The 223,158-nt window shown below is 46.4% G+C and overlaps 15 protein-coding genes, 1 long non-coding RNA gene and 2 pseudogenes across 43 annotated transcripts; 11 read left to right on the forward strand and 7 right to left on the reverse strand.

Annotated features, from left to right (window-relative positions):
* Window positions 1-12,876: 12,876 nt before the first annotated feature.
* Window positions 12,877-13,020, reverse strand: LOC117723576 (small nucleolar RNA SNORA17; annotated as a pseudogene).
* A 9,572-nt stretch (window positions 13,021-22,592) lies between these two features.
* Window positions 22,593-69,091, forward strand: Cbfb (core-binding factor subunit beta). Of its 2 annotated transcripts, none has more exons than XM_034522723.1 (6): window positions 22,593-22,972; window positions 23,220-23,306; window positions 30,923-31,039; window positions 46,680-46,796; window positions 55,238-55,333; window positions 66,979-69,091. In XM_034522723.1, the coding sequence occupies exons 1-6, from the start codon at window positions 22,895-22,897 to the stop codon at window positions 67,045-67,047; spliced, it is 564 nt and encodes a 187-aa protein (XP_034378614.1). In that variant the 5' UTR covers window positions 22,593-22,894; the 3' UTR covers window positions 67,048-69,091. The 2 variants fall into 2 exon arrangements, with proteins under 2 accessions (XP_034378614.1, XP_034378615.1); XM_034522724.2 differs by having other exon boundaries at window positions 22,601-22,972; window positions 55,238-55,364.
* A 6,872-nt stretch (window positions 69,092-75,963) lies between these two features.
* Window positions 75,964-105,017, forward strand: Phaf1 (phagophore assembly factor 1). The gene is made up of 16 exons (XM_034522514.2): window positions 75,964-76,286; window positions 83,646-83,728; window positions 87,133-87,216; window positions 90,555-90,598; window positions 91,873-91,952; window positions 92,202-92,296; window positions 92,903-93,000; window positions 93,089-93,201; window positions 98,120-98,253; window positions 98,536-98,619; window positions 100,205-100,287; window positions 100,858-100,901; window positions 101,352-101,395; window positions 101,529-101,587; window positions 102,657-102,729; window positions 103,548-105,017. Exons 1-16 carry the CDS (start codon window positions 76,223-76,225, stop codon window positions 103,632-103,634), a joined length of 1,269 nt encoding a protein of 422 aa, XP_034378405.1. The 5' UTR covers window positions 75,964-76,222; the 3' UTR covers window positions 103,635-105,017.
* Window positions 104,602-109,333, reverse strand: B3gnt9 (UDP-GlcNAc:betaGal beta-1,3-N-acetylglucosaminyltransferase 9). 2 transcript variants are annotated; one of them, XM_034522517.2, is made up of 2 exons: window positions 107,076-109,333; window positions 104,602-106,903 (listed from the first exon to the last, which is right to left on the reverse strand). In XM_034522517.2, exon 2 carries the CDS (start codon window positions 106,814-106,816, stop codon window positions 105,623-105,625), a length of 1,194 nt encoding a protein of 397 aa, XP_034378408.1. In that variant the 5' UTR covers window positions 106,817-106,903; window positions 107,076-109,333; the 3' UTR covers window positions 104,602-105,622. The 2 variants fall into 2 exon arrangements, with proteins under 2 accessions (XP_034378408.1, XP_034378407.1); XM_034522516.2 differs by having other exon boundaries at window positions 107,049-109,333.
* Window positions 109,334-111,356: 2,023 nt separating this feature from the next.
* Window positions 111,357-117,070, reverse strand: Tradd (TNFRSF1A associated via death domain). 2 transcript variants are annotated; one of them, XM_034522827.2, is made up of 5 exons: window positions 116,940-117,070; window positions 113,319-113,477; window positions 112,500-112,777; window positions 112,227-112,419; window positions 111,357-112,082 (listed from the first exon to the last, which is right to left on the reverse strand). In XM_034522827.2, exons 2-5 carry the CDS (start codon window positions 113,467-113,469, stop codon window positions 111,772-111,774), a joined length of 933 nt encoding a protein of 310 aa, XP_034378718.1. In that variant the 5' UTR covers window positions 113,470-113,477; window positions 116,940-117,070; the 3' UTR covers window positions 111,357-111,771. The 2 variants fall into 2 exon arrangements, with proteins under 2 accessions (XP_034378718.1, XP_034378719.1); XM_034522828.2 differs by lacking the exon at window positions 116,940-117,070 and adding an exon at window positions 116,871-116,895.
* Window positions 116,981-121,588, forward strand: Fbxl8 (F-box and leucine rich repeat protein 8). Its single transcript, XM_034522825.2, has 3 exons — window positions 116,981-117,141; window positions 119,271-119,460; window positions 120,291-121,588. The coding sequence occupies exons 2-3, from the start codon at window positions 119,309-119,311 to the stop codon at window positions 121,261-121,263; spliced, it is 1,125 nt and encodes a 374-aa protein (XP_034378716.1). The 5' UTR covers window positions 116,981-117,141; window positions 119,271-119,308; the 3' UTR covers window positions 121,264-121,588.
* Window positions 121,589-121,730: 142 nt separating this feature from the next.
* On the forward strand, window positions 121,731-128,973 carry Hsf4 (heat shock transcription factor 4). Of its 6 annotated transcripts, XR_013104870.1 has the most exons (14): window positions 121,731-122,369; window positions 122,825-122,933; window positions 123,044-123,171; window positions 123,270-123,394; window positions 123,643-123,718; window positions 123,854-123,918; window positions 124,373-124,475; window positions 124,717-124,841; window positions 124,962-125,189; window positions 127,644-127,749; window positions 127,845-127,910; window positions 128,026-128,095; window positions 128,460-128,709; window positions 128,845-128,973. XR_013104870.1 is itself a non-coding variant. In XM_076915756.1 (13 exons), exons 1-13 carry the CDS (start codon window positions 122,220-122,222, stop codon window positions 128,612-128,614), a joined length of 1,416 nt encoding a protein of 471 aa, XP_076771871.1. In that variant the 5' UTR covers window positions 121,731-122,219; the 3' UTR covers window positions 128,615-128,791. The 6 variants fall into 6 exon arrangements, 5 of the variants coding, with proteins under 5 accessions (XP_076771871.1, XP_076771870.1, XP_034378714.1 ...); XM_076915756.1 differs by lacking the exon at window positions 128,845-128,973 and having other exon boundaries at window positions 124,703-124,841; window positions 125,066-125,189; window positions 128,460-128,791; XM_076915755.1 differs by lacking the exon at window positions 128,845-128,973 and having other exon boundaries at window positions 128,460-128,791.
* A 192-nt stretch (window positions 128,974-129,165) lies between these two features.
* On the forward strand, window positions 129,166-132,797 carry Nol3 (nucleolar protein 3). Of its 3 annotated transcripts, none has more exons than XM_034522832.2 (4): window positions 129,166-129,549; window positions 131,710-132,009; window positions 132,159-132,548; window positions 132,652-132,797. In XM_034522832.2, the coding sequence occupies exons 1-4, from the start codon at window positions 129,306-129,308 to the stop codon at window positions 132,657-132,659; spliced, it is 942 nt and encodes a 313-aa protein (XP_034378723.2). In that variant the 5' UTR covers window positions 129,166-129,305; the 3' UTR covers window positions 132,660-132,797. The 3 variants fall into 3 exon arrangements, with proteins under 3 accessions (XP_034378723.2, XP_076771877.1, XP_034378720.2); XM_076915762.1 differs by having other exon boundaries at window positions 132,159-132,268; XM_034522829.2 differs by having other exon boundaries at window positions 132,159-132,797.
* Window positions 132,798-133,175: 378 nt separating this feature from the next.
* On the reverse strand, window positions 133,176-142,329 carry Matcap1 (microtubule associated tyrosine carboxypeptidase 1). 4 transcript variants are annotated; one of them, XM_034522820.2, is made up of 8 exons: window positions 141,851-142,329; window positions 141,242-141,612; window positions 137,528-138,144; window positions 137,302-137,445; window positions 136,907-137,039; window positions 135,713-136,018; window positions 135,524-135,621; window positions 133,176-134,418 (listed from the first exon to the last, which is right to left on the reverse strand). In XM_034522820.2, the coding sequence occupies exons 3-8, from the start codon at window positions 138,086-138,088 to the stop codon at window positions 134,254-134,256; spliced, it is 1,407 nt and encodes a 468-aa protein (XP_034378711.1). In that variant the 5' UTR covers window positions 138,089-138,144; window positions 141,242-141,612; window positions 141,851-142,329; the 3' UTR covers window positions 133,176-134,253. The 4 variants fall into 4 exon arrangements, with proteins under 4 accessions (XP_034378711.1, XP_076771873.1, XP_034378710.1 ...); XM_076915758.1 differs by having other exon boundaries at window positions 141,510-141,612; window positions 141,851-142,327; XM_034522819.2 differs by having other exon boundaries at window positions 141,218-141,612; window positions 141,851-142,327.
* A 35-nt stretch (window positions 142,330-142,364) lies between these two features.
* Exoc3l1 (exocyst complex component 3 like 1) lies at window positions 142,365-148,205 on the reverse strand. Of its 3 annotated transcripts, none has more exons than XM_076915751.1 (14): window positions 147,969-148,205; window positions 147,650-147,782; window positions 147,299-147,474; window positions 147,007-147,226; window positions 145,453-146,062; window positions 145,266-145,383; window positions 145,056-145,181; window positions 144,856-144,956; window positions 144,476-144,586; window positions 143,363-143,492; window positions 143,120-143,242; window positions 142,887-143,042; window positions 142,670-142,794; window positions 142,365-142,592 (listed from the first exon to the last, which is right to left on the reverse strand). In XM_076915751.1, the coding sequence occupies exons 2-14, from the start codon at window positions 147,693-147,695 to the stop codon at window positions 142,403-142,405; spliced, it is 2,232 nt and encodes a 743-aa protein (XP_076771866.1). In that variant the 5' UTR covers window positions 147,696-147,782; window positions 147,969-148,205; the 3' UTR covers window positions 142,365-142,402. The 3 variants fall into 3 exon arrangements, with proteins under 3 accessions (XP_076771866.1, XP_034378726.1, XP_076771867.1); XM_034522835.2 differs by having other exon boundaries at window positions 147,650-147,815; window positions 147,969-148,203; XM_076915752.1 differs by lacking the exons at window positions 147,007-147,226; window positions 147,299-147,474; window positions 147,650-147,782; window positions 147,969-148,205 and having other exon boundaries at window positions 145,266-145,409; window positions 145,453-145,585.
* Window positions 148,206-149,837: 1,632 nt separating this feature from the next.
* E2f4 (E2F transcription factor 4) lies at window positions 149,838-156,993 on the forward strand. Of its 3 annotated transcripts, none has more exons than XM_076915761.1 (10): window positions 149,838-150,037; window positions 150,441-150,550; window positions 150,655-150,837; window positions 151,135-151,178; window positions 152,008-152,069; window positions 152,272-152,569; window positions 153,256-153,414; window positions 155,778-155,825; window positions 156,022-156,066; window positions 156,160-156,993. In XM_076915761.1, exons 1-10 carry the CDS (start codon window positions 149,903-149,905, stop codon window positions 156,273-156,275), a joined length of 1,200 nt encoding a protein of 399 aa, XP_076771876.1. In that variant the 5' UTR covers window positions 149,838-149,902; the 3' UTR covers window positions 156,276-156,993. The 3 variants fall into 3 exon arrangements, with proteins under 3 accessions (XP_076771876.1, XP_076771874.1, XP_034378410.1); XM_076915759.1 differs by having other exon boundaries at window positions 149,840-150,037; window positions 153,187-153,414; XM_034522519.2 differs by having other exon boundaries at window positions 149,842-150,037; window positions 150,676-150,837; window positions 153,187-153,414.
* Window positions 156,994-157,192: 199 nt separating this feature from the next.
* Elmo3 (engulfment and cell motility 3) lies at window positions 157,193-161,600 on the forward strand. 2 transcript variants are annotated; one of them, XM_076915753.1, is made up of 20 exons: window positions 157,193-157,462; window positions 157,600-157,640; window positions 157,727-157,799; window positions 157,989-158,078; window positions 158,215-158,384; window positions 158,473-158,572; window positions 158,656-158,807; window positions 158,893-158,971; window positions 159,070-159,120; window positions 159,200-159,322; window positions 159,408-159,539; window positions 159,638-159,739; window positions 159,835-159,943; window positions 160,052-160,188; window positions 160,276-160,439; window positions 160,545-160,657; window positions 160,735-160,839; window positions 160,937-161,019; window positions 161,105-161,191; window positions 161,277-161,600. In XM_076915753.1, the coding sequence occupies exons 1-20, from the start codon at window positions 157,385-157,387 to the stop codon at window positions 161,487-161,489; spliced, it is 2,202 nt and encodes a 733-aa protein (XP_076771868.1). In that variant the 5' UTR covers window positions 157,193-157,384; the 3' UTR covers window positions 161,490-161,600. The 2 variants fall into 2 exon arrangements, with proteins under 2 accessions (XP_076771868.1, XP_034378409.1); XM_034522518.2 differs by having other exon boundaries at window positions 157,194-157,462; window positions 157,989-158,039.
* A 2,159-nt stretch (window positions 161,601-163,759) lies between these two features.
* Window positions 163,760-177,899, reverse strand: LOC117722865 (Leucine-rich repeat-containing protein 29). Of its 5 annotated transcripts, none has more exons than XM_034522123.2 (7): window positions 177,806-177,899; window positions 174,844-174,945; window positions 166,371-167,317; window positions 165,017-165,232; window positions 164,765-164,908; window positions 164,402-164,619; window positions 163,760-164,298 (listed from the first exon to the last, which is right to left on the reverse strand). In XM_034522123.2, exons 3-7 carry the CDS (start codon window positions 166,482-166,484, stop codon window positions 164,130-164,132), a joined length of 861 nt encoding a protein of 286 aa, XP_034378014.1. In that variant the 5' UTR covers window positions 166,485-167,317; window positions 174,844-174,945; window positions 177,806-177,899; the 3' UTR covers window positions 163,760-164,129. The 5 variants fall into 5 exon arrangements, with proteins under 5 accessions (XP_034378014.1, XP_034378010.1, XP_034378011.1 ...); XM_034522119.2 differs by having other exon boundaries at window positions 166,371-167,363; window positions 177,806-177,884; XM_034522120.2 differs by lacking the exon at window positions 177,806-177,899 and adding an exon at window positions 177,654-177,799 and having other exon boundaries at window positions 166,371-167,363.
* Tmem208 (transmembrane protein 208) lies at window positions 177,887-180,561 on the forward strand. Of its 2 annotated transcripts, none has more exons than XR_004608644.2 (6): window positions 177,887-178,047; window positions 178,678-178,773; window positions 179,662-179,721; window positions 179,802-179,964; window positions 180,098-180,182; window positions 180,281-180,394. XR_004608644.2 is itself a non-coding variant. In XM_034522711.2 (6 exons), the coding sequence occupies exons 1-6, from the start codon at window positions 177,913-177,915 to the stop codon at window positions 180,416-180,418; spliced, it is 651 nt and encodes a 216-aa protein (XP_034378602.2). In that variant the 5' UTR covers window positions 177,887-177,912; the 3' UTR covers window positions 180,419-180,561. The 2 variants fall into 2 exon arrangements, 1 of the variants encoding a protein (XP_034378602.2); XM_034522711.2 differs by having other exon boundaries at window positions 179,802-179,938; window positions 180,281-180,561.
* Window positions 180,562-180,670: 109 nt separating this feature from the next.
* Fhod1 (formin homology 2 domain containing 1) lies at window positions 180,671-198,525 on the reverse strand. Of its 2 annotated transcripts, XM_076915746.1 has the most exons (24): window positions 198,222-198,525; window positions 189,986-190,092; window positions 189,636-189,700; window positions 189,253-189,320; window positions 189,075-189,180; window positions 188,900-188,994; window positions 188,531-188,642; window positions 188,348-188,442; window positions 188,109-188,252; window positions 187,856-188,013; window positions 187,601-187,777; window positions 187,459-187,482; window positions 187,071-187,124; window positions 186,044-186,156; window positions 184,230-184,921; window positions 183,491-183,646; window positions 183,101-183,283; window positions 182,899-183,018; window positions 182,660-182,821; window positions 181,883-182,073; window positions 181,595-181,787; window positions 181,347-181,509; window positions 181,069-181,269; window positions 180,671-180,978 (listed from the first exon to the last, which is right to left on the reverse strand). In XM_076915746.1, exons 1-24 carry the CDS (start codon window positions 198,420-198,422, stop codon window positions 180,896-180,898), a joined length of 3,663 nt encoding a protein of 1,220 aa, XP_076771861.1. In that variant the 5' UTR covers window positions 198,423-198,525; the 3' UTR covers window positions 180,671-180,895. The 2 variants fall into 2 exon arrangements, with proteins under 2 accessions (XP_076771861.1, XP_034378601.1); XM_034522710.2 differs by lacking the exons at window positions 187,071-187,124; window positions 187,459-187,482 and having other exon boundaries at window positions 198,222-198,524.
* LOC143434967 (uncharacterized) lies at window positions 186,991-187,974 on the forward strand. The gene is made up of 3 exons (XR_013104871.1): window positions 186,991-187,088; window positions 187,240-187,370; window positions 187,838-187,974. It is a non-coding gene; the product is annotated as an uncharacterized LOC143434967 (long non-coding RNA).
* Window positions 198,526-198,623: 98 nt separating the features above from the next.
* Slc9a5 (solute carrier family 9 member A5) lies at window positions 198,624-219,110 on the forward strand. Of its 4 annotated transcripts, none has more exons than XM_076915747.1 (16): window positions 198,624-200,127; window positions 203,948-204,250; window positions 205,631-205,794; window positions 205,975-206,053; window positions 206,334-206,511; window positions 206,973-207,193; window positions 207,408-207,610; window positions 207,843-207,932; window positions 208,029-208,099; window positions 208,810-208,939; window positions 209,531-209,619; window positions 209,753-209,879; window positions 213,666-213,836; window positions 214,348-214,414; window positions 215,057-215,191; window positions 217,305-219,110. In XM_076915747.1, the coding sequence occupies exons 1-16, from the start codon at window positions 199,932-199,934 to the stop codon at window positions 217,775-217,777; spliced, it is 2,697 nt and encodes an 898-aa protein (XP_076771862.1). In that variant the 5' UTR covers window positions 198,624-199,931; the 3' UTR covers window positions 217,778-219,110. The 4 variants fall into 4 exon arrangements, with proteins under 4 accessions (XP_076771862.1, XP_034378026.1, XP_076771865.1 ...); XM_034522135.2 differs by having other exon boundaries at window positions 214,345-214,414; window positions 217,305-219,109; XM_076915750.1 differs by lacking the exons at window positions 213,666-213,836; window positions 214,348-214,414; window positions 215,057-215,191 and having other exon boundaries at window positions 217,305-217,670.
* A 395-nt stretch (window positions 219,111-219,505) lies between these two features.
* Window positions 219,506-219,901, forward strand: LOC117723467 (cytochrome c oxidase subunit 6C pseudogene; annotated as a pseudogene).
* The last annotated feature ends 3,257 nt before the right edge of the window (window positions 219,902-223,158 follow it).

The following is a 223,158-nucleotide window of genomic DNA, read 5'->3' on the forward strand; positions in this document are numbered from 1 at the left end:
TGAGCTATCTTAACCGCTGAGCCATCTCTCCAGCCCCAGCCATTAGCATTAGGTCTTACCCTTCTATCCTCCTCATTGTCTGGGACATACCCCAGCCTGTTCCACAAAATGTAGCTCTCTCTCTCTCTCTCTCTCTCTCTCTCTCTCTCTCTCTCTCAGTGTGTATGTGGGGGAGGGTGTACAGGCACATAAGCACATGTGTATGTTACTGTGCCCATGTGAATGTCAGAATACAACTTTCAAGTATTCTCTCCTTCCACCATGTGGGTTCCAGGAATCAAACCAAAGTCATAAATCCTAGAAACAAACCTCTATGTCCACTGAGCTACCTCTTCAGTCACTTTCTTTCTTTTTTAAAATTGTGGTTTATTTATTTTTGTTTAATCTATGTATATGTATTTATGTGTATGCCGCATATGTGTGGCTGCCTATGGAAGCCAAAGAAAGATGTCAGATCTCCTGGAGCTAGAGTTACAAGTGGTTGTGAGCCACCTGACTGGGGTGCTGGGAGCTGAACTTGAGTCCTCTGAAAGAGCATCAAGTGCTCAAGTGGTCTGCTGAGCCATATCTCCGCTCACCAGACATCACTTCCTGTCTTTGTGAATCTGACTCTTTTAGGCATCTTATAGTTACAGAAGAGACTCATATTCTTTTTTATATATTTTTAATTTTTATTTTTATTAAATAGTTTATTTACATTTCAGATGCCATGCCCTTTCCCCATTTCCCCTCCTTAGAAAACCCAGATCCCATCCCCCTCATCCTTTTTGCTTTGATACATTATTTAATGTTAATCAAGGGCTTTATAAGTTTGGTAATGCTCAATAACAAGATACCCATACAATCAGAAGTAAAACCCAATACCCAACCTAGATATATTAACAATCTTTGACTGGCGGAGACATGTGAACATCCGCCTCCATGTTCTCCTCCCCTCCCCCCCTTTCTCTCTTGTCTCCTAGCTCCTCCTCTCCTTACTCCTCCTCTTCCTCTCCCTACTCCTCTTCTTTCTCTGCTTATTCCTCCCACCCTAGCTCCTACATACCACCCTTCCTGTTAAAATAAACTTTTCTCTCAAAATATAATTAGAACATAACTATACCAATTTGTGTCAGTAAGGTAGAAGATAGTCCTAATACCCAGTCCATCATTTTGTTGACTAACCAGAACCTCTGTCATCTCTCCTAACTAAAAGACTTAGTTCTAAACCTGGCTTTTTTTATTGGCTTTAGAATGAATGTCAGCTGAAAACCATCCTCTCAAATCTTTTCTCTCAAAGTAAATAGCTGGGATTGGCTATGAAACTATAAGTCCTCAACCCTGTTAGAAATCCAGAATGACTGAGTTAACTGAAATTATGGGAAGCAAAAAGCATAGCTTCTAAAACTTAGCCAATTTATAGAGACCAATGAACACCTGAACATTCCCTATACTACAGAACGTTGGAGCATCCGAGATCTTCAGCCTTCTGGCGCAGGATCATCTGACAGACCTAGTGATGCAGAATTATTAAGGGCTGATAACTCTGTCTTGACAGATATAATCAGTTGGCTATTCTGCATGTGTGTCGTTTTCTGGACAGTAATTTGTCTGTAGATGAAAAGAGGCAATTCTTGCCTAGTGGCTGTGTCACCACAACTGGAGTAACTCCAAAGATGCTTAATTTCTTCTTAGAATCCAAGACAGAAAGCTGTCAGGAACAGACAGGTCTCTAATCAAAATGAACATTAATACAGAAATGTTTGTAACGTCAATTCTATGGACTTCTGACATTTTGAAAACCAACTATCCATGTAAGGCAATCTGGACTGTTGTCTGTTAACTCCTCTCAGCTATTTCTAAATAAAATATAGAAAACACCCTAACGATAAACTCATTGCCATGGATTTGCTATAGGCCCTTAACTCACAGGCTGACCATCTCAAATCAGTTAAAAGAGTTAAAGAAGGACTGGGTCTAAGCCTTGTATTCCTAGATGTGTTATATAGGCACAATGTCTATGACAGTAACAATATTAATCTCACTTTTATATCAATAAGAAACTTGTACCAATGAAAACCTTAAATTTGAAATTGTGCCCTTCCCCCAGGCCTGAGCAGGCCTGCAAGTCATTTACCACAATAGACCAAGCAACAGTAGGACCTAGGAGAGGCATTGCCTTGCCAGCCTAGGCTGTGCCCTGGAGTCTGCTACCGAGCTAAGAATGGACTGCCTGCTGAGCTAGCCTTGACACCTTCAGGACTGCTATCTCCTTACCCAGACCCTGGGCTGAACCGAGAAGAGACTCTGGGGGGCGGGGCTTCCCCTTTATATTTGAAAGCAAAATATTAAACTTGGGGCCTTGATCAGAATACTTTGTCTTGGCCCCACGTTTCTCTCTCCCTCCATTCCCATTCACTCCCAGGCTTCCTCTCAGGAGAACTCAGTACCCGTAGCTTCAGGCAGCTACATGAAATCAAAGTAAATTTTGTACCATTTAAGAAATTATAACTTTATCTTAATAACAATTATACATATTTCTACCATTAGGTTATGGCTATGCAATAAATCCTAGCTAATCCTCCCTGTTCCAACAAAACCACTACTTTTCCCTAGAAAGACAGCCCAATATTAACCACCTCAGTCCCCAAGCCCAGGGAATAGGGACGCCGACTCTTCATTAACTTCTTCAAGCTCATTACAGGCATTGAGATATTAGAAGAGGGGCAGGGGAAAGAGTAATTTGATAAGCCTCTGACGTTGTGTCTTCACTATATCCAGCTGGAATTCCAGGACATCAGAGGTTTGAGCAGGTCTGCTCAGCTTGCTTGATGAGTAGATACACCAAGGCTGTGTATCCTGAAATATACAATTCTCAAAACAAATTTTAGTATCAAGATAATATTTTGTTTGAATTCTGGAATCTAGTCTTCTGGCGGCCTGCCTTTGTCATGTCTAATCCATATAATTCTGGGAGTTTCTATGAGGGTTGGCTCCCACCATCCTCCCATTCCCACCTCCCTGCTCTCGAATTCCCCAACACAAGGGAATCCAAACTTTCAGGCACCAAGACCATCCACTTCCACTGATGCCTAACCCTTTACCCCATTCCCCCACTCCAATTACTATGAGGGTGTGCTCCCACCATCCTCCCATTCCCGCCTCCCTGCTCTTGAAATTCCCCAACACTAGGGAATCCAAACTTTCAGGCACCAAAGCCGTCCACTTCACTGATGCCTGGTAAGGCAACCCTCAACTACCTATACAGTTGGAGCCATGAGTTTTCCCGCCTCCCCCACTTTGTGTTCTCGGGCTGGAGATTTTAGAATGACTACTCCAGCTTGTTTATTAGGACCATTTGCTTGAAATTTTGTTTTCCAGCCTTTTACTCTAAGATAGAGTCTGTCTTTGTCACTGAGGTGGGTTTCTTGTGTACAGCAAAATGCTGGGTCCTGTTTACGTATCCAGTCTGTTAGCCTATGTCTTTTAATTGGGGAATTGAGTCCATTGATGTTAAGAGATATTAAGGAACAATGATTGTTGCTTCCTGTTATTCTTGTTATTAGAGGTGGAATTATCTTTGTCTGGCTATCTTCTTTTGGATTTGTTGGAAGAAGATCACTTTCTTGCTCTTTCTAGGGTATAATTTTCCTCCTTATATTGGAGCTTTCCCGCTATTATCCTTTGTAATGCTGGGTTTGTGGAAAGATACTGTGTAAATTTGGTTTTGTCATGGAATACCTTGGTTTCTCCATCTATGGTAATTGAGAGTTTTGCTGGGTACAGTAGCCTGGGATGCCATTTGTGTTCTCATAGGGTCTATATGACATCTGCCCAGCATCTTCTAGCTTTTATAGTATCTGGTGAGAAGTCTGGTATAATTCTGATAGGTCTGCCTTTATATGTTACTTGGCCTTTTTCCCTTACTGCATTTAATATTCTTTCTTTGTTTTGTGCACTTGCTGTTTTAATTATTATGTGACGGGAGGTATTTCTTTTCTGGTCTAGTCTATTGGGCGTTCTATAGGTTTCTTGTATGTTTATGGGCATCTTGTTCTTTAGATTAGGGAAGTTTTCTTCTATAATTTTGTTGAAGATATTTATTGGCCCTTTAAGTTAGGAATCTTCACTCTCATCTATACCTATTATCCTTAGGTTTGGTCTCCTCATTGTGTCCTGGATTTCCTGGATGTTTTGTGTTAAGAACTTTTTGCATTTTGCATTTTATTTGACGGTTGTGTCAATATTTTCTATGGTATCTTCTGCACCTGAGATTCTCTCTTCTAGCTCTTGTATTCTGTTGGTGATGCTTGCATCTATGACTCCTGATTTCTTTCCTAGGTTTTCTATCTCCAGGGTAGTCTCCCTTTGTGATTTCTTTATTGTTTCTACTTCCATTTTTATGTCCTGCATGGTTTTGTTCAATTCCTTCATCTGTTTGGTTGTGTTCTCCTGTAATTCTTTAAGGGATTTTTGTGTTTTCTCTTTAAGGGCTTCTACCTGTTTACCTGTGTTCTCCTCAAATTCTTTGAGAGTGTTATTTATGTCCTTCTTAAAGTCCTCTATCATCATTATTAGAAGTGATTTTAAATCTGAATCTTGCTTTCCTAGTGATATGGGGAATTCAGGATTTTCTTGTGTGGGAGAACTAGGTTCTAATGATGCCAAGTACTCTGGGTTGCTGATGCTTATGTTCTTGCATTTGCCTTTCGCCATCTGGATCTCCTTAGTGCTACCTATGCTGTCTCTGACTGCAGCCTGTCTTTCCTATTATCTTGGTGGTATCAGAACTGTGTGGGGTGGGTGTTACTACTGAGGTTAGAGAATATATATGGAATATATTCCATTATATTATATATATTCCATTAGACATTTGAGTTGTTAGAAAGAGGAAAAAGAGAGTTGAGTTGTTTCCACCTCTTGGTTACTGTGACTAATGCAGCCACACTTACTTGTGTAATATTTCACTGTAACAGAAAATAGACTGATAGATACATCCTCTAAGAAAGTACTCTCCTTGATTTAATTCAGACTCCCCTGTACTTTTTCAAGGAGGCCATACATTTGAAGGTTCTACATTTGTTTCAACTAGGTCCAGTTTTAGCAAGAGCCCTGCCAAGTTAATTTAACCAGAGGATCCACCCCGGACTCAATATCTGATCACCCTCCATAACTAGTGGAGGCCTTCATCCTACACTTCCTCCAGGAGATGTCTGAGCACCTGGGCCTGTCCTCAGCCAAACGTGTTAGATAAGCGGGCTGGAGAGATGGCTCAGCATTTAAAAGCACTGGCTGCTCTACCAGAAGACCCAAGTTTGGTTCCCAGCAACACCATCTCTGCCTCCAGTTCCAGGGGATCTGACTGACACCCTCTTCTGGCCTCTGCAAACACTAAACAGTGCACAGACACATGCAGGCAAGACACCCATACACATAAAATAAATTTACACTTTTTGAAGCACTGTTAGATACCTTTAGCCAGAATCGCTAACACTTCTTGTTAGTGATTTTTTTTTTCACCTGCTGACCACACTGCTCTTAACTGTAAATTCCCACTTACCTATGTTATATTGGGATTTGAGCCAAGTTTCTCTCTTCCCCCACTGCAGAATCCCATTGCAAAGGTCCTATGTTTATTTCAGTGACATTGAATGAAGGTCTACATTCTCTAAGCTTTAATTTTTTTTTATTTATTCTATTTTTTTAAAGGTTTACGTATTTAATTTTTTATGTATATGAATGTTTGACTGCATGTATATGCACCATGTGTGACCTCAGAAGAGGACATCCGATCGCTGAAACTGGAATTACAGATGTTTGGAGCCACCACCATGGGATTGAACCTGCATCCTCTGCAAGCGGAAAAACGTGCTCTTAAGCACTGAGCCATGTCTCCAGCACCTATTATTTGTCCTGTTCTTCAGATAGGGTCTCATATTGTAGTCCAAGTTGAGGAGGACCTGGGTCTGGCCTTGAACTCGTAACAATCCTCCTGCCTCCAAGGTGCGGGATTACCCACATGAGTCTCCACATCCAACTTGATTTTCTCCTTGAACGTCCCTGGTTAGGCCTGCTCACCCAGGTGTTTATCCTCCAAGTTAGAGGAAGTACAGCTGAGGATAAGCTCAGACTCCAGCATGGCTGCGGCTGACAGAATAATAAAAGGCTCCGGGAAACCATAGGACCTTCGACCTCCCCTGGGGTTCCAGCATAGAATACCAACCGGCAACCTGGAAGGGAGCCAGGGACACTGCTGGCTCCATACCCTCGTCATCCACCCAAGAAGATGCAGTCTTTCACCAGCCCCTTTCCAGACCACACACCCTGCCTACGTTCTCTTGGCTCTTTACGTTTGCTTGCCAACCCCACTGGGATGGTCGACTCTTTACAGGTACAAAGCCACCACCTGCGTTCTCAGGCATTCCCGAAGCCCAACTTGGGACTGGAGCCTGGCTTCTGGCTTGCGGCTCTGGAGGCAGCGTCCCCCTTTTCTCCGACACCTCTACACCCAAAGGAGCAATTAACAGCCAAGCAGGCTGGGAAAGGACCAATTAGTGTTGGGGACAGGGCTCTTCCACCGGCCCCCGCTGCTGGCCCCCCGCAGTACAGCAGCTGACAACTCCTCCTCCTGCATCAGGCTCCGGCTACCAGGAGCGGGTCTTAACCTTCCCTGCACTCCGACAGCGCCAGCTGCCTAGGAGCTTCTGGGGACGTGTCATCTGGCCTCTGGCCAAGTGCAGTGATGGATCCGGTCGCTGGCAACTGTCCAGAATCAGAGCGGACTCCAGGGCGCCTGGGCCTGGAACTTACAGTGGCAGACTGGTGGCAGAGCAAGAGGGTTGGATGCCGCTGGGAGGACTCCTGAGCCTGCCACCGCTTGTGCCTCTGAGCCAGTCATCAATTCATCCAGCAAGAGATAGAACGTTGGGGACAACACAATACAACTGCCACTGAGGCACCTCGCGAATTCAAGCTTTTTCAGGGCCCTCATCATTTCTCTGGGTCTGGGTTAGCAGTGCTCAAAGCAGTTCCCCGATGGTGACTGCGGCAGGACCAGGCTTTGAAAACCCACAGTGGGTGTTTGTTCTTGCCCTCACTGCAGTAAAGTAGGCAGTATGGAACTCAGTCAAGCTCCTCAGCACTTCTAAATGAATGTATGGACTTCCTTCCCTAGGTCCTTGTCCTGAACAACACAAATCATTCATATATATATATATATATGTGTGTGTGTGTGTGTGTGTGTGTGTATACACACATATATATGATGCATGTGTTTATATACATTATATTATACAATATAATGTAGTATATATAATATGTCTTATATGAATGTATATTATATTTAATATTTAACATATAATGTTATATGTTATATATATTATATGAATATATGTTTGTTTATATATACCAACATACATACACAGATATATATATATATATCAAAAGGGATCAGACTTTGCCTCCAGTGTCTGCAGGCTGCAAGAGCAGAGGTTCCAGGAGTTTTAACTTAGACCCTAACTTAGTAAAAAGCCTTGAAATCCAAGGAAGCCTCAGATAAGGAGGAGCTGGGAAAAGGAGCCGTGAGGTCTGATGTAGAACACCAAACACATCAGGTCCTTCTAACATGACCTTTACAGCTGCTGTTGGACACACTGGAGCCCTAGAGTGGTGGACACAACACCTAGGACATACAATGGTAGGAGCTGAAAGTTCTCAAAGAAGCAGTGGGAAAGGATTTAGGAGGAAGGGCCACGGGCTGGTGGGTTAGCTGGAGAGACTGCTGTGCAATACTTTTCTTTCCCTATAGGTTCTTCAAGGGCTAGAGGGGCTGAGGCCTGTTTGCAGTTGCCTCTTCTATGCCCACAGTCCTCTTAGATTGGCCTCAGTGGGGGAAGGAGTGAGTACCTGCCTTGTTCTCTCCACAAGTGATCTCCACAAGCCTGGGGGGGGGGGTCCGGACTTTTGGGGATCACTTAAAGAGTTAGAGCATCTCTTTCTATGTACCCGTGCCATTAGCTGTGTCAAAAGGAATCTATGCCTGTGAGATACTGAGAATGGAGACGGATCAATGGAGGCATACATACGGTGGCAATGAGACCGCCTAGGGTACTTAACAGAGCAAGAGCAAATTGAGGAAAGAGACAGAGACAGATAAAAGAACAATGAAATGATTGACCAAGAAAGTCATCGAGTAAAGGAAAGAGACGGAAGTTGGCAAACACACAGGCATATAGGCAGACTGACAGAGAATAGGACAACCCAACCTGGGAGGGGAGAGAAGAGTGCCTAGGCACTAGGAAGATGGCAGCAGCCGACTAGACTCTTATCTTGGATGGCCACTGACAGAGTCGGGGTGTGGAAGATTCTAGAATGGATAGGCTGGAAGGTTATGGAACCACAGAGGAAACCACCTAACTTGGGCTAGGGAACCTAGAAGGAGCTTTCAGAAGGAAGGTTTAAAAGGACTAGTAAGAAAAGGTGGAGTGACCAGATGTGAGAGGGGGAAGAAGCTCTGTCAATCAAGGGGAGCAGCAGGATCAGAGGTCTTGAGTCAGGCTTGTTTATGTCCCCAGTGTGGCTCAGCTGGCATACCAGGTCTGTAAGTCTGCAGGAAGCATAGACCCTGCTCTGAAGCCCCGGGGACCACAACAGGAACATGTCCTAGGCATAGTTACTTTCCAGAAAGATCTTGGAGGTTGCATAAATATGTAGAAGAACTGGAATAGGAGAGAGCTGACCCAAGGAGAGTGTGGTACAGAACTGGACAGTGAGTTTATTCTTCATAGACTGGAACTGGCAAAGGAACTCTGTCTGGCCAGCCCAGCCTGGCAAGCATGGCTCTGGCAGGCCTTGCCCTTCTCCCTTATTCCCTCTGCCTTGCTAAACACTGTTAGATTACATTCCTAAAGCCAGCCTCCAAGGTCTGTTCCCTTATTTAGCTACTTCTTCCTTCTGAGGTCAACTACCAAGGTCCAGCTATCAAAGTATTGAAATCCAGCAACCAAAAGTCCCTTTTGGCTCACCTAATTAACATGCCCAGTTAAAATGAAACACCTCATGCTAACACGGGGTTTCCTCTTTTACCTTTGTAAACCACCACTTTCCTGTGTGCCACATCTGTCTCCTCTCTATCCAGAGGTAGTCCATTGTCCTCTGGGACAAATATCTGTGCTGCCTCTCTCTTGTTCCCTTCCCCTTCTCCCTCTTCCTGTATCTCCTGTCTTTGTCTCTTATTCCCTGGCCTCTGTCCCTCTGGGGCAAGTAAATCTCCTTTGTGCTGAGAATTTGGTCGGGGGGGGGGGGGGGGTGTCTTGAGGCAAAACTACAGCTAGCACGTTCACAAAGTAAACGGCTAGAACTTGGGAACATTCAAGGGAAATAGAAGTTGAAGACAGTTCTCAGATATACTATTTTCCTAAAGAGTTATGGGTAAGGGCAGGAGGTTAGCTCTGACCAACCCCAGCCCTCCATACAGGGTAACCCCTGAGGCTTTCTACCCAGAGGCTGTCTTAGCCAGCCTAGCCTAGAAACTCTTACGATCGGCCCCAGATTGGAGACTCCATCTGCTATCTACTAGGCCCAGAAAAGGCCCCAAGAGGGAGTTCAGCCAGAGCCAGGTCTGTCCCAAGACTGGACTGGAATCTCTTACCACCAGCTTTGTAGTCAAGGGGGCTTGAAGTTGAGATTTATTTGGAGAGCCATTGGGGGGTATGGGGATCTATTTAAGCCCTAGGGGGGAAACCCTAAGGCTAAGTCTAGATGACTCTGTAGAACAGGATTCCCCATGGCTCCTAAGCAGAATCTGGGAGCACTGTGTTCTTGTCTGGGCCTGACCTTGGTTCCATCTTCAGGTAGGCCTCTTGCCTCCCATAGCCTGATTCTCCTCATCTGTGCACTGGGAACAGTCCCAGTGGTAAAACAAGACTCTGGCCTAAGCTCCCTCCAGCTATTTATTACAGAGTGTTGGTGTTTGTTTGTTTGTTTGTTTGTTTTGTTTTTTGTTTTTTGCTTCCGGCTGAAACCTTTCATAAGACCTGGTAGATAACCATGTTGGTGACCTCACCAAGTCACTACTGAGTATTACAGATCTTGTTCCTTAGATGGGGAGGCTGAAGGTGGGAAAGAAGGGCTTTCAGGAAATTAGCACTAGTGGCAGGGAAATCTATCAACATGGCAGAGGTGCCTATGGTTGATTCATGGCTCCTTCCTAGGGAACAGCTCTACCAGCCTGGGGAAAAAGCCAGTGCTACCTCCAGAGCCTCCTAAAGACATCAGGGCCAGGACTCCAAAACTCTGTGGCTGGATCTTTCAAAACCATAGATTTGCCCCTCCTGAATCATGGCAAACCACAGTGCTCAGAAAGGGGTGGGGGTGGGGTCCTGAGTTTTAACATAGCTGTTGCCTCTACTCTGATTTTTAAAAATTCTCTCTCTCTCTCTCTCTCTCTCTCTCTCTCTCTCTCTCTCTCTCTCTCTCTGTGTGTGTGTGTGTGTGTGTGTGTGTGTGTGTGTGTGAATCTGAGTAGAATAGGAGGGTGTTGGGATCCCCTGGGGCTAGAGTTACAGGTGATCAGGAGTTGTGTGATGCGATGCTGGTGACCAAACATGGGTCCTCCAATAGAGCAGTATGTAACTCTTAACAGATGAGCCAGATCTCCAGCCCCACTCTGTGATCTTCTCCAATCCTCATCCTGACCCTCTTGGATTTTATGTGACCAGTAGTACATCCTAAGCACATCAGGAAGAGTGATGGTGCAGCTGTACCAAAAACAACCATGTGTAGTGAGCGGGTTCAATGTGAAAAGCCAGGAGGCAGTCTCCATGGAGAATTGATGGTTCCGATTCATTTCTTCTCACCAACCTCAAGTATAGGTGACAGAGGTGCTATTCCAGTACATGCATCCAGGAGGCGCTGTTCTCATTGTATACATCCCGGAGCCTTTCGTGTATGCACTTCATTTCCTGCCTCAGCGGGACTTCCAACACAAATGCACACTCACCTCATGTACAGCCTGCAGAGTAAGGTAATCATTGGTAACCACCTACCTCACCGGGAGCACCCACACCGGTTAATCTCTGGTCAGCTAGGTCATTTAATGCTGAAAGAAGTGGGAGGATCTTTTGAAGGAGGCACTGTAAGCAGCAAGGCCTCCAGCAACACCACCCAGAGGGCAACCTGGTTTTAACACTTCTGCTGTTCTTAGCTTACCTACAGAAGGAGGGAGGTCTCTGGCACGTCCCTCTGTTACAGGCAAACACGAACTCCCCAGGTTTGCTCCGCTTGTCCCTGCAGATCTCGCTTTATAAGATTTTGGTTAGACCTGTTATTTTCAGAGTTGGAAGGAACTTCTAAAAGTTCGCGGGGCTACAGAGATGGCTCGGGAAGGAACACCAGTCGCTCTTGCAGAGGACCAGGTTCAGTTCTCGGCCCCCCCAGTTCCCGAGGACCTGATGCTCTTCTGGCCCCCACAGGCACCGTACACAGGAAGTGCACAGACATACATGCAGGCGAAACACCCATACATGTAAAATTATGTAAACCACATTGGACTCAAACTCACAGAGATCCTCCTGCCTCTGCCTCCCAAGTGCTGGGATGAAAGATGTGTACCACATACCCTGTTACTCCCCACCCTACCTTTTTTTTTTTTTAACTCTTTATTGGTTCTTTGTGAATTTCATATCATATACCCCAATCACACTCATCCCCTCCTCTCCTCGTACCAACCCTTGCAACCTCCCCACCCCCGGAGGAAAAAATCTTGTGGAAGCCGTAGTGTGTCTCACTGTGTCCCACAGTGTACCCTTTTGTTCACACTTCTTTGCTTGCAAATGTTCATTGCAATGACTCGTTGGTCTGGTAGCAGACTCCTCTATCAATACTAGAATCTCACTGGGACTCTTCTCAGATATCCTGTTGTTGCCCTGTGTCATGGAGATCCTGTAGTTTTGGATCTGTAGAACTGGCTCCTTCATGAACACCAGCAGTTCATCCATGAGTTAGATGTTGGAATGGGTCAATTCAAAATCCTGGATCTGGGCCTGAGAGGTATCTGAGCTGGTCAGCTCTCAGGCTCTCCTGCTCTCCGGGGCCAGCTCTACCCTGCTGCTCAGGCAAGGTACAAGGCCTGCTCTCCCAAATGCTACAGCAGGCAGTGCAGTTCACTTTGATGACCTCAGGGCCAGCTCTCCTGCCTGCCATAGGGGTTAGTGGGGGCATCTGTCTCTCACCCATGTTATCACAAGGCAAACAAGTGGTGGGGCCAGCTCTCCCACATTTATATCCTTGGGTCTGGCTCACCTGCAACTCCAACAGCTTATGGGGGCCTGCTTTCCTGAGTACTGCAGCTGGCTAGGAGTTGGGTCAGCTCTCCTGCTCTCATGTTCCACTAGGGCCAGCTCTTCCACAATCTGCAGGTGAGGGGTGAGGCCTCAGATGTTGGCATGTCCTCAGGCTGCAGCCCAGACTAGGGCTGCAGGGTCAGCCATGGACCCAGATGTGGCTCTTGGTGGCAGCACAGTCCAGGACCCCATCATGGTCCCAGGTGACATCACTGGTTACTCATACAAGGCTGTTCCTCGATACCCTCGAGTCTCCAGTTCTTTCTCTCTTCATTGTGCCCACATCCTTCTGTTTCTCTTTCTCTTCCATCTCTCCACCACTTACTTGCTCCTCGTGGTGGTACCTGGGGGTCTCTGAGTGTCTAGGGTCATCTCAAGAGTGGTCTCAGGAGTGCTATGCCCTGTTTGTGCATTATGGGGCCTGGCAGGGGTCATCTCAGGCATGGTCTGCCCCATCAGGCCTGCATGCTCAGACTGGTAGTCATCTTGGGCTAGCTCCCTGCCCAGGCTCCATGGAGCTAGATGGCGGTTGTCTTGGGCTCACATTTTTAAAGGGAATTTTAGGCTGTTAATCATTCAAATGTTTCAGAATAATTCAGGTCAGACAGAAGACTGAGCGGAGACACAGTCTCCCTCCTCTCTGCCACCTATTGATGCATATGTGACACACAACCACATCCGAAACACCTCTAGGGGCAGGACTGCTTCTTTTTGTCTAAGCCACTTTCGTGATTTCTTTCAGTGCCAGGGATTAAATATATCATCTCATGCATGTTAGGAAAATGTTCTACCGCTGAGCTGTATCAGCACCACTTTAAGCCTGCAAACAAAATAGACCAAGTAGATAGAAGTAGATGCCTCTGCCGTCAATTTGTAAGTGAAGAAACTGACTAGTAAGTTCTGTGATCTTAAGCAAGTCAATAAAAGGCTCTGACGTAGGGTTACTCTAACAAATTAAAAGACCGGGCTGAGGATGTAGTTTACTTGGTAGAGTACTTGCCTAGTCTTACAGAAGGGTCAAGTTCAGGCCTCAGCTTTGAGGAAACTACACAGGGTGGCACACATCTTTAATCTCAGCTCTTGAGACATGGAGACAGAAAGGATCAGGATTTCAAGGTCATCTTGGCTACTTATTGATCTCAAGGTCAGCCTAGGATCCCTGGATACATATGACCCCATCCCCCCACTCCAAAAAAAGAAAGAAAAGAAAAAATTAAGAAACTGAATTTCTTCAGCTCCTAGAGTCCTTCATCCTCTTGGTCTCTCTGGGGTCTTTGACCTGGCATTGTGCCCTGTTGAATGACTCAGTTATATATTCTGAGTTTTAATCTCGTGAGCTGCAAAGCAAGGCAGTTCCTTTCTTCTTTACCTTGAAGGCATTTGGGAATGCCTATATTTCACTAGGTAGGATCTCAGCTCATACCAGACAACCTTTATTATTCCCAAAAAGCTATCTCTTCCAAAGCATTTTTTAATTTAACTTAAATTTTTTTGAGACAGTCTCATGGATCTTAGGCTAGGTTAAAACCCTCCACCTCCTGAGTACTGGGATTACAGGATACATGTGTCACCATGCCCAATCTCCAAGACAATCTTTAAATTTTTTTTAAAAAGAAAACAAGAGACAGGTTAGGGGTGCATGCCTTTCATCTCAGCACTTAGAAGGCAGAGTCAGAAGGATCTCTGAGTTTAAAGCCAATCTGGTCTATAAAGTAAGTTCCAGTACAACCAGGGCTACCCCCAAGAAACCCTGTCTCAAAAATCAAATCATCATCATCAAGAATTTTTACAGTACCAGGAATCAAACCCAAGGCCTCCATGTTCAGAAAGTGTTTTGCTGCAGACTACAATTTTAACCCCATGATAAGTGTCTTGAGGTGTATTTATGAGATAGCTTCCCCTCAACATCTTCTTGGAAAAAGTCTAATATACCATACTTGGGTGAAATCTGAGAGATGGCACTAGATTGGTGGTTCTCAACCTACCTACCTAATGCTGTGACCCTTTAATACAGTTTCTCATGTTGTAATGACCCCTGACCATAAAATTATTTTTGTTGCTACTTCATAACTGCACTTTTGTTTCTGTTATGAATCGTAATGTAAATATTTTTAGAGATAGGGTTTTGCCAAAGGGGTCACCACCCATAGATTGAGAACAACTGCACTGGATGAAGCTTTCTTGAGAATGAGTCTTTGTGAGCTGTGTAGGGAGCTGTTTGCATGATAGAATCAACTCATATAGATACTACAAGGCATGCTGGGAGAGTCCATGGCACAGAAGGGTGCATTAGGTGGAACTAGAGCATCTACTGAGGAAGAGGATGGATGGGTCTGCCTAATAAAGGGAAGAGATGACAATTAGACAAGACACGAGCCAGATTAGAACAGACCAGAGCTCAACTCTTGAGGGAAGCTACACACTTGAGGGAGACAACTGGTATCTGCTTTGTTAATTATTCTTTGTGCTTCTAGGTGGATGTCAGGCTGCTGAGGGGGGCTGTGGTTCAGCAATCCTTTCTATTTATAAGACAATATTACAGAATAATGGGAACCGTGCCTGCCTGATTGGTGTGATAGGGAAACTTGGGAAGGGATCCAAGATCAGGACGAAGTGTCGGGGTGTCATCATCAGACACATAAAAGAAGAGGAGGCAGAAAGGGATGCATTTGGATTTCAGAGTCAATAACGAGCCAGAAGTGAGTGTTAAATTATTCAACCTCCTTTATTGATCCATTGATCTCTATTTGCAGGCCTTGGTTTATTCTTGGTTGGCATTTCCTGTGTCTGAGAACACTGAAAACAGGGGAGGGAATAGATTTTTGACACTCAGAAAAAGACAGGCGGTAAAGGGCATGGTGGCACACACCTGTCACCTAGTACTTGGGATGATAAAGCATGAGGATCATGAGTTTGAGGATAGCCTAAGCTACTTTTTTGTTTGTAATATTGCTAGTTTGTTTGTTCTTGAGACAGGGCCTCACTATTTAGCACTGGCTGGCCTGGAAGACCACGCTGGCCTCCAACTCACAGAGATTCTCCTGTCTCTGCTTCTGCGTCCTACCTTCCTCTCTCCCTCTTTCTCCCAGGTGTTGGGATTAAAGGCTTTGCTACCATGCCTGTCCAACCATAGTGGGTTCTTATCTGAAGGGAGGTGGGGGACAAAGATGAGGAAGAGGCAGTATCACAGAGAAATTTAGCAATGTAATATGTATTGGGAAATTTACAGTGTCTACATCTTTGGTCCTCGTAGTTCTACTTCTGAAAACTGGTACTAAAAACACTATCCAGAAGTTTTAAGAAAATGTCTATGCACCACAAGCTTCATAGCAGCCTTACCTGTAATAATGAATTACAATAAAGGCTTAGAACAGTAGATCAAGAAGATGTCATTAAGAATATTCAATGATATCATGGAAAGATGCTTGTACCATAGATTTACGGTGATACCCTTCAAAATTGCACATCTAGAACGTCATAGCTATGTGTATGGATGGAACAGGACAAGGGAAATACACTGGAACATTAGCAATTGTCTGTTGTTAGTATGGTGTTGGTTTCTTGGGCTATTTTAGTTGGTGGTGGTTTTGAGATGGGGGTCTCAGAGTGTTGCCCAGACTGGCCTTGAACTTGTGGGATTAAAGTTCAAGCAATCTCCCAACTGCAGTATCTGGGTATTTGGAGTATCTGAGTCTGTAATAATGATTGCTTCTAAGCTGACAGAACACTTTTATTTTCCTGTAATTCCTAATTCCTTTGATTTTTTTTACTAAAAAAAACCCCAAAATCATGCATTTTTAAATAATTTCTTTAAAAGCCCTAGTTCTGTTCAGTAGTAGAATAAATACAAATTAGCAGGTAGCCAGATTCTTACAGGGTCAGGAGTGCTTCTGTGAATGGGTGGTATGGCTAGGGGTGGGCCTTATTAGAGTGCTTGCCTGGCATGCACAAGGCCCTGTGTTCAGTCCCCAGCACTGCAAAACATAAAAACAACAGACATGGGGCAAGCAAGAGGACTTACTGGGTAAAAGGCACTTGCCTCTGAGCCTAGCAACCGGAGTTTGATCCCTGAGATCCACACAGGTAGGCAAGAACCAGTTCCCACAAGTTGTCATCTGACCTCCACACATCTTAGCATAGCAAGCATGCTCCCCACTCGCCCGAAATAAAGTATAACCAAAAAGAAGAGGAGGAGAAGGAGGAGGAAGAGGAAGAGGAAGAAGAGGAAGAGGAGGAAGAAGAGGAAGAGGAGGAGGAGGAGGAGGAGGAAGAGGAAGAGAAGGTACTCAGACACTCTGTGGGCTACAGAGGCCCCTAAACTTATATTTAAAGAAGGATGAGCTTTTCCTGCAGAGAAGGGGGAGAAAGTCATGCCAGAGACATGTGGGAAACACGAGCAGCCTAGTATGGATTGCAGGGTGCCACAGGGAGAAACGAGAGATGGGAGTTGGAAAGGAAAGGAAAGATTGTCTAGGGTCTGGAATGCTATGCTGAAGGCCTTTGTCTTTCTGCCAGGAAAAAAAAAAAAAAAAAAAAAAGAACCAGGAGACTTGGGGGAGGGGTCTGAAGCAGGAGCATGGTGTGGTTCAAGTTCATGGCTGATACTCCCTAGCCTCCTGTCTAGTCTGTTTCCCATCACTTGCCAGAAGTTAGTGGGGGAGGGGAGACAAAGCATTAGTGCAGCTCCGTAAGGTCAGCCAGGTCTCTTGACCCTAGCCACGACCTCTTCCCACCACAACAGGCTCCCGCTCCATCCTCAGGCACCCAGACAAACCCCTCCACCGCCTATGACAAAGAGGCTCATTTGGAGCCTGGGCAAGATTTGCAAACGTCAACCTTGTAATTACAAGGATGAAATCATCTGGTTCCTTTTAAGCAAAAGGGTTTATTGATCCCAACACTGAAGAAATGCTATTCTGGGTAAATTTGCTCCTCTTTCCTTTCCCTATGGCTGGGCCACGCTGGTGGAGGAGGATGACAGGAAAGGCTGGAAGGGGGAGGACACCTCGGGGACAAAAGAGAAATTCTGCAGGGCCCAGGGGTGAACTTTATGGAATGTGAGTTCTACATCAAAAAGAGAAGAAAAAAAAAGTTAGAGGCCCAGGAAACTGCCTTGCTCAGGCAGGGGACACATTTGTCCTGGATATTGGCCCATCTCCTTCTAAAACCCAGAAGCTGAGTGGAGACAGGGCCTTAGGCATGGTGCCAGCTACCAATTTCTCTTCCTTCCCCTCAAGTCTCATTTGTGGCTCAGATCCCATTTCAGCTCCAAGATGGTACAGTATTTCCCCCAGTAACTGAAGGGAAACTGTTTCCTTAGGAAAGAAGAAGACTAAAGGCTCAGAGACCTGGAAAATCAGATGTGGGTAGCTCTGATCCCAGAGAAAGCCATCCTTCCTGCTGGCCTTGGGGAGGCAAGCCTGCTAGACCTTGACTTTCCAAGACAGAGAAGGACAAAGAGCTGGGTTCAGGGTCAGGGATGAGTAACTCTCAAACACAAGCGTTGCACCCACTTACAAAAGTCTACAATAGGATTCCATATTCAACAGCAATGAGCCTCCCAGGACATGGTGGGTACTCCAATAGGAGAGATCCAGCTACAGCTTTGTGTGAGTTTACAACTCAGTAAAAGATATGGGCGGAACATTTGCCATCGCCACCAGCGGGAAAGGATGGTTAAGATAATTTTAAAATTGGAGGTTTAGCTTAGTGGTAGAGTGCTTGCCTAGCAAGTACAAGACCCTAAATGGGGACCCAGCATCAGTGTGGTGTGTGTGTGTGTGAGTCACACACACAATACTCCTTCTAGGTACAGTACCTGCAATCCTAAGCACTTGGGAGACTGAAGCAAATGGGCTGAAAATTTAGGGATAGTCTGGACAACATAGACAAACTGTCTCAAAACACAAACTCACACAATCATGGGATCACTCAGCCCCTCTGAGCCTCTGTTTCTTCATCTGTAGAATAGATCCATTAATGTTGGACTTGCAAGGCCATGTGAAGTAAATGAAAATGATACAGTAATTTACCTTATTTGCCTTTTCATTCTCTGATTTCCTCATCTGCCTGACATGCGCAGAAGACCCGACTTAGAAAACACTTGTGTGAATGAACTGAGGCGAGGGCGTTAAAACACTCAGGCCGGAGTTTCATAATTGGGCTAGACAATGGAAACCTCTCAATTCCTGCTGGGATTACTGAGTCCTTTTCTTTGCGTGTGCACTGCATGTGAGGGTGTACATGAGCATGTGTGGATTGGTGGGCCAGAGGTTGACATCAGTGTCTTCTGTAGTTGCTCTCCACCTTATTTTTTTGCATCTTTCATTGAACCTAAAACTTACCGATTTAAGCATTCTGGCTGGCCAGCAGGTCCTAGGGATTCTCCTGTCTCTGCCTCCCCAGTGTTATGCATGAGCTGCCAGGCCTCATTTTTTAAAAGGTGGAATCTAGGGATGCTAGCGCCAGTCGGTCTTCATGCTTAGGTGGCGAGTGTTCTGCTGACTGAGCCATTTCCCTAGGATATCTAGTATATGTTTTCTGTTCACCTACTAGACATCAGACTGGGGGTCCCAGGAAATGTCTACACAGACAGAAAGGTAGGGAGACGCTCAGGGGAGACCCTAAGCTAGTTGGATGCTTAGTTGCAGGTAACAAAGCTCCAGAGGAACTATTAGTATCTAGGACAAGTGATGGGGAGGGTATTTCTAAGCAGCACCAAGACACTTCCAGGGTGCCATCCTTGGACCTTCTGGAACTAGATCTGAGTAAACTTCAATGGGGCAGAGTCTGAATCAATCCATACTCCAGCCGACGACTGCCAGAGCTGTCAGGAGCACAGGCCCAAATGTACCTCATTCGGATGAAAATTTCCCAGATAATTTTTTTAATCTCATTTTTAAAATAAGCAAAAAAAAAAAAAAAAAAACAAACAAACAAACCAGAAAACAGAAAACAAAACGGTGTACAGAGGTCAGCTGAGGAGACAGCTTGTCTTTTCCCAGCCAGGCCGCTCACATGCCAGACCATGGTGAGTGTGGGTTACTCTGTGGCCTGGAGTTGCCAAAGGCTGCACTCGTTCTCGGTTTGCTGGGCAGATTTTGCCATTTGTTTCCCTAAGGATATTGCTCCCATCTCCATTCAGCTGACAGAATACTCTGGCTTGCTCTGTGTTTCCCCACACCAATGGTCATCTGCCTCTAGATCCCTTGTCCCTGAGACTGTTTTTCCTCTTAGGAGACTATAGTGATTGATTTTTCTTTCTTTTTTCTCTTTCTTTTTGTTATTTGTTTATTTGATTGATTTGTTGTTGCTGTTGTTGTTGTTGGACGGTCTCCCTGTGTAGCGGCCCAAGCTGGTCGGAGACGTGACATTCTCTTGCCTCAGTCTCCGAGTACTAGTCTAGCATTACAGGACTGGGTTGTCCTTCCCAGCTTCAATTTTTATTTCCAATATAAGAGACAATTGTCGCACAGAAAATAATAAATAACTATATAAACAGAAATTGTATCTTTTGCCAGATATAACTGATACATTCACTCCTTTGGGGAAAATGGCTTTTCTCTCTCAGTTTATCAAACTGTCTCTGTTGCTGCCAATCACAGGCCTTAAGCCCCTGACGAATGGTGATATAATGTAAACTGATAGATTATATCAGTATGTCTGTCTGGACATTTTACAGAAGGCAGGCTATGTGAACCCATGAGGAGCAATCAAAGTCCTTCCCCGTAATTTTCAAGAAGCTGGAGAATGGCTGATGCGATCATTTGCCAGGAAACAGATTAGGTGGCTGAGAGAGCCTTTGAGAATCAAGAGTGAACGGAAAGGAGAAACAGAAGTGGGCTCTTACTGTCTGGATGGTGTTCATTTGTCCCTGTCTTTGGCTTGTTTACTTGAAATTGGTGACCTCTTTCAGTTTTAACTTTGTTGGAATAGGGTTTCTGTCCCTTGTAATTGAAAGGGGCCTGAGCAGGGCTGGCAAGAGAGCTGAGCAAGCTAAAGAGTGCTTGCTGCACAAGAGCCTGATGACCTGAGTTCAATTCCTGGAACCCGAGTAAAGGTGGCAAGATACAACTGACTCCACAAAGTTGTCCTCTGACCTCTATATACAAGCCACGGCATGTATGTCCACATACAGACATTATACCCATGGGTGTGCATGCATAGGCACACAAACAGTAAAAATAAATAAATAAATAAATAAATAAAGTAATAAAGTAATAAGTGAAAAGATTGTAAAATAGCTGAAGATCCATCAATAGCAGTTGTTGGCATCTATTCGTACACCTATATCTGTTCTACAGGTTTGGGGTGGGATGGGAGGTACCTACCTTAAGAAGGAGCTAATTCCATGTCTGCTAATGGAAGGAGTATGTCTTTTAAAACCATCAACCTAAGGACCGCCTTCCTCCTTTTTATTTCTCATTTTTTGGTACAGGTCCTGTGCTCAAGAAATCGTCCCACTTCAGTGGTCAAAGTCGCTGGCACTGTAGGTACACGGTGCTTACAAATTTCAGTGTGACAAAACGTTAACCATGAAGGCTAGGAACTCGGCTCAGTGGGTAGCACCTGGTGAGGTGACTCCCTGAGCTGCATCTCCTAGACTATTGTGGTTTGAATGAGAAATGTCCCCCCATAGGCATCTTATTCTGCTTTATGCTTTTAAGATTCGAGCACTCAGTTTCTTGCCTTTGTCACCATGCCCCACCATCATGGACTCTAACCTCCTGGAGTGATAAGCCTACATAAACTCTTCTATAAGTTGCCTTGGACATAGTGTTTTATCACAGCCGTAGAAGAGTAACACACACACACACACACACACACACACACACACACACACACACACACACACCTCCCACCAGCAAACCTTTAATTTTGGGCAATCAACTCTCCAGACTTCAGTTAAGATCCTAGTTTGTCAGGGACTGGGCAGCTTCTAAGGGTTGTGAGAGATGCTGGGGGGAGGGTTCGGAAATCACTGCTAAAACAATGCTCTCTATGACAAACTAGGACAGTTCCTTACCCAAGTTTACATCCCTATCTAATAAATGAGATTGGGCTGGACTGGCGGTGAAATTCTGCCAAAATCTATATTCAAGCAGGCATTAACAACTGACCTCAGAACTGATTCCAATGACTTTAGGTGTGTTTTCACAGTCCTTAGCACCTGGCCAGCTGCTGCCAGAGTTGGCACTTTCTTGCCATCCTTGAACTGGACTTTTATTTTATCATTTTTTTTTTAAGTATGAGTGCTCTGTCTGCATGTACACCTGCATGCCAGAAGAGAGCATCAGATCTCTTTATAGATGGTTGTATGCCACCATGTGGTTGCTGGGAATTGAACTTGGGACCTCTGAAGAAAGGACAGGCTCTTAACTGCTGAGCCATCTCACCAGCCCCTGAACCGAACTTTTAACAAACTTCGATTTTAAGGATCAGGATTTATTGGGGATCAGCTTTAGATCAAGCTCTGCTGCAAACCCAGAGTCAGACTTTCTTCTGCTCTGGCAAGTTCTCTAGAACTTGCAGATCTTATATTTTTTTTTTTTTTTTTTTTTTTTTTCATATTTGATTGCACATTTGGGTAAAAATATGGACTGGCAACGGGTTACATATAATTAAGATAGTTTTCCTTTAAATGATGTGCTAGATCTACATAAACACTCTCCTACTAACGCTATGAATTTAAGAGTGTGCATTTTGGAAATTACTAATCTGAGACTTACTGGTCTGGTACTTACTTGTCTAAACCTTGTCTGCAGTCAGAGCTACACGGAATCCTAAAGCCGACCTAGCCCCAACAGCCACTACTTTTCCACCACGATTTGGTTAGATGCCTACTTCCACCTTTCAGCTTACAGTCCACATCCTTCCCTATCGGTGTGGAGTATGCAAAGTCCTCAAGGACTTAGGTTTCCTTGGATTCAAGTGGCCCATCGGGGGTTACTCTGCCTGGCTGGCTAAGGAAGCCAAGAAGTTCTAGATCACCCACAAAGGGCAGAAAAAAAATAGTCTGCGGGGCCGCTCCTAGTTGCTAAGGGAGGGGCGTATCCCTTCTGGGCGGATCGCAGAGACGCCCGCGGACAGGCGAAGGGAAGGAGATTGTGCTGCGGAAGGAGCTGGGTTTCACTGCAACCCAGCGGCCCCGCAAGCTGGTGGGTGGCGCATGCGCGGCGCGGGTCGTGGAGTTGTGAATGGTGCGTCTTGTTTGCTAGAGTTTGAGGCGGGCGGGCGCGCGAGGAGGGGTGGGGCCGGCGCGGGGCGGGGGGCGGGAAAGCGAGGGGGGGCGGCGAGAGGAAGTGGCGGCCGCAGCCGGGGGAGACTAGAGCTGTGTCTGCGCGGGCGGCAGGCAACGGCTGAGGCGGGCGGCGGTAGCGTGGGTTGGGCTCCAGCAGACGGCCGCACCTCAGACTCCCTGGAGCGGGAGCCCACGCGGGCGGGCTCCTGAAACAAAGAGAAGCGGGAGTCCGGACGCCGCGGGTGGGCGGTCAGCCGGTCAGCACTAGAGCCCGCCAGCGGGTGCCCGCGCTAGCCTGGAGCGCGGCCGGCCGGCGCGGCCTGAGGGCGGGAAGATGCCGCGCGTCGTACCGGACCAGCGGAGCAAGTTCGAGAACGAGGAGTTCTTCAGGAAGCTGAGCCGCGAGTGTGAGGTGAGGCGGTTGGGAGGCGTGGAGGCCTCGGCGCGCCCCGAGTGGGCCCGGGAGGAGAAAAGTTTGAGCGGCTCGGTTCCCGGGAAGCCCGAGGCGGCGCGCCGGTCGAGGGTAATCTCGCCCCGGCAGCAGTCCGCCCACAGACTCTGCTTGCCCTTATCGGAGCCGCGGGGAGCGGGCGGGCGGGCGGGAGGGCGGGCGCCGCCGCGGATTTGACTCCTGATTTTGGGCCGTCTCTGCCTTGCAGATTAAGTACACGGGCTTCAGGGACCGGCCCCACGAGGAGCGCCAGACACGCTTCCAGAACGCCTGCCGCGACGGCCGCTCGGAGATCGTAAGTCGCCGGGTCCCGGTGCGCGGGGAGGCCGCGGGGGGGACCCAGGCGCGCGCCAGTCACTTGTTGCGCGCGGCCCGGGCGTGTTCCGGACGGCGCCGCGGACGCTGCGGCTCCCGGAACTGAGCGGGCGCAGGCTCACTTCCTAGTCCGGATTCAAAAGGCAAGAGGCAGATGCTGGCAGGTCGGCCCTCGGGCGGACTCCTTTTCCATGGCCCGCTGCGATGGTTCGAGTGATGGTTTGCGTTTCCCAGTGCCGGCTCGGCTCTCGGCGGGGAGCTCCAACCCGAGCCAGACTGAGGTTCTCGGCTAGGCTGTGACCTCCATCAGGGATCAGGGGTGCTTGTAGGAAGGATACAGCCCTTGGCGAAAAGAATCATTGGGGGATCCGTGATAGACTTGTTTCTGAGCAGCGAGATTGGTAAATCTATATGAGAAGCTATCTCCCAATACAGCCGAGAGTAAATCTACTCCACTTATCTGTCGTCCTAATAGCAGAGGGAGGGGGAGGGAAAAAAAAAAGCCCCAGTGGATGAACCATTTTCTTTTCTTAAAATGTTAAGAATCCGAAAGGAAACTTTATTTTCCTTTTTCTAACCTAAACATGCCTGTCTTAGTACTGGAGTTGCTAAAGAATTCCCTGGTGCTACGAAAACCCCATAGTTGATTTAGAGGCTCCTATTTTATGTTTGAAGACTGCTCCGTACTCATCAAGTCCTTGGGTTGAAAAATATCGAAGTGATCTAGTTCCTCTCCGGCCTCCTCGTTATCCGCCTTAGTGGTGATGGTTCGGAAGCAACAAAGAGAAGGAGCTGTAGGAAAGAGAATTTTTGGTTGTGTGGGTTTTGTTTTTGTTTTTGTAAGCTGAAGCACTGTGTAATGAAATCCTAATACTTGCTCAAGTGACAGGCCCATTGCCGTAGCCCAAACTTGAAGTAAAGGTACAGTTTGAATACAGGTTAACAGTATAAGGATATTGGTGAATGTAGTCCATCCCCCAGTCATTCTTTTTAATTGAGATGTAGTTTATATAACATTGAACTCAACTTTTTGTCACTGAAACCAGGTTTATTTTTAAAGATTATTTAATATTCAAAATGAAGGCTGTTGCAATTGAATTGCCGGTGAGGTAACACTAAATATAGCAAAGGCTATAGAATATTTGATCATTAAAGTGTTTCATAAAAGAGAGCCTACCGCTTTCAACCCCTACCTGGTTTCTTGAGGAATTGTGATAGTTACTCGATTCAAAAAAAAAAAAAAAACAAATGCTTTTTAGTTTTGGCCCTGAGCCGTAGAAGAAAATCCTTAAGTGATGATGGCATCCTTGGCCTGCGTTTCAGTAACAAAAGATGGATGGTAAGCTTGGTAAAGGATTTCCTGGATGTGCCTAACGTTAAGTATAAAAGATCAGATAAAAATAAAATAACTTGCTGTTTGTTAAAGCTGAGTTGATTTTCTTTCTTAAATGCAGCGACGAATGACGCATAGCCAGTAGGATTTATTTGTCCTATCAAAGTTTGGAGCATGCAATTACAGCCTGGGCATATGATGCACAGTGTGTCTGAACAGCTGTATTCTCATGTTGTGATACAGCAGTGTTTTAACCTGCTTTATGTCATAAATTTCTTTTTAGAATGAATTAGGCGTTTGAGGCTCTAGTCTAAATATTTGATCCTACAAATTGTATTTTCCCGTTTCTCTTTGAGAAAAGGTTATATGTAACCCAGGTTGGCAGTATATAGCCTTGGATGAATTTACAGTCCTCCTTATGGGACTGCCCAAGTCCTAGGATTATAGGTGTTTGCCATGCCTGGTACAACTGAGAAGCATACCTAACTCCTTATAAATTTTAATAAGCTTTGTTTATTTTTCTGAAAATTTTTATGTTAAGAAAGATAGATTGAGCTGAGCATAGTGGCAAATACCCATAATTCCAGCTCTCAGGAGGCAGAGGCAGACCGATCTCTTAAGAGTCTGAGGCCAGCTGGTTTGCATAGTGACATCCAAGATATCTAGAACTTACATAACAGACCCTGGAGAGAAAGGGGATTAAATTCTGTAAGATTTGCATTTATGATATAATTAAATTTTTTTTTTACATTTTATCCATTGTTTGGGTGTGCACGCATGTGCACACATGTGCTAGGGTGTACGTGGTGGTCAGACAGCAGTCTCCTCCCACCATGTGGATCCCAGGGACTGAAGTTGTCAGGCTTGGCAGCATCTTCACCCATTGAGCCATCTCACCAGACCTTGTCCCCTTTTCCTTATTTTTCTTTTTCCAAGCTGGCTTGGAAATATGTCTCTTCATTTTATCTTTTATTTCTCAAAACATGACTCTATAGCTCAGGCTAGCTTTATCTGCATTGCGGTCCTCCTGTCTTAGTCTCCTGTAGGCTGAGGTTACAGGTGTGAGCCTCCATGCCTGGTTACAGGTCTTACTTTGTTGAGTAATTTATTTTTTAATTAAAAAAAAAAAACAAAACATGTTTTCATTCTATACTCTTAGGTTTTGTTTTTTTTTTTAGATTATAATATTATTACATTTCTCCCTTTCCTTTCTTTCTGCCAAGCTTTTCCGTATGCCCTCCACCTTCCTTCAAATTCAGTCTCTTTTTTTTCATTGTGTTCTGATATGTACATAAATATTTATTTATTTATTTATTTATTTATTTTTTTCAAGACAGGTTTTCTCTGTGTAGCCCTGGCTGTCCTTGGAATCACTCTGTAGACCAGGCTGTCCTCGAACTCTGAAATCCACCTGCCTCTGCCTCCCAAGTGCTGGGATTAAAGGCGTGCGCCACCACTGCCCAGCAAATATTCCTAAATCTGACCTGTTCGCTCCATATAACGTATGTTTTCTGACTTGCCGTCTGGCACAGGGCAGCAGCAGCCGTGTGCTCGTCCCTAGCGAGATCACCTCCGGCTCCCCGCTTCCCTTGGTTGCCCTGGGTTCTTTGTGTGGGGTTGAGTCCTCATGGGCTTGTCCCCGGCCACTTTGGCATGTCCAGTGTCATCCTTATTCAGTTCCAGTTGGACAGTCAGTGTTGCTGAGACTTTATGAGTAGAGCTTCTGACATTACTAGGAAACTCATAGCAGAATTCCCTGATCGTCTGGCTCTCGGAATCATTCTCTTCGTCAGTGTTCCCCGAGCATTAGGTGCGTGTTTTATAGACGTATCCTTTGGGACTGGCTCCACAATAAGCTTTTTATTTTTTAATTTTTTTTCCTTTTTAAACATTTTTTGATTGAGTGGAGAGGGCAGAATGTATGCTGCGGTGCATGGGTGGAGGTCAGAGGGTAACTAGGAAATTGGTTCTTTCTTTCACCATGTGGGTCCCAGGGTTTGAATTTATGTTGTCAGGGTTGGGTATAAGAACCTTTACCTTAATCATTGGCCCTTTGCTGAGTAATTTAACTATTTGTACTAGGGAAGGAATTTCACATTTTCTCCTCTTTGGTTTTCACCTTTAATTAACTGTTGCCTGTTGTCCCTGAGCACCCCGGTACTAAGAATTGAACTCTATGTTCTTGAGCATGCTAGGCAATATTATGTAATGAGCTGTAACCCCGGCCCTTTTGAAAAAAACATTGTATTTTAAACTTTGAGAGAGGGTATTATTAAGTTGATTTGAACTTGTGATCTTCCCCCCATCAAGGCAGGGTTTCTCTGTATCCCTGGCTGTCCTGGAACTAGCTTTGTAGACCAGGCTAGCTTCCAACTCAGAGATCTTCCTGCCTTTGCCTTCCAGTGGACCACTGCCATGCAGTTTTTTGTGCCTTCTGACTAGCTAGGATTTTGTTATCTATATTTATTTTATTTTTGATGGTTTTAGGAACAGGGGCAGTAGGCAAGTTTTCAAGTAACCCAGGCTGGCCTTAAATTAAGCATGTAGCTGAGAATGGCCTTGACCTGATCCTTTCTAAATACAGGATCCACTGGGCTAGAGCCGCCAGAGCCAGTAGTTGAAGTCATGACTAGACCTTCTCCAAAGAAAACTTAAAGCTGACTCTTAACTCTCAGAAGTAGAGACCATATTCTGAGTATCTTCTGAATACAAATCATAGGTTTTTTTCTTTTCCATCAAAGATACTTGATAATCTGAGTTTTGAATTTAGAGGTTATATAATTTAATATCTGAAATTTATGTCTTCTGAATTGGCTATCCTGGAACTTTGTAGAGCGGGTAGGGCTTGAACTCAGAGATCACCTCCTTCTCTGCCTTCTGATTGCTGGGATTGAAGCCATGTGCTAGCAGGTCTGGTCATCAATTCTTAGAGTAAACATGTTGGAAAGGTCTTTAATACTAATAATACAACAAGAAATAATTATGAGAAAAATGACTTATCAGTTAAAATTCTAACTGTGAGAAAAGTGTGTGTGCATGCGTTGAGACAAGTTCTCACCTTGTAGCAGGCTGGCCTCAAACTCCTAATCCTCCTGTTTTTAATAAACACTATAATTTTTTTTAACTTTTTAATTTTCTCACTAATATACACTTTTAATCCTTGAATGGTACAAAATATTGGAGTTCTAAAACAAAGTGTGCCATTTTACTGTTTTCAGTCTTCCCAACTCTTTTATATATGTAGTTATTCCTTTAAAAAGATCCTATCTTTTAATGGAATAAAACACCAGGTAATTTATCTGGTGTTTTGCTGGGCAGGATGGCAGATCTCTTTGATCCTAGATCTCAGGAGACAGGCGGATCAATATGAGTTTCAGCCTACCCAGGCCTACATAGTAAGACTCAATGTCTCAATTAAAAAAAAAAAAAAAAAAAAAAAAAAAAAAGGAAGGAAGGAAGGAAAGAAGAAAAAGATGGGGTTGCAGTACACTTTTCTTCCTCATTAGAGGAATGAAGTCAGGGAAGCAGAAAGCTTTTTTTTTTATATTTAATTTATTGTACACATGTACAAGAGGCAGACACACGTGCATGTGGGCACTCTCACATGAATGCTGTACTTGTGGAAATGAGAGGACAGTTGACTGGATACTGAAGGTGAGAGTCACTCGTGCAGCATCTTTATCCACTGAACCATCTCCCAGGCCCCTGCTTTGTGCTGAGATAAGATCTTATGTAACAGATGAACCTTGGAACTTGTGGCTGTCCTGCCTCTGCTGCTTGATGACAGGTATGAGTGACACCTACCGTAGGAACAGCCTGAGGTTGCTATTCAAACAGGATGTGAGGTAGTAGGATCTGTAGTGTCTTGGTGCAGAGCTGATTTGGGGCACTAGAGGTTGAGGATTTGCCTCTTAACAGCTATCAATAAACCTGTCTCACAGGTTACATTTAACCTGCCAACTCTGCTCTGAAAATGTCATTATCTAGGACTAAGAAACTTAGCTCTCAGTAACTTCTCTTTGGTTGTGTGTATAGGCTTTCTGCCCGTAGTCTCAGCACTGGAGAAACTGGGTGAAAAAGATTACTTAGGCCCTAGAGTTTGAAGGAAGCCTGGGCAAAATAGCCAGATATGATGGTCTTTAAAGACAAAGCTTAGTTAGCATGACAGTCAGCTCATGCTTATAATCACAGGGCTTGAGGACTCAAGACAGGACTGCCTTGAATTTGAACAGCCTGGCTTCATACTGGGTTAAGGGCATTCTGTTGAGGAGGGATTATTTCTGATATTATTCAGCACACATTTAGTGCTGATTGGTACTTGTCTAAGCTTAATAAATAAGGAAGCTGAGGTATGCCTTAAGTCATATAGCCTAGGGAGATTTCTTTCTACAATAATGGTTTTCATTGGGGGAGGAGGAGGGTGTTAGATGAGGTTTCATGTAGCCCAGGCTGATTTTAAACTTAAAGATGTAGTCAAGAATAAACATGAATTTATGAATGCTTTTCGTTTGAACTTGTACTGGTGGGCCTTTTAATGGGTAAACCTTACCCAGTTGAGAGATTGAGCAGTTAGGCTGATAAGTGTACCTACAGTACTAGTAATAGAAATAGAAGGTATGGAGGAAAAAGGATTAATTCAAGGCCAGTTGGGACTGCATAGCAGGCCCCTTCTCTGAGGTTGATAATCCTGGGATTGGCAGGAACTAATGGATAAATGTATCCTCCAGTGACTTTGAGCAAATCCCCTGATTCTAAGCCCCTTTACTTTCAAATGAAGATTATATTTCAAAACAATTGATGCTTTGAAGTTTAATTAGCAAAATAAAACTGTGTTTCCAGCAAAGAGGAGTTCATACCTAGATGACTTTAAAACTTTATGTATATGGGTATTTTGCCTTCATATATGTGCATTTTATAATGAGCCTCATGCCCACAGAGGCCAGAAAAGGGCATCGGACCCCCTAGAACTGGGGTTACAAATGATTGTGAACATCCACAAGAGTGTTTAGAATTGAACTAAGGTCCTCTGGAAGAATACACGGTGTTCTTAAGAGCTGGGCCATCTCTCCAGCCCCTGAGATGTGTTGGTGGGGTTTCTTTTCTCTCCCTTCCTCCCTTCCTTCTTTCCCCTCCCTCCCTCCCTCCCTCCCTCCCTCCCTCCCTCCCTCCCTCTCTCCCTCCCTCCCTCTCTCCTTTCTTTCTTTCTTTCTTTCTTTCTTTCTTTCTTTCTTTCTTTCTTTCTTTCTTTCTTTCTTCAAGACGGGGTCTCACAATATAGCTCTGGCTGTCCTGGAACTCACCAGGTTGGCCTCAAACTCAGAGAAACCTGCTTGCCTCTGCTTCCCAAGTGCGGGATTAAAGGCATGTGCCACTATGCACATCTGAAAATGTATTTTTTTTTTTTAAATACAACTTTTACTTATTTCTTTGTAAATCTCTCGTGGAAAGAGGAATAGTATTTCTGGTTCTTGTTTGTATGTGGGGAAGTAAGAGTTATGTTGCTCAGAGACTACATAAAATGACACGTTGAGACTTTTAGAGGTGGTTTTAGATTGTTCTGTGTTTTTAGCTATGCCATCTAACTTTTTTTTTTTTTTTTTTTTCAGACAGGTTCTCATTTTGTAGCCCTAGCTGTCCTGGAACTCACTATATAAACCAGGCTGACCTTGAATTTATAGCAATTCACCTGCCTCTATCTCCAGAGTGCTGCTATAGAGTCAAAGATACCATATCTGGCCTCCTGGTACATGTTTATCATGGGCTTTGGAGCCCATGCTGAAAAAATGTATTTAAATACTGCGTTTTTTTTTTTTTTTTTTTTTTTAAACATGCCACACATGGTTACATTTTCTTGAGTCAAAGACTCAAAAAAAAAATCTCATATATACAACTTTATATTATGCTTTAAATTCAAAACCATGAGTGATTTTCACATTTGAAAATAAAGTTTAAATGCAAGGATAGAGATTCTGGTTAGACACAAGCAATTTGAGTTCCTAACGTCAGCAAAAAAATGACCTGAAATAAAGTATTGATTCCATGTCTGATTTTATATTTAAGCAGCCAATGGCAAATGTCCTTAAAGTGGAATCAGATGTTTGTAACTTAATACTTAAGAAAAATGATGAGTGCATGTTTTTTACTTTTAAGTATTCTTGGTGCTGCCTGGCTTAAGACATAAACTGATGTAAAAATAAATGACTGCCTGCATAATTTATGTAATGTCCTGCTTCTGATCCTGTTTGTATTGATTTTTCTAAAAGGCTTTTGTGGCTACAGGAACCAATCTGTCTCTCCAGTTTTTTCCGGCCAGCTGGCAGGGAGAACAGCGACAAACACCTAGCCGGGAATATGTCGACTTAGAAAGAGAAGCAGGCAAGGTAGGAAACATCTTTTTGCAATTTCAAATATTGTTGTTTGTTTTATTATTGTCTGATTACTTGCATTTTAATAAGGAGATTATTAGTCTGACCACCTAGACGTATGATCAGATTTGTTTTCATATTAAAAGAATGTAAAATTATTTTAATAACATTTGATTCCTACTTTCATATATATGTAATAGTTATCATGGGAAGTTCTTATAGAAAGGTAATATCCTACATTTACTATTCAAATTTTTAATTTATTTAAAAGTTATCAAGAAATTTTTTCTATCTACTAAAATGTTACTATAGGCCTGTGAAATTTGGCAGTGGGGGAGATGATGGGACCAGACATAAGTATGTTTAAAAGTTTTTAAGTTTCTGTATTTAGAAACAAATTATAGGTAACTATTTTGTTAATATAGCAAATTTGATTTTAAGAAAAATAAGAAAACTCTAGAAAATAATATTTTCTACTTATTTTAAGGAAAAGTTTTTAGAAATTAAATATGTCTTACAATTTTTATGTTAGGAGTTCAATTTATGAATAGATAGGTGGGAATATTTATACTGATAGCTATTAAAAATCTATATATTACTTGATAAAAGTTTAATAGTATTTTAGATTGGTTGATCTTTGATCAAGTAGTCAGGGAGATATCATTAATACATATTATATAAATCTATGAAACTTTAAAGAATAGAAATATTTTTTTAAAAGTTCACGAGTTGATTTCATGGAAACCAATTTGAAGAACTTTTGTATCCAGTAGTGTTTCTGTTTCCTCTGTAGAATGGTTTTGTTTGGTTTTGGTTGTATACTCAGTGTTTCTGTTTTCTCTGTAGAATGGTTTTGGTTAGTATTTTGTAGTTTTTGTTTGTTTTCTGGGGTGTTTTTGTTTGAGACATGGTCCCTTGTAGCTGTGGCCAACCTAGGACTCTTATTCTTCCTGACCCCACGTCGGACTGATAGGGTTGCAGCTGTGCCACCACACCCTGCTTATAGTATGTTACCATTCCTGTTTCTAGCAACATGCTAAATTATTTTTTGAAGTGTTATTATGAGAAGCATAAACTTTTGAGTTATTGCCAGTGGAATGACAGATTTTTTGTTTGGGGGCAGCTCCTGGACTTAGTTCCAAGTCAGCCTGGGCTACAGTGACCCTATCTCAAAACAAAACAGTGTTGTGGAGGTAGCTCAGCAGGTAAGAGTTGCATCCTCAGAATCCTGAAGAGCCCAGAACTGTAGCTCTTTCCACAGCTTCAGCATTCGTACCACAAGGTGGGAGGCGGAGCCCAGAGGATCTTCCAGAAGCCAGGGGAGTATCTCAGGCACAGAAACAACAGGAGAGAGCCTGCCTAAAAACGCAAATAGAAGATCTGGGACCCAAAGAAGTTGTCCTTTGGAGTTTAGACACATCTGTACCCCCATACCCCCACCACATACAAATAATAAAATAATTCATTAAAAAAAAAAAAGAAAGAGAAACAGCAGCGTGTGTGTGTGTGTGTGTGTGTATTTTTTAAGTACAGTGAAGGAGGATTTTGTTTGTTTAGTTCTGTGATGTTATATTTTATCTTTTATGGGTAACCAGCTAATATTCAGATTGAAAGGGGAAAGACTGCAGGACTTGTTTAAAAAATGAGTAATAGTTACATAATTTACTTTCTTGTATAAACATGTTTAATTGGAAAATGAAAATTAGTATTCATAATCTGTTTCAATTTTAGTAACAAATGATAAAACTGATGTACAATATCAGGAAGTTTATGTCTTATTAATACTGGTTTTGGAAGTTTTTTTTAAAAGAGAGACAGATGGTAAATATTTTCAGTTTTGGAGGCTTGCTTTCTTGTTGAAGCTATTCACCTCTGTAGTTGTGGTGTCTAGAGAGCTAAATACTGCACATAAACAAGTGGGTGGGGCTGTATTCCAAGAATGTGGTAATGCTAGCCAAAATCAGGGTCTTTCATATGATAAGTTGTGTTTACATATAGATGACAGATCTTTCATATATAGTTTTGCCAACAAAAGAAATGCAGGAAAAAAAAAAAACAAAAAACAAAAAAACACCGTCTTAACATAATTGCTGTGTGCTGCTGAGATAAAGTACTCCGGTTGATTAAAGAAGAATACTAACCTAGGTTTTCTCATCCATGACATTCAGACTGGAATCAGATACTTTCTTTCTCCCTTTTTATGCTTTGTTTTTATTATCATTAGACTTTCTGTCTCCACAGACTTAGGATTAACTACCAAAAAACAATTAGAAGAACTTTTCCAAAATGCTAATTATTTGCCAATGTTAATTCTTTTTATCAGATACCAAATCATTTTTTTTCACCTTGTTTGAACTCTTGATCCTCCTGCGTATACCACCAAGTGCTGGGATTACAAGTGTGTAAATACCATTGCTTTAACCTAGTTACCTCCCAAACTTGTATTTCTCTTGACTGATAAGTGACCAGGAGTGTTTGCAATTTTAAATAGGTGGTGTTGGGAAGGAAGCTGTTATTTGGACAAACCCTAGAGAAGATTAGGAAATGATGTTCATGTAGGCATCTAGGGGGAAATGTTCTAGATAAGGAACAAGGTCCTTTACCATATAAAGAACCCAGAGTGGGAGCATGCACTGTATATTATTAAAGAGCAAGTAGACCAGTGTGGCTAGATTAGACTAGGATGAGAGTAGTCGATGAGATAAGGGAAACAAACAAGGAGCTGGTTTTGGTTTTTTGTTGTTGTTTTGAGACGGTTACTCTGTAGCCCTAGCTGTCCTGGAGCTCACTCTGTAGACCAGGCTAGCCTTGAACTCAGAGATCTGCCTGTCTCTGCTTCCCAAGTGCTGGGATTAAAGGTATGCATCACTAAAGACTGAATGACAGATTTTTTTAAATTATATTTTTATTTGTATATATACATGTGAGTATATACATGTGGAAGTCAGAGGGCAGGCACCTTGTAGGAATCTATTCTATGTGTCAGTCCTGTGGATTGAATTTGGGTTATCAGGCTTGACAGCAAGTGTTTTTGCCCACTGAGCTGTCTCATCTGCCCAAGGTGCTGTTTTTTGTTGTTGTGTTGGTTTGCTTTGTTTGTTTACTGTTATTTTTAATTTCTCCTGGTTTATTTTTTTTAGTTTTTAAAGTCAGGGTCTCACATAGGTCAGACTGATCTTGACTTTGCTATGTAGTTGAGTCTGGCCTTGAACTTCTATACTCGTCACTCAGCCTCCAGTATCCTGGGTAAAGTTTGTGAGCCCTTATACCAGGCTTTACATGGACTTTTATTCTAAATGAAATGGAGAGTGGTTTCAGGGTTCTTCGCAGATGAATGATATGGTTTGTATTAGGTTTTGACAGGCTCACTCAGCATTCTAGGTTGATAATAGACTGTGAGGGCCAAGGTGAAGTAGGGAAACCAGTTTGGCTATTGAAGTAATCTTGGAAAGGCAATAGAGGTGTAGTGAGAGGTGAATGTGTTCTGAAATAAAACCATCTGGATTTGTTTATGGACTGGATGCAGTGGGTGGGAAAGAGTGCTAAGAGCAACTCCACCTCTTTGGCTAGAACAACTGGAAATATGGGTGCCATCATCTGAGATGGGAAAGGCTGTGTGGATGGAGTAAGGAGCAGGTTTGCTCAATTTAGGACATGTGGATTTGTGATGGTTGCTTGTTTTTATAGCTTCTGTTTCCTTATTGCCTACGCTGAACTCCCAGAGCTTAGCAGACTGCTTTTTAAAGTGACCCTTCATCTGTTTCTCTCAAGAGTTCAGTGACCTTGGAAAAGGTCAGCATTATTGAAATGTAGTTTAAATATAATAAAATGCTCCTAGATTAATGGCATAATTTTCATTTTAACAAATATTTGTGTACATGTGAGTTTATGGTTAAGATAAGGTTTCAGCCATGCCAAGAAGTTTTCTCATGCTCCTTTACACAAATCTGGGATTGTTGTAGCTATGTGGTTCTGGGTCAGGGTCTCTCTTGAGGTTATAGTCAGATAGGTCTGGACTGTCTCTGAAGACTTTCTAGAGGCAAAGGATATACTTGAACTAAGTTCATATGACTTCTATTTCTAGACATGTGTGCTTCTCTATACAGAGAAAATTAATGAAGTCACCATGCTTTTTATGACCACTTCTCCAATCGTGTGTGTCATTCAGTTTATTAGCAGCTAGTCACTAAGTCTAGGCCACATTCAACAGAAGGGGATTATTATACTTGAGTATGAATACCAGGATGATGGGATCATTGGCCATGTTGGAACCCAGCCACAATAATAATTCTTAAATTTAGTGAATTCAGAACAGCTTACAATGTTGTTAATAAAGAAAAAACAAATAATTCTTTTGTTTAAAACAGTTTTGTGATGTAAGGAAATGGCTTCAGAAAATAGCCCCTTTTATTAATTCTTTGACTTCTGTGATAGCAGGAGTATTTTTACCTAGGCCTACTGGCACAGGTCTAGAATCCCAGCTTCTCAGGAAGCCAAGTAGGATCAAAATTTCAAGACCTTTCTGACCTATAGAGTGCATTCAAGGATAGCCTGGGCAACTTAAGGACTGTCTCAAAATAAAAAGCAAAAAGAGGGCTGGAAATGGAGATCAGTTTTAGAGCTCTTGTCTAGCACTGTGAGCCCTGGGTTCAAACACACCCCACCCACCACTCGCTTTTCCCTCAAACTTAGGAGCTTTTGTTTTCATTTATTTCATAAAAAAAAAAATTTCATGACCAGAGTCTTTAATAAGGAAGGTCTGTTAGTGACTGTTAGCTATGATTAGGTACTTGTGTGAGGTCAAGTTAGAACACAGTATTATATATTTTTCTTGTGTGCTACTTGAAACTATTTTGGGAGTACAGGGTCTAAGTATATAGTTCTGGCTGCCTGAAACTCATTATATGAACCAGGCTGGCCTTGAAATTTAAAAAGAAAAATTAAGTATTTGGGTGTTTTCCTTGTTTGTAAGTTTGTTTGTACCTGGTGCTCATAGAAGAGGCGGGAAGAGGACATTGTATTCCCAGGGACTAGAGTATAGAGGATTATGAACTGTCTTGTCACATGGGTGCTGGGAATAGAACCTGGTCCTCTGAAAAAAATAGCCAGTTCTCTTAACTATTGAGCCAACTCTCCAGCCCCATTTGAACCAGTTGTCTAGTTGAACTGTCTGTATTTGGCATGTTGTTGTTTTTGTTCGCTTTAGATATTACTGGACATGGAACCCAGGGCCTTGAATGGGTTTCTCAGAACTCTGCCACTATGTTCCCAGCCCTTACCTTGGCTCTTAGAGTATTTCAGGAAAGCTTTAAAATACAGCATAGTGGAAAGGTAGCATCAAAGCTGATCACACCTGATGGCTTATTCGTAAGTGGTAAGCAGACTATTCCTCATGTAAGGATTAAATGAAGTATCAAAATATATGAAAAAAATCTTGAAATTTGAATTGTTTGAGGCTAGTCTCCTGTAGCACAGGCTGGCTTTGAACTGTCATTTGTTTTGCTTCTACCTCCCAAGTATATGGATTATAGGCTTGTGCCAGTATGTTCAGCACTGAAAATGCATCTTCAATTGTAAACCCCTCTCCAGAGTTAGGCTATTAGATGGTTTTATAGGGTAAATTATAACTGAATCATAGAGTTAGTGATGTAGGATGACTTGGGTAAGTTCCTTTCAGGTAGGTATACAGTGCTGCTGGAACACTTCATATTTCCCAAGTAGTCCATCCTGGTTATAAACCTTTGTAACCAAGATGTTTTTAATTCTTTAAACGGCTTCCTTGTAACTTAGCTGTCACTTGACAGCTAGGAAAAGGCAGCTTATCAGAACTTAAATCAATCCTAAGTTGAAATTTTATAGACTTAGCTTAATTCTTTGCTCTTTCCTCTTAGGTCCTATTTCCAATTATATTTTATTTCAGATGAATGCAAATGATTTTGGTTGACCATAATTAATAGTCTTGAGTGGTCACAATGTTTTCCCTCCATGTAATCTGTGTTTTATAAAGCTTCATTTGGATTTTGATTTAATGACTATATATTATAATTGTATGGTTTGGTTAGTCTAACAAGTATGAAAACTGGTTTTAAAAAATGCACTTTATTGTTTTGCTATTCATTGACCCATTCCCCCTCCCTATGGAAATTGACAATTCTATTCCTGTACTGGACTCAAAAAGAGAAACTCTCCTCTAAAAAAATAACTTTAAGGACTTAATATGGTCCTACCTTTTTTGAGACAGGGTCTCACTATGTAGACAAAGCTGGCTTCCAACATAGAGAAATCTGCCTGCCTCTGCCTCCCAAGTGTCAGAACTAAAGGCACCATGCTTGTCATAAGGTATTTCTGATCCTTTTACCTTATCCTTTCAAGTGCTGGGATTATAGGCTTGACCATGCTTAGCCTTAACTCATAAGAAGATAAAATAACGCACTTGGGAGGCAGAGGCAGGCGGTTTCTGAGTTCGAGGCCAGCCTGGTCTACAGAGTAAGTTCCAGGACAGCCAGGGCTACACAGAGAAACCCTGTCTCAAAAAACAAAAACAAAAACAAAACAAAACAAAAACAAAAAAAAGATAAAATAACAAAGCAGTTTTTAACAGAATTTGATGGATGGAGAATTAATTTTTGAGTAGGCCCTCTGTCCTAAGATATATTGCCTCTTATTTTCTTTCCTTTTTGATTTGTAACGTGTGTGTGTGTGTGTGTGTGTGTGTGTGTGTGTGTGTGTGTGTGTAGGCTGCTTGTGGGCATAGGCTCTCTTCCACCATGTGGGTTCTAGGGATTGCACTCAGATTGCCTGATTTGCCAGCAGTTGCTCTCACCAGTGAGCCATCTTACCAAATTTCAACTGAGACTAATATTTTCAGCTTAAAAATTATGTATATCTCATAATATGGTTATGGCTAGGGCATAAATATGTACTAATGGCTCACAGAAGGAACCAACCAGGAATGTTTTTAGATGAGTGTGAGAAAGAACTGTCATTTTCAGATGAAGTTCTTAGAGGATAAGCTGGATGGAATCTCAGGATGCAGCTGCATTCAGCTCCGCTGCAGATGTTTAAGGGCTCTCGGGCAGCAGCACTGTCACGCCTGCCCACTTTTCTGAGTTCTAACTTAGAAGCATAACAGGCATTTCATTTAGAAGAATACAGTGAAATCAAGTAAAAAAGTGTATAGAAAGCATATTAGTGACATGTTAATACAATTTTTATTATGTTGAAAAGTATAGATATCATGTTATTGGTGGCAGAGGTAGATGTGTGGGGTGGTTTGTTTTTGTTTTTTGTTTTGGAAACTCAGTCTTAATGCTGAACTAATGCATTAAACTAGCCAAGAAGTACAAGAAGTACAGGATGGCCGGGCAGTGGTGAGTTCCAGGACAGCCAAGGCTATACAGAGAAACCCTGTCTCAAAAAACAAAAAAAAAAAAAAAAAAAAAAGTACAGGATGACCCTCCTGATCTTCTTACTTTCTCCCAAGTGTTGGGATTTCAGGTGTGAGCCACTGTGCCCAGCTCTCGTGTAGTTCTAACAAAAATCTGAGGTCAGTTGACATACAGTGTTTTTTTTCTTTGTTGACATAGGTTCTTATTATATAGCTCATACTGATCTCAAACTCAACCCTCCTACTTTAGTCTAAGCACTAGGATTACATTTTTTTGCCACCATTCCCAGCATACTAATTTTATTGAATATGAGTTTCAATGTGTGGACACACAAGTTTCAAAAATATTTTCTAGTTTTCTATTTTATAGTTTGTCCTTTGCACTCTATGAAGTAGGTTTATACCTTGTACTAGATCACTACAAGAAACATGTTTTCTGGGCTGGAGAGATGGCTCAGTGGTTAAGAGCACTGACTGCTCTTCCAGAGGTCCTGAGTTCAAATCCCAGCAACCACATGGTGGCTCACAACCATCTGTAATGGGATCTGATGCCCTTTTCCAGTGTGTCTGAAATCAGCTACAGAATATTCATATAAATAAAATTTAAAAAAAAAAAAAAAAAAGAAACATGTTTTCTCCTATGTGCAACCCAGTTGTTTCAGAGGCGAATATGAATGTGAATGAGTGACTAGTGATTATCTGACAGTGGCTGACTGTGCACTTAGGAACAGAAAGAAGACCATGTGGCTAAAGGACATGAATCAGAGAAATCTTTTAAAGGAATCTGTTAACTAGTCTACAGGGACGATTACAGCTGGGCAGCAAGGTACATACTTCATCAGTGGAATCTTGTTTTCCTGGGTGCTTTTGGCCAGTCTAGCATTACAGCTAGCTTGTCTGATGATTCATTAGTTTGTGGATAGAACAACTGTTCATTGTCTGGGTGGGGGTGGGGTGGGGAGCTAGCTCTTTGCCTTAGGAAAAAACCTGCCATATAGAAATTGGTGGAAATGTGTATGTAAGCGTGTTTCTGTGATGGTCTGTGTGTTCACATATTTTACTTAGTTTGATCTCTCTAATTTTTACTAAAGGAGATATTTAATTGATTATAAAATTGATGAATCTGGTGCTAAATGAAAAAAAAAAAAGTTTTGAAGGCCAGGCATTATAGGCAGTCCACACCTATAATCCCAGCATTTAGGAAATTAAGACAGGGCATTCAAGCCAGACTGAGCTACATCTCAAAAACAGAAACTTCAAATAAACAGAGTAACAACTGAAAAGTAAATAGTGTGGAACTGATTAGTACAAGGAAGCTAAGAGCTTTTTTCTTGCTCTTTTATTAATCAGTATTTAAATATTTATTCTGGGGGCCTGGAGAAATGACTTAGTGGTACCAGCAACTGTTTCAAAGGACTCTGGTTCAATCCCCAGCACCCCAGGGCAATTCAGAATCATCCATAACTCCAGTTCCAGCAGATCCAGTGGATGTTCTCTTTGCTTTTCTGTCTTTAGGACACTGGGAAAGACGTGGTACACAGACTTACATGTAGGCAAAACACACATATACTTAATAATTTTTAAATTTTTTAAATACTCAGAGACTAGGGGGTAATAATCATTTTCTTTTAATGTTTCCCTGGTATTTCAGTTTATAGACTAGACTCAGAAACATTTTGAATGTTAACTGTTTGTTGGTTTGGTTTGGTTTGGTTTGGTTTGGTTTTTTTAAAAATAGGGTTCCTTGGTAGTCCTGACTGTCTTGGAACTCACTATAGACCAGACTGGTTGTAGACCAGGCTGGCTCTCCCTCCGGAGTGTTGGGATTAAAGGAGTATACCACCATTCCTTCCCTGATTACCAGTTTATTATAGAGAAGTGAGATACTCTTTCCAATTAAAAGATTGTCCTTTTTTTTTTTTTTTTTTTTTTAAAGAATGAAGTCTTTGCTTGCTTTTGTCAATAGCTTTGAGGTTGGTTTCTGTACATATTGATTTGTGACTCAATACTGATGTGCATTTGGGTATGTTTGTAAATCTACAATTATTCTGCTTTACTTATCAAAATTATCTTTAGAATACCTCAAACATGGAAATTCTTTCAGTCATAGCTTTTCTACTTTGAGTTTGCTTCACTTCAGGTAACTAGGAACTAGACATGTCTCACTATCAAAAAATCTTTTTATTTATAAAACATTTTAAATGCTGTATTTTGTCATTCTGAGATTTTTGAAAACCATCTATTTATAGTATATCTGAATAGGCAAACATTGTTTATTTCTAGCTATTTACTATCTGTTTAACTTAGGAAACATTTCTGTAACTAAACTAGTATCTAACATGATCATGAGTTTGATTGACTATTAGTTTGTATTCCTTAATTATCCTAAACAGTTTATAATAAAAGCCTTCAAAAGCACTAGAATTTAACACTGCATTTTTAAGAACACGTAGGTACAATACCTTAAATGAGAGTTGAAACATTCTATATACAGAGTATGTTATAACAATATAACATTAATCTGTGTCAATATACAAAGTCCATCCCAAATGTAAAATATTTGGTTTGTTAATGTTCTTTGGTTTAGAAGCAGATTAAATAATCTGTTCTTTTATTCTATTATTTCTATAAAAATTAATAAACTGTATCAATATACAGTCTGTACTGAAAGTAAAATATTCTTTGGTCTAGAAGTAGATTCAATAATCTACCCTTTATATATATATATATATATATATATATATATATATATATATATATATTATAGCTGTGTTCAGACACACCATAAGGGGGCATCACATCCCATTACAGATGGTTGTGAGCCACTGTGTGGTTGCTGGGATTTGAACTCAGGACCTCTGGAAGTGCAGTCAGTGCTCTTAACCACTGAGCCATCTCTGCACCACCACCACCCCTTTTTTTTCTTTTCATCCTTTCTCTCCCCTTTTATTTTTTCTCTCTCTACATAAGAAAGAAGGATAGAGGAAAGAAAATGAAAAAGAAATCCCTGACTCTAACCTCCTATACTTTATTTCCTCCCTAATAAAGCCCATTAGCAATTTGCAACCTACTTCCCTGTTAATGATGACAAACCCATCAAACAGTCACAACCTTCCAGCCCTCCTTTTGGGATTGTAGCTAGAAATTGTTCTTTCCTAAAAATGGGATCGGCATAGTAGAGGACAGATGGCTGAGCTGAAGGTGCTGCTGCTCCTTCCAAGTTGCTTATTCTTAGAACAAGCAGCCTCCAGACCCTCAAAGAAGGAAATATCGTACAAGCTAATAAATGAGAAGTTGATCGGATTTCCTCATACCTTTCTTCTGACACTTTCAGGACCCAAGTTTACTAACTATTTAAGAGGGGCTGCAGTTAGAAGTTTGAGGTGAGGGATCTTGCTCTGTGGTCATACTAGCACACACAAAGCTTTAGGTTTGATCCCCAGCAACAAAATCAACTCTCTCTTTCCCCCTACCCTCCCTCTGCCCTCTCTCTGCCCATTTACTGGAAGAAAAAGTACTTACATCTTAATGTTCTGTACTACAAATATCTTGGTATCTGTCAATGAAGGAGGATTAGCAGTTTTTACCACCATACTGAATGCTGTTTTGCTTTGCATACCCATTTGAGAATCATATGAAAGCAATAATAAAACACCTGGATTCAAAAGTAAATAATTACTCAGAATTTTACAAAGTGTCTGGTCTTACTAAAATGAATCTATAAATTTAAACTTTCTTCTGGGTTTTCTGAATGCTAATCCCTGAATTTAGGAGACAGAGACAGGTGGATCTCTGAGTTTGAAGCAAGCCTGATCTATTTACAAGTTCCAGGCCAGCTCAGTAAAATCAAATGAATCTGTTAACTAGGTATGGTAATAGATCTGTAGTCCCTGAACTCCAGAGGCTAAGACAGAAAACTTGGAGGTTAGCCTGGCCACTAGCAAGTAGTGAGTACTAGGCCTATCAGGCCTATATAGTTAGACCTCATCTGAAAAAGATTAAAGGGGTGTATTTATGACAAAAAACTTTGTTAATATAAATAAAAGTAGTACCAAAAACTTGAGGGACCTAAGGCCTGTAACGTTGAACTGCATAATACGCCCAACAAAGGGGAACTTCAACCTATGATACAATGTGTTTTCATTTGCTTAGCTTTCTATTCATAGTCTGCATTGTTTTCTTCTTATCAGAGTTCTTCATCAGTCCACATTTCCCATTCATTCCTCAAGGAATCTTTGTTCTTCCAGATTTGAACCGATAGTGTTAGTGGTCACCTTATTTATTATATTAGCCCAGATCTCTTAGAAAATTGAAATCTCATATTTCTTTTCTCTCTGGATTTGTCTGTTATGGGTAATTTAATAATTTTGACCTTTTTCTGGCTTATTTCACTTAGTGTAATACTGGGTTCATCTGAGTTACAGAAACACTACTTGATAGTGCAGGCTGACCTTGAGTTTGTACTGGTCCTTTCATTCTGGCCTTCTCAGTAAGTGCTGGAACTAGAGGCATGTGCCATCATCATGTCCAGTACTCATTCCTTTTTATGACCAGGTAATATATCCTTACATTAATAATACAGTTGGGTGATACAAGCATGTTTTTATTGAACTTCTTTTCTGGCTTAAATGGTGGAGAATTTAAAGCTATAAGTTGAAAATAAAGTAATTTATAAAATTTGGATTAAACATGACATCAAAAATATTGATGTTTAGCTCTTGAGTTAAATTTGCTAAGCCACATTTTGCCTTTTTAAAAATGAGGCTATAGTCACTTTTAAACCTGTTTAATCTCATTCTGTAGTATTTAACTTTTAGAAAGATAAGCTGTTTTGTTGCATCCTGTGATTGGCTGCATCTATATACCAGTTTTTAAGGCTTTGTGGAATCCATTTTCTATAACATAGTTTTTTTCCTGGACAGTTGAGCTTCATTTTGGGACATTCAATTATGTTTCTTTTCAAAGATTGAAATAAGGCATCATTTTCAGTGAAATAATGCCTTTGTGTTTGAATGACATTATTGAATTAACATTACAAAATACTAGCTGTTAAGAGACAGCAGTATATTTTCTTCAGACTTTGAGGCCTGCTATTCATGAGTATATAAAAGCACCAAACATTTACTTTGAAGATTATACATAAAACTGTTTATTTCAGTATGAACGTTAAATAAATCACCAGGATCATCAAATGTTATTTTAAATTAGAAGTTCAGACATTATTCTTCATAATGAATGTATCCATTTTCTAAAGCCATTTAGAATTTTCCCAAAACATATTAGTGCTGGTCTCCTTTTCATGGAAGATTTCTAAAGAAGTAAAAGATGAGCTTTAAAAAATGAATTACATAAAGGAAATATTTTTCACTGTGGATGCTAATATGAATAAGCTTAAAAAATTGTAGAATCTGCAATTTTAAAAGATATGAACCATTTGTAAAGAACACAGATGTGGTTTAAAAGTAGATGAAGTTGACTTTTTCTCAGTTATTATATGAGAAGGATTACCCATGATTTATATCAGGATTTAGCTTACTAGAGGCTTTGGAAGTGAAATGTTACACTCTTTACCATGTGCTGTCAGGATCAAAGTCTTCACTGGAGGTGTGATAAGTCAAGTCCTTTGATAGAAAGTTTAGAGGGATATTGTTCTTACTGTTCTCCGGGGTGTTGCACAGGAGGTGAGCAGTATCGCTTGACTAAAGGTGCCCACTAATGGAATACATGTGGCTGGACTTGGTGGTACGTAGGTGTGGTTACCAGCGCACAGACGATGAAAGCAGGAGTTCAAGGTCACTCAGCTATATAGCAAGTTAGTGGCCAACCTGGGTCTCAAAAAAGGATAAATAAATAATAGTGAATTTATAATGTGGAAAGAAATGAGCACTTATCAGAACAAAAGGAAATATGTGGTTAGACGGTTGTAACTATAACTGTAGACAGTTTCCCTTGCTCCAGTGGGAGGAGAAGTAGAACCTTATGTTTTTAGAGAGTCTTTTTTCTTTTTTAAGTAGAAATTGGTTCAACATCTTAGCATAAGAAGAAAACTGTACATGTATAACATAAAGGCGTAAAATCTGTAGATTTATGTTTACCTGTACTTAGAGAGTAACTTTTCTATTGTTTATAAACTGACAGGTTTTATTAAGTGTCTCTGAAAACAAAAGTCCAAAACTTTGCTCAGGAGACTGCTAAATTTGAGTAAAGAAAAACAGTATGTTTCCAGCTTTTCTCTTAAAATGAGAAACTTTCCTACTATATTTTGTCATGTAAGTAATAAAAATGCCAGCTTTAGTTCATAAAGCAGGAGATTCGTTCAGGGACAACATATTTGTGTACGTACATGAAAATCTCACCTATGAAGGTGTGTCTGATTATGTGGAACCTTGAAAATTCATTGGAGTTCTACTCTTTATTTTAAATATCTTACTTAAGGTAGTGAATGATTTAAATTTATGCCGATTTTTATTTTGTGATAAGTGGGAACAAGCCTACAATCCCAGTACTTGAGAGGTGATTTCAGGAAGATCATCAGGTCAAGACCAACCTGTGCTATATGATGTTCTTTCTGAGAGAAAGACAGAGATAGAGAGACAAACAGACTTTAATTGGTTATTGTTTTTATTATGATTATTTAAAATTTGAGATTATACTATAATCACATCACTTTCCCATTCCCTTCTTCCTCCTTAACTACTTTTGTTTTGTCTTGTTTGGCTGTTGTTGTTTTTAAGACAGGGCTTCTCTTTGTAGCCCCATGCTGGACTGAAACTCAAATAGATCCACCTGCCTTTTTGCCTCCCAAGTGCTATGACTAAAGGCTTGTGCCACCAAGCCTGTTGGCTGTGGTGACTCAAAAATGTAATCTCAGCATTTAAAGTGGAAGTAGGATGATTGTGAGTTCAGAGCCATCTTGAGAGCTGTAACAGTTTGACATTAGGGCAGAGAAGATTGTAGAAACTATGATAGATTCCTCTCTTCGTTCACATCTGTCATACAGTATCTGTCTTGACAACCATTCTTTACATTTAAATCTTTATCAAGAAAAATCAGCCAGTGTGAGAATTAATGTGATTGGAAACCTCAGTTTGGAACTTCTGCTAAAGTGACTTGCTCCGCTGTCATCTATTTACTTAAAAACTTGGTGACTGTATTATCTTTATTATAAAACTATAAAAGTTCAGGTCACCTCTGTGTGATTTGGTATTTTCTGATAGTGCTAAAGGTTTATAGGGTGGATATTTTTTAACTCAGTAAATTTGAAATAAAGTTCATTGAAAACCTTTTAAATTTTACAGCATAAAGTGTATTACATATTTTACATTTTTAATGATGTAAGATGTTACAGCATCTCAGAGTGTTCCTTTGGGAGATTTCTCTAACATACAACTGTCTAATATAATTGTAGTCCTATGGAATCCAGTGCCCTCTTCTGGTGCGCAAATGTACATTTAGAGAAAAGTCCATATGTGTTGCAGGATATTTGTCACACTGTGAACCTACGGTTGTGTTATTTACCAAAAACAAAACAACTTTTTCTAGTTGTGATATGGCTCATCCCTTAGCACACACTTTTAATCCCAAACAATGAAGGTAAAGTTAGTTTGTAGAAGGAAGCACCCATATATGAAAGTGATGTCTAATTGAGTGGCAGAGTGACAAGAGAGAGAAAGATCTAACAGAATAGGATGTGCCCAACTCTCATGAGAAGAGAGAGGAAAGGGAAACTACTTGAGAAGCAGTGCAGAGAGAAAAGAGAGAAGGCAGTTTTGCCAGAACAGTTGTAGAGAGACAGGTTGTAGAGAAAGAACAAACTAGACAAAGATGAAGACAGATGGAGCCAGAAGATCAGAACATATTGCCAAAAGTTAGTATGAAGCCAAGCAGAGCAATTCAGGAGAAGCTGAGAGAAGCCAGTTTGAATCATTTAGCTTGGAGAGGTGGAGCCAGAACAGCTGAGTTGAAGTAGCCAGCTATAGATCAGAGAAATCTAGGAATGGGTGAGATTATTCAGCAGCAAATCTCAGAGGCTGAAAACATTCTAGGTTTAGATAAGATTGTACTCAGGCTAGAAGCTTCTAGGACTAGCAGTTAACAGCCAGGCAGTAAACCTCAAGAGACAACAATTATAACAGGAGAATAAAAGTTACACACATGCACACATATGTATACGTAGATACATGTGTGTATGTTTATATATATCCTAAGGAAGGAAACTTCATGTCTGGATTTTTATTGGTTTTCACCAGTCTTTTTTATGTTTTTTAGGTATACTTGAAGGCTCCCATGATTCTGAATGGAGTATGTGTTATATGGAAGGGCTGGATTGATCTCCACAGATTGGACGGTATGGGTTGCCTGGAGTTTGATGAGGAACGAGCCCAGGTAGGGTGATTGTAGTCTTTGCTGGGTATAGTCCTTTTATTTAGTTCCTAAACTTGTCTTTGGGGAACTACTTTACCTCATCTTTAGAGTAGGGCTCGTGAGATGATATGGCAGGTAAAAGTCACACAACGACCTGAGATTGAGTCTCAGGATACACATGGTAGAGAAAGCCAACTCCTCTGACCTCTGTCCACATGCTGTGTAACTGGTGTGCACCCATACACATGTAACACCACAAAATAAACAGAATGTAGTGTAACCTCCGTACCCCTTTCCTGTCTCCCAAGACAAGGTTTCTTTGTGTAACTGCCTTGATTCAAGAGATCCACCTGCCTCTGCTGAGATTAAAGGCATGTGACACCACCACCTGGGCTTAATAAACATTTTTTTAAATTTATTTTTATTTTATGTTTATTGGTGTTTTGACTGCATGTAAATCTGAGGGTGTCAGAGTTACAGACGGGTGTGAGTTTCCATGTGGGTACTAAGAATTGAACCTAGGTCCTCTGGAAGAGCAGCCGGTGCTCTTAACTGCTGAGCCATTTCTCCAGCCCTTTAAAAATATTTTTAAAGAGTAAAAAGTCGTAGTAGGGTTAGTTTTGCTCTAATGAGGCACCATGGCCAGAAATTGGGAAGGAAAGGGTTTATTTGGCACCACTCAAAATCGACTGGGCCCATCTCCACTACCATCATCTAGTAAGAAAATGCCCTAAAGGCTTGCCTATAACCTGGTCCCATGGAGGCATTTTCTTAGTTGAGGGTTCCTCCTCTTTGATAATTTTAGCTTGTGTCAAGTTGACAGAAAACTAGCTGACATAAGATGTATGCTTGTACAATGAATAATCTTGAAAGTGTTGAGGTCTATATTCCGGTCCTAATTTTGGAAGTCTTTCCTTCAGTGGAAATCCACTGGTTAATCATTGAATTACCTGTGTCTATCTGGTGGGAAATTAAAAGTCCAATAAATTATTCTTTTCAGTATATTTTTATTGGTTTGTCAGTACAATATGGGGGAGAGGGAGAGAAACAAATGTAAAAGCACATATGAGAAAACCCTTTTAGATTGACTGAGGATCTTGGCAAATAATCTCCCTAGAAGGTATTAATAAACTGGACAAAAATTGTTTTAAAACAAGGAAACACATGCTTTTCATCCCAGCCCTTGAGGGGCAGAGGCAAGTGGATCTCCGTGAGTTCAAGTTCAGTCTGGTCTACATACTGAGTTCTAAGCAGCCAGTGCTACATAATGAGACCTTTTCTCAAAACCAGACCAAACCCACTTTTTATAAGTACTTTGGAAATTGACCAAAGCATATAGATTAAGATGTTTATGTTCAGGCATAGCTATTGATTTTTGTTAAGATTAGTAGTAAGTCTGACATTATAGTCAGGAGCCGCTACCCTTCCCGTCTCTGGTCCTTTAAGTTGTCCTCTGGGCAAGCCATAAGGGCTGCTAGCTCTGCTGTCATGTTTAAGAGAACTCTTTTCCCAAGAGCACAGCTTGGGAGGGTGGTATCCATACACAGAGATGTTAGAAAGCAACGGGTTTCATTGGCAGATAATCTAACAAGGTTATTGTTGCAGGAAACAACAAGCTAACAGACCAGGCAGAATTTTACCATCCCATGTAGATACAGGGAAACAGCTAAAATGGCCCAACCAAGACCACATGCATGTGATCTGGAAAGCTTAGTGCATGTTCAGGCTATACCTGCTTCAAAAAGAACACAGAAAGCTTGTGGAAGCACTTACTGCTTGTGTAAACATGGACTGGACTTGGTAAACTCTCTGAACTTGTAAACCATTTGCCTCAGCTACACACACACACACACACACACTCACACACACACAGGCAGAGAGAGAGAGACAGAGACACAGAAACACAGAGACAGAGAGAGACACACACACAAGATCTGGATTTAAGCCAAATAGAAGATCAGGCACTTATTTAACAGCTAAGCTATATTGGCCCATGGGTGGTCTCCCAGAAAGTAAGCCTTAAAAAGAAAAGTGGAGGGATTGGGAAGATGGCTCAGTGAGTAAAGGGTTTGCTATGCAGGTGTGTGGACTGGAGGTCAGATCCCCAGAACCCATGTAAAGATGGATGTAGTAGCACCCATCTATACTTCCAGCATGCCTACATAGAAACAGAACATTCCCAGAAGCTATAATCCTGGTTACTCAGGAGGATCACAAATTCAAGATCTTTCTGTACTGCAAAGTGAATTCAGGACCATCTTGGGCTTACATAGTGAATGTAGCCCAGGGGGTAGAGCACTTGCCTAGTATGTTATGAGGTCTTGGGTTCAGTTAGCACTGAAAACAACAGTAGCAATAACAATAACAAAAACACATGGGAAAAAAATTAATTTAGAGGTCTTTACCCATTCTTTATTTCATCATGTTTTGTTTCTTTCCTCTCAGTACTGGATCTTAACTCCAGGCTTACGTTGGTTAGGAAAGCACTACCACTGAGCTCCGTTCCGAGCATTTCTTTTTCTTTGGGTTTATTTTGAGATACTGTCTATCTGTGTAGCCCTGGCTGGTCTGTAACCCACTATGTAGATCAGGCTGGTATCACACACTTGGGAATCCTCCTACCTTTACTTCTGCCTCTTGAGTTCTAGAATTACGAGTGTGTATCACTCTCCTCTGCTTTTTCAAATTTTTCTTTTCCTTTTTTGTTTTTTGAAAAGGGTCTCAAAATAGTTCATGCTTGTCAAACTCCATAAACTGTAGATGATGGTTTTAAAGTCCTGACCCACCTGCCTGTACTTTCCAGTAGCTGGAATTACAACTGGGAGTCATCACAGCTGGCTCATTATGTCTTCTATACTTCCTATATGTTGGAGGGAAGCATGAAGACCTAGGTTTGGATTCCAGCACCCAAATAAAAAGCCAGGCATGGCCATGTAGGCCTGTAGCCCCAGCACTGGGAAAAAGGAGGAAGGGCAGAGACAGGAGGATTCCTGGGGATTGTGGCTGCCCTCCTAGTACACAGGCCAGTTAGAGATCCTGTCTTAGTGGAACAAGATGAAGAATGGTTGAATTGGATACCTAACATCCTGTTCTGTTGGCCTTCTCGAATGTGCATGTATACATATAGCACACCGAAACACACTACATATACACTTCGTGCCTCTATCATGTCCTCTAGATTTTCCTAGGTAGAGTTAGTGTGTGTGGTGATGCACCATGGGTCTCTGAGGCTCTGTTTTTGTCTTTTTTCCCCCTTTTTGTCCTTCATAGTGGATAATCTTTATTCATCTGTTTTAAGCATACTAATTTTTCTAGTACTTCGTATCTACTGTCAAGTGTGTGAGTTTACCATATCAGTTGTTTGGGTTTGGGTTTTTGCTTTTTGTTTGCTTGGGAGTTTGTTTGCTTAAAGCCTTATTTTTAAATACAATAAAAATTTTGACACTTCACAATTAAATAGTTGAATTAGATTTCTAATGTATTTGTTTTGTGTATTCAGAAGTCTACTTGTGTTTTTCACAGCAGATGTGTGGAGATCAGAAAACAATTTGTTGGAATCTCCTTTCTTTTACCATGTCGTCTCTAGGAATCAAGTTCAGGTCATTAAGTTTGGCAACAAATGCCTTTATACATTGAGCTATCTTGCCATCCCTTCAACTAGTTTAAAAGTGTGTGTGTGTGTGTGTGTGTGTGTAAAACTAATATTCATTTACCAAAAATGAAATAGCTAGGCAGACTGATTGATACACACCTTTAGAGTCCCAGGAGACAGAAGCAGATAGATCTCTGGAGTCCAGCCTGCTCTACATAGTGAATTCCAGGCTGGCTAGGTCTTTAAAAAAAAAAAAAAAATGACATTATAGAAGTTCTTTAAGACCCCTAAATCTTCTAAAGTTCCAGAGGTAACATGTACTGCTAGGGTTTTAGATTTATGTGTATGTGTCACATGTCTGGTGCCTGAAACGGTCAGAAAACCTCTTCTCAAACTGGAGTTACAGGCAGTCATGAGCTACCTGGTCTGGGTGCTGGGAACTGAACTCACTTTTAACCCTAAGTTATCTCCAGCTCCATGCTGAGTTATCAGTATCAACTTTTCACAAGCACTACATAGAGTGGTTATTTTAATTCTGGTTATATAAGGGTATATAAATTACATATATACACATGCATGAATGACTGAATGGTAAGTGATTCGCTGAACAGCTCAGCTCTTTATATGTATTGATATGTACCAGAAGAATCTAATAAGTTTATATTTTGTATTATGTGATTCAATACAAACATTATTACTATTTTGATACAGAGTTTCATGTAGTCCAACTCAGCATGTAGCTGAGCATGACTGAACTCCTGAGTTTGTTTTCATCACACCAAGCAGAAGAGCATTACATTGTTGTTGATACTGTTACACGGTTATGTTTCACCAACTCATAAACATGAGACATGCCAATATTGAAATTAGCATTTTCTGTTTAAGAACCTGAGTACACTGATGTAAAGCCAGTGTCCTGTAACAGCTTGTGAGGTTTTCCTGCTATTGAAGCTAATATATAAGCTGATTTGCTTTTTTCTCTGCACAGGAATGTAGGTAAAACTAACTGGGAAGAATCATGTGATTTAAATGAAAAGTTGCATTGGACAGAGTAATGAGTTAACAGTGTACCATTTGCCACAATGCATTCTCAGTGACTTTGAAGTAGACACTAACATTTGCATGGATTGCTTTCCTTTGACTTTCCTACTGTGAGTGGCGTCATTTTGACCTTCACAGAATAGTAAATATCAGTGTTTGTGCAAATTATATAGTTACCACCAACTTTTGAAAAAATAGTTCATTAATTCTCTCTCACTCTCTTTTCCTGAGTCAGTATTTCTCTGTGTAACTGTCCTGGCTGTCCTGGAACTTGGTTTATAGCCCAGGCTGACCTCAAACTCAGAGATTTACCTGCTTCTGCTTCCTGAATTCTGGATTAAAGGCATATGCCACTACTGCACAGCTTTGATTACTAATTTTTCACTAGACACTTTTAAAATTCATTACTGAAGAAAGATGTTACCATCAAGTTAAACAACTACAGTTAAAGATTTAGGTAACATAGTAAAAATAAATTTACTGAAACAAGATTGGTCAGAGTATTCTACATAGGTTCTTTGACAGGATGCTAAACATTTATTTCCATGGGGACTTTGGACAACTATGTTTTGGTTTAATTATTTTTATTACATTTTATGTATGTATTTGTGTCTGTGTGTTTGTACACATGTGTACATGTTCGTGTATGTTTGGAGGACAAGGGATAACTTGTCAGAAGTTATTTTTTTCCTGGGTCCCAGAGATCAAATTAAGGTAATCAGGATTGACAGAAGGTTCTGTGTGTGTGTGTGTGTTTCTGTATGTTTATGTGTGGGTACTGGTGTGGGTGCATATGTGTTTGCATGCATTTGAAGCTAGTGGTTTATGATGGAGGTCTTCTGTTGTTCTCTCTTATTTTGGGGGGACATTGTCTCTAACAAAACCTGAAATTCACCAATTTGTCTAGACTAGCTGGCCAGTGAATCTTGGGAATCTACCCATCTTCACCTCCCCAAAGCTTCCAGATGTGCTATTCTATACCCAGCATTTTTGTGTATGGCCCAGGGATCTAAACTCCAGTCTTCATGTTTGCATAGCAAGCACTTTATCTACTGACCCTTTTTTTTTTTAATCCCATTTTTGTTTTGGAGGGGGGTGTTCTATGTGAAGAGGTATTTTGCCTCTGTGTATGTCTATTCAGTGTGTGTGTCTTTTGTTCATGGAGACCAGAAGAGGGCATTGCATCCCTGGGACTGGAGGTACAGACGGTTGTGAGTTACATGTGGGTCTTGTAGAGCAGCCAGTGCTCCACTGAGTCATCTCTCTAGCTTTCTGAGGCTCCTGATAATTTTTAGTCTGGTGGTTTTTTGGTTTTTTGTTTTGTTTTTAAGATTTATTTATTTTTATATATGTGAGTATACCATCCTCTATTCAGACACACCAGAAGAGGGCATCAGATCCCATTACAGATGGTTGTGAGCCACCATGTGGTTGCTGGGAATTGAACTCAGGACCTCTGGAAGAGCAGTCAGTGCTCTTAACCGCTGAGCCATCTCTCCAGCCCCCAGTCTGATATCTTAACTCCAAAGCCCATATGACCCTCCTGCCTGCCTCAGCCTCCCATAGGGTGGTTACAGGTACATGCCACGATGGTCTATTCCAACTTTGTAATGTTGACCCATCTGGCTGCTTTATGCATGTTTTCATATAAATGATGGAAAAACAAGTTAGTATGACACATGGCTGGGGAGACTAAAATTTTGCAAATTCTTCTAACCGTTGCCTGAGGCAGGATAAAGTTACTTGTCCTTAGCCATTAGTCTCCCTTCATGGGTAAGCAGTAACTTAATTAGCAGGTAGTGTCCTTAAAGGGAAATGTTAAAGGACAGTAATTGCCCATCAGCTTTCCCATTTTACCATTTTCGGAGAGTAGGAATTGTTTACCATACACACATCTCACTGTCATCAGAAAAGACCATGACAGAAATTGGAACTAAGAAATTGAGAGCTACCAAGTCTTTCCTACCTCAGTTTTTCTGCATCAACTAGTAATACTTTCCAGTCATTTCATGGATGCTCGTTTTTAGAGTGATAAGAGCCAGTAAGACAGCGTAGTACAGCCGGGCGGTGGTGGTGCATGCTTTAATCCCAGCACTTGGGAGGCAGAGGCAGGCAGATTTCTGAGTTCGAGGCCAGCCTGGTCTACAAAGTGAGTTCCAGGACAGACAGGACTACACAGAGAAACCCTGTCTCAAAAAACAAAACAAAACAAGACAGCATAGTACAAAAACACTTATCACCAGGCCTAATGACTTGACTTGGATCCACAAGCCCCACAAAATCAGAGGGAGAACCAACCCCTGAAAGTTGTTCTCTAACCTCTGTATCTCAGCCACAGTATGTGCACACATATGCACAAATGTATGTACACACACTAAGTATGATAATTTTTGAGAAAAAGAAGTAAGTAAATGAACAGAACCTGTATAGAGTATTCTGAAAGTATAGTAGACAATGTTTAGTTATGTTTAGTTACGTGTATGGCTTTTATATGTCCGTAAGTGCTTATAAATTCATAGTGTTTACTGAATACTGTCATAAGCATTTTTGTGTGTTGTCTTGCATAATTTTAACAAAGGTGTGAAATATTATGCCTGTATTTTAAATAAATTTACTTAGAAAAGGCTTAGAGCAATTAAGTATCTTGCCTTGGGTCCTAGTACTGTGAAGTATATCATAAGAATGTGTTTTGGAGGCTGGAGAGATGGCTCAGCAGTTAAGAGGACTGGATGCTTTTCTAGAGATCTGAGGTTCAATTCTCAGCACCCATATAGCAACTCAACTGAGATTTTCTGTACTAGGGAAATCCAGCAACCTCCTTTGCCTCTACAAGCCCCATGCACACAAGTAGTGCAAGGACATACATATAGGCAAAATATCACCCTCCCCCCAAAACAAACACTTTAGGAAAGGAAAAGGAATGTGCTTTTCTATTCCTAGGTACTGGAGATTGGACCTGGGGCTTTGCATGTGCTAGGCAAATGGTTTACCACTAAGCTCCATCTCCAGCCCCAAGTATGGGAATTTGGTCATACCTTTAGGTTACAGGCACTGAAAATGTCTTTCTGCCATCTTTCTGTGCCCTCACCATGGTGCACATGAAAGTCCTGGAAGATGCTCTCAAAAGCATCAACAATGCTGAGAAAAGAGCCAAGTGCCAGGTCTTCAGGCCATGCTCTAAGTCAAGATTCAGTTCCTAACTGTGATGGTGAAGTTGGAGAATGTTGTCATGGTTACATTGGAGAATCTGATGTCATTGATAAACAAGCTGGGGGAAATCATGGTGAGCTTCACAGGCAGGTTGAACAAGTGTAGAGTGATCAGCCTTAGATTTCATATGCAACTCAAACACCCAGAAAATAGCAGAACAATCTGCTCCCACCTGTCACTTCGTCTTCAATGTACTGACAACCTCTGCAGGATTCATGGACCGTGCATGAAGAAGCAAGAGGAAAATACACAGGAGGGAAAATCTTGATGTTCTTTTTCTACAGATATAAAACACATAAATACAAAGTTTCTATGGACTGTGAAAAAATAAGCATTAATCTTGCTAACATAATTTATTGCACACGGTAAGATAGCTAGACCTGGCATAACATTTATTACAGTATCAGAGGCCCAGGTCTTTTCATCTTCCTGCTGCTGCTGTTTCAGACCAAGGACCTTCACTCCAAAATAAAAGTACCTCTGAATTTAGTGCAGGATGGGGGGATTAGTATTAATACTTTAAGAATTACTCTTTCTTCAGTTGGATTCTTTCCCAAAAAAATCCCCAAATTTAATTTTTTTTCATAAATCAAAATAATTATTTCATGTACCCTGACAGCAGGAAGATGCATTAGCACAACAGGCCTTTGAAGAGGCTCGAAGAAGAACTCGAGAATTTGAGGATAGAGACAGGTCTCACCGGGAGGAAATGGAGGTGAGAGTCTCACAGCTGCTGGCAGTGACTGGTTAGTACTTTCCCCAAACTCTCAGGCTGGGTTTTGATGTTTGTGCATAATGGTTTTTTAATTGGTTTAGCTTTGTCTTTTATTTTTAAAAATTGTATATTCTTGCTTGAATTAATTATTAATTATATGCAATTGTTTATAAAATGTATTCTAATTTTAAAGTTGTATATGAATTTCTCATTTATTGGTCTTCACAAAAAAAAGGTAATATATATATATATATATATATATATATATATATATATATATATATCAAGGTATATTTTCTTTTAATTCATTGATTGAAATATCTTTCTTTCGCCTCTTGCTACCTCCACTTTCTAAGTACTGGGATTACAGGTGTGACCCATCACATACCTACATGTAAAATGTGACTCTTGTTAATATAGAACATGATGAAACATTATTTTAAAACATTGCTAAAATGCAGGAGAGATGACTTGGTATTAAAGGCTAGGCTCACAACCAAAAATATAAAACATTACAAAACATTCTTTAAGGCAAATACTGTTTTCTACTTTTTTATGAATATTTACCTTGATTTTGAAAGTTACAAAAGTAGGTTTCTTTGCTTTATTTTCTCATAGTGTTAGGTATTTAGCCCTGACCTGAGGAAGGTTACATAGATGTTTTATCACATGAATATCCCTGGGAATGACCATCTTGAAACAGAATAATCGTCATTTGTGTAACTATTGAGAGGATAGCTTATTATTTTCAAATACCCTACGAATGGAGCTTAACAGGGTTATTTAGTATATATTTAGGGATTAGAGAGATAAATTTAAAATTTTTTAATTTATTATGAAGTAAAATACAGATTATACTTACATAGGAGAAATATGTAGTCTGATGAATTACTATAGATCTAATGCCCTTATAACTACTTTCAAGATAACAAAATAAACTTTGCTATCATGTCAATCCCCTCTGAATACATGTATGATTATAATCTTACTCAACTCAAAAGTAATCATCTCAGTCTTTATAGTAACTACTTCCTTCTCTTTCTGTATGGTGTTAGTACCCATGTGCTTAGTCTTTCTTTATAAAATTGTTTCCCAATTTAAATGGACTTTAAATTTTAAATTAAATATATTCTTGGGGAATATGAATTCTGTCTCCCTCTACCTTCTTTTCCTCCCTACTGATTCTTCCCAACACTAGAGCTCATGCTCGGGGCCTGTTTTTCATTCTTCTGTACCCACAGTTCAAGAAACAGACTTCAAACAAGCCAGTAAAGCTGATCCAATGGTAATGGGTTATCAGTGCTGTCATATCACTAACATTCTACTCAGCTCCCACTACCAAATTTTGACTGGCTTTGTGGAGTGGGAAGGAGTGAAAGAGAAGGCTTAGTCTTTAGGAACACTGGCTGTTTGGGCAGAGGACCTGAATTCAGCTCCCATAACCCACAGTGCAGTTTATGTATGAAGCTTTTACAGTTCTTGATGTCTTACATTTCTTATCATTTTGCTTGCTGTACTCTATGAAGTGTACTTTTCTACCCATTCATTGGGGTGCAGCTTAAGTTGTATCAAGCCCTTCTCAAGTCTTAACTATCTTCTGCTTTGGAGTTTCCACAGCACTTAATTTTTTCCTCCCTTATTTTCCCTTTCTGCCTCTCCTCCTGACTTGGACCACGTTCCTTCCTCCTGCCCCTCTTACCCTTATTTTTCCTGTTTGTGGTTTGTTTGCTTTGGTTTGTTTGTGAGACAAGGTCTCATCTAGCACAAGCTCACCAGGAACTCACTGTATAACCAGAACCAGAGTTGGATCTCCTCCTGACTCCAGCTTTTAAGTGCTCGGGGTAGAAGCATGCACTGCCACTCCCAGCTACCTCTTCATTCTGTTTAAGCATTTATTGAACTGTGTGTTGAAACGGCTATAAATATATCTGCCCTTCCCTTCCTTGAGATCCCATAAAATGAAGACCTTAATCTCTGTGTCCTCTGAGTTATCTACCATAATGTTTGTGCATTGTGCTTACTTGGTAAATGAACATCTTCCAAAATACAGTTCGTCCTTTCTGAGAGCTAGAGGTGTTTTATTTTTTTGGAGATAGGGTTTCTCTGTGGCCCTGGCTATCCTGGAAGTCACTTTGTAGACCAGGCTAACCTCAAATTCCAAAGAAACCTACCTGCCTCTGCCTCCCAAGTGCTGGAATTAAAAAAGTACACCACCACTCCTAGCTTCTGCAAAGATTTTATAATAAAAATACTTAAATTTGTTGATTTGTATTAATTGACTAAAAGTGTGTACACCTTCAGACTTGACAGAAAATGGATGTAAAAACAGTCAACTGCAGTGTCACTTTATTTAAAAGCACTTCAGAGGAAGATGGTGGCAGTAGAAGGCAGAGCATGTAAGTCAGCTCTGCTTGGGAACTTCACAGAATACACTTGGAGAGATTCAAAAGAAGAATGTGCTTGTCAGGTGGACAGACTGGGGAAGACTGTGTAAAGGAACGAGTGGATAATGGATGGAGCTTGTCAAGCCAGAGAGTGTGGTCAGTCTTCCTGCAGTAAATGCATGTACTTGAAGAAATAACTAGGAATTAATGGAACAGTTACTTAGGAAGTTTTCATATATATCTTGGTTTTAATTACTAGAGAAAGTGTGACAGGTCTTACTGTGTAGCCCTGGCTGGCCTAGACCCTCTTGCCAGAGAATCTTCTAGTACTGGGATTAAATGTGTCCACTGTGTCCAGCACAAGATTGTCTATTTTAATAAATACTTAGATACTTTTTTTAGTTTACAGTGTTGTCACTTGAACATACTTGATGTTTTATGATGGTTGTGAACAAAAGTAAAACCTGTTGACAGAGGGACCAAATAATTTGTCATTCATATAGAATATTCCATTAGTGAGTCTACAATTGAGAGCCTGGGCTTTGTAGTCAGGCCCAATCTACATTTCTGTTCTATCACTTTCCAGTCTCTGAGACCCCAGTTTTATCACAGAAAGAAATTGTGAGAATTCAATGAGAAACACTTAGGAGGCACTTAATAGATGCTCAGCCCATATGTGCCAACAGAAAGGATAGTTCTAAAGTGCTTCCTTAGTGCTAAAAGCTCTGCCTGGTGCTGGCTCCAGCAGCTAATTGAATTGTCTGGCTGATGGAGCATCCTTTTAGTTCTCTAAAGTGTATTGGGCACTAAAGAATTACTACCTAGAAGATAGGAAAAAAACAGTTAAATTTTCATCAATGATTTAAGAGCCTCTAGTCCAGCAGTTTTCAACCTGTGGGTCACAACCCCTTTGAAGGCTGAACAATCCTTTCATAGGGTTCACATAACAGATACCCTGCATATCATATATTTACATTATAATTTATAACAGTAGAAAATTACAGTAGTGAAGTAGGAACAAGAATAATTTCATGGTTGGTGTCACCACAACATAAGGAACTGTATTGAAGGGTCTCAGCATTAGGAAGGCTGAGAACCACTGCTCTAGTCACTCATGTCAGTGATTTGAAATATTAGTTCTTTTAGAGAGCTGTCATCTAAAAGCCCTGAGCTGGAATCTGTCTCCAGAGTACACACTAGCAACTAAAGAGGGCTTTGTGGTCTGTGTGTCTTGTAGTGCTTTGTGTATAAATGTATTTTTTTGCCCTTCTCTCCTATATTCCTGTCTTTCCTGTGAGTACTTCTGAAAGCTTACTGTGTTGCTCTTTACCTCTTTTTAAAAAGCAACAGTGGAAGAAAATATTTCCTCCCTATAATTTAAACTTCTTTGGGTCTGAGAATGATTACCCACTCTGGAGCAGAGGAGAGGCCAGCTTAATCTGCATAGCAAGTTCCAGGTTATCCTAAGGCTGTGTAGTGAGGCCCTGTCTCAGAGCACACAAGGACACATACACAATCAAAAAACTTGGGGATTTACACATCACCTAATTCATGTAAAAACAAAATTCCCAGGAAAATTGACATGCTCTCTTTCTAACAGTTTGCTGGCAGAAGAGAGAACAAGAAATTATGCCGGGCGGTGGTGGCGCACGCCTTTAATCCCAGTACTTGGGAGGCAGAGGCAGGTGGATTTCTGAGTTCGAGGCCAGCCTGGTCTACAGAGTGAGTTCCAGGACAGCCAGGGCTACACAGAGAAACCCTGTCTCGAAAAACAAAAAAAAAAAAAAAAAAAAAAAAAAGAAATTGTGCCATGGTTTTTAAACCAGGGCATCTGCACAAATATAGTTCAGCAGTAGGAAGTAGAGAGGATTAAGCTGAAAAATAAGATCTGTCAGGGGACGTTAGAAATCATTTTCCCTGGAATAGAAAAGGCTGAGGCAGAAAAGAATAATATTGGTTCTAGTGGGTGGTCCTGATGCCTGACTGGAAATGAGAGCCAGGGAACAGTGGTAACTCGTGGGTGGCACTGGGTAATGATCTTTGGAAGCCTAGATTTTTGGCAGCACTGAAGCTTAGGGATGTCCACCACTGTTTGAATAACCTCTGAAATCTCTAGCCTTGCTATACTAAAAGTTGAATCGATACTACTCATGAACACTTAGTATGTATCTAAAGTTAATGTTGTATTTGAGGGAAGCAGAGCTTCAAGTGGTTGGTGTCTTATGGCTTTTCAGTTTTCACTGTTGTCTTAATATGAAATTCCTTGCATAAGGAATTCCTCCATGTGCATGCATCCAATTTGCCCTCTGTAAAATGTTGAGATTGCTTTTCCATCATTCACAGTAAGATTTAGCATTTCTGTTTGTCTTTTCAGGAAGAGGCTTTCAGTAGTACAATATTTTGTCTACTTTTTAGTTGACATGACAAATGATAATCTTTTTCTAAAATATATTTTAAAGTATGTATTTCCTATTCTAAAAACATACACATTTTAGTAGCCTTAACTAGATATTGTTAAATAAGTTTAAAATAAAATGAAATATAAACTTATGTGTAATATCTTATCCTGTAAGTATTTTTGAGATGAATATGTTTGTTTGAACATGCATAGGTCTCTAGTAGGTAACATAAAAAACTGAAACTGAAAACTAGTAGAAATCAGATATGGGGGATGGGTGGCAAAATGGAGAGCTATTGGGGCTGGAGAGATGGTTCAGCATTTAAGAGTACAGTCTACTCTTGGAAAGCCCCCAAATTTGCTTCCCAACAACCTCTAGATACAGGGTATCTGACATTCTTCTGGCTTTCATGAGTACCTGCACATACATTCATAAACTCATGCATACATGTAAATAAGTCAGAAAGAGATGGCTCAGCAATTAAGAATGCTAACTGTCAACTGCCTCTAACTCCTGGACATCTGCACTAATGTACACAAATTTACACAGAGATACATATAATTTTAAATTTAAAAAAAAAAATTCTAAATGGAGGGCTTATCTTTGACTATATATTCTTAGTACTTTATGGGTCTGATATCACATGCATCTGTTCTTTATTTAAGAAAAGAAGGAAATTTTTATATAAGGGGCTGGAGAGATGGCTCAGCCGTTAAGAGTGGTCATTGCTCTCACAGAGGACTAGAGTTTGTTTGGGTTTCTGTAGCTACATTGGGTGGCAGAGCAATCACAACCATCTGTAACTCCAGCTGCAGGGTATCTGGTACCACCTAGCCTCCCCAGGAACCAACATGGATGTATGTGTATAGGCATGCAGACAAAACATAAAATAAGTGGTTTTGTTTTTGTTTTTTAAGAAATAGAAAAATTGTCCTTGGTGTAACATAGAATAATGAACAGAAGATTCTTTAATTTGTTTTCTGTGTGTATTGACAGATTAGCTTTCTTTGTTTTTGTTTTTGTTTTGCTGAGAGAGTAACACTGTGTTGCCTAAGCTGGTCTCTCCATCTCAAACATCTGATCCTCCCACTTTTGCCACTATATCCTGTGGTAAATAGGCTACTTTTTAGACAGCAAAACCCTTTCGTTTGAATTTTGTACTGTGCCCCAATATATAAAGTAGAGAAAAGGTTATTGCTCTAATCAAAGCGATAGAAATTATTGATGTCTCTCTGTCTCTGTCTCTGCCTGTCTGTCTCTCTGTCTGTCTCTGTCTCTCTCTGTCTCTCTCTCTCTCTCTCTCTGTCTCTCTCTCTCTCTCTCACTCTCGTTCTCTCGTTCCTGGAATGCTTTCAGGGACTCAGAGGATTACTTGGCAGTAGATTACTTGGGGACTTTTGATATGTAGAATTAACATAATTTTTGCTATAGCTGTGATATTAAGCAACTTACAAAAGAAAATGTTTAATTGGCCTTAGGGTTTCAGTTAAGAGTCCATGATAGAACAAAGGCATAGCTGCAGGAACTGAGGGTTCATATCTTGGTTAGGAAGCAGAGAGCCAACTCAAAATGACAGGAGTCTTTTGAAATCTCCTGACATACTTTGTCCAGCAAGACCACACCTCCCAGTTACCAACCAAGAATTCAGACAGTACCCTGTGGGGACAGTTTTCATTCAAACTACCACAGTAAGTAATTGACACCTTGTTTTAATGCTAGCTCTGTCTCTCATTGCTGTTTCTCTGACAGTTCAAAGCTGCTTGTTCTCCTAAGCCTTAGTAACTTGTGCTTTTCATGGAGGCTAAATGGAATACAGTGTGTGGCTTACAGTGTATCTGTTATGCTGGTTAAGTGGGCTTATTCTGATTTTAAACTGAAACACAAAGATATGTTGCCAGAATGTTTTAGATTTTGGCTTTTTTGGTGGTAGTGATAAGACAGTTCCCAAGCAACCAAAAAAGTTGAACTTTGCCTGGTTCTGCTGACTACAGAGGTAGCAGTTTCCTAGGCTTGCATAGTGCCTGGAAAGTGTTTAGGTCATAGATGAAGTGGGGAAGTGCCTCTCCTGCCTGTCGAGTAGCAGTGTGTCTTGTCTGTTGCTAGAGACTGCCTTTCGTTTAACCGTCCTCTTGGCCTAAGCTAATAAAGTACTATTGGCACATTATTTGGCCACGAGGCACTGCAACAAATTTTCCCTAGCATTGTCTGCAAAGTGTTTCTCTCTGGTTAGATTATGAAGTTTTAGTAAATAGTTATTTTTGATACCATGGGATAGATTAATAATTACTGAATATTCTACCTTTTAAAGTTTAATTCTCAGCAAATCAGGAGACTTTAGATTAGAAATCATTTCGAAATAAAACAAAAGCGTTATGTGAGTTTTAGACTTGTTACACATGTTTTTGGAGACTGTATAGTCCAAGCAAAAATAATAACTCTGCCTCTATCTTAAACACCTCAATATTTGTATTTTCAGCACATTTAACTTTGCACAAAATGACTCATTTTTGTAAGAAAAAAAAATGATCACCTGAATTTGTGTGTGTGATAATGGTGGTCAGAGGATAACTTGTAGCAGTTGGTTCCCTGTTTGCACCATGTTCAACCTAGGGGTTGAACTCAGGCTTGTCAACAAATGCCTTTCCCCCAGTGAGCCATCTCTCAACCTAGTTTTAACTTTTTTTAATGAGTTACAATGGAAGTGCATCGACTCAGGACTTAAAATTTCTGTTTTGTATCTCTGAGCCTTAGCAATAGAAGAACTAGCAGTGGCTAGGAATGTTGTCACTTAGGTTTTTTCCAGACTTACTGCCCCTGTGTGTGTGTAGGCATCACTAACCCTTCCCATGTTGCAGTCTTGACCACTGTATAGTGAGAGTGAAGCTAGACCTCTTCAATACTAACTTTTAGCAGAGTATCAGATATAAAGTGGGTATGAGAAGGCCATACTCAGTGAATTGTAGCTCTTTATAGTGATTAAAGCATTTCTCCATGAGAGTTTCTCACATTTGTTTTCTTTTGTTTAATAAAAGAACAGTAATCAACCAAAACCTATGGTTTATTTAACTAGCCCTGCTTTTGGCTGTTTCTTTTGGCTAGTCCTTGCTAGTGACTGCTTTGTCACTCTTTTATATTCATCTTGCAGTGACATCCTGGAAACTAGGTTTGCTACATTTCTGAATGATGTTGTATTAAAAACTTAAGAAGTAGGACAGATAATACATGGTCTGTAATGAATTGTCTAGATTAATTTTTAAAAACAAACTATGTCCTTGATGTTTAGAGTGAGTTCAAGGAGAATTTCTTTGCCATTATGTGTGTGGCTTACTATCCAGAGAACTTCCTCTAAAACATCCAACCCACGTTAGAAATGGCCAAAATTTACACGAGATGTGGACCTCTGTGAATCTGAGGCTACCAGATCTACACAGTGAGACCCTATGTTTAAAAAAGAAAGAGCTAAAATTGATAGCTTCTCAAAGAAAGTCTTATCTGTAGAAGCTAGTCACAAGTCTGTTTCTATGTCCTTCAGACAGCTTGTCCATCTTCCTTCCATCTCCCAGAACTCTCATTCTTCTCTGGTCCAGCTTCTTATTTTTGGTCCTACTTTTTATTCCTGACAGGGAATGACTAAAATTCACAACAGAAGCAAATAGCAAGGTTACTTTTTTTTTTTAACTCTTATTTTCCATGCTGTCTATCAAAATACACAATGTTGTAGACAAGTGTCCCTTGGCTGTTTTAACACAGCCAGGACTGGTACAAAAAACTCCAATTGTTGGTGGCTCACCCATTTGAAATTGTTTCATTATCATGAGTAAAATTTGAAAATAACTTATTAAAGACAAAGGCTATACTAGTCACAAAGTATTGTATTGGTAGGTTAGTGATTTATAAATATATAATTGGGATTGATTTTCTTTAGTGTTTCTTCATTGCTCAACCCCTTACTGACCTTCACTGACTGAAACCAGATGCCTATATCACAGTCTCTGCGTCTGCAGAATTGACTGGTCTTTACAGCACACTTGGCATTGATTGTGTGGAAGATAAATAGATTTTTCTGGTGCATGGGCACCCAAAGCTTTTTTTTAATCTCAGCTGGCTCTACACCATAACATTACTGTGAGTATTCTAACTGAAAAGGGTATATGTTAAACTGAGTTGTGAGAAGTCTTCTGACAAAATCTATCTGCTAGATGAATTTTATTTTGTTCAGAATTAAATAAGGCAAGCTGTCTTTTGTTGTGTTTATTTGGCTTTGGGGTTGTTTTTACTTTTTGGTTATTTGGGCACAGGGTTTCCTGGCTAACCTAGACCTTGCTGTGTAGTCAGACTGGCCTCAGACTTGCAAGATCTGCCTGTCTCTGCTTCTAGACTGCATTATACCAGGCAGTTGTACAAATGACATAATGTTCTTAATTGATAACACAGCTCTGGAGAGTCTACCCAAAGCCAGTCTTAGGGCTGGCTGTAAACCTAGCCACAGTACTGGTTGTGCCTCGTTTGCAGAATGCATTGATAGTGTGCACAGGGCCCAGGCTGTGATGCCTAGCACTAAAAAGATAAAATTTGACCTTAAAGTAGGAAGGTCGGGAATGTTCTTTCTCTAAGAACTGTTTTGAAACAAGATTTTGCTCAGGTTATTGGCCTTAATTACACTCTTGATCTTCCTGCTTCAGCCTTGCTGGTTCTAGAATCTAATTCTGTGTATCATTATGCTCAGCCTAAGTAATAAGTAAGATCTCTTTGTTAAATTTGCTTCAAAAAATTACATAGACAATAGAAAAATTAATTGATGCTTTAGTACATGATTCCAGAAATTTAGCTAAATCATAGAGGTGATTAAAGTTATTTAACTGCTGGCACTTAACAGATCAGCTAAGAAGAACATGGAAGTTGAACATGGTTGTGGTTTGATCTAGAGAGAAAATGCTAGAGGAAGTAGAAATGGTCAGATTAAGATGAGCCATCAGCATTTGTTGTTGGGTATGGGGAAAGGAGAGGTAAAGGTAACCAAGGCTGTCTGCCTGAATAACTGGTAAAATGAAGTTGCCATTATCTAAAAATGAAAAACGTGTGTTGCAGGAACCAGGTTCTGGATACAAATAGATGTTTGTACTTAGCCAACATTTGGAAGGACTGGAGAAACTGTAAAATACATTAGAATTTGTGCAAGAAACTAAAAGAAAATATTGCATGTGGGGGTCTAGTAAGATACCTCAGCGAATAAAGGGACTTTCTGGCAAGCCTGATTTACCTGAGTTTAGTGCTCAGTACTTACTGCTCTTCCAGATGATTGTCTTTAGGACCTGTCACCCATGTCAGGAGCTCACACCATCTGTAACTGTCTGCAGGGGATCTGACTCCTCTTCTGGTTTTGATGGGCTTCTGCATGTACAGTACACACACACTCTATTAAATATGATAAAAAAAATAAATCTTTACTTTTAAAGTTGTGCATGGATCAAAAGGATGCTGTGTGTGTGTGTGTGTGTGTGTGTGTGTGTGTGTTATTTTTTTTAACATCACCAGAGGGGGGGGGGGTGTTTTTTTTTTTAACATCACCAGAGAGTAGCATACATGATACTTGATAGATGTTACCTTAAGTGGTTGGCCATAGGTAATTTAAGTATGGTGTGCATTCTTCAGTAGACTTTGAAATGCTCATTGTTTGTAATTACTGTTTCTTAATTGTTAAATACTGTTAAGAAAAGATACTCAAAGGTGTGTGCTATTTTTAATTTTCACTTATAAAACTAATATTCTGGATTTAATTTCTTGTTTTGGTTTTTCAAGACAGGGTTTCTTTTTAATCCTTGGCTGTTCAGGAACATGCTCTGTAGCCTGGAACTTAGAAGCCTGGAGGCTTCTGCCTCCCAAATGCTGGGATTAAAGGTGTATGCTACAACCACCCAGCTTTGGATTTTATTTCTTGAGATTTCTAGTTAAAATGTATTTAGCAGAGATTAAATTTGTTATTTTTGGCTAATTAGTAGATAACACATTAATATTTCTGTGACTCAATTTCTTTTTGTTGTTTTTGTTTGTTTGTGGGTTTGTTTTTTGTTTGGTTGGTTGGTTGGTTTTTTTTTCTTTCTGAGATAGGGTTTCTCTATGTAGCAGCCATGGCTGTTCTCAAAAACACTGTGAAGACCAGGCTGGCCTTGAACTCACAAAGATGCCTCTGCCTCTTCCGAGTGTTGGGATTAAAGGCATTCAGGCCCAGCCATTCAATTTCTTTATAAAGTGAAAAAACCAATAGTACCTATGTAAGTTGTTGAAACCTATTTAGCTTGTTCATGGAGAATACTTGAAGACAATGCCTATCATATACTTGTTGCTTAAGTAAATGTCAGCTATTACCAAAAGAATAAGTTTGCTTCTAAGACGATTAATCATTGGTGTAGTAAAGTCAAACCTCTAATTCTGGGCTGCAGAGATGGCTCAGTAGTTAAGAGTGCTGTCTGTTCTTCCAGAGATCCTGAGTTCAGTTTCCACCAACCACGTGGTGGCTCACAGCCATCTGTAATGGGGTCCGATGCCCTCTTCTGGCGTGTCTGAAGACAGCTACAATGTACTCATATACAAAAAATAAATAAATCTAAAACAAAAAATACCCTCTAATTCTAAAATAAAACAGTAGATTTTTTCTTTTATATGTAGTATATGTGCATAATATCCTTTTGAATATAAAATGATTATTATTACAAAATGTCATATATAGTTGTAATTGTCTTGCCTATGAAAATATTGGTTAAGTTTTTTTTTCTTATGACAATGTGTCTTAATATCTTGTATATATGTCATTTAATTTTTCGAACCACATTCATGACTTTATATTACAATTTTGTCATTGTAGGCAAGAAGACAGCAAGACCCTAGTCCTGGCTCTAATTTAGGTGGTGGTGACGATCTCAAGCTTCGTTAATTGGAGCACAGCACCTGTGCCCTCCATCTCTACATACACACTGCTTCTGTTGGTATAAATAACTCATTGTGCGACCAGAAACTGTGATAACTGGAGGTACTGCAGTATATTTCATGACCTGAGGCAGGAAAAGACATCATCAGCTGCCATGGTTTTGCACTATAATACCTGCATTTCTGATTTTTAAAACATGTAGCCAGTGATAATTTGAAATTTTTTTCTATGCAAGCTTATCTTGTTGGCATTATTTTAGTTAGGTTGAAAGTATCTACTTTCTTCATTTTAACTTAAAAGTTCATGTTATTTAGAAACAGGATAAGAAATTAAAATTGTATCAGGGTTCCTTAAGATTCCTTTATACTTTCAGACGAGTTGGTTATACAGCTTTCCTTCTTAGATAAAGGTTCTTGGTTTTTGTTTTCTCTATATCATTTTGTGTTTTTGTATTCTGCATTTGTACCATTTTACAAATGAAGATGTGTTTGCAGTTTTTTTTTCCAGCTAAAAACCTAGAATAGAGCTGTCTATCACAGCCTCCTAAAACAAGTTTACAGTTGTTAAAGCCACAGTATCCTTTTAAATGCTAATAATCACCCTTTCTTTCCCTTTTAAACATAAAAAATTTAAATTAGTATTAAATTTTGTTTCAGCCCTTGTTTGAAGCTGTATTCTACAGTCGTGCGTTTGGGTAGAGATATTCCTCATAGGTGATAATGCTCTAAGGAGATGCCCAGAGAAGTCACAGACTGGCTCTGTTTATTCAGGGATTTTTTTTTTTTTTTTAATAAGTCAGAAAAAGGATACTGGAACTTCTTGTATGTAACAGCATATTAAACTGGAGGCAGTGATAAATCAGCTACAGAGGTAAATTGTGTTAAAATAATGTTTAAGATAGCTGCTTTCATGTGTATTTTGTATTGCATGCTTTTGTAGAAACAAAATTGGGTGATGAAAGTAAGTCTTAGAAAATGTTCATCTGTGCAGAAGATACATTTTCTTCCATTAATTCTGGGCGAAACATTCACAGTTATATATGATGGTATTTTACAAAAGGACTATTAATAGTGCCTTTTGAGATGAATCAGTGTAACAATATTTTTTAAACAGGCTTAGTGTCAAATTGCAATTTTTTTAAATATAAAACTGGAAAAAAGTGCTAAGTCATTGGCACATGCTTACAGATACTTTTCGTGGTCATATTCATTAAATGTTACTACATTTCTGAATTTTTGCAAAAATGTATTTTATCATAAAATGGCATTATTTTAGAGAATTTTAAAAACTGACATGGTCAATTCAGAAAAGTCTGAATAAGGTCATTGCATTTAAAAAGCATATAAAGATACTTGATTGTGGAGGTGTGTCTTTCATTGTATATAGGTCTTATAATTCATAAACAAGTACCCTGTATCTCAAAATAAAAATATTTGTTATATATTTGAAGTCGTGCATGATAAGGACTGTGTTTGAATTATTATAAACAATAATGTGTTAGAAAAGATCATGCTGACCGTGTATTACTAAGCACTATGAATGGATTTGGTCGGTATTTGGTGTTGTACAGCTCACATGTTTACACTCTCAGTGCCCTGATTCCTCTGGGGGAATTACCTTTTTAAAGTGAACCTTTATTTTTTAAAATAACATGTTGGTGGCACATTTTCTCTGTTGCTTCTAGCCGAGAGCTTTCAGTCCAGCAGTAAATAAGATCCCATGATATTAATGTTGTTACCATCTCTCTGTAAATAGTGAATGTTTCTTACTAGTTCTGCACTGCTTCTGTCTGTCTTAATGCTGGCGTTAAGATCATAAAACTCCTTTTCTCCGGTAGTGCAGGCTTTGAAAATTACTTTTAAGTTATTGATGCAAGTTCATATTTTTCCATAATCTATATTTAAAATGATATTATTGCATCATTTTTTTAAAAATTTCATCTCCATTAAAACTTGCCTTAAGCTACCAGATTGCTTTGCCATTAGCTTTTACTGTACATTTGTATGTCTTATTTACTTTCACATTAAAATTCTGTGTAGTGAAAACAAAAGTCGTGACTCTTTATTGATATATGATCGGTGATGTCCTACCAGCTTCAGTTCTTTGATCCTTTTCACATTTCCTTTGTTACGGACAGCAACAGTGTCATCTAGTGGTCATATCTTCTAATTCCAAAGAGTCCTTTTAAATCAATGTACAATAATTTTTCATCATGTGATGTGGTTTTCAAAAAGTCTGATTGAAGTTAGTGTGGATGTGGGGAGTGGAAGCAGGAGAATCAGGAGTTCAAGATCATTCTTGGATGTTACAGAGTTCAGGGCCATCCTGGGCTGTATGTTCTCAATAACCAAAGTAGACTAGAGAGATGACTCTGAAGGTTAAGAGCTTTAGTTTTTACTAAAGGTTATAGTAGGGACAGGAATGTGATTTCTAGCACCCAGAGTAGTCAGCTCACAGTCACCTCAGTACCCAAGAATCCAGTGCCTCTTTCTGGCCTCTGTGAAAATGGTACAGGCACACAGGCAAATAGGTATAGATACATAAATTATTGTTAAAAAACAAAGTATAAAGGCTTTTTAAGTATTATGGAAGTGGTGTATGGGGCACTGGAGAGATGGTTTGGAGTTTAAGAGTACTGACTATTCTTCCAGAGGACCTGGTTTAATTCCCAGCACCTGTATGACAACTCTGTATATAACTTCAATTTCAGAAAATCTAAAGCCCACGTAGAGCCTCCTTAGGCTTAGGTACAAATGTGGCACCAGACATACATGTACTCAATATCCATACATACAAGAAATAACATTTTAAGACAGAAACAAAAACTAGGGTCACATCTGTAACTCAATTCTTGGGAGTTGCTGAGACAGGAAGAGGATCACCGTGGATTTATACCATAGAGGCCAGATCTTGAGAAAGCCCCTCCCCAACCCCATCCCAGGCAACAACAATCTTATGGGTTTATCCATTTTCTAAGGCATGACCACAAAACAGTGACCTGGGGAGAAATTTCAAACACCGTATGTATGTCCAAATTAGTACAATCTTTCAGGCTAGTTTTAGAAACAGTACATATTATTATGTGAGTATTAAACCCAACATTCCTAGAACAGAAATCTACATCAGAAAATCACTTTAGAAGCTTTCTATAAGTTTGGTTTGTAATAAACAGATTTACAAATTGGCTTGCTCACAAATTTCATACAGATAACAAAAACTTTAAATACTAAATTGACAGAAATTTTGAACCAGTATCAGGAAGACTGAAGCAGGAGGATTATGAATTTAAGACCATCCTGGGCTATATATAATGAGACCCTATTAAAAAAAAAACGAAATACTAAACAATTTTAAATCTGTAAGAGAGAGTGCAGTGAAGCCACTGAACCAGACAAGTTCACAAGTAGAAAGGAAGGTTAGCTGGGGACCAGACTGCCAAGGCTGTCTCTCAGGAGGGAGAGAACAAGCAGTTTTTACTGAGTCAATGGTGGGGTCTTGAGCTGCTGATTGATACAAACTGTCTGGATTGACCAGGACCTAGATGCCTTTACCTTTGGGGCAGGGTTAAGGGAGAGGTTCCTGGTAGCTTAAATGAGACTCCTGATAAAACAGAAACCCAGAGTTTCAGGCCATGCCACAAGCACTGATCTTTGGGGAGGGGGGGGGGAGTTTTGGACCTAACACTATATATTAAAATGACAAAGAGTGTGGAAGCTATATTAATGGTTTTTTAAAAATTACTAAAAGTACATCAGAATGGAAAGATAGCTCAGCAGTTAAAAGCACTTGCTGCCCTTGCAGGGACTCAAGGTTTGGCTCTCAGCATCCACATGGTGGTTCAATAACCATCTCTAACTCCAGCTGGCAGTGGATATAACAATTGTCTTAACTCTGTGGCCACCAGGCATACACATAGCTTACATGTATACATGCAAGGAAGCCACTTAGACACATAAAAAGCTTTAACCAAAACATTGAATCATTTAGGTTAGTTTAGAGGAAACAATATAAAGTGAGTGCCCTGAATAGACGTTATCTCTGACCTCCTGGAACCTAATCTGTCTCCAAAATTGATCCAGTATAGTAACAACCTTTAAATTATATAGGAAGCATTGGCAGTTGCCGTGTCTGTGCTCGTCTGGGTAGTCAGAATCAACTAACCTGCGGAGACTTCTGGGCTGAAAGCGACAATCAACTAAAGATGATGCTGAGTACAGGTAGCCAGCTGGTCATGGCTTAGCCAGTTTAAATGAACATCAGATAAGGGCTGTGGCATGGATTTGGAAGGAGCTGCAGAGGCCAGGGAAAGAGACACCAGCAGTGCTAGGTGTATTTTGTCAGTCACATGGAAGACCTTTGGGCCTACTGCTCAAGCAAGGACAAGAAGTCACCAAGAGATTGGGAGGTTTGAGAGATTTTCTTGGTTGAAAAGAGTGAGACCGCGGGCGGTGGTGGCACACGCCTTTAATCCCAGCACTTGGGAGGCAGAGACAGGCGGATTTCTGAGTTCAAGGCCAGCCTGGTCTACAGAGTGAGTTCCAGGACAGCCAGGACTAACTACACAGAGAAACCCTGTCTCGAAAAACAAAAAAAAACAAAAAAAAAAAAAAACAAAAAAAAAAAAGAAAAGAGTGAGACCAGAAACAAGGTCTCTTTTAATAATAAGGTAATCTTTTAGATAGAGTAGCCAGGTGGGAATGGAGACTCAGAGTTATAGGGGAAAATGTATACGAACTGTAACTATTTTAAAAATGTACCCATCTTATCTGTTAAAAATTGTCCATTGTGTTATCTTAAAACATACCAAAAAAAAAATTGGGACTAAGGAGATGGCTCAGTTGTTAAGATCTAATTTCCTTTTTTTTTAAGATTTATTTATTTTAATTATATGACCACACTGTAGCTGCCTTCAGACACACCAGATCCCATTACAGATGGTTGTAAGTCACCATGTGGTTGCTGGGAATTGAACTCAGAAGAGCAATCAGTGCTCTTAATCACTGAGCCATCTTTTCAGCACAAGCAAGATTTACTTTTTAAAAAGCTAACAGTTTGAAAATTTTGAGCCAAATATTAATAGTGTTCCTGGCCTTATACAGTGGAACTGAACACTGCCAACCATTAAGACAGACCAGAAAGGAGGTGGTATCATAAAGAGGGATTTGGAAATACCTGGAGCTGATATGTGTCTTCTGTTTTTATTGGGCCAAGCTAGTTACAGTTTTGCTCAGATACCGTCTAAGAGCCAATTCAAGGGTTGGAGAGATGGCTCAGCAGTTAAGAGCACTGACTGCTCTTCCAAAGGTCCTTAGTTTAATTCTCAGCAACCACATGGTGGCTCACAACCATCTGTAATGGGATCTGATGCCCTCTTCTGGTGCATCTGAAAACAGCTACAGTGTGGTCATATAATTAAAATAAATAAGTCTTTATAAAACAACAATTCAGAATCTTTATTCCAGCCAGAACCCAAGTGCAACCCCAAACCTTACACACACATCCTGACTGGAAAGCCCCCAAAATTCCTTTCTCATAACTACAAGCTGATAGTTACAGAAGCTGGAAGGGAAGCCCCATGATTCCCTTCCTGTCCCTGCAAGCTAAATAGATAATTACAAAAGCCAAAATATTCGGTTAGCAAAATTAGCAAGGTCAGGCAACCTTTCAAAGAACCCTCACCGTTTGTTTTTGTTTTTTCTTTTTCGAGACAGGGTTTCTCTGTATAGCCCTGGCTGTCCTGGGACTCACTCTGTAGACCAGGCTGGCCTCGAACTCAGAAATCCACCTGCCTCTGCCTCCCAAGTGCTAGGATTAAAGGTATGTGTCACCACTGCCCTGAGAGCCCTCATCCTTGAGTTGTTTTTCTTCCCCCAATTATTTCCCTTCAGTTAACCCTTAACAGTTATTGACACTTTACTGAGGTACCAAAATGGAGTTACCATAATCAACTTACAGCCCTTGTCACAGCTGCAACAACACTCACCTTCCAAGTGTAGGGATTGCAGTCCTAATTTTTGGCTAGAAAAAAATCAGGATGTTTGTGGATAGCTCTAATGACTACCACATGCCACTCTCAATTATTAAATACCTTCAGGGGCTGGAGAGATGGCTCAGTGGTTAAGAGCACTGACTGCTCTTCCAGAGGTCCCGAGTTCAATTCCCAGCAACCACATGGTGGCTCACAACCATCTGTAATGGGATCCGATGCCCTCTTCTGGTGTGTCTGAAGACAGTTACAGTGTACTCACATACATAGATAAATCTAAAAAAATAAATCTAAAAAAACCCCAAAACTTTCAGCTGGGCGTGTAACTGTATGTTAGTACTTGTCTATTATGTACAGGGCTCTGGATTCCCAGCACCACAAGAAAAGGGGCCAGGCAGTTGAGCACATCTTTAATCCCAGCACTTGGGAGGCAGGGGCAGGCAGGTTGAGTTCGAGGCCAGCTTGGTCTACAGAGTGAGTTTCAGAGCAGCCAGGGACACTTGCTTTCCAAGTTAGCACATGATTATAACCAAAAAGAATGCCTCAGCCATCCACCTGAGCTAAGATTTAGGGTGTGTGTGTGTGTGTGTGTGTGTGTGTGTGTGTGTGTGAGAGAGAGAGAGAGAGAGAGAGAGAGAGAGAGAGAGAGAGAGAGAGAGAGAGAAAGGAGAAGGGAGAGATGGAGAGTTACAAGTGGTTGTGACTTGCCCGCCATGAGTTCTGGGGACCAAACTTGGGTCATCTCTCTAGCTCCAGGGTTGACTCCCCTCTTCCTCTCCTCCTATGTGCAATCTGTGACTCCTGCCAATTCCATCAAGTAATTTGTAAATTACATGCAAAATGTTTTCATATAAGCCAGACGCAAAAGTGCAGACCCACTAACAGATCTGTGAGGTAGGTGCATGGTTGTTCTATAAACAGAACACAGGCTTGGAGAAATGAACTAATTTGTCCAAGATACAGAGCTGAAACAGAACTGGGATTTAGCTGCTGTTCTTTGAGGCTGCCCTCTAAATTGAATATGTAGAGTAGGATTAACTTCCTGAACACAGTCTTCATTAATTACTCTCTCATATTTTTTGAACAACCCTTATTTTAGGAAAATTGTCATTTAAAGGCATTCTCTGGAGTTAAACTACTTCCCTAATGTACACTAGGTGGGTTGTTTGTTTGTTTGTTTTATGGCTTTGTTTTTGAGACCGGGTCTCTAGATAGCCTTGGATTTCCTGGAACTCACTATATAGACCTGGCTATCCTGGAATTTTCTTCTGTTGAGTCTGCCAAAAAGCTTTTCTGCTATTCAAAGCTGCTTTTATTTATGACAAAATTTGAGTGGGTCAGATGTTATCTAAGCAAAGATAACATCCTGTGTTCACAGAAATCACTACACACTCCCCCAACTGGGGTCTCCAGGAGTTGCTTCAATATTCTTCCTGGTTTTTCGGTTTATCCAAATCTTAAAAATAGTTTTCACTTTCTATTTAGAAGCCTAGGACTTTTGTCTTTATCTTGCTTTTCCAGAGATTCCACTCAGCCCCAGATCCTTTCCCCTCATAAATAAAACCAAGTGTTTTTTGTGGTTGTTTGTTGTTAGCATAACTATTTCTACTGTGGTTTGAATTAGAATTCAACTTAGAAAGTTGGTGGGGGAAGGGTCACCTTTTTTTGTTTTGTTTTGAGACAAGGTCTCCTTTACCTCAAGTTGGCCTTGAACTCATTTTGTAGGCTAGCATGATATGACCGACCTTGAACTTCTTTACTGCCTCAGACTCCCCAACTGCTGGGATTTCAGGAAGGCACAAATCAACACACCCAGGCTCTAAACATAACTAATTACACCCGTCAGCGTTTCTGCAGCCACTTCCCCACCGGACAGCCCAGTGACCCAGTTGTTTTGGCACGTAGCAATGATTCTCAAAGACATCCTACTATTTTTGTTTTGTTTTGTTTAATGCCCATAGCACTGACTCGAAGTTTTGGTGACGTCTCCACTGTTAGGCTTCTTTGTAGCCAGCTTGCGTATTTAGCCTGTCGCTTGGTTCCCTGCTAAATACTATCTTTAGGAAACATAATAGAAATCGAGCTTGGCTGCCTAGGATCAAGGAACCTTGGGTAAAGTCGTTACCCTCCCTGTGCCTCATTTATTCCTCTATAAAATGAGACTGAGGGTGTGAGGTCCTGTCATCAAAAGAGGCTTCAGCTGCCTTTTAATTTTAGAGTGCCCTAGAGCAAGCAGGCCGAAAATTCTGGCTGAATGACTAGAGGGGCCTTTCTACTCACGAGAAACGGAGGCACAGAATGCTTAAGGGTTTAGCCAAGCATTCCCTCATAAAGAATTAGCAAGCAGCAGAGCTCACTCCAGGCGGAGCTGCAGGAGGCAGCCTCTATGCACAGAAAAGTACTCCTTAGGTTGAGCGTTTCTGGATGAGACCTGGCCCGGAAACCTTCACCCTTCTCACTCAATCCTCTCACCCTAGCCCTTGCCAGCACTGTCACACATCCTCAGCTCTGACGTGGACCCTGCTCAGAGACCACTGGGTCCAAGGAGAGTACATTTCCGCACAATTTAGGCAGTGGCAGCCAGCGTCAATACTGTGACAAGCGAGATGATGGCCCGCGAGGCCGTGAGTCTTTAGGACTGGGTCCTTCCTGTCCGTTTTGGTCCTAGTGCACATTAGTGGGACAAATGTGTAGACGGCAGACAACTTTATTTTTGTGTGACATGTTTTCTGCGTTGTGCCTTTTCTTGCGTAGGTATGGATGGATGGGGTGCTGTGCAGTTTGTAGGACTCCTGGAATGTGGTCCCTAAGTTCCTGAGCAGCTGCTCTTCCCAAAGCTTTACTCGCGCGGGTCTGGCCTCCGATCCAGAGTTTGCGCGTGCGCGACTCCGCCTCAAGCCCCGCCTCTATGATTTGGCTCCGCCTTTGCCACGCTTTACGGCCCGGCACGCCGCTTTTGCTGCAGTTGCTCCGGGCGCTGCTGTTTCTACAGCCTCTCCTGCCGGGGCTGCTGCCCGGGAGGTGAAGGGAGGTGAGGTGTGTTGTGTTCGTGCTGCCGTCGCTGCCCGGAACGGAGTGGAGAGCCGGACGTCCGCGGCCTGGCGAGAGCGGCCAGTCAGCAGCTGCGTGCTCTCCTCAGGCCGGGTCCTGTCTGCGCTGCGGCAGGGAGGCCGCCCGGCCCAGCGAACCGAGCCAATGCTGGACCTGGAGGTGGTTCCTGAACGCTCTCTGGGGAACGAGCAATGGGAATTCACGTTGGGTGAGTGTGGAGTCCTTTCTGGAGCCTATTCGCTGGCCCTTAATTCTCTCTAGCCCCTTCCGCTTCTGGTTTCTGCTCCAGATGCCCCTGCGCCCGCGGATCTTCGCCTTTTCTCACCCTTTAGTCTTTCGGCTCCAGTAGAATCCCGCTCCTCCCGTCTGTCATAGGATCAGCGGTGCCCTCGCCTAGGTCCTCAACAGGGTCCTTCTTTGGGGCTGTAATAATAATAGCCCGTACATTCCAAATACTTAGTGGAATGGAAAAGTCCTGCTCTTTTGAATTTATCTCTAATAACACCCCCCTCCCCCCGATTTTGCCTACTCGGTAATAGTTAAGAAATAGGTAGCGCCCCTAATCAACATTCTGATCTCTGATCTGTCTTCCTTTAGTTCTAAGGGAATGGGGGAAACCAGAGCTCATGTCTCACAATCAGATGGTCGGGGAAAATGAGTTTGCTTTTGTTAAAGGAACTCTTGACTTGTTTTCTTCTCTTTTGAAATGTAGTCTTAACGTGTGGTGTCGTAATACCAGATACCAGAGTTAAAAGTTGACATTGAGTGAAGTGGAAATTACACATTGGCTTTGTAGACAATTCAGTTTGGTCATTTGGGGAATAGTTGGCCCTTGTATGTGAACAAGAATATTTGCATTTAGTAACTCCAGTGTGTTTACTTTGTGGCAGCACTAAGCATAGAGTATGGGAAAAGGTGTTCCTGTTGCTTGTTTGTGTGGGCCTCAACCTCTGTCTCCCTGCTGGGAGCCCTTGGACTGAGTCATCTGCTTCATTTGTTTATAGCTTATCCTTGAATGTAGAGGACTGTCTATAGAGACAGCATATTGGAATAACCTAGATAGTTAGGTTGCTGGAAAGAACCTACTGGGACTTGGTGGCTGCCTGCCTCTTTCTTGCCCATTATAAAAACCAGTTTTACCAAGGGGTCTTGCTTCTCAGAACTTAGACTGCCGGTTCCTGTAGACTTCTCACAATTTAATCTGCTATGAAAATGTTCCATTCAGCCTTTTGTGAGGCACCAAGAGTTGATTGAAAAGCAAATGATGTTTGACTTCTGATTAACATTTTTTTTTTTCTTCCCTGGACAACTCCTACCTAATCTAGACTTCCCAGGACTGGTTAAGACCCACAGCCTACATACTACAGATGGTATACTTAACTTGGACTGTCTGTCTCTCTCTCTCTCTCTTTCTCTCTCTCTCTCTCTCTCTCTCTCTCTCTCTCTTTCTCTTTCTCTCTTTGTTTGATTTAGTGAAAACAGGAGATTAGCTAGGGTCAGGAAATTTCCAGAATACTGAACTATAACCATCATAGCTAACTACCCAGGGCTTCTTCTGGTAAATTTGCAAGAACCAAGATTTTCAATAGATTTTCACACTGTCTTCTAACAGCCAAAAACAGTAGTACACTAGGTTCAAAGTTGAACTTTGGGAGAAAGCTCACAGGGCAGATCTGAGTCTTTGTAATTACTTATAACATTTTCATTATTAAGTTAGCTTTTGTTTGCTTGTTTGTTTTTTAGACAGTTACTAGCCCAGACTGGTTTCAGACTCCCAGTGCAACTGAAGTTAAGTTTGAACTTAGAATATTTCTTTTACTGTATTGGATTTACTTGAGATCAAACCCAGTGGCAGGTACCAAAGTGGACCACAGTATCAGTCTAAAGTATACACTTTTAAATTTTAAATTTATTTATTTAGGAGGGAAGTTTAGTAAGTAAGAGTCCTGGCTGCTCTTTCAGAAGACCAGGGTTTGGTTCCTTGCACTACCCACTTCTGGCCTCCACAAGCATTGGAGACACGTCATGAGCATACAAACATTCCAGGCAAAACAACACCCATACACATTCAAAAAAGTATCAGGGTCAACATACCGGAGTTGGTTCTTTCCACCATGTGAATCCTACTGATCAGATTCATGTCACCAGGTTTACCAGCAACCACCCTTGCTTACTGCCATCTTACCAGCCCTTAAAACCTGAGGTTTTAGATTGTGTAAATCTAGGGCTGGGTGTGTGTGATGAGCCAGTGTCTCTACAGAGCCCTACTGTCCTTGAACTCAGCTATGTAAATCAGGATGGTCACAGATCACCTGCCTCTGGTGTTCACTGCCACACCCAGCAAAAGACTATAATCCATTGTAACTGTTACTAAAGGAGACAGAAGGCTCATTTTAGGAATTACCTAATAAGATACTGAACCAGAAATTTTAAAAAATAAGCTATTTTTAATTCCGGTGGTTTAGAAAGTGGTTAAGAAACAGAGAATGGACAAAGTGAAGTTCACATAGTAATTTGGCTGAAGGACCTTTTTGAAAGGCTGCAGAGAAGCATAAAGACCCTCTTCAAAGAATGTTGTTCTGTTGTATTCAAGGGTTGTGTGTGTGCTTTATTAACTGTTCTTTATTAACACACAAAGAAATGAGTTCCACTGAGACATTTTCATACTTATTCATCACTATATTTTGTTCTTATTTACTGCCTGCCCTTTTCTCTTTCTCCTTCTGCTTGGTCTTCATCTCATTATTGCATTTATCTACTTTATAGTAAAAAAGATAAAAGCATTTTTTTGGTGAACAGGAAAAGAATTGCAAGATCTCATGGCTCTAGATCATGTGGGATAAAGGTGTTTAGGTTATGTTTGGAGTGTTTTTTAGATCATTGTGGGGTACTATTCAAGATTTTTTGCATGCATGTGCATGAGTGTACCTGCCTGCAGAGTTGAGAGGGTGTAGGATCCCCTGGAGCTGGAGTTACAGACAGTTATGAACAGCCCAGTATGGGTGTTGGGAGCAAAACTCAGGTCCTGTGGAAGAGCAGCAAGTGCTTTTAATCGTGGAGCCATCTCTCCAGCATCTGAATTTGGATTTCCACACTAGCTAGCCTATCTTAGATCACCCTGGACCAGCAACCTTGGGCCCATTGTTTCTACTATTCTTTTTCATCTTGAATACTGAAAGGATTGCATTCTGCTGGGAATGGTCACATGGCTGCTCTGTCCAGGGAAGCTCAGTGGACTCTTGATAGATTGATTAGTGATTGATTAGCCTGTCATGGGGAGGAAACGACACAGGACTCTACTGTCATCCCTGTGTCTATGTTTTGCAGGGACTTGCTTAGTTGTCACTGGAACAAGCCAGAGACCTATGTTCCTTGGTATTTTGCCTATGGCAGAGGGGCAGAAAGCCATCTACTTAGTCTGTTTCTCAGGGTTCCAAGTTTAAGAAATGGCTTCCTAACAGGCTTTTATAATCTTCTAGAAACCAATCATTCATGAATTTAGCTAAGCTTTTGTTTGTTTTATTTTGTTTTTGAAACTGGGTCTCTTTATGTAGCCCCAGGGCTGGCCTTGATCTCATAGAGATCTACCTGCCACTGCAGTCCAAATCCTTGGGTTAAAGACATGTGCCACCTCAGCTGGCTTCCTGGACTTCATTTTTAATCCCAGCACTCATTCCATGGTGAGTTGGGGAGGTGGGAGATGGGTAAAAGTCAGTTTCTTCTCTCTCAATCTCTCCTGATCCCAACCATCCAAAGTACAGTTGGGACTGTTAGGTCGGGATGAGTTTGGAAAATAAATCTGCTTTAAAAGTATGTTCATAGGTTAGAGAATTGGGCAGAGCTTGTGGGTCATCACAACACTGTTAGGTTCTCTTCATGTGCCAGCTAACCTTACCTTTTATGTCTAGGTAAGGATGATAAACACCTAGCTAGCTGAAGAAGGAGTTCCTGATCTGCCCCAGGTTTCTTATTGTAATCTGTGCAAATGCAAATATATCTGGCTCTTGTAATCACTGCCTAGAATTATAATGCAGAGCTGCATCCAGCCTCTTGGCTGCCTTCCTGGCCTTTGTATAATGTTGGAAGATCAGGAAAATACCAGCAACAGAGACAAGAAAGCCTAAGCAGAACCTCTGCAAATATCACAGATGCTTTGACTATTGTGGAATAAAGACATGGAAATTGAAATAATGGTTTCAATAAGACTTGCAGAATATATTGATGTAAAAGTATGTGTCAGGATTTGCTTTTAGTTTTCTGAGATAGAATCTTGTCCATACTAGTCTGGAACTCTGAGCAATCCTCCTGCCTTAGTATCTAGGTACTGGAATTACAGGTCTGAGTCACTATGCTTGGCATGGATTTCCTTTTGGATTTCATCTTTAGAAGGCCTAAAGGTAGCTTTAAAGGGTCATTTGAGAGAATCCTTTCAGCATTGCCTTGTTGTGCAGAGACAGTGTCTTGCTGTATCCAAGATAAAGTGTATGTCTGTGGTCTCTGATCATAAATATTGGAAATTAAATAGGAAATGATCTTATCCCCTGAAGAACTTAGGTTAATGGTACAGCATGTGTATAGAAATAGTTCATTTATTATAATGCATGTTATTATAATAGTTCATTTTATTATAACAGATGTGTGGACTATTATGGAGAGAGAAGGGACTTGACCTAACCTAGGGGTTCAGAGAAGGGTTGGTATTAACCTACAGGAGAAATATAGATGATGTATGCAGGAAAACATAATCAGTTTGGATTCATAAGCATGAAGTGCTGGCAAAAGAATAATAGCCTGGCATGGTGGTGTTACCCCCCCCCCCCATACACACATACACCTCTTTAATCCCAGGACACAGGTAGCAACAGGTGGATCTCTGTGAGTTTGAAGCCAACCTCATCAAAAAAAAAACTGAGCTACATAGTGAGTTCTAGGACAGCCAGGGATACAGTGAGACTCTGTCTTGATTTTTCTTTTTTTCTGGTGCCCTAATTCTGTTTGGTTTTAGCTGTCTGGGACACAGTGAAGGCTCTGGGTTCATGGGGCAGAAAATAAACTCTGTTGTGGACTTCCATTAGGAAATACAGTTTATAAACTGAATTCAGAGAGGAAGGGAAAAGAAAGAATTGAGAGGTTTTTGGCATCAGAGATACTCACTGGATATTGGAAATAGTAAGAGAGACCCAGAATATAGAGAAAATAGAAAGAAAAAAACAAAATCAAAGGGCTGGAGAGATGGCTCAGAGGTTAAGAGCACTGGCTGCTCTTCCAGAGGTCCTGAGTTCAATTCCCAGTAACCACATGGTGGCTCACAACCATCTGTAATGGGATCTGATACCCTCTTCTGGTGTGTCTGAAGACAGCGACAGTGTACTCATATACATGAAGTAAATCTTTAAAAAAAGAAAGAAAAGAAAACAGGTTTAAACTGTTGGCTCTTATTTGCCCTTACTTATACACAGAAAACAGACTGACATTCAAGTTGGAATCAGGGAAGTTGGATGAATAAGACATAGCAGAAGAAATGTTCTGTGTCAAACATACCCAGTCATATGCCCAAAGAGACTAAGACGGATGGAGGAACAGCAGGAAGGAATGGTATTTACAGAGAGATATGGGAAGATGGTGGTATGAGACCCGTGTATAGCATAGATGCTCTCCCATTGCAGGAATGGCAAGCTGAATGAGACATCCAAATTGTCTACCGTTCATTAAACCCTATGTTATAGAAGGCTAAGAAAGTGTTTTTATTGATTATAAGTCAGGACTGGGGGGTTGGCTTAGTAAAGTGATCTACCATGCGTTAAACTCTATGTTATAGAAGGCTAAGAAAGTGTTTTTATTGATTATAAATCAGGACCTGGGGGTTAGCTTAGTAAAGTGATTGTCCAGCAAGCATGAGGATCTGAGTTTAATCCCCAAAACTAACATTAAAGCTAAATTTAAAAATATAAAAATAAGTGGGTGGTGGTAGTGTACACCTCTAACCCCAGCACTTGGGAGGAAGAGGCTGGTGGATCTCTTGAGTTTTAAAGCCAGCCTGATCTACATAGTGAGTTCCAGAATAACCAGGGCTACACAGAGAAACCCTATCTCAAAACCATAGATAGATAGATAGATAGATAGATAGATAGATAGATAGATAGATAGATAGATAGATGATAGATAAAGGGGACTAGGTATGATGGCTTGGGCTTGAAATCTCAGCACTGGAGAGGTGGTGACAAGTACATTTCTGGGGCTTACTGGCCAGCATAGAGCCTACTTGGGGAGCTCTAGGCCAATGGGAGATACTGTCTCAAAAAAAAAACAAGATGAACAAACAGCTCCTGCAGAATCAGCCTGCAATTGTCCTCTGGTATTTATGTGAACATGTGTACATGAACACACATGCACATATAAAAGAAAATTACATTTGGTCTTCTGATTGATTGCTTTTATATTTCTTAAACTGACCAACAGCTCAAATGAGAATGAACTAGAATTGTTCAGATGAATTCTTCATCTGAAAGTTCTTTTCTGCATTATTTTCTCAGTCTAGAGTCCCTCATCTGCAGATGGCCTTCCCTTTGGCCCTGGTGATGTCTTAGTTGCTCTTCTTTCTTCCCTTTTGTCTGTTACTTGCTCTATAATCCTTTAGATCCAAGAATACGTATTCTAAAACCACAAGATAAATAGCCTGTTAGCTGTGAGCCGAGAACAGGGAAATCAGAGAGTAGTAAATAGCATGTGCTGTCACTGCATTCATGAACCTGAGTTGTTTTTAGATTTTGCAGAGTTTGTCTCTGCTTCTTCCTATTGATGTTAATGAACGCTGAGAACAAATGTTTGGTATGGTTGTGGATCTCTAGAATGTTAGATAGAGGTATCTATCTGGATCACTTAAGCTGAAGGCAAATTGTAAATGTGCTTATAACGGTCAATGTCTTCAAAACTTCAGTGTTTAAGAGATACTTGTGGTTTTTAAGTAGGAATCAAATTAAATTCTTTGTAAAAATAAAAAGTTGATTTTTGACTTTAAACTTTTATTTGTTTTGTTTTGTTTTTGAGACTTGCCTCAAATTCACAATCCTCCTGACTCTTGCCTTATCAGAACTGGGATTTACAGTGAAGAGCCACCATGCCTAGTGGCTTGAAATGTTTTTAATGAATGTGTATAATACGTCATACGCCCTAATAAGCTCTGGTCTGAGGATAGATGCCAGAGAGGAAGCGATGGGACTGCTGGGTTACAGGAACTCATACAGAGTTGGGGCTAGAAGCTTGGCCTCCAGAGTCGTGAATTTGTGTTTTTCTTAGTCTACTCCTGGTTCCTGCTATCTTTGTCTTGGCTCTTTGGCTGCTTGGGATCAGTTTGGCTGTCCTGTCTCTAGGCAGCTTTTTCTGTGTTCACTTTCTCCCCTTGGACAATCTTGAGTGGTCCCTTGGTATTTGCTGTTTAACTTTATCCTAACTGACTTACGGTAATGATTCTGCCCTGTGTGCAGGCTTCAGAGAACAATGCTTAGCACTGTGTAGGGGTCAGCCAATAGATAGACCAAGTAACCACACAGTCCTTCCTGTATTTCAGGAATGCCGCTGGCTCAGGCAGTAGCCATTCTTCAGAAGCACTGTCGCATCATCAAGAACGTCCAGGTTCTCTACAGTGAACAGGTGAGTGGTGGCTAATGTTTACTGAAATAGAATCTTGGTTAGTGAGCTTACCTCCAGGGAGAATACTGGGAGAGCATAGTTGGGAGTTGATGTGTTTCAACAGGAGTCCTAGATCAGTTTGTTCTGCTACCTAGTGTGTTGTCTTGGTTTAGAAACTTTAGTCTTGATAATCTAGTGCTGCCAGGTTTTAGATAGAAGAGCAGTAAAAAAAAAAAAAAAAAAAAAAAAAACAACTAAACCTGTTTCTTGTTTTTTGTTTTTGTTTTTAATCTGTGCTTAACTACTATTCCTTAACATGGGGGCCTTTTCATGGGAAGTCACCTCAGAAGCTGCCTCTGATTTTCTAGAGTATCTTTTCTGTTTTGTTGGTTGTCTTATGTTCAGAATTGTTTCAGGAAAGATGTCTAGCTAGCAGAGCATATGACTTGACAGGAAGTAGGCCTACCTCACCCCTCTATTCCTCTCCACGACCATCATCTTCTCTCCACCCAGCTCTGGAGCCTGCAGTTTTCTGTGACATTAGAACAAGTCTAGTTTGTAAAATAGCCTTTGTGTTACAAAGCTTTAAGAGCCTATGGAGGGAGGCCAAAGGCTGTCCCTGTGGTTTTGCTGAGATTCTTTGAGTACTGGCTGGATCTTAATGAGTTTCAACTCTTGAAGTAAATTAGATTATCAGTAGTTAAGATTTCTGTCAAGCTGCCCCATTTGGTTTAGAGTAGGGGCTGAATTAGTCCTGTTATCTCTACCAGAGATTATACCTTATCTGTGGGCTGGTCTGAAGGATCTGAGAAGGGGAATGCTTAGTCTGCAAGCAAATGCTTAGATATTCATGTGCTACCTGCCACAAAATACAGAACTTGCCAGAATGTACAGGGGTTCCTTGAGTCATGGTGACAGAGTGGGTTCTCATTTCTAAAGGATGGATGATGGCTTTTTAAACTCTTTGCTCTCTGTTATCCCTAACCGGAAAGGGAATGGCCATTAGAATAAGGAAGTGGGCTTGCTTGTAAGCCTTGTGCTCTACAGTTATCACTCTGGTTTTGAAAATAGGCCTTATGATTTCCAGCCACTTTGTACAAATACTTGATTATCATTTATCATCCCAGTGTTTGCAGGAATGCTAACATTTTCATTTTCTCCAGTATTTTCTTCATTTAAAAAATTTTTAATTGTATGAGTATTTTGCCTGTGTATACATATATTTACTTCCTGGATGCTGTGCCCAGTGCCTACAGAGGCCAGAAGGGGGCATGGGCCCCTGAAACTGGAGTTACAGATGGCTGTAAGCCACCACGTGGATGCTGGAACTCAAAACGAGTTCTCTGCAAGCTCAGCCAGTGCTCTGAATCACCAAGCCTTCGCTCTAGCTCCTTCCCAGTACTTTCTGAGCATCTGTAACTATTTAATAGACACAGTTGGCTTTGGAATTTTTAAGACCAGGTTCATGTAGCCAGGACTGGGCTTGAACATCTGCGCCTCCTGTCCTTACCTTCCAAGTTCTAGGGTTGTAGAGAGATGGTTGGGTAATATACCCAACCAGAAACACAGGTTGTGCAATATAGATCTACATTCTTCCTATTTTTTTTTTTTTTTTTTAAGTTATGTAGCTTCTGAAAATTTAATGACTAGTCTGTCAAATTCATATATTACTAGAACAATCTTTTGAGACAGGGTCTCACTGTATAGCCCTGTAACTTTATATAGGTTGTCCCAAAACTCAAGCACTATCTTCCTGCCTCTCTGCCTCCCAGATGCTTGGGCTAAGGTTGTATGCCACCATGCTGGCCTTTGAACAGTGTTTGACAAGGATCTAGAAATGATATTAGAGTTTCGATGTAGTGCTGTTTTTACACACAATCAGGTGGTCCAGACTGGCCTCCAACTTGTAATCCTCCTGTGTCAGCTTTCCAAGTGCTGGGATGGAGGGTATGTGCCACTACACTAGCACTATGTGGTGCTTCTTAACCGTGGATCTGTTCTCTCTTACCTTTTTTTCCCTCCATGTATTTCTTCTTTGCTTCCAAGTTCAGAAAACTTTTGCTCCTATTCCAGCAAAAGAAAAAAAAAAATTATCCTGTTCTCTTGATCTCTTCACTTTTTTTTGTTCTCCTCTTTGCTGGAGATAGAACCTGGGGCCTCAAGTCTACTAAGTGCTCTACCACTAAGGTCCACGCCCAAGAGAAATACCTCATCACACCTTAGAATTTAAAGCTTGCTTATCAAGTGACCTTCATCTTTTTTAGAGGGCAAAGCAAGCATTGATGATAACACCTATCTCTCCCTGTTAGAGTCTGTGAGGAAGGAAAGCAGATAGTTTAAACTAATTCCAGAAGGTTCTTGGGAGGGAATTTCCCTGTAAGGCCTTCCAGGGTAGCATCTGGCTTTCTAATTTATGTCTTTGTCTCTTAAAACCATGCCTGTTATTCACTTTGTTTACTTTAGTTAAAATCTTTTGAACAGCTCTGTGCTATTCAAGAAGGATTGAGTTTGAGATAGCTGTGTTTTTCCCTTCACCTTGCAGCAATCTGAGTCAATTCTGTGATAGTCTTTAAAACATTAAATCTTCGGAGTGATTGCGGTGGGCTAGAAGCAGGAAGATGAGGCAGACATCTGTTCTTGATGCATTCTGACCTCCCATCTTTGTCCTCAGAACAACATTGAAGGAAAGAGGTGACCTATTCCTAGGTAGGAACCAGAATCATAAAAGTTTGAAGAGATCTAAGGTCATGGGGTCAGTTCACACTGTGTACTGCCACTCCACACAGGACTGAGAAGGGACAGATGTAGAAATGTCATTCTTTGGAGCTTAAACTTGGGCTTTTCAGGAAGAAGCATTATGGCATGGAATGGGGAAAAGAAAGGATTCTGTCTTTTGTATAACCAGATCACAAGATATTTTATTCCAAGAATTTGGCCCAAAATATTTAAACTAAAACACATGATCTCTGTGGGTAGTACCAAGAGCCTGTGTGCAGACATGGACTCAGCTGCTGTGCATAACCAGTACCGTGCCAAGTCTGGATCCTGAGCCTTTTCACATGACAGTACTAGTAGACTTCTGCTAGTTTAATGGCAGTAAACTATTAAGGTAGATCTCACTCTGGGGCCCCAAGAAAATGACCTGTTCACTTACTTAATTCTGTCTATTCCTCCCTCGTGTTGTACTAAAGTCTGAAAGGGAAAGGCTCTTTTCAGCCAATATTATAAAGCAAGAGTTGCAGGCCAGAAGTAAGAGGCATGGCATTCATCCACCAGTTTTGGTTTTAAGCTTCCGAACTTCATTAGTTGTAGGGAAGGTACTGCCTTACATATTCCCTGTGTGTTACTGTTTTGTTGTACGGCTTTTCAGTAGCTGCTGGTGAATAAATCAGTTGTTCAAAGTGTGTTTTATTTTTGTTTTGTAGTCTCCTCTAAGCCATGACCTCATCCTTAACCTGACTCAGGACGGGATCAAACTACTGTTTGATGCTTTCAATCAGAGACTTAAGGTAACCATAAATGACAACTATAGTTTCATATCTGGCTGGTCCAGTCTGTCTGGAGCTGATTAATGTGTGCTATTGTGAGGTGTTTTCGAAACTTCTAAGTGGGTGTACACTTCAGTGGAAAACTAAAGCTGTGTCTATTCCTCTGACTCGGGTAGAAGTGTACTGAACTGGGATGCTGGGAAAGAGTTTTTGTGATCCTTTGCTCAGGCCAAGAAGAGAGTGTTGTAGATTTGGGGTAGCAGTAACCCAAGTCTTGTTTAAAGGGTGCTGAGAATGGAACCTAACTATAGGGCAGGATCAAATGACTGTAGTCAGGTTTATGAGTCTTGAGGTTTTGGGTTTGGTTTTTTTGTTTTGTTTTGTTTTGTTTTTTTCATTTTTATGCCATACAGAATGACCTGAAGATTGAAAAATGAAAATTTCTTCTGGGATTTAGGGTTTGTTGTTAATACTACCAGGAATGAGCTGATTCTTTAGTCTCATTGTGGAAATATGAACCACTTGCTAGTGTGTAGGGTATCTTAATTGGCATCGGCATGCCGTTTGCCAGCACCTGTTCAGTCCAGGATGTTTTTAATACACTCTGTTTTCAAACGCCGGGACTCTCAGGTTAGTCATGTGACAACAGACTCATGCCTCAGAGTCATGGGGTTAAATGGAACACCAATGCTGTTTTCCTGCTTAGGTTAGAAAGCGGCCCTTCCAAATGCTGACATGCTTGCAGCTCCTGTCATCTAATCACAAGTGAGCCACTGAGAAGAAAAATAGCACATGGAAAAGATTTTCTTGGAGGAGATCCTTCTGGGAGGTCATTGGCCAGCCGTAGTTGTACTTGTCAGATAAAGAATGCCTGCTTCTTCTACAAACAGGGCTTCTAGCTGAAAGCAGACAGTCTCTGTCAGCATAAGGTCCTGACCTCAGTGAAATGCAGCCAGTTTGACATGGTGTACTACCATGCTCAGGCATTCTGAAGAGGACCCTGGCCACCTTCTGAACCACCCTGTTCCTGTCTTCCTTTGCATGCCCTCTCTTAGTACCAGCTCCCATACCTACAAGCTTCATACTGCCCTGAAGTAGCTTCATATGAGGTAGACTTACCTAATATGCATTGAATACCTTTCCTGCACAGTGTAAGTCATTACCCACTAAGTGTCTTAATGCAACCAATGAACAGCTCATACAAGCTGGGAGAAAAGGATTCTTTCAGGTTCTATAAAGGCTCAGCAGACAGAGCAGTTCTTTCTAGCAGGAGGGATCAAAATAGCTTCATAATAGTAGCAAGATTTCTAACTTGATTCAGTGTTGTGTTTTTATTTTTGTTTGTTTGGTTTTTTTTGTTTTTGTTTTTTGTTTTTTTTTTTTTTTTTTTTTTTGTTTTTGTTTTTGTTTTTTTGTTTTTTTTTTGAGACAGGGTTTCTCTGTGTAGCCCTGGCTGTCCTGGAACTCACTCTGTAGACCAGGCTGGCCTCGAACTCAGAAATCCGCCTGCCTCTGCCTCCCAAGTGCTGGGATTAAAGGCGTGCGCCACCACCGCCCGGCGTGTTTTTTTTTTTTTTATTTAAAATGTGTCTGTGCGCACATACACACATGTACCACAGTATACATGTAGAGATCATTTCTCTCACATGTGGGTCTTGGAGGTTGAATTCAGGTGCTTAGGCTTGGTGGCAAAGGCTTTTATCCTCAGCCATTTCACCAGTCCCAGTGTTAATGATCTCTCAAAACAAAACCTTAGGAACTTAGGGCTGAGAATATAGCTCACTTGGTGGAGTGCCTGCCTGTGCATATGGTGCTTCAGTCCTCCGCACCATATGAACCAGAAGTGGTAGCACACATCTTTAATTCCAGCACGGGGGGGAGGAAGATCAAGAGTTCAAGATCATACTTGACTACCCTTGGGACTAGAAGGCCAGCCTGGGCTACATAACATCCTGTCTAAAAAAAAGGGGGGGGGGGGAAAGGAGGCAGGTGGGAAAGTCTCTTGTAGGAGGTTCTGTACTTTTGAGTGTGAGTGTCCCAGTTTGTGTGTCAGTGCAGATGCTGCTCACAACCTCTTCCACATCTCAGCGCAAAGTGCAGGACAGACGGAGACTGAGCCAGCTCTGGTCGTGCCACCCCCACTGGAGAATAATAAATGGTGCCTCCAGTCCCCAGCCAGCCGTGTTGTTGGGTGCTAAGCCATGACATCACAGTATCAAGGACTTTGTTGTGCCCATTATTTGGTACCAGTGTTCAGTGCTTTTCATTTGTCTCTGGTCTCACTCCTGGCATTTCATCCAAGGTTGAACCTGTTAAGGGACAGTATAATCTAATAGTCTCACACTTGTTCCGTCCTAATGTAGGGCCTATTTTCTAGGAGGATAGACCTCCTCCTCTCTCATTTTATAATGCAAATAAAATGAGCTAATTTGGGGAGTTGGCTTTGTTTTGTTTTTAATAATGTATCAAATATGGCATGGGGCCTGGTGAACTGGGTCACGCCTTTATTTCTAGTACTTGAGAGGCAGAGGCAGGAAGATCTCTGAGTTCAAGGACAGCCTAGTCTACATTGTGAGTCCCAGGCATCCAGGGCAACAGAGTAAAACCCTGTTGCATGAAAAAAAAAAAAAAATGTCTGGCATGGAAGAGGAAAAGGTTTCTGTATTGAATGTTTACAAGCTGGGTGGGTATGTCTCCTGGGATGTGACATTATCTCGTAGAACGATATGTGTTCTAATCTGTCTCAAAAGTGGATTAGATGGAAGGGCCCTGATCCAAAGCACCTGTGGTTAGCAATCGAACACTAGCAAGAGGGGAAGCTGTGTCTAGGAGTAGTATCATCCACCTTGTAATCTACTTGGGAAGCAGAGGCAGGATCGTCATTGCAAGTTGGTCAGCCTGGACTACATAATAAGTTCTAGGATAGCCAGGCTATATAATGAGACCCTGTCTCAAAAAGAAAAAGATTTATAGAGGAAGGTTATGATTTGTGTTTTTCTTCCAAGTTTTGTTCTTCGTTTTATGTAGAGATGGAGTCTTACTTAACTCATAACTCAAGTGACCCTCCATCCTCAGCCTCCTGAGTTGATAAGAATATAGATGTGCAACTCCACAGAAGATAACGTGCAGTGCTCTCCCGAGAGTCTGGGGGTGATGCTGAGACCATACTAAACATATGTGTTTGTTAGTCTCTATCCCTGAGTTTGCTTTTGGGGAAGTATGTTTTATTTGAGATAGGGTCTCAGATAGCTCAAGCTGGCCTTGAACTCTTAATCCCATTGCTACAGCCTCATAACTACATCTGTCTTTGTAACACCTTGAACAGTTACTGTTCCTAAACAATTTCTTTTATTTTTTAGGTGATTGAAGTTTATGACTTGACAAAAGTAAAGTTAAAGTATTGGTAAGTTTTCTGCCTTACCGGTGTATGTTATATTTGGTACAGCCCAGCTTTATCTACTGCCTTCATTAAAGTGCTAAAGGATTGCATTTCCCACGGTCCAGGAGTTAGAGCCTACTGCCATAGGTCCCTGAGGCAGCCTCCCAACCTACTCAAGTCCTTGAGGAAGTAAGCCTCATTAAGAACATGCTGGGTGTTTAACACGTTGCATGTATATATATAAAAATCTAATTCAACTCTCCCATCAGAGTACGACTTGAGCTTAGGAATGCTATGACAGTCTCCTGAGTCATAGTGGCCCTTTCCTGTATAGCCCTTCTCTGTCACATCTTTTCAGGTTTCTGAGTAGCAGAAATGGAACAAGCCAGGTAGTTCTGACTCAAACCAGTGCTAACAAGACCACCTTTTCAGAGCCGAAGCTGCATGTCAGAATGAGAACAGGATGGCCTGTACAAAGCCTTAGATACTTGAGCCAACTGGCAAAGTGCTGTGCTCACATTTAGAACAAACTTTCAGGGGTTAGGGGTACCTTCAGCCCAGTGGTAGTGAGCTTGCCCAGCATACAAGGATCCTTAGGTTCATTCCTCACTACTCCAACAACAAAAAAGACTGCACATTCCATTAAGGTACATGCCCTTGTTGAGAGCATGACAAGGACCCACTTCCTGGGGCAGTTCTGGAAGTATTTGCCAGTATAGGAATGAACGAACATGTAAGGGCACTAGATCATTTGTCCTTTCCGTGTTATCACTGGAACCTTCTTCCCGAAAGGTCTATCTCATCCTCTTTGTCCTTTTACTTAGAGCCAGTAATGTATTGGGAAGCCCCAGAGAGTCAATGCTATAATGGGCTTCCAAGAATTGACCTATTTCTCACCTAATTAATTTCTCTTATTTACAATTTATTTAATTTTAAATTTATTTGTTTATTTATTTTGAGACAAGGCTTTGGGTAGCCTGGAACTCTGTATATAGACCAGACTGGCCTTTAACTCACTGATAATCTGCCTCCCAAGAGCTAATTAAAGGTACAGACCACCATGCCTTGTCATTTTGTTTTTATATAATGTTTTAAGAATAACTCTTATGCTGAATAAAGTGGGACATTCTGGTAACCCAACTCCTGGCAGGCCAAGACAGGAGAACTGTGGTATTTTCAAAGCCAGCCAGGGTACATAGCAAGATTCTGTCACTTAATAAATAACTTCCAGCCACCTTTTCTCATGATCTAAGCCTGTCTTGTTAAACCTGATATTGAGAAGTACTTGTATCTTTCAGTGGAGTGCATTTTAACTCTCAGGCCATCGCTCCTACCATTGAGCAGATTGACCAGTCTTTTGGCGCAACCCATCCTGGAGGTAAGCCACGTTCATCTGATTCCTCTGGTCAGCCCCTAGCAATAACCCTGTGGGTGGTTATTAAACATCTCTCCTCCTCTCAGGTCCTTGGTTGGGTATGTAGCACCTGAGACCCTTGTTTTCATCCTAGTAGGTCAGTTCAGAAACTAGACAAAAACAGTTGCCCTGCTGGAGTCACTGCTGCCCTGAGCTGGTTTACTCTGGAAAGCAGCTGCCAGTCAGCTGTGTCACCCTTTCTTGTTCCCGCAGTGTACAACTCTGCTGAGCAGCTCTTCCACCTCAACTTCAGAGGACTGTCCTTCTCTTTCCAGTTAGACTCATGGACGGAGGCTCCCAAATATGAGGTCAGCACTTCCTGTGCCCGTGTGGGTTTTTTCCAGTGTCCATATGGGATAAGGAAGTGGGTAGGACACCTTTGTTTGGTTACCTCGTCTTTGAGTTCTTTAAAAGCCAAGAAATAGAATTCACAGGAAGAAGAAGGCTGCAGCATTCCTAGGAAGAGGGTATTTTGCACTGTAGAGGGCATTAAGAGCCTCATGTTGTCAGCGGTATGGAGCCATTTTCTCACTGCAGCATCCTAAACAGTCTGAAGAGTCCTTCTCTGCATCTCAGTTATTTCACAGTTTAGCAAGTCAAGAGTGATAATACACACTTGTATATAATCCCAGACTTTAGGAGACTGAGGCAGAAGGATCTCTGGTTCAAGGCCAGCCTGAATTAGTAAACTCTGTCTCAAAAGAAAGAGGAAGGAAGAAACGAACGAATGAATGAACGAAGGGAAGGCAGGCAATAAAACTCAAATATGAAAGATGCACTTGCTTATTTAAAGTGACTTAATTGACTCAGAGCCAAGTTCAATCATGTGCTTTGACTGTGATTGCCGGGGAGGATCAGACACTGAACACGTGGTCTATATAATGACCTAAGTAAAATTCTTGCCTTGTTTGCAGCCCAATTTTGCCCATGGTCTAGCTTCTCTCCAGATACCCCATGGAGCAACTGTAAAACGAATGTACATCTATAGTGGAAACAGCCTCCAGGATACCAAGTGAGTGTGAGGAACATGAGCTTTGGGCTAGGCCTCTGGCCTTTCTGGAAGGGAGGCCCAGGCCTTATTTATTCTGTGCCTCCTCTAGGGCTCCTGTGATGCCCCTGAGCTGTTTCCTGGGGAATGTATATGCTGAAAGTGTAGATGTTCTTCGAGATGGAACTGGACCCTCAGGGTTGCGACTTCGCTTGCTTGCTGCAGGTAGGTTCCCCATTGTATCATATCTATGTAGAGACTATTCTACTACCTGAAGTATATGCTGAGTGCTCCCGCTCCTGATTTGTAGACATGTTTGTTGTTACGTTCCTGTGTTGGAAAGGGCCCATGAGCTCTCAGGGGTTTCCTTGTATGGACACTATTTCTAATTGTGAGGTCCCGACCTCCCAAAAAAGCAGAGCTTCCTAATACCATCACCTTAACTGGTTCAGATTTGGCCAGGAGGTGGTGGCACACGCCTTTCATCTCTATAGAGATAGGCAGACTTGGTTTACATAGTGAGTTCCAGGGCAGCCAGGGCTACACAGAGAAACCCTCATTGCTGTGAATTTTATTAATAACTCTATTTGTTCTTAATATGGCCTGGCCAGCCCCCCAGTAATCAAGACCAAGTCCCGTTGATTTATTTGATCAGCTTTAGCACAGTTACTGGCCAATTACGCTGTTTTTCTATGCTAGACCGGCTATTTCCCAGCTGTGCTCCCCAAGTTGCTTGCTGTTTGAGTCTAGCTCGGGCTGTTTTGGGTAGTCTGTTCTCAGGGTGCATGTCCCTCAGCCACATGCTCCTCCTCCATCCCACCTCATGGAGACCTCTTGGTCTCTCCTTTCTCCTCCTCTCTCCTTCTCCCTCTTTGTGGTCAGTAACTGAAACCCAGCCTACTTAGTAATTGGCTGTAGCCACTTTTATTTAACCAGTCAGAAAAGATTGGTGAGCAAAGTTTATGCAACATCATTGGGTGTACATGAGAATCTTCAGAACTGCAACCAGATCTTGGGGGCCACTATGTAATATTTGAATACATAGTAGCACCAGACCAACCTCCAACAAACCCTGTCTCAAAAAAAAAAAAAAGAAAAGAAAAGAAAAAAGAAAAGCCAACTTAAGGTTCAACATACAAGTTTTAGGGAAATCTGAGCATTTAATTCATTATTATATAGTTAATAGAGAACAAGCAATATGGTTACTTATTTTATTAAATAACAATTTGATGATGCAGCTTTAATTTAATCAAGGGATAAAACATAGTTCTACCTTTGTTTGTGATGCATGCCTTTGAATACTGATGGTATACCCAAAGGTGTGGAGCAGAGGCCAGGGCAGAACATTGCATGACTTCTCTCCATCTTACTGCTTCAAGACAGAATCTCTCCCTGAACCAGAAGCCTGTGGCAATTTCAGCTAGGCTGTGTGGCAGGCAAGTTCTTGGGATCAGCCTTCAAATGCTAGACTTAAAGCCATGAGTATCTATTGTCTTTTTGGGTTTTTTGAGGCAGGATTTCTCTATGCAGGACTAGCTGTTCTAGAACTAGCTCTATAGACCAGGTTGGCCTTGAACTCAGAAAACCACCTGCCTCTGCCTCCAGAGTGCTTGGAATAAAAGGCGTGTGCCACCATCACCACCTGGCAGCTTCTTCTTCTTCTTTTTTTAACATGGGTGCTGGGAGTTCAAACTATGAGTGGTCTCTCCTGACCCGCAGCTTTCTCTTCACTAAGTGTGTTCTGGGAGTTTTGTTTCATTATCAGACAGTCTTACAGTGTAGTCCAAGACTGGCCAGGAACTTGAGGTCCTGCTCCTGTTTCCTCCTCCTGAGTAATCGGATTGTGAGAGAATACTACCACTTGTCTGTCTTCTTAGCAAATCTGAATAAGCAGCAGCAGCACTACAAGGCTGGCACATAGGCTCTGCCCTGCAGAGACATTTCCTGATCCTGAATGTGTTCAGGCTACAGAGACCATGGCTTCTTGGAGCTCAGGGTCCAACCTGCATATATTTTCACCCATTAGGATCTTGTATCAGTTTCTGGGTGTGGAGACTCAACTCTGTAATTCTAGCTCTTAAAAGACTGGGGCAAAAGGATCACCATGACTTTGAGACTAGCTTGGACTATGTTTTAAGACCCTGCCTCAAATTAACTCCAAACAATTAGCAAGTAGTCTACAACCTCTGGGTTAGAACTCTAAAATGTGTTATTGATGATGTTGATGATGATGATGATGATGATGATGATGATGATGACGATGACGACGACGGTGATGGTGATGATGGTGTGTCTGTGTGTGTGTCTGTGTCTGTGTGTGTGTGTCTGTGTCTGTGTCTGTGTCTGTGTCTGGAGTTGATTACCTCCTTTCACCTTGAGGTGATTCCAGGGAGCAACTCGGTGTCAGGCTTGCGGGGTGAGCATTATACACTGAGTGCTAGCTTGAAACTGTCTTATAACGAAGGCAGCACAACTACATACATTTGAGCTGTTGTTTGAGACAGTTGACACAGAGCAGGAAACAAAGTCAGGAGTGTGCTGCCTCTCGGGAGAATCACTCCTGAAATAGCAGGGTCTGTATCTAGAACAGGAGTGATCAGGTGGCAGGAGGAAGCAGTGAGTGTAGAGATTTTAGCCAGTGCCACCTGCCTTCTAAACGGTACACTTCTAACACTTCTCACTGCTTAAACTGTTAGTGGAGGAAAAATACTTCAGACTTCTCTTAGATTAACTTAACCACTTCCTCTCCTGTGTCTGTATGTGTCTGAATCTGTCTGTCTCGCACAAAGGGTTTTGCTCTGTATTTTTTAACCAGCACAGAAAGCATCAGATGAGAATAGGGATAAGGAATATTTAACAGAATTCCACAAAAAGAGAGAGAATACCGACCCAACATGACTTAGAACAGCAAACATAACCGAAAACATGTTATTAAACTATACCCATGTTTGCAACTTTTATGGTGGATGCTTGTTTTTTTTGTAAGGTTGCTTCTAACCTATTGACTGCTTTCAGCCAGTGATTACTGTAATACCCACAACCGGGGGTGGGGGTGGAGGGTGATATGTAACTTAGGATTGAAGCTATGCATTAGCTAGATTGTAAAAGCTGATTGGGTGGGAAATCCAAGGGTATAGTAAGATTGATACATTGTTTTCTTAAAGGCAGGTTAAATTTAAACAGACTGGATACATAGTAGGACAGCAGGTTAAGTATATAGTCTTAACTGATCTCAAAGTGAGGTCTGGAAAAAGTTGAGTCATTTACTGATCAAGGGCTGTTTTCATAGCCTGCCAGTGGTGGCACAGACCCTTAATTCCAGCACTCTGGAAGCAGAAGCACAGCCGAGGCTACACAGAGAAGCCCTGTTTCAAGAGGGGGGGGGGGGGTTTAAAAAAATATACATCATTACAATCTTCAAGCAGTGAATGAAACAACAGTCGTCTGTGAAGGGTCACTTCATGCAGCCCTATTCATAGGAATCTGGTACCTAAAAAAATGTGTAAGACAACTGGAGACTCTGAGCCTATATTAGCAGGTGTGGTCTGTAGGTCATATAGGCCTACAGCTATTTAAGCTGCAGTATTTATGAACATTAAAAACATAAGCATTAGACTTTTCCTAGGACCTGGTTAATTTAAACAGCCTTAGTTTGCCATTCAGAATATGTGTGCTGCCAGGTGTGATAACACATACCTATAATTCCAACACTTAGGAGGCTTCAGCCAGAGAATCATGAGTTTTGAGGACAGCCTATCCTGCATAGTGAGACCTTATCTCAAAAAGAGTTAGTGTGCTGAGACTGGACTTGAGTGAGTTGGAGAACTCAGTGCTTAGTTATTTCAGACTTGGGTTCTCTGAAGTTGTTCAAATAGAGCAAGTTGATTGTTACACATGAATGAAAAGGTTTAGACAGATGGAATGCTCTCTGCAGAGAAAAGTGGTGTCTGGTTAACATGACCCCAGAATGGAGGCTTTTCTCTGACTTTTGGATAAAATCTTAATTGTCCCTGGTTCGCACACACAGAATGTAGAGTTTACTGCCGCTATGCCTGCCACTTAAGCTGCAAGCACTTCTCCATTTGTATGGGTAAAGCATTGCACCAAAGCGTAAATTCTTGCACAACAGAATGCTTTTGTTGTTGTTTTATTTTTCTTCTTGGTTTGTCTCTTTAAGTGATAACGCTCTTATCCCCTGGCTTGGAGACACTGTCAGACTTTCTGTAGGGTTAGGAAGTAAACCAACATATACGCCATAGTGGCTCTTCTGGAGAAGTGGTCTTGTAGGTACAGTTGATGTTGTCATTTTAAAAGTACCTCTTACCCGGTGTGGTACTGCATGCCTTTAATCCCAGCTCTCCGGAGGCTGAGGCAGAAGGATCACAAGTTTGAGGCTTTTTACTCATGTTCATAATACCCACGGCTGCCGCTGATTTTACCATATCTGTGTAAACTCTTAACAGTAGACCTTTCTGGGAGAGATAGGCAGTTTTACCTGCAGAATTTCGTCAACAACTAGCACAGTGTTCTAGCCCGTGTAGGTAATAAAGAACTATTGGGTAACTTGAGGGTGTTATCACACTGCCTGTATCTTAGCACTGATACTAGATGCAGGAGGATCAGGATTTCAAGGTCATCCTTGTCTCCTTTGCAAGATTGGGGCCACTTTGGGTCATATGAGATCTTGTCTCAAAAAAACAAAAGAAAATGCTGGGCCTAGTGGTGTCTGCCTTTAGTTCCAGCACTTGGTGGACAGAGATGAGTGAATCCCTGAGTTCAAGGCCAACCTGGTCTATAGAGAGTTCTAGGACAGCCAAGGCTATACAGAGAAACCCTCCTGAGTGCTGGAATTGAAGGTGTGCAACAGCAGGCCCAGAAAGAAATGCATGTTAAAGATAAAAAAGAAAATAAATACTTAAGGATTTGGTGAATAAGTTAATTCTCTAGGATCCCTGGCACAATTTTGAAATAGTGATTTCTCAGTCTTGCTTAATTAACACCTGTTAACCTAGCATTTACACTTGAATACAGTCTTGCCCTTTGGCTAGATCTGAAAGGTCAGGAGGTAGTTGTTAGGTTTTTGGAGGCCCTTGGGTTACAGTGTCTCCAGCTCTGACCAGAACCACCTTTCCTTTGTCTGCAGGTTGTGGACCTGGAGTATTAGCAGATGCCAAAATGAGAGTTTTTGAGCGTGCAGTGTATTTTGGTGATTCTTGCCAAGATGTTCTTAGCATGCTTGGCTCTCCACACAAGGTCTTCTATAAATCTGAAGACAAGGTAAGGAAAGGTACTTAACAGTGTGAATACTCAGTCTCTGTATTCACCAGTACTTTAATATGCATAAGTAAGGTCTGTTTCTGCACAGAGTCTATTCTACTTGAAGTAAAAGCTTTTCTCTGACCCTCTGGTCTAATGACTCTGTCTCTGTCACTTGGAGATATGTCCATATTAACATATCTGGCTCCCCACAGTCTTGCTCATCCAACAGCTTAATGTTACATAAGGAACACAATGTAGTTTAACTAGAAACTATTTTAATTTGTTATTTTCCCCCAACAGATGAAGATTCATTCTCCTTCCCCTCATAAACAAGTTCCATCCAAGTGCAATGACTACTTTTTTAACTACTTCACTCTTGGAGTGGTAAGTGTGGTAACTTAAAGGGTTTGACTTCTGTTGGCATAGACAGGGCACCCTCAAGTGCCTGTTCGACCATTCCTGCAGGAATCAGAGAACTCTTGCTCCTCCTGCTTGTGCCAGGGTTTACTTTTCACAGGTTCTGCTGTCCCACGGTAGTCATTCCTGCCATCAAGACTATGGAGGAACACTGGGACACTGGGTTTCCTGGCACATCTTGTCTTCTTTCCTGAGGAAAATCCTTCACATATGGAGACTATGGACAGCACCACATTAAACTGTTTGGGGAAATATCCCATAATACATAAAACACTCTTCAAAGTTGCAAAGAGAGAGAGACAGAAACAGAGACAGAGAGACAGAGAGAGAGACTGGAAAGGCCCAGGCACTAAGAGTATGCTTTTGTATTTTTAGAGGACTAGCTCAGAGATCTTTGGTTTTTTGAGACAGGGTTTCTCTGTGTAGCCCTAGCTGTCCTGGAACTCACTCTGTAGACCAGGCTGGCCTCGAACTCAAAAATCCACTTGCCTCTGCCTCCCAAGTGCTGGGATTAAAGGTGTGTTCCACCACTGCCCAGCTAGCCCAGAGATGTTAATGAAGATATATATTCTGGACCTAAGGCACTAGATGGAGTTGGTAGATACCATTGGGGTTGGCAGTCTGGCTGGTGGATAGGATGCATGTTTGAGAAACAATTGTATAAATGTGCCAGAAGGAATCTCAGGGCAAAGTTGGCATGTGCCATTGGTCATCATTGTTTTGTTTTGTTTTTTGACTTTTGGTTGAGACAGGGTCTTGTTGTGTAGCCAAGGCTAGCCTCAGATTTACAATCATTTCATGTCTGTGACTACAGGCATGTGTTACTATACCCAGCTGGACCATGAATCTTCAAAAGGAGCTTTGAGCTTTCCATACTGTGAAGCCTAAAGGCAGAAAAGTAGATTATAGAGAGGCAGAGAAAGAGGCTCATATACCTACATGGAAAAGGCCAAACTCAAATCAGGAATCTGTAGGAAGCTTTGTGAGAACAGACTTCTGAGGGCAGGAGGGAATGGGCCTGATACAGTCAGGGTTCAAGGACCAGTGAGGAAGATGGACAGCTTAGGCTTCATTCTTTTGGATATTGATAAAGAAAGAGTAAGAAGTAACCCAATCAAAATTCAGGTTTGAATCCTGGTAAAAGGTTATGTTGAATGGCAATTCCATTACTTATCAATTTTTATAGAAGCTGGGGGTCTGGTTGGTTATAGTTTTTACATAGGTAGGTGCCTGAGCCTTTCAAGAGTGACGTGTCCTGAATCTTCTTGATGGCTTTTGAGCCAAAATCTGCATGTAGTAAAAAAAAAAAAAATTCTAGGTCCTGTTGGAAAAAAAGATTTCCCTTCCTTGGCTGTTTTAAGTTGCCAAATGATGGAGCTGGAACCCTTGTTCCTGCCCCTTCCACCAAAGATGCCTAGTTAAGGCCTCTGAATAAGTGGAAGAAGTCTCTAGTGTTCTCATGATTGAAGACTCCACTTTGCAATTCTCTTGGGAAGGCCCCTGACCTGCCTTGGTAACTTTTCATACTTGAACATCTTGTTTTCTTTGACAGGACATCCTTTTTGATGCAAATACACACAAAGTGAAGAAGTTTGTCCTGCATACCAATTACCCTGGGCATTATAATTTTAACATGTGAGTATACCTTAGGTGAGCAAGGGGAACTGAACTTATGGCTGAGTGTGGTGCTGCTTGAACCCAGTGCCTCGAGTGGGCTGTCAGCGCTTCATCATCGAGTGACACTTCTGGCTTGTGGGAAATAAATGTATGCTAAGTGCCTACTGTGCTCCTGCCCAGTGCATGTGTGTACTCAGTTTACAAATAGAAGATACAGTCAGAAAGGGTCTTATAGGCAGGGTCTTCTGGTCTGGTACGTGCTATGTAACATAGGCTGACCTCAAACTCAAAGCAGTCCTCATCTCAGCCTCCTACATCTGGGATTACAAGTGTGAGCCACCATGCCCAACCAGAAACCTTTATAGCTTACTAGGTATAGTTAGTAGTCTCTTTAGACCTGAAAGCCATGTCCTTTTCTGTTTGGCTTCAATGTCTGAGTTGGGCCTTCCCCACTGAATGTTGTCAAAAATCCGACGCCAGGGCTTTGGGCAGGTAGCGCAGGGTTCTGCCTTTTCTGGGATGCAGAGTATAGATGTAAGAATGGTTAGGCCTCCCAAGAAATAGGTTTTACCTTTGTCTTCTTTCTAGTTACCACCGCTGTGAATTCAAGATCCCACTAGCCATAAAGAAAGGTGAGTGGAGAGTCCCCTCGGGTTGAAGGGATGTGCAGTTACCTGCCTGGGTTAAGAGGGGAGAGGCCAGCAGTGTACTGCTTGGGCTGCTAATGTCCTTGCTCACTGTCCTGTCCCTAGAGCCTTAGCTGCTCTGGATGGCCCTTTGTCCTGGAGCTGTGAAGGCCTCCTCCTGTGATTGGGGACGATTGGCTAGTGGACAGAGGAGTGTCCTGTCCGCAGATTGTCACTCACTGTGCCTTACATATCCTTTTGCCCATGGCCAGCTAGTGTGGCTCACATAAAGATTGGCCTTCCTTTGCCTTTCCACATTCTTCCCTACAACCTGCCTTTGCTCCCTGTGTACTCCAGCCATAGCACAAAGGGTGGCTAGTCTGCATTCTGCCTATGGCTGGACCTGCAGGTAGCCATGGCCAGCTCAACCCAGCCTGCACTGTCTTCTCTTTCCAGAAAATGCAGGTGGTCAGACCGAAATATGCACAACCTACAGCAAGGTAAGCTCTTACCTTCCTGTCTGGTAGTCTAAGACAAGGCATGCATGTCTAGGGCCATGTTCTCCGGGCAGTGCATTAGTCACAGCTGTGTCTGGGTCCTTGTTGACCCCTGCTGCCCCTATCCCTTTTGCAGTGGGACAGCATCCAGGAGCTTCTGGGCCATCCTGTGGAGAAGCCTGTTGTCTTGCATAGGTAAGTGGGAAGTTGCTGCATGTGCTCAGGGAAGTCTAGCAGTAGCTAATGTACAAACTGCATAAGTTTCTGGACTAGGGATACAGCTCAGTGTAGTATATTTCCCTAGCATGTGCCAGCTCTGGGCTGAATTCAAGCTCCAGGTAGTGTTGCTAAAATATACTCCCTGACCTGTCGTGCATGTTAGGATTCAATTGGGTGTTCTTCATGTTTACTGTGAGGAACTGCCCTTGGTACATCACCCCTTCCCTGGCCTATCTCTAGGGGTCCTCTCACCCCTTATTCAGAATAAACAGTTGTTTGACTCCCTGTCTTCAGCTTTCCTTTCCCATCAAATCTGCCACCTGCTCTACTCTCTAACCTTTTGCTACCATGCTGACCGAAGTGCCCTCTCACTCGAAGGGGCTCTCCTGACTTACTACCATCCCATTCAGTTCTGTAGTAACTGTCCTAGTTTGATCTCTGTTGCTGTAGGGAGAAAAGGATTTATTTGGCTTGCACAGTCTGATTAAAATCTATGGTTGGGGAGTCAGGGCAGGAACTACGGAGGAAAGCTGCTTACTGGCTTGCTTTTCCTGGCTTCCTCGGCTCTCTTTGGAAATGAGTATGTAGGCCTGGCTGGCCGTGAAATCTCAGAGATCCACCCACTCCTGCCTTCTGGATGTGATTAAAGACCCTCACCACCATACCCAGCTACAGCTTGCTCTCTTACATAACTCAGCACCCCCTGGCCAAGAGTAGCACCATACATAGGGGGCTGGGCCTTCCTTCATCAGTCATTAAAAATACCCCACAGACACTCATGCCAATCTGATGAGACAATTCCTCAACAAGGGTGGGAGGTGAATCCAGTTCCTGTTGAGAAAAACTAACCTGCACAGCAGCTGTCTTTGATCTTTGAGTCAGAGTTTAAAGAAGCCATTTCTTACCACTTGACCTTGAGGGCCTATGTAGGAGTCAGACACACTTTGTCATGAGAGCCCACTGGCCTGTAACCCACATCCCAGAAGGAACTGGGCCTTCTGCTGCTTGACCTTTGTTTCTCTAATTCTGGATTCTCTGGCTTCAGGTCCTCATCCCCAAATAACACCAACCCGTTTGGCTCCACATTCTGCTTCGGTCTTCAGCGCATGATCTTTGAGGTAAGTCCTAGAGGCCAGATAAGCTGCTAAGGGCTTTGTGGTTGTAGCAAGGCCAAGCAAGTGATTGAGAATTGTAGGTGGGTTAACATAACAGCCTTGCTGGACAGATGAATCCTTCCTCGTCTCTGCTGTGTGAAAAGTCAGACATGATGATTAGAGAACCAGAGAGGTAGCTCAGCAGGTAAAGGCACTCACTGCCAGGCCTAAGCACCTGAGTTCAGTTCCTGGTATCCACATGGTAAGAGAGAACAGTGTCCTGAAAGCTGTTCTCTGACCTCTACATGTATGCTGTGGGAAATGCATGCTCCTTGCCACATACAAAATAATAATGTAAAAAAAGAAAAAAATAGGTTGGGGAAATCTGGGGTCACAGAACCTGAAGAACTGTATATCCAACAGGATGGGCCTGTCAGCGATGCCTTTAGCTATCAGTAAGCAGTGCAGCAGGGAGCAGGAACCTCAGAGCAAGTGTGGCCGGACTTGGGTGTGCTGATCCCTGAGTACCACATGGGTGCATGGCCCTAGGCACCCCACTGGTTTGAGAAAAGCCTAGGGACCCCCCCTTTTTTTTTTTTTTTTTTAAAATCTGGATGCCCTATTTCAGTAGGCTTTTGCAGTTGTAGAGACTAGATACAAGGATTTTTTAAAGCCATATGTCCTGTGAAGAACGGGCAGACCTTGAGCAGAAGTAAGCCCACTGACATGAGGTTGTTGGTTGAGGAAGTTCAGGTCCCAGGCTTGTGTGAAGAATGCCATGTGTACACCCTCTAGCCCACCCAATCCTTCCCTCTTGACCTGCTCTTTTCTTCTCACACCAGGTCATGCAGAACAACCACATTGCCTCAGTGACCCTGTATGGCCCCCCTAGGCCTGGTGCCCACCTGAGAACAGCAGAGCTGCCCTAAGGACATCACTATGTTTCCCTTCTGTCCATGGAACTGTGCATCACATCCAGCTCAGTGGGTCTCTGTGCCACCCCGTATGTTTTCTTGGGCACCTTGGCAGTGTTGAAGGGCCCTGGGACTCAGAAGGGTTGGAAAGGAGGATTTGGGCTGAGTTGTCGGCCTTGGGACAGAGGACCTAGATGCTCTGTCCTAAGCCTGCTGTTGCCAGCAGAGGACACAGTCTGCAACGAGAAGCACAACGCTGAGCCTCGATGAGAGCTCTCTGAACTAACAGGTAATAAAGGACATGTCAGCCCTGTCTTGCACACATAGGGAAGACGGAACTCTGTCTCTAGCTAAGGAAACATACCCAGGATGAGAACAGAACAAGGTCCTGCTTTTGCCCCGACATTGCCATGTGGCCCTTAGGTGAGCAGAGCAGGTAGCATGTCGGTAGTACTTGGTTGCAATATTTGCACTACATCCACTTTAGTTACTTGATGAGCTGGCTGTGGCTGGTGTGGCCCACTGCCCTTTCCTGTTCTTCTGTATGAGTGCTCCTTGCCATGCCCAGGTGGCATACCTAAGTGGTTGAAATAAGTTTTCTACCAGGTGTGTACCAGGCCTGGTTCCCACTGCCGCTCTGGGAGCCAGCCTTTAAGGTCACCTGTGTCTCTTGGTCCAACCTGGCTGACAGGGCTGCATGTCTCCATCTTGTTTGCCTCTTTTATTTAATGCCAAAGTGTTAGCCAAAGACACCTTCCTCCTTTTGTTACATTACAGCATTCTGTTATGCACTGTGGGCCAGCTCCTCGCCCTAGTTCTGGGCACTGGCCTGGCTGGCCTGGCCTGGCTACTTGGTTTAAGGCCTAGGGGCTCAAGGAACATTAGGCTGCTTGGTTTCTTACATGGGTCTTGCTAATGGGAAGTAGCGTATATGTGCTTTAAAATAGTAATCCTTTTGAAAAGAATTGAGAAGAGAAACATATAATTTTATCCCATTTTTAATATTTTGGTCTAGCAACTTGTGATACATAGATGACAATTTTGTGAGTTTTTCAAATGTGTGTACAGATTTTTGTAAATAATGACTTTTGTAATTAACTCATGTACAGCCTCATCTTGTATAGTTCATGATGAATGTGCAGGGGACCTGCCCCAGCTGTCTGTATGGTTCCTGGGCCTACAGCCAGGCCTGAGTGGCACTCCCATGACTGATTGACAGGTGTCTTCCCATTTGAACCTTCGTCTGGCCAGAGACCCTGTACATCCCACTGTCAGGGTAGCCAGGACTGTTCCCATCCTCTTGAACAGAGGAGATTTCCTCATCCCCGTTCCAATAAAGCACCTATGCCCTCAGTGACAGCCATGTGCTGTGCTGCTGCTGGGGTGTTTGTACTAAAATGTGAACTGTTGCTTTCCTTGAAGCTGTAGTTGAAGAAAATGGGAATTTTTATAGTGGAGCAATCTTCTGGAAAGGGGATGGATCACCCTTCAGAAGAACATTAACATAGTTTTGTGTGTGTGTGTGTGTGTGTGTGTGTGTGTGTGTGTGTGTAGAATAAGCAAGACCATGACACATCATGGCCCCATCCCTCATGCTACAGGCAAACCTGGACCTAAAGGGTTAGTTAGCTCACACCAGACCGCAAAGGGGACAGGGAAGGAAGCTAATAACTACAGGAAAATGCCTGCCAGGTCCCCGAGAGCTATAAGGCCATGGCTAGATCAGCTTGTGTTTATACCACCGTAAGCATCCTGGAAAGCCAAGCCCCCACTGGCACACACAATAGTGCCGAAGACTACTAGCATTTAAGTGTGCCAGCTTCTGGGCTGGTCAAGTCATGGACCACCACCTTAGCCCTGGGTATCTCGATGGGACAGCACTACACATTGAGTGAACTGGAGAAAAGCCATGTACACCATAAACCCACATGGAAAACCCCTTTGGGCTCTTTCATGTTCTCTCCTGTGGCTGAGTTAGAGAAGTTTGAAACCGTGAGAGATAGCTAGGAATTCCATTGGAAGGGACCGGTTGCCACAGGCTGTGGATGTGCACAGACTGGCCCCCGAGGCCCATGCAGCAAGCGCCACATAAGCCAGATGTCGGCTGCAGACAGCCCATGTACTACCACCAGTTCTCGGTAGAAACAGGGGTCGAAGGTTCGAAGATGTGGTGCAGCTGAAGGCTGGGAGATGCCAAAGGTACGAAACGCTGGATGAGGCTCAGGTGTGAGCCGCAGACGCTGCAAACACATGCCCAGAAAGACATCGTCTATGGGAAAGAGCTCAACTTGTGAGCAGGCATCAGCTAGGCGGCGGAGCGTGGCTCCCGAGAGAACAAAGCCACCACCGCCTGCGTAGGAAGGGTAAACGGGCAATCCGTACACAGCCTGGGGGATGAAGTACTTGCTGGCTCTAGCTCGGATTGGCCTTGCCTGCACAATCACATCACCGGCAAGAAGGTCCTGTGCCGGATCCCGTGGCTCTAGAAACTGCAGCAGGTTCTTCACGTGCACGAACACATCTGCATCGCCCTTAAAAACAAAGTGTACATCTGGACAGAATGCTGAGGCCCAAGATAGAAAGTGAATCTCCTTGAGCGTTAGATTGAAAAAGGTGTCTTCGAAAGCCCAGAGCAGAATGTCTGCATAAGCTCGGCTCTCAGCCTCCAGCAGGGCGCGCCAGTGCGTCCGCGTGCCTGCCCCGCCGGAGCCGACCCCCTTGGGCACGCCCAGCAAGAACACTCGGCGCACTAGTGCCCCCTGCACGCGACCCTCGGCGCCCCACGTCTGGCGAACGGCTTCCCGCCGCTCAAAGTCGGCGGCCACAGACTTGACGGCGATGAGCAAGTCGGGCGAGCCTCCAGACGCGCCGTCGCTACGGCATTTGCGCGGCTGGTTGATGAGCAGCGGGAAGCGCCGTTGGTCCTTGGCGCGCAGATACCTGCCGAAGTCAAAGGGGTCCGTAGGTGTGGGCGGCACCGGGGTCTCCCCCTCGTAAGCCAGCGGGGCCGCGCGTGCGGTGCTGGGAAGCTCGCGTGCTCGGAGACCAGGAGTGGGCCGCGGGAGCTGTCGTCCTCGCACTGGTGGTGCTCTGGTCGTGGGGGATGCCCCATCGCGCTGCGCGTAAAGCAGGAGTCCGAGGGCGGCGCTGAGCAGCAGCGTAAGCCACGCGTCCCGGCAAAGGCGCGGCCTCCTCATGTCCAGCCCCGCCCTTCTCGGGGTCCTCTATCCTTCCTTCATCCACTCTGTCGACCTCCGTCCCTGGCCCTGCCCCACCGCAACAGCCTAAGGGACAAGAAGTTCAGCTTCTAACAGCCCCTGCCCAGGAAGGATCCCCAAGGTTGGTCAGGGAGACTCAGGCCTACCGCCCCCAACCCAGTGCATCGAGGCTGGGTCTCTTCTACCTTTCCCCCTCCCCGCCTCTGCTGACCTTGGTCCTTAGGACCCCAGCACTCACGCTTGACCGCGGGAGTGGGGGTCACAGCCCCCGAAACGCAGGACCCTCCAACTGTCAGCTCAGGGTCCCAAGGGCAGCCATGACCCGGGCTTGAGCCAAATGCAGCGTTGGCAGGAAGGGGGCTGAGGCCGTGCCACGTGATCCTACAGCTGTGTACGCCCCGACATCTGGAGCTCAGCTCCGCCCTGGTGCAGGGAATGCCATCTCTGACTGCGGACTGATTCCTGAGAGGGTTTCTTCTCAAGGGCGACTCTCCCTGGGGAAGCCTAGCCCTTCTGATAGGATGCCGAACTCCGAGTTTCTAAGGCTTAGGAAGTATATGGCTGATGGTTCCCAAGCCCGTAGGCCTGAGTGCTTTAACTTTCAGCTTTTCTGGCCACCATCCAGGGCCATCTTTCAGAAAATCTCTTTCAGCAGCCCTGGTTTACCAAGCAGGAGTCACAAATTGCCCCAATAATATAAAGCTGTCTCTTTACTCTGAACTCTGCCGTGCTTATCACCAGTAAACACAAACATACACAGCACAACAATCAAGACAGCAAGTTCTGTTTCTTCAGACTTGCCAGCAGTTCACCCAAAGAGGACCAATACTTAATAAGTGACTTGCCCCAGGATAACACAGCCAGAAAGGGCTGCCCCCAGGAATCTCCCACCCAGTGCTTTGCTCTCTTCATCCACTGGATACAGGAAATGGAACCACTTTTCCTTATAGTAACTTCCATGGCAAGCACTTCATTCTTTTCTCTCTATGCCCAGATTCAGTCTAGAGTTTCCTTCTCCTTTTTATCCTTGAGGGTAGAAATGTCCATGCTGTTGCCTCTGCAGTATAGTTCGGGCTGTCAGGGATTGGTGTTTAGGGGAGGCTTCTAGAAAGGCCCATTGAGCCAAAGTAGGCTGTCCCCTGTTTTCACGATCCCCTGGTTTTCCTACCTCTTTGAACCCACTCTTAACCTGCCCACTAGTCTTTTAGGTTTTTGAGGACAGGCTATGCTGTGTACCCTGCATAGCCTCGAGCTGCCTGCCTCATCCTCCACAAGTGCTGGGATTACAAGCCTACACTACTCTTCCTAGCTCGGTTCTTGATTGGTTTCCTCAATTCAGAACTGTAGAGACAGCTGAGTTCCAGGTTCACCTGCAGGAAAGTTCTGCAGGAAAATCATTCTCAGTGCATATAGAGTGATCAGGGCCTCCCCAGGCCTTCATCCCACTGGCAAATACAGACTCCTGATCATCAGCTGACCCCAGTCCTCAGCCAAGGACACAGGCCTGTTGCATTCTTCCTCCCAAACAGTTGTTGATATTCATCCCATTTTCTCTCTCTGCAGTCACTGCCTTGGCCTCTCTGTCTCCCCTCCAGGCTTCCTTCCCAAATGCCTTCAAAGGTGTCTTTCTGGCCTTGTTATAAAATCCATACTCTGGAAGGCTGTGGATGGAAGTCAGTTTGTATGTACAGTGCAGACCTAGCATGTGAGAAGCCCTGAGTTCAAGCCCCAGCATTCTATAGACCTGGCATGGTGGTAACATGCCTGTAACCCCAGCACTCAGGAGGATCAGAGGTTCAGGGTCATTCTTGGTTTCACAGGGAACTTGATGCCAACCTGAGCTACATGAGGCATTGTCTCAGAAAAGGGGAAAAGGGCAAAATCCAAACCCTGGAGTCTCTAAACAGCCCAAGGAGGAACTTCCAGGATGGGTGTGCACACATGCGCACACAGACGTGCAAGTGTGGTGTGTGGAGTCAGGAGGTGGAGCAGTGAGTTAGGATCTGAACTCCTTGGACAACACATGCTCTATACTTTCTCCACAACTGTCTGGCAGTAAGGGGCATTTACACGTGCATTCCTTGTTCTTTTTTTTTTTTTTTTTTAATTAGGCTTGGGTGTTGTGCAGAAGGCAGTAAAAGACAAAAAAAAAAGTGATGTCTCAGAAGAGCAGGGGGAAGACAAAGGTTTAACTTGAGGTTAAGAAACAGAACCCAGGGGCTGGGGAGATGGCTCGATGGTTAAGAGCACTGGCTGCTCTTCTAGAGGTCCTGGTTCAATTCCCAGCACTCACATGGTAGCTCACAACAGTCTGTAATCCAACTCCACGTGATTTGACACCCTCACACAGACATGTGTGCATCAAAATGCCAATGCACATTTAAAGGAAGGAAGAAAGAGAGAGAAAGAAAGGAAGGAAGGAAGAAAAGAGCAACAGGGCCCATAGGCTGGACAAGCCTTTAATCTCAGCAAAGCCAGCCTGGTGTACATAGTGAGTTCCAGGACAGCCAGGGCTACATAGTGAGGCTCTGTCTGAGGGGGGGGAGGGGGGGAAGAGAGAGAGAGACCCAGACTTAATAGTTGGTTCTTAATAATTGCTGTGTGTCTGTGGGAAATTGAAGGCCTAGATCACATTCTTGTTGAAGTTTTTTGTGTGTATGTACAGATGATTTTTCTGCATCTGTGCACCGTGCACCAGTGTATCCAAAGAGGCCAGAAGAGGACATTGGATCCCCTGGAAGTGAAGTTACAGATGGTTGTGAACTGCCCTGTGGTTCCTGGGAATCTAACCTTGATCAAGAACCACCAAGCCATCTTTCCAACCCCTGAAGATTTTGTGAGTGTGCGTGTCTGTGTGTTTGCACGTTCATGTTCATGTAGGTACAAGTACCTGAGCCAGAACCCTAACCCAGGCTAACCTGGAACTCACTAATTAGCTCAGGCTAGCCTCAAACTCATAGGGACCCACCTGCCAATTAAGTGCTGGGATTGTAGATATGCCACCACGACCAGGTCCTGTGATTTTTTTTTTTTTTAAGAAAAGATTTTCTAGCATATTTGGGGCACACATCCATAATCACAGCACTCAGGAGTTAGAAGCATCTGGATGGAGAATCGTGACTTCAAAGCCAGTCTAGGTTGCATAATGAGATTGTCTCCAAAGAAAAACAAACAACAACAACAAAAAAAAAAAAAAAAAAAACCAAGAGGCAGAATGTAGCTCAGTGGTAGAACTTTCCTCAGGACCTTGGTTACATCCCCACTACCACAAATGTGTAATGCAGAATTAAGTTCACTGGCCTAGCCTCCCACCTTAAATAAACTTTGAAGGTTGAATTTAGTAACAATAAAAGCTAGTTGGAAATCCTGGGGCAGGGAGAGTGGGGAAGCCCAGATTGTTTGCTTTTTTTTTTTTTTTTTTTTTTTTTTGGTTGGTGGGGGCTGTCTCAATATGTAGCTCATGCTGGCTTCCAAACTGAAGCAATCCTCCTGCCTCAACCTCCTGAAGGCCACATGGTATGTAAAATGTCTGAATCTTATATGCTTCAATCTCAATGGAAACAAGGGCAAATGTACCTTCCCCCCACCATGAGCAAGCCTGAAGAGACCTTGTTTACCACAACAAGGTCAAGTGACAGGATCTAGGTGGAGTTACCCACCTTGGCTGCCCAGAACACAGAAGCAGAACTGCCCCTGGGCTTGCCTAGAGACATCTCTGGCCGTGACCTGGAACGGACTATGGATTATCCCACCCATCTGAAACCAGAAGGGGTTGTGGGTTGGGTCTTCCCCTTTAAATTGAGAGCTGAACATTAAAGCTTGGGGCCTTGATCAGAGAACTTTGTCTTGGCCTCATCTCTTCTCGCCCTCCTTCCCCTTTCATTCCCAGCCCCCCTTTGAGGTGAACACAGTTGACTTGTGGCCACGGGTGGCTACATGCAAAGACCTCAGTAGAAACAGGGAACAAGGCTGGGTGGTGGTGGCGCACGCCTTTAATCCCAGCACTTGGGAGGCAGAGACAGGCAGATTTCTGAGTTCGAGGCCAGCCTGGTCTACAGAGTGAGTTCCAGGACAGCCAGGACTAAACAGAGAAACCCTGTCTCGAAAAACCAAAAAAAAAAAAAAAAAAAAAAAAAAGAAACAGGGATTGGCTATCTTGAAACTCACTCTGTAGACCAGGCGGGCCTGACTCTGCCTCAAAATGCTAGGATTAAAGGCGGTGCACCACCGCCTGGCTGAAATTTTAATTTAATTTTCTAATTCAGGCATACCGTAGATGTTTTAAGCACACACTTAAAAGATCACGCACACACCCCAAAGTATCCGATGGTTTACCAACCCTACCCCACCCCGTTATCCTTCAGGAAGCAACCCCTCCCTCTCACCTTCCTCAAGATCCCGCCTGAGCCTGCTGTACTCAGAACCCTGCCCACTCCCTACTTCACCTGGCTCACTATTCCACTGAAGGTGACTAACCCCAACCAGGACTAACCCCAACCTCGGTATTTCCACAAGTCTGTAAAAGGGTTACATTTTATTTTCTCTGCAAAGTGCTTAGGTCCCACGATGAGTACGAGGCAAGCGCCGGGAAAATCGTGCATCCTGCTCAGGACAGTTTTTGTAGCACCTTGAATGACATCTAGGTTTCAGAAGGTCCGGGTACTTAGTGGGTTTGGGGGGGAAATCCTCTTTTTGTATGATCATCAGTGATGCACCCCTGCGGTGCTTGCCTGGCTCCCGGGGGGCGGCGGGGGTTGCGGGAAGAGCAGTTAGATCCACTCCAGCAGCTCAGCTAAGTAGGGGAGTGTGTATGCTCTCCAAGTCCAGCGGATAGAAAGTGGACAGCAGTAGCAACATCCGCAGTAAAAAGACCCCCCCACAGCCACCCGTGGGTTCCAAAGACTGGTTGACCGCCCTTTCCCACAGTACTAGACTTAGGCCAGGCCGTCATCCCGCTCCGCCTGGCCCAGCAGATCCTCTGCTAGACTAGTGAGCTCATTCTCCTCCAGCGCCTCCACCAGGCGCTGCAGTGTGGCGCGACGGCCCTCGGCTTGTATGAACCGGCGCAGCAGCTGGAAGGCCTGCTCATATAGCCCATCGCGCTCATACTCGTAGGCCAGCGAGTCGAGGGCAGGGTCTCTCAGGGCTCGACAGCTACGCTGCAGCGAGCGCCCCACCCTGCGCCACTTGAGGCCCACTGAGCGCGCGAACGTCTGCTGGTCTTGCAGATTCAGTGGCCGGTTCACTGCGGAGGAAGGGAGGAGAGGTGAGTGAACACCGGTTCCCTGGAGCCCGCACCCTCCTGCACCTGCCTGCGGATACCTGGGCCCAGCCCTGCTCCAGCTCAGATCGACCCGCTGGTGACCCAGCTTCTGCTGGTGAACCTCACCTATGGGCTGACCATGGAACAGAAAAGTCTGGCAGGCGGCCGGCAGTGGCTTCTCCTCGGACGGAGAGGAAACCAGGGACTTCGAACCCGCTGGAGCTACCTGTGTGCCTCCACCCTGGCCAGTGCAGTCACACGTCAGTTTGCAGAGCTCATCCTCCAGCTCCGCGAGTTCCTCGTCCCTGAGCCGGTCGGGCTGCGCGAAGGGGTGCACCGTAAGTGCGGCTTTGGGCCGCAAATCCCCGCCCATCCCATCCTCACTACAGACGGCAGCACCTTCTGGGCTAAGATGTAATTCAAACAGCGCTCTTCATCGGCCAGCCAACTGTCCAGCTGCTCCGCACCAGCACGCAACTCCAGTTGCAACCGCACCGCTTCCTGGGCAAGCGCCGAGGCCATGCACCTCTGCAACGCGGTGCGCAGCGCCCCCTCGCGGTAGGCTTGGAGGAAGCGGCCACACAGCAGGCGCCCGCAGAAACGCAACTGGACGATGAGCTGAGGGTCGCTGCAGTAGATCTTGAGGATCTGCAGTACGTCAGGGCTGTCCCCACTCTCTGCGGAGGCGAGCAGTCAGGCCATTCGCTGTCCCCCAAACACGACTTTTCTCCAAGCAGCCAGAGGAGGAAGCTAAGCCATAGTCGGCCTACTCTCCCAACCCCCAAATTCAGCCTCTAGTGCTCTCTTCCCAGAAGGGGAACAGAAAGGGTATGTACTAGAGAAGGAGTATGGGCAAGGAATGCTGCAGTGGGAGAGGAAGAGAAGACGGAACCGTGCAATTAGTAGCAAAGAGAACTGGCTGCCCAGACGGATGCAAAGCAAGGTGGTCTTAGAAGAGAAACAGGTGGATCTCTGGTAGACACAGACAAGTGTACAAATGTCTGCACTCAAGGGCACATGCGCAATAAGCAAAGAAAGGCTGCAGACCCCACACAGCCGGAAGTGCTCCCTCTCTCCTCATCCCTCTTCCAACCCCTTACCCAAATACTCTTTTTCTTAAAGGTGTCTGAGCCTAAATCCACAAAGCAAAAAAGTGGGCCCTCAATCGCAGTCCCTCCCACAAAGTCCCAGAGTCACTGCACCTGTCCAGCCACACACCTGACAACGCAGTCTGCAGAGCCTTGTATATTGCCACCTTCTTCTTGGGATCTGTGTAGGCTTCAGACAGGACCACCTTGTCCACCGCAGACTCCAAAAACAGGTATGCACTGCCTACCCACTCCTCATGGCCATTCTGACCAGCTGCCATCTTGCCTCCTAGAGATGCAAACAGATCATCTCCAGACTTGGAGACAGCTATCCAGTCTTGCGTGGTCCAGCTGTCGTTCCAGAGTCCCCAGCTCTTGACTCTTCTCATAGTCCTGCCTAACTCAACCTCAACATGAATCCAGGATTGTCCCTCCATTGCCTCAGACAAAAAGTCTAAGGTCACAGTAACAGCAGAACAGAGGTGGGCCCGAAAGTAGACCCTAGGCTATTTTTTTTTATTATTTTAGGTTTTTTTAAGACAGGGTTTCTCTGTGTACCCCTAGCTGTCTTGGAATTCAGTCTGTAGACCAGTCTGGCCTCGAACTCAGAAATCCACCTGCCTCTGCCTCCCAAATGCTGGGATTAAAGGCGTGCGCCACCACTGCCCGGCTGGCCCTAGGCCAATATGTTTCTCTTACTAAAGCTGACAAAAGCCAATTTTCTTCTGGATGGTGCTCCTGCTTCAGAACCAACCAGACTCGTGTCTTAGCTTTCCCTTCAACTTAAGTTCCCGAAGCCTTTGCAGGTCAAAAGCACCGCCACTTACCTTCACTTACCTTACCATCCCTGCCTAGATCCCAGTTCGAATGTGAAAGCAAGGCTGGCTAGTCTATATACCCCACTCACCACTCTTCAGGAACCAGTCAGAACTTGATACAGGCTCAAACTGGACTAATGACACTCAGCTCTGCATTGCTGGGCGGACCATGAAGGAAGAGGCACTAACTTCCCCCATCTTTGGTGTGGAATTAGAGGGACACAATAGTTCTCTGGCTCCTGCTTAGGAAGAACCTACCTAAGGGAAGGAGGGAGTCTACATGGAGGGAGATAAAGCCAAGAGGTGAGGACATACTATTTTTTTAAGACAGGGTCTATGTCTATGATGGACATGCCTGGCCTGGAACTTACTGTGTAAAGCAGGTTGGCCTCCAACTCACAGAGATCTGCATGCTTCAATTCCCCAGTGCTGGGATTAAAAGCATGAGCTACCACACCTGGCAGGACATACACTCTTGTTTTTTTTTATTGGTTTGCCTGCATCATTTCCTATGTAATACATGCATGTCTGGTTCCCATGAAGGCCAGAAAAGGACATCAGACTTTCTGGGGCTGGAGTGACAGGTGGTTGTGAGCCACGGTGTGGGTGCTGGAAATCTAACCTGGGTCCTCTGGAAGAGCTGACAGTGCTCTTAACTGTTAGCCATTTGTTCCATCTCAGGACACTCTTTGGGGGGGGGGGGGGGCTCAAGACTGGGTTTCTCTGTATAGCAAGCCCTGGCTAACCTGGATTCCCTTTATAGAAAGATGGCGTCTAACTCACAGAGAGTTGTCTGCCTCTGCCTCCCGAGTGCATGTGCCACCATGCCCACTTAGAAAAGATACTCTGAACCACAGATCCACCCAGCTCTGACTGCTCAGTCGTGTACGCTAAGTCATTCCACAAATTCCCTAACTGTCCACGTAAGAGCAGAGCCCATCAATGTTAGGATCACTCCATCCATCTCCTGTCACAATCTTGTTTCTAAACCTCTAGTGGAGGGTTGAAGAAAGCACCTGGGCAGGGCATCATATAGACCTTGTAGAGAGAAATGATGAATTCTTCATGGCCCTATCTAGGTCTAAGCATAGGGGACGCAGGGTTTTTTTGTTTGTTTGTTTGCTTGTTTTTGGTTGTTGGTTAGAGTTTTTGTTTGTTTTTGAGACAAGGTATCCCTGGCTGTCCTGGATCTCATTCTGTAGATCAAGCTGTCCTCAGACTCAGTGCTGAGATTAAAGGCGTGCACCACCACTGCCTGGCTAGGGCACATAGACTTTGAAACTCCTCTTCCATCAGAAAATATACTAATACACATATATTTACTAAAACAGTCTGAAAATTATTGCTTATCTCTGGGCAGGTTGGGGTGATTTTAATTTTCTTTGTATTAAGCAATATCTTCTACTTTATATTTAAGAGACATGTTTCTTATTTAAAAAAAAAAAAAAAAAAAGCAGAGGTGGATCATAATGAAGCATGCCTTTAATCCCAGCATTCGGGAGGCAGAGTCAGTCAGCTCTCTGAGTTTGAGGGCAGTCTGGTCTACACCGTGAGATCCTGGTTCAAAAAGACAACGAAGAAAAGAGAAGAGAAGTGGAACTTGAGGTGATGCCATCCTACCTGAAACCTCAGCACTCAGGAACCAGGGGCAAGGACACCAGGAAGTGAAGCCAGCCTGTCCTACAGGGCAGAGCTCCAGTCGCTTCCGTACTTGGGATTGAACCCTGAGCCGTTGTGGATGGTAGCCAAATTCTTACCCACTGAGCCCCACCCCGGCCCATAAACGGCTTTTGTAAAACGTAAGGCAACAAATCACGGCAAAACGCTTCAGCTAGAGGTATAAAACAAGTAAGGACGCCTAAGAAGTAGCACGGTGATTCTTGAAACACCTACTTCACTTTCCTATCCTTCTATCCGATGGATATGGTCCCATCCCAAGGGGTAAGAAAAGACTTGGAACCGTACTGGTGTGTGTCGGGGTACCATCCATCAGGCTCATCAGGTACAAGTACTGGAAGGCTGGAGATGGCAGAGTAATCGATATGTAAATTCACTAGTATTGAGCAAATATAGGAAATGGCCGCGCTGGAGTCCGCTGGAGTTGGAGAAGTGAGGCAATAGGACAGACAAGATGGAGGGAACTGGTATCTCACTGTTTCCTTAAGAATCCCTCCCAGAACCGGGTGGTAGTGGTGCACCCCTTTAATTCCAGCACTCAGGAGGCAGAGAAGGCAGGTGTCTGTGAGTTCGAGGCCATCCTGGTCTACAGAGTGCGTTCCAGGATAGTCAGGGCTACACAGAGAAACCCTGTCGCCGGTGGGGGGGAGGGGGGGAAGACTCCTTCTCAGGCATCCTTCCACTGAAAGCTCCATCACCCACCCGGAGGCTTCTAGGCTGGGTTCCAGAACAAACGCCTCTACCCAGATGCCCGATCTCATTAACATGTAACAGTCCGCAGGTAGCCCCACTTCTGGCTAGGTGGGAGGGTTTGACTCCCAACTCAATGAAAGTTTGAGATTCCCAGACCATCAGGACACGCCCCCTGCTTGGCTGCGCTTGGCTGCGCAGTACGCGACCTGGCAGAGGGAGGTTCCCAGTCTGCCCACTACCCCGCCTTCAAGCTGGGGGTTCGTGCACGACTGGGCTCAGACAGGAAGAGAGTTCTCAGAACCGTTCCCGGCCAGCCCTGCAGCCACATCCTTCTCATCCGCAGGGCCCTGACACCCACCAGAAACCTTTAGTTGGGACAAGAAACCAAGAGAAGGTGAAGGTCCAAAGTCCCTCGCGCCTCCCACCAAAACAGTCCTACCGGCCGCTGCCACTAGCTGGCCAGCAACCGCGTGTCACCACCGCGCGCTGCTCACCCTCGGGAAGCCAGATCTCCCTCTTTGCTCGCGCTGCACCGAGGGAGCCCACCCACTCTCCGCACTAACCTGGCCGCCACACACTCGCCTGGCTCCGCTGCGCGCGTCTTCCGGGTGTGCGCGGAGACGCAGGGGCGGTGCCCCAGTCCGAGTCGCCGAGTCCGCCCGCGCGTCCCGCCTTCTCCGCCCAGGGCCTCTCCTTCCTGACCTAGCTTGTCCTCCGTGGCCAGTCCCCTGTCTCCGGGCAAAGCCCATCTAGTCCGCTGAGCAGGTAAGATAACGACACCCAGGGTTAGATGACGGGACGAACTGCCCACTGGATAGGACGTTAGCGGCTTGGAGTTTTTGAAGCCGAAAGGGCACCAGAGTGAGAGCGGCCAAATTAAGTCAGTTCCTGGGGTTCAATCAGAGGGCATCTCCCGGAGATGAGAATTTTTCTGGCGCCCCCTAGGAATCTGATTTGATAACCTAATCTCTGCTAGTCTTTAGCACTGAAAATGGGGTGCCATGGTTCCAGGACAAGCCTAGCTCAGAGTATCCGAAACTCTAGAGTATACCTGAGGTAAATTCCACAAGAGACCATACGCCTGGAAGTCACGGGGAAATTAAACGGCAAGTGGCGTGAACCTTTACAAAAACCTCACAGCATCTTGTAGCAAAACTGGCAACTTCAGAGAAAACGCAGATTCCAACACTCCCACCCTCTCCAAACTCTGGAGTGTGTCTGCAAGGTTCCATCTTTATTACCTAGCAGGAATCAGGGCTACTCAAGGGTCAAGGTCCTAACTTGAACAACTGCCCCTCGAGGTGCCAGAGTGGTCCGGTTCCAGACAGAGCCACAAGCATTTTACCACAGGTCTGTCACAGAAAGCATGCAGGAAGTCAGTCCGTTTCCAGGGGGTGGAGGCAGTGTAAAGGAACCTCCCCTTCTGGGCCACGTATGTGCATCATCACTTCCTGATTGGCTTGTCATTTCAGACAAAAAGAAAGAAACAACAAAAATACTGTCTAAGATTCGCACCTGATTTACCCAGCAGTCAGTTTCTACTGAACAGGATTCCTCAACTTGAAATCTATTTCTCATTTGTTCAACAAATGAGAAAGTAGTTTGAAGAACCAGTGAGGGCTAGGCTTGGTGGCACACACCTTTAGCTATAGCATTCCTGAGCAGAGGCAAGTGGATCTCTGTGAGTTCAAGGCCAGCCCGGTCTACATAGGGAGTTCCAGGCTAGCCAAGGCTACAAAGTGAAATCCTGTCTTTAAAAAAAGGAAAAACCAAACCACTGAGGCAGGAGTATCTCAAGTTCAATACCAGCCAAAGAAAAAGAAGAGAGGGGAGATGAGAAAATGTGTGTGTGTGTGTGTGTGTGTGTGTGTGTAGACACAACCACTGGAACTACACCTTTAACCCTTTAGGGAGATTTAATGTTCTGAACAGAGACCTCTACATTTTCTTTTTTTAATTAACTAATTTATTTAATGTGTATGGGTTTACACGTGTGTCTGTGTCACATGAGCGTGCAGAGCCACTGAGGCTAGACGTGATCTCCTAACCCTATAGCTGTAGACAGTTTTTACAGGCTACGGAGGTGCTGGGAACCAAATTCCTACCTTCTTTGAGAGCAACAAATGCTTTTAACCGATGAGCTCTCTCTTCAGTACCTTGTCTTAAAAACATAATTTTTAGATTTACACATTTTATGTGTATGAGTGTTTGCGCGCATGTATGTGCATGGTGTGTGCCTCTGGTGCCCACAGAGGCTAGAAGAGGGCGTCAGATCTTCTGGAACTGGAATGAAGGACAATTGTGAGCCACATATGGGGTGCTGGCAAGCGAACCTGGGTCCTCTGCAAGTACAGCCGAGGTAGCTGCTGAGCCGTCCCTCCAGTCCCATTCTTTTGTTGTGTTTTCTAAACTTTTTGTTTGTTTGTTCACATGTGTGTGTGTATGGAAGTGCTCTAGTCCGGGTAGGCATGCATTCCTGGAGGTCAGAGAACAACTTTCTTTCTTTCTTTTTTTTTTTTTTTTTTTGGTTTTTCGAGACAGGGTTTCTCTGTGCAGCCCTGGCTGTCCTGGAACTTACTCTGTAGACCTGGCTAGCCTCGAACTCAGAAATCTGCCTGCCTCTGCCTCCAGTGCTGGGATTAAAGGAGTGTGCCACCACTGCCGGCCAGAGAACAACTTTCAGAAATCAGTTCTTTCTTTCATCCCCTGGGACCCAGGGGCAGAACTCAGGTCATCCATGTTGGGGGCAAGTGCCTTTATCTGTGGAGCCATCTCACAGCATGGGATGTCTGCCTTCTCTACAGACCATATAGCGCCCCCTAGGCTCCCAGTATTACTGTGCACAAGAGTACATCCACCTTCCTGAGCCCAGGGACTCTGTCTTTCACTCACAGCCCCTGGGAGCGGCAGGCCCCTCCCCTCCAGCCACACTATGGGGGAACCGGTTGAAAAGCTGCCAGAGGAAGTGTTGGCGCTCATCTTCCGTGATCTGCCTCTCAGGGACCGTGCTGTAGCTGCCAGAGTCTGCAGAGCCTGGGCTGCGGCTGTCACCAACAGTGCCGTGTGGTCTGATACAAGCATTAGGTGAGTTGCTTCCTGTTGCTCGCTCAGATATCTTCATACCTGAAGACACACTCGTTGGCTGCCTGTTATATACCAGTTGGTATTATCTTTTTATTTTTATTTTTTTCCGTACAGAGGATTGAACCTAGGGTCTCACGTTTGCTAGGCAGAAGTGAGCTCTGTCCCAAGCCCCCAACTAGTATCCTAAGTGCTGTACAGAAATTAACTCATTTAATCCTTACAAGAATCTCCCGTAGTGGGTAGAGTAGTGTCTCCTTTGCACCGACAGGAAACTGAGGCTTACAGACTTAATCACTTGGGTCTGGAGGTCCTGCTCCATCTCCACAGACTACTGAGCATGCCTACTTCCTTAAATACTACACACACACACACACACACACACACACACACACACACACACGGCTGGGAAGGGGTTCAACCTCAGGCAGAAACCTCTGAAGTCTTCTAAAAAAAAAAAAATAGGATGGAGATTCCTGTCGGAGGAAAATGGGGACCAATGAAACCCAATGTGAGAGACACATAGAGATGGCTCCTCAATTAGCAGCACTGACTGCTCTTCTTGAAGACCTGGGTTCAATTCCTAGCTCCCACTCAGCAGCTCATAGGTAACTGGCTGTAATTTTAGCTCTAGGTAGCTCTAGGGAATCCTAACACCCACTTCTGGCCTCCTCAGACATCAGGCACACCTGTGACGCACAGACCTACCTGCAGGTAAAACAACTACACACACATATACAGACAAACAAGTCAAAACATTAACTTTAAAAAAAAGTTTATTTCCCAGTTCACGGTGACACCGCTAATTCCTTTCTGTGTCGCTCTAACATAAGTTGTGACTGTGAGCTGGAAGACTTGCTGCCACCATATCTGTCGGCCTGCCTGGACTACATTCACAACCTAAGGCTGGAATATGAACCTTCAAAGAAGCCCAGCCGCAGAACGGCCACCGAGCTGCTGACTGCTCTGGCCAGCCGAGCCCCAAGGCTTCGAGGCCTGCGCTTGGAATGCCTCGGAGAGAAGCCACTTTTTGATGCAGGCCGTGACATCCTGGGCGCTGTGCACGCAGTCTGCGGAGCTGCTCACCAACTGCACCACCTCGACCTGCGCCACTTGCCCTACACGCTGGAGGACACTCTGGTGCTTAAGGCTGCTGGTGGCTGTCCCGAGCTCCGCAGTCTTTTCCTGGACAACCATGCACTGGTGAACAGCGTGCAGCCCACCTCTGTGCTCAAGCTTTTGGAGGCCTGTCCTCACCTGCGCGCTCTTGGACTGCATCTTGCTAGTATGTCCCGCGCCGTGCTGGAATTGCTAGCCGCTCCGAATCGCGCCCCTTTTGCACTTCTGGCACTGAGGTGTGCGTGCCCCGAAGATGCTCGTGCTTCCCCTCTGCCTGACGAAGCCTGGGCGACGCTAAGTTGTCACCATCCCGGGCTGGAGGTGGAGCTGGACCTGGAGCCTGTGCTTCCAGATGAGGCCGTGACGCGCATCCTGCAACCAGCAGTACCAGTGGCTGCGCTGCGTCTCAACCTCTCGGGTGACACAGTAGGACCCGTGCGCTTTGCAGCGCGCCACTACGCCAAAACTTTGCGCGCCCTCGAGGTGCGCGCGTCCGCTTCCACTGAGCTGCACACCGCGCTGGAGGAGCTGGCGGCGCGCTGCGCGGGCTTGAGAGAGATACACTGCTTCTGCGTAGTGAGACCCTCGGTACTGGACGCCTTCCGCGCGTACTGTCCGCGCCTGCGCAGCTATACGCTCAAACTGAAGCGTGAGCCGCATCCCTGGCTGCCCACACAGGTTCGGTGATTGGGCAATCTCACCCCTCCAGGACCGCGCGAACCCGAAGCCTAGGGAAGGCCTAAGCAAGTTGCACAGGCTCTCCCCAGATGCTAGCCTCTTCTTTAGGGGCTCCGTTGACCATGGTGCTTCTTGGGAATTGGAGTCTATGAAAGCATCCAGACCAATCCCGGGCACCATATATTCACGAGCCCTCTCAACCTCTCTGTCTCTGTCCCTCCTCTCTGTGCACTCGCATTAGCTCTGAGGCCCAGAGCTGGGGGGGAGGGCAGGCACAAGTAAGAGCCAAGAGTCAAGGGTAAGTGTAAAGTAAATAAAGCCTTTAATATTCCTGCGTCCTGTGATCTCGAGTCAGCCGTGAAGGAGAGGGCAGGGAATACACAAAAGCTGGAAGGGCAGCCCGACCCCACATTCAAGAAGGAGACCTCAAGGACCTTTGTACTGTGATTGTGGGGGATCGGGATCCGGTTACCCTGCACCCCGGGAATCACCAGTTCCCTAGCGTTCTCGCAGACAGGGCAAGTGCTACTTCACCCACCTCCCTATCTAACTGCCCGCCCTTACCTAGGCTTCACTATGTCCGCAGATGAACTAGGACTTTCCGAGCCCACAGATGTTTTCTCCCAAACCACACAGAAAGAGAGGAACTAGAGAAGGACGAGACTCGAACGTGGGCTCACCCACCCACACACCTACGTTTTCTGCCAGCCCTTTCTCTCCGCCTGTGGCTGGGCCGCTGTCCGAGCCCCGCCTCTTGGGTTCGCACGCGGCCCCCGCCTGACCCGGCGCCCAGGGGCGGAGTAGGGCGGGGCGGGCGGCAAACGCAGCACTTTCGCGGCTTTGACAAGCCCGCAGCGGCCGGGCTGGAACGCTGAGCCCGGCCGAGACTGCGCCATGCAGGAAGCGCCAGCTGCGCTGCCCACGGAGCCAGGCCCCAGCCCGGTACCTGCCTTCCTCGGCAAGCTATGGGCGCTGGTAGGCGACCCAGGCACCGACCACCTCATCCGCTGGAGCCCGGTGAGGGCTGGGGCCCCTCAACTCCCTCAGTGGTCCCCGGGATCCCTCCAATGTCTGTGAACACCCACGTCCACCCAGCCCCCGCCTGGGTCTGGGCTGTGAGTACCTCAATTCAGCTGTCCAAGAGTGGATCACGGTGGAAGGGGAGTGTGAGACAAAGATGAGAAGTAAGGGTCCTAGAGCCCACAGGGACCTAGGTAATTCTCACTTTACTTCATCGACTGATGAGAAAACAGGCCAAGAAAAGGGAAGAGCCGGCTCTATCTCTGGCTCAGAGTCAGGGAGTGAGTCTGGGACCAGTCTGAGATGGACCCCCGGGCTGGTGTATGCTAATTCTTTCTGAGAACTCCCTGTAGGTCTAGTTGAGGGTAGGAATTCTTCGTGGTTATGACAAGATAGGCTTTACATGGTACTGACCTGGCCAAAGCCTACCTCCCAGTGAGGTACAAATCTGGACCCCACACTGAGTGAGTATGGCCCAGCCGTGAGTGGCACCCACTCACGGAGTCTGGTCCCCACCTGCTTGCGGGTGGTTGTCGTTCGTTCTCGGTAGAGTGGGACCAGCTTCCTCGTAAGTGACCAGAGCCGCTTCGCCAAGGAAGTTCTGCCCCAGTATTTCAAGCACAGCAACATGGCGAGCTTCGTTCGCCAACTCAACATGTGTGAGTCCCTTTCCCAAGCGGGGAGCGGGTTGGGGTAACTTAATGTTGAGGACGGAGCGACTCGCGCTCACGCCCCGCCCCGCCCCGCCTTTCCGCGCGCCGTTCCTCAGATGGATTTCGGAAGGTGGTGAGCATTGAGCAAGGTGGCTTGCTCAGACCAGAGCGTGACCACGTTGAGTTTCAGCATCCGAGCTTCGTGCGAGGCCGTGAGCAGCTACTGGAGCGCGTGCGCCGCAAGGTGGGACAAACTGGAAAAAAAAAAGGGGGGGCATCAATATTGGTACTTCTGGCTCTGTTTTACGTGTCCCTGTCCCGGATGGTGCCTCCTGCTTGCAGGTACCTGCGCTCCGAGGCGATGACAGTCGATGGCGTCCCGAAGACCTGGGCCGACTGCTGGGAGAAGTGCAAGCTTTGAGGGGAGTGCAGGAGAGCACAGAGGCGCGGCTGCAGGAACTCAGGCAGTGCGGGACAGGGAAGGAAGGGTGGAGTTATGGGTGAGAAGACCCTGGCCACCTAGGGGTTCTGGCCAGCTCCTTCCACCCTTTGGTTGGAGCCTCCATCCATGCAGGCAATGGGTCCAACTCTGGAACTTTAGTCTTCTAAGATGCATGTCCTCTCTGCTGATCACAGAGTCTGAACCTTTCCATTCTGTGGGGCATGGTACCTGGGCAAACTCAGATGCCTCAGCATCCTTCTACCCTTTCCCCAGGCAGAACGAGATCTTGTGGCGAGAGGTGGTGACCCTGAGGCAGAGCCACAGTCAGCAGCACCGGGTCATCGGCAAGGTGCTCCTCTGCCCCAACCTCTTAGCTTCCCCACTCCTGGGTACCCCACACCTCCACCCCTTTCCTTCAAATCAGGAATTGCCTTTCTAAGGTGAAAGGCCTGGCCTGAAGTATAAATTAACCCTTTCTTTTCAGCTAATCCAGTGCCTGTTTGGGCCACTTCAGACAGGGCCCAGCAGTACAGGATCCAAGAGAAAACTGTAAGTAGAAAAGTCTGTATGTAGTATTGACACCTGCATTCCCACCGCCAGAACTCCCTTCCCTGTCGGGGACCCACATCCAAAGACCCTCCAGGCATCATTTCTCTCTCTCCCCAGGACTCCCTGCTCCCTTCCTGTCCCAGAACTCTAGCATCCATTACTCCACATGTCCTCCCTCTTCCATTCCAGGACCTTACTCTCAAATTCCTAGGCCCCCAAGTACGCGTCCCTGGTTTGGGGCTCACACTAAGTTCCCTCCCTTCCCTCACAACCCCCAAAGGGCCCCCATCTCTCAGAGAGCCCCTTCCACTCCAGCATGTGACTGATGCCCTGGCAACAGGCCTCAGCTCTGCTGACTTGGCTGCTGGGGCCTGAGGGAGGGAGAGAGAGGGAGAGGGAGGGAGGGAGGTGTAGCCTGAGGGGCATGGAGGCCTAAGCTGCCCACCCTGCACAGGTCCCTAATGCTGGATGAGGGGACCGCATGTTCAGCATCTGCCAAATTCAATGCCTGCCCCGTGTCTGGTGCTTTCCTCCAGGACCCCTACTTTATCCAGTCGGTAGGTGTTGTCTCCCCTCTACCTCCTCTTCCTGGGGCACAGACAGAATTATGAGGAAGCTCTTTCTTCTCTCTATCCCTCCCCCCACAAAGATGGAAGCCAACACTTGACCACCCAGACCTAGGCTCCCTAGTAGAGATTCATTTTTTAAACCTGACCCCTAGACCTGGTCCCGGTGGGTGCTGGTTGGCCTCTTCCTATAGTTATAGGTCAAGGACTGGGCCTAGTCTTCTACTTGCAGCCCCTCCCAGAGACCACCTTGGGCCTTGGCCCTCACAGGGCCAGAGGGCCCATCATCTCTGACATCCCAGAAGATTCTCCATCTCCTGAAGGACACAGGCTTTCCCCCTCCAGTAGTGGCAGGAGGTATGGAGGACAGGGGCTGCCCTCTGGGGACCCTATGGGAAAGGGCCTGCAGCCCACAAGCCTGTGGAGGTGGGGGAGAGGTCAGTGTCGGGGTCTGGTTGAAGCTTTTCTCTGGTGCAGGGCGAAGGGCCTGGCACTGCTCAAAGAAGAGCCGGCCAGTCCAGGGGGGGATGGCGAGGCCGGGCTGGCCCTGGCCCCAAACGAGTGTGACTTCTGCGTGACAGCACCCCCACCGCTGCCTGTGGCTGTGGTGCAGGCCATCCTGGAAGGGAAAGGGACCTTCAGCCCCGAGGGGCCCAGGAGTGTACAACAACTTGAACCAAGAGGCCCCAGGGAGGTACCTGACAGGTGAGCAGAGCCAATGTTGATGGTTTATAGAGAGATTCACATATACTGGACAAAGAAAAGGCACTGCATTATGGTCCTGTGGCAGCTGAGGGAGGACACTGGGCATCAGACTCTCATGACCCTGACTTCTCAGGCTATGCTCCAAAGAGTATCAACATCATTTGGAAAATGGAAACTCCCAGTCAACTCCAAGCACCCTGTGGTAGGACTCTGGAATTTACATCTGAAATTAGTTTACTGGGATGAGGAAAGAAAGAAAGAAAGAAAGAAAGAAAGAAAGAAAGAAAGAAAGAAAGAAAGATAGATAATAGATAGATAATAGATAGATAATAGATATAGATAGACAGATGATTGATAGACAGACAGAGGCTGAATAGATAGATAATAGACAAATAATAGATAGATAGATAGACAGAGGATGGATGGATAGATAGATAGATAGATAGATAGAGATAATAGACAGATAATAGATAGATAGATATAGATAGACAGATGATTGATAGATAGACAGAGGCTGAATAGATAGATAATAGACAGATAATAGATAGATAGATAGATAGATAGATAGATAGATAGACAGATGATAGACAGACAGAGGATAGATAGATAGATAGACAGATAATAGATAGATATAGATAGACAGATGATTGATAGATAGACAGATGATAGACAGACAGAGGATAGATAGATAGATAGATAGATAATAGATAGATATAGATAGACAGATGATTGATAGATAGACAGATGATAGACAGACAAAGGATGAATAGAGATAGATAATAGACAGATAATAGATAGATGATAGACAGAAGATGGATAGATAATAGATAGACAGATAATAGATAGATAGATAGATAGATAGATAGATAGATAGATAGACTTAAGAACCAGTTATAGCTGGTCTTGGTGGCACAGGGGTGTCAATCTGACTACTTGGGAGACTGAGGCAGAAGTATCCAAAGTTCAAGGCCTGCCTGGGCTACAGTGTGAGCTCAAGATTAGTGCTGGTGACTTAGTGAGACTCTGTCTAACTATAAAAGGAAGATCTGGTAGGGCAGTTCCTCAGGTAAAGCACTTGTCACAAAAGCCTCTTGACCTGAGTCCAACCCCTGAAACCCACGTAAAGTGGAAGGAATCAACTTCATGAAACTATCCTCTGACCTCTCCACATGCCCCAGCCCTCGGACACATAATGCACACACAATAATAATAAATAAAAATAAATAAATAAGCTGGGTGGTGGTAGTGCATGCCTCTGATCCCAGCACTCAGGAGGCAGAGGCAGGTGTACCTCTGAGTTTGAGACCAGCCTGGCCTACAGAATGGGTTCCAGGACAGCTAAGGCTAACCCTTTCTCAAAAAGCCAAATAAAAAATAATAATAAGATTTAATTAATTAATTAATTAATTAATTAAAAAAACAAAGGGGCTGGGCAGTGGTGGCACATGCACATGCCTTTAATCCCAGCACTTGGGAGGCAGAGGCAGGCGGATTTCTGAGTTTGAGGCCATCCTGGTCTACAGAGTGATTTCCAGGACAGCCAGAGCTACACAGAGAAACCCTGTCTCAAAAAAAAAAAAAAAAAAAAAAAAAAAAAACCCTAAAAAAAACAAAGGGAAAGGATGGCTGGGTTGGGGACATAACTTAGTGACAGAATATGTGCCTAACACTCTCAAGATCTAAATTCAAACTCCAAGACTGGAACACAAACAAACACACAAACAACAGCCCTCCCTCCCCCCAATCTCTACTAGTATTCACACTTACATAGGAAGAGGGAATTTCCCAAGATCTCAAGTCTCAGCTGGGAACCAAAGGCAACCTCAAGGTAACTGCTTAGAATCTAGGCATGGTGACATCACCCTGCTATGATGCCAGCTCTAGGGAGGAGGTAGCGGCCCAAGAGTCAGGAGTTCAAGATCACACTTAGCTAGTAAATGTGCCTGGCCTAAGTTACAGGAGACCCTGTATCAAACAACAGCAAAGATAGCCTGTTAGTACTTGGAAGGTTAAGAGGAGAGCGTTGCTGTAAGTTGAGGCCAACCAGGACTATGTAACAAGACATTGTCTCATTCCTTCCTCAGAGAGATTTTTTTTTTTTTAAGATTTATTTATTTTATTTATATGAGTACACTGTAGCTGTCTTCAGACACCAGAAGAGGGCATCAGATCCCATTACAGATGGTTGAAGGCTACCATGGGGTTGCTGGGAATTGAACTCAGGACCTCTGGAAGAGCAGTCAGTGCTCTTAACCACTGAGCCATCTCTCCTGCCCCCTTGGAGAGATTTTTAAAAAGGAAAATAAAACCTCCCTTATTAGGGAGAGGACTGAAGGAAAGCACCTTCTCCTAGCATGTTCTAGTTTTTAGACCAACTTAAACTGGATGATGCACATTACTTAGGAGCTAATAGTAGGTTGGTATTGTAGACCAATAGCGGTACTTTATACACAGGGGAACTCTGGGCCTGGATCGGGGTAACCGAAGCCCAGAGAGTCTGCTGCCCCCAATGTTGCTTCGGCCTCCCCCTGAAACTGTGGAACCCATAGCACCTGTGGATGTGAGTATCTCTTTGGCTGAGGTAGGAGATGAGACACATGAAGTTGAGCCCTCTGTGAAGTCTTTGAAGGCACCACTCACCCGAGCTCTTCCCAGGTGCTGGGCCCTAGCCTGCACGGACGAGAATGGACCTTGATGGATCTGGACATGGAGTTGTCTCTGGTAAGAAGGGCCACACATTCAGGTTCATGGCTGAAGGTTTGCCTCCCAGGGACTCCTCAGCTCTTCTCCTCAGCTTCTGGGCTCCTCAGTCGCTTCCTGGGGTTCTCCCATGCAGATGCAGCCCTTGGCTCCAGAGAGGGGTGACGCTGAGCTGACAGTCAAGGAGTTGAATTCTTCAGGTGTAGGTAATGGTGGTGGGGACTCCTGGGTAAAAGCCATCACAGTGGCTTGGTGGGCTTAGCAACTTGGGTAGAGGAGAGGGGACCCTAAACACGGGCTTCCCTGAAGAGCCTTCTAGAGTCGCCCAAACCATTTATCATTGTGTGAGAAGGGTAAGGTCAAGAATGTTGGTTTAAGCTAGATATGGTAGTGCATGCTTGTAATCCAAACACTTGGGAGTCTGAGATAGGAAGGACAGCCTAGGCTATGCAACAAGACCCTGCCTTGAAAAGCCATGTGTGTATGGGTAACGCTACAACCTAACTGAAGGGGGCTCTCCTGAAGAAAGGGAGAGGGTCTCTTAGCCTAAGCACATCCTACTCCTCTTAGGGAAAGACCACACGCTGGGAACCCCACTCATGCTAGAAGGTCAGGCGGATTTGGAAGGTACAGCCCTGTCTGTGCCTGGGGCTTTAACCCTGTACAACGCCACTGACAGCAATGCCTCCTACTTGGATCCTGGAGCCATTCCCTCCTCTCCCTGAGATCTGCGCCCCTCTGAAAAAGCCTGGCTAAGGAACCAGCACGCAACAGCACACCCCTTTAGGCTTCCTGGCGCCCCCCACCCCTGCCCTGGGAGGTGAGCGAAGCCCCCTGTATGCGACAGCCTCTCTCCACTACCCCCACTGAATCCTGCAACATAAACTGCATCCCCTACTCTGTTTCTGGTGTCTCTCTCTCTCTCTCTCTCTTTTTTTTTTTCTATCAACTAAAGATCACTAGAGTCGTGGGTGGGTGACGACTTTGCGTTCATACAAGTGTTCAGATGTTCGGACTTTCACGGAAGACTCCCTCTCCCTGGTACTTGGAGAGCCAGTGCTTAACTCTCCCACTTGCACTGAGATGTCGGCCTGGCGCCGGCCACTGTAACCCTCCAGGAAGCAGGCATGTCTGTGCCACACCAGCTCCTCAATACACGTGTCTGATTCTGGGCAAGTCGGCTCCTTTCTCTAAACTTATTTGACAGGTAGAAGGAAGAGTCATGGAAGGGTAAATTAAAAGCACCTAGCAATTAGAAGGTCCAGAGAGGGCTGGGCAAGTGAGACTGTGAGCTGTACCGACCCCCTGACTCAAATCTGAGTGCTCCGGGACGGGGAAGGATAGCGGACTATGTGTCCACCCCTGCCAGCACGTGGCCTCCGCCACCAGCGTCCGCGTTCACAGAGCCAGTGAAGCATGCCCTTCCCCCCACCCCATTCCCAGCAGCCCTGGCCGCCCCGCCCCTGTTGCAGCTGCTGTTCGCGTACCCACCCCGCTCGCTCGGCCCTTTCTGCACTGTCATCTGCCCCGGTGAGGCTCAACTCCGGAGTGGGGCCATCCGAAACGCTCCAGACTACAAGCCCGACTCCACCCAGCAGGGAGGGAAAGAAAACAGATTGGGCAGAATCCCGGGCCTCACCACCAGCAGCGGAGCTCGAAGGTCTGTAGGCCCCGCCCTTCAGCAGGACGGCAGCTCTAGGACTGAGTGAAGGGTTGGTGACGGGACCCTTGCGGTGGGTCACGCATGCGCGACGTGCTCCTGCTCCTGTTGCCCCCCCCCCCGCTCACACCCCCCCCCCCCGCAAATCCCATTCAGCCAGCAAGCTAAGTATCCCAGACCTAACCAGGACCCCTGCTTCTTCACCTGGGGCTCAGGATAAAATTTAGGCTTGTCCATTGATGCACTGAATAGCATTCACCTTAGAGTTGTGATAACCTCAAAGGGAAACACAGCTAACATTAAAAATAACTTAGGGTACAGAGTGGGAAAAGAGGAAGCCAATCCTGCCTCGAAGTCGGGCCCGAATAGGTGCTGACATCACCCCCTTCTCTGTAGCCAGTGGTGGGAGTCTTTTGGAAGCCTCACTGAGGACAGCAGAGGTCCTGAGCCTCGATATAGTGTGGATCCCAGTAATCATAGTAATGAGGACCAAGGCACACAAAAAGAGCTCCCAACCTTTGACCTCTCAGGAATTGCGGTAGACATGGGAGCATTTGAGTCTCGAGGACTGGGTTCATAGAGTAGAGGCCCAGGGAACAGCATTGGCAAAGGCGAGGACCAAAATTCTCGCAGGACCGAAAGGTTGGATGGAAACACCAAAGAACCTGGCTAGACTAATAGCTTAGATTCTTTGATGAGTACTGGGGATAGAGAGTGGGTGTCTAGGCCTGGCATTCAGCTAAACAAAGGACATTATAGTTTAGGCTAGGGCAAGTCAGATTCCAGTTGTACCGGGTTTCTCTGAACCTGTCTCTTCATCCATAAAACTGGAAGGATAAATTCTACCCCAGAGTTGTCAAAGTCACAGTGTTGGAGTGAGGGGAGGGATGTAGTGTGTGAGAAGGACACAGAAATATTCATTGTCCCGGGAGGCAAGGTGCTGCTGCTGGTGGGTTTAAGGGGCAGAAGCTAATGGAGACTGACTACAAGGTGTCTGACAGGTGGGACATGAAGGGAGATGGGGGTTGGGTGGTGTACTTGGTCTGTGCTTAGTGGCCTTAGGGAAGGACTGACATATGAGGGATGGAGACCCAAGGTGTGAAGTACCCAGGAACAGGATAGAGTGAGTACTGAGACACGGGATGCATGAAGTATGTGTGTGTGGTGGGGGAGAGATATGATCCAATGGGCTAGGAAGAAGGTAGAACAGGGACATTTAAAGCAGAGGAGACTCAGAAGGATGCTGTATGAATAAAGATAAGGCAAAAGGAATGGCCAGGTTTCTTTTTTCCTTAATGTCAGGGTCCTTATTGACGGGGTCAGGACACCCAATCTAGTGGGCAGTAGTCATAACAGACAGACAGTAGCTGATAAAAGATGAGCAGATTAATTTATACTTGGTTCCTACGGTTTGGTACAGGCAGCTTCTCAAAATGAATAATCCCTGGAAAGGAAGCTAGAAGTTTGGTAAGAATTCCTTAGTGGCTTAAGAGTTAGGCACTTCAAGGTCAAATAAGAGATGGCTGTTAGGTGGCTGCCAGGCCATCAGAGAAACAAGTGGGTCCCTGATGCCAGGAGGTCTGTCAAAATTAAAGTTCAGTTCTGCTTAGATAACCTCGAAGAGTCCTGAGACTACGTTGAGGCTGCTGACGGTGGTGAGTGAAGAGCGAGGTTCTGGAATGCCTGGACTTAGGTGAATGGAACATGGGTACCTTGGCACTTTGGGTGCAGACCCAGTTGTATGAGCGATCAGGCAGGCTGCCCTCATCCAAGGTTTGCTGTAGGGTTCAGGAAGAAGGTATGAATCAATCCTAGAGTTTTCTGTCTATTTAGGTAAGGAATTGGGTTTAGAAAAAAAATAATAAAGTTGGATAAACTGTGTCTCAATTGGTGGCCAACTGTACAGGTGTCTGGGGCTTAAGAGGGAGGTCCTAGCTGGGGAGAGCACTCAGGGGACAGGTGGAGTCTGCAAGAGGAACCTGAGGAGTCAGGACAGACACAGCCATGAGACTGGAGGGTGAGTTCTGTGCCCCTGGCCCCTAGGCCTTACACTGAGGAACCATCCAGACTCTGATGTCGAGGTGAACTACATAACTCTTCGGAGAGGTCAGTGTAGGAGAATGCAAATTACGCCCACCTTCCCTTCTCTCCTTGATATAGCCCAAATGGGCAACGTACAGGAGCGGCCATCGGAGACCATTGACCGGGAACGGAAACGGCTGGTAGAGACATTGCAGGCTGACTCTGGGCTGCTGCTGGACGCGCTGGTGGCCCGGGGCGTCCTCACTGGGCCCGAGTATGAAGCCTTGGATGCGCTGCCTGATGCAGAGCGCAGGGTGCGCCGCCTACTGCTGTTGGTGCAGAGCAAGGGCGAGGCAGCCTGCCAGGAGCTACTGCGCTGTGCCCAGCAAACTGTGCGCATGCCAGATCCGGCCTGGGATTGGCAGCACGTGGGGCCTGGTGAGCACCAGGAGGGTGGAGCCTTGATGAATCGAGGGGCGTGGATTAGGGGCGGGGCGAAGCAAAGGGTAAGTGGAGGGCAGAGAATGTGGAGGTAAGTAACCATAGAAGGGTGAACCGAACCTCAAGTATTCCCACTTCCTTCCCAGGCTACCGGGACCGCAGCTATGACCCTTCATGCCCAGGCCACTGGACGCCAGAAGCACCCAGTTCAGGGACCACATATCCTGGGCTGCCCAGAGCTTCAGAGCAAGAGGAGGTCGGAGGTCCTGAGAGCTCTGAGGCAGTGCAGCCTGGAACTCCAGAGGAGCCAGAACTAGAAGCTGAAGCTACTGAAGGGGATGAGCCAGACCTGGAACAAGAACTGGATCCAGAACAAGAGCCAGAGATAGAACCGGAACCGGAGCCGGAGCCGGAGCCGGAGCCGGAGCCGGAGCCGGAGCCGGAGCCGGAGCCGGAGCCGGAGCCGGAGCCGGAGCCGGAGCCGGAGCCGGAGCCGGAGCCGGAGCCCGACTTCCAGGAAGAGGATGAGTCTGAAGGTTGTGAGGGCCCTTAAACCCTTGCTTGCAGGCTTGTTAGAGGTTGTGGGCTGGGAAGTGGGGGGTTGATCCCCATTCCAATGACCATCATTTTCATCTCCAGATTCCTGAAGGCCAGAATCTTTACCTGTCGAAATCCTGTTCAAGCTGGATAAGACCTGGAAACCTGCCGGAGCTTGACCCAATCAGTGCACCAAGACTTCATTTACTGCCAAATGAATAAACTCGGGAGGGTTAGCCTGGACTTCACTCTCCACAACTCTGACTCTTTGCTCAAGAACTGAGGGTGGGCATGGGTCTGAATCCCACTGACCTGGGCAGGCTTGTGAAAATAGCCCCACCCCCTCAACAGCATTCCACTCCCCAAATAGCCCAAGCTGTATTTCTAGAGATCTCAGATTCAGGCCCCTAAATCTGACTCTCCCTCACCCCCTTTTTTTTCCCTCAAGGGCCATTTGGAAGCCCCAGCGGGCAACATTTCTACTCCATGGAAATCACTAGGCTTGGTGCACCAAGCAAGTGAAGGGAGTCGGGGGGTGTCCATCCACATATGGAGAGAAGTCTTGGAGCTCACAGTCTTGAAGGGAGGACCTGAGAGGAAACTTGAGTAGACAGAAGCCACACACATCATTGTAACCGCTGTTTAATTGTCTGGCTTTCCTCTGAACTGGGAGGCTCAGTGTGGGGTGTGGGGGTCTAACCAGTCACAGACATACACAAGGAGCTCTGTACATATCTACGAAGTAAATGAATAAGAACTTCCCAGCTGAGTCTCCAAGCTTCACAGATGGAAAAAAATTAAATAAAAAAGCCAGGACTGGGACAGTACTGGCTCAATCTCACACGGCTGTAGTGAAATCAAAAGCCTTAACCAGCTGTGTACTAAGCTAGTGTGGGTTAACAAACCCTAGGGCCTGCCCTGTGGGTTTGATTGTGGTTGCTCCTGCCTGTACTTACCACTGCCAGAGACCAGCTGTGAGGCTGCGGTCGCAGACAGGCACAACCAAGACTAAGGTGGGGACTAAGGGTGGGGCCTGGTGCTAGACTCATAAGATACAGACACAGTGTGTCTGTGTGTGTGATAAGAAAGGGGTCTAGGAACAAATGGTACCTCTCCAAAGTATCCTGCCCCTGCATGGAACTACTAGGAGCTGCTGCCTCCCAGCCCCATGGAGGCAAACACAGAACAATGCATGAGACAGACAAAATGCTGAAAGGCAAAGCCCAGCCCAGCTGGGTCTTTGAGCCTGAGTGACAGACAGAACCCCATACTCAGGCAAGCCAGAACCCCTCAGAGGGGATCCCAACTCCCACCGGCCCCAGTGAGAGGTAGACAGTATGAATGTAGAAGGAGCACCAATAGGCTAGGTGGAAGGGAAAGAGTGGTACCAGACACCCAGAGCCATCTCATGCACGAACAAGTTTCTATTCCCAAACCAACCCACATCTCTATTCACACTCAGCTCCCATCCTATCCCCCCATCTCCCCTGTTCAGGGGTTTATGTGACATGCTGCTGCTAGTTCACAGGCCCCAGGAAGGCTAGCAAGGACAAAACCCTTCTGACGTCATTTCTCATCTTCCCAAGATGCTCCTGGCCTCCCAAATGCCCCCCAAGAAACACCTAGGCTATGGAACCATAAAGAACTTCATATTCTGATCTGAGATCTCTGTCAAGAGCTTCTGTCTATAACCCTTAACCAACATCAGTCTGGCAGCAGGCGGCCCAGCTCCGCTTCATCTAGCCGGTTGGTAGTCATGATGTGTTCCAGCTGCTGCCGGTACCGTTCCAAGTCCTTCATGAAGTGGGGTACTCTGGTATTATCTAGTACCCCATGGGGCCGCAGTTGTTCCACATCTTCATAGGAGACCTATAGAAAGAGAACTCAGCCTCAGGGCTAATCAAAGTGCCTGGCTTTCAAGTCCAAGATCTACTGATGGCTAGGGGCCATTTGTTCCTCAGATGCCTATATTCTTCATTGACTCCTACAATAGATACCTTCAGGCTCTACCCTGGGTTTTTTTTTTTTTTTTTTTTTTTTTAAAGATTATTCATCCATTTATTTATTTATTTATTTATTTATTTATTTATATATGAGTATATGAGTACACTGTAGTTGTCTTCAGACTCACCAGAAGAGGGCATCACATCCCATTACAGATGGCTGTGAGCCACCATGTGGTTGCTGGGAATTTAACTCAGGACCTTTAGAAGAGCGGTCAGTGCTCTTAACCACTGAGCCACCTCTCCAGCCCCCTCTTCTATCTTTTATCTAGGCTGTACCACCCATTCCTCTCTAGCCCAAGCTTATCCCTAAATAGCATACAAGTGGTACCCAGGTATCTCTCAGTTATCTCCCACATCCAACAGGAGACTGCTGAATGTCAGCTGTCTGTCCCACCTCTTCACAGTCACCACAATCAGATCCAAGAAAGGGCAACCAGGTTCTCATCTCCCCTTTCAGGGAGTCCAACAGATAGAGTTCTGTTATCTGCGGATTCTCACTTTGCAACCATGACCACTGCCTGGTTAAGTCAGACCTTTATGTAACGGTGATGGAAGACCTCCTCCTCTTGCCTATCTAGGTCTTTCGTTTCCTGCACTTCCCACAGGACATCCAGTTGGAGCCTCCTAAAGAAAAGCCATGTCTACACCTTTACGATAGCCCCTTCCCCCAACTCCCACTTTGCTTCTGTTGAGATTTGCTTTCCTCAACCTAGTACAAGACCAGGGCTTTGGTCCCTGGCTATTTACTTCTCCCACCGTCTTCCCCAGAACTTCTTGACTGCTCCCTGTCTTGGAATGCTCGCCTCCCTTAATGCATATGCACACATCTGCAGGCTAGGTCACACACCTGATCTGGGCTACCAAAACCTTGTTTCTTTTTGTCTACCTTCCCAAGTGTCCAGGCCTTCACCGAACATAACTCTGAAGGATGAAGAAGTAAAAGCTGGCTGGGCCTTTCAGCCCCTTACCTTGCCCAGCGAGGTCAGTAGCTGGAAATCGATGGCGTGCCGGTGCCGCAGGAGGCGCAAAATGCCATCCAGGTACACCTGATCCTTGCTGAAGCAGCCTGTGAGAACGATAACCAAATCGATCCTTACTCAAAATCCACCCTTCACCTTGCCCCAGCTTGAGCCTTCTCCTGACCCCACAGTTCCCACCTGGCTGGGAGGTATCCGTCTGTCCTCGCTTGGCACGGACACAGTACTCCCAGCGTACATCCTCGTCCTGCACGTATTGTGCCAGATCCTGAAAGAGCTGGCGGAAGGACATGTGCGCCGCCTGGTGGATGGTGTAGTACAGCAGGGCGGCACGCCACAGGAATGGTTGCTTTCGGAACAGCACACTATGCAGGCTGGCCAGGCCCTCCTCAGTGGGGTTGGCTGGCCGAAGGCCGTACTGCAGTCTGCCTTCAGTGCTGTGCCATGGTTGCCGCGAATTATTCACACCACGCAGGTAGTGGGTGCCTGCAGGGATGAGGAGGTGGCGGAACTCACTCCGAGAACCTCTAGTGGAGACTCTTCACGCCCCGCCCCCAAATTCACATCCTACAAGTCATCCCTCCGCCCTAACTAAATTCATTCTCAGCCAGCTCCAAACAGTATGAAGACTTCTTGGTCCGGGCAAGCTCTTCTCTACCTATTTTCTCCACCTTGACTCCAGTTTATGCTGTGTGACCTAGCCCTCATAGAAACCAAGCACATGCCACCTTCCCAACATCCTAACGCCAGAGCCAATCATCTTGACAGTCATGCAAATGCTCCAATCAAAACTACTTGCCCAGAGCAACAAGATTCCTGTCTGGTGAGGACAGAGTAACTAGTGTCTTGTGCTTGCCTTCCTAGCCTGGTCTGTCTTCTAAACTGTTTGTTTGTTTGTTTGTTTGGTTTTTTGGGGGGGTTCAAGACAGGGTTTCTCTGTGTAGCCCTGTCTTCTAAACTTTTATCCATGCATCTGTAAGCAATTCCATTCCTAGGATCTAGCCTTCCACCCACCCTGGTAGGCCTGGTGGGCTGGTCTAGTGGAACCCCACAGGACTCTTTTTGGCCTCTTAGGACCCTTTCACTGTCAAAGGAAATCAGAAAAGAATTGTCAGAAAAGAATTGGAGATAGACTCAAAAGGAAGGAAGGAAGGATGCCGGTCAGCCCACAGAGTGGGCAAGCATGTTTGCCTGGCCTACTTTTGCGAACACAAAGGAAGAAGTACCTGCTTAGGGATGAACAAGCCTGTCTTCTCCCAGAGGGAAGGAAGGGGGAGAAAAAAAGGGACTACTGAGACCCCCATACTACCTGACCCCCATCTCTCCATACCTTTCAATCCTACCCACCCACCCAAATGCCACCCACAGCCTGACCTATCTCGTGCCGCAGCATGCCCTCCAACCAATACTGCCGGGCTCCAGTCAAGTTGATGGCCAATGTGTGTCGGCTGTTCTCCACCATCATCACTGCCTGGGACAGCAGATCTTCACTCAGCTGCACCACAACCTGCAGGGTAGCAGGGCTTGGTAGTAGCACGGTTTACAAGCCCTGACAGCCAGTGTGCAGACAGGCACCCGATGCTACAAGGCAGCCAGGTTGGACACTGGCTAGGATACCCACCCTTCAAAGCCGGCTTTTACTTCCCTGGGACTGAGGCAGGGGTATGTCTGGGTAATTAGAGCTGGCCGGATGTGTAGCTGGGCCTATGAGCTAGCCAGCCTGATTTGGGGCACAGAGAGGATGGGTCTTGGAGGTAGGACAAACTTACCTCGCCCACACAACCCTCCTTCTGCATGTATTTGCGCACAATGGACCAAATTTGGCACTTGGTCAGCAGCTGGCCCCCTGTGGAAGCCTCAAAGTTTTCATAAGTGCCAAACTTCTCCAGGACCGCCTCAATGATGCCAACTGCCTGTACACAGGGCCAGAGTTACTAGTCAGGCTAGGTCTCTTGGGTAGTCAGGGGCAGGGTAAAATGGGCAGGGGGAACTGACCTGATGCATGAACTGCGCAGAGGCCTCCTGGTACTTCTCCAGCACACTCATTGGCATCGGTTCCTGATACTCGAACTGTGGGTTGTAGGTACAATGAGACTGGAAGAATTTTTCCCGCTCCTGGTCCATGTTAGTTGGTCGCAGGGCCACCAACATACAGGGGCTCTTGTTGCTACTACCGCCTGCATCCTTTCGGATCTTAGCAATGTGAGGTAAGGAGGCTGCAGGGCGTAGGGTCCCTCCACCTGGACCACATCCCCGACCGAGTGGGGTTTTGCCACGCCCCCGCCGGCCAGTACTATTTACACTGTAGGTGCTCTCGCTACGTCTCATGTGGTTATGCTGTTCCAAGTGCAGCTTTGAGAAGGTCTGCCACATAGTCTGCTGCTGCAGTGCTGAGGGAACCGCCAGAGCCAAGGGCATAGCCAGGGACTGAGGCCAGGGGTACAGGGGTGGCCCATTTCCTTTTGAGGGCTTCAGCTTATGGTGCTGAGATGGGGAACCGGCAGGTGGGCTGGGGGGTGCCTGCTCATACACTTGGGTCCCCGAGTCCAGCACCATTCTCTCCTGAGGGTCACATCCAGCTCTGTCGTGCCAACTTCCCAGACTGTTGACCTCTAGGGACACAGAACAGCATGCAGAGACCAGCGTGAGTGCATGTGGTCAGAGGAGAACGCCCCCTGTCCCATGTTATCTTTGATGAGTCCGGAGTCTGCTGCCAGGAACCCAGGAAACACTCTGCCCTCCCCAGTGCCCATCCCTTCCACCAGGCTTATCCAAACAGTCTGAGGTGGAGCAAAGGAAGAGAACAAATTGTATACATTTTCCTGTTTATTAGAGTTCTCTCTGACGGTTAGATCTAGAGCTAAAACTAAGGCCTTAAACATGGTTCTAATTTCAGCGTTTAGCACTTACCCAGTCTGGGAGTTGGCAGAATACAGCCTCAGAGCCCTAAGTGGACCACAGGTGAGAGAAGCCCACAATCTGCTTTGTACAGATGGCATCTTCTCAGACTCACCTCCCCCTTCGCCTAGTCCATTTACATCCTCCTGCCCACTGGTAACCAAACAGTTTTAATGAGTGCATTTGCTCAGGCCAGTCCCCACATGAAATACTTTCTCTCTCTCTCTCCTATTGATCATCTGTTCAGGATGGAATTAGAATCCGATTTTGGGAAGCACATTCAAACCAGCCCCTGGACTGTCAACTATCTGAGGTATCTTTCCCAGTGGGCATCCAAGGCCACTGCCAGAGAACTCACCCCTGACTCTGTGCCAAGGCTCAGTGCAATCCACTCTCTCTCCCCAGAGACAGACTGTTGTCAGCCTCTGGACTCCCTTGCCTGCTCAGGAACTCAATTCCAGCCTTTCTCCTTTCTCCTATATCACCAGTCTTTCTGGCAACTGAATTCGTTCCATCAGCAGAAACACATGCTGTTGTTCCTCCATCTTAAAAACAAAACAAAACCTTTCTGCTAATCCACGCCTAACTCCCCACAGCTGCTCTCTCTCTCTGCTCAGCACAATACCAGGAGTCGCGGACACCATCTCCCTTTTCTTCTTTCCTGTTCACTCCTAAGTTCTGCTTCCCTAACTGCCATTGAGCATGCATATATCCTGCTGTCCACCAAACTGAGCTGCCCAAGGTCACCAACGGTCATGGTATGGATCTGTAGCACCCGGTGCAGTTGATCCTTTTAGCCTGGGAACAGGACACCCATCTCCCTTTTCCAACACACTAGAACTCACTTGTCCACCCACATCACTGGCTGTTTCTTCTTGGTCTTCCTTGTGATATCAACCTCTTAACATTGTAATATCCCAAGACTTGTTTACGGCAACTTCTCTTTTCTATTCATACTCTCAACCCCCCCCCCCCCCCCAGCAGCCTATGATTCCATCCAATTTCATGGTTTCTTGTTTTGTTTTTCTTGTTGTTGTTGTTTTGGTTTTTTCGAGACAGGGTTTCTCTGTGTAGCCCTGGCTGTTCTGGAACTCACTCTGTAGACCAGGCTGGCCTCAGAAATCTGCCTGCTTCTGCCTCCCAAGTGCTGGGATTAAAGGCGTGTGCCACCACTGCCCAGCTGTTGCTGTTGGCTTTTTTTTTTTTTTCAAGAATTATGTATTTTATGTATATGAGTACACTGTAGCTGTCTTCAGACACACAAGAGAGCATTGAATCCCATCACAGATGTTTGTGAGCCACCGTGTGGTTGCTGGGAACTGAACTCAGGACATCTGGGAAAGCAGTCAGTGCTCTTAAACACTGAGCCATCTCTCCAGCCCTTCCTGTTTTGTTTTAATGCAGGGGATCAAACCCAGGGTCTTGTATACATTAAGACATGCACCACTCCTGCTGGTCTAAATTCCCAGCCTTCACTATCACGGTTTTAAATAAATCACTTTAGACTCCTCCCATTAGACCAGGATGAACACTTTTCACACATAACTAATTTTGTTTCAGACAGAGTATCCCTATGTGGCCCATGTAGCCATCAACTCACAATCTTCCTGCTTCGACCTCACTAGTCTTTGGTCGGGATTAAGCCAACATACCTGGTCTTCAAGATATCTTTAGTATTTAATAGGTACATGCCCATTATATAAAAATGCACCCCCCCTTCCATAGAATAGCATGAGTCACTTGTCACTTTCTTAAAAATCTTCATAAATATAATAATATTAGAAAAGATGCCACACACTCACACAAACACACACCGCAAGAGAGGGAGGAGGGAGCACAAGAAGCACGAAGTTGGGAGTTGATTGAGTAGTGGGGTGGAGAGGGTCTGGGAGGAGTTTGGGGAAAGATAAAAACATGATCAGAATATATGGAAGTGTTTTAATAAAAAAAATTAAAAGCAGAAGAAAAGCTGCCCTCTGTGAGATGTAGTGGTGCATGTCTGTAATTCCACCACTCGAGGCTGATACAAGAGAATTGTGAATTCCAGGCCAACCTGGGCTACATAGCAATTCCTGTCTTTAAAAGCTTTAAAAAGAGAAAAAAAGACAGAAAGAAAGAAAGTCAGCGCTAGCAAATCTCTACAGGAGAGCAAGCCTCCTCGCTCTCCTGGAACTAAGTTTTTCCTGTAGCAGTTGTGGCCTCTGAAGTCTACTGCAGTTAACTCTCTCTGTCTATGTGGCCTATCTGGTGGTTTTACCTGTCTTCTCCTTTCCATAATTTGCAGCTGTGCTTCCAGAACCCAGAACAGTTTCTGATCCAGCCCAGTAATCAACCGGAGTCCTTGTAAGAACTGGAATCACGGAGCTGGAGAGATGGCTCAACAATTAAGAGCGCTTGCTATTCTCCCTGAGGACCCAAATCCAGTTCCTAGTGTCCATGCAGGACAATTCACAACTGCCAATGATACATCCAGCTGCAGGAGCCCCCAAAGCCCTCTTCTGGCCTTCACGGACACATGAACATATCCATACCCAAAATAAAAAATAAAAATAAACCTTTAAAGAAAAAAAAAAAAACTAGAATCATTCCTTCCCCAAACTTAAATTCCCCGTCTTAGACTTGATCATCCTCCTTGGAGTCTTTCTCCACCTTACCTAGTGATCAGCTGCTTAAAAAGTGACTTCTAGTCTCAAATCTCATTCACCTTCAAATTGTATACTTTTCTGGATATCTACTGACCATTCTATGGGCCAGTTCTTTCATTTCCCCTTCGTCCATTCCACCTACCTCCTCGGAATTACCAGAATTCACCTGTTTCTTTCAGGTCTCAGGTTCTTCTGTCAAGAATTCTTTTGCCAATGTGTCCCTGGAGCAACCTCTTAACCATTTTTCAGGGCCCGGTTTAGGCCTTACTTTCTCTGGGAAGCCTTCCCGATGTGTAAAGGGTCCCAGGGTCTTGATGGCTTCTTGACAGCCCTAGGCTGTCATGGTTGGAGGCTAGATCCATATTTCCCCACCGTGCCCTGAACTCCCCGAGGTCAGAGAGGATCTGATTCACCCTCACGTCCCATGCACTCACTAGTCGCAGAATGAATGAATTCAGGGTGAGGCTGGAGTCCCTGACTGCTGAAGGCGGGGTCTGGTGACAAATGAGAGGGTGTGGCCCACACCAATAAGAACCCCTGGAAAGAGATAACGTGGGAAAACAACCAATAGGAACCGAGATATCTAGGAGGGCGTGCCCTGAAGACAAATACAGGGCGTGGGACAGGGTGAAGGGCGTGCCCAATGGAGGGCGGGGCTAGAGGACAATGGACTAGGGGGAATTCTCTAATAAATTAAGAAGGGTCAAGTGTTAGTCGTATTTAGTCTCGGTTTTTGGAGAGGGATAGGGGTTCGGTCCGCGTGCCGCGCCCCCACCTGATCACGCCTCTTTTGCTGTCCGCAGTTCCTGCTCTTCAAAGCCGATCGCTGGCCGCCGAGACCACGGGAGCCCGCGCCAAAGACACGCGCACTCGGGCGCGCGCACGCTCACACGAAGACGCACGGGCCACGTCCGTCTCCGTTGTAGGGCGTGCTTAAGCTCCCAGTGGGCGGGGCCAGGCGTGCGAAGAGGGCGGGATTCACTGCCACGCCACGCCCCTGGACCGGGTCTCGTCCTAGACTTCCCCTTCCACAAATTTCCGGGCTTCTAAAACGACTGGCGAGGGCGGCGAAACCCTTTACTGCCTGCCGGTAGTAGATACGTAGGAACTTAGTACTCCACAGGAGCCCAGGGTTCCGGGGACGCAGTCCACAAAGAGAGCGGATGTTTGCATAGGCGAGATGCTGCCAGAATACTAGGACTTCAGCCAGGCTTAGATGTACCACCGTGCACAGACCCCTAATTTCACCGCTGCTTTCACCGGCGCGCCCCAACACATAAATTCAGACGTGCGGTAGACGTGGCTTTATTACGCAAACAGGCGGGTGTCAGGAGCAGGGACCCGAGGGGAGGCAGGAGGACAGAGAGGGCGTAGGCGTTGGTACCAGGCTGAAGAGTGCCCGGCGGCCAGTAGAGGGTGAGGGCGGTGGACCAGCCTGCAGCGAACTGAGTGCTGCCTGACGATGCTCTCGGGACACGTCCCCGCGCAGGTCCAAGAGAGCAGAGACGTGATCCTCGCTGCGGGAATACCACCACGTGCGTCAGCCCAGCCCTCATCCTCCTGGGCTGCTCCTCCCCTGTCCCCCTCCTCGCACCTCACGTCCGGAAATTGTTGTCTCAGGCCTGCCACCTCGAGGCCAAGCAGTGTGGGGTCGTGGAGGTTGAGCAGTTCCCTCAGCGCAAGCAGGACAGGCGCGCAGTGAACGCTCTCCTCCAGGCCCTGAACACGTAGGAGCAGGGTTTCCAGCCGGCCCTCGGCTCCCACCCGACTACAGAGATTCTCGACTGTCTGCCCTCCCAACGAGCTCTCACCAAACCAAGGAAAAGCTCTTTAAGCTGGGCAGCATCATGCCGCAGGCGCTCAGCCGCCTGGCTCCGCTCGTCCGCACCGCGGCACACTAGGCGACCCTGCATCAGCGCCCTTAGGTATTGCAACACCACGGTTCGTTCCGCCTCCGCCAGCAGCAGCTTCAGGACAATAACCAGTTTGATTGCAGGGTCCCACCAGCACTGCCCCTTCCCCAGCTTTCCTCTCCCCGACCCACCTGAACAGCAGGCTTCCGTACGCGCCAGAAGTCCTGGCAGAAGTGCGATGTGTGCTCACATACGCCGTCCAGCAACTCAGAACTCAATAGCCACCGGCGCGAGGGCACAGCGGCGAACAGGGGCTATAGGGAAAACATAGCACAGTCGGGGCTAGGGAAATGATCCGGATCCTGTAGAGACCACCATAAATATATCGTATCTCCTCCTCACACTACCAATCCAGACTGGGATGGCAACCTCACCTGGAGCTCAACCTGCAGTACTTCCAAAACCAGGCGGCAGATCCTCCTTTGTACGTCGTCCAGCGCGGCTTCCACTGGAGCTAAGACCCCGGAAGCTTCCCCGTCCGGCAGCAGGACCGAGACGGAAGATCTGGACCAAAAAAGTGCGACTTCAGGACCAAGGCCAAGGCTCGCATGGCCCTCTAGGATTCATCCATTCTGGCGCCACCTTGTGGTGCAGTGTCTGGTGGGAGCCGGGGGAGGGAAGGGCGGCTCTGTATTCATGAAAGGCTCAGGTATTCTGTAATACTAGGAAGAGTATGCCCAGCGGACTTGCCTCTAATGTAACCTCAAGTTAAGTTATTCTTCCTTTTATTTTGTTTTAGAGGGGAGCTAATCTTAGTCAAGATAAGAGTAAATATTCTTGGCTTGTATGTCTGTTCTCTCTGTGCCCATCACCAAGAGCATAACACTCAAGATAGCCAGGCCTGGTGGAGGCTGAAGAAAGAACATTGCTACCAGTTTGAGGCTAGCCTGGACTAGACTGCAACTCTTGTCTCAAAGCAGGAGGAAGAGTGGGAGGGAAATTTCTTGTTCCTAGCTGTAACATCAGACATCTGATAAATATTTGATAAATATTTGCTAAAAAAAAAAAAGTAGTAGATTTAACATCTTTATCCAATATAATTTTCTCTTTTTAATTAAAACTAAAAGATGAGAAAGTAGGGGTCATTAATTATCTAGTCCACGTTCAGAGAATACAAATTGTCTTTTTGTTGTTGTTGTTGTTGTTTTTGTTTTTGTTTTTGTTTTTCGAGACAGGGTTTCTCTGTGTAGTCCTGGCTGTCCTGGAACTCACTCTGTAGACCAGGCTGGCCTCGAATTCAGAAATCCACCTGCCTCTGCCTCCCAAGTGCTGGGACTAATGGCGTTCGCCACCACTGCCTGGCCCAATATAATTTTCTAAGTTACCCAAGTAATATTAGTAAGAAAAGGGACAGGTACCTTGTGATACAACTGGTAATTAGCAGAGTGAGGATTGAAACCTCATCTTTGTGAGCCCAAAGGGGTTCTGGTGTGGGTGGCACCCATGCTTTATAGAAACACAGAAGGGTATTAGTGAAAGTGTAGTACCTCAGTGCTGATTGGTGGTTGAAGGCAGCCAAGAGGTAGGACACATAGTGAGGGGCCACAGCTTCTCCCCTGAGATGGTCTCGAGAGAATCGGATCAGAGCATCACTGAAGCTGCAGTGGGCAGAGAAGCCTCTTGGGTTTGCTGCTAATCTGGCACCCCCACAGCTGTACCCCCACAGCTGCACCCCCACAGCTGCACCCCCAGAAATCTTGTCCCACTTTCAAGTAGTTGTTTAAAGGAACCCCCCACAAACACACACACACACACACACACACACACACACACACACACACACACTGGTGTGTCTATTTCACTCAGAGCCCTTTGGCTGTCTGGGAGTAGGGCTGGAGATTGTAGATGGGTCCCCTGCTTGGCAAACCTTCTCAAGAATGCGCTCAGTTCTGACACTGCCATGTCATGCACCCTCCGATGCAATGAGTCACTAATCAGGCTGGTCACTTGAATGTTTTCAGCCAGGATCTACAAGCAGGGAGAAGCAGGCTTTAGACATTTCCTAGACCTGCCCATCTCCCCTTTCCATATGCAGGATGCCCACTTCCCTGGGTTCTTCCCACCTACCTGCAACACAATGGCTGGCATTGGTGAGTGGTAGAAACCGGATGGATCTGTGGTGGGCTCCTGTTCCCTGCTCCACTCAGCTACCTCCCCATCTAGCGCCTTCTTCAGCCACTGAGCCACACTTACCTGGCAAGAAAGAGTAAGGAGCAGCAAGATGCACCAGGGCATTGACAAGACATTCAACTAGACAACTAGACAGTCACTAGTCACCTGGACCTGAGCCACAAATGCTGCCTCCAGCTGCTCGATGTTCTCTGAGGTCAAGAGGGGCTCTAGCTGGGATACATCAGCCTCAGGCCCCAGTTCCAAGTCCCCCATCATTTCCTTCCTAGAGATGGATAGCAAGATGTCATACTGAGCCTTTCTTCCCACTTCCCACTTCCCCAAGGACACTCACCCCATGTACACGTGCAGTGCCCAGTGCAGCAAGGCAAAGGTGTCAGCAGCTCCTAGCTCAGGCCCTGCAAGGAGTTGCTGCACGATACGGCGCAGGCCACTGTGCAGGGTGTGGGCCCATAGCTGAACCACGTGGTAGCTTGGTGGGCAGCAGGGTGCCACCAATGCTTCAGCTGTTGCCAACTCAGCAGGCAAGGCTACCTGCAGAGCCTCAAGCCACCCTGACAGGGCTCCTGGCTCGGGAAGCACAGATGATGGAAAGTGGACCTGCTCCAGGCCCTCCTGGAGTGCCCGAAGACATCGCTGCCGCCAGTCTCGGGGTGCCTGCCCCAGGATTGTGCGCTTAGTCTCTACCTCTGCCACACGAATAGCAGCTACCAGTAGGGCTGGGTCCTCACGTGCCAGCCGCCCTGCAGCTCCTGCAGCTGCCTCCACAGCTTGGCCCAGAGCCTCAGCCAGAAGGCCTAGCCCCTGGAAGATTGGCAACTCCAGCCCCCCTAGGGGTGTCCATGTTTCCTCTCGCAGCTGCTCTAGCTCCCGCAGGCTCACATATGCCTCCAAGAATCGCTGAGCATCTATCAGGGTCTGCGTGTGGGCCACTGCAGCTGGCACTAAGAAAGAAAGGAGATGGCTGGAGGTCTCAGCTTTCCCACCTGTGCTATGGGTACAGCAAGGGACACTGAGGTCTGGAGACTGGTGTGATGTATTTACTATTTAATACTAAGCACGGTAAAGTATCGGTTAATCTGAACATCCAGGCTAAGGCCTAGAGTTCGGACATATGTCAACCCCTGAACCAACAGAACATGAAATCAAGCATGCTGGGAAGGGTGGGTGGTTCAGTGGTTATGAGCACAGGCTGCGATTCCCAGCACCCATGCATGTGGCAGCTCACAACTGCCTGTAACTCCAGTTTCAGGGAATCGAAGTCCTCTTCTGATCCCTGCATATACCAGGCACTCAAGGTGGTATACACTCAGGCACTTAAACACTCACTTAAAGTAATCTTAAAAAATGTTACAGGCAGACAAAATAAATTAGAGACCATGAAGGTTGCTATTCACCTATCTTGTTACAAAATACTTACAGACATGGTTACATATATATTGGTATGTATGTGCATATGTATTGACGCATGTATGGATGGATGTAGGTATGTATTGTACGTTGTATATACACGTTATTTGGGGTGATGCCTGGGATTGAATTTAGGGCCTTGCACATACTAAGCACGTGCTCTACCAGAGCTACAGCTAACGCTCATAGTATGTAAACTATGTAAACTACTGTGGCCACAGGTATTTAATAGAATCTCTGTGCTAACTTCAACATCTCAAGCTTGAGAACCGCAGGATGAGGTGATTGTGCCTGTTTCGTACACTCTTTGAAGCTGAGATTATTCTCCGGGATGTCCCTGGTGTATATCTCCATAAAATCCCTTGCCTAGTGTCCCAGCTGCTGATCAGTATGGGTGTTTGTGGATTATTAGAAGCTAAAGTCCAGAGGTCTCCATCTCCACCCTCCCCACACATCCCTGCCCCCCCCCCCCACTCACCTGCTTGTAGCCTTGGCAACAACTGAGTCAGGATCTGGAGTTGTTTATGCTGGACAACACATTCCCTCAGGGGTTCGAGAGTCTGTGAGGTCCGAGACAAACCCTGGAGTAAGTGATGGGCCTGGCTCAGGGCCTCACGTGTTCCCTGCACAGCCTCAAGGGCTCGGGTCAGCTGCCACACACCAGTCTGCACACCTTCCAGGTATGACTGCACCACTGACTGTGGAGAGAGGTAGTTAGTAAGGCCTGGCCAGCCCTACAGCCCACTCTAACACTGCTGCTCCTTACCCACCTTAATTCGTGCCTCCAGGGAATAGTTACGCTGTATTTCACGGCTTCGGTACTGGCCCAGCCTGGTCAGCTGCTCTGGCCTGTAGAAGATGCCTGAAGCCCACTTGAGTGCTGCACCCCGAGCCAGCTGTTCGGCCCTCTCCTGCTCTGGCCACTCAGGCCTTGGGCAGGAAGAACCTGGGTGGTTGTGTCAGTCAGGGTTAACAAAACTGCTGCCCTTCTGTTTCCTCAGGACAGCTTACTCTTTTCGATCCTATAGAGTTCTAGCTAGACCTGACAGGAAAACTCAACCCCACCATTCCCATTTGTCTGCACATCATCCTTCCCCAAGCCCAGCCAGCAAGACTCATACCAGGAAGAAGTGGGGGCTGTATTTTATCTTTGGCTGCTGAGTCCATGCTGTGCCTTGAGGAGCTGCAGATGTGGTAGGAGTCTGGGTGAGAGCGTGGAATAGATCAGGCAGAGTGGATGTTCCTTTGGCTCGGCTGAGAAAGAGGAGCAGGGTTCTTGCCTAGCCCCTTAAGGAAGCAAGAGAGAGGGAAGTAAGACAGAAGGGGATACCTGGGAGGCCTAGGCCCTCTGGGGTTCTGGATTGTACTATGCAAATAGGCATAACTGTAAGTCCCCTTTCCTGCTCTGTAACGCCCAGGACAGTTTCGTACAGAACTTACCAGATCTGACCGGTATCCAGTTCTCCCTCCTCTGCAAGTGGCCTTGGCCTTGAGAATAGCCTTCTTTCTCCTGCAGAGCTGGGCACACCCTCACTGCTCACGGGACCCGAGGGACTCCAGTTCCTTTGGCACCGCAGCCAAATTCCTCTCCCCAAGGAAGCCTCTCTCCCACTTCACAGCCCAGAAGCCCCTTCTTCTCCCCAAGGCCCCTCCTTCTTCATAGCAGAAAGGAAGGAAGTTGAGTCTCTGGCACTGTATTCCCAACAGGAAAAGCATCTGCACTGAGGTGGGGGAGAGCTGGGCGCCACTTCCTGTTAGGTGGGGGTAGCCTTGGACTCCCAGTGATCACCAAGTCCTGATCAGCCCACCTAAGACTTCTAAGCGCTCAGGAAATGCATATGCACATTTAAAGCCGATTTAGCCTCAAGCTGGCTTGAAGGATGACCCCCATGTGTTGGAGCTGCAGCAAACAACGTGAGAATCTGAGAACCACTGCTGGTATATGACTTAGTAGAGGAAAGATCACCTGTGGTGAGGAGAAAGATCACCTGTGGTGAGGGGAAAGTATAGTGGCGGGTGGCAGTCAGGGATGGTAAAAGCTATATTGTTCCTGTAAGTGCTGGGGAGTCACTGAGGACGACACTAGATGATAATAATGGACCATACTACTCATCAGAACAGACCTTCATTTCCTAGCTGCTAGAAGTGTAGGCTGCTGAGGATTGACAGCTAAAGTTTTGAGTCCACATAGATATACGCAGGCCCAAGTAAGTATCCTTGCTGACCACGAACACCTCAGAAAGACTACCCCAATTTCAGGCTCCATTATAACTAGATCTTCCAAATTCTGCCTGTTTTACTCTCTTACAAGTGTGAATTCTCAATAGACTTGCGGAAGGCAATTTGTGTCCCAGAGGAACTGACCATCATAAAGACATAACCATGAGTGATAACAATGTTAAAAATAAATAAGACTTGCCAACTGGCAAGATGGCTGGGAGGTTAAGAGCACTTGCTGGTCTTGCAGAGGCCAGGCCTTAGTTCCCAACACCTACATGGCGGCTAATAATTGCCGGTTAACTCCAGACTCCAGAAATCTGACACCTTCTTCTAAACCTCCCTGAGCACCTGCACGTAGGTGCACAAACATAAACACACACACACATAATAATAATAATAATTAATATAAACCTTTAAAATTGAAAAATAAATGAGACTTGCAAACATGCAGTTCTTCCCATATGTCAGAAACTGCCTTAAAGGCTTTGCTTATATTCACACACAGGCAAATACCTTTGCATGGACTAAGTAGTGGTTGGAAATAAGACTCCAGGCCACTGTGAACTGTTAGTCGTAGCAGGGAGGCCGGAGAAAAATGATGTTGGAACGAAATAAGAGTAGAGAAAGAAGAAGTATGCAAGCTATTTATTGTTAGTGCTTGCTGTTTTGGCAGGAAGTAACAGGAACAAAAGGAATTATCTCAGAACAGCAGGGAAGCCTTTAGGATCAGTTTCAAGCAAACAGGCTAAGCTTGTGGCTTATGGCTTCCCTTCCCTAGATGGAGTGTTCAGGCAGTTAGTAAGTAGTCTAGAAGCTAGTTAGCAAGAAAGATTCGGGTGTTTCCCTCTTCTCAACTGCCAGTACTGCTCACTAACCTCCTCCCTTTCCTACTATACAATTTTTCAGGTTTCCTAGCTGTCCTAAGGAGTTACTTTCGTTTCCTTTGCTAATGATACATTTGTCGATGGTCCCCGAAGTTTTGCGTCTGGATCTGCAGATAGGAATTGCACCAGATACCCTGGGAAGGCGCGAGACGGAAGCGGAAGCAGCAGTGATAGCTCCGGTGGCCCGGCGACTAGAAACGGAAGCGGAAGTGGCGCCGCCGCCGGCCTGGCCTGGCCTGGCTGAGGGGAGGCGGCGGGCGGGCGGGCGCGATGGCGGAGGCCGGGCCACAGGCGCCGCCGCCCCCGGGTACTCCAAGCCGGCACGAGAAGAGTCTGGGACTTCTCACCACCAAGTTCGTGTCGCTTCTACAGGAAGCCAAGGACGGCGTGCTTGACCTCAAGCTGGTGCGGTCCGGGCCGAGGGGCGACTGGGGAGATGGTGGACCAGGCCTGGACCAGTAGCGGGAACCAGCGGGGTGGCCCCATTGCGTCCTCCGGCCGCCATCAGTGTGCTTTCTCACACGAGAGAGGCGGGAGGTTGTTTTCATTCACTGAAGCCATTGAGCCTCAGCTCTGTCTGGGTCCGGGCTGCAGGTGCTGGCCCTCGTGGCCCTTCGTGACTAGTACAGGGAAACGAGCATCAGAATATCAGAACACAACTAAGCCAAGACTCTTGCCAGCACACTCCTGGAGTGATTGGAAGGAACTCCAGGGCTGGGACACAAGACTACCCCCATTCCAGACTAAATGTAGCAGGGTGCACACATAAGAGTGGGGCTAGCATTCTCCATTCTCTTCTACCTGCCAGGCAGCCGACACTCTTGCTGTGCGCCAGAAACGGCGGATTTACGACATCACCAACGTGCTGGAAGGTATTGGTCTGATCGAGAAGAAATCCAAGAACAGCATCCAGTGGAAGTGAGTAGGGATGTTTGGGAGGGGAGAAGTGCGGGGCGTGTGGGATGAGGGTTATAGGAGACAGCAGAGGTCTGGGACCCAGAGTTCTTATGGATCCCGCTTAGTCTCTCAGTCCTGTGGTTCAGGGGCGTCGGGCCAGGTTGCAATACCCGGGAGATTGCCGACAAGCTGATTGAGCTCAAGGCAGAGATCGAGGAACTGCAGCAGCGGGAACAAGAACTTGACCAGCACAAGGTGTGGGTGCAGCAGAGCATCCGGAATGTTACAGAGGACGTCCAGAACAGCTGATATCCTCTGGCAGTCCCTGCCCTGGGGAGTGGGCAAGGGGCTCTCAGCTGGTTTTGCTCTGTGGAGGTCGGGGCCCTGTACCTCTTGAGAGAATGATCCTGCAACCCCTGGTCAGATTCAGACGTGAGGCTCCCGTCTCTTCCAGTCTTAGCTCAAGATCCTTACCCACTTAGACCCCAGGTCCCAGAACTTCCTCTAAGGGCTGTATGGCAGGCATAGGCTAAAACACTGGGTCCCTTCTGTGGTCTGCCATCTGACACAATAAAGGCATCAGCTGCTCTCCTTAACCCCCACACCTTAGCCTACGTGACTCATGAAGACATCTGCAGATGCTTTGCAGGTGAGCAGAGCCTGGGTGGAGGGAGATTTGGGTGGGACTGAGCTAAGCCATGGCTCCCCAAGCATGAGGTCCACTGCTCCCAAAGAAGTTCCAGCTCTTGAAGGTTCGTGATGCCTGCTTAAAGAGAATCCAGGCAGCAAGCCTCAGTTTGGAAGTCACTGGGACTCTGGGGTGCAAGAGTCCCCAGTGTGTCCCTGGGTTTGCTCCTCATCAGCAGTATTCTCTGGTTCAGTTCTTGAGCATGATAGTGGCACAGAGGAAAAAAGAGAATTTGTGCATGTATATGTGTGTGCACAATCCTGTATGCTGGGGTCGGTGGTGTTCATTCCCAATTTGTACTTAGTTTCACTGTGTATGTAGGATCTGTCCCATCTTGTGTCTTGGAAAAACTTGGTCAGAGCATGTTTCTAGGGATCAGCATCATTTGAGGAGTGAGCTGGTTGTACCTGTGGCTGGTGACCTCATTCCAGAATATAATATTACATTTAGTCCCAGCACTTGGGAGGCAGAGGAGGGCAGATCTTTGAGTTTGAGGTAACCTGGTCTACATTTCAAGTTTCCAGGACAGCCAAGGCTACATAAAAATACCCTGCCTCAAAAAGAAAGAAGTGTGCTTGCACCTAGATTTTCTGGTTACTGAGCATGAGGTTTTGCAGAGAGAAGAATTTTTGCTCTACCCAGGGCTCTAGAATGGTAGAGACTTAACATTCAGTCTCTTAGAGAAACTGATCACTTGCCTTGTGCTAAACAAGACAGGAAAGGAACAGACACTTCCTCTCCAACTCAGATTGAGCTCATGGGCCCTAACACATCCTCCTTGTCATTCTAGGAGATACCCTCCTTGCCATCCGGGCCCCATCGGGCACCAGTCTAGAGGTGCCCATCCCAGAGGTAGGTGCTCATCCCTGGAAGGCGGTGTCAACTGAGGGTGGAGACTGGCTGTGAACCTTGATAAGGTCTGGGTGGAGCAGGCAGGGGAGGCCTGAGTCTGGAGTTATCTAGGTGGATTGGCAGATGAAGAGGAGGACAGTCTGGCTCTAAGCCAGTCAGGCGGGAGCCATCCATGCCTGCTTGCAATTCTATTTGTTCCCAGGGTCTCAATGGTCAGAAGAAGTACCAGATTCACCTGAAGAGCGTGAGTGGGCCCATTGAGGTGCTGCTAGTGAACAAGGAGGCCTGGAGCTCACCACCTGTGGCTGTGCCTGTGCCTCCCCCTGATGATCTACTCCAGAGTCCACCTGCTGTTGCAACACCTCCACCTCTGCCCACGCCTGCCTTAGCTCAGCCCCAGGAAACCTCTCCTCCAAGCAGCCCCCAGCCGACTACCCCCACGCCTGTCCTGGGCAGCACTCAAGTCTCAGAGGTGGCAGGCCAGACAGCTGAGATTGCAGGTAAGACACTATGGTAAGGTGTGATGGGTTATTTTTTTGGAGCCCACAAGAAGCTATCTGTGTGATGGCACGTTGTGCTAAAAATTAGAAGACATTCCTGGGGTCCCCACTTAGCTTTCCTTGGTGTTACAGTGAATGTGCCCCTTTAAATTACTCTTCCCATTTATTTGTAAGGGGAAGCATGCCACAGGAAACATATAGAGGCTGGAGGAGGTCAGATGACAACTTGAAAGAATTGGTTCTCTCCTTTCATATTTCTGGGATTTGAACTCAGGTCATTGGGTTTGTCCACGAGTTGTCTTTATTCACTAGGATCTCACTTGCCCTGAATATGCCCTTTCTAACAAGCTTTGACTATATAGGCAGCGTTAGTGGGGCTGTTTTCCCAAATTGGACAGTGTCTGATGGATCCTGGCCACCCCATGAGTCTCCCCCCTCCAGGACTTGTGCTCTATCTTTACTGCTCTTTTCTAGATGCTTCTTGGTAATTAATGGTGGCTAAGTCTCCTTGGTTTGGTTACCAGCATTGTGGTCATCCTGGCCACAGGATCTAGCCTGTGGCAGCTGTAGAATCCATTTCCTGACTCCGTGTGTTGGGTTTGGGGATGTGGTTGCAGTGAGTGGTAGCCCTGGAACTGAGAACAAGGACAGTGGTGAACTCAGCTCATTCCCACTGGGCCTGACAGCACTGGACACTCGGCCTCTGCAGTCCTCTGCACTACTGGATAGCAGCAGCAGCAGCAGCAGCAGCAGCAGCAGCAGCAGCAGCAGCAGCAGTAGTAGCAGTTCATCTGGACCCAACCCTTCTACCTCCTTTGAGCCCATCAAGGCAGACCCCACAGGTGGTGAGTACCTACTGAGGGGTGGGGCCGGCAGGGGGAGTCTAGCCCAGCCCAGTGTTGTATCACACACATACTTTGCTGCTAGCCTCTGCTCTCTGCCAGCCAGACAAGGATGCCTAATCTCAGAGTCAGTGCTGGTGCCTCTTGCCCCTTCCTTCCTCGTTCCCTCCTGCCTCCACTTGGAGCAGCACTGAGCCTCACTGAGATCTGCTACTCTTTGTACTCACCTCGCCATTCTGTTTTCATTTCTATGTATGGGTGTCTTTAAAAGTAATTGGAGTGCTACTCCTCCTGTCTGTCAGCCAATCACCCACCCTAGCTCTGCTGGTGATGGGGTAGTGCCTGGCCCAGCAGGTTCCTAAGGGTCTAGGTCTGGTGCTTTCTTGGTCTCTGCTGATGCTCTTTTCTCCTTTGTCTTTACTGTCAGCTCTTGGCTTTTCTACCTCACTGGCATCCAACACTTCCTTAAACGTCGATACTTAACATTTTATATCTGAAGTGGGCCTCATCTCTAGGGAGCTGAAAATGGGTTTCAGCCTCTATATAGCCTAGATCTTTTACCCAGTCTCCTATGTCTTGTATCTGTCTTCTACATCTCTGGTGGACATCTCAACTGAACTTAACCATCCTGCTTTCAGTTTGCCTTTCGAGTTCTGTGTGGACTCTATCAGCTGGCTCTAGTCACCATCAGGCTTGAGACAGCTCTATATCATCTCAGTCCTGGATCCCTCTGCTACCCACCTTACATGGGTTAAGTCAAATCTGTGAAGCATCTCTTCTCATCCCTCTTACATCCTTAGCACACCAGAAAACTATATGCCATTTTAATTTTACATTTATAGTCATCCTTTAGAATATTTTATATATCTATCTTACCTCTAATCTGTCTGTCAGTAATTTCATGTATCTATGCAATGATTTTTTTTTTTAATAGTCTTTTTGAGACAGGGTCTCTATGTAGCTGTGGCTGTCTTGGAACTTGCTATGTAGACCAGGCTGGACTCTGCCTCCTGAATTGTGGGATTAAAAGCTGTGTGCCACAGCCAGCTCTCTATATTTTGACCATTTACAAAATGACTCCCTTTGCCCTCCTAGTACTTCCGCTTCCATTCTCATGTTCTCTTCATTCTAATTAGTGCTACATGCATGTGTGCACAGATCCAAAGGAAAGGACTCTGTCTTTCCCAGCCATCTTAGTTGGATGGCTTGTTCTTGTGTAGGTAACCATAGCTGCTTGTGAGTTCACGAGTACAGTGGCTGTGTTATAGCAAAAAGACAGTATTTCATTCACAACACTCTCCCATCCTACGGCCTGTCCGGTTGTTCTTGCCCTCTTTAGCAGTATTCCTGAACCTTGGGCTGAGCACTCAACCTGATCTCAGCAGTTTATCGGTTATGTGTTTCTGCATTGACTCCTGCCATTTTCTCTAAGCAACATATAAGCATAAAAATTTAGGAGGCAGTTTGATAATATGCTCATTTATCATTTAGCAAAGCAGCAGCAGTAAGCTCCCCCTAGGGTCAACGATCTCTCTAGCCATGGGCTTTTGACAGGGATTACAGTGTCAGGCATGAATTACTTCCTGTGGAGCTGGCCTCAAAGCCAAGTAAAGAAAGAGGTTGGTTACCTTCATAAGTTCCACCACTATTGCACCAGCAGGCACATCTTGCCCGGTAGGTTGGTATTAGATGATGCATGCATGCATGGTCTACTGCCTGTTAAACCCACTAAACCATCCTTTATTCTCACAAATGGAATGATCTTTCAGCGATACAATCCTGATTGGAATTTCTCAGTGTGTAAATATAGCTGGGATACAGCTCAGTGGTAACAACGTGCTTGCTGAGCATATCTGAGGACATGTCACCAGCAACAACAGAAAGTACTGGGGGATGTGGACATTATGCATATGCATTCTTCCACCTTAATGTGGGCTCCAGACAAACACTTGTACTCACTGTGCCAGCTCATTGTCCCCTCCCGCCCCCTGCCACCTCAGAAACTTTTAAAAATTGCTCTGTGTGTGTGTAAATGCCGTGTGTAAGTGCACCTCAGAAGGCGGCATTGGACCCCCTGAAGCTGGATTGGACGTGGTTGTGAGAAGGAGGGACATTGTGTGTTAGGGAAAGTGTGCAGTGCTAGCTCAGAGAGGGGGTTCTGCAGAGCCTCTGAGTTAGAATGGTGGCACTTGTCACCTGTACTGCACCTTTGGTAGCCTTGGCTGAGCACCGAAGAATGTAGGTCAGCAGATAAAATGCCTGAGGAAATGTGCAGAGCCCTGGGGCTCAGTGGTAGGTGACCTGAAGAGAGCTGGGCTGTAGTAGAACTATAAGCAGCCTTTGAGCTTGGCTTTCTTCTCTTTCAGTTCTGGATCTCCCCAAAGAGCTGTCAGAAATCTTCGACCCCACGAGAGGTAGGCTGTGTTCCTCCTCTTGAATGGCTGCAGGGAATAAGGAGCATAGTTTTGAGTTCTGGGCTCCCTTCTAAGGATATGTGCTGGGTATCCTAGACAAAGGGTGAGCCTAGTAGGCGTGTGTGGGTCTCATACTTGGGCTCTGATGGGTGGAGAGGCGAGAGCCAGAATCTGAATGAACTGTGTTCATTCCCAGAGTGCATGAGCTCCGAGCTGCTGGAAGAATTGATGTCTTCAGAAGGTAGGTAGTCCAGGAAGAATGGGTAGTGTGAGCAAGGGGTTGGGTGCCTGCTGGGGGTCTTGGCCTAAGACCTCAGCCTAATGCTTTCTGCAGTGTTTGCCCCCCTCCTCCGACTTTCGCCACCTCCCGGAGACCACGATTACATCTATAACCTGGACGAGAGTGAAGGTGTCTGTGATCTCTTTGATGTTCCTGTTCTCAAACTCTGACTGACCTGGACATGTCCCGTGCAGCTGCAACCCCGACAGTCTGGGCTGGGAACCAACTAGGGACTGCCCCCACCCCCACGCTGACCCCAAGAGCCCACCTCTTGGCTTACCCAGCCTTTTCTGGTCTCTCAGTTCTGGCCGTGCTCTCCTGTCTTGCACTAGCACTTGTAACTGTGCTAGCATAGCTGGGCAGAGAGTTTGGCCCTCTACATGGAGCCAAAATGTTTGCCTTTTTCTTGGGGCCTTCTCCAGCCAGGCTTAGCTGCCACTCAGTGGTACTTCTGCCCTGTTCCTACCAGTCACTACGGAGGGGGTTCAGAAAGAAGGTGAAGCTGGGTGGTTGCCAGCAATCACTCTTCCTTTTCCACCTGCTCACCCTGCAGCTTCTGGACCTCATATGGCCCCTTTTGGCTGTGCTCTGAGTCCTGGGAACTCTGGGTAGCCATGCTGGAGGGGGTTAATTCGAAGGAATTGATGTGTCTAGCTAGGAGTCTGGGTGGGTTGGTACCTGAAGAGTGGCTCCACCTCCTGCCCTCCCCCCATTCTCCCTTCACTTCCACTTATTCACTTACCCTCATTTAGAGCCATTGCAGAGATTTAGAAAGATTTACAGTAACGAATGAATTCCTATATAAAGATTATTTTTATACTTTTTTCAGCAAAAGGAAATTGTAATATTTGTACAGCATTCAAGTGAATAAAGACATGCCTAAGGCTATCTCTGATCTGGTTCTTTGGGGCCCTTCCCTGGGATTGCTGGATTGTTGTTGGGACAGGGTGGGTCACCTTGCTGGAATGGGAGGTGTGGCTGCTGTGTTGGAAGCCTGCTGTCGCAGCCTCTACCTGCTGCACCTTGGTGTGGGGCGGGGCCAGGCCTTCTCAGCGGGGCGGAGCAGGGCAGGGCAGGCCAGGTCCTACCCGAGATTAACCCGGAACTAACAGGCTCCTTTGGGAAGGCCTCGGAGCCCGATCAGGAGTGGGAGCCTGAACTGTGAGTGCAGGCCACCGAAGCCAGGGTTTAGACAGAGGACGGTCCTCCTAGACCCTAGACCAGGTCCACCCTCGGCGGGAGGTGGCACATTAGTGCCAAGTGCGGGCGGCCACAGACTATGGCGCCCCCGCGGAACGTGGTGAAGATTGCCGTTCAGATGTCTGACGCCATCCCACAGCTTATCCAGCTAGACCAGGTCAATGGGACTGTCTGAACTCCGCCTCTCATTTCTGGGTTGTTCCTTTCCCCTCTGGCTAGCCCAGCCCGCCCCTCCCAGAAGTCCCTCACCCCAACTCCTTACCCTCGCACCTTGAGTGACAACTCCACTTGCAGGCAAAGCCCCTGGCCACTGTACTGAAGGAGGTGTGTGACGCGTAAGTGCCGCAAGCCTGGGCAAAATGGGGGAAGGGCAGGTGGGAAAGGCGCCCCTGGATGTCGCAAGCAGCTTCCTGCCCCACAGGTGGACCCTGACTCATCCGGAGCACTATGCCCTGCAGTTTGCTGATGGGCACAGGAAATACATCACAGAGAATGTGAGCCCCCTCCTAGCCCCATATTCCTCAGGATCGCTTTAACCCACCTGGTTTTGATTCCATATATTCATTCTCCCTGCTCTGAACGTGAGCTCTTTTACCGACAATCCCCACCCCACAAATGAATGATCCAGATGACTATTTCACAGAGCCCTCCGTAACTGCGTTCCTTTCTGCTGTCCCCTCCAGAACCGCTTGGAGATCAAGAATGGAAGCATCCTGTGCCTCAGCACTGCCCCAGTAATGGCCCTTTCCTCTCCTTTCCTACCCCTCTGCTGGGTAACTTCACTGCCTAGTACCCTCTGTAGCTGGTCTGGAGGCCCCAACTCCTTAGTGCCCCACCTAGTGGACACCCAGACCACCACAGCTCCAGTTATTGGAGTAACACTCTCTAACCACTTCCTCTCTCCTCCAGGATCTGAAGGCCCAGCAGCTACTGGGTAGGCTGCAGACCACAAGTCGTGAAGGGTGCTGTGAAGTCCTGAGAAACCTGGTCCTGCTGGCCCCAGACATGACTTTTGCCCAGGAGGTCATCAGTCGTGATGGACTTCAGAAACTAAGCACCATCATTGAAAATGGGGATGAGTGAGCACAGGACCCAGGAGGACTGGGGGACGTGGTAGGGCTTGGAAATCTTGCTCTAATCCTGCTCATCCCCAGATGTTCTCTATAGCCTAGGGGAGATGCTGGCCCTTGGACTAAGGGCTTTCTTGGAGCTCATGGAACACGGTGTAGTGTCCTGGGAGACACTCAGCACCCCCTTTGTCAGGAAGGTATGTGTCCTTTTCCAGGGGCAATGGAGCAGTGCCAGCATCTAGCCCTCATGAACGATACTGAGCCCCTCTATCCCTTACAGGTGGTATCTTATGTGAACATGAACCTGATGGATGCCTCTGTGCAGCCCCTGGCTCTCAGGCTGCTGGAGAGTGTGACCTTGAGCAGCCCTGCCCTGGGCCAGCTGGTGAAGAGTGAGGTGCCACTAGATAGGCTGCTGGTGCACCTGCAGGTGTAAGCCTCTAGGGTACAGTATGAACAGGGGAAATAGTGCTGGACTCCAGAGGGATAGCTGAGCCTGTTCTTCCCTTTGCCATAGAATGAATCACCAGCTGCAAACCAAGGCTATGGCACTGCTCACAGCTCTGCTGCAGGGGGCCAGCCCCGCTGAACGTAAGGTGAGTCCACAGTGACTAAATGAAGAACAGCAGCTAGTGTGTGCTGTGCTTCAGCTTAGAGCAAAAAATCATCTAACCCCCCTTCTGACCCACTGCAGGAAATGCTTGACCACCTATGGAAGAAGAATCTTCGCCAATTCATCTACAAGGTAGGCTGGACCAGGCCAGGGAGACCCTCTCCCCAGTCTTCCTTTCCCTGAGTCTCACTCAAGCCTGGTTATCTTCCAGAACATCATCCACAGTGCATCACCCATGGGAGACGAGATGGCTCATCACTTGTACGTGCTGCAGGCTCTTACCCTGGGGCTGCTGGAGCCACGCATGCAAACACCAGTCGACCCCTACAGCCAGGTGCACGGGGTACAAAGGCTGGAGAGTTACCTAGAACTTTGCTTTGAATCTATGATCTTGACATGCCCCTTTCCATTAACTTCAGGAACAGCGGGACCAGCTGCAGGCCCTGCGCCAGGCAGCCTTTGAACCAGAGGGGGAGTCCTTGGTCACAGGGCTGAGTGCTGACCGCCGCCGGTCTCTCTGTGTCCGAGAGTTCCGCAAGCTAGGCTTCTCTGTGAGTTACTCCTACCTTAGTTCCCACCCGAGCCTCTATCCAGGCTACAGTTATTCTAGGACCATGTTCCTATGAGCTGCCTGCACTCTTGTCTGTAGAACAGCAACCCAGCCCAGGACCTAGAGCGTGTGCCCCCTGGCCTGCTAGCCCTGGACAACATGATCTACTTCTCCAGACACGCACCTAGTGCATACAGTCGGGTTAGTAACAGGCTGGGGCAGAGGGATGGCAGCAGCTCAGCTTCCTCAGAGTCTCCATGGAGATCCTGTTACCATTGTCTATTCCACTGCCATAGTTCGTGCTGGAGAACAGTAGCCGAGAGGACAAGCATGAATGCCCCTTTGCGCGTAGCAGCATCCAGCTGACAGTGCTGCTGTGTGAGCTGCTTCACGTTGGGGAGCCATGTGAGTTGGGCTGGATCTAGAGTATCTGGAGACAGGGGACGGAAGGGCAGAGAGGGCCAGGGGCTGTAGATACTTTCTCCCTGAGCCCCTCCTGCCCCCCTGCCCCAGGCTCCGAGACAGCCCAGGACTTCTCACCCATGTTCTTCAGCCAAGACCACAGTTTCCATGAGCTCTTTTGTGTGGCTATCCAGCTGCTGAATAAGACCTGGAAGGAAATGCGGGCAACACAGGAGGATTTTGACAAGGTTGGTGGGATGGAAACAGCACGGCCAGGGGATCTTCTGGGAAGGGGTCCTGAACATAGGTCCTACACTGAGCTTCGGTGGTCCTAGGTAATGCAAGTGGTTCGGGAGCAGCTAGCCCGTACCCTGGCTCTGAAGCCCACCTCCCTAGAGATCTTTCGAACCAAACTGAATGCCCTCACCTATGGGGAAGTGTTGAAGTTGCGACAGACAGAGCGGCTGCACCAGGAGGGCACGCTGGCCCCTCCTATACTGTAAGTTGGTAGGGACCCCATTTTGGGACCTCAGTCCCCATTTTCCCCAGTGCACTGTAGGCCATGCTCCAGGTCAGCCCTGGTTAATGACTCTCAATCATCCAGGGAGTTGCGAGAGAAGCTGAAGCCAGAGCTCATGGGTTTGATCCGCCAGCAGCGTTTGCTCCGACTCTGTGAGGGAATGCTCTTCCGCAAGATCAGCAGCAGGAGACGCCAGGGTCTCTAAGTGGGCTAAAGGTGTGGGGAGGGGACTTAGCTGGGGTCAGAGTCCTCATCACTCCTCTCTTTTCTGCAGACAAACTATGGTTTTGCTGTTTATCCCCCAACCACAAAGTACTGCAGTATGGGGATGTGGAGGAGGGTGCCAACCCACCTACCCTAGAAAGCCTACCTGAACAGCGTAAGAGGGCAGGGCTGGGGCTCCTACACCTGCTCCCTCTCCCTATAGGAGAGGTCGGCCTTGGGCCATGATGGTCAGCCAAGTCTCTTTTCTACAGTCCCTGTGGCAGACATCAGGGCACTCCTAATGGGCAAGGACTGCCCCCATGTCCGAGAGAAGGGCTCTGGGAAGCAGAACAAGGTGACTGCAGTAGGGTCAGAGGCTCTGCCCCATCTTTCCCTCTCTGCTTGTTTCCTGCTCAGTGTCCTTATTTCCACTTTCCTAGGACCTCTATGAGTTGGCTTTCTCCATCAGCTATGACCACGGGGAGGAAGAAGCATACCTCAACTTCATTGCCCCCTCCAAACGGGATGTAAGTGTCTGGGCCAGGTTGTTGGGCAGATGGGCAGGGGAACAGATGGACAGGCTCTCACACAGTTGGTCCTGTCCATCCTTAGTTCTACCTGTGGACAGATGGGCTGAGTGCCCTGCTAGGCAGTACCATGAACAGTGAGCAGACTCGGCTAGACCTGGATCAGCTGCTCACTGTGGAGACCAAGTTACGGCTGTTGGACCTAGAGAATGTGCCCATTCCCGAGCAGCCTCCCCCGGTACCCCCACCCCCTACTAACTTCAACTTCTGCTATGACTACAGCATCACTGAGCCTTGACTGAAGTTAGGCCACAGTTGGTACTGCTGTAACAGCCACAAAAAGGGCTAAGAATCACAGACAACCTGACCAGCTGAGGCTCTAGCAGAAATAAAGTTAGCTTGGCTTATAGGTATGTGTCAAGTCAGTTCTGAACCTGTGGGCTAAACCTGTTGATAAACATACATGTCTTTCAACACAGTAAATGACCTAAGGGCACCAGGTGAGCCCCAAAACTTGGACAGCTAGCTACCTCTGGAAGGGCTGGTGTTGGGTGGGAGTAGATAGGGACTATTGCCTTTCTTGAAGTGAGTCTTTAGCCTCCCTTAGTTCTGGACATGAAGAGGAGGATGACCTGTCATCTGAGCAGTCAAAAGAAGTGACTGGAATATTGGCCAGCTGACAGCAGCAGCAAGGCAGGATGCACCGCCCCAAATGGATGCCTTCCTGGGTACCAGCAACAGGGGTCTGTTGGGAAGCTATGCTTTCAGAAGGCTCCTAGTCTGTCCTCATTTCTCAACTCTGCTTGGCCCTCGCCCTTGTCCTCTGTGGAGTGCAGAAACCTTTGGTGAGAAGTGTGAGGGAGAGAAAGGGGCAGATCAATGTAAGAGAATTAAGATCTAACTCCTGATCGTAGTGAGGTGGTGATCAGACAAGCCAGAGTGTGGGGTCAGGAGTGCTGAGACATGGTGGGTCCAGGTAACAGTCAGACTCCAGGCCCCTAAGACAAATAATTGCAACCCAGTAGCCCCACAGGATAGGCCAACAGCTACCACTACCCTGAGTAACTGCTATCTACCATTCATTACTCCTCAAATACTGTGTTTCACATGCTAGTCATTAATGCTGTGCCTTAAAAATTGATTAAATGCCATTTCCTTCGGAGAAAAGTACCAGCAAAACATTTGACCCTGTGAAAAATAAAACAAAAAACCTGTATCCCCAATCTTCAGACATCAGGGCACCATGATGTCCATGCTTGGGCACAAAGCCTTGCTATTGTACTTATAACTTTTCTGAGTTCAAAATGGCAAGGGGTAATAGGGGTCCCAATAGTCAATTCTTCTCAGCACCTTCAATTACTTGTCCATGCCACCTCCATTTTGGCACTAACCCCCTGACTTAGTTTCTAGTCTTGCTGCTCTGAGCATTTCAATAGCTGCTACTCCAATACTGCAAAGTAGATGTGGTTATATAATCACACATACTCCCTGTGATGGTTTGAATGAAAATGACCCCTATGGGCTCATATATCTGAATGCTTGGTCCCCAGTTAATGGCATTGTTTGGGAAGGATTAAGAGGTGTGGCGTTGTAGGAAGAGGTGTGTACTGGGCATACACCAGGCCCAGTCTAGCTCTTTCTCTGCTCCCTGTGGCTCGGGATGTAAGCTCTTAACTACTGTTCCAGTACCATGCCTGTCAACATATTCCCCACAACGATTGTCGGGAACTCACCCTCTGATACTTTAAGCAGGCCCCTAATTGAAGTGCCTTGGTCAGAGTATTTCATCACAGCAATAGAACAGTAACTAAGGCATGTCCTATATTGTTCAACACCTCACTACTGTTTTGTTGTCATGGTTACCATGAATTGAATTGAACTGGTGAGTTACACAGACATGTGTTTTAGTCCTTCCATTGGTCCCCAGGGTTCTTGTAGCCAAGCTAGGATCTTCCCTATATTCTATCAGAGCCTACACATACCTTCCATACCTGAGCCAGCACCAGTCTGTCCATCTGACCTCTGTGCCCTGTCATGTTCACTGCCTTGTTGCCTTCCTTGACCCTTTAAGTTCATTGCTGCGTAGGTTCCTTGCCCTCAGTGCTGTTCATGCATTTCCTGCATATGAGACTGCCCCTGCCTGCTGGCTTATTTGTCTCCCTATCGGGTTTGGTGACTGGAAGAACAACAGCACTTCTGGAGAATCCCACATGAAGCTAGCTGCTTCTAGAACTGATAAACAGACACAGTATGGGACACACAGAGGACCAACTGGATAAGACTACCTCAGAGCTGCCACTGGGAAGTCATTGGCATTGTTCAGTGTTTGGACTCTATGGCCACATAGGATCCTCTTGCTCAGACATGCTGTCCTATTTCTTACACTATCCCAAGACAGCATATGAATCTGGTAAACAGTTACTCCTACATCTGGTTAGGACCAGGGTCTTTGCAGCAGGGCATGCCCAAGGGGTAGGGGAAGAAGGGAGAAGTTCTGGGAAAGGCCTCCAAAATTTCCCATGGGAAGAAGCCAGGACCCCTTTATTCTGAGAACACTGGAGGAAGACATAGGATCTGGGATCTTTAATCTTATTTGGGTTTGCAATGAAGTTGGTGGTTGGCTGCTAGAGCGCAGGCTTTGGGTCTGAGTAGGTGGCTGGCAGGAGGCACAGAGTCTGGCCTCCCCAGCACCAGGCCCAGCCCACCTGTGGGTCTGCCCTTTATAGGGTCCATGGCAGCAAGGGTAACTGGAAAGACCTGCTGCCATCTGTGGGTACACTGGTGCTGCAAGAGTCCCGATTGCTTCCATCCAGAGTCTTAGAAAAGGTTCTAGAACAGGGGAAGGCAGGAGGCACTGGGGCAAACTCAGCTCCAGAGGCCTGGGCTAGGACTATATTGGCGAGGGAAGATGAGCTTCAGGCTAGTAACCGACCTGGCCTCAAAGTGTTAGGGTCAGGTCAGCCCCTCCCACGAAGCGAGACTGGATGCAGGTCACCTGAGGCAGCTGGGCCTGAAAGTGTTTGACAGCTGCCATGTTGATACCAGGACACATGGCCACATCCAACACTCGAAGCTGCTTGCATGCCTGCCCAATGGTATCCAGAGTTCTGCAAGGAGGATACAGGATGAGTGCCTAACCCAGTGTGAGACCAGAGCCCAGCCCATGTGTTGTGGCTACACCTGTTCAATGCAGTGCCGTCAAACACTTACTGCTCTGTGAGCTGACTGCAGCTGGACAGGTTGAGATGCTGCAGCCTTGGCCACAACCTGGCTGCCTGGGCCCATCCCTCATCACTGAGGTGGCTGCAGTGACTCAATGCCAAGCGCTCCAGGCTAGGACAGCCCCTAGCCACAGCCACCAAGCCCATGTCTGTGAAAGCTGGCAACAAGCTCAATGACAACTGCCTCAGCTGAGGGAACTGGAGCACCTGCAAGAATATGGATATAGACTGGCACTGGGCCCCAAGCCTGGGCCACTTCCAGGTTCCTTGCTTGTACCAGAAACCAAAGAGAAAGGGACTCTAAGCACAAAGTGGGTAGCCCAATCCCCTAATGTCCTCAATTTAGTCACACCTTGGCCAGACTGGCATCAGTCAGCTTACTGCAGGCAGTGAGGTCCAACTCCTGCAGGGCCTGGAGCGTGAGCAGGGAGGAGCCCTGTGGCTCAGAAGTGGGCTCCTGTGGGTCTGGAGCCTGATTTTCCACCTCTTGGTGTAGCTGTGGGAAGAAACCCCTGCTTCTCAGGTTCTTCTTAAGTTTTGCCAAAGATTCAGGGCAGCTTGGGCCAAAGTCACCTCACCCTCCCTAACTTTAAGGATCTCGTACCTGGGGACTTAGCACAGGCTCATCACTTGGCTCCTTCAACCCCAAAAGCCCCCAGTCCTGGAGTTCCTTACACCAAGCCAGGCGCAGGACTGACAGGTGATTAAGGTAGGTACAGATGGCCTGCATGGTCTGGTTAGTGAGGGCCATGCAGGAGGACAAATCCAGCACCTTGAGCCTTGGGCCCAATGCTGGGATCATGGAGAGCACCGAGGCATCCTGAGAGGAGGACAGAAGGTTACAAATGGCAGCTTGTGCCTCCAAGCTTGGCAGGAGGCACCAGCTAGGGGCTGATAAGGTTTCTTGGCCTGAGAGCCCAAAGAAAGAAGCAACATGGTTCCGTGCTGGCTGTGAAAGTTTGGAGTGCACAGGGTGGGCTGTGAAGTGTGGGAGACCTCAAGGGGTTTGCTGACAGAAAAAGACTATGGGTGGGACAAGGAAGAATGGACAGATAGTTTAAGGCGGCTGCTATGCCTGCTTCCAGCCCTGTTGAAAGGATGTGAAAGGCAGCACTCTAACCACAGCCCACTGGACCAGAAGGGGAAAGGTGAACCAATCAGACATGTTTCCTATGGAATCTGACCCTCAAGTGTTAGCGCTCTCACCACCATGAGAAGCTGGGGGCAGCAGGAGCAGAGCAAAGAAGCTGGTGTAGATTCAGAGGGTTGTATGGAGGCAGGAGAATACTGAGAGACACGGGTGGCCAATGAGTGGTTAGTGGGAACAGTGCTTGCATGAAATGAAGTTGACATAGGATTTACTTTGGAATGTTCTTGTCATGGTAACAGGTTAAAGGGATAATGCACACAAGAGGGACCAACTGATATTCTCAGACAGGAATGCCACCCATAGGCCAATGCTGTGCCCTATGAAGGATCTGACTTCAGCTAAAAGGTGACCCTGCAGCTCTCAAGTGATATTCCCACCCCACAGCCCTGCCTGCTGAACATCTTTAGTACAACGCCTACGTTCTGAATGGGGAGTTCTCTGACTAGCCCTGACTGACTTGGAAATTCTTTGTAGACCAGGTTGGCCTTGAACTCAGAGATTGTCCTGCTTCTGCCCTCTGTGCTAGGGCTAGTGGTGCATGCCACCACTCCCCAAGCTTCCAATCACTCATTCTTTCTGGGCTTCCTCCATCTAGAACTCACATATGGTGTAGGATCTTTCTGAACCTGGCTAGTAAGGACTGCAAAGGCATTTGCCATGTGTCTAAGCTCCTGTTTTCTTCCAAACCATGTCTCAATTTCATTCCTAACTACTACATCTGGGATGCAAACACTGGGTAGCTTCTCTCTGGGGGCATAGGCCCAGCTCCCCCAGGTTCCCTAAACAGAAGGGAGGGAAAGTAGCTCACCTTCAGTGAAGAGCAGTAAGCCAGCCTGAGGGAAGTCAGTGCAGGTGGAGCTCTGCGAACTGAGCCTAGGACCTGGGCCAGTTCCCGACCACTCACCAGACAGCATTCAGCCATATCCAGGCTCTGCAATTCATGCAGGGACCCTAAGGCTGTACATCCTGCATCCGTCAGTCTCTGCAGTTTCTTCAGACTCAAGTGCCGCAGGTGGCGTAAGCCTCGGCTCACAGCCAAGAGTGCCCCATCGGTTAGATCTGAGCAGCCACTAAGGTCCAGGGAAGTGAGACCAGGCTGCTGGCGGCACAGGGTGGCCACAGCGTCTGAGGAGAGGTCTCTACAGCTGTGCAAATTCAGCTCCTCTAACTTCAATCCAGTCACTTGGCCCAGGGCTTGTAGGGCCTCAGGTGGCAGACCAGTACCACTGAGGTCTAGGGCACGCAGCGTACCGGCTCGTTCCTTGATGAACTGGAGCAAGTTGTGAAAAGAAAGCTGGGAGGGAGAGGAAACCTGGGGGCTGATGGAGCCCCAGGTTGGGCTTAACTCAAAGGTAAGATGGCAGTAAGCCAAGGAGAGGCGCTCCAGGCTGGGGAAGCAACCACTGAGGTGGTTGAAGCTGAGGTCAGTCAGGTCACGCAGGCCAGCCAGGCTAAGATCACGGAGGCCACTCAATGCCTTTCGGACACACTGTGCTGTCTCAGGCTGAGCCAGCAGAGTGCCTGATGTGAAGAGACTGTTGCAGCCACTGAGGTCAAGCGTACGAAGGACTGGACATCCCAAGATCAAGGCCAAGAAGGACGCCTCTGTGGGGCTGCCCCCACCCAGGCATAAGCTTTCCAGGTGTGGGCCTAAGTGGTAAGCAACAGACTCCAGTACCTGGTGCGAAGCTGGCGAGCCATCCAGATTGGTCAAGCTGATGCAGGAAATGCCCCTGAGGCCCAAACTCTTGATGGCTGAGAGTGAGGCAGAGGACACAGGAATGTTGTAGCGCACATTTGTCTACAGGGTAGCAGCAAGCCTGAGGTTAGATTTCTCAGAGGTTGAAGACAGTCAAAAAAGGCCCTTCTACAATGAGCACCCATCCCTAGTGTGTGTGTCATGTGTAGCTGAGGAGATTGTAAGCAAGCAGTGGGACCTGGGACGAGAAACTAAGCAGGAGGTAAGAAGACAAATTATGCTGGCATTTGGAAGAAAATGACTATTGGGCCAGGCAGTGGTGGTGCACGCATTTAATCCCAGCACTCGGCCAGCCTGGTCTACAGTGTGAGTTCCAGGACAGCCAGGGCTACACAGAGAAACCCTGTCTCCAAAAACAAAAAAAAAAAAACCACACTAGATGCCCACAGAGGGACAAGGATAGTGTGGAAAGTGAGCTAATGGAGCACAGGAGAGCTGTGACCTATAGGACACCCAGTGATGCCTTCAGGAAGTGGGAGATCAAAGGATGCTGGATCACAATCTTTTGGAGTTTCAGATCTTGAGATCCATGAAGCCAGCCAGGATCTTGACATTAGCAACCAGCTTCCCCAACTTTCTAGAGAGGATAGAAACAGCACTGAGCAGACGAGAAGGCAGAAGGGCAGCAGATGTCACTTAACTTCTTGGGATCCAGGTACAAGGGCACTGGATCACTCTGGAATACTAGTGGGATTAGCACTGAACCTAGTCCCCTGGTGGCCTGAGTGTCATGAATATGTACAAGTAGTGTAAGCAGAAGTGTGCCTGCACATGCATGTGCATGTATGTATTCTAGCATGTGTCACTACCTGGAACACCTGTATCACATCTCTGCATGGGGCAGGACCTAGGAGACCCCAGAGAAGCCAAGAACATTACGCTGGACTTGCCTGGAAGAGAATGAAGAGCTCATGTTTGGAGCTGGGGTACAACACAGGAGTTCAGTTCAGGTTTAAGATATGGCACTGGATGGCTTAGCAGGAGCTTGAAAGCACCCAACTAAGGGAAATATTTCCATAGAACCTTCCCTGATCTCACACCAAAAGGAGTTAAGGGGAAGTCAGTACAAGCTGCATGGAATTGATCTGTAGTGGGAGGGAGAACAGCTGGAGACGTCCAAATCCTATCCTATCCCCTAGCTCAGGGATGCAGCTCAGGAGTAGAGGGCATTATCTAGCATGTGTGAGGCTGAGCTGGACCTTCAGGGAAAAAAGTCACCTAGTCCAATCTCCCTACCTGTTGCCTAGGCAGCAGGAAAGTGGTTCTTTAAGAAGGTGTTAGTTCTATCAACATGGGTCTGATGCAGGAAAGTTGAGCTCTGGAAAACACTTACCTTTGTCAGTAATAACAAAAACACCCCCTTCTCTGCATCCCTCAGAACAACCACCAACAGGCTTGGCGCTGACTGGTGGAAGGCGGTGCTGATGAGCAGCAGGCCATCCTGCAAATCTTAGCAGTGCCCTCCAGTCCTACAGCCCATCCCTGGGGAAGGGAGAACAGCTGGCTTCTTCCTTAGCAAAACCAGCCACTGTAAGGAAGAGCCAAGAACTGGGAGCCGAGACTGTACGTCAATTGGTAGAGTAAATGGTGGTTCAAGACCCTGCATCACGGAAACCAGGCATAGTGATAGATTCCTATAGGCCCAGGGTTAGAGGCAGGAGAATCAAAAGTTCTTGGTCATTTTTGGCTACATAGCAGGTTGAAACATGGCTGGGCTACATAAAACCCTGTCTCAAAAAAGGAAAAAGACGGACCATCTTCCTGGTCTTTCTCAGAGGAATCAGAAGCTGGCCAGGGTCCCCTTCCTGATCCCACTTCAATTGTGGTTTTTCCCTGCTCCCTGAAGAGAAGCACTCACCACAGGTCCTAGGTCCCTCTCTCAAATTCAAGGAGCGCTAGGGAAAGTTCCTAGTGTGACAAGCTGGGGAAGGAGATGTAAAATTCAGAGACAGAAGGCTATAGAAAGAAAAGTGGAAGCCGACTGACTCCAGCCACTGAGAAGCCCTGCACACCATGTCAATCAGTCTGATGCCAAGTAAAGCAGAGCTGGAGGAGCCATGAGCAGCTCCGTTGCTCAGGCAGCGCTCACCCCCACCACTCATGTGGCTTAGAAGTGAGCCTAAGAGCCAGTCTGTGCTAACAGCTACAAGCACAGAGGAGCTCGGCTACTTCCCTCCTGAGAACTTAAGCAGGCAGGAATGTTCTGCCATTTTAAACTACCTCTCTGTGAACAAGATGAACAAACAGCCAAGAGAGGGCACTGGCAATCACCCCAGGGTTCAGTCCACAGTTGGCAGACACAAGACAAATGGGAAGGGTCTGGAACAGAGGGTTTCCAGCTTCTTGGGGAGAGAGGATACTTGAGACCATACCTGGTCCCTGCTGGTTTTTCTGTTTTGGTTTGTTTCTAATTGTTCTGAGATGAGGTCTCACATAGCTCAGGCTGTCCTTGAACTTGCTATGTGGCAGATGATCTTGACCTTAGCTTAGCTTCCACCTCCCAAGTCCTGGGATTGATTATAGGCAGGCATCACTACTCTTAGTTTTATGTAATACTGGGAATCCAGCCCAGGACTTTTTACTAGGCAAGTACTCAACCAACTAAGCCAGACCCCCAGTGACCCCGACCACTGTTACTCTTAGCCTTGCCAGGCAGCCTAGAGCACTTTATACAATGGTCAACCTGCTCCTGATGTCAGCTCCTGGATAGAATAGGAGGGGGCGAAAGGGCAGTCTTTTAAGAATATTTGCTTCTTTGAGGGGCAGGTGCAAGCAGGGTTCCTGGGTTCTGGACTTCAGCTTTCCAGACCCTAAGAAACTGAGTTTGGAGGCCCGAGGGAAGGATTAGACGCGTACCTGCTCTAGGCTCAGCCTACGCTTCTACTCCACCCACAGGTGACAAGTAAGCCCTCCTTTCCCCATGTTAGCATCTTATGAGCAATTGCAGTCACGTTGGAAATGCTCACTTTTAAGAATGACAACTACCCTTGATTGTTGGAGGGCAGGACTCAGTACCTAGTGAAGTCTCACGGTGAGAGAGACGCGTGTGTACAGGTTTTGAGGGCCCTCTAATAGAAGAGTGTTCTCATCTGCTCAGTCCAGGAATCCAAAAGCTAAGGAACCTGCTTTTCATCCAGAAAACTGCAGTGAGATACAGAAGTCCTGGTCTCTGGAGGACAGCAGTGGAGAGACTATGAGCTGCTCCATAGTGACCAATCCAATGGTGGCAGCCCAGGACTTCCAGGGCAGTAGGCAGAATTTGGGAGCATGTGGGTCATACAGCCCATGTATCCTACCCTGACTTGGCATGATTTAGTCCCAGCTTTGCCTTAGTTGGCTACCATCTTCCATGGTACCAGTAGCTTATGCAACTGCTTCCTGCTCCAGCTGCCTATGTCTGGGTCTTAGATGGCAGGCTCTGTAGACTACTCTCTGGTTTATAGTAATGGTGACAAGCAGTGCCTTAGATGCCTGTATACCTACAGCTTGGCCTTTCACTGTTCTTGGCTTAGCAGGGTCTTTGTAAACATGATCTGGAGCTCCCAGGTAGCAATGGCAGCTCTACAACAGTAGCCACTAAGATCTCAGCCATGAACCCTAGCCTTCTCTCTTCCTTCCTCCTTGCTCCTTCTCTCCCATCTCACCTCTACCCACGAGCCTGCCCACTCTCTCTGCCCTCTTCTTCCTTGCTGGACTCTTGAGACTTCTCTCTCCTGAGGGCTTGTAGTCCTGCTCCCTCATGCTGCTGTACCTGCTCTTCTTGCCTAGCTGTAGATAACAAAGCCAGCTGCCCACTGTGGTTCGTGCTGAAGAGAACAAAGCCAAGGCTTTTCCTATCCCACTTCTTCCATGTCTCCCTTCCAACAAGCCAACCATATTCTCCTGCTCCGAGCTTGCTGCAAAAGCTCCTCTGCACCTAGCCTTCTTAGAAAAGGCCTGCTCTGCTTCAAAAGCAACCGAGGCATAGGGAATCCCCTCCCTGTTTGCTAGCTGGCTCTTACCTCCAGCTCCTAGTTTTTGGTTCAGAAAGTCCTTTCCTCTGGCTTGCTAAGCTGTGGGTACCTCATCTCTGGGAATCCCACTGGTTTTGTCTTTTCATTGATCCTTCCTTTTGGTTTGGTTTTGGGAGGAGAATCTTACTACGCAGTTCAAGCTGGCCTTGAATTCACTATGAAGCCCAAGATGTTTGTACTTCTATGCTTGTACTCATAGTAATCCTCCTGTCCCAGTCTCCTGAGTATGATAGCACCTTTTCTTACCTCTCCAAATTTTCTCTTTCCAGTTTTTCCATGGGAAACACAGGGGACATTCACATCCATTGTCTGGCCACTTAGCTCCCCTTTGTCTCATCTGTTTACTCCTTCCTGCCAGAATCACTCGCTCCTGGTCACAACTCCCCTCTCACAAGTCACCACCATGTAGGAGCTTCTTTACTCTCCTTACTATGCCGCCTGCTGGGGAAGGGCTGTAGCACTTAGCCTGGTCATTACATCCTGGTCATTACTGGTCCTCTCACTCTTTAGCCTGCTTTCCATTGGTCTGTCTGGAGTCATCTACAGACCCAGACCATGGATGAGCAGGTTCTACCTGACAACACACATGTGTACAGTCTTTGTCCTCGTCCATGTGCTCTGTTACACTGTACTTCATCCTATGGGACAAGACAGCTTTGCTCTCCTTTCTGTGGTGGATGAGTGTGGTCTAAGTGCATAAGTGAGTGAGGATCCACATGGGAGCCAACATTCCATGCCACGCTCTCTTCCCCAGAGACAGGCTCTCTCACTGAACCTGAGCTAGGCTGGCAGCCAGCAGCCCTACTGATTCTCTTGTCTCTGCCCAACACAGCATTCAGGTCAAGAGAGTGGGTTATGTGGGTGCTAGGGATTTGAACTCAGCTCCTTACACTTTCAAAGCAAGCACTCTTCCCCACTCTACTGAACCATCTCTCCAGCCCTATCTTCCTTTCTTTTTGTTGTTTTAGGAAACAGGATCTTGCCCAGGGTGAACTCTAACTTGCCTTTATCTTTCTGCCTGAGACTTCCAAGTGCTAAGACTACAGACATGTACCTCCATACCTGGTCCAGCTACTTTCTGATCCATATTATTTTCCTCAACCAGACATTAGAGATTAACTGCTTCATGGAACTCTCTAGAAACCCTGAGTTTTAAAAAATGTCCGATTCTGAGTCCATCATCTATCCCTGAATACGCCTCTCCTCCTACACTCTTAATTCCTTCCTAGGGTAACTCCAAGTTACCATCCCTTCTGCTCCACTTCCTTCATGTACTGTGAGCATGGTGACACTCCTTCAACTCCTGGCCTTCCCATGCCTCCTTCCAAGTGCTGGGGTTACAGGCGTGTGCCACCACACTCCACAGGACAGCTTGTGCCATGAGCCTTATGCTGCCAGTCTCTCTGTAGGACTTTACATTGTTAGTGACCCTCTCAGCACTGTAAATGCTCTGCAGGCTTGGTCTGCTGCTCTTCTGCTCCTCACAGCTTTCCCTGAGGTGGAGCTACTCAGATTTGGGGCTTTTCTTCCATCCATTTTTTCCAGCTGAGTTCAACTAAAGCCCAGGGCACTATCCATTCCAGTCAAGCCCCTGCCAGCGCTACACTCCTCATGCTTCCCCTTCTCAATGACACCAAGTCTGGATTTGTTACCCACACCTTTCCCTTCAGTCTCTCACAGAGATATTCAATTATCGACTGAATCTTGTCATCTGGATATCTCACACTTTAAATTTTCAACAAGTCCAATAAAATTCCTTTAGACATTAAGATTCATGACACCAGACAGACAATCCAACGGCAGGCTCTATTTACATATACACATTTCATATGCAACAAAGGACGTTTCCAACTTAACTTAGATACAAATTATGTAGGAGCTATTTGGAAACCAAACAGGTTAGCTTCATACTTTATCATATACACTAAAAAACATTTCACAAATGAAACATAATTCTCACCAATAAAAGTTAAAGGCAATCTGGGCATGGTGGCTCATGTCTATAATCCAAGCACTTAGAAGGCTGAGGCTCATAGATTGCTGAGTTCATGGCTAACCTGGGCTACATTGTGAGACACTGCCCCCCCCCCCCCAATTAAACTAAAAAAAGAAAACAAAACATTAAAACCATAAAACAGAAATTTTATTTTTATTGAACCAATCACTACTCTAAAAATCAGTTATATTCTTTAAAAGAATAAAAATATGAGCATGCATTGATGAAATCTCTGGAGGGCAAGGAATCTTTAAATAACCAATGAAGAAAAAGAAAGGAATCAGCAACACAGCTTAATACTGTATCTCATATATAAAAACAGCTATCTACAAATAAAATAAAAGAGCAAATAGGAATATATTTTAACAAATATATAAATAATTAATCTTTTGTTTTTCTGTTTGTTTGTTTGAGACAGGGTTGTTTCTCTGTGTAGCCCTGGCTGTCCTGGAACTTCCTCTGTATACCAGGCTGGCCTTGAACTCAGAGACCTACTTGCCTCTGCCTCCTGAGTGCTGGGACTAAAGGCGTGCACCACCACTGCCCAGCTAAAGAATTTATTTTTAATACATAAAAAGTTCATACAAATGGGCAAGCAAATTACTAAGACCCTGCCAGTTAAGTAATAAAGAACACAAATTGCTAATGAGACAAAAAAATTTAACTTCACTGATAAATCAAAATTAACACAAGATCACTGTTTGTCTTTCAAATACTACAGATCTCTGTCTTGCCTTCCTGCCTGGGCTGCCTCCCCAGCCTCTGTCTCACCCTCTAGTCCACTCTGCACTGTGGAGTTCTAAGACACAAATCACAGTGTCCTTGCCTGTCTTACCTTTTCTTTCTTTTTTAAAGATCTATTTATTTTATGTACATGAATACACCATTCTCCAGACACAGCAGAAGAGGGCATTGGATCCTATTACAGATGGTTGTGAGGCAGCATGTGGTTGCTGGGAATTGAACTCAGGACCTCTGGAAGTGTATTCAGTGCTTTTACCTGCTGAGCCATCTCTCCAGCCCTGTCTTACCACTTCTTAAAGGCACCACAGTAGTAGCTGGAAGAAAGCCCAACCTCTGCTGCACCTTGCAGTCTTGGGCACGTTCTTGGCTCTTCTCCTACATCTCACACAAAACTTAATCCAGTAATTTGGAATTTCCATATCTTGATGACAATTCTAGAAAAAGCAACACGTGTTCCTATGTCACCCTGATGTCACTGCATGGTCTCGTCTTGGTGCCCTTAGCTGGGTTCCACATTTTCATTGAGTGATATGGCACTGTACACATGGTATCATGATGTTACTTTCCTTCACTGGACAATGTGTTCCTTAGGGGGATGAGGTTTTATTCACCTGTGCACCCCAACTCTATACCATGAAACTACTTTGTATGAATGTATATATGGATGTATAGAAGTATATGTGGATGGATGGGCAGATGATGTATAAGCAGGGCCATGAGAAGAAGACAGGGATAACTAAGAATGGACCAAGTGAGGTGGGCACCTTACCTCCCGAAGGGCATTCCGGGCTGCACAGTACCAAGCCCGACTCACGAGGGAGGCCTCTTTCTGATCTGACAGAGGTAGGAAACTCAGGATATAAGTGAGCATCTGAGGGAAAAAGATAAGGTGTTTGAGAGCTGTTAGAACCAGAGGGCTTTAGAATCTACCCCTCTGGGTCTGAGGACATCAGAGCACTGGCTTCTAGTCCATCTTGGACCCAAAGCTTCATGAGGTGTTGACTTCCCTTCTCCAGCCTCGAAGCATACCTCGTGAGAACAAACCTATCATGAGCCACTTCTGAGAACAGGTTTGTATAAAGTAATAATCAAAACTCATACCCAGTTTAGTAGAAACAGCCCAAGCACTGGGCTACACAAACTTAGTCCAGGTTCCCCCCTTAGCTAGCCGACTTCTTTGAGCTTTGTTTTTCTTGTCTGTAAAATGGCAACTGTTGTGAGGTGTAAATAGGTTCTTGTGGGAAGTTACAAAACAGCATTTTCCACACATTTATAACAGAAGTCACTTTTTCACTTAGACAGAGTTTCAATATGTAACCTAGGCTATCCTGGAACACACTATGTACTCAGACTGGCTTCATCTGGCACAGACATTCTCCTGCCTTAGCTAGAACTCTATCTCATGTGTTAGAATTGTGAGTGGAGCCATGATGACCAGCTTTGGGAGCCCCAGTCCTTCCCATCTTCTCCATTTTCAGCTTGTTTTCTCAGCCAATTTATGGTAGGATGACACAACAAATTTGAGAGACTCAACTCTTCACTCCAACTGTGCGCGCTATAAGTCTATAGGTGGTGAGGTTGTGGCTGTCTGATGTGGGAAAGGGATCACTTGAGAGGCCAAGAACAACTCCTACTAACAGCCCTTTTCTTCTAGAATCTTCCCTTGTCGATTCCCATGACAATATTTTCTAGGCTTTACCATGCTAACTGTCCTATTTCTGGATTTTCCATAATTCCCAATGTTTACTCTTTTCATTTTCAGTTTACTTGTATAATACTGAACAATTTAATAGCTTTACATTGTCATACTAACCAAACATTAGTCCAGTACTGGGATTCTATACTCAAAATAGTTCTCAACCTTAATCTCAACCAAAAGTGCTATTTGTCCTCAGTCCAACTTTGCCCTTTAAAGGCAACAGTATACTCCCTATTTCAGGTCCCTAGTGACACTTGGACTCATGTTCTTCCATTCTCTGCTCACAAAACTGAAGTTTCAGGAAAGGCTAACCAAGACTCCTCAAGTCCCAGCTCTACGACTTCCCAGGTAACTCCAGTGGCAGCATGTGACTTCTCTCAGCTTCAGTGTCTGAAGAAGTGAAGGTGTTTTAAAACAATCTAGATCATCTTTACAGGGACGATGGCTGTTACTGGTATTTCTACCTTTGCAATTTCACCATATTAAGAACTCCAAATTTTAGCCCCTAGAGCTAGATTCCTTTTGCAGCTCCTTTCTATGTTCAGCCTTGTTAATCCACATACAGTCCAGTTTCAGTATCCCCAATGAAAACCTTCTGGGTTCACCAATAATCTCACAACAACATCTCTGCTCCTGGGTCTACACTGCCAGACCTTCATGCCTAGTTGGGCCTGCTGCTCCGAGAACATCCCCAGCCCATCCTCCCTACCGACACAGCACATCCACCTCTCCTCGCAGATGTGGGGCTCTCTCTGGGGAGTACTTCTGTAGTGACTTTACTAGCCCCACTGTGTTTTCTCCTTCCTTCCCAGATGCTAAGTACATATTCATTACTCACCCAATATTTACTGGATTAAAGATAGTCCTTTGCCTCTACTTTCACCAAAGGTTTGCTCAGGGAAGGGGTGGGGGGATAAAGGAGATTATTATTCAGAGGAAAATAACCAGGACCAGAGAGAGGAGGCATGAGGAAGAGTATGGATGGGCCTGGACTGACTAAGCCCCCATCCCTAGGGGGATAAGAGAGAAGACTAGACTAAGAGAGTGGCTGACCTATCTTCTGAATGATCAACCCTGGGAGCAATGTTGAAGGGAAACATGTCTTAATGGAAAGAATCATAATTCATTAACCTGAGAAAGGAGTAGCCTTTCTAGCAGGAAAGGAGATAGAGATGGGGTGGAGTTGTCATCCCATGAAACCACCCCAAAGAATGACTACTACTGGTCACCCATGGGATTTACAGGGATGAATAGATACCTTCTGGGACCAAAAGGGAATAAGATGTCATTGACTGGTCTATGTCAAGGAGAGGATGTGTTCCAGGACTCAAGGGAAAGGGCCCGACTTCCTAGGGCAATGAGAGGGGGTTGCCAACCCTCAGGGAGAAACGGAAAGAGAAGCCATTTCAAAAAAGGTACAAGACACAAAGCCTGCATCTGTATCTCCTTGCTCATGAGGGGAGAATAGTCTTGCCCCTGGCTAAAGGAACAAACATCCCATGGGTTTGAATAATACAGGGACAGCCATCCCTGGGGGTCTAGGATGAGAAGCAGGCTTGTCTTTGATTGAGGACCTCGGGTTCGGTCCCCAGAACTGATAGGGCGGGAGCAACTGCGAGGATGGTGGGGGAGGGGCGGAGAAAATGGAACGACCATTCCAAGGGGCCAATGGGGATAAAATTGATTACCCTTCAGGGACGGTGGAACGGATATCATCTAGAACTGAGGGGAAGGGAATGGCCATCTCAAGGGAAGGGGATGGGCAGACAGTCTGTCCTTATTGAAGTGATAGAGCAGCCATCTTCTGGGGTCAATGGGTAAAGAAGAGGGCATGGTATCCCAACCGAAGGGGTCGAAGTGGCCCCAAAGAGGGCCGTTACCCAGAGTTTGCAGGTCCTGGGATCCGCCTGGCGGCTCGTTTCCGCCTGGCGGGAGGTGCCGGGCGAGCTGTCAGATAGCCTTTCCCCAAAGCTTGAGACCCCGAAGGCGGGGCCTGTCCCCGACTCAGGCCTGAAGGACCGCTTCCTCTCACCTCCAGAGGCAGCGAGTCCGCCATCGCATCTCTGCCGTCTCCGCCCCCACGCAAGGTTTTCTGGGAAGTGTAGTCCCACCGTCTCAGGGGCGGGGCCTGGGAAGGAAATGGAATCCACTTCCGTCCAGAATTCGACGATTTCGGTCTGTACCGGAAGTGCATGGGCTGCCGATGTGGTGTCTACTGACTGCAGTTCCAGTTTTTCGCCCTTGTTTCCGTGGTATTTGCTTCGCACCATGGCGGTAAGGGACAAGGCGGAGTCCGCACCGGCATAGTTTTACCGGTGTTGGGAAAGTGAAAACAGAAGGACACGAAGGCATTGGGCCAGAGAGGGGCGCCGTCCAATGGACCGTGCTAGAGCGAACGGGATGCGGGGAGAGTGGCAGTGCAAGGACTACAGAAATAGTGTTGGAGGCTAGGGCGGGCGTTGGGGGTGTGAGGGGATGGGGAGTTGCCAGTTCCAGATCTAAACTACTACCCCAGAGACTGGAGAGGGACGCCATTAAGTTTCGCTGGAGTTCTCCCGTAGAGGTCCTCAACCCAAAGCTTCACCCTACCTGGAGAGCCAAAGAAGATACTAACGTAATTTGAATTGTTTTGGGGTGAGCATTAGGCAATCATAACTGGGGGTACAGTAAAGATGGTGTCCTAATGTAGTAGGAAGATGGACTAGAGGAGTGGTAGGCATCTCGGGGATTGCTGGGTTTGACAAAGCACGGTAAGGACTTAGTTGCGGTGCAGATAAAGCTCTGTAGGTAACCCGGCTGGTACAGGGAGTGAAGAGGATCAAGGGAAAAAAAAAAAAAAAAACAAAAAACAAACAAACAAAAAAAAAAACAAAGCTCTGACAGCATCTCATCATCCATCTGCAGCCCAAAGGCAAAGTGGGTACAAGAGGGAAGAAGCAGATATTTGAAGAGAACAAAGAAACTCTCAAATTTTACCTTCGGATCATACTGGGAGCCAATGTAAGTTGCCTGCCTCGTGTTTTCTATGCCTTCTCATTCCGATCTGATTAGGAGTGCTGGTAAATGACAGCCAAGACTCCAAAAAGAGAAGGTTGTAAAGAAGTAAAGCCAGGCAGTCACAAGCCTGTAATCTCTGCACTAGGGAGGCTCAGGCAAGAAGTTGGGCAGTTTGAAGTTAACTTTGGACTACAAAGAAATCCTCTCTCGAAAAAAGAAAGGGGGGGGGGATGTGGTTAATGAGTGAAGCCCGCCATAGTGGTATATAACTGTAGTTCTAGCTATTTGGTAGACTGAGGTCATCGTGTATCAGCATCACCAGCAAATGCTGCCCCCCACCCCCAAAGTATCCAGGGGCTGAGTGGTTAAGAGCACTTGTTGCTCTTACAAAGGACCTTGGTTTCATTCCCAGCACCCACATGGTAGCTTGTGACCTTCTGATCCAGTGGATCCAATGCCCTCTTGTGACCTCTGTGGTACTGGGCACAGGGTTGGATGCATGGTGCACACATTGCAGGCAAAACCACTCATACACATAAAATGTATTTTAAAACATTTTTTAAAAAGTAGCCAACCACAGAAGGAAATATGGACTAGAAGTAGAATCAAAACATGAAGAAATGAAGGGGAAACAAAACAAAAATAAAAGTCCCAGCTGAGTGTAACTAACTCAGGTGTTATACTGAGACCATACTAAACTTATACATGTTACACGAAGGCTTTTCTTCCTGGACTGATATGGGGTTTAGAGTTGTCTGACTCAGAAAGCAGAGGTCTTCCACCACCTGGTTTCTTCCTCCTAGTCTGGCCCAATTCTTGGTCAGAGTTGAAGAAAGCCCATAATTTGGGGGGTGGCTTTCAGCCCCAGCCTGATCCTGTTTTTGCTCATAGGCCATCTACTGCCTTGTGACCTTGGTTTTCTTCTATTCATCTGCCTCATTCTGGGCCTGGGTAAGTATCCCCATCCTGGGAAAGGAGCGCTCACAGAGGGTCAGCGGCTGGCCTGTGATGTTCTTACCCTTGTTCTACAGATGGCCCTGGGCTTCAGCTTGGCAGTGTATGGGGCCAGCTACCACTCTATGAGCTCGATGGCTCGGGCATCCTTCTCTGAGGATGGAGCCTTGATGGATGGTGGCATGGACCTCAACATGGAGCAGGGCATGGCAGAGTGAGTGTCCCCCATCGCCAGCTCAGGTGAGCGGCCCCAGGGCTGGGGCGCTGGGGCCCACACAGCCCAAGACTCACAACTACTCTCAACCTAAACAGTATGGAAGGGGCAGGCCTAGGGCCAGCCTACTGTCCTTGGCAGCTTTCCCTTTATCCATAGGCACCTTAAGGATGTGATCCTACTGACAGCCATTGTTCAGGTGCTCAGCTGCTTCTCCCTCTACATCTGGTCCTTCTGGCTTCTGGTACGTGCGCTGGAGGGTTGGGCCTCCTAAGAGAACTTAACCCTCCCCATTTCTTGCCAGTCTTTGCAAGTAGCTTCAAGTTATCTCTTCTCTCCTAGGCTCCAGGCCGGGCCCTTTACCTCTTGTGGGTAAACGTGCTGGGCCCCTGGTTCACAGCAGACAGTGGAGCCCCAGCACCAGAACTCAATGAAAAACGACAACGCCGACAGGAGCGGCGGCAGATGAAAAGATTATAGCGTCCTTACTGTGGCCATAGGTTGCTGGGCGCTGGTTGGCTCTATTAGGCTGGTTGGCCCCATGCCTGGAGCAGTGAGGGACTAGTTTAAGGGCCAAAAGCAGCCTGAGTTATAGGATTACTAAATAAATAGTTTTGAATGTGGCTAATGGCTGTGTGGGTGATGATGCACAAAGCAGGAAGAATTTTAGTCCCATGATACTCTTTCTTGGCTCAGCGAGGCAGAGATCTTTAAAGAAGAAAGACTCTTGGATTAGCTAGGTAAACTTTATTTTGTTCCAAATAGGGAACTCACACATGCAAAATACACGTACATGTATGTGTGCAAACACACACACACATACACACACACACACACACACCTAATACTGTTCACAATACTGGTTTCTGGGTGCAAGCTTCTGAAACCAGGTTTCTGCTCCAGGCCCTCTCTGCTCAGTCTCTTGTGCTGTCGCTGTATCCAGGTGTGGTAGCATTCTCACACCTCTAAGCCAGGAGCTTTGCTTAGTCCCAGTGCCTGCACCAGGTCATCTCCAAGTCCACTCTTCAACGTTCGTCTCACTGCAGGGGCAGAACAGGTTATAGGGGGTGGGAGGGGGGTGTAGGGGGAGATGAGGGGAGCACTCAGTGGGTTTGTAAAGGGATGCTCACAGGACTTCCGGTTGCCACGAGAGCGCTTCCTCTCCCGAGCAGCTAAGGCTCTAGGACTGCTCTTGGTAACTGACTGCACCAGCAGGTCCATTATCTCATCTGATGTGTCACTGGGTAAGCTGGAGGCTGCAGTCTCCTCAGGGGATGCAGTGGAGGGCCCCACTGCTGTGTGTGAGACAGGGGAATTGCTCTGGACCATACCTAAGGGAGACAGCGGAGGTAAGCCAGGTGAAGGTGGCTTTAGAACACATTCTCCTAGCAGCAGCTGTGAGCCCTACCTCTGCTGCGTCGGCTGTGTGTGGTGTCTTCCGGCCTGGTGGTAAGCAGACTCTTCATACTGGCATGACTGTCAGCATCACCCCGACCAGGCCCGCTGCCCACAGCTACTGGGACAGACAGGTTACTGGGGGTCTCCCCGGCCACACCTGAGAACTTCTCTGTCTAAAGAGGGAAAGAAGGGTAGTTAGTGGCAAGGAAATAGAACAATGAGGTGGCAGGCAAGACCTGCAAGGGGGCGGGCACTGACCTCAGTAATCATGCGCCCCCGAGTCTTGTTGCGCTCACGGTATGTAGCCCGCTTTTGCTGCTGCTGCAGTACGCGTTCCCGACAAGTCCGATACTCAAGGGCAAACTCTCTCAGCGTGTGACAGAACTGCATGATGCGTACATCCCGAGCTGCCTGTGCGGTGTAGCCGAGGTAGAGCAGGAAGGCATGGAACCTAGGCAGGTTGGAAGGAGTGGGAGACTAGTGAGTCTTCCTGGGGTTGAAGGGATGGTGGTGGCAACCCTACTTCACTCTGGTGCCTGGCCCCACCTGTTGCAGACTCGACGGTGCACTACTCTTAGCATGGCCACCCGGCGGGTACACTGGGCCAGGAAGTGGGTGAGGCGGGCACGCAGAGCTGGGGCTAGCTCATGCTTTGCCAAGCTCCGGAGGCTGTCCTCAGCAGCCCGGCTCCGGCACTCCAGCTGCCCTAGGTTCTCAGTCAGCTGCTCAAAGTCCACCTAAAAAGCAAGAGGGTATACAACCTCTGTGTGTGTGTCTGTGTCACTGCTTGAGGCCTGAATGCCACATGTTGGCGCTGCCATGCCAGGCCTGTGAACATTAGAAGAGGCCAGGCCTCAGCTGTGCCCCTAGGTCCAGGTTGGATAGTTTGGGTGACAGTGTTTGTTCAATGTATGCCTAGGCAATTTAGATCCTGTCTCAGAAAGTAAAAAGCGGGCAGGGGATATAACTCAGTGGTATAGGATGTTTGCGTTCATTGCATAAGACCCTGGGTTTAGGCCCCTGCATCACCAAACAAACCAAAAAATTTGTAGTTTTATACATGAGACATACCAGTCCAATTGCTCCAAGCAAAACCAGAAAAGGTTACTTGGAGGAAGTGGCAACTAAATAGGCCCAAAGAACTGAAGGGCCGTGGTTAAGCAATTAAAATCTATTGACAGAGGACATAGCTCACATACCCACAGCCTCAATAGCCCTGGCACAGCAGCCCAATTAGGTAAGAGGAGGAGAAGGAGTCACCCCCAGAAGCAGTGCCCTGTTGTATTTCAGCCAGTCTCAGTGGGATCTTTGCCTGGTACTAACCTTGGCACAGCGGGTGAGGGCAGGGATTTCTGAGTAGAGGTCAGAGGAATCAGGTCGGGTCTGGAGCACCAGGGAGCAGAGATGATACAGCAGCGACTGCCGGCGCACTGTGTCCTTCACTTCAGACACCTTCTCCAGGTAGCTCAGCTCAAAGCCACTGCTCTAAAAGGACCCTGTCTCAGTCTGGTCCTAGCTGGATCCAGAGCCTGGACGTCCAGTCCGCAAGTGCCCTCACTTACCTGGGAGCCGTTGAGGAAGTTGCCCACAGCCAGAAGGGTGGCTAGGATGCATCTGAAGGTGGCGTTGTGCACCAGCTGCTCCATGCCCACCTTCAGATCAAACAGTGGCTCTGCAATTTCCTGTGCGGGACAAGGAGCCGTCAGCCTACATGGTCATCACTCACCAGTTCTTACCACCCCTCCCACTCCATGACCCAGGTACCCGCTCCATGCTTTCATAGTCCAGCTTGAATGCCCAGAGTTGCAGGCGTGCAGCAAGGCCTCCAATGGAAGCAAGAGTCATCAGGAAATTCTCAGCTGGGCCAAGGGGTACATCGGGGTTGGCCAGCTGGGCTTCCTCGATCTTCTGCCGCTCTTCCTCCGTGGGCATCATGGTCAGCAGTTTCTGAAGATTCAGCCACCACCCCACAGAGGCCTTCAGTACTGACTTGAGGCCTTACCCCTCCCTAGGCCTTCTAGGGGAACCCCAGAGGTTTGGGAGAATGCTCTACAGAAATGGCAGGCCTATGCCCACTACCGGAAGGACTGGAAATTCTACTGACCAAAGGAAAGAGCCTGCATTTCCCTCCTCTTATCCTTAGGGTGGTCCCACCTCAATGCCATCCTTGCTGACAGCAAATTCATCGAAGTTGAGCAGGGCAGCCTTGATGACGTGCACAGGCGGCAGAGTGGTTAGGCCAATGTTGATGGCATTGCTGCGCTTGGGGTCCAGCACTATGGTCATTGTCCGCCGGCCCTCACCAGCTTTCTGCAAGGTTGGGAGGATGGAAGTTTAAGAAGGGAAAGGGGCTGGACAGATGGCTCAGTGGTTAAGAGCATTGACTGCTCTTCCAAAAGCCCTGAGTTCAATTCCCAGCAACCACATGGTAGATATAACCATCTGGAATGGGGTCTAATGGCCTCTTCTGGTGGGTCTGATACATAAAATCTTTAAAAGGGGGGAAGGGGAGGAACTAGCTGGGGTAGCACTTTAAGCCTGCATGGCAGCACACACTTTTAATCCCAGCACTCAGGAGGATATCTGTGACTCTGAGGCCAGCCTGGTCTAAAGAGCAAGTTCCAGACAACCTAAGCCACACAAAGAAACCTTGTCTTGGGGGAGGGGGGCGAGGGGAAGAGGGTACTCTAAAGTTCTCTGAATGGCCTAATGAACCTGTGACTGGAGATAAGAGATGTGAGGCCTGAGAATGGACTAATATTTTTAATGAGTGTTCAATCATAGCCTTAAATAAGTTTCCTTTTCTTGCCATTTCCCCATGTGGGGAATGAGGAATTAGCTCTAATAGCTCAGCCCCCTGAAGGCCCAATTCCTGCCCATCAAGCCCATTTACCTTGGTGGGTAGCACATCCTTGGCTCTGGACTCAAATAGGTGTTCCAGCCGGGCTGTGTCCACCGAGACAGGTTCCAGAGAGGCCCACAGGGTAGGACAAGGCCCAAAGCGGCTTCTAGAGCACCCAGGGCCACCAGTCAGCTTCAGTTCCCGCCAGAAAAGTTTTACTGTCTTCCTTTTGGTGGGTTGCCTTGGGCCATCAAGTGCTGAGTGGGAAAAAGCAGCAGCCAGGGGCGGAGGTGGTGGGCAGGAGCCTGAGACAGGTGGGGGAGGGGGTGGGGGAGGGGGTGGGCAGGAGCCTGTGACCAGTGGAGGAGGTGGGGGTGGAGGTGGTGGGCAGGAGCCTGTAATGGGTGGGGGAGGAGGGGGCGGAGGAGGGGGACCCCCAGAGAGTGAGGACGATGGAGGTGACAGGAACAGAGATGCTTTTGCAGCTTCCACAGATTCCATATTCAATGTGTCCTGGTCTTCATCCTCCCCTAGATCTGAGAAGTCCAAGTCCCCAATGCAGAGCTTGGGTACACGGGTAGGAAGCTCCTGGATAGGCTCAGCCTTAGGGCTTGGTGGTGACACTGGCACCTTAGGCTCTGGCTCAAGACTCCGTTGGGTCCGCAGCAAGATTCGGGGAACTGGGCTCTGAGGTGTCCTGGGTGCAGAGGCTGGTTCTGGGGAGTCCCACAGTTCCCTGGGGCCTAGTAAAAGGTAAGTAACTGTCAGTCACATGCCCTCTGTGGGGCGATAAAGCAACATGAGGTGAAGTTGGGGGAATGTTGGAAACCCGAATGGCTCAGCAGTTAAGACTCTGAATTCAGCTCCCAGCACTAATACTGGGTGGTTATAGCCAAGCACCCAGAACTCCAGTTTCAGAGCTCTAGGCCCCTTCTCCATGGATACACAAATGAAAGGTTTGGTGGTTTTTAGTATCTCTTAAACATTTGATGTGCTGGGTGATAGTGGCACACACCTTTAGTCCTAGCACTTGGGGGGGTAGAGGCAGGCAAATCTCTAAGAGTTCGAGGCCAGTATAGTCTACAGAGCAAGTTCTGGGACAGCAAAGGCTACACAGAGAAATCTTTTTTTTTTTTTTTGGTTTTTTCGAGACAGGGTTTCTTTGTGTAGCCCTGGCTGTCCTGGGACTCACTCTGTAGACCAGGCTGGCCTCGAACTCAGAAATCCGCCTGCCTCTGCCTCCTAAGTGCTGGGATTAAAGGCGTGCGCCACCACCGCCCGGCCCTACACAGAGAAATCTTGTCTCAAAAAACAAAATTTTTACATATATGAGTGTTTTGCCTATGCATGTGTCTGTGAACTGGTACATGCCTGGTATCCACAGAGCTAATAATAAGCTATAAAATTAAAAAATAAAAATAAAAAAAAGTGTGTGTGGGGCAGCTATGAGTTTGAAAAAGCCAAATGAAGGGTACATGAGAGAAATTGAAAGAAGAGGAAGAGAAAGCGCTATCACATTTTAATAAAAAGTTATCAGTTGGCAGTGGTTATAAACACCTTTAATCCCTGCACTTGGGAGGCAGAGGCAGGCAGGTCTCTGAATTTGAGGTCAGCCTGGTCTACAGAGTGAGTTTCAGGACAGCCACGGCAACCCAATCTTGAAAAGCAAAAACAATTATTAAGAAGGCAGCATAGGATTCCCCCAAACTAGAGTTATTAGACAGTTGTGAGTTTCCATGCGTGCGCTGGGACTCTAATGCAGGTCCTCTGAGGGCTATGAGCTCTTTCAGCTGCCAATTGAGTCCTCTCTCAGGTCCCCAGGGTTGGTTTGTTTATCGGTTGGATTTTGCCTGACTGTCACCCACCTGATACATCCGTCTCATCCACCGTGGCCCCAGCCAATGTCTCTGCTCTGCCTTGGGCCAGAGCAGCCTGCTTCTCTGTCTCCGCTGCAGCCACATTCTCCAGGAACCGGGCTCTGGAGAGAAGTGCATGTAAGCGATGGTGTCTGACCCAAGTCCAATGCAGGGTAGTACACATGCTTTGCTGAGCCACTGGGCATTGCCCTCAGTTGCAAGCACACACAGGCACAGGGAACAGTCCATGCACTAGGTATACCTCTGCCAACCCACATCCCAGGAGTTACAACCAACTTGGTGTTCTTGGTCAAAGTACAGAAGTTCTACTTGACATCTAACTTGAAACCTTGCTGGAATCTATGTTCATTCTCCCAATTCTAGATAAGATCCTTAGTGTAAGGGAAGGAGATAGCTGTCCCAACAGGCACAACAGACTTCTTACATGTCTGCTTTGGTCAAGAAAAGGGCCTGTTAACAGTGTGCACTCAGTTTGTGTTGAAATATGAATGTGCTCTATTGCTGTCTTCCCTTCCCTGGTTCCTCCTCTCGCTTCTCCTCAATCTCCTCTTTTTTTGAGACGATGTCTCATGTAGGCCAGACTAACCCACACTCACTATGTAGCTGAAGATGACCTTGAACTCCTGACGCTCCTTGTCTCCACCCCCAAGTGCGGGAGGTGTGTGCCGCCATACCTGTTAGTTTACTTCCTGACTTTCCTTCAGCTTGAAGTTCCTGTACACCCCCACCCCCACATACCTCACTTTAAATACCTCTCCAAACTCATCTACAAGCTCTTTGTCCACATCCACATCTCTGGTCTAAGCTACTCAGGTATGGCGACTGAAGCTTGGGGACCACTAGGATCCCAGTGTGCTGTGCCCAGTGGTTAGGTCTTTGGGTTACTAAGGAAGCGAAAGTTTAGAACAAAGAATTCCTAAGAATCCTTCTAGGGTGGCTACATCAACTGCTGGGCAAGCAACACTGCTGAAACCCTGAGCACATGGCAGGCTGGCAGGCTGGCCTCTGTACTTACTCTAGCCTGGCCTGCCCAGTAAGGGACTGGGGGACAGGTGGACTCTCAGGGGAGCTGGGTGGGGGATGAGAGGAAGACATGGTAACTATGGTGCCAGCTCCATTCCAAGGCCACTTGTTGCTCCCATACAGAGCTGGACAGGAGTGTCACAGTGCCTTCTCATCCACAGTGGTAAGGAGCCGGGGAAAACAGACAGGAAGCTGGACTGGGTGCAGTGATAACAAAGACGGCACACAAAAGGAGGGACAGAAATGGAAGGACAGAAAGTGAAGAGGGAGACATGACAAGAGGCCAAGGCAGGTGAGGTGTAACACTGGAAAGAAATAAAGAGAGCCACCAGAGGAGGAGGTCCCATGGGGCCAATCCTCTCCCTCCAGCAGTCACTTACCAAACGGGAGCAGTTTGGTGAAGTCTGAAAAGAAAGAAAGCAAGGCGTTTGGGCAGAGGAGGCTGAGGGCCCGTGGAGGCGCGCAGAGTGGAGGGACAGTGGGAGACAGGACTTGGGGGTGGGGCTTGGCCTCCCTACTTACTTGTAGACACTTCTCTCACAGGAACTGTCCACTGAGGGCCCCACGGAAATGGTAGGAAAGAGGTTCACTGAGGAACGAAGGCCAGAGGCTGGGCCAGTGGGGCTGAAGGACGGACTTGTAGGCAGGGTAGAGCCAGGGAAGGAGGTGGAGCCTACTGGTGATGCAGAGCCTGTAGAACTAGAGGCAGGGCCTGTTAACTGATGGCGACACGCCTGGCAGATTTGCCCCTTCCCACAGACCCAGGCATGTACTTACCCAGGTTCTGGGGCACGCACAGGACCGCCTCCGCCTTCTAGTGATCTTCGGCTCCTTTTGCCCTCCTCTGAAGATGGCTTCCGCCGCTCTCGTCGGCCACCTGCAGCTGCAGCAGCCGCAGCCTCTTCCATATCTCCATCCTCTAACCGAAGGGCGCTCTATTAGAGGTGGACGTGGACAGGATGTGAGCAAGCAGCTGAGGCCCAATAAATGGGATAGGTACTTGGGGGCTGCACCCCTCTCCCTGGCCCACCTCATAGAGCGTTAGCTGTGTTCGCAGGTCAACATCAGTGCCAGCAGTGCCCAAGAAACGTTGGACCAGTGCTTCCATGCCCTGCTGCTCCAGAGCATCCGTCACATCATAGAAGGAGTCCTGGTCCGGAAGTGCCGCCAGCGTCTGGAAGGTGGACGCAGGAAGCCAACCAAGGCTGAGGTTGATGTGGGGACCGTGGGCCAAGGGTCCACAGTTGACACATAGTCTCAGTTCCCTACCTTGTTAATGAGAGTGACAGTGTACACCAACAGCTCTGGATCAGCTCCATTCTTCTCCTCCAGGATGGACACCAAGTTGGCCCAGGGAAGAGTACCTGCCACACAGAAAGGGCAGTAATCACGGGGGTGGGCGCCGTAAGAGAGAGGGCTGAGTGGCGGAGAAAGGGAAAGAGAGGCTCTGACCGGTGGTGCTGGCTACAGTGTTGACTGCCTGGATGAACAGCGGCGCGTTGTTCTCAGAATACTCCACAAATACCAGCAGCAGCTTCAGGGCTGTCTTTACCACCAAGCGGGACTGGGGGAGAAGTCAATCCACATGAGTGGGGCTTGGACCAGATTGTTAGTTCCTGGAGGAGGGGGAAGGGCTCCTGGGGCTGGATCCGAAGAGAAGGGTCGACATAGAAAAGACCCTGGTTCTGGGCCTAGGCTTGGAAAAGCAGTTTAGTTTTCTAGGGACCTCAGGCTTACTCCAACCACTCTGCAGAAGAGAAAACTGAGGCTCAGAAGGAACCCAAGGAGAAAGGGCACATATGTTTGGATAAAGCCACTTACCAGGCTAGCACACAGTGTATACAGCCACTGCACGGTCTCACTGTGGGCCACCACCCCCAGCATCCCATCCACAAAAAGCATCAGCTGGCCCAGGGCTAGAGACACAGAAATGGGAAGAGGTCACAGGGGGAGGGAGGCATGGGAACAGAGATCAAGGGGAAAGTATGGAGCTGACCTCGAAGGATGTAGCTCTGGTAGTTGTGGTCAGCTGCAGCACCCACACGAATCAGGCAACTCAGCCCCTCTGAGTGCACAAATTCAGGCACCAGGTCCTTGTCTTCCTGGAGGCACCATGGGCAAGTTTAAGGGGGACTGGGCTGGACACCAACCCTCAGCCCACCTCTGGATCTTACCTGGAATATCTGCTTCAACGAGAAGAGAGATCGGCGGAGCTCAGGACCACTGGAGCCGTACAGCTTTTCTGCAAGGGGTAAGTGGTCATAAACAACTCAGGAGAACAGAGACAGTGTCTTCTTCCACTAGCAAAACCAAAGATTCTAGGATTCTCAAGCCCACCTTCTATTCTGACTCTGGGCACCCTCCTCTGTCACCATGACTGCAGTCCAGCTGTGGCACTGATCCTGACCCCAGAAGGAAAGGACAGGAAAGGGAGAGAGGACACACCAGATCTCCAATCCACCCAGTCCATAGCCCAGCACAGGCCCAAAAGAAGGTAGGCCAACTAGGCTATGTAAGAAAAGAAGGAACAAGACAGCAGGAGAAGCCACACACTCACCCAAGATAGCATTGACCCTCACAGAGAGCTGGGTCCGCAGGATCAACGTAGGCTTCCGCCCTTTGCTAAAAGCAAGCAGCCGTGTTAGTGGCTCCCAGCTGGTTCCACAGAGTCCTGCCCTCAAAGCAGAGACATCTAAAGACATCTACATGTGAACCTTGGCCCACTCCTTCCCTCCCAACTACTCATCTGGGGTCTGAGGAGAGTTCTCTGCATTGGCCTACAGACCAGGCTATAGACAGAGTGTCTCGGCTGCTGATACCTGAGCTGGACCCTGGTGGGGACAAGGTTGGAGGCTTGGGCTAGACCTCCTCAAATGTGAAGGCCTCCCTTACCCGTTCAACACTGACCTGATCTCTTCAAAGAAGCTCTCCAGCATCTCCCGCTGTTCTTCCAGGGACAGCTCCGGGTCCAGGTAGTATCCAGAGGGAGACACTTGCAGTGCACAGTCCTCCAGCTGGAAACAAAGGGACACAGCGATCAGGGCTGGTGCTGCAGCTCAGATTTTTGCCATCTGTTTTGTTTCTGTGCTATTAGGAATCAAGCCCAGGACTTCCCACATGTTAAACCATTGAGCTTCAGCCCTGGAGGGTTGGTTTGTTCATTTGTTGTTTGTTTGTTTGGGTTGGTTGGTTGGTTTTGCTCTTTATTTTGCATTAGCAAACACAAATAAGGAAGGGACATGAAGGAGGACAGCAGGAAGTAGCTGCCTTCAAGGAAGTTCACAGCCTCGAGGGGTGATAAGCTTCAGCCACAAAAGCATTCAAGCAAAGAGAGAAAGTGTTAAGAGTTCAAAGAGGTGCAAACCCAGCTGGAGTCTCTGTTAGTAAAACACGGTATGATGCATGTGATGGGAGCAGGAGCAGATCCAGACTCCCTACTCTCTCCAGGTCTCAGGGGCTTTTTGTCCTTTCCCCAAGTGAGCTACAGTTACAACCATTCTAGGTGAACTTCAGGTGAGCTATAGGTTTTTGAGTCTGATGCCATCGGACTCTACATGGGAAGACACCAGCTCCATCACAGGTTCGCTTCTCATATTTCACTCCTGTAATCCTGGCTCACTATTGGGCTTTTTAAAAAATGACTGTAAGTGATAGAGAGATGGTTCAGTGATTAAGAGCACTGGCTGTTCTACCAGAGGACCTGGGTTCAGTTTCCAGCACCCCCATGACAGCTCCAGGGGATCTGACACCTTCTGGCCTCACCAGGCACTAGGCCCACAGGTGGTACACAGAATACATGAAGGCCAAGACTCCTACTCACTCAAAATAAAAACAAAATCTTTTTTTGTTTGCTTGTCTATTGAGGGAAGGTTTCTCTGTGCATCCTTGGTTGTCATGAAACTGGCTCTGTAGACCAGGCTGACTCCGAACTCACAGAGATCTGCCTGCCTCTGCCTCCCAAGTGCTGGGATTAAAGGTGTGTGCTACCACTGCCTAGCAAAAAATAAATCTTAAAAAGAAAAGAAAATGTTTCTAGAGAAGCCTGAAGGAGGTAACTTCCGGATACTCCAGGGGTAACCTTGTGCCTCCCCCTGACACTTCCCTGTTAGCACAGCGCTGATATGCAGAGCTAATCAAAATCTGTGTCAGCCCACAACCTTGAGTGACTTCTTGAAGTGCTATGGCATAGGTTGAGAATGCCTCGGGGAGAAAGGGGGATCATCTGGTAGCTGTCTCACTGGGCAAGTCATCTCTAACATTTCCCCTGTGGGTTGTTCAGCTCTGCCCTGCTCTGAAACTCACCCAAGAACTTTCAGCTCTTCTCGGTCTCCGGGTGAAAAGAGGGTGTGGGGGAGTCCAGCGCCTCTCCCTTCTTCTGCCTCTGGTTAGCACCCTTGCTCTTGCCTCAGTCTGATCTTTCTCCTTCCTGACAGTTTAGCCTATGGGGCCGTTAGGTGACCCACCCCCACCCCACCCCCTTGTCTGGGACATGGGACACAGGACAAACACTCCAGCTTGTTCTCTGTCCCACTTCCTGCCTGGCTGCCTGCCCTTCCTTGGGCGCCTTGGGCAGGCCTGGCCTCTCTTTCCTTCCAGGGAGCAGAGTCATCTCCTGGTCTACTGGGGAATAGGTCTGAGAGAGGGCTGCAAGGTTCCCTGGGTAGGTTATCTTGTCAGGGCCAGCTCAACTGACAGCAGCCTCACATTCCTCTCAATCTCTCTTCCTACAGACTCATCAGCCTGCTCCCAAACCCACCCCATTCAAGCCCAGCTACATGGCTCTGGTACTGGTTAAACTACAGGATCTGGGGACTTTAAATATATCTCTCCCAAGGACTGCCTCCAAGTCACACATAAACTAGCTAGTTCAACAGAACATCCATGAACCAGAAACTGGTTTTAGGTCTGCAGGACACAACAGGAAACATCTCTGCTGACTTTTCCTTCCAGCCCAGCCAGGGAGACAACTCAGCCTTGACTCAGAAAAAACTCACTAATAAATGTGGACTCACAACTTCCACGAGTTCTAAGAGGAGGTACCCAACTGCTATAGATACCTGAGAACTTTCATACCCATGTGTGTGTGGCTAGGAATGGCTCAGCACAGGCCAAAGTAGCACATCTGGAGATGTTAGCTCCATCATTCAGGTCTTCATCTCTGTACCATGTATCACCCTAAGTAAGCTGAGAATAATTCTCTCCCTCCAGGATGAGATTTGGGATAAGGGCCTAGCCCTGAAGGCAAAGTGGCCACCACTCCAGTGTCCTCTGCTAAACAGGTTTAAGCTTTTGTCCTGGTTGCAGATGTGGCCTCTCCAACCATTTCACCCGTCCATCCTGCCAAGGGTCCATTATAGGGAAAGATCTAGAGACAACCTTCACGTCAGTTTCTGCCCTCAGCTATTTGTCCTGAGTGGGAATAGGAGGTCAGGAGCCAGGATCAGGCCAACAGCAAGGACAGACTTCCTGCCAGCAAGATGGGGCTTATCCTTCACACCCTCAGGCCCCTTCCTGGGATGCCATTCTGAGAGGCAAACCTCTGGGACTCTTTTCTCACACCCTGGGGGTGGGCCAGGCTTGAGCAAGACCTAGTTTCCGATGATGACATTGCTCTAGGCCAGCACAATGTATGGGCCTCCATCTCCACCCTGGCTCGTCTTCCTCACATCTGGCCTCCATCTTCCTTCGGGTACTCCCTCCCTCATTCTTCCCAGGCTTCCCTCACTTTGTTCACCAGCCATGAATCTCCTTAGTACCCCAGCCTAGGCTTTTCTGGCAGCCCAAACCCATGTGTACCTAGGTCCTTTGCAGGAGTAGTAAAGGCTCTTAACTGCAGAGCAACCTCTCAGCCTGTTCTTTCATTGTCTGGTTGGTTGGTTTGGTGTTTTGAGACAGGGTCTCACTATGTAGCACTAACTGTTCTGAAACTCATGTCATAGACTAGGCTAGCCTTGAATTCTGAGATCCTCCTGTCTCTGTGCTGGGATTAAAGGCATGCAGCACTATACCTGGCTCCTCTGTTTGTTTTTAATAAATAAATAAATTTGTTATAGGGCTAGGAATCAAACAGCTTTTTTTTTTTTTCATGCTAAGCAAGTACTATATCACTGGGTCATATCCTTGCTTTATTATCTACTCCTTACTTTTTTTAAAAAAATTTATTTATTGTCAGGAGTGGTGGTGCATGTCTTTAATCCCTTCACTTGGGAAGCAAAGGCAACAGGCCAGCCAGTCTTTGAGTTCAAGGCCAGCCTGGTCTACAAAACGAGTTCCAGGATAGCCAGAGTTATTATACAAAGAAACCCAGTCTCAAAAACAAGTCCCTAAAAAAAAAAAAAAAAATGTATTTACCAGACCTCTCCTTTACTACGTCAGCGTGGCACCCTTACCCGAGCCATATCACTAGCCCCCTACTGTTTTTGCTAACACTGTAATCACCTAAGAAAGAATAGACAGGGTGGGGAACGAGGAAGATAGAGGGGAGGGTAGAATTCATGCTGAAGGACTTTTGTAATTGGACCATTGAATGCAGGACCCTTTGCTCTAAATAGCAAGCTTCCCTGTTATCTGAGTCTCTAGCTACCTTGTGACCTCTTGGATGAGCTGACAAGGATGTACCTTAGGCAATGAAACCCGCCTTTGTTATTTGCCTCTTCAGTTCTAGATAACAGACTGCCTTTTAAAGGAAAAAACAAAAAGATAAAAAGGTAAGGTACCTATAGTCCAGGTTGGTCTAGAACTTGCTATATAGATGAGGCTGAGTCCTGATCTTCCTGCCTCGTCTCCCAAGTATTGGTTTGATGTTATAGGCCATATATGTTTATACACACACACATACAGCCTATACACAAACACAGACATACAGCCTATACACACACATACACAGACATACAGCCTATACATATATACATATATTACACACACACACACACACACAGAGCCTATAACACACATAGTATATAATATATACTACCATGCCTGGCTTACAATGTCGTTTTCTTTTTTTTGCTCTCACCTCTCTCTCTCCTCTTCCTTTCTGGATAGGATCTCTTATTGTAATCCATACTAGCTTTAAACTCATGGCAAGCTTCCTGACTTAGCTATCCAAATGCTGGGGTTGTGGGTGCAAGCCACCACGTCTCACTTTAGGCTGCCTGTTTCACTCACTTTTCCATTTTAGCAAGGGAGAAAAGCAAAGCTCAGAAATACAGTGGCTCAGTCAGGTATGGTAGTACACAGCGACAACTGCAGACCCTGAGGAGGAGCTTCACAAGTTCAAGGCAACCTGATGTAGGACATCCATATTGAGTTCTATGCCAGCCACGGATGTACAGTGAGACCCAATCTCAAAAGAACGCAACAGCACTGGGGGCCAAGGGAGTGGAGCAGGTGGATCCCTCCCGGTGAGTTCCAGGCCACCTAGGCCTCTACAGTAAGATCTTGTCTCGAAAATAAGAAGAAAACAAAAATCCGAAACCAAACAAAAGTTAGTTAACAGCCACAGACAAACACAGCCTGGAATGAAACCAGGGTTAACTAACCCATATTTCAGGTGCATGAGTCTTGGAAGTGTTCCAGAAAACTTTGACAGAGGAGTGGATGGAGGGCCAGGGCCTGCAATATCGTTACTGTACTTCTTGGACTCTGCAAATACCCCAAACTGGTCTTCCCAGTTCTAGTGAGAGAACACGAAGTGCACTTCACACACACACACACACACACACACACACACACACACACGTCTACTTCTGCGTGTCTCCCACTTCCAGGCCCTAGGCTGTGGGCTCTCTCACCAGCCTGTAGCCCAACATCTTTAGCTTAGAAGGACCGGCTGACAGAACGTGCAGACTACAGGCAGGTTGGGTGACAGCCACTCCTCAGTCCTGCTCCAGTCCTGTAGGGAGGACTAAAAAGCTCAGCTTACCAACAGATAAACCCCACAGGTCTCTCAACCCTTAGGGGGATAAACATGGGGTCTATAAAGCTAACATGCATGAGCCCAAGGTAGGAAGAACAAGACAGTTTATAAGACCTGCCTAGAAAAAAAAATTCTAGGTGGGGGAAGAGGGTGGGTGGGGCTGTGGCTCAGCTCTGTGGTGGCTGAATGAAGCCTTGGGTTTTATCCTCAAGACTGCAAAAACCAAACCAAAAAGATCTCCAATTAGCATCTCTCCTGGTAGGTCAGGTTCACACTTGAGGAGCTCTGAGGGGTAAACTGAGGCGGAAGTGGGGTCAGGACATATTCTGGCACCTTTGTCTACGTTTGTTCTCTTTTAGTCACGGCCAGCTGAAGAAAAACGGACAGAGGGGTCTCTGTAAGCTTTTACGGAAAGGTCGAAGAAGCAGTTCAGGTCCCTCTGCCCTGAGCCCAGGAAAATGTCAGTGGTATATTAGCTGCAGTAGGGCCTTGGCTCTCAGGAAAAACTTCTAAGGCTCTTCCCAGAAGGAAAGGTAGGCTGGTGAATTGGAATTAGGGTTTAAGACATCAAAGGGTCAGTTCTCCCCTGGGGCAGGACAAATCCTTAGGCTGAAAGAGCCCAAGCATAACTGGGAGAAGACTCTGGAGTTCCCCTAGGGACACTAGGCCTCGTCTATGGTATTGCCAGGCTTCCCCACCCCCAACCAGGATAGAAGATGAGTCAGAGGCTGTGGCCAGGAGCTTCCTCCTAGACTGGAGGAAATGAACAAAGTTTCTCAGACTGGCAAAGCTCTGAATGGCTGAGAAAGGAGCCCCCGGGGGAAAACTGGAGTCCAACTGGGTGTGGGATAGGAGCCCCAGGGAGGCTGCAGGGTCTGCAGGGATGACAGAATCCAGAATGGGAGGGCAGAGGTCTCTTGATTGTGATCTACCTTCTGCCAGACAACTACACACAGAAGGAAGCAGTGGACAGAGAAAACCTATCATCCAATAGCCTACACATGTGATGCCTGGGTGTCCAGCCCATCTCTCCCTTCTAGAAGGCAAGCAAGGTAGATTTAACTCATGCCTGTGCCTCTGGGGCACCCCCTTAGAGGACCTGGAAAGGAACCAGCTGTTGAAATTTCCTGCAAGGAGCCCTGATCTCCTCCTCCCTCAGTTCTCTGATGTCCCTCCCCTGCCCTATTCTCAGTCCCTCATCTCCTCCTGCCTCAGTTCTCTGATGTCCCTCCCCTGCCCTATTCTCAGTCCCTGATCTCCTCCTGCCTCAGTTCTCTGATGTCCCTCCCCTGCCCTATTCTCAGTCCCTCTTCCTCCAACCTTCTATTTTGAGTCTGTGGTCACAGTTTATATTTGGGATAAGCACATCACAGTGCATCTGACCATTCCTGGCAAAGCTATCGACTCCAGAGAGTTCTGGCTCTAAACACTGTGGTAACTTTATGCCCTTCCCAAAGCCTGGGGGTGGGGAAGGTGAGAATTCTCTCTGCAGCAGGTAGGAGATCCTTAAGGTGGTCAGACCAGACAGGAAGTAAGTACAGAGCTAGGTGGAGCTCAGTAGTTCCTCGGCTAAGGAGCAGAGAGCAGGACACAGCACCTGGTTGGGAAGACAGTTTTATATCCATTCATATTTCTACACACACACACACACACACACACACACACACACACACACAGAGTGAACCTAGGGGCCTTGTTGTACAGGCCAAAAACATACAATGAATTTTCTAAATGAAGAGGTTCTCAATCTTGTTTTTGAACATCGTTTTGTGAAGAGGGGTGTTCTAGAGTGAGGGAACTGTTGTCTTCTCTCTAGCCTTACATACATATTTGTGATACTGGGGAATTGAACCCAGGGCCTTGCATACTAAACAAAATGCTACAGTCTCAGCCCTCAGCTTATTTCTGGCCAGGGATTTTCATTAGTAGAGAAGACAAGTGGTCTCGGTTCAACACCCTTTTCTCCCTGGTCTGTCTAAACAGTTGTGGTTCAGCACCCTTTTCTCTGTAATCTGAATACTAAAAGCCAGGTGACCTCAGACTGGACATGCTTCCTCCAGACCCCTGGAGGACTGCACCAAAACTCTGGAGGTGGGTAGTACGCTGCATTCTTCCAGCTGTGGTCTTAAAGCTGGGGCTCTGCCTGGACGTTGGCCACTCCCCAGGCCAAGTTTTCCCGACCCCCTCCTGCCTGCATTTGGAGGCAGAGCTGGCTGCAACGCAAGGAATGCAGTCTAGGGGCCTGGAGCCTAGGGCACATTCCAAGGGAGACCCTGGGCCTAAGGGCCATGTTTGCGCAACCCCGTGCCCAATTGAAGCACCCCATCAATTCCCTCCCTTCTCCCTCACAGCTCCCAGCTAACCCGCAGGTCAGGAACCCTGGGGGGTGGTAGTGTGTATGCCTCTGGGAGTCCTGGCCCGGAAAAAGCAAGCCGGAAAGGGATGCCTGCGGGGGGGGGGGGGGGGGGGCGCTGGCGAGGGAGGGAGAGTTAATGGGAGGGGAGGGGTGGTCCCGCTGGCCATATGGAAAAAAGCCTCGCTAACTGAGCAAAGTCGGCCTAGGAACGTCGGCAAACTAGGGCAGGCCAGCGGTTTAAAATTAGACTGGTCCACCCCCTCCTTTCCAGGCGTAGGCCACCAGCGGCAGGCCTAAGGGACCATGGGGGCGGTGACTCAAAGGGCTTTTCCACCCGTGCAGCCTCCCATGAACGCACGGCCGCTACCAAGGGACTCCTCTCACCCTGGCTGGGACTCCAATCTTCACCAGCTCTGGAGAGACTGTACTTCAAGGACCCAACCCAGCCAGTAGCCTTGATCCCCTCTACAAGCCCTCCCTAAACCCGCCCCTCTCTGAGGTCCCGCCCCCAATTTACCTGAAGCAGGTGGAAGTCTGTCCCTTCCCAACTCCACTTCCCCAATCCGCTACAACCCGAACGGCTACCGAGCCTGCCCACTGCAGCAACCCTGGCAAAGAAGCAGCGAGGGGACTCCAAGCACCTCTTTAGGAGGGCCTAACTTTCAAGGGGGGCCTGGGTGGAGCAAATCACAAACTCTCATTTTCCTTCTATACTGTCTCCTCATCTTGCGTCTCCCCCTGTAGGCAGAGTAGCGTAGACCTTAGGACCCCGGCCGGAGACTTTTCCGGAGACGAGCACCGGCCCGCTGTGGTCTCTCTCCTAGAAGCACTGCCTACCGCCCACCTCAACCTCCGCTGAGCCCCCTCACCTTAAGAGGCGCCCCCAGGAGTCGGTGCAGAGCAGGGATCTGCGCACTCAGGGGCAGAGCCCCGTCCAAGCTGCAGGTGGGGGCCCGGCGTGGTTCCGGGAAGTTGGCACAAGCGAAAGGGTCGGTGTCTTCCAGGTACTGCACTCTCACAGTTACCACTGATACTGGGTCCCCATCCCCGCGCTCTTCCTCGCCCGCCATGGCTCTGCCACCGGCTGCCACTGGACGCCTCTGTGTCCCTACAATGCTGCAACTTCAACTGGACTAACTTTGCTGTTAGGGCCGGGCCGGACGCTTGCTTGCTCGAGGGGCGGAGCCAGACGGAGGTGGGGCTAAGGAAGGGGGTGGAGCCAAGACTGAGCGGAGAGCGCGCGCTCGGGGTTAACCACCGCCAGAGGCGGCGCTTGGGCCAGCCACTCACAGAGCTGGTGATCCCGTTAGTTCCACTGCGAGGAGGGCGGGAAAACCCGAGCTCCCGCTCCGCCTCAGAGCAGAGGGCGGGGAGACTTTCTTTAGATTTGGTGAGGGCGAGGCTGCAGCCGATCTTTGTAGGGATTTTTAAAGCCGGTTGGGGGTAAATCTCTTCGGATAATCGGATAATCTTGGTAGCTGGGACACTCTCAGTTAAGGGATGAGACGGGACTAATTGCTAGTTTGAAAGATCAGTGAAAGCATTTCTCTTCATTTGGGGAAAGCAACGAAAAGGTTCTCTTTCAATTTGGAACAAGAAGTGGAAATAGATTTTTATATTTGAAGGAAGAGGTGGATTCAGTCCCCTTTAGCCGTGGGGGGAAAAACAGGACGGGTGCTCTTTCTCGAAAAAGAATGGAATGAGTCAGTGTGAGGAGGCAGGTAGCGCATGTTCCTTCAGCTTGGGTGATGAATGAAAAGTGGAGACATTCTTCGGTTTGGGGCGAGATGAGTCAAATTCCCCAAGTTGTTCCTAGTTTAAAGGGAATTCCGTAAGATCATCTCAGATCCATGGAATAGACGAACAGTTCCCTGTAGTTTGAAGCAAAGGGAAGGCGGTGCCTCTGGGCTCTGGGGAGAAAAGGAATAGCCTCCCTTTTCAGCCTGGAAAGAGCTGGGTCGGTCCCGGCCTTGAGGTTTCTGGGTACATTGAGGGCACCGTTGTCCATTAAGGCTTTCTGGGTGTGCCCAGTGCGCGTGCGCAGCTGTGGTCTGGGAGTGGGCCGATAGTGGGGTCCCAGGTTTTGGAGAACATGTTAGTAGGCAGCAGCGCACCGCCCCCTGCGGTTTTCTCAGCGTGGCGCCGGGACCCGCAGCCTAAGCTCTTGGGGCGGGTGGCCCCAGCTGGGCGGTGTTCTGCAGTAGCCGCGCTTGTCTCGCTTCCCGAGACCCCCTGTCCTTGCTGCCCCGGGACGCGGTAACTGGTCACCTTTCTGAATCCGGAGGAGAAGCGGTTTAGGAGAGCATACTCGAAAGAGTGGGTTTCAGGACTCGAGGGGAAGGAGGGCTATGTTGGGGTATTTCCGGAGATGAGACTAACCTAGAAGAGATGGAGGAGGGGATCCCAACTGCTAGAATCCTGGGCAGGGTCTCGGGGTCCGGACCCGGCTTGGGGGTATCGGAGCCCGGATTGGGGGGAGTGAGCCCCACGTGCCTGTGACGCGGGGGCGCCGGGTAGGCGGCGGCGGCGGCGGCAGCGACGCGGGGCTGGCGGCCGTGCAGTGCCCGGAGGACAGCAAGATGCTGCGCGCCGCACTGCTTCTTCTGCCCGGGTTGCCCCTGGCGGGGGCGGGGGCCACAGAAGAACCCACTCAGGAGTCGGGGCCGTTAGGTGAGCCTCCTCCAGGCTTGGCGCTCTTCCGCTGGCAGTGGCACGAAGTGGAGGCGCCCTACCTGGTGGCTCTGTGGATCCTGGTGGCCAGCTTGGCCAAAATCGGTGAGTGTGTGTGTGTGTGTGTGTGTGAGTGTGTGTGTGTGGGTTTGTGTGTGTGAGCGCGCCCGCACGCCAGGCCAGCGGCCCGCAGAGGACCCGCCCCCAAGCCCCTAGGTCTCCAGATCCAGTTCTGCGTCTTGCATTGTGCAGGGACTCAGGCTCCAATTCCACAAATCTGGGTTCTCTCCCATTTTTTGCTCTCTTGTGGGTCTCCCTTCTCAGTTGGTAGTTAGAGGATTTGCCTTCCTGAAGGACTGCCTGTCGCCGCTCTCGTCGGTTCCATCTTTAGACTCTTTCCCCCAGTTTTCCCCTTCCCCTTGCAGTTAGCTCTCCTCAATAAACGTCAGTAAGGCCTCTCCTCCAGACGTCCAGCTTCTCAGAAACCTGTCAGCAATGAGGACGCAAGGGGACACTGAAGGGATGATATTCTCCTGGAAACCCTGGCATTCTGGTTCTGAGAAAATTTCCTGCGATTTCATATCTCCTGAGATAACTAAACTGCCACTTTTCCTGTGACATATCTCTCTACTCTACTTAAAGCTGTTGCTACCTTCTATCGCCCATTTGCAACCCCACCCTCCAATTCACGTTCCTCTTTTCGATGTTTAAGAAACTTGCTTTTATTGGGTCTTGATTGTGTGCTGGCTACCCCGGGTGCTTTCATATGCTCGCCCTCTTTCTGCCCTCACACTGAAGGCTGTGCTTCAGGTTCACACATTTCCCCCACCAGAGATGCTTTTCCTTGCCTCTCCCTGCTTTCTGGCAGCCAGTGGTCCCTCCTCCCCAATGGAGACCCTCCTTCTTTCTCTCTGTTGTTCAAGCTCTGCTGTGGGGGTGACTAATTATAGCTGAGCGTTGCCACTCACTCTCCATGTATGCTGGCACAGCTTGTACCCCAGTCTCCCCAATGAAACCTTCATGTAGGAATCCCACAGCCTAGGTTTGCCTCCTCCTCCTCCTCCTGGAATGTTGCTGGGTTATAGGATGGGGAACGGAGATGCCATAGAACTCTCCAGTCCACCTTGGTAGCCCACAATTAATAATGGAAAATGGAGCCCTAAGTATCTTCAGGGGACCTGATTCTGCCAGACAACTGACTTTTTCATAGGTCTTGGGTTTGCAGGGCTGGGGATGGTACGTGCTAAGGGGAGAAGGAAACCAGAGATGGGACTGGAGGGAGGAAGACCTGTGTCTGAGCTCACCTTAGAGGCCCAGCAGCAGTGACAGCAAAGTGTAGAAAGCAGCTTCAGACTTGGAGTAAGGACTGCGTTTGCTGACAAGCTCCTGGATTGTAGAAGAGTCTTCTCTTACTTAAGGTTTATAGCACCAATATCATAGCTATATAGTGTCTTTTCTACTTTGGACAATACCTCCTATGGGGGAAGAAGAGACCCTCCTCTCCAGCTAAAAAGGATTCTGGGGGTGGGGCATAAGCAGAGTATTCTGGAACACCTTCCAGTTTTATAACTAGAATGCCTTTTCATTCCATACATTTTCTTTCATTCAATACATATAGATGCAGAATCCACTATGTGCTAGATAGATGTAGGACCTGTGGGTGCAGTTTCCAAAGGGCCTTGCTTTGGCATACGCTCAGGTTAATAAGGATCCTTCCTCTATCTACCTGAGAGACTGGACTATATGGGCTGTGGCCAACATGCAAGAGCCCAAGGGAGACCCATATTAGGGACAAAAGTAGGAGAAGCAATAATGTTAGAAATCCTTTTCTTATACCCTCCTCTGTTCCTAGAGACAGATATGTTGCTTTTCTCCAGAGTCTAATTAATATTTGTTGAGAGCCTACTGTGTGTCTGACACTACACTAGGCACATTTGCACATTTCACATACTTTGTCTTTGCCCCTTGTGATGGATGTTTTTCTTATACTAAAGAAGAGAAACTGGAGTTTAGGTAGATCAAAGAATTTGTCTGATGGTCTGGAAACATGGGTCAGTGGTTAAGAGCACCCTTGTAGAGGACCCAGGTTCAGTTCCCATTACCCATATGACAGCTAACAGCAGACTATGACTCAATTTCCAGAGGATCTGACTCCTGCTTTTGGTCTCTGTGGGCTCCTGCACTCATGTGGTACATAAATACACATTAAAAAAATAATAAATAAATTTCCTGAGATCACATCATTAGAAAGTGATAAGGTCAGAGGGCTTTGAGGTCTGATTGTTCTATACAAAGCTCGCTCTTTCTTCCTTCCTTTCTCTCTTTCTTCTTTTCTTTCTTTCTCAAGACAGAATACTATATAGCCCTGGCTAGCCTAGAACTCACAGGGATCTTCCTGCCTCTTGCCTCTGCTTGCTTCCTGAGTGCTGGCATTAAAGCCACGTGCCACTGTACCCAGCTACACAAAGCTTTTTTTTTTTTTTTTTTTTTTTTAAGATTTATTTATTTTTATGTATATAAGTGCACTGTTGCTCTCTTCAGACACACCAGAAGAGGGCATCAGATCCCATTACAGATGGTTGTGAGCCACCATGTGGTTGCTGGGAATTGAACTCAGGACCTCTGGAAGTGCTCTTTACCACTGAGCCATCTCTCCAGCCCCCGACACAAAAATTTTAAACTGAGCCATATAATGAAATATGTACATTAGGTTGAGAGGCCCAAGGTGCTTCTAAAAGGCGCTATGTATGCATCTATTAGCATAGATCATGTTATGTTAACAGCAAACATTTATTGCGTGTTTACTATAAATCAGTGTGCTAAGTGCTTTTCTTTGGGGGGGTGGGTGGGGGAGATGAGAAAAAGTCTTGCTACATAGCCCAGGCTATCCTTGAACTCTCTATATAAACCAAGTTGGCTCAGTGCTTTAAAAAAAAAAAAAAAAAAAAAAAAAAAAAGCATTGCCTGTTCTTGTAGAGGAGGACTCCAGTTTAGTTCCCAGTACACACAGTACCTGACAACTGCCTGTGACACCTGTTCTAGGGGATCTGACACCTTCTTCTGTCCTCCTCAGATACTAGGCATATACGTGACACACTTACATACATGCAAGCAGATATTCACACACATAAAATAAAAATAAATGAATCTTTGAAAAAAAAAAAATCCTACACAGTGTTTACCTTGAACTCACAGCAATCCTCTTACCTAGGACTCCAAGTCCTAGAATGACAAGTGTGTGCCAGTGTGCTTGGTTTTCTGACACACCTCCAGTTCCAGAGAGTGAATCTAGAACCTTGTGAATGGTAGGATATGCTTTGCCATCGAACGTCCTACAGCTCAGCTGTATCCTGACTTTATTTTGAGAGAGGTTTGCTAAATTGATCATAGGTCTGTCCTACCAGGCCAAGCTCTAAATGCTTATAAACAGGTTGTTTTCCTTAATCTTCACAACCATTTGATTTGATCATTATTGTTTTCATTCCCATTTTGCAGATGAGAACATTGAGAGTCAAAGAATGAGTAAATAGTCTTCAAACCCAGTCTGTTTGATTTTAGAGGCCCTGATTTGTTTTCCCTTAGCAATCTTATACATGATATGGAGACTATTTAGCATTTGCTTAACTTCAGATGATTGGTATGGGTAAAGGAAGTCAGAGAAAGATGCGGTCTGTCCCTGAGAATGGCAGTGCAGGGGTGTGTGTGTGTGGGGGGCATTTTCAGTTTCAGAAAGGGTGGGGGGAGGCAAGAACAGCCTTGCAGTCATGAAGAATTTGTAGCCTTGGAATCAGAGATTCTGTAGTTCTTCCATTGGCCCTAGGGCCAGGGATTCGAACTTGGGGTAAACTGGTAAGACAAAATATTACAGGCCAGGCTATGGGAGGATATCCCATGGCCTCTCACCTGTTGCCTTCTTACATTCCAGTGTTTCACCTGTCTCGGAAAGTAACATCTCTGGTCCCTGAGAGCTGCCTGCTGATTTTACTGGGCCTGGTGCTAGGGGGCATTGTCTTAGCTGTGGCCAAGAAGGCTGAGTACCAGCTGGAGCCGGGGACCTTCTTCCTCTTCCTGCTCCCTCCCATCGTGCTAGACTCAGGTTATTTCATGCCTAGCCGGCTGTTTTTTGACAACCTGGGTGCCATCCTCACTTATGCCGTGGTGGGCACGCTCTGGAATGCCTTCACAACAGGTGTTGCCCTTTGGGGCCTGCAGCAGGCTGGACTTGTGGGTGAGTAACCCTAGGGCCTAGGCTGTTTCTAAAAAAAAAAAAAAATCTTGCTAGCTCCATCCCCTAACTTCCTTCTCCAGCTCTGAAGGTCAGATGCCTGAGTCCCATTCCCTGGGAGCTCGGTTGCAGGTCAGACTCACCTGGACTGCATGGCGGTCCTCCAGATAGGCTTTGGTCCTAATTTTGGTCTCTGCCAGCTGGATCTGTGCTTCTGCAGCATGAGAGCTGAGCAGGGGCCTGGCTCCCAGCTGTGTGTGGGCTGCAAAGCTCAGGAGCCTGCAGTAGCACTCTGTCGACTCCTGCCCTCTGTCCCAGCACTGCTCTTTGCCAGCCCTGCAAGGATTTACAAGTCTAGGTCTGCTCAAGCTATGCCAGGTGGTTTCCAGTTTTTATTTCTAATAAATGCATATTTTACATTCACAAAATGTTAACTGCTATGCCGGGCATTCTTTCTTATTGTGTCTTCTTAATAACTCTGGTGAGAGAGAATTTACCTCATTTAATGGAAGAGAAAGTAGAGCCCCTTGTGTTCATTTGGAACCAGGGCCTGAGCTTAACCTCCATTTTATTGAGGCTCTGCATTTAGGCCTTCACCCAACCTCTTCTTTATTTCCTGACATAAGGAATCCATTCAGTCCTGATATTGAAAATTCAGGCTTCTTCTAAGGTAAAAAGGAGAAGCTTGCAATTCCCAGCTGGGAACTCCCATCTCGTATTCTTAATAAAAAGTGAACTATTTGGGGCAGGAAGGGAAAGGAGGACCTCAGATTCTAAGCATAGTAGTAATTCTGAATAATAATGGTACTGGTGTCCTACCATGTATTAGGCACTAACTAAATAAAGAATTTTTTTTTTTTTTTTTTTTTGAGATTGATACCATTTCCATTTTGCATACGGGGAAACTGGGACTCACAGGGTTATAGGACACACTCAAGTCCCACCTACAATGCTCCTCCTGCTGAGAACTGTGCACACACCGCATCCATTCGTTGGCTGAGAACCACAGGTGTGGGAGAACCCATTTCCTGTTGTTCTGGGTAATAAAGCCAGCCAGCAGCCAATTCTACCTACTGTCAACTGCTTTTACTGTTGCTGCAGGTTTATTACCAGCACCACCTGAATGGTTTTGCAGCCATCTTGTGAGTTAGGCAAATACAGAGTCCTGTTACATCAACAAGAGACCATATCACAACAGCTGGCGATCGCAAAGATTCTTAGACACTCGCAGGTCAAGCCTGTAGGATATAGGCCGGTCTCCCCACCTTTCCAAATTCCCTTTGGGTTTATTCCCAGTAGGAAATCTTGCGGCCTTATCACAGGAAGTCCTGTCAGAGGCAGTCATCTTCACCAACCAGCCCTCTCTCTGTCTCCCCCTGGTAGCTCCTAGGGTACAGGCGGGCCTGCTGGACTTCTTGCTCTTTGGGAGCCTCATCTCAGCGGTGGACCCTGTGGCCGTGTTGGCTGTCTTTGAGGAGGTGCACGTCAACGAGACACTCTTTATCATCGTCTTCGGCGAGTCTCTGCTCAATGATGCAGTTACTGTGGTGAGAATGTGTGGTAGACTGCCGACCCTTGACCCTAGGCTGCCTATGGGATATCTGACCAGGCTTAGACCTTTCCTCCTAGTCCCTTGGGCTGCAAATAGGATCTGAGCTTTCTTCTGTTCTTGCCCACTTCCCCTCTGTGGCCTCCTCCCACTTCCTGCCTCTCCTCTTGTCACTCAGGTGCTGTACAAGGTCTGCAACTCGTTTGTGGAGATGGGTTCTGCCAACGTGCAGGCCACTGACTACCTAAAGGGAGTCGGTCAGTATTTCCTCCAACATGGCGAGCAATGTCTTCCTTCTCTGGACCTAGCCAGCCAGCATTGGGACAGAGGAGGCTATTCTGATGCCTCATTCCTTCCTGTCCTCTATGGAGAAATGGGGTCTGGGAGGAGCTTGCCTTGGGATTCTAGTCTGGGATCCTGAGCCCCAGGGAGTGTGGTGGGTGCCTTCCTCTATTTCTTACTAGTCAACAGACTTGTCAGCCCAGCTTGGGGAGGGTCTGGGCCAGGGGTCATGCTGACAACCCACTCCTCCCCCAGCCTCCCTGTTTGTGGTCAGTCTGGGCGGGGCAGCCGTGGGCTTAGTCTTTGCCTTCCTCCTGGCCCTGACCACACGCTTCACCAAGCGGGTCCGCATCATCGAGCCGTTGCTGGTCTTCCTCCTCGCCTACGCAGCCTACCTCACTGCTGAAATGGCCTCATTGTCCGCCATTCTTGCGTGAGTCCTGGGGCTATCACAGGCAGGAAACTGGGAAAGGGAAGGACACATTTTACATGGAACCTGTGGGCCTCATGGAGCCCTTGTGGTAGTGGACACCTCATACTCTGTCCTCAGAGGATGCTAAGCCTCAGGTTGTGCTCTAGCACCTAGAACTGTTTGAGTACCTGAAAGCTCACACTTCCTCTACCTGAAGTGCAGGCTAAGCTGCCAGCATACTTCAAGGCCTGGTTGGTATGGGTGTAGCACCCCCAGAGGGTTTATTAGTCAGAGCAAGAGGCACTAATGGGAAGCCTGGAGATCTGTATTTATTCCAGGACTACTGCTAACTAGTAATCTTCATACATCCTTGAGCTCTGGCTTGGAGAATCTGATACTCCATGATGGGCATCACTCCCACTGGCTGCAGAGGAACTGAGCCTTCAGGACCCTCCCTCACCTGTACTTTGTCCCTCCCCCAGGGTGACCATGTGTGGCCTGGGATGTAAGAAATACGTGGAGGCCAACATCTCCCATAAGTCACGCACAGCTGTCAAGTACACAATGAAAACGCTCGCCAGCTGTGCCGAGACGGTCATCTTCATGCTACTTGGCATCTCAGCCGTGGACTCTTCCAAATGGGCCTGGGACTCTGGGCTGGTGCTGGGCACCCTCTTCTTCATCCTGTTCTTCCGAGCCCTCGGTATTGCTGGCGCCCTCTGCTCCCCTGTCCCTTTCTTTTCCCTCTCACCCCTCATCCCCTCAGTCCAAGTTCACGTCCATGTTAATTCCCACGCCTCTCCTCAATGCTCACCTGTCCCAACCCCTGCCAGACCTTAGCCCAGATGCTTGGTGCTGGCCTCTCAGTGTCCTCCGCTCCCAACCCCTTGCTCCTGCTGGCCTCCCTCCTGCTGTAGGCGTAGTCCTGCAGACCTGGGTGCTGAATCAGTTCCGGCTGGTCCCTCTGGACAAGATTGACCAGGTGGTGATGTCCTATGGGGGCCTTCGGGGGGCTGTGGCCTTTGCTCTCGTCATTCTACTGGACAGGACCAAGGTCCCTGCCAAGGACTACTTTGTGGCCACCACTATTGTGGTGGTCTTCTTCACAGTCATCGTGCAGGTGGGAGCGCCCAAGAAGCTAAGTGGGGAAAGGTTCAGCAGGCCCTGGGAGAGTCTTGGAACACACTAGGACAGGGCCTTTTGTTTCCACTGGGGGAGGCAGGGACCTGACTTCCCAGGCCTTGAGTGTAATGGGTTGAGGCAAAACTGAAGCCCATTCTTTTTGGGGGGTGGGGGGAAGAAAGGCAGCAGGGAACTGAATGGGACAGGGCTCACCTCTTGCCTGTCCATAGGGTTTGACCATCAAGCCACTGGTCAAGTGGCTGAGGGTGAAGAGGAGTGATTACCACAAACCCACCTTGAACCAGGAGCTACACGAGCACGTGGGTACCAGAGCCCCATCCCTCCACCTGCCCCTCTCTCCCTTCTCCTACGTTGGCAGAGTCCTGATCCAGTCCCCCTACCCACCCCCATTCTAGACTTTTGACCACATTCTGGCTGCAGTGGAGGACGTTGTGGGGCACCATGGCTACCACTACTGGAGGGACAGGTGAGGGAGCTGCCCCGAGGCTCCTTCAGCAACAGTAGCCCTACCAGCCAGGGCAGCATGGGAGATATGCCACCCTTCCGAGAAGGGACACAGCCAGGTTCAGGCTGCGTGACCTCAAACCCTTCAGTGGCACACCAGTGTTCTCAGGATAAGATAGAGCTCCCCAGGGTGGTCTGCTAGATACGCTGCATGGTCCAGCACTTGCCAGACTCCCACCCTGTTATGCTCTGTTCTGTGTTTGGTGGTCTGTCTGATAATTACACAGACCCTATTTAGAGCCTCAGAGCCCACCATGCAGTCCAAGGCTGACCACTGAGACCACTGGATGTGTTCTGTCTACCAGAACCCTGCCTCATCTCCCTCTGAGCATAGCTTTGAATCATCTTTCAGATCTAACCACAGGCACTGATTCCTTGGAGATCTCTGGCCTCTCTGACAAGGACAAATCCCTGTTATAATTATCCTTGGTAGTTTTTTTTTTGGTCATGGTTATAATTTTTACAGTTATTTTAAATAACTTTAATGACAGACTCTCTCCTGAAACTGTAAAGGATATAAGAACAGGGACTAGCCTTGAGATTCTTCTTGGCTGAGACTCATACCAAGAAAGCCAGGCCAGCGCTGGCACTGTCCCTGCCCTGTCTAGGGGAAGGGACAGCCAGCTACACCTTGAGGATAATACTCAGGGCTGGGCCTGGCATCCTCTATAGGTGGGAACAGTTTGACAAGAAATACTTGAGTCAGCTCTTGATGCGGCGGTCAGCCTATCGTATCCGAGACCAAATCTGGGATGTGTACTACAGACTCAACATCCGAGACGCCATCAGCTTTGTGGACCAGGTGGGCCAGCAGTTACCAGGTAGGCCAGTGGCGGCTAGACAGATAGTCAGCAGAGTAGGGTATTAAGGAATGACAGGCAGGCAGGCTTGTTAGCAAGGAGCAGGGAGTTGGAATTCCCAGCTGGCTCCAGGGTGTCGTGAAGTCACAGCTGCAGGAGCAGGTCTGGTATTGACAGAGTCTGGCAGGCTTGTACAGAGAGGTGGGAAACAGCTGGACTCTGAAGTCAACAGACACAGTTTAGCTACTATCATGGGTAGGCCAGATGCTTGGATAAGTTGCTTATATTTTCTGAGCTTCAGTTTCCTCAGTGAGAGGAAAGTAACAATAAGGATAGGACTGCCTAGGTCAGATTTCGAGAATTCAGTGTGTGAAGTGTTTCAGTATCTGCTATAACAAAGAACAAAATAATCTTGGGTGCATAGCTCAACGGTTCATCATTTGTATAGCATTCAAGAACCTGGGTAATCCCCAGCTCTGGCTCAAAACAAATAGTGTTCAAAATAATTGTTAATGCTTGTTATTCTTTTCATTACCCTCTGTCCGGCCACTCCTCATCTGACTCTTGTCTGACTTACATCTTGACTCCGACAGGGAGGCCACGTCTTGTCTTCCACAGGACTCACTCTACCCTCTATGCCTAGCAGAAATTCTGTGGCAGAGACCTCTGTCACCAACCTGTTGTGAGTCCACGAGGCGCCCTTCCCCTTAAGCTCTTTTCCCCAGATTCTTCTGGGGAGGATGCATCCACACCTTGCCTCTGCCCTTCCCCTCACCTGTTCTGGCCCCCAGCACACATATCCCTGCCTCCTGCAGGAGGGAGAGTGGCAGCGGAGCGTGTCTGGATCTGCAGGTGATTGACACAGTCCGCAGTGGCCGAGACCGAGAGGATGCCGCGATGCACCATCTGCTCTGTGGAGGCCTCTACAAGCCGAGGCGCAGGGTGAGAGCTCGCAGGATGTGAGAGTTCTGAGGGTGATGGGGAGTGGACTGTAGAGGTGGTGTGTCCAGCTGGGAATGCCTAGGTGAAGGCCGTGGGTTTCCCCCTTTGCTGGGTGGTTATTGTTGATTAGGAGGAAGTGCTGCAGGGTGTATATCAGGTATGCAGGGTATATATCAGGTGTGGATTGAAAGCTGAACAGGTTGGGACTCTAGAAGGAAACACTTTGGCTTCCTGAGCTTTAGGGAGGAAAGGAGCACTCGTGGATATTGTCCCTGAGGGGAAAGGAAGAGAGAGAGGACAAGGAGCTTTGAGGATGCAGGTGGTGGAAGCAGGGACCTGAGAAAGCCTTCAGAACCAGTTTAACAAGAGAGGTGGATTAGTCCTGTGCAAATCCGGTGGCTTTGGAGCTTTGAGTCTGGGAAGGCCCATCCTATCCAGGAGAGGATCTTCTATAACCCCACAAGGGGGCAGCAGGTCATTATCCTGGGCCTTTTGAAGTAGGAATCTGTTACTCATGGCAGCACTACACTGAGGTAGACTATTGAGATAGAATTGGCTTAATTTGGGAGTGCCTCCCTTTAGTTTCCAGTTCTGCGGAATAAGATTTAAAGGTTTCCATGTGGCTTTACTCACAGACCCCCCTACCCCCACAGCCTCTTCTGCCTCTGGTGTGTGTTTGCCAATGAGAAGCCCCCTCCCCCACCCCGTGGAGGGTACTAGGGCAAGTGATAGGGGCTCCCTTACTTTCCTATTCCAGACTTGCTGTTCCTTCTGTCCAGGATCCCTGATTTGGCTCACGGATTTAGGGCATCAAATTATCGTCACATTCCGCCAGACACTCATGGATTCCAGATAATGGCTGTCAAACCCACCTCATTCCAGTTTTTTTTCCTTTTAATGTTTTTCTTGTGCAAAATTTTAGTAGCGAGAATGAGATAACTCATTTATTCGTTACCCAACTCTAATAATTATCTGTGCGTGATTAAATTTTTTTCCGCTCCATAACCCACCACACCCTGCCCACACTTTATCTTACAGCAGACTCCAGACATCATATGATATTATCTATAAATATCTCAGTATATGGCAAGAACTTTTTGTTTCTTTTTTGGCTTCTTTAAGACAGTCCTGCTAGCTGCCCTAGGACTGGCTTCAAATTGGGGATCCTCTTGCCTCAGCCTCACAAATGCTGTGTGGTTACAGGTATGAAACCGCCACCTGAGCTGGCAAGATCTTTAAAATTAAAGTCAGGCTGAGGAGGTCGGAGAGTGGTAGAACATTTGCTTGGCACCTATGAGGCCCCGAGTTTGATTTCCCAGCACTGCAAAAATCAAGACAAATCGAACTGTAGTATTGTTATTATAACATTATAATTCTTTATATCAAGTGCTCAGACACTGTTCAACAAATATCTGTTTTTTTCCCTTGCTGGTTTACATAGCTCAGGAAGGATCCAAATGAGGTTCACAATTTGTGTCTGGGAAATATATCCTCCATTAAGAAAAACCTTTAACAGTTTTTCTTTTTACTCCTTGCTATTTATTGAAGAAACTAAATTCTCTCTATGGGAGGATTTACCATTTTTCTAGATTTTGCTGAGCAGCCTAGTGATATTTAGCACATCACTCCATTTCTTATATTTTCTGATTATTAACTCTGGAGCCTGATCAAGTCCAGGGGCTTTCTTCAGATACACTGTATTCTTCTTGTGTTATATCAGAGAAAGTACATAGTGGTGTGTGTGTGTGTGTGTGTGTGTGTGTGTGTGTGTGTGTGTGTGTCTGACCAATGGGTTGGATTCAGTATGTCAGTGTGTGTGTGTCTGTGTATGTGTATCTGTCTGTGTGTGTGTGTGTCTGACCGATGGGTTGGATTCAGTTTTTGCATAGTGTAACAATATTGTCAAATGTCATCTTATTTAATTTCACCATCATTCCATCATTTAGATCCCATGTCTACCATCAGCTGTTTTTTTCTCAGATTCATATCATCTGAACATTTGCTAAGCCTGTTAACTTTACATTCATCTAAGTCATCATAAGTATTGAACAGGATAGAGCTGAGGACAGAGCCTGTGGTATGCTACTAAAGACTTTCCTCCAGACTGACATGGATGGAGCGTTTTTTGGGGTACGGTTACTCAACTAGTTCTGAATGCATTTAGTTGCACCATGGCGCAGTCCCTAACTCCTTATGTTCTTTCCAGAAATAACATTAGAGATAGTGTATAGTTAATTAAGATATAGCTTAAGAGGGGGCTGGAGAGAAAGATCTGGAAGAGTTCTCCTCATTTAAGAAGCCTGATGGAATGCTTTTGGCTTCGCCTCCTAGAGATTTAGATTCTGTAATATGGAGTGGAACTAAGAATCTGTGTTTTTAATAAGCCCCCTGATGATTCTAGTGCAGCTGGTCTGATGCCTGGTGTTTTGCAGAGGGAACTCATAAGATCTCTGGGGAGTGTTTAGAGAAACAGGGCCAAGAACAATACAGAAAAATATACGTGGAAGAAAGGGACAGGGAGCCAGCAAAGGGGAGAAGGGAACCCTTGGAGAAGGAAAAGCCTTGGGTAGAAGGGCTAGCTGCCATCCTGAGGCCAGGCTTCAGAGCTTCTGAGGCCTCAGGACTGGGGACCAGGGAGGAGTTTGGACTTAGAGAACATGAATAGCATTTTGTGTGTGTGTGTGTGTGTGTGTGTGTGTGTGTGTGTGTGTGTGTGTATTTAAGGAAGTACTAGACAGAGAAGTGTCCAAATCAATTTATAAGATCTTGGCCTCAAAAGAAGGGAGATGGTAGTGTCAATGAAAGGACGTTAGAAACAAGGGCAGGAGCTTGTCTGAAAGCAGAGGGTAAGTAGACACTGGGACTCCTTAGTAAGAAAAGTAAAGATGCAGGAGGAATGGGGGAGGAGGAGCTGAGCACTGAGGGATTCAGGAAGGAGTGAGCTGAGCAAAGCTGAGACAGGGCCACTTTGCCCCAGAGGTAGGGTGGCATTTCCGGGTACATAGGGAAAGGAGAAAGGTGGATGGGAGACTTGAAGGAGCTCTCAGAAGTGGGTCAGAGAGACAGAAAATGTGAGGAATAAGAAAAAAAAAACCAAATAGAATGTGAGACAAAATAGAGTGACCAGGAATGCTCTAGGCAGTGCTTTGCTGAGTTCCTCCCACTAGAGAGGAAGAGTTTGCCAAGCTGCCAACGGCAGAAATACATAGGCTGGGTGAGGGTATGGACGTCATGGCCTTTCTGAGAAAGAGTTAGATAAAAGAAGTAGATAAAGGGTTGGCTCTATATTAAATAAGCATTGGCTGGGACCAAGAGGATGTAGGGTTCAGGGCAGACACTTAGGAAAGTCCAAAGCATAGGCCTGGGGCTGTGGCAGTTGTAGAAATGGTTAGAAGAAAATTAGCTGCCAGGAGGATCCTCTGTAGGTACCTGGGGATCAATCAGGACACAGCGATAAATGCAAAGGATATGGCTCTGTGATTTTACAGTAGCCCCAGGGATCAAAGTACAGGGCTCCCTGCCTCTTATCACTTCAAATTAGAGAGAACTGAGGGAAAGGCCGCAAGGGACTTACCGGAAAAAGGGAAAATTTTTCTTAGTGAACCAAATACAGAATCTCTGGCTACAATCCCTTTGTATATTTTAATTTTATTTTTGACTCCATGGTGAACTCTGGAAAAGCTGGGCTGGCAGGACCTGTGATGAACATGTTGGGGTTGTGGCCTGGGGTTCCTGTGGGAGGCTAAGGCACCCAGCCTCATGGCAAGGTCGGCCTATCGTTGCCAGTACAAAGCTAGCTGCGGCCGCCACTTCATCTCCGAGGATGCCCAGGAGCGACAGGACAAGGAGGTCTTCCAGCAGAACATGAAGCGACGGCTGGAGTCCTTTAAGTCCACCAAACACAACATCTGTTTCACCAAGAGCAAACCTCGACCCCGCAAGACCGGCCATAAGAAGGTGTGTCTTTTCTCTGGGACACCTCCTTTAGGGCTATAGGCTGGTAAAAAACAATTCTGAGTTCTCATATCCCAAACTCAGCTGGAGGAGATGTTTAATCACCTTCAGGGTGTGGTGACTCTAGCAGTTTGGGTTTCCTTTCAGGTCTGTCTGGGCTTCAGAGGGAGGGCAGCCTCTTGGCTGTGGGGCCATTTGCTACAAGGGGTGAAACAGACAGGAAAAGGGCAGAGTTCTTGGCAAGGTGATTCTAGGAGTCCTTTGGCCTATCCAGGCCCACGTATTCAGAGCCTCTGCTAGGAAGTGGATGGATGACTCTAGTCTCCACAGTCACTGCCAGGCTGACCAAGGAGTAGTGGCGTGGTAGACCGTTGTGATAAATGGCCCTTCTCCCCCTCCCCCTCCTTCCAGGCTAGGAAGGCTTATTCTGTTGACTTTGCCGTTTCACAGGGTTTGGGAATGGGGTGGTAAGACCAAGGTCATAGTCTTAGGTTTGCTTTCTGGTCCTCAGAAGGATGGTGTGGCTAATCCCGAAGCTACAAATGGGAAGCCTCCTCGAGACCTGGGCTTTCAGGATACAGGCAAGCAGGGAGCTGCAGGGATGGAAGGGAGGTGGGGAAGGGAAGGAGCAGGCCTGTCATCCGGATCCCAGAGGCTCTCCTCTGGGAACACTTAGTACCAGGATCTGGGTCCCTCTCTTCAGGGACTAGATGGGCACACTTGAGTGTTGGAATAGTTCAAATCTGCATACCATGTATGGTAAAAACCGATGATTCTGACTATGGACTATTAAGGACTTGGAAAAGGTCATGGAGATGGACAGGTAGAGTGGCCTGGGCCTCCAAGGATAGGTGGAACTGAAGGCATAAGGTCTCGTCATCAAAACCTAGTTCCCCGTGAGCTGCATTTGTTAATGGGCCTTCCAGCCTTGTGGGTGCTGATATCATCAGTTGGGCTGACAACAGAAAGAGCTGGGAGGTGTGGCCCTCATGGCTTCCTCTGAGGACTTAGCACCTTTGGATTGCCTCCTTGGGCTCTGTAATCTACTTTTCCCCCATCACGTCCAATATTCTAGACCACATCCCAAAATGGCCGAAGGAAGATGCAGGTGCTTCTGCTAACGTGGTCTTTAGAGGGGGCAGAGAGGGCAGGAGCTGACTTGAGGTTGTCTGGTATCAAGAAGCAGCTACTGACTGGGTTGGCTGGCTTTCCCCCTTGTCCAGCTGCTGTGATACTAACTGTGGAGTCTGAGGAGGAGGAAGAAAGTGAGAGTTCAGAGACAGAGAAAGAGGATGATGAAGGCATCATCTTCGTGGCTCGAGCTACCAGTGAGGTTCTCCAAGAAGGCAAGGTCTCAGGTAATGACTTCCTTCCCTTCTCGCTCCCCTGTGCAGCCGGCTGTGTCCTCTGCCAGTTCAGGCCTCTGCCTTAGGAGGCCGGTTTGCTAGTTTACTCACCACCAGCATTTACTAAGCCTAAGCATTTTGACTCCATCAGAAATCTTGTACAATGGTCTACCTCAACCTCTTCGGGTATCCAAGATGGGGAAACGGAACTCACAGAGCCTTAGAGCCTTGTCCAGAATCACATAATGCAAAAAAGGATTTGCACTTGGCCCAGCTAGTCACGTGACTCAAAGACCACAACCCAAGGAACACAAAGTGATAAGCAGACCTAAAAGCAAGTGCCCCAGGTCCCTTGTGACCCAGGCTTAGCACACCTGCCGGCATGTAGAGCTCTGAGTGAGGAGACTGGCACCTGACCTTGGGAGAAAACTGAGCCTATCGAAATGGAATCCTTGTGCATGAAAAGCAGTATTCATGCTTCTGCGTGTGGCGCTCTCCCTCCTAATGTTAGGTTTCAATGGTAGTTGGCACAAACTCTCAGGGGACATTAGAGAAGTTTATTACAGAGAATTTCAAAATATTAAATGACACAGTAGTGAGATGAACTCCCACCTGCCCATGTCTCAGCTTCAGTCATTGTCTGCTCATAGCTCGGCTTCCTCCACTGTGACCTATGATACTTGCTCCCCAGGGTTCTTAGGAAGAAAATCTTCAAATATCATCTCGTTTTATCAACCAGTACTTCAACATACAAGATAAGTGTTCTTAAAGACACAATCACAATATCATAACCATATATAAAATCTTTCTCATAAGATACCTAGCTGGGAGTCAGATTTCCTTGGTTTTTTTTTTTTTTTTATTTGTTTATTTTGAGACAAAGTCTCATTATGTAACCCAGGTTTGCCTTGCATTACCCTAGGCAGCCCAGCTGGCCTCAAACTCACAATCCTTCTGACCCTGCCTCCAAGTCCTGGAAGTACAGGTGTGTGCGCTACCTCATCCAGCCCCTTTGCAGCAGTTTTGTACAAGTAAAGCTCCAGCTTAGACCACACATTTAGTTAATAAATCCCCTCAAACCTATTACAAAATGGTTAAGAAGGTGGAGGTACTAGGCGGTGGTGGGGCACACCTTTAATTTCAGTGCTAGGGAGACAGAGACAGGCAGATCTCTAAGTTCAAAGCCAGCCTGGTCTTCAGAGCAAGTTCCAGGACAGCCAAGACTACACAGAGAAACACTTTCGGAAAACAAAACAAAACAAAACAAAATAGAACAAAAGAAGCCACGTGGTAGTATAGAAAGTTCACTCCAAAGGGGACTTCAGTGATGTTCAGTCTTTTCTTTTTTAATTAACTTATTATGTATACAGCATTCTACCTGCACATATGCCTGCAGACCACAAGAGGGCAGCAGATCTCATTACAGATGGTTGTGAAACACCATGTGGTTGCTGGGAATTGAACTCAGGACCTCTGGATGAGTAGTCAGTGCTCTTAACCAACGAGCCATCTCTCCAGTCCCCATCTGGAGATGTTTTTAAAGATTGATTTTATTTTTGTAAATGTAATAAGTGTGTCATGTCTAGTCCATCTAGCGGATGCCGTCAGAGGCCAGAAGAGGCCAGGGAATCCCCTGGAGCTGGAGTTACAGGCAGTTGTAAGCTGCCTGACGTGACTCTGGGAACGGAACTGAGTCTTCTGCAAGAACAGCAAGTGCTCTTAACCTCTGAGCCACCTCTCCAGCCCCATCTGGAGTTGTCACAGTTGTTGTCACAGCTCAGTAGGATGTCTCACTAGTTGGTCAGGATGAGGCTTAGCAAGATGCAGTCTCTGCCCTGACGCTGCTGGGGCTGCTGAGGGTGATCAGAGACAAGGCGTCCTTCTTGTTTGGTTTTCCTGAGCTGTAGTTAATTACCATTTGTTCAGTATGTACAACTGTGGACAACTGTTCTGTGTACAGCTCTCTCCGCTAGTGGGAGGGCACGAGACAAACCAAAGCGGTCTGATGCTTCCTTCTATGGAGGTATTGAGTACAGCACAGACTAGCATAATATGGTGACCTTGGGTGTGTTTGAGGACTCCCCTACGTTGACAATAAACTCATGTGTACGCTCTGTGTTCCCAGGGAGCCTTGAGGTGTGTCCGAGCCCACGCATCATCCCCCCATCTCCAACCTGTGCGGAGAAGGAGTTACCCTGGAAGAGTGGGCAGGGAGACCTGGCTGTGTATGTGTCTTCAGAAACAACCAAGATTGTGCCTGTGGACATGCAGACAGGCTGGAACCAGAGCATCTCGTCCCTGGAGAGTCTGGCATCCCCTCCCTGTACCCAGCCCCCGACTTTAACCCGCTTACCTCCCCACCCTCTGGTCACTGAAGAGCCCCAGGTTCCTCTTGACCTGTCTTCTGACCCTCGCTCTAGCTTTGCCTTCCCCCCAAGCCTGGCCAAAGCCGGCCGTTCTCGCAGCGAGAGCAGCGCCGACATCCCTCAGCAGCAGGAGCTGCAGCCACTCATGGGCCACAAGGGCCATACTCATCTTAGTCCTGGCACTGCCAACTCCCACTGGTGCATCCAGTTCAACAGAGGAGGCAGGCTGTAGCCCAGGGCCTCAGGGAGGAGAGCAGGATGTGGAGCCCCTGTGGGGAGTGTTCCTCAGCATGGGCAGAGGGGCCTACCCAGCCTGGTATGGTATGGGGCTAGGGGGGCCTGGACTGAAGTGGTAACAGCCTCCTTGGGACTGGTCAGAAGGGTTTCCTGGGCTGGTCCTCACGGGGACCCTTCTTACTTCTCTCCCTGCCTTTAACCCTTCTCACTTTTCATTTTGAAAAATGGCTCAGGATCCAGTCCAGAGTTCTAGGGGATAGGCCCACAAGCTGCTGTCCCTTCCCTAGGGCGTCTTCCTGGACTTACTGTTGGCAGCTGTTCCTCCCCACAAAGCATCATTCTTCAGTGGACACTGGTCCTCCCTGACCTCCATGCCCTCTCCAGCACCAGGTCAGGATCAGTGCACCGGCAGTGAGGCTTCATGAGGGGCTGGTCCTCAGAGTGACTGGGCTAGGACAGAGGGCAAGCCTTAGTCAGTTCAGCTAACTTATTGGGTCAGCTACATGAGTACCACATCTTGCTTTAACACTTTCCCTTTGCTTCCCGTTACTGAGGTCATGGTGACTCTTTTTCTAGGACCTAGGCGCTGGGTCAGGCTTTCGTTCAGACCTGCTTTGTAGCCAGCCTACTGCACTAGGTCTAAATCTCAAACGTTTCTGGGGCTTGGATCTGAGATTTTTAAGAGTAGGAGACAGGCCTCTGGGCCTGTCACCACCTCAGAATTTTTCCAAAGGGAGAAGGAATCAGGTATCCCAAGGCCACTACACTATTACCGTTGGTGCTGGGATGCCTGGCTGCAATGTTTGGGGGCAGCTGACTAACAACAGGTGGCTTTCCTGGAGTTAGCCCCTGCCATGTGTTTTGTACCTTAAACCCAAGATACATTAAACATCTCTCAGATGGATGAGTGTCCTCTGTCCATTTGTCTCAAGCTTTCAGGGGTGGGAACAAGAAGGGATCTGCCTATTTCAAGATTTTTCAGTAGAGAATAGTAGGGGATATCCTAGGCAGAACCGTTAGTCCCTCTGGTCCCTGTACTTTCACTGTATGGGTTGAAGGCATCTCAGAACTGGGAATCCACAAATGGGAAAGGCCAGCAGGGAGGTCAGAGTCTAAGCTATCCAAGGACGAAGCCTCTGTGTAGTATCACGGAGACATTTCTGGGAAAATGTAAACACAGCCTCGAGCCAAATGAACAAGCGTCCCTCTGCATGTGACAGGAATTCAAGCTCCGGGGAGCTGGGAACCTTGAGAATTTATGAAACAAAGGATGCGGGCCCTGAAATCTTTAGAGAACAGCATTCCCCAAGTCCAGTTCCTATCCTACGGTCTGAAGATGGTTTGTTTTGTTTGTTTGTTTTTTGAGACAGGGTTTCCCTGTGTAGCCCTGGCTGTCCTGGAACTCACTCTGTAGACCAGGCTGGCCTCGAACTCAGAAATCGCCTGCCTCTGCCTCCCAAGTGCTGGGATTAAAGGCCCGCGCCACCTTTTTAAAAGCACCTTTAAGAATAAAATGGCACGTGGGGGTGGGGGTGGGGGTGGGGATAGGGGTGGGGAGGGCAGTGGTGGCTCATGCCTTTACTCCCAGCACTTGGGAGGCAGAGGCAGGCAGATTTCTGAGTTCGAGGCTAGCCTGGTCTACAGAGTGAGTTCCAGGACAGCCAGGGCTAGACAGGGAAACCCTGTCTCGAAAAACCAAAAAACAAACAAACAAACAAACAAACAAACAAAAGAATAAAATGGCGAAGACTCTCCATCTCTCCGAGAACCGGGAAGGACTCTGGTATAGAGGACTTTGGCCACCATGAGTTCCGGTGCTCTGTTGCCGAAACCACAGATGTGGTCTTCTGGCCAAGCGTCTGCAGGTTCACATTGCTGGCACATTCACTGTGGCCCTGGGAGTTGTTGCTGCCTATAAATTTGGCGTGGCTGAAACAAGAAAGAAGGCGTATGCATATTTCTACAGAAATTATGATTCCATGAAAGATTTTGAAGAGATGAGGAAGACTGGTGTCTTTCAGAGTGCGAAGTGAATTCAGAATGCAAAGAATTCTTTGGAATGCGATTCATAGTTCATTGCTGACCTGTGCGCCTGGACTATGGGACATGAATATGTGGGCTAAGGAGTAATTTCCCTTAATAAACAATAATTATATGGACAAAAGAGACTAAAATGGCACAAAATTCACTTGTTTAAAATGTACAGTTTTTTGTTTTGATTTTTTTTTTCAGAGCTGAGGACCGAACCCAGGGCCTTGCGCTGGCTAGGCAAGCGTTCTACCACTGAGCTAAATCCCCAACCCCTATTTTGATTATCTTTAAGATTTTAGCTGGGTGTGGTGATGCATGTCTTTAATCCCAGCACTCAGGCCAGTCTATGGGTTCAAGTCCAGGGTTTCAAGGCTATTGTGGTCTATGTGGCAAGTACAAAGACAGCCAGGGATTCATAGAGAGACACTGTCTCAAGACAAGGTTTATTTTTGTTTCTAACTGTGGGTGTAGGTCTGTGTATCTGGTGTAGGGATGTACATGAGTGCAGGTGCCCTCAGAGTCCAGAGGCACTGGATCACCTGCTGCTGAAGCTGCATGTGCTTGTGAACCTTCTGACATGGACGGGGGGAAGCAAACTCTTTAACCACTGAGCTTTCTGTCCAGCCCTGTTTTTAGGATGTTCACACAGTTGTACAAACCTTATCAGGATATAAGAATAGAACATTTTTTATCATCCCCCAACGAAGCCCTGAACTTGAGAGAAGTCACTCCTTCTCCCACGCACCACACAGCTGTAGGCAATCACTAGCTCACTTCCGTGTCTCTGGGTCTGAGGACCTTGGAACACATTAAAGACCCACAGACCTGGTCATTTTCCCCCTGTTCTGCATGGGGATAAGAAGGAAGAGTGACTCAGCTTTGCCTTCAATTTGCTAGCAGTGATAAGACCTGATAGTTAATTTAATAATCTGGAGTCAGTCCTAGCTGTTATTTATTATCTATATCATCTGGGGCCTGTTGCCTAAGATCTTTGAGCCTTAGTTTTCTCATCTTTAAAATGGGATAGCTGGAGAAGCATGTAGTGGCAAAACACCTTTAATCCTAGCACCAAGGAGGCAGAAGCAGAGGGATTCATGTGAACTCATAGGCCAGCCTGGTCTATATAGCAAGTTCCAGACTAGCCAGAGGTACACAGTGAGAAGAAAAGCAAACCAATAAGAACAAAAGAGTTAACAGTCATACTTAACACTTCATAAGATTACTGCTGAGGTTAAAATGGGAAGGAACTGCCCCAGCACTGGCTGCATGGTAAAGGATCATAAGTTGTTTGCATTATCTTGCTCACAATGCAAGGCAAAGACGCATGGAAAAGGCTGTGGGTCTTAGAGTCCTGGGAAGAAGGGGCAGGAAGAAGCAAGAGATTAGCTGGAAGCTCGAATAGTGGATTCCAAGAAAGGAAAACGAGACATGCAAAGCTGTTGGGGAAGCTACTTCAGCAGCTCAGAGTAGGTGAAGAGGACCAGACAGTAGACAGTCTGTCTTAGTCAGGGTTTCTATTCCTGCACAAAACAACACGACCAAGAAGCAAGTTGGGGAGGAAAGGGTTTATTCAGCCTACACTTCCACTTTGCTGTTCATCACCAAAGGAAGTCAGGACAGGAACTCAAGCAGGTCAGGAAGCAGGAGCTAATGCAGAGGCCATGGAGGGGTGCTGCTTACTAGATTGCTTCCCCTGCCTTGCTCAGCTTGCTTTCTTATAGAACCCAGGACTACCAGCCCAGGGATGGCACCACCCACAATTGGCCCTCCCACCCTTGATCACTAATTGAGAAAATGCCTTACAACTGGATCTCATGGAGGCATTTTCTCAAGGGAGGATCCTTTCTCTGTGATAACTCCAGTCTGTGTCAAGCTGACATAAAACCAGCCAGTGCATCTTTCCATCACATTTCACTGTCAGGATAACTGGGGAGTTTGTCAAAACAGATCTCCAAGCCTGCTCCAAGGTGTTTGTTTTTTTTAGAGTCAGGGTCTCACTATGTAGCACTGGCTAGCCTGGAACTCAATATGCAGACCATACTGGCCTCCAACTCACAGAGACCTGCCTGCCAGTACCTGACCTCCCCCCACTCCAACCCCAGTGCTTGGATTAAAAGCATGTGTGGCCGCATCCACCTACTCCAAGAGTTTTGACTTAGCAGGTCTTGGGAGGCCCAAACAGCTAGTGAGCACAGACAGCTTGAGGAGTGGGGAAAGCTGTCAAAACATTTGCTCTGTAGGAACAAGCAGGTCAAGAGTTTGGCCATGCTGGGCGGTGGTGGCACACGCCTTTAATCCCAGTACTTGGGAGGCAGAGACAGGCAGATTTCTGAGTTCAAGGCCAGCCTGGTCTACAGAGTGAGTTCCAGGACAGCCAGGACTACACAGAGAAACCCTGTCTCGAAAAACAAAAACAAACAAACAAACAAACAAAAAAAAAAAAAAAAAGAGAGAGAGCTCCAGGCCTGCTCGCTCCAGCCCTGCTCGCTCCAGCCCTGCTTGCTGTGGGTTCTCCGGCCCCCATTACACTATAGCTGTCTTCAGATACCTATATGAGGGCATCAGATCTCATTATGGATGGTTGTCACCCACCATGTATGTGGTTGCTGGGATTTGAACTCATGACCTCTGGAAGAGCAGTCAGTGCTCCTAACTGCTGAACCATCTCACCAGCCCAAAACTCAGGATCTTGTTATGAAGCTCTGTCTTGTCTGGAACTTTTTTTTACTCTATGTAGACCTGGCCAGCCTTGAACTTGTGTATCCTCCAGCCTTTTCATCTCAAGCACTAGATTAGAGGCATGTACCACAACACCAGGGTGAAAGGCAGGACTTTGATCATGATGAGGGTCTCTCTAAGTCAGAGAAGGTGGTCTGAGACAAAGTCAGCTGTGTTCCCAAGAGCAGTCTGGGACCTAGGAGAAAAGGTTGTGATGTCTCTGGTAGCCTTGGATGCCATTCCAAGGAGCCTGGGTTTATTTGGGTCAACGATGAGAAGGTCTGGAAGGTTTGAGGAATCAGTTGTCTTTGCTGTTTACAGTAGTACTGAAGAAGGGTACACAGACTCAAGGGAATTGGTTCTGTATCCCCAGGCCTATAAGGCTCGAGTCTCCTTCTCTCTCTCTCTCTCTCTCTCTCTCTCCCTTTCTTGGATGGATGTTGTCAAGAAAAGAGAGGTAGGCGAGGGCTGGGGAAGCAGCAGGGGAGGGGCCTGTCCACATTCTACGATCTCAGTGGAAAAGACTCCTCTGAGTACATTCAGCAACCAGCAGAACCAGAGATGGCCTTCATGAGTCACTGTTCAGACTTGCAAGCTCAGCCTTGAAAGCCCGCTGTGGTCAGCCAC

The sequence above is a fragment of the Arvicanthis niloticus genome, chromosome 18, assembly GCF_011762505.2.
Source record: "Arvicanthis niloticus isolate mArvNil1 chromosome 18, mArvNil1.pat.X, whole genome shotgun sequence".
Lineage (NCBI taxonomy): Eukaryota > Metazoa > Chordata > Mammalia > Rodentia > Muridae > Arvicanthis > Arvicanthis niloticus.

Excerpts from the sequence above, each read along its gene's own strand:
- Cbfb (XM_034522723.1), top strand. The coding sequence starts at position 22,895 with ATGCCGCGCGTCGTACCGGACCAGCGGAGCAAGTTCGAGAACGAGGAG. Across the intron at positions 31,040-46,679 it reads TAGAAAGAGAAGCAGGCAAG|GTATACTTGAAGGCTCCCAT; the intron begins GTAGGAAACATC and ends TATGTTTTTTAG. Across the intron at positions 55,334-66,978 it reads CTCACCGGGAGGAAATGGAG|GCAAGAAGACAGCAAGACCC; the intron begins GTGAGAGTCTCA and ends TTGTCATTGTAG.
- Phaf1 (XM_034522514.2), top strand. The coding sequence starts at position 76,223 with ATGCTGGACCTGGAGGTGGTTCCTGAACGCTCTCTGGGGAACGAGCAA. Across the intron at positions 98,254-98,535 it reads TCTATAAATCTGAAGACAAG|ATGAAGATTCATTCTCCTTC; the intron begins GTAAGGAAAGGT and ends TTCCCCCAACAG. Across the intron at positions 98,620-100,204 it reads ACTACTTCACTCTTGGAGTG|GACATCCTTTTTGATGCAAA; the intron begins GTAAGTGTGGTA and ends TTTCTTTGACAG.
- B3gnt9 (XM_034522517.2), bottom strand. The coding sequence starts at position 106,816 with ATGAGGAGGCCGCGCCTTTGCCGGGACGCGTGGCTTACGCTGCTGCTC.
- Tradd (XM_034522827.2), bottom strand. The coding sequence starts at position 113,469 with ATGGCAGCTGGTCAGAATGGCCATGAGGAGTGGGTAGGCAGTGCATAC. Across the intron at positions 112,778-113,318 it reads TCTGCAGACTGCGTTGTCAG|AGAGTGGGGACAGCCCTGAC; the intron begins GTGTGTGGCTGG and ends TCGCCTCCGCAG. Across the intron at positions 112,083-112,226 it reads GTTCCATGGTCAGCCCATAG|TGAACCGGCCACTGAATCTG; the intron begins GTGAGGTTCACC and ends CTTCCTCCGCAG.
- Fbxl8 (XM_034522825.2), top strand. The coding sequence starts at position 119,309 with ATGGGGGAACCGGTTGAAAAGCTGCCAGAGGAAGTGTTGGCGCTCATC. Across the intron at positions 119,461-120,290 it reads TGGTCTGATACAAGCATTAG|TTGTGACTGTGAGCTGGAAG; the intron begins GTGAGTTGCTTC and ends CTCTAACATAAG.
- Hsf4 (XM_076915755.1), top strand. The coding sequence starts at position 122,220 with ATGGGCGCTGGTAGGCGACCCAGGCACCGACCACCTCATCCGCTGGAG. Across the intron at positions 123,919-124,372 it reads ACAGGATCCAAGAGAAAACT|GTCCCTAATGCTGGATGAGG; the intron begins GTAAGTAGAAAA and ends CACCCTGCACAG. Across the intron at positions 124,476-124,716 it reads ACCCCTACTTTATCCAGTCG|CCCCTCCCAGAGACCACCTT; the intron begins GTAGGTGTTGTC and ends TTCTACTTGCAG.
- Nol3 (XM_034522829.2), top strand. The coding sequence starts at position 129,306 with ATGCCCTTCCCCCCACCCCATTCCCAGCAGCCCTGGCCGCCCCGCCCC. Across the intron at positions 129,550-131,709 it reads ACCAGCAGCGGAGCTCGAAG|CCCAAATGGGCAACGTACAG; the intron begins GTCTGTAGGCCC and ends TCCTTGATATAG. Across the intron at positions 132,010-132,158 it reads TTGGCAGCACGTGGGGCCTG|GCTACCGGGACCGCAGCTAT; the intron begins GTGAGCACCAGG and ends CTTCCTTCCCAG.
- Matcap1 (XM_034522820.2), bottom strand. The coding sequence starts at position 138,088 with ATGGTGCTGGACTCGGGGACCCAAGTGTATGAGCAGGCACCCCCCAGC. Across the intron at positions 137,446-137,527 it reads CTGCGCAGTTCATGCATCAG|GCAGTTGGCATCATTGAGGC; the intron begins GTCAGTTCCCCC and ends CCCTGTGTACAG. Across the intron at positions 134,419-135,523 it reads TACTGACCTCGCTGGGCAAG|GTCTCCTATGAAGATGTGGA; the intron begins GTAAGGGGCTGA and ends CTCTTTCTATAG.
- Exoc3l1 (XM_076915751.1), bottom strand. The coding sequence starts at position 147,695 with ATGGACTCAGCAGCCAAAGATAAAATACAGCCCCCACTTCTTCCTG. Across the intron at positions 146,063-147,006 it reads GTTGCCAAGGCTACAAGCAG|TGCCAGCTGCAGTGGCCCAC; the intron begins GTGAGTGGGGGG and ends TTTCTTTCTTAG. Across the intron at positions 142,593-142,669 it reads CAACAATTTCCGGACGTGAG|CGAGGATCACGTCTCTGCTC; the intron begins GTGCGAGGAGGG and ends GTATTCCCGCAG.
- E2f4 (XM_076915759.1), top strand. The coding sequence starts at position 149,903 with ATGGCGGAGGCCGGGCCACAGGCGCCGCCGCCCCCGGGTACTCCAAGC. Across the intron at positions 151,179-152,007 it reads CATCTGCAGATGCTTTGCAG|GAGATACCCTCCTTGCCATC; the intron begins GTGAGCAGAGCC and ends TTGTCATTCTAG. Across the intron at positions 153,415-155,777 it reads CAAGGCAGACCCCACAGGTG|TTCTGGATCTCCCCAAAGAG; the intron begins GTGAGTACCTAC and ends CTTCTCTTTCAG.
- Elmo3 (XM_076915753.1), top strand. The coding sequence starts at position 157,385 with ATGGCGCCCCCGCGGAACGTGGTGAAGATTGCCGTTCAGATGTCTGAC. Across the intron at positions 157,800-157,988 it reads GGAAATACATCACAGAGAAT|AACCGCTTGGAGATCAAGAA; the intron begins GTGAGCCCCCTC and ends TGTCCCCTCCAG. Across the intron at positions 161,192-161,276 it reads TTGCCCCCTCCAAACGGGAT|TTCTACCTGTGGACAGATGG; the intron begins GTAAGTGTCTGG and ends GTCCATCCTTAG.
- LOC117722865 (XM_034522119.2), bottom strand. The coding sequence starts at position 177,829 with ATGGCGGACTCGCTGCCTCTGGAG. Across the intron at positions 167,364-174,843 it reads CCCGGAATGCCCTTCGGGAG|ACAAATGTGCGCTACAACAT; the intron begins GTAAGGTGCCCA and ends GCTACCCTGTAG. Across the intron at positions 164,909-165,016 it reads AGCCTGTGCTAAGTCCCCAG|CTACACCAAGAGGTGGAAAA; the intron begins GTACGAGATCCT and ends TTCTTCCCACAG.
- Tmem208 (XM_034522711.2), top strand. The coding sequence starts at position 177,913 with ATGGAATCCACTTCCGTCCAGAATTCGACGATTTCGGTCTGTACCGGA. Across the intron at positions 178,774-179,661 it reads GGATCATACTGGGAGCCAAT|GCCATCTACTGCCTTGTGAC; the intron begins GTAAGTTGCCTG and ends TTTTGCTCATAG. Across the intron at positions 179,722-179,801 it reads CTGCCTCATTCTGGGCCTGG|ATGGCCCTGGGCTTCAGCTT; the intron begins GTAAGTATCCCC and ends CTTGTTCTACAG.
- Fhod1 (XM_076915746.1), bottom strand. The coding sequence starts at position 198,422 with ATGGCGGGCGAGGAAGAGCGCGGGGATGGGGACCCAGTATCAGTGGTA. Across the intron at positions 190,093-198,221 it reads TCCTGGGGGCGCCTCTTAAG|CTGGAGGACTGTGCACTGCA; the intron begins GTGAGGGGGCTC and ends CTTTGTTTCCAG. Across the intron at positions 180,979-181,068 it reads TCGTGGCAACCGGAAGTCCT|TGAGACGAACGTTGAAGAGT; the intron begins GTGAGCATCCCT and ends CTGCCCCTGCAG.
- Slc9a5 (XM_034522135.2), top strand. The coding sequence starts at position 199,932 with ATGCTGCGCGCCGCACTGCTTCTTCTGCCCGGGTTGCCCCTGGCGGGG. Across the intron at positions 205,795-205,974 it reads TCAATGATGCAGTTACTGTG|GTGCTGTACAAGGTCTGCAA; the intron begins GTGAGAATGTGT and ends CTTGTCACTCAG. Across the intron at positions 208,100-208,809 it reads TACCACTACTGGAGGGACAG|GTGGGAACAGTTTGACAAGA; the intron begins GTGAGGGAGCTG and ends CATCCTCTATAG.